A 288,358-nucleotide genomic window follows, 5' to 3' on the forward strand; every position below is an offset into this window, starting at 1 on the left:
CAGCATGACCAGCTTTGTCAGGCTGGGAGGACCAGCGTAAACCACCTTAAACCAGCTAAAACCAGCTAAATCCAGCTACCAGCTTATGCTGGTTTTAGCTGGATTTTTCAGTAGGGTATATACACATGTGTATATATACATAATAATTACACACTCTTCACAAACCTAGATTACAAATCTAGATTAATCTATGCTCAGCCCTAATATATATATATATAGATATATATATATATATATATATATATATATATATATATAGAGAGAGAGAGAGAGAGAGAGAGAGAGAGAGAGAGAGAGAGAGAGAGAGAGAGAGAGAGAGATATAGATATATGTGTGTGTGTGTGTGTATATATGTGTATGTATGTATGTGTGTGTGTGTGTGTATATATAATATAATAATAATAAACTCATCCAAACTATGGCATAACACAAATGCAACTTTGGAACTTATGTTCGTGACTAAAAGCATCCAAAATAAACCAAAACTCTGTTATATTTTATTATTTGAAGTACAGTCACCCTTTGCCTAGAAATTGCTGAACCATATGCATGTCATTTTTCCAAGAAGCTTCTTAAATGTTCAATTTAGGATGAATTTTAAAGAGTATAGAAGGAGTTCATATTTAATCTGGGCTCTTATTGGCTGCATTTTCTTCAATATTCAGTGTAAGTCATCTATTTCAAAAATAATATTTTAAAATAAAATGTTAGTTTTCTAATAACAAAAATTAATCTGTTTATATATATATATATATATATATATATATATATATATATATATATATATATACATAACATATACAAATATTCACCAATGCTTGAAGATTTAAAATATGCTTTATATGCACAATGTATGCAAAAAATATTTTAATGTATTTTTTCAAACGTTGAACAGTTTTATTTACATCAAAAATACAAACAAATCATGTGAAATTTAAATAAAATTCACTTTGAAGGAAATATCACACAAAATATCCAATTTTTTATGATAAGTACAAATTCATAAATACAAAGTCATTTTGAAAAACGATCAGGCAATGAAAATTAAAAGATCTCAAACAGGTATCACAGTTCATTAAAGTGAGATTCAGCAGATTGAAACATTGGGTGTGCATTATATGCTACATGCTGGTGTAGTTTTCTTTATTATTTTTTCTGAACTGCTTTATTATTAATTGCAAGACTTTTAATTACATTAAAACTCCAAATTAAGACAAATGAAACATTTTATTCACTGAAAGGCAATTGAGGTTTTAAGGCACTAACTGAAAAAACTATGACTGGTCAACATTTTACATTCACATTTAAAACGACCAGTTTAAAAATGTTCGAAACCTTTATGCACACTCTTTTCTATGGAAACTTTATACATGATATTGATGATAAAAAAAACACTTTCTTCAAATGCAGTAAATAGTACGAGGATGCTGTTACAACAATGAGTCAACATTTTCTTTGCAGTACTTATAAGTCATATGCATCATTTCCATTTACTTTTCCTTTTCGTTCATGAGAGTAGAGCTACGGCATGCTGCTGGCATTCCCTGAATCTGGAGTGTCGAACAAATCTCTGACGATAATCTCACTTACTGCAAAAAGAAACAAAAATATAAGAAGTCATTGTGATAAATCTCTCAAAGCATTAAAAACCAGCTATTAATATCTTTGCATGATGACATTTTCAATGAAAAAAAAAAGTTTACAATGTGCACAATAGCATTCAAAGTAATATGAATATATAATACTGTGATGAATTGATGCAAGATACCTCTATAGTCCTTAAAAAATGCAACATTTTGTTTTTGTCCATGTACAGTTTATTAATCCATCTGAAGGCAGCATTATACAGTACATCTTATAATCATTGATGTCCCTCTGCATTGCTTTAACTTAAAGCATGCTTGAGCTTTTGCACAGAATCACTGTTTACACCTAACACCTTACATGGTTGGTGTTAAACCACAAAGACTAAAACTGAGTTACTACTATTACTGTGTAGTTATACATTGTATTGCTTTCGAGGCTTAAATTTAAACCAGCTCCACAAGTGTCTAGTAAAAAAGGTAAGCATCCTAAGCAAATGTCTATCAAACAAATCTATTAAATGGGTCATATTAAAATTATTTTTTAAGATGTAAAATAAGTGTCCCCAGAGTGCATGTGAAGATTGGCTCAAAATACCCATCAGATAATTTATTATTACATGTTAAAATTGACACTTTGTAAGTGCGAGCAAAAATGTGTGGTTTTTGGTTGTGTCCTTTAAAATGCAAATGAGCTGATGAAATGCAAACACTGATGGTGGTTTGTTGAATAATTATTGTGCTGTCAATAATGTTTTCTTTCTCTTTCTCTCTGCACTAAATGTCAGTGCCGTGGTTGGATAGTGCAGAATAAAGGGTGGTATTATTGTAATAAGACTTGCACCTACATCACACAACAGGTGGAATCTGAATGACCTATTTTTCCTCATGCTTGCAGAGAATGGTTTACCAAAACTAAGTTACTGGGTTGACCGTTTCCACATTATCTTGGATGATATAAGAACTGGGGACCAAACTATAGCACTTGTCTGACAAGGAAAATGTCAGATTTTCATTATATGCCCCCTTTAAATTTACAATATGATATGCATCACTGAATTCATGAGCATACAGACTGTGAGCTTTAAATATTTGGACAAGAATCTGTTTGAGTGTAGATGAAAGACGACACGTAGATTCTGGGAATGATAGCAGACAACAGCACTCACTCAACAGGGGTATTGGAGCCCACTCCACCTGTCCTCTCCAACACACGGTAACAGCAGGACGGGTACACAAAAATATACAAATTCTATGCTCAGGTTTGTTTTATTATCAAATTAAATAATGATTATTTTTAGATTATTATTTTAGTATAGTTTAGTGCATTACCCCAGTATGTGTACATAGTCTCTATAAATGTGGTTATTTAGCCCTAGGGCCAGATTCAGTGTTGGGGGTAACGCATTATAAGTAACTTGCATTAATATTACTTTTCTGAAGTAACGAATAAAGTAACGCATTACTTTATACATTTACAATTTAAGTTACTTTTTGAAAAAAGTAACGCGAGTTATTTTTCAGTTTAATTCATTCGATTTTTTAAAAAATGCATACGCGCCTGAGCCGTTTGAGTGAGAAACGGAGATGGCAGGCCAGAGCTTGACATTTTTGCAATGGAAATATGCAATTTCTGAATTTTTTCAGTCTTAAAAACATCTGCAAGGCATGAAAGAGATCAAGCCTTAGCCAAGTAAGAAAAAGTAACGCAAAAGTAACTTAAAAGTAAAGTAAGTATTACTTTCAATGAAAAGTAACCAAGTAACGCAAATAGTTACTTGTTTGGGAGTAACTTAATATTGTAATGCACTTTTAAATTACTTTTAAAAGTAACTTTCCCCAACACTGGCCATATTTACTTAACAGAAGCGATGGGCAAACTTCGATCACTTGGATGAATAGGGCTGTGCCAATTAATCGTGCAAATGTGCGTTTTCTCAATTAATGAATTTGAATGAATTACGGTGAAATGCCGCCACATCCAAAAGCCAGAGGGCGCTCTCGTGTAGAAGCGCCATTTGTGCCACAGAAGAAGTAGCATTATAAACACTATTCCAGGAAATGTCTAAAGGAATATTTATATCGCTGTACTTCAGATTGTTTCAGGTATTTTAATGATAATAAAGAATATTTTGATTGTGTTTGTTGCTTTTTTAAATGCACGACACGTTATAAACGACTTAAACTCATAGTGATTTTATACTGATAAGGGCTTCCTACTGACCACAGAGCCGTAGTACACGCACAAGCTGTGCATGAAACACAAAATCGGAGCCTTGCGATTCAGAATCGATTTCTGGCAGGTCTTTTTAATGGGTTGTATCGTCACAGCCCTATTGATGAAGCTAACGCGGAAGTGACTTAAACTCCAATTCATCGACTGCCCGCTAGAGGCTGGCTCCAAAAAGGAGTCACTCAATTCCCATAGACCCCCATGTTAAAATGCCCAACTTTACAGCAGAAAATAATAAGCCTGGTACAAAAAGTGATTTTGGTCTATATAGCTAAATTGTCTGTGAGTGGGTGTGATTTTTTTTAACTCATCTGTTTAAATTTATTAAGCTTTAAAGTTCTGCATAATTAAGGGCGTGGCCACGACTTTAGTGAACTGACACTACAGACGAGCTAGGTGGGTGTGGTTTCAGCAACCAGCCGCCTTAGCTTCACCCACTTCCCTCCTCTTTACCCCTTTTCGATTATCGGCGAGTGATGGGCGGTGGCACAATGGCAACTATTGGCTCTTCACAAACCTATAGGTGACATCACAGACACTAAGTCCATAACGCAAGGCGCAACGCACTGCCTTTTTTAAAAAAAGAGCAGTGCGACGCGGCTTTTTATATTGCTAAGAAAAACCGAGTCAGCTGTCTTGTCAATCAAATATTGAAGCGTGAGCGCTCTTTTGCTGTTAACTGTCATATTAGCGGAAACTTTAAAAAGAGGGCGCTTGCTCTGACCTTGTTTGAGGGTGAGAGGTGCACAAACACGCAGGAGAGAGTGGGGTCCGGTTCTTCAAAGCAACTGTAAACTTCCCTCACCACAACGTAAGGCCCGCCTCAACCCCTCGATTGGAAAGACGCGAATGACGTCGAGCGCTTCTCCGCTCTCAGCGCTCCTTTAAAAGCGCGTGCTGCAGCTGGCGGCAAAAACCGCAACAGGCTGGGCGCGCATAACAGCACACAAACGCTCCCTGCCCATAGAATATCATTCATAAATGGCGCCTGCAACTGCCATAAACGCTTTTGGTGTGATCAGCCCCTTAATCTTTATATTCTTAGATTTTATTCTTTAATTTTATGATCACGTGTCTTGATGTTGAATTTGAACTGGAGCTTTCAATTACCAAGAAAAAATTAAAAAATTCATAAAAAATAAAAATTAATAAAAGCTCTTTCTGATTCTGTATATTTATATCATACAATTTTTATTTAACTATTTTTATTTCAGAACATTTTATTTTTAAATTACAGTTATTTTGTTCAAATCCATATATTACCTAAGATGAATCACTTAGTTGTTTTCTCTCTTTGGATCTCTTTGGATAGAAGCGTCTTTTAAATGCTTACATGTAATGTGATGTATCTCATTTCAGCTATTAAAAAAAGTAGATATAATAGCTAGTAGCTAAAAATGTAGCAGTTCTGCTCAAATGTTTTTAAGGAACACATTGAAGGGGCACCTTCATGAGCAAAGGTCAAGTTCAGTCAAGGCCATATGATATATATCTTCTTCCAAGACCGTCACAATACAGCTGTGTAACACTAGCGGAGGATTTGACTCTACGGTATATTTAGCTCTTTCTGTGACACTCCATTCAATGCCAGTATCCTCTTTCTCACTGCACTGCGGGACTGGTGACTAAAATTAGGTTCAAACTAAACAGGCGTCCAGACACGCGGGGTGGCAGCTGCTAGTTTTTCTTGGGAGTAAACAAAAAGTCTGGCTGGCATATGGCGCAAAGCAAGCAAACGTTTTGTTAATGCGGTCTGGGGTAAGATATTGACCCAGTATGAGATGCAACCAAAAGTGTGCATTACTTGTAAACAGATAATGAACAAGCAGAACCACTGTTAGATGGGAAAATGTTAATTAAATTCATTACAATTATTTATTACATTTTAGACATTTTACACACTTGTAAAATAAGTTCAAAACAAATAAATCTGCATTTCTCAGACCAATAATTTATGAAATTTACCAGCTATATTAATTTCCTACTGGTCATGAAATTGGATTTTGACAGTTAAAGGTACAATATGTAGGATTTTTGCATTAAAATGTCCAAAAACTATATTTTGTTAACGTGTGTACTTACATTACTCCAAATGTTTACAACAATGTAGGGCTGCAGCTATCAATTCTTTTTGTAATCGATTAATCTAGCACTTAATCGATAATCACATAATTTGTGTGTGTGTTTTTAAACCATAGCTTTTTCATTCACAGCAGTTTTCATTCACACTTCTGCCGTTGTGCAATTACACATGCAGAACAGTATTACGCAGTAACCACACATGTAACCCACAGTAGTAGTGCAACAGCCGAAGAAGAAGCCGCTTGGCCAGTAAACCCAAAAAAGAAGAAGCAGCAGCAGCTTGTTGTATATGATTAGCTGTAATGGAGGTAAATGGACAAATTTTGTTGCAGCTTGAGTTTATCACTACTCAACTTGACCCATCTTTGTTTGTACTGTCGTAAGGTAGAAATGCGGAAAGAGGATTGTTTTTACCTAATGGGAGGGTTTCTAGCGGACCAATCACAGCACTTGCGATCCGCATAGAATAGACACGTTGTTACAATTTTGCACGTCAGGCTACGCAGAGCTTACAGCGCAGCTACAGCACAGATTCTATGCGAGACCATAAATTGGGCTCAAGTTTCCAAATTTTCTTGAGTAGCTTCTTTGAATTTACATCGGATGTTGATATACCATTAATTTACGTAAGGTTACTGGACAACTGGACTCGACAAAGCCGAACTGCACTTGGCATTTGGAGAGTGTTCGTTTTGGACCCGGCTTCTACTATTGGAAATAATGTAACACAAACAAGGTTGGTAAATTGTGCTGTCATAAACACATTCAAGTCTTGCCTCGCCCTATATGACATGTAAGTGCACACCTGTAACATGATTTTTGGCAATTGTTTAAGGTAATCTTAACTTGTTTTAAATCTGTAACATTCCCTCAAAAGTTTTGTTTAGAAACTTACCATCATCGAGAGTGATATCCTGTAGTCCAATAGTCTGAAAGGTCAGCTCTTTTTCCTCTGGCTCCTGTTTAATGTTTAGGCTCTCTTCACCTTGTGAAGATGTGTAATCCAATGTGGACACACTTTTGCCACCTGCCTTAAGGGATGTGGGGACTTTGTGGGGATCAGGGTCCATCAAGCCTTCCTTGATAGAAGATGAGTTAGAAGGCACTTTAGCAAGAGAAGCAGACAACATCTCGGACGAGGAGGACTCTGGGAATTGCACCGAATCAAAAGAGGGCAGATCAGACCTGTGGACACTTGGGTTAGTTATCAGAGACTGGCTGCATGCTGAGGAGGACCCGAAGTTGTGGAGATTATGGCTGTGTTTTGAAGGCATGTCCTGGTATCCTTTGGCTGGTTGAGATATTGCCTGATTTGCAAAGTTTTGGAAAGAACCACCATCAATGGGAAGACAAGGTTGTCCTTTGTAAGACATGTTCTGTTGAGGCTTTTGGTACAAAGTCTCCAAGTCTACTGTTTGTTGGTGAAACACGGTGTGCTGGTCTACTCCAGTGCTACTGGTCGGATGAGAAAGGTTAAGATACAAAGCATCCTGAGGTGAGTAACTGAAATGGGCTGATGATGGGGCACAGACAGATCCTCTGGACAGCAGCCATTGCTCAAGGGGTTGGACCTGGTTGGATGGAATTTGATCCCCACTGGTGCGGAGTCCAGCTGGGGAGGTAGAATGATCCTCAAGAGTATTGGTGTCCACACTAAACTCCTGCTTTACTTGCACTCCTGGAATGAAGATGTTCAACACATTAATTTTTAAGCATTCTTAAAATGTAGGTCTTAGCTGGTAGAAATAAAATACAGTACTGTGCAAAAGTGATGTCTAGAGGTGGAAATTTTGTACAATATTTACTTTTAATGCCCCTCAGGTTAAATGGAAAAAACCCTAAACATTTAAAGTCGTCATGAAACAGATGTAGCGATTGTCTTATTTTGCCTGTGATGACATATATCCGAGTGAAATGGCTTTTGAAATAAAATAAGGTAGGGCTGGACTTGAATTCATCCATTGAGAACTGATCGTCTGATCGTCTGAAGTTGGGTCATGTTGCAATTTGTTAATCGTTGCAATCTTTTCTGGGAGCCCACCCACCTGCCATACCATATGACCTGAAGTAAGGAGAGATTGTTTCGAGGAGGGAAGGAGATTTGCATTTTTGATTAAAGGGGGGGTTTAATGGCATTTCATGCATTCTGACTTATTAACACAGTTATAGAGTTGTTTCCTCACGCTAAACATAGGCAACGTTTCAAAAAAGAGTCTTTCTGTGCCGAATGCACTTCCCCAGAGTTCATACAAGTTTCGGAAATTTTTTTCCGATTACGGGTCCAGCTAGTCATGGGCCTTAAATTCTTCTTTAAGCTGAGACTCAATCAAAATCCCTATTGGGAAGACACGCCACTAGGCGGCCATATTTGCAACACCTGTGAGCAGGTATTTAAGTCATGCTAAGACTGATGTCCTATATCTACTTTCAGCTACTGAGCATGTGTACAGGTTACCATATGCCTAACATGACTTAGTGTAGAGCCTCTCCCACAGAGAATCGTCAGTCTTTGTTGGTTGATGATTGGTTCTTTTAACTGACTTTCATTTCCAGACCAACCATATTGGGCGTTGCATTGTCACCCTATAGTCTGATCGGCCGTGTTTGTACGATGCATGTTTTGTCTTTGGTTTGTTTTGACATGTGGACACATGCATACCTGTCATTGTGTCGTCCCCCCCTCCTTATCTTATTCATTCCTATTATGTTCCTCTCGGTTCAACTATCCTTGTTCCCCTCTCATTATTTCTGCTATTTATTTCCTGTTTCTCTTGTCAGTCTGTTTATGTAGACTATCGCTGCTCTTGTCCAGTCTAGTTCAATTAGTGAGGAAATTAATCTTTGTTTGTTTTTCTGTGTCTATTTTGTTAGGCTCCGGAGACCTTCCTGTGCTTTCCCTTCTGCCTCCTCTCAGTTCTCTGCAGATCGAGTCCTGCTGCCATCTGCCCCCCTCTTCTACTCTCTCTGTGCCTAGCTTCGCATCGGCCGTCCCTTCTGTGACTTTTTCCATCCATCCCGCCTGCCTGGCCGCCCTGCTGCTCTACTTAGTAACCCTTTCTGTCTGCCACCATGCCCTTTGACCCTGTTTGCCGGGTGCCACCTCTCGGCTTAGGCTCGCTCCTGTGCTTCCCTGCTCCTTGGCCCACTTTGTTAAGTTTCTGCATTCCAGAACTAAGATTTTCTTTGTCTATTCAATAAACATTGTTGAGCCTGCAATTTAATCTCTGACCTCTCTCCGGACAATAGCAGTGCTTAATCCTGTTATATTCAATATATTTGCTTCGGTTTATACTTCAAACACAAAATGCAATCTTTAATAAAATATTTAAAAAAAAAACACTAAGTTGGACATCTCTTTAGGCCACTACTCTGTGTATTAAGAAATAAAGAAATGGTCACACCAGTTCTTCAATACACTCAGACTTTCCAAAATTGCTAGTGTAGGGCAAAAAAAAAATCTTCCTTCTCCAAGTGGACATTTCACAGGAATTAATAATTTGGGAAGTTAATGGCGGGGTGCATGATTTTGGAAAAGGGAGTCAGGGCGAGTACCAAAACACACTGGTAGCCAATCAGCAGTAAGGGGCGTGTCTACTAACCAACATCTTTGGCTGGGTTGCATACTGTATGTGTGGGGTGGGTCTATCAAAAGAAGGTCCAGATTCTATAGGGGTAGGTGCGTGTTTGTTTAGGTGATTTCAAATGTCAACACTGGCTTTCAACGATGATGGACCCCGCCTTTAATCCTATTATGCTGTGTACATGCCAAACATGAAGCATTGCGTTCCTCGCTCTAGATTACTCACGGGATTTAACTTTGTGTCATGCAAATATTTCACTTAAGTTGAAAATGTTCAATGTTTGAGGCGAATAGCGTGTGTTTTGGCTGCAATCTCACCATTCACGCGTGTTTGTGTTTATTCGCGTCTTTGCATGACTTTGTATGTAACCAAATCCTCGAATTCATGTTTGGTGCGTACACCCCATTAGTATTAATACAGTATTATTATACTACTATCAATATAAGATACCCGCCACTAATGTAAAAAACGAAAGGGCATTCCGGAAGGTGATGCAACGTCAACGTATGCGACGATCGGCAGGATCATGCAGCCTCCGGACTGCAACCACCCAACTCTTTCCTGTTTTTAAACCATTGTCGCTTGGGGTTGGGGTTAGAGTTGGGTTTGGGTTAGGATGTAATTTTATGTAACAAAAAGTCGTTCTAACCCCAACCCCAAGTGACAATGGTAAAAAATTTGGAACAAAAATTGAGTAGCCAACGTCCAGAAGCGACATGATCCCGCCGATCGCCGCATAACGCGACGGCATCACCTTCCGAGATGCCCTTTCGTCTATATCCGACGCTGAGGGATTAGCATGAAAGCAACGGAGTTCCCATTTCGTCGATATAGTGACGCCAGGGGCACCCATCGCGTCTTCATACTGACGCTGAGGGCTTCAGATTTTGATGCCTGGGGAGTGAGAATGTGTTGTTAGTTATTTCAAACTGTAGTTGATTGTTTCTTCTTGACTAAGTGGGTGGGTCTACTCTAAACCAGAATGAAACACAAAATTAACCAGATCTAGTAATGAGGACAAATACCTGAAAGATACGTGAAGAACTGTGAGGAACTTCTCTTCCTCTTTCCATTGCTGACATAGAACAGCACCTGGGTGGAGGAAGCTGTGGGTTTCTTGTAATACGGAGGAATCTTCACCACAATGCTTGTCTAATCAGGAATGGGAACACATAAAAACAGTTGTGCACATGTTTAAAAATCTCTATAGCAAATGCATTTGACAAAAGCTATGTATTTGTAGTGAAAATGTAACAAGTTCTTGCTAAAGTTAAAACATAATATGCTTACATTATTACTCTTTTCTTGTACAGCTTTGACATCAACCTCCCATTGTGTTTTACCATCTGGAATGGAAAATGACAGATGGAAAAATCTTTGTAATCATATCCTAGAAGTCACCCGTAATGTTTTGTAAAACAATTCATTTAAGTAGCTTGAATTAAGAGGGCAGACATGAATCTTGTGTATTAAACATTACTTACCTGTGCTCTTTTCTAGAAAGATGACTATTGAGTCTTGGTTGATGTTTGGGCCTGTGATGTGCATTTCTTCTCCTCCAGTTACAGAACCACAGTTGGGAGTAAAGCTCTCTACCTGGGGAAGTTCCTGAGCTAAGCGTTGAGCTGAATAGAGAAAAACAATTGGCCATAAATCATTCATCAACGTTTTCCTATCAACTCTCATTCAATCAAAAACAATAAGGGTGTCTGACAAATTTTGCTTATACAGAATAAATTTTGGGAAAAACATTTTTTTATTATGCACATGTTTAAAAAAATGCTTTCTACAATGTTTCTTCCCCTGCCTCTCATACGACCCACAACCACCACCGAAATCTATGCCGTCTTTTTTTGTACGACCCACAACCACCATCGAAATCTATGCTGTCCTTTATTGTAAATCTTCAAAATATCAAAGGTATAAAACATCTGAAAGCAGTTTGCTTCATATGCTTTGGAGTTGTCCTGTACTGAATACCTTTTGGGAATATATAATTGGTAATACTTCAGAGATTATAGGTATCCAAATTAGTAAAGATCCTAGAATTTGGATATTAGGGAATATTGATTTATTAGGCTCTACTCATCATAAAAAAGATTTTTTTCACTCTTAGCAGGAACTGCCAGAAAAAAATGTATATTAGTGCACTGGAAGTAGATTCAACCCCCATCTAGACAACAATGGAAAAATGAACTGCTTTCATATTGTACCCCCGAGAAAATTCTTTTCAAAGTTAGGAAATCTCCAAAGTCTTGAAAAAATCTGGAACTCCTTTTTGAAACATTTACCTTCTCTTAGTGCAAATGAAATTTAACATTATCAATTGCTCTTTTGTTTTTGTTTTGTATAAAGGTTGTGATGTTATGTTTATATGTCTTTTTCATGCAATCTAAATGAAAAAAAAAATCTATGCCGTCTTAAAAATGACTCAATGGACTTACAGCATTCGATGGGTACAGATGCCACCTGCAGTGAGAGCACCTTTCCATTGTGCTGTGGGATATGGACACGGAATACGGCACGCACACGCGTGTTTTTACGTCCGATGTCAGTTTCCCCCTTCCGCAACTCAATGTCGGAATTCCGTAGCTTCAGGATTCCGGCACAATCAATGCTGCCAAAGAAATTCATTTTATCATCAGACAAAATTGACTTTTAGGGAGATTAAATAAAAAGAGAAATAATAGATTTTACAGATCAGCTAAAGATATTTTTTGTATAAATATCATAAAATCATCCTTAATAATGTAAAGAACATTCCGTGAAAATATAACCTTTACTATTGACTAATACATCAAATATTGAAATCAGTGATTGAAATCAAACTTTGATGCTCCCAATCTCGTCATTAGAGACAGGGCTACATATTATTGGTTGTTGGATCAATTGGCAGTCAGTCTGCGGCCATCATCTTATTGTATTTAAAAGCCGAACAGTCTGCCATGTGACTACATCATTTATGCAAAAACCCATTCTCTCTGAATGGAGCAGGGCTGGTAAATGTAAATCAGTGGTGACTCAGACGAGTACCTGGCACACATGTTGTTTTCAGGGAGGAGAGGTATTTCCAAAACTTTGGTGCCGCCAAACATTGTCTCCTGACTGGGTGTTGCTACAGTTTTTCCTGTAATCCTGTGCACCTGATAGAATATGTGTGGCCTGATGTAACGCTCGTCTGCTGTCCCAATGAACATATGAAGGGTCACTGCTTTCTCATTGTAGCCTATGAGCTGTAGATGTAAGAACAATTATATGAATAAACATGCAAAGTTGCTATTTATCTATCTGCCTGTCAGTCCCTCCACCTGTCCACCAATCCACCAATCAATCCGCCAATCAATCAATCAATCAATCAATCAATCAATCAATCAATCCATCCATCAATCAATCCGTCTGTCAAATCTTTAAACCATTATGCTTTTAAGGGCACTTATTTACATTTATGGCTTTTTTAAGCCTTTGCTAGTTTTTGCATGTGATTGTTTCTGAGAGTTCAGCCCACCTGTTCCTCAGATGGCAGAAATGGTTACCCATTTTGTGTTGTGGGTAACTAGGGTAAACAAACCAACATGTGTAACATTAGCTTTAACCATAGCACTATGTTAAAAATACCACAAGCTCTCTGTCTCTCTCGTTCTGTCCATAAGCCAGGTTGATACGCATTGAAGAATCAACGTTTTAATGATATAATATCAAATAGATTTATCTCTCGTAAAAATAAATACCAGAGCAGATGTCTTACGAGAAACACACCCTGGGGATTGGAAGCCATTCTCAATTTACCAGAACAATGAAAGCAACCGCTGGGTGAGTTCACTGAACTCTGACAAACCTCTACGTGCACAATGCAATCTGTGTGCCATGTGACTAAAAAAACAACACTGGAACGTAGCTAATAATGGGTGTTATTCTTCAATTATTAACCATTATCAATAAATTACATTGTAGTCGTTTTACTGCTGTCTTTATATTTGTAGTCACCTGGCAGCGAAAGGTTTGCGCAATAGCAACACAACCATTGGCCACCCAACCACATGACCCGCTGACACCTAAAGTAGTAGGTCAGGGCACAATTCACAAACCCCTGTGGTTTAATTACTTTTATACATTTAAAGAGCACTTATTACGTTGCTAAAAAGAACATTATTTTGCATATTCGGTAAAATGCAATGTGTTTGCGTGGTTTATGGTTCAAAAAATGCATTATTTTCCACATTAATGTTCTTCTATGCCCGGCCTGCCTGAAACGCATTCATTTTGTATAAAGCTCATCGTTCTGAAAAGTGCAATGTGCTCTGATTGGCCAGTTATCCAGTCCGTGGTTGTGATTGGCCCAATACCTTAAAGGGATAGTTCGGCCAAAAATGATATCAAACCCACGATCCACCCACCCCGAAGCTGTCCGAGATGCATATCTCCATCATTTTTCAGACAATGACATTTTCAGTTATTTTAGAAAATGTTTTAGATCTTTCAGTTAATCAAATGTGAAGTTATGGGGTCCACGACCTTCAAGTCCAAAAAGTGTGCATACATCCTTCACAAAATAAATCCAAACGGCTCCAGGATAATAAACAAAGTCATTCTGAGGGTAATGCGCGCAGTTTCGTTGTAGAAATATCCACATTTAAAACTTTATAAACCAAAATAACTTGGATCCGGTAATGCCGCCATCTTGGTCGCGTCCGCATTCAGGATGAGAGCTTACGCGGCTACAGAAGATTTTCTCTGCTGCTGCTCTGTGCCCCCACCCTCCGAATTTGTCATACGTCACTAAGAAAAGTGTGTACACTACGCTAATACTCTCTATTGAATGCGGAGGAGTCTAGGCTGGCGGTGCTGCCGTAGGGTAGTTGTTTTCGTTTATACACTTTTGAATGTGGATATTTCTACAACAGCACAACGCGGATTACCCTCAGAAGACCTTAATTTATCATACTGGAGCCGTTTGGATTTATTTTGTGAAGGATGAATGCACATTTTTTGGACTTGAAGGTCGTGGACCCCGTAACTTCACATTTAATTAACAGAAAGATCTAAAACATTTTCTAAAATAACTGAAAATGTGTTTGTCTGAAAAATGATGGACATATGCATCTCGGACAGCTTGGGGGTGAGTAAATCATGGGTTTAATATCATTTTTGGCCGAACTATCCCTTTAAGCTTATGTGTTGGAGATAAGACGCTCCTTAACATATTTGGAAGATCAGCTCCCGACAGGAGATAATATCGTCTTTACTACCTTATGAATACAAGCCCAAATCTGATCCAGAATATTTTTGCCAGCGCGGCTTGAGCAGAACATACCCTATTGATTAGGTTAGGATACTAAAACATAAAACCATGTCTGCATTTGTGATCGTAGAAATGACAAACAACAAGCGCTGCTCTGCACTGCACAAAACTCCTGTTTGAATCGTGGATTAGTCATAGACTACTTACAATTAGAATAATGATAATGTGCATCTGGTCCACGTTAACTCGATGCGCAAATAAACTGTTGCCTACAATCCTAGCTTTTATTGTAAGTCCAAGTAAAGAGATTTAAGTTGGAGACGATAACTTGCGACAGCGTGAACTTTGGCGTTTTGGAATTTTGCAGAGCGTTACGTTAACATGTACAAGTGTCATACAAGTCATAAAAAGGATGAAAAAAGGAACTCAGAGACGGGAATTGAACTCGGGTCGCTATGAGCACACTGGTGCTAATATGTCGGCGCACTAACCACAGGGATATCGGAAAAACTGTAATTAGTTTGGGAATATTGTAGTATTTTTTTTTACAAATTACTTATCTGTCAGCTTCATTATTTCTTAAAAATGAATGTTTAATCAAAAACGCAAATCCCCTTCCTAAAAAATGATCTCTCTTTACTTCTGGTCATATGGTATGGCAGGTAGGCGGGGTCCGGGAAAAGATCACAGCAATTAGCAACATGACCTAACTTCAAATGATCCAATTAGTTCTTGATGGAAGTCCAGACCTTCCTTTTTTTTCCATTTCAAAAATCGTTTCACTCAGATCCGGTCACCACAGGAAAAATAAGACTTTAATAAAATAACTTCTACTTCTGTTTCATGGCGACTTTAAATAGCTGAAAATCATGATTTCCTGTTGTCCGAACATGTCTGTGTATCAAATGCACGGCCTTGCGCTGCTAATGCAATGCTCGACTTACTAAGCTAACAGTCTACTAACGGTCTGAAGAGAATCTTGCTGAGCAGGTTCAAGTTACACTGTCAACATGTTTATAGTTTTCAACCTATATAACAGCACATCAAATTTAACAGCACAGGCATTTTAAGTTAAAACCGGTAACCACTAGTAGAGTCACCAAATGTAAAACGGAATAAAAACTTCTACCAAATACACCTCCTTCCCCCATTGTATGAAGAAACAATAGTGCTGATCCAAATGGTTAAGCCAAATGTTGACATGCTGGCCACAAGCAAAGTAATAAAAAATGTCACTGAACCACAGTGTATAATACACTTATCAGAAAGTCAACCGATAAACGCCTTACAGTTGACTCTAAACATTACAAGTACATAGAAAGCAGTGCCAAAGCCTAAAACAAATAATAGTCACTTCACAAGGGAACATTTATAGAAAGTTGATCTGAGATCTGGAATAAAATCTGAGCTTTACAATAGGGTGTCTTCCACATTCTGACTTAATGGCCCCACGACTGCCCTCCGTCTCATAATGGGCTCTGTGGTGAGGCCTCGGTTGAATCTCCATCTTGAGCTCAAACTGACCGAACTGACTGGGAAGTGGGCAATCCAACGGAGGTAAGGACGTGGACCTGAGCAGATAAGAGACACCATCAGAACTATATTAAATGTGACCTTTGTTTTATGCTATCTACTATCTAATTATGCTAACATAAACAGGATAAAAAAATGACATGGCACTGAGCAAAACACTGTATTATGTAACATTTATTTTGGAAACAAGTTATTTACCTGTATAACGGAGTGCTGACTTGCTTGGGTTTAGCCCAAGGGAACTGCCTTGGGACTGCTAAGAAATGTTCCATTATTTCCTCTTTCTTCAAAGTTGGGAGAGACATTGCTGGACCTTGGTCTGGAAGACCAGAATCCTGTTGACCAAGCAGCAGAGACACTTGGTCCTGGTTGTGGTTGGTCTGATACGTTCTCCTTGTTTTGGATGGGATGTCTACATCCAATGGAAAAGTCTGGTGGGGGGGAAATGTCCCACCTCCCATCCACGTTTCTTCAGTGACGCTCCCCCTCGGTGAATGAGAGGGTGTGGCGTTGGGGGAAAGGTGAGGGGATGTCGAACCAGGAAAGACCTCCGCGCTGGAATGTCGTCTTTTTCCACACGGCGAGTTTGACCGAGAGGAATGCCGCGAGGATGAGGAGTGGGGACGGGGACTGAGCCATGTTTCCTCTGTGACACTGGTGCGGGGAGATTGATAGGGCGACAGTGATTGGGCGTATTGATATTGCAAGGGCTGCTGTTGTTGGTTTTGGAAACGGTACCAAGGGTCTTCACCATATGCAGTCATGTAGCTGGGTGAACCGAAAGGGGAACCAAGTGGGGACACTTGAGGGGACGCCTGAGGAGAAGTGAGGGGGGACGGCAGAGGAGACCCCTGAGGTGACATAAAAGGAGAAGCCAGACGAACTCTAGCGGCCGCCTCATTTAGCTCTGCCTCTACATCATCGTAGATGTGCGAGAACGATTCACAGGAGGAGGCGTCAGACAGCCAGCTACGGGAAGACAAGCTACTGCAGGGGCTGGGACACAATGAGTCCCTGTAGGACTGATCTAGTGGGAGGAATAGCTGGTCCCTTGAAAGAGAAGAAGCACCATCTTCCCCACAAGCACCTGCTAGTTGGTCCAACTGTTGGGCACCGAGGTCCTGATGATAGTTGGCTGGGATTGATGTGATCTGAATGCTAGGACAGTCAAATATCCTGCTGGGGGACTCCATGGGTTGAATATAACTGGCATGGGGGATGACATTAGGCTGGGCTGTACAGCTGTCCTGCTGTCCTATGGGATAGTCAGGGCCGGCAGCAAAAAGGGGGTAGCGGTTGCCATCATCATCCAATTTGGATTCTAGGGTATTAACCAAATAAGAAGGGTGTTTTAAAATTAGAAGATGATGCAATACCATGGACATCAGTACACAAAACAAGCATGCAACAGAATTGACAACCCACTTTATTTTTTAAGGATTACAAAGTATAAATCATTGACAATCAATACTTCTTATTATAATTGTGGGTATTTCAGTGAGGAATCAAATAGGAATGCACTTTTGCAGTATACTGCGATCGACTCATATACTAAAACATAGCCCAAGGGTAACACTTCTTGGTTACACTTATTTTTTACAGTGTACTTGTTACGATGTAAAAACACATTTTAGTCAATAACAATAATGATTAACAACATGTACTTACTATAGGGTTATGATTTGCTTTAGGGTTAGTTGCATGTAATTATGCATAATTTACTGTTGTACTATAATAATTACATGTAACGTAAAACAAAAACACCAAAAAATAAAGTGTTACCCACTTCTTTTTTAAATGTATGACTATTGAATTGTATTGAATGTATTGTATTAAATTGTATTTGCTATTATTCCCATAACTACTAGCAAGCCTGCATTACCTAAAAAAATAGAACTTTTCACACTTGAAATAGTTAACCCCGGGTTATTCTAAACCCCAGGTAAATGGAATCCTGGGTTATTGGTTTCACATTTCACACTGTTCTACTTAAAGAAAAACACCATAGTTTTTTTAATATTTTACTATGTTCTTACTAGGGCTGTCACAATGGTTAAATAATCGTCTCATCGCGATTGTTTGACCTCATTGGAATGATTTCAGATCACCGCAATGATTGCACATCTCTTAAAAAAAACACAAGGGGGAGCTGCAGCACATGTATAAGTGAGACCATATCAGATGGCGCTCCTTTACTGACAGTGTAACGCGAATTTTCAGGTTTTGAAAGATATATTCATTAAATAATTACTTTTAAATATGTGATATGTGTTTTAATATTTACTGCCAGAAGATTTCGTTTAAATAATCACAATAATGTGTGAAAATTATTTCATGAAAATTTTTTTTTTTTTGAGAATTAAAATGTCAAAACAATAAAACAATTAACCGCCATAGTTGTCAAAGCCCTAAACAGGCAATTAATCATCATAACGTCACAATTTATTAGACAATTAACTGTTAGCCAAATTTCATAATCGTGACAGGCCTAGTTCTTCCCTCAACTTAGGCTAGAAAAAATGCTAACACAGTAACGACGCGTTGTACAAAGATTAAGTGCATGCATGGAAAAAATATAGGTTTTTATAGGGTGATCATACGTGCCATTATTCCTGGCCAGGATTTCGGGTGTGTCTTCCGGAAGTTGTATTTGTCGACCGCATACGCCATAGAGGATTTTTTTTTTATTACAGAAAAGCAAGTGTTACATTTTAAGGTAAGAATGAAACTGCGCTTGTATGTCTTATGTTTTTAACTGAATGGCGTATGCGGTCAACAAACACAACTTCTGGAAGACGCACCGAAATCCTGGCCAGGACGAAAGCATCTTTGGCAGCAATTTTTGTGTGAGCATAAGTGAACACCCCTGACCATTCGATGAGTTTCACCTCATTGTAAACCAAAGTTTAATGCATTTTAGTAAAGCTTGTTCCAGTGCACCTCTGCAGCCATTGTAGAGATAGTTGGTGACACAACAAACACCCGAAAACTCTCGGGCCAGCATTATATGTCCAAATTTCGGTCAAAACCGTTCTATTTCATCATAAACAATCTGAAAACAGGGCTTTAAGTGTAAAATACCAAACTTGTCCTTTAAATAAATGTTTCTCTCGCCCTTCAGCGTCAGCAGTGACAGAACAGATCGCAACGTAAATCTCTCTTTGCTGTTTTAAGCATAGATATATATAAAGGCTAGATGTGTTACGGCAGAGTCTCTAACGTTATCACCTGGCGGCCATCTTACCATGGGGAGCTCGCTCACTCGTAGCATTGTGTTTTAAAGGAATAGTCTACTCATTTTCAATATTAAAATATGTTATTACCTTACGCAAGCACTGGAGCGCGATGCGACGCTTCGATAGCATTTAGCTTAGCCCCATTCATTCAATGGTACCATTTAGAGATAAAGTTAAAAGTGACCAAACACATCAACGTTTTTCCTATTTAAGACAAGTAGTTATACGAGCAAGTTTGGTGGTACAAAATAAAACGTAGGAACTATATTTTATGGCGTAATAGCACTTTTGGGAGTACTTCGACTCGGCGCAGTAACACCCTCCCTCTCCCATTATGAGAGTGAGAAGGGGAGCGGACTTTTCAGGCAAGTCGAAGTACTCCCAAAAGTCCTATTACGCCATAAAATATAGTTCCTCTTTTAAATCCGCTTAGAAAAGCGCTACGTTTTATTTTGTACCACCAAACTTGCTCGTATAACTACTCGTCTTAAATAGGAAAAACGTTGATGTGTTTGGTCACTTCTAACTTTATCTCTAAATGGTACCATTGAATGAATGGGGCTAAGCTAAATACTATGGAAGCGTCGCAGCGCGCTCCAGCGCTTACGTGCACGCACACAGATGATAGAGGGATGTATCAACAATTCTTAGTTAAGGTAATAACATATTTTATTATTGAAAATGAGTAGACTATTCCTTTAATGGTGCAGGTACTTTTAAATGACCATAACTTGCTCAATTTTCTACCAATTTTTTTTTTTTAGGTAAAGCAATCCCTTCATAACCCTGGGTTAATTTCAGGGATAACACCACTTCTAAATAACAAGTGTGAAACAATCCTTATAGGGTTAAAAGCGAGGTTTAGAACGAAGATAACCCGGGGTTAAGCGTAGTGTGAAAAGCCCTAAAATTTGGCTGGTGTTTAATATTATTTTATTTGCCTTATAAAAGGTAAAGTTAAAGGAATTTAAACCTTTTGTTTTCCAGTCAGTTTATGAAACCATAATGATAAACTTCTAAAAAAATAAAATTGATGGTAGTTATGCTCAATGTCCAATATAATCATCTCATCCTGTAATCGGGAACAACTGGTAAAGTCTAAAGCGAAATTGTATACCCAGTCCTCAATAACATAACGAAAAACAACCAAATGTTCCAAACTCCCACGAGGTTATCTATCTCTTTGCATATGGATTTGACCATTATAAAGATGGTGATCATTCAGAGAAGCGACTCAAGCTGACAGCTGTCAAAAGTGCAACAGTAGCTGACCATAAATATCACACACTCGTATCCACGAGCTAGAGATGCTACCACAATGATAAGACTATCTGTACGCCATCCTAACACTTCAGCTGTCAACATTTCATAGAAATGCATTTGACAGATACATTCAAAGCTTTACATTTGATCAATATTATTCGTGTTACCCGTTTCAAACCCACAACCTTTGCGCTGCTAACTTAAGGTACAGGAACACATTTAGCCCAACAATAACAACTTTAACGGTGACTTCCTGAGTTTCTAACTAGCCAAACAACAATAACAAACAAACAAAATGTGAAGACCTCACAGGAACAGGACTGAATTGCAGTGTGTAGTGTAGTTACAGTGTAACAACAACAAACGGCATGTATAGGAAGTACAGTGACATGTTACGCTTTACAGTGTCAAACAACACGCAAAATAACAAAAAAATATGAAAACAATAAAACAACGTGTCTGTGTTTGACTATTCTCCAAGATATTTTAAATAAAAAATAGTAAATGCACAATAAAGATGTCATTTTAATAAAGTTGTTTCGCATGATTGAGGTTTGACCTTCCTTTTCTTTCACAACTACAAGTACTGAAACATTTGATGCTGAAACACAAGGAAGTAGTGTTTCATTGACATAATACAACACATCAAACACAACCAATTTATAAAAAAAACATTACAACTTGACGCAACCCACTACACTCGCGCGTTTTAATCGCGTCGCGATTACTGTACTACTGTACAAACCCGTGTGGGCCAGCGAGGGCTGCTGATGAGCGCTCTCCCCGAAAATCAGCCTGAAGTCCAGTTCCTCACTGTAGTTTGCCATGGCATCAGAGAGGTCCGCTCCACTTCCACCGGTTCGACTCCAAAACGACACTACATGTATGTTTACACAAACAAGCCCATGCGTGCGCACACGCGACTGCAACGCTCCAACTTTTTGAAAGCGACTCTCTTGGGCTGACAGAACAGAGAGACGGTGTCAGCTTAAAACCCGGAACACGCGCTCCAAAACCTCTCAAGTTGGTTAAGTCGAGACTTTGATGTCGTTTCTTAGAGTTTGTCGACGTGTGACGCGTTATGCCATGTTTTGCGATCACCTAGAGTCCCGCGCGCACGTTGATAGCTACTGTAAAGTTAAATTTACACCAGCCGTGACGTCACGCCATTTGACAGACTACAAACACTCGGAAAGTGAACGCGGACGGCGTGCGCGCGCTCGCGACCTCGTTTGAAAACGGCGATAACATGTAACTAGTGCGCGGGAACCATTCAGATTTAACAACACAATACGGTTAAATTTAAATAACCACAATATTTCCGTTTATATAAAAACTAGCAATTTTCAATGTAAGACTATTGCGTAAAAAGCCCCTTCACGTTACAAAGTTACTATGGTAACCGGTTTCCGCCAAAATACCACACTTCTTTTTGTAAATAATAGATAGTATCTCGTTTCCCACAATCTGTGTCATTTCTTAATGCATTTATTTGACGACATTGTGGTTAACTACTGCTACTAGTTCAAAGTAGCAATTACAGTAATACTTTTACTGATTAACTTTAGTAATTAACACAGTTCAATATCCTTACTAAAAATAATGTTTTATTATAGTAAAAGTATAGTAACCATCTTTTTCGGCATACTATTTGTTAAACCAGTTAAAATATCCCACCAGGCATATGAGCGACCTTTAACATTGAAATATGGTTGAAATAATGTCAGTTCTTGTTTCAACGTTGAAAAAACATTAATAAAACAGTTAATGCTAAACGGTTGTAAAAGGTTAATAAAATGCTTAAAAATCAACTTTGAAATATGGTTGAAATAATGTCAGTTCTTGTTTCAACGTTGAAAAACATTAATAAAACAGTTAATGCTAAATGGTTGTAAAAGGTTAATAAAATGCTTAAAAATCAACGTTTAAATATGGTTGAAATAATGTCAGTTCTTGTTTCAAAGTTGAAAAAACGTTGAAAAAACAGTTAATGCTAAATGGTTGTAAAAGGTTAATAAAATGCTTAAAAATCAACGTTTAAATATGGTTGAAATAATGTCAGTTCTTGTTTCAAAGTTGAAAAAACTTTGAAAAAACAGTTAATGCTAAATGGTTGTAAAAGGTTAATAAAATGCTTAAAAATCAACTTTGAAATATGGTTGAAATAATGTCAGTTCTTGTTTCAACGTTGAAAAAGATTAATAAAACAGTTAATGCTAAATGGTTGTAAAAGGTTAATAAAATGCTTAAAAGTCAATGTTGAAATAATGTCAGTTCTTGTTTCAACGTTGAAAAACATTAATAAAACAGTTAATGCTAAATGGTTGTAAAAGGTTAATAAAATGCTTAAAAATCAATGTTGAAATATGGTTGAAATAATGTCAGTTCTTGTTTCAAAGTTGAAAAAACGTTGAAAAAACAGTTAATGCTAAATGGTTGTAAAAGGTTAATAAAATGCTTAAAAATCAACGTTTAAATATGGTTGAAATAATGTCAGTTCTTGTTTCAAAGTTGAAAAAACGTTGAAAAAACAGTTAATGCTAAATGGTTGTAAAAGGTTAATAAAATGCTTAAAAATCAACTTTGAAATATGGTTGAAATAATGTCAGTTCTTGTTTCAACGTTGAAAAAGATTAATAAAACAGTTAATGCTAAATGGTTGTAAAAGGTTAATAAAATGCTTAAAAATCAACGTTTAAATATGGTTGAAATAATGTCAGTTCTTGTTTCAACGTTGAAAAAAATATTAATAAAACAGTTAATGCTAAACGATTGTAAAAGGTTAATAAAATGCTTAAAAATCAACGTTAAAATATGGTTGAAATAATGTCAGTTCTTGTTTCAACGTTGAAAAAACATTGATAAAACAGTTAATGCTAAATGGTTGTAAAAGGTTAATAAAATGCTTAAAAATCAACGTTAAAATATGGTTGAAATAATGTCAGTTCTTGTTTCAACGTTGAAAAAACATTGATAAAACAGTTAATGCTAAACGATTGTAAAAGGTTAATAAAATGCTTAAAAATCAACTTTGAAATAATGTCAGTTCTTGTTTCAACGTTGAAAAAAATATTAATAAAACAGTTAATGCTAAACGATTGTAAAAGGTTAATAAAATGCTTAAAAATCAACGTTAAAATATGGTTGAAATAATGTCAGTTCTTGTTTCAACGTTGAAAAAACATTGATAAAACAGTTAATGCTAAACGGTTGTAAAAGGTTAATAAAATGCTTAAAAGTCAACGTTGAAATTTGGTTGAAATAATGTCAGTAGTTTGTTCAACGTTGATTCAATTTGCAAAATCAAAGGGTAATTAAATGTTGATTTAACATTGAAATGCCTGCTGGGATAATTACTGTAGCAAAACTATAGTGATTTTTTTGTTGTTAAACCATGGTTAATATTCTAGGTTTGGAGACAGCTTTTGTGTCATCGGAGGATTTCTTATTAACTAATGACAAAATTAAAACCAAAATAATATTCAGCAATATATAAATCAGCAATATCCAAATAATCATAAACATACACCATTTATTTCAAATAAAATCAAGATGCTGGAAATAATAAAAAATATTAAATAAAATGGTTTATAACATCATGGCATCTGGTTTGACTTCCTTAAACTCCCTGTATTTAATCAACACAGCCCCTTTTTGGTGAAAGGTTGAAAACAATTAAATCATTTAAAAAGATAAGAAGTGATAATAGTTGTTTCGCCACATAAAACAGCGGCATACAACAAAGAAAAAAATCTATTTTAAAACACAACAGTTGTGTGTCAGACAACAATGGCAAATGACAAAGAAACAGTCCAAGTGTACAACCCTAAAATCAAACTAAGTGTGTTGTCATGTCCAAAAGTACTTGTTTAATGTATTGATGGCTTGAGATGTCTTTGTAGTGAGTTCAGACAGTTCATGACTAACCAATGTTAATGTGAGGTCTGACCACAAACACCATTTACAACTTTTGTCCTGCATATCATTTCCTTTTCCTCTTCTAGGGGGGCTACAGCGACGTGTCTCTTTCGGGCTGCTGATTCACTGTCATCCGGCGTTGCACACGGTTTGTCATCCCTCTTGCGTTTGTTCACCAGTCCGCTGTTTTCCTCTCCTATTCGACCTTCTGGAAGGCCGAGTGTGCGCAAACATACTAAAGCTGCCGCTTGCTCTGCGAATTTCTTTGACTTCTCCCTGAGATACAAAAAATAAGTATGATTTCCAATGATTCTCGGCTTTGTTTAATCATACAGTTCGCATGGTTGTACGCAAAACTCCCATAGCGTAGAGCGGTACTTCTTATCAGCCACAAGAACCGTGGACTGAAACGCTCGATCTTGAGTTCGCTGCTCCTATAAAAGTCAAATGGACACTGGTTAGAGTTGGCATTAGTAAGTCTGTCTCCAACAAAATTTGTATCTGATCGACCTCAATCGTATTGATTAAGGTGTTTACATGAAGGCTTTTTAATTCGATTAAGCCATCAATACGATTACAAACTGATTATTTGGTTGCATCTAAAAGTACTAATTGTGACCCGTTTGACCCCAACACTAATCGGTAGTATCATTATCAGTGACCTCCTGATATCATAGCATTATCTCTAATGAAACTGACCGTCTCATACACGGGTTGATCAAGTTTTTCCTTTCGACTCCACTCCAGCAGGAACATCTTCGGTGTGATCTGAGGTGGGTAATCTCGTCTGCACAATAACAGACACAAGTGTGAACACAGCATATAAGCATAATTAATTATGAAGGGAGTCGCAATAAATCCAAACCTCTCAAAGCGGATGGGCATTGTGATGACATCATCCTCTAGTTTCGGGTTCAAGGCTTGATCACTGTCGGCCTGGAGAGAAGATCTTCTAGCTTCCAGTTCAGCTGCGGTCTTATTGTAGAAGTCAGTCATGCCAAACACCTCACTGAACGCCACAAGAAGATATTTTGTAAATTTCCTACCGTAAAACTATCAAAACTTTTGTGAGTGGATAAAGCAAAATAGCCTCCAAAGTTCACTTTACTACCTGTTCCTTGGGGATTTTCCATTAAAGTTTGGTTCATGTAAAAGCTTACAACTTCAACCATTCAGTCAACAAGGTCTTTACAGCGGTTAGACAGTAAAGAGCACTAAAACAAACCTTTTCATAAATATGCATTGATGTATACGGACTTCCTTGGACTTTGAACTTTAAATGAGATTTTCTCAATATTTCGATTTTTGGTCTCTCAAGTTCCAGATTTTCAAATCATTGTATCTCGGCCAAATATTGTCCTATCCCAGTGGTTCCCAACCTTTTTAGCCCCAAGTACCCCCACAGCCCTATCAGTAAGGCTCAAGTACCCCTTCATCCAAACTAAACCAAAGTTGTGTTTTAAAGACAAATAATTAGTAATATTAATTAATCAATTAATTTTAAACATTAAAGTAAAAATCACTTACTGATGAAGCATGTTTATTTCAACAAACCACCATCATTGCGATCAGTGTTTGCATTTTATCAGCTCATTTGCATTTTAAAAGACACACGCAAAAACGGCACATTTTTGCTCTGGCCTACAAAATGGCAATTTTGACATGCTATAATTAATTATCTGTAGGGTGTTTTGAGATAAAACTTCAAATACGGACTCTGGGAACGCCAAAGACTTATTTTACAAATTAACAAATTTCATCATATGACCCCTTTAAGGGCCAGATTTACTAACAGCTTGCACAAACCATAATTTTGCCGCTAAATAACGACTGAACTTACTAAAGACACGCAGTAGATATTTAAAAGGTGTTATTTTTGCAACGTTATTGCATATGCATTTGTAGAAGTTTTCATTTTAGGAGCAACATTAATGGGAGAAGAGTATTAAATTTGCCAGAGGAACATACTTTAAAAAAAATAAAGTTTGCCAAGCCAAAGGAGAAGGAGAGGAGGAGAAGTCAAATCAGGTGTTTCAAAACTTCGTTTAACCCTTCATCTTTCGTCCTCCGGTTCTTCTAGTGTACTTTTACTTAGCTGGAATTTCACACTCCGCAGTCCGCATTTTCATTTCGATGTCCTGCCGAGGTCTCTTATTTGCAACCCTGTACTAAATTGCGCTGCTCTTAGTAGATTGCAGTGGTCATTATGGAAATGTGCTTATGTCATTATTGTGCCTGTGTATTTTATTTGCGTCTTTGTAGTAAATCACACGGCGCTTGTTTGGAATTGAGCTCTCACGTCCTTTTTAGTAAATCTGGCCCTAAATTGACTAAAATCTCAATTTAAGTTACTGATAATTAAAGTGTGCAAACAACTTAAATTATTCTGTTCAAATATAAAGAGAAACAAAATGTGTTAAGACATTCACTATAAATAAATTACATTTAAAGGAACAGTATGTAAGAAATGTATATCAATTAATCATAAAATGGCCCTGATTTGTCACTAGACATTAAGAAATCATTTTCATTTCAAATACTTATATCACTGACAACAGTGGTCTGGCCAGGATATTGTCATTTAAAAAGTGGAGTTGCAGCCCTCAACTGATGTTTATGTTGTCATGTTGTGTATTGGCCACCAGCTGTGTGATTGCAGTACCAGTTTTGGCCACAATCCTGCCTACTGTTCCTTTAAAGTAGGGATGTTAACAATTAATCGATCTTCGATTAATTGTCGATAAGAACTTACTCGATAAAACTTAACGATTGTTGAAAAACAAGATCATGCACGTGTGTGCGGCGCCTGCGCAAAACACATACAGTCGGAGAAAAAAAAATTAAGCGAGCGCGCAAAAGTTAAACTACTAGCTATGATCACAACGATGCTCGATGCAAAGCACACGCATGTGCTTTTTAACGTCATGCGAGACGAGGCTGGCTGGCTGTCAACGCAACGAAATTACATCCGCAGTGGATCTGACAGGGTCCGACGCAGAAAATGCAAATACGTTTAGGATACTGAAAGCAAAGACCCTCTTCGGGGAAGACTGCAAGATTAGCATAGCAACGCTGCTATATACAGAGAAGGAGACCAGAAGCCGTTTTTAATGAACAGATTAAAATGTAATCTTAAATTATGGCAAGAAACTGTCAAATGAAACTGTAACTGACTGTCGTTACACCCTGAATGCCCGCAACATATATCACTGATCATCATTATTGACTGGCTGAGGCGCTGCGTGTTTTCTAATGGAAGGTTGGCATCTCCGTAATATAAGCATCTTTGCTGAAAGTACGTCTAAGCTGAGGTGACGACGAGAAAAGTGCCCTTCGTGTGCTTCTTGGATATAATTACAAACGGTGTATCAACGACTCGGAAAGCGAGGTAAACAACTTGATAAATAACACTTGATGATAATAAAACTGTTATTTTGACATGGACTTTCATGCGTCTGTTAGGAGGCGGAGTTATACACTGTGTCTATTAGTCATTATATTTCATTACAAGATAAGTTTAAATTGATGATTTTATCAAAACAACAACTACATTGACTCATTTTACAATCCCACTAGCATGTTATTTAGACAAAATAAAATCTTTTAATTCGCGTGAGGAAGCTGTCGTTTTTATGCACACTTTTATGTCATTGGCTATATGCCACAGCAGTGAAGGCTTATTGCACTATTACTGTTAAAGATTATTAGATTGATTTATAGTTAATTTAAATGATAATCGAATATTGGAAATTGCAAAAATTGACATCCCTACTTTAAAGTAGTCATTTTTACAATGCTTTCCTCACAAAAATCAATCTTAGGGCAATGACTGGACAAACGAAAGACATTTTTATTAAAAGTAAATGAGATCAAAGCAAAATCTAAATCTTTTTGCATACCCCCTCGAAACTCTTCATGTACCCCCTGTCCTATCCTAATAAACCATACATCAATGGAAAGCTTTTATTTTTTTTAAAACAAAATCACCCTTACGACTGGTTTTGTGGTTAAGGTCACAAATAATCCATTAAAAAAAAGATTAAAATTGGTGAGAAAATGAAATATTATTGGTCACAAAAATATGATAAGGGAAATGAAACAGTTAAATAATTACATATGTATAGAGACAAATAAATATATCAAATTAAAGTTATTATAAATGTGAATTACCAGATTTCTGCAATGGTCTGAGCTGCATGCAACTGTTTTCCTAATGGAGACTCGACTTTGTCTCTGAGCATCTGGCATAAGCAGTATTTGGTGTTGAACGGGTTATTGTCATATCGAACGGCCTGTAAGCACAAAAGAATATAATAAACATCACATATAATAAAAGTCTCAGCTGGGTGTTTTTATTTGATACAGTTATTGCAATTATTATGGTTGATTATTAGATTTTACATTAAAGTATGTTTTTAAATATTTTATACCTTTTGAAAAAGAATAACATCCAAAACAATATCAGAAGTGCTGCATAATGTCAAAATATCAACTACACTATTGATTTAACACATTGTAAATATACACAGTAACATTCAACAGGTTAGTGACACTTTTTTAAAAAAATTTCCCTTTACTCGTAATTTGTAAAAATTTTCTCATGTCATTTAATCATTCAGCTTCTTGAGGTCTAATAAGGACATTTTGGTGGGTCCTCACTTTCTGCCACTCCTTTGAAGGGCTGTTTGAGGGTTAAGACTTGGGTTTAGGGTAAGGGTTGGGGATTGCATAACGTCTATAAGTGTCCTCACAAAGATAGGTGTGCGTGCGTGTGTGTGTGTGTGCGTGTGTGTGTACAGCTAACCCTTTAAAGGGCTGTTTGAGGGTTAAGACTTGGGTTTAGGGTTTGAATTGGGATAAGGTTGGAGTTAGGGTAAGGGGTTAAGCACTTAGTTGTGATGGTTGGGGTTAGGGTAAGGTGATGGGGGTTGCATTAAATCTATGAGTGTCCTCAAAAAGTACAACTGTGCAAACGTGTGTGTGTGTGTGTGTGTTGCTTCTGATTCAACACTGTATCAAACCACTCACAAACAATCGTAAGTGTAAAGATGTAATCGCAGCTTTTGGTGATTACACAATCATTGCTCCTGTGATCGTAACTGAGATTAGTTTCACAATTTTTAGTGCCGCCTGACTAACAGCACACATTTGTCTTTATTCGATTTTTTAAAAATGAATCTCTTTATTTTAAAAAAACCCCGCTACACAAACTAAACAAAAGTGGACAAGGTTGGTAATGTTTCAGGTTTCTGACAACATAAATCCAATAATGAGTATGCTATGTGGTTTTGTGGTAAATTTATTACAACACGCTTAGAACGAATGTGAAACCAACAGTGTTAGTGTTGATTCTGGGACAACACACTGAATGCGTTGTCCCAGAATGCACCCATCTATGTGTTATTATTGAAACAACACATTTTGTGTTACTTTTAACACAAAATGACACATAATGTGTAAAAAGGTTAACGCACAAAGATGTGTAAAAAATTAACACATCCTTTCTAAGAGTGAACTCTATGGGGCGGTTTCCCGGACAGGGCTTGTCTTATGCACTAAAATGCATGTTTGAGCTCCCTTCATTTAAAAACACATTGTATCTTAACATATATCAGTGCTATTGTTTAGTCTCAAGATGCACACCAGTATTGTTTTTTGTAAGGTTTGTTTGTAAAAACGACTTAAATGTCCTAAAATAACTATAGCCTAGTACTGGATTAAAAGTAGGGTATCACGTTTTGAAAAATGCTTGAAAAAAGTTGAGATGATAACATAGTTTAATATGGCAAAAGGGTAGACTATTTCTTTAAACAGTGTTGTTTAGTGTTGCATGACTCGTACTCGCTCCTCCCGCGGTAGTAACTCCTCCTTCTTCATTTTTTTTGTACGTTATCGGAAAGATTCTGTAAAGCTAATCTTTCTTTTTATAAATCTGATTAAACTAAAGACTCTTCAGAGATATAAAGGATGTCATACTACTCCAGATTAACATCAGAAATGCAGAAACGGCGTGTGTTACGTGAGTTTTAATTAAATAATAAACTTACACAAAGATATTAATTAAGTGTCATTCAACATACAACAATGTCTGAAAGCTCCTCTTTCTCGACACTTGTAAACACTGAAGCTGTAGTTTTGCAGATGTCACACGTGCCCTTTCGACGTGATTGTGTAATATGTAAGGTGCATCACAAGGCTACTGCACGAGGAGAAGTTGTGGTTTAAAAGTACTTTTTTTGGTGAAATGGCAATCATTTTTTAGAAAAGACCCTTATGCCTCGGTTGGGATGGTTTAGAGCCCTTTAAAACACAATAAACTGTAAACTGTTGGGGTCCACTAAAGTCCACTATATGGAGAGACATCCTGGAATGTTTTCTTTAAAAAAAACTTTTCGACGGAACAAAAAAAGACATAAACATCTTCAATGACATGGAGGTGAGTAAACTATCAAAATTTTCCATGAAAGTGGAATATTGCTTTAAATAAACACACTGCTGATTGGAAACATTTAGTTTGCTCAGTAAGTTAATGTTATACCACTCACATATTTGATATATTCCTCCATAACAGCCTCTAAAGACAGCGTCCCCTGCTGGCGGAAGATAGAAGGATTCCACATGGCCGCCCGGGCAAGCATGACAGACGACGCTCCTGTAGCCACCCGGAAATCCTCGATGTCATCAAACGTCTTCACTAAGTCCAAAGAGCCACCACTACAGAAAGATATATAAACAAGACTGAGAGTAAAATATGTAAGGGATAATGTAGAGGCAGCCGGTAGTTATCGGGAAATAAGCCCCGACAGTGTGATCAGGACCCGACGCTTATTACACGGCTACTTGCCACATAAGAAAAAAAAATGGACATGAATATGAATTTGAAACATTTTATTGGCATATTTGTTTTAAATTAACATTTTTATCCTTCCGCGAAACTTTGCACAGATGCATAAAATGATCGCAATACCTTATTAAGATCCTCTGCTTCATACTTGTCTGTCTGAAGTTTTAATGCCCATTCTGTATTTTTTTGTGTGTTGGCTTCGTAGCTGTCATGCTCTATTTTGTCAAGTTCAGACTCAGTAAGCTGTCTTGTCGTTGTTCGTTCTTCTATTCACTGTTTAAATGTTTTGTTTTTTTTGTACATGTTAAAATGAATGTCAAAATTCTTAATTGTGGTTGTCCAGTGTTTGTCACAAGATGGTTCGTACAAGTAGTACCAGCTATGCGTTATTACTTTGGAGCGGTTATAATTTGAAAAGAACGAACCTGCAAATGTCTCAACTGACCAATCAGAATCAGAGCCGTGTAATAAACAGTTTTAATCTTTAATTTTGCTGTAAATATTTTATAAGGAGCAGATCAACTGCGATGTGGATCTCTAAAGATGAATTTTAGGGAATTTTAAGGGGCTTGTTGTAAAAATGGAGTAAAAAGAAACACTTAAAGGTGCAAAAATATTTTGCTTGGATACAGTAAACTTAATATTTGGGCATTATGTCATAAATCATAGGTTTAAAAAAAACTTCTACTTTGACACTACTTAGACAACCAAGAAATAATTGCTCATGTTCACAGCATTTCTTCTTTCTGTCCACATAAATGAGGAAAAGTAGTTTTAATAAACTTTAAATATGTATGAATGGCATTGCATTTTAAAGCTGGGTGATTCTCGCTAAATTAGACTTATGAGGTGTCATGAAACATTTTGATAAAAAAAGTAAATGCTATCAAAATAAGTAGCATACCGTTACAAACATCTCTTCATGAACTATTTTGCACATGACTTCAAATGGCATCATACAAACCAATTTTGTGTGTTTTTTCCACATTTAAGGGGAAGATTTTCATTACCGCAACGTGTCCATGACTGGATTTGGGTTCTTTGACATGGAAATTTTTATAAGATAAAAAGCTTCAGTGCATGTTATACTATAAACATTTACAGTAAAGAAAAGTGGTATTTGGTGATCATCAGTAAATGTAGAGACTAATAAGGAATATAAATGTGTCCAAGAAAAATTCTCATGCTCCGCAACAATTTTCAATCATTGTTTAAGCCCTCAAGGAACTAACATTTAAAAAAAAATTGTTGGCTACCAGGTAAGCAGTTCTTATTTTTTCTCTCCAGATAAAAGTTGAAATTTTGTTTGTCATAGTGCCTAGACAACTTTCTAGTTCTCATTACCGAAACACGAGTTTGTAAATGCATATATTTAATGTAATATCATGTTGCGGTAATTATATATTTTTTAAAAATGTAAATTATTTTACAGGAAATATTTTTTAAATCCTCTAAAAATAATAATTATAGTAAGTTCAGAACTTAATCTTATATGTGCAAAAAAATTGGCTTCAAGGGCTTTAAAAAAAATCTGAACATCTTCTAAATCTGGATTTTGTGAGAATCACCCAGCTATTTCATCTGTAAACGTTTAAGCAGCATATGACTACAGATTTTATATCATGTGTGCATAAAAGACGAGTGAAATAAATGTAACACTAACTTGGCAATGACGGGTATAGACACACTTTCGGCTACAGCCTGAATATAATCACAGTGGAGCGGATGGCGTTGTCTCTCCTCTTTCATCCTGAAAGCACGCATACAAAAACATACAAATGATTGAAGCTACTGAAACAAAAGTTTATCCACTAATGTTAAAAGAAAACATTTGACCTGCCGTGCACCGCTATGGCTGCCACTCCTGTTCTTTCAATTCTCTTCACTAAATTGACTGTTTCCTCAAGCTGAAAACCATATAATGACAAGAAAATTCATATTTTAAAGATCATCAAACATTATTTTCTTATTCCACAGGCTACAGTACTTTCATATAAACACTTACTGTAGGGAGGATCCGGATTTTACATGTTACTGGTTTTGAAATTCCATTCACAAGAGTGCTCAGAATCTAGAAATGACAAGAGGCTAGAAACTCAATAAATCAATAACGCAAAACATGATTTTGTTTAATTTCAAGTTTTATGTAATAAATAAAAGACATAGGGGCAATTTCCCAGACAGGGTTTAGATTAAGCCAGGACTAGTTTATAGTTATATTAGGACATTTAAGACAAACCATTTTCAAAACAATGGCACTGATATATGTTAAGATATGTCAATAAGGTGTTTCAATTATGGCAGCTCAAACATGCATTTTAGTCTGGGACTGTTCGGGAAACCGTCCCATATTAGCACCAAAAATCGAAGAAAACTTACAGCTTCTATTTTCTCTGGATCAGAGAGAAGTGCCGAACCCATTCCTCCCTATTAAATATAAACAGCACAAATATAACTCATACATTAAATCATGTACAATAAATAACAAGTACAGAAGTTGTCCTTACCTTTGTAGAGTATTCCTTTGGACAGCCCATATTTACATCAACGGCCGCGACATCATTTTCTCTGTTCGGGACGATACACAAGCTTTAAATTCTAATCATTCAGAGCAATCGCTTTGACAAACATTAGATATATACTGGATTATATGCAACTCACACAAGTTTGGCCACAGCCAGAGCTCGGTCTGGATCAGCTGTCCCCTGCAACATAGAGGAAAATAAGAGTCATTAAAAAGCATACATATGTATTAAAATTAAGGCTGGGAAAAGATTAATCACATACAAAATAAATGTTATTTTTTGCATAATATATGTGTGTGTACTGTGTGTAATTATTGTGTATATTTAACCACACACACATACATATATTCATGTCAGATTTTTTTTATTTAAATATCTTTTTTTTAGTTTATATATATATTAGGGCCGGGACTTTAACGCGTTAATTAAGATTAATTAATTACACAAAAAATAACGCGTTAAACATTTTAACGCATTTTAATCGCACTTATTTACGGAGTCATTCGTAAATGCTACAGACCCTGTTTTAGTTCGAGAACTCCGGGGTTGTGCTGCAGTGTAAATAAAAGTAGACGGAACCTAAACGAACAGCTGATTTTAACGTGACAACGCATCAATTTCAAAGTAAAAATGGTTTGCCACGGAGGTTTTGCCCAATAAACATCTACCAACAAACTACAGATTATTTTAACATGTATCGTAATGTCTGTTATATGTTAATGTTTGAGTATTGTTGGGTTTAAATATTGTTGTAATGTTGTTTTGTTTCAATTTAATTAGTTTATTACGAGTTTAATTTAAGTTTTGTTTGCTACTTTAAAACGAATTTCGTTTCAAATAATTTGTCTCGTAATTATAAACAATGTTTTGTTGTTAGGTTTTGTGAATATAAATTAAAAAGAACATTAAAAGCAACACCGTGCATCTCATTGATGCATATGCTTCCGAATGCCAAAACATGCAGTGAGTAAATCACTTACTTTTCAAAAAATCAGCCTGGCAGTGCCCAGAAATTAAATTTACACGCGCATTTAGAGCATAATGTAGCAGCACGTTTGATTTGCGGTGTTCTTAAGACTTTTAAAAATCAACTTCATATTAATTTTAATAGGCTACTTTGACGGAGGACAAGCACAGATAACAGCGACGGCAGGTAAAGGAAAAAAGTTAAATGGTGTTTTTCTGACGAATAGAGTCAGTTTGTAAGAACATTTTTAAATGGACTATAAGATCATCATATGAACTCTGAACAATGAACTATTCTAAACATAACAGCAAGAAAATCTGAAGAGGAACTCGCAACATTAAAGCAATAAGCATTTATGTAGGCTAAAGTTATATATCACCTCTTATTTTTTTAATTTAGTTAAGTTTCAATGGTAACACTAAAGGCGCGTACATTATGCAGTGCTTTTCACATCCGAATCCCACTTAAGAAAACTATAATGTGGAAGTTAAAAATGTGCATAACATATTTTTATATATTTTATTATAGGCTATATAGTATATGTTTTGTTGTTTTTATACGTGAGGTGGGGGATCCGCGCAAATAGGTACCGGAACACAGACAGTCAAAACCCGAGAATCCCCTGCAATTATTAAAAAAATGACTACTTTAAGAAATGCGGGCCAGGAAGCGGGTCGGGTATAATATATATATTTTTTCTTTACGGTCCGAGTTGCCGGCGGGTTAGATGAAAACCTCGGTCAGGTTCTGGTTGTTTTGACCCGCGCATCACTGGTAAGCGTCGATAAGAGCATGGTTGTGTGTAAGCTATGCAACAAGGAATTCACATATCACCGCAGCACATCGAGCCTCAAGTATCATCTCAATGCAAAACATACAGCAGCTAGCGTGGACATTAGCCCGACTCAGAGTACAACGACATGGTTGAACAAAAATAAACAATATTTTGTTGCTTAAGCTTATGTATTCAGTCATTATTCATGGTACACTCTTAGAACGAATGTGTTAAAAACAACACATTAGTGTTGATTCTGGGACAACACACTAACTGCCTTATCCTGGAATCTCTGTGTTATTATTGAAACAACACATTTTGTGTTACTTTTAACACAACATGTGTTATACTTGAACACAAAATCAACACAAAATGACACATAATGTGTTAAAATTACACATAATGTGTTAAAAGCTTACCGCACAATAATGTGTAAACAATTAACATATCCATCCTTTCTAAGAGTGTATACTAAGAGTGTAAAAAAATTACTTCTTAATGTTCTCAGGTCAAATATTTAGATGAGATTAAAATGCGATTAATTTAGATTAATTAATTACAAAGCCTCTAATTAATTAGATTAATTTTTTTAATCGAGTCCCGGCCCTAATATATATATATATATATATATATATATATATATATATATATATATATATATATATATATATATATATATATATATATATATATATATATATATATATATATATATAAATATATATACACACACATGTAAATGTTTCTTAAATACGTACATGAATATGTGTGTGTATTTAAATGTACATAATAATTACACACTGCACACACTCATATATAATACGTTTTGAGCAAAACCTGAAATAAAGGACTTTTGTTAGAGATCAGATTCAGAATGATGATCAAAACATACATGGAGTTTAAAATGTTGTTAAATTAGTTTTTGCTTCAGTTTTTTATAAATTGCGGATCTACAGATTACCGCCAAACTCGACATTGGCAGGAAAATGTTTTCTCTTAATTGACAAGGTAACTCGTCAATGGCGGGGAAAGAGTTAAAATATCTTCTTTTTGTGTTTATAAAGGAACTCATACAGGTTTACAACAACATGAGGGTCGAATAAATGATGACAGGATTTTCAATTTTGGGAGATCTATCCCTTGAAGTGTATGCATGTACTAACCATTTGAAAGACGACGCGGTCCTTCTCTTTACTGCAGGTACGAAACATCACACGCTCATCTGGAGCAATGAAATCAACAGTCTCCAATACATCTAAAGATACACAAGATGAAACCTTAATAACATGGAAGTTGCTCATGTTACACATTATTACTAAGGATCCATAATAGGCACATAAACAATTTCTTAAATGTGGTGTAGGTATACGTGTTATATAGATACATACCATTCACCACTCTCTCACACTGAGCCATTTTGATATCAATCAGCTCCTGAAATGACAAAGTAACATAGCTTCAAGTTAATGAATTAATGTCCTCAAAATAAATCAAAATAAAAATCTTTTTTTCATCCAGCTTTGAATAAGTCAACATTGTTGTTGTTGTTGTTGACAGTAAACCAAAAGAATGCAAAAAGGAATGTAAACACGTGAGAGTAGTTTTTAAATATGCAAAGTTATGCATAAAAGAGGTTAAGTAAGTGAAATGTGACATTAATACAAGTATATAATAAATTTTCCCTCTCACCTCACAGTACACAATATCTGCTCCATAATCCAGCGCCAGCAGTCTCATGGGAAGAGTGCCCACGCGCACCATAGGAGCCAGAATACACTTATTACTAAAACACAACCTCCCAACAGTGCTGGCCATCATCATTATCACTGCAGACACAACATTATATAAATCACTATGAAACTATACGAGCGTGACAGGACATTTAACTCTGGTTGCTTTCACAGCATACAAACGTCATGCCGAATGTTTTCGTCTTTTTAAATAAATGTAACTTAACGTTAATCAAAATCACAATGGCAATATTATTGTTACAATGATATAATGCGATTAGATATAAATAAACATATATGATGAACTTACAATCATCAAACTTCAGTATACTACATTACAGCTGTGGTTGAAAAACGTGCGTGCGCGTGCAGCGTTCTTCCGGTTTGACGTCATAACTGTGCGCCGAGGAATAATTAATTTCTGATTCTACCATGGTTTATTTTATTATTTTCACTACTTTAACGGTCAGTATATATCAGATAACACATAAGTTAACGGTTTGTTTAAAACTATGTGTGGTAATGTGCACTTGTTTACCCTTATAATCTTTATTTTTCCAGTCGAGCGTACTGGCGCTGTGGCTTAGTTGGTTAAAGCGCCTGTCTAGTAAACAGGAGATCCTGGGTTCGAATCCCAGCAGTGCCTTTTACTTCACGAAACTAAAGCATTTAAAGGTTGCATTTCTAAAAAGGAATTAAATTTAAATTTTATTAATTGTACTGCAACTAGTGCACATCTTTAAAGGGATACTTCACCGATTTAGCATTCAGCTTTGTATCTGTAGAAACCCGGCAGTATTACTGAATGACCATGTTTCCCTCCCTCATTTCCCCCTGAGAGGAGAGATATCTGCATTTTGGTTCTGCAAAAAAGTCCTCCGATGATGTAATATGACGATTTTTGCATCATCGGAGGACTTTTTTGCAGAACTAAAATGCAGATATCTCTCCTCTCAGGGGGAAATGATGGAGGGAAACATGGTCATTCAGTAATACTGCCGGGTTTCTACAGATACAAAGCTGAATGCTAAATCGGTGAAGTATCCCTTTAAATGAAATAAATAAATAAAAATACTGATGTGTTTACCACACTTTGGCAGCACCCTTTTAAGACAATTGTATTATGCTTATGTTACATTACTCAATTACCAGATCAGAATATATAATCTATAATTATATATATTTATTATGTATCATTTTAAACAGAGAGATTTTGCAACATTATATGTACATATTAATAAACGTTTATCTTATAAATGTTAAGAGAGTGACCTGACCGTATATTTACCAATACATTATTAAATGCCACAAATCAAACATTGAATCTCTAAACATTCTGACATTTTGTTATTATTAAATTAAGGGATGCTTTTTACCTGGTGAAAGTAGCAATAGCTAAACAACATTAATACAAATTAAAACTTCCTGAGAAGCAAAAGTGTGTAGTTAGTAATAGTTCATCTAAAATAAATATTCTGCCACGATATATTCATTGTATACTGACTTTCCTTCAGGTTTCAAAACAAAAGGTTTGAATAATGCTTACGCTGCTCTACATGCCGCCAAACTTTAAAAAGACAACAAAACACCAATAACTGTCATAAAGATGGTCAATACAATGCTTGCTCTTAAAGGTGCAGTGTGTAATTTTTGAACGATTTCTTGACAGAAATGCAAAATAATATAGAAAACTATATGATCAGGGGTGTAATACCTTATAATGAGACATTTTTATCTACATACCGAGGGTCCCCTTACAAGAAAGTCGCCATTTTGTGCCGCCATGTTTCTACAGAAGCCCTTAACGGACAAAGATGACATGTTTGTCTGGTGGCGGCTACCGTAGCTTCTCTATGCGTTTCAAAAGCGAGGGGTGAGAAGTGGACTAAGCCGTTGGTTGCAATTCACAACCTCACCACTAGATGCCACTAAAATTTACACACTGCACCTTTAATAATTGGCCCTTGTTCACTTCTATTGTATGGAAACAAACAGAATGGACATTTAATAATTTTTTGGGGGGGGGCTATTCAAATATTTATGTAAAACTACACTGTTCAGTGTTCAAAAAAATGCATGTTTAGAGACCTGATGCATTTCATTTGTAGACATTTTTCTTGGTCTCTAGCAAAACCTCACTAAATAAATTTTAATTTTATATATTTATTATGTATCATTTTAAACAGATTTTGCAACATTATATGTACATATTAATAAACGTTTATCTTATAAATGTTAAGAGAGTGACCTGACTGTATATTTACCAATACATTATTAAATGCAACAAATCAAAGATTGAATCTCTAAACATTCTGAACATTTTGTTATCATTAAATAAAGGGATGCTTTTTACTCGGTGAAAGTAGCAATATCTAAACAACATTAATACAAATTAAAACTTCCTGAGAAGCAAAAGTGTGTAGTTAGTAATAGTTCATTTAAAAATAAATATTCTGCCATGATATATTCATTATATATTTCCTTCAGGTTTCAATGACACCAATTAGTGTCATAAAGATGGTCAATACAATTCTTGCTCTTAAAGGTGCAGTGTGTAATTTTTAGAACGATCTCTTGACAGAAATGCAAAATAATATACCTCACTAAATTAATTTTATTATATTTAATGCCCATTTTGCACGCCAAAACAGCTCTTTAATGTCCCAGACGCATACAAATTAAATGGAAAGAAACGATCTGTATGCTCTTGCCATCCTAATTTTGAGCATTTGATTTTAAAACCTCTTCTTCTGTTATAATTATAAATCAGTATAACACCATCATGTAACAAGATGAAGACCAACATTGTATATATTGAAAATAATTGTTAGTAACTTTGAAAAATATATTTACATCAATGAGGCAAAGTATTTAAATGGTTATTTTGTTGGCAAGACCTCACATGTAAACTATTATACAAAAGAGACACTGTAAGTGTCAAAACTCCCAAATGAACCCCAGTCCAGAGTTCTAGGGTTTTTAAAACACAGAATCCAATGTTCAGATCCTGAAAGATATCTGTCTATCCAAAAATCCAGCAATGTAAAGATACAATCCATCATTTCTGAAACTGCTCTACTTAATCCTCTAGAAACAGACACTCATGCAAACATGATCCACACTGAAATAACTCAGTCTGTTATTGTTGGCAATCATTTTTTACTACCACTACAAGCCTGGCAATTGTAAAATGCCATGGTGGATAAACGGGTAACTTAAAATTATACAAATTCAAAAAGGTCCAGAAGCCTTGCTTGCGAGGGAAGCTTTGTCAGTCCATTCTGGTGTCACTTCAATAGGATCAAATTGTGGAAAGACAACGAAAAATACTCTTTGTCCCACGTATGTAGCCCACTCTGTAAAAAAAGATTAATTATATTTAAAATAAGTAATTTATATACATTATAAATAATATTGATATAACATCACATCACTTACCAATGAAGTCATATATGCATTTTGGTTTGTTTTTCCAGTAAACTCCCAGGAAATATACAGGAACTCCAGTGAGCATTATGACCAACCCAACTCCACACACCAGAGGCTCTGAATGTAAACTGAAACCCAACAGCAAAGCCCAGAAAAGCAGGTAACAAACCGGAACCAGCAAATTCACCTGTGGAGTCAAGAGAATAAAACGTTATTGATCTTAGATTCATGATTTCCTGAATCAAGACAAATGTCCTCCTCATTACTAAGCTGTACATCTTCAACAGGAACGAGGCTATGCTATACAACAAAGATGTAGTGAAAAACTGAAAATGCCTTTGCACTTTTGAAAAATTTTACGTACACATGACAGCACTGTCAAACAGCCGCAAAGACTATCAGGCCAGTAGATGGCGAGGTTACATTGTAAAGAAAAACGCATGCGCACATACAAATTCTTCTACAGAGCAATAAATGTAAAAAAAAATGTTGGAAAAGTATTAATAAACTGAGTAGCTAGGCAGGCATTGTTGTTTTGTTTAATCTCACACATGCCTATAGACTGAATTATAACTTGCACATGATGTTACCGTTATCACAGATTCACGTTTATAGAGTTTACACAGAGACGGCAAGGAGTCATTTTCAAAAACATCATCTTCAAAAGTTTTGCATTTTCAGGACCCAAAAAAACGCTGTTGTCGTGTAAACGAACATCTAAGCTGTATAAAAACGTTACTGTTTATGGTTAAAGTGAAATGCCCCCTGAGAAAGATAGGGACAGTTCAACATGAGAACACTACTTTTTGGACAAACCAAAAAGTCAATATCCTCTTGTCTAATATTGAAATCCTCCGACATTTTCTTTTTTGGGATTGTCCTTTGCTTTACATACTAATGTAAGGCTAATTTCAGATCCTGACTAAAGGTAGCCCCTCCCCAAAGAACACAGCATGAGTGCCCAGTGGGTGCTCGGGAGAACAACTCTCTACATTACAGTGGACTTCTCACAGAGCCCACTTTTGGTTTTCAAACATTACACCTTCAGGCAGTCATATGTCTGTCTGTCTGTCTGTCTCTCTCCTCTTCATCTCAGAGGACCCCAAACTATATGAAATGCTACATTCTACATGCCCAAAGAATCTAAACTTGGTCTTGCTTGATATCATTTGAAAATTCAAAGTGTAACGATAAATTATGCAAAGTTTCACTCAATGTAGGGAGACACCTCCCACCTTAGACACATGAACCAATCACTCACTGTATGCAGATTAAGTATCACAACATCCAATCACTACCAGATTAATACAATGCTTTGTTCTTTCTGGATATTCAAGGAAAGTTTGCAAAGGGTTCAGAAGGATTTTCTATATTTAGAAATCAACCCCATGATGTTGTGTCCCAGTACCCATCCAATACCAAATAGGTCTAAATCAGAATCCATCAGACATCCATCCAAATTCTGTAATTGTTAAAGCAACACTATGTAGTTTCCATGTAAAAATGACTTACAGCTCCCCCATGTGGTTGAAAAGCGCAACAGTGCCTGGAATCAGACACTCTTCTGCAGGCAGGGGGAGGGGCGGGGCTGTGTGCTCTACCCTCCACCGCCACTTTCAGAGTGTGCTTGTAGCAGCTAGGAGGCTGCTCAGGTTGCAGCAACAGTACAATTTGTCCAGTTAAAAGTTGTTTTATAATTTTACAGACATTATTTAAAGGTAAAAAAACTACATAGTGTTGCTTTAAAAAGTAACAATCAATCTGATTCGTATTATAAACAGGGAGATTTTATCTCTTTGGTGTCAGATAAAACTACCTAAATTATATAACGTCAAAACATCATTAGTAAGTGCCAGAAAAGACAAGAGCGCACAAAGGCCCTTTGCCATGCCGATTGGTTTCCACCATTGGGCCAACGGGTGGTTTCCCCCTACACTACATCCTACATCATACGCACTCTCCGTGAATGCGGAAGCTAGTTATTTTAGTTTGTAAAGTTTTCAATATGGATATTTTTCTTACAAATATCACATCGATTGCCCTCAAAAGGCCTTTATTAAACCCCTGAAGCTGTGTGGATTACTTCTGTGAAAGATGGATAAAATTTTCGTGCTTCAAATCAGAAACACCATTTAAATCTTGGACCAGCCAGGACATTTTCTAATTGTGTTCGTCTGAAAAAAGATAATTATATACACTGAGGATGGCTCGAGGGTAAATCATGGGGTAATTTTCAGTTTTGAGTGAACTATCCCCCTTTAATGTTGTAAATGAAAATAAAAGCAAATGACAAACATGACAGACAAAGCCCATACCACAGGAAACCAAATAGAGTAAAGCGCACTGGCTGTCTGACACCTTCACAGACCACATAAGTACACAGGGAGAAATAAAGATGGTAATGAGAAAAAAACGTAAAAAGTTAACACTGCAAAAAGGGGGCGGAGTCAAGGCATTAAACAGAATTGACAGCAAAGAACTTGGTTGTCAATAAACATAAATGACATCAGAAGGTTTAATCCGTTAATAACATAGCATAAGGTGAAGTTTATTGAAATAAGAGCAGGATCTTAGTCATGGGGCCCGACTGAATTGATATATTTGCATGCATACAACCAACAAAACTCGAAAAACAGCATGAATATATAACATATAATAGATATGTACGTGAACTGTCTAAATTCACAGATTGACTTGAATGATCTTGTCTTCCCAAAGCTTAATATAAGACATATAGAGGACCCTTTAGGAGAAAGTTTCATAATTGATTATCAAGCAAAAACATTGTATGACTTAAATATAATCAAACAATACCTTTATGGGCCTGTATAAGTTTGGCTTCTTCCATCTGTAGTAGAGCAGACCAGCAATAGTGACTCCATAAGAGAGGTAGTTGATGAAAGACACATAGTTTATAAGGTTGTGCGTTTCTCCAATGCACAAGATTACGATTGTGGCTGTGCACTTAAAGGGACAGAGAGAGAGAGAGAGAGAGATCTGATTGTTACTATAACAAAAACTGACTGGTCATATGAATGACACAATATGTCAATTTAACAGCTAGAGGTCACTAAACAACAACAATGGCATAGCTTGATGACGCTGTTAAAGAGGATGGGAGTAGGGGTGGATGCTAAACTGATTTTGGACTATTGTCTCTCGAGGTTACGCGCTCACATCATGTTGCTGTGCGTGTGGTCATGAAAACTTAACTTTTGTACATGATTTAAGCACCGCAGTTTTAAAACAAGTGATTCTAAACCGCTTTATTGGAATGAAACATATATGCGTCAAAATTCTCATAAACACGACTATTTAGGGCTTAAAGGGACACTCCACTTTTTTAAAAATATTCTCATTTTCCAGCTCCCCTACAGTATAATAAAGCAGTGGGCCCCAAGAGGCAGTGGGTTGCCAGTGCATTTTATAGCAGCTAAGGGGCGTTGTTAGGCACGACGCGAAGCGGAGTGCCTGGACCCCCTTGGCTGTTGTAAAATGCACTGGTGGCCCAACGCTTCGAGGGGTTTATTGCGTTTATAAAACGGTTACTTCATATGCATAACGTTAGCGGGATTTTATAAAATAAAACACAAATAAGTTGTAATTATATTAGTACAAATATTACTCTTCCGCCAAACAAAGTAGTTCCTCAGAATCAAGTGTGGCTGCAACAGAGCGCAGTTCACAAACAACACAGACGCAGCAAAGGCACAATGAAAATATGATTTAAGACTGTGGTGTTTATTTTATAAATTGACATTCATCTAATTTATACATTAACATCTATATCGTGCAACTGCTGAAGTGATGATCAAATATGCTTGAAAGCATGCTTAACTTTAACTCTTTCCCGTCAGCATTTTTTTGTGATGCCACCCAGTTTTAGTTGAATGCCTTGCAGAAAAATTATATTCTTTAAATAAACATAAAATATCAAATGAAAGAACAGACCATCCGCTTTCCAACAACATCAAAAAACGTTTCATCCTACCTTAATTTGTTCTCTTATCAGTTATCACCTCTCAAATGTTCAGCTAAAAGCGGAGATAATTCCATTTTTGTGAGGAACTTAGAGATCAGATTCAGAGCCTGATCAAAACACACGTCACGCTAAATCCACCACAACGCTGTTGTGTCGAGTGAATGCCTCAGTGTTTAAGTTGGGTAAGATTGCCCTCTAGTGGATAATAGCGGAAATATCAATAAGACAAAAAAACCTTCAGAGAACGTTTTCTCTTTATTTATGAAATGTTTTATTTATTGACATTTATCTGGATATCGCCATAATTGTGCAAAGGTAGAAAAAATAAAAAATGATTAAAGACTGTGGTGTTTATTTTCATAAATCAATACGCAGCAACAGTGGCGCAGTGATACTTGTGATGCGGTCTGAACCGTGGGTTTACCGGGGTATTTTATCACGGCTTAGAACGCGTTTCAACCAATCAGAATGAAGAACCAGAACGAGCCGTTTTATAATAATTGATTTTTACCGTTTTGGAATCTATTCAGCTGATCCGGGTCTGGCGCTAGCACTTTTAGCATAGGTTAGCATAATCTATTGAATCTGATTAGACCATTAGCATCGCGCTAAAAATAACCAAAGAGTTTCTAAGGGTGTGTCTCAATCAGCTCCCTTGTTCAGTAGTCATGGCACTGATCAGAATGTCGGCCATTTAAGGGCCGTCTCAATCGTAAAATCCTTCCAGTGCAATGGAACGTTCGTTCCCTAAAAATTCCCACAATGCAATGCAAAAACCAGTGAGCATCGATGGTCCCTATGTTCCCTAACCGGAAATCACATGACCTTTTTTGAACCTTGCCACCTGAAAATCATGTGATCCAACTCAATAAACTTTATGAAATGTGACAGAACTTTTATAAAGACAAACGTTGTTTAAAGGCGGAGTCCATGATGTTTGAAAGCCAATGTTGATATTTGAAATCACCTAAACAAACACGCCCCTACCCCAATACAATCTGGACCTTCTGTTGATAGACCCGCCCCACACATACGCAACCCGGCATTTGATTTGATTTGATTGGTTATTAGTGTGTTTTGGTAGTCGGCCCGTCTTCTTTTCCAAACCGTTTTTCAAACATCGTGGACTCCGCCTTTAAGTTTTAAAAGAATAGTCTACTCATTTTCAATATTAAGATATGTTATTACCTTAACTAAGAATTGTTGATACATCCCTCTATCATCTGTGTGCATGCACGTAAGCGCTGGAGCGCGCTGCGACGCTTCGATAGCATTTAGCTTAGCCCCATTCATTCAATGGTACCATTTAGAGATTGTGACCAAACACATCAACGTTTTTCCTATTTAAGACGAGTAGTTATACGAGCAAGTTTGGTGGTACAAAATAAAACGTAGCGCTTTTCTAAGCGGATTTAAAAGAGGAACTATATTTTATGGTGTAATAGCACTTTTGGGAGTACTTCGACTCGCCTGAAAAGTCCGCTCCCCTTCTCACTCTCATAATGGGAGAGGGAGGGTGTTACTGCGCCGAGTCGAAGTACTCCCAAAAGTGCTATTACGCCATACAATATAGTTCCTCCATCTCTAAATGGTACAATTGAATGAATGGGGCTAAGCTAAATGCTATCGAAGCATTGAGACACAGGGTTAGACTATTTAAAACTTGACTCTTCTGTAGTTACATTGTGTACTAAAACCAACAGAAAATTAAAAGTTAAGATTTTCTACGCAGATATGGTGTGGTAACATGGCTGCAGGAGCCACAATGATACGCAGTCAGTGTTGGGGTAGTTACTCAAAAAAATTTAATTAGTTACTATAGTTTCTAGTTACTTCTTTAAATTGTAATGAGATTACTTAACAAGTTACTGCATTTGAAAAGTAACTTCACTACTTATTACTTTACTTTCCTTTTTCTTAATTTACCACATAGATACATGGACATGGTTTAGGCAGGGTCGGCTGATGATGACTGACTCCTTTAAATGACCGGTAAGCAGGATCTTTCGCCACAAGTGTTGTATTGCCATGCTGGGCTTACAAATGCTCAGACAGGTTGCTCATCACGTTGGCAGCAGTTGAAAGACACTTGTCGTGTGGGCATAGTGTGCATCTCACACGAATATTTTTGTCCTTTCGAGCAATAAACTGAAAGTAATGGGAATATCGCCCCAGTGGCCGAAACCCTCCGTCTTCATTTCCCGCTCCCCTTTGCACCAGCAGCTACTTCGAATCAATGTCTATGGCAACGGCACACGTACAGGAACACGCATGCACGCACCACTTAAACAGACAGAACTTTACACCCAGGCAAACACTGCTTGGGTAACACAGGAAAGCGCGTTCCTATAGTCTAGTAAAGTAGTGTAGTTACCAATATTATTAGTGTAATGTGTTACTTTACTTCGTTACCCCAAAAAGTAATATAGTTACGGTAATCCGTAACTTGTTACCTCCAACACTGTGCCCATAAAACGTCCCCTTCCCTTGAAACCTACTAAGGGGACTATTTTTAGCTGCTGCATAATATCATTGCACCTCCTGCAGCCATGTTACGGCAGCAAAGTCCTTGATTATTACGCCAGAATGAGAGTATAGTTCTTAGCCATATCTCCCTTGAAAATCACAACTTTTAATTTTTTGTCAGTCTTAGTACACGATGTAACTACAGAAGAGTCAAGTATAGGTAAAATATCCAAACTCTTTGCGTGATGTCTAATCAGATTCAATGGATATTGCTAAGCTATGCTAAAAGTGGTAGCACCAGACCCGGATCAGCTGAATGGATTCCAAAATGGTAAAAATCAAATGTTTAACTCTAGGGGAGCTGGAAAATAGGAATATTTAAAAAAAAATGGAGTGTCCCTTTAAGAGAAAGTAAACAGCTGAAAAAGGAAATTGAATATATTGAATCCGGACTTTGGTCTTACGTAGCAAACTTAATAAAATCAAGTTGTACAAAAATATTTAAAACTGTGTTCTCTTGGATATTTTAATGCAAAAATCCTAAAATTTGAACTTTGAAATCCTCAAGATAAAGTGACATACACAAACAAGAAGAGCAGGGATTGGTGTGCATTTCTTAAAGTGGATCATAGCCAGAAGACTGGGTAAATGTCCCTCCCTCGCCCCGGAAAAACATAACCTGTTTGTGACCACACAAAAACAAACATTTTTATTACATTTATCACAAGTGGCTGTCTTAAATGAACTTTTAGAAAACTCTAACATGCAAAAATGAAATTGATGTTTTTATTCACTATAGCTCACTTTGTTCCAAACCTTTCGACTGTCAAGTTATCAAGTTATTTCACAGAATGTTCACTTTCTTTTTGTTTGATAACTATATTGGTTGAGCTTCAAAAGTGACACAAAGTATCAAAAAAGTACAATATAAAAAATAGTCCACAACAAAATAGTCCTTATGCCAATTTCCAGATTTTTGCCATCATCTTTGTAGCTCTTGAATCACATTTGCATGCAAACCTGCATTTGAAGACTTTCATCCAGTTTAGGTCAAACAAGTCAAAGACATTAAACATCACTGTTATATATCTATCCACAGATCATAATGTGATTTTCAATTGAATACAAGCTTATTTGTTTCACAAAAGAAAGTCAGGTTCATAAAGATAAGTAAATGATCAGACACAGCAGGTAATGTGCTCACCTGGAGGAGGTGAAGAGGTAACCATTGATGCCCCCAAAGGTGGAGAGAGCCACAGAGATCGGCATGATAGTGGAAAACGCCCCGAGAAGTTTCTCACCGAAAGTCTACAGCAAGCATCAGCAGATTTTAAACTTAAAGCGATGTAAAGTCATGTCAAGAGCTGATGAGTCAAAGGTCAGGACTTACAACAGCCACTGCGTTAGAGGACAGAAGCTCATCAGGAGACATAGAAGAGAAATATGCGATGTTTGTGAGAGTATACACCACGGTCACCAGTGGGATAGAGATGTATATGGCTCGAGGCAGATTCCTAAAAAACAACAAAAATTGCATGGGAAAGAATTAATAAACTATTTCTTCTTTAATGTATGATTAGTTGCCAATATATGAAATTCTTTTCCAATTTTTATCTTTAAAGTGCATATTATTATTATTATTTTGTAAAACAGCATTACACTGTAAAAAGTTGAATCAACTTTGATTAAAAAAAACAGTTAAGGTGAAAATGTTAAGTTGAATAAACTTACATATTAAAGGTGTTACCAATTGAACTTTTTTACTTTTTACAGTATAGATGTGCTGTTAGATTTTATATCACCATGACTGTACAGTTTAACAGCACATGTTCTTTTGTAATTTTTTATTTTTATGTTTATTTTCGCATTTATTTTGCATTACTTATGCTACCAAATAATAAATAATGTGATTAAATAAAGTTGTTTTTAATGCCAGGAGTAATACATTTAGTTAAAAATGACATTTCCTGAAAGTGACCCAATAATATTTTCCAGAAAAAATTTACTTTTGCTAAACCAAGTTTGAATGTTAAAATGAAGCTAACCTCCTTGGATCCACCACTTCCTCTGTGACGTAGTTCAGAAAGTTCCAGCCACTGAAGGCGAAGGAAGCATGTAAGAAAGCCAAAGCAATCTGTCCTATAGATGGAGGTTTAGTAAACGTGAACGCCACCTGTGGAGTCAGGCTCTCATAATTACCTAAACACAAAAAAACATGAATGAATAATAAATAGTCAAAGCAGAGGATATCATTTATTAATATATATCATTTTCAAATATATACATATTTGGCCATTTCAAGATTATCAGCATCAGTCATTAACAGGCCCCTAAGATTGATAATCAGAGACCTTTATTCACCTTTATGTAATTTCCAAAATCTATATGGCCTTTTAGCCAACTAGTAATAATAATTTCCTTATAATGCAAATATATAATATTTTTCACATAATACTCATATAAGCCAAATATTTGTATAATAAAAACAATGAGTTAATATTTTAGAGGTTGTTTACTCGACACCATTTTTAAAGTCCCCTTGTGGCAAAAATCAAGTTTTTTTGTTGTTTATGTCAATACCCCCATTCACACAGCACTTTGATACCAGAAAATTGGCGTAAAATCTAATGCGTGAACACCAACATGTCGCTTCCGTAAAGAAGACCTAGTAACACTGTCGTAACATTTACAGAATGCTGTCCTTTGTGACCAAAAGGCAGAAACAATGTGTGCAGTAGTGAGGACGTGCGTGTCATTGCAACAATAAGTTATGGTTCATACGTTATGGAACAGCGCATCACGTGAGATCTTATCATAAACAAAAATGCATGTGCATGGTATCTCGCGAGAAAAATCATGAATAATAAGCAAACTTCAGACGCTGTGGTAAAAAACTACCAAGTGAAAGAAATATGCTGTGTGAATATTTCTGTGTGAAAAGGGCTTACGTATGCTTTAAGACAAACCATGTGCAAATTCATCATTCAACACCATTGCTGAGCATTTTGTCCATAAAAATGTTTTCCAAAGACTCATTCCCACGGTTTGAAATCGCCTCGGTTTCCTATGTCACAAACATTTAACCAATCACATCATTAGGGCTGTCACAATAATTAAATAATCGTCTCATCGTGATTGTTTGACATCATCGCAATGATTTCAGATCACCGCAATGATTGCACATCTCTCTAAAAAACACAAGGGGGAGCTGCAGCACCTGTATAAACAAGACTGTATCTAATGGGGCTTCATGACTAACAGCGTAATGCGATACATTGCAAAGCCATTCAATACAGTGGAAAAAAACGCATTTAAAGAAATGCTGTGATAAATAGTATAAACTGCCAGGTAAAACATACATTTCCAAAACATAGCAATTCCAAATTTAGGAAAGTGAATGATGGTATTCTTAAGGATCTGTAAGGAATAGATTTTTTTGCAGCCACTACATACATGTGGTCCAGTACTAATATGACCTTAGTAGGATTGGCTACTATTTAAGGCCAGTTCTGGTATAGTCAGTTTATTTTAATTGAATTTTTATTTTCAGTTATTTTTCAGACACTTTATTGTGTTTATTTTTTATGAAGAATGATTTCAGTTTTTGAAAGATATATTCATTAAATAATTACTTTTAAATATGTGTTATGTGTATTAATATTTACTGCCAGGTAAACCTTGCAAAAGGTTTAAATTAAATAATCACAACAACGTGTGAAAATTATTTCACGAGCAAACAAAAAAATCTATGAGAATTAAACGTCAAAGCCCTAAAACAGGCAATTAACCGTCAGCCAAATGTCATAACCGTGACAGCCCTACACATCATCACAGTTGAACAAGTGGATCAGTAGTTCAAGCCATAGATATTATGTATTATGGTGGGTAATTTTTGACCCATAATAGGTAAATATTTGACAGAACACAGCGCTGGGTTCAAATTACCAAATACAGGGGGTGGGCAAACATTTAAAAGGAGATAAAAAAAAACATACACTGATATAATAGCCTATAATTAGTATCGGCAGATAAAAGCATTTTTGCTGATTCCTTAAAAACAGCCACTGATCAGGGACGATTATATAATCAAAAGTAGTGCTGGGCAAAGATTAATAGCGATTAATCGCATACAAAATAAAAGTGATTTTTTGCATAATATATGTGCGTGTACTGTGTCTAATAATTGTGTATATTTAACCACACACACATTCATATATTCATTTCAGAATTGTTTTACTTATATATAATTGTTTTTAATTTATTTTTAATATAGAATATATAAAAATATAAATAAATATATACACATGTAAATGTTTCTTAAATACATACATGAATGTGTGTGTATTTATTTATACATAATAATTACACACAGAACATACTCATATATTATGCCAAAAATCACTTTTATTTTGTATGCGATTAACCGCGATTAATCTTTGCCCAGCACTAATCAAAAGGGAATGGAAACACATAAGAACACTGTTTGTCCCAATGACAACACAATTGCAGTTTGTACGCTCTGTACTTTTAGGATTTCACAACATAATACTCAGTGTTGGGTGTAACGCATTACAAGTAACGTGCATTACGTAATAATTTTACTTTTCTGAAGTAACGAGTAAAGTAACGCATTACTTTTTAAATGTACACATTAATATTTGAGTTACTTTTTCAAAAAAGTAATGCGAGTTACTTTTTTAGTTAAATTAATTCTAAATAAAAAAATATTTACTGAATTAAACTAAACGTAGTCACATTATGCACTCTATGCGTACATGTTTGTTTGGGAACAGTTTGAGTGAGAAACTGAGATGGCAGGCCAGAGCTCGACATTTTTGTGATGGAAATATGCAATTTCTGAATGTAGAACTTTTGAGTCATAAAAAACACCTGCAAGACCTGAAAGAGATCAAGCCTCAGACAAGAAAAAGTAACGCAAAAGTAACTAAAAAGTAACATAAACATTACTTTCCATGAATATTAAGTTACTCCCAAAAAAGTAACTAATTGCGTTACTTAGTTACTTTTTTGGGAGTAACTTAATATTGTAGTGCACTACTTTTAAAAGTAACTTTCCCCAACACTGATAATACTTTGAAACAATGAGTAAGAAGTAAAACTATCGGTATGGGTAATCGAATATGGTATCGGCACAGGAATTTAGTATCGGTGCATCTCTCCACAATTCCAAAGGACTGACAGAGAGTAAATGATCCCAGCATCATATCTTAATCTCTCTCTGATGTTCTCACCTCCATAAATCTGCATGAGACCCACAGTAATGATGAGCCCGAGAGCCAGAAGCTTCCCCACCGTAAACACATCCTGGATCCGTGTGGCTAAACGCACACTGTGGCAGTTCACCCACGTCAAAAACACTACAAACACACCAAAAGAAGTTTTACACTACGCATACATTTCTTATTGCCTGGTTTTAGGTAGCCTATATTATTTCAAGAATGTTGCTAATGTAAACCATGGTGAAACATGACTTGTCGCCATCGGAAACAAAAGATTTAGGATTAGCTTAACACAAATGTGGGAATGTTACAGGAAAACAGGGTAGAATTGTAATTACACTGGCTCATCAATCAATGTCACCGCCACTTTCTTGCTTTCTTTAACACGCATATTCACTTTCCTTCTCTAGCAAAGAAAAATGTTGCCGGTGTTTATGCTCAATTGAACAATCAGCTTTCAATGAGACCCGACAAAAACTGAGGGCAAAGTGCAGGTCTGTGAAAAGATGGAGCGCCTTGCGTTTCCCTAAGCTCTTTGTTGTTGCTGTTTTGGTTTGTGTGAATAACTCCACAGTACAGGATTGAATAATGAGAGCTAATGCAGTAATCACATGCTATCGCCTCTGCCACCTCCATCACTGAGCAGGCAAGTGCTTTAGATGCAATCTCATCCAGCCACATGCATACTTATTTATCATTACTACACATGTACTTAACTGCTTATCATAGTATACTTTCACCATACAACAGCGGAGATAATGAAATGAAATGTACACTTCACATTAATAACTTTTTTTGTAACTACAGCAAACGATAAATAAACTTTAAATCATATAAATGTATTGTAATATGTGAATAAATAAAAGCGAGCACTCACATATGCAGATGGTGGACAGCATGCGTGTGGCCATGTATGGAGGAACACAGTATGGAAAAACAGGCTGAAGCACATAGTTGGAAAAAGTGAGAGCTATGACTGCCAGTGTAGTGGGATACATGATCAATACTGCACTCCATAACAGCAGAAACCTAGAAAGTAACATATAGAGGATTGGACATAAAAGACATTTCCTTTTAATATATTTCTTTTAAAATCAGAATGAATGAGCACTACCCAAAAAGACCACCAAAGATCTCTGTGACATAGGAATAGTCACCACCAGATTTAGGGATGGTGACCCCAAGTTCAGCGTAGCAGAGAGAACCCAGAGCAGCTACGCCTCCTCCTAACATCCACACCACCAATGCCAATCCAACAGAACCTGAATGCTCGAGAACTCCTTTAGGAGAGATGAAGATTCCTGAGCCAATAATATTACCTGCAGGAAATGTATATAAAATATATATTAAAAGGTAAATGTTGGCACTTTTTAATGAACATGATATTAAAAAATGTACAATTAGTTGCTGTTTATAAATATTAATAAACACACATTTAATTTTTTGCAAGTTGATAATTTTTTACTCATTCCCCGACAGCATTTTCAGTAGTTTCACAAAATGCCTTTCAGAAACTTTTCTTCTATAAATATCTAAACATATAAATATATCAAATGAAAGAACATACCCTCTGCTTTCAAACAAACAAACACAGGAAAAAACTTTGTTCTCTTTTTATAACCTCTTAAATATGAGTAGGTTTCTTAAAAAATACCAAATTTGAGCAAAAAACATTTTTGTAAAGGAATTTTGTTAGAGATCAGATTCAGAATGATTTTCAAAACATACACAGAGTTTAAATTTTTTAAAATGAGTTTTGGATTCAGTTTTTTATAATTTTGATAAGAGAGCCAGTGTACACTGTAAAAAATTTGCTGTAATTATGCAGCTGGTTGCCAGTAACTTACTGTAGAAGATAAAGACTGAAAATGTTTCATGTTCATTTAACTTTACACAAACTGTTGCCAGTAAATAACATAAATGTAAAATCTACAGTAAGTTACTGGAAGCTAGTTGCCAGTAATACCCAGTAATACTGTAATTTGTTACTGTAAAATTGTTTTACGGTGCAGATTACCGTAAAAACTCGTCAGGAAAGCTAGCCTGGGAAAACCCAGGCAACTTCCGGAAAATTTAGATTTGCTCTGCAAGTAGTCTGGCAAAGAGGCCATTCAAGCCCATTTCTAATATACTGACCAATCAGAAATGTTGGGGCGGTTTTTACACGATTTTGCACATTACAAAGATGGATGCCACCGTGGAACATCACTCGTTCGATTCAGCTATCGCATCTGTTTTAAGCGATTTAAACTCTTCCTTTTCGTTAAAACCCGAGCAAAGAACAACACTCGAAGCCTTCATATCTAAAAAAAAATTGTTATCGCTGTCTTACTGTCATGACGCGGAGGTGGAGTGAGGACACAAACGAAGAGTTCGGCAAATAAATAACATTTAATAATAAAATGGAGAAACAAAAACACGAGAAGTAACAGGGTAGCAAACACAGGAACATCCAAACGTGACACAGGAAACAGACAGGGTTGTAATGACAATCATCCGGCGACAGGTGTGAAACAGACAGCAGTATAAATACACAAACACTTAACAATGAACAGGTGTGATGAGGAATCAGTCCTTGAATTGTCCAGGTGACGTAATCGGAGACACAAACAAAACATGACATGGACTAGCCGTGACATAACCCCTCCCTCTAGGAGTGGCTACCAGACACTCACATGAACAAAAAAATAAACAAAGTCTGGTAGGGTGGATCCAGGGGAGGGATGGAGGGCTTGGAAACCCTGACGATACCGGCGGCTGCCGGGACGAAACCACAAGGCGGTGAGCCGGCCGAAACGGAGCGACCCTCATGAGGACCGAGGCAGATGAATTACCCCCAACTGGGAATCGTCAGGGATCCGATGCCCCTGGAAAACGCGTCCCACCAACGCGGGAAACGGGCTCCCTCACGGTGAGGACCACCCCGGGGAAACGATCGGGCGTGGTCTCCGTTCCGGGCTCCCAAGACGGGCACGGCGGTGGACCTCCGAGGGACCAGAGACGGCGACTCAACCGAGCGAAGACCGCCTGGGCCGATCCCCCTCCTGCAGGAGCGAGCGATCCCTCCAGGTGAGTCCCAAGAGACATCGGGGCTGGCAGCATGCTGATTGGTTTTAGGTCTGTCCAATTGGATACAGAGGCATTTGTGAGACGTCCGCTGGTGAGGCTCCTTTGGAAATGATTTGTCTACGAAGCTTTGCCAGACCATAACTCTCTTACTACTGAGAATGGTCTGGTTTTAAAGCATCACTGGCAGGGAAATGTTTTCTCTTAATTGACGAGATAACTCGTCAATAGCGGGGAAAGAGTTAATAGCTTAAAGTCGCCATGAAATGGAAGTAGCGATTGTCTTATTTTCCACGTGGTGACGTATATTCGAGTGAAACCGGCTTCTGAAATGAAATAAGGTAGGGCTAGATTTGAATTTGTCCATCGAGAACTGATTGGATCACTTGCAATCTTTTCCAGGACCCCGCCCACCTGCCATACCATATGACTGGAAGTAAAGAGAGGCTGTTTCTCAATTCCAAGAACGCAAAGAACGGACTTGCGTTCTTGTGGAGATTGGTCTTGCCAGGCGACTTTGGAAGAACGAACTCAGAAGATCGCGAGAACACAGAACGCACTTGTGAGAATTGAGATGTGTGCGATCTTCCTGGTCACCTGACCTCCGCCATTGTTTTGCCGCATTGACTTCTGGGGCCTAACGCGGTTTTAGCGCGCAAGTCTGCACTCGATGCATCATCGACATCAAGAACACATCCGGGTATTTTCATGCATCCTCTGTACTTGTGTTCTTGAGAATTGGAATTGAACATCGACGGTTAATGATGACGTAGAGCGAGAACACGAGGACGCAAGATCGCTGAAGAATGCATATTGAGAAACAGACAGAGATCGTTTCGAGGAGGGGAGGAGATTTGCATTTTTGATTAAATATTATCAGGGGGAAAAAAAATTTAAATAATGAAGCTCACAGAAGCGTCATTTGTAAAAAATACTACAATATTCCGAAACAAATTACAGTTTTTCATTTTAATTTCATTGCGACTTTAATGATAGTCAAAAATAACAAAACTGGAACTAAATTTTTTACCATACTGTAAAAAAGTCCAAATTACATCACTAGGTTTCAGACCTTTAAGAAATTTGGTAATCTAGAATATTATGCAGGGTTGCACTTCAAATATATTAATAAAAACAATAACATGCTTATCAAAAAACTCAAAAGCACGTTCCCATTCGCACCCCATCTAGTTTGACACCATGACCTGCTATAGATCAAAATGTGCAAAATTAACAGTTTATTTATTTGAATTATTTATACTTTAGGTTTTGGGGTATTTGGGTCTAAGTCCATACAGAAATTCACTTTTAAAAAGCATGTGTGACAACTAAACATTTGGGAAACTTGTCTTCCATGTTCAGCTGTACAAAATAGATTTAACGCTTAACGTTTAAAAATACCAGATTTTGACGCCATCACAGTCTACAGAAGTACAAAAAAATATTTTTTGGTTAACATCAGCACCGTGACTCTGCTGTGCGAGTTTTCCTACACAACAGTAGAGTAATCGGCCCTTTCTCACTATAAGCCCAATGCCTGGCAGCTTCTCTCAAGACCCAAAGTGTCTTACAACGACATTACGTAACAGCAGGCATAAATAATTTACTCCTGCCTGTTAATGGGAACAATCTCCAGCTTCATTCAGTCTCTTCCAAAAGCACAGACTCATCTCAAGAGGCCCAGCATGCATAAACTAAAAAAAGTTAAGGATTATTTGCAAAACTTTTTTAAGACGTTTTAACCCTGATGAGAGTTGTAGTTCAATATAGTTGAGTCAAATCAGTTGAGCAATTTTGGCTATATACAGAACCAGCTCCCCTGAATGATGGGCAAAGTTTTTACATTAAAAACTTATGGCAACTTTAAAAAAAAAAGTATTTTAAGTTTTAAACTATTATATTGCTACATAATCAACTTATTAAATTATGTAAGATATTAATTGTACGCCAAAATAACAAATGCATTATTTAGCCTATGTGCAATTTTCAGCTAAATCTAACAAAGATTTTTTTAAATAAATAAACGAAATAGTGAAAGTCATATGATCTACTCTTCTACATTTGTTTAAGTTTTATCATGTTTACATTTTATCTATGAAAAATAATCAGCAGGAAGGCGGCAAGAAGTTATTGAAAACTTTCCTCACCGATAATGATCGTGCACGCGCTCAGCAGCCCGATCTCTTTCTTGAGTGTCACGCGCTCAGGGATGCGCGACTTTCGCGTAATGTCGCTATCTGTCATAATGCTCTTCTGAGCCCCTGATCTTCTCCTCTCTACTCCATCCATGACAGTTTTAGCACGAACAGAGAGCTCAACTGCCTCTCTTCAGAATCGAGGATTGAGACAGGGTGAAAAGAGCGCGCAGGCGCCGCGGCGCGCGCTGGCCGGGACAGAATGTTAACGAGCGCGCGGCTCACTCACTGCACAAACACTGCATATGAGTCTGGATATCACAGTGAAGCATATTTGAGTTTTTTTTATTGCGTTTTAATGAGTTAATGAACACTCTTTTGATTTAATGCAATTCTTTGATTAGTTATGTTGGCAACAAGCAGTAGATACCATATAGCCAATTATAAAGTCTTGATCTTAATGCAATATGTGCTACATCAGAGCACTAAAGGTAGATAAAGGCACATTTACTGGCCATAAATCTACAGGACACCCACTGAAAAGATGAGTACAGGGTAATCCCACATCCACTGAGACCTGTGTTCACAATGAAGACGTTTCCTCACGCTCCCGTTCACACTGAAAGGATCCTCAGTGTGGAATTTCGGAAGTCAAGTCTTGAATTTGTGGCTGTTGCCTTTCTCTGGCTAACAACAGCGCATGTGGAATAAAGGAGGCCGGGGTTCGGCTGATCCCCCTCAGGAAACCCGATGAGAGGGAGCTGCTTTGTAGTCTGGCAAGAAGTCTGAACCTCTGCCAGCAGTGTGTGACACTTAAAGGAGGAAGTCGAGCAGAAAACCAATAGATCACAAGAGCCACTGGGAGGAGATGAACGTGTGGGACAGAGTAAAAAAATGACAATGCATCACTGCAAATACAGTAATAACATGTTTAATGTTGCACTAATTCATCATTTACATAAAAATAAATAGGCTTCATTTCATGCTAAATATAATTACATCTTTCTTTCCTTCGATTTGGGGACACGAAGTTAAATCCAATGTTTCCAAATTAAAATAAATTTTCATTTAACCTGTGCCACTACCATCCTGTACAAAGACGACAACCAACAAGTAACATAAATACAATATATTTACATATGGAAACATACACAATCTCTAAATGTCCCTGTGTATCAAGTCGTCAGCGCCATCTTTTGTTGACTGCTGACCTTGGTGCTAAACACTACTGTACATAGGATGGTAATGTTACATATCGACAAACGAGAAGATAAAATATATTCATTCAATATTAACAACATAACATTTGACAAGCTATGGGCAAAATAATGTGGAAGATTTGAAAAAATCAAAGGGAAGAACCTGAGTTTGTTTGTGTATCTATGTGAACTGGTTATGGAAGAATGCTGTAATGTTTTGGGCTGTACTCTGGCCCACTATAGGCTCAAGCTCATCCACTGAGGCACCGCTGAGCTCATAAATACTGGGGAACGTCTGAAGAAGTAACATAGCCTTCACCTTTCCAACCCCAGGAATCTGTTGGACTAGATTCAACACTACCGGTTCCAGCAGTCTAGACACACTTTTTCTTCGAAATGGGTTCTCCTTGTTCTCTCCAAGAACCTGTGGAGAAAGAATGTGATAGGATCACTTAAACACTGAGAATAGGCTGTTTTTACATGCATTACTCGCAGTAATTAATGCGATTTTGTAAGAAAAATTGTCATGAATCGAGTGAGTCCAATTGCACTTTTCCATTGCATAGTACCCCACGGTTTGGTTTGGTTTGGGTCAGGTCGGGTCAGCTCACCTAACTTTGGCTTGGTTAGCTTTTCCATCGAGTTTAGTATCACTTCGCAGTGGGAGGGATTATAGGCGTGTCGTTATATTTACGCTGCCTACTGCTGTGACATCATACAAGTGAGAGCGTTGTTGTACATTCCCATACATTTATTTATTTCTCAGTCCATAACAAAATTAAAATTGACCACCACAAATAGATGTTTGCACATCGCATTTATCAAATTACAATTTCTGTGGGCATTGCGAATGTGCCGCCACAAACTGCAATTCTAAAAAAAAAACATTATGGTGTCCCTGATTCTAATCTGTGGATGTTTTTCATCACTAAAAGGGAGTTTGGGAACTTACAGCAAAGCACAGATGACAACAGGTTTACCCGAGACAAGCTAGCATAAAGGTAAAGCTAATCTTATTATAGCGATGACGCTGGTAGTGATGATTCTCTCAGAGGCTGTTTACACTTAGCATTAACATGTGTTTTCCTCAATCGGATCACAAGTGGACGACGTTAATGCCAGGTGTAAACGGTGTTCAAAACGTTTTGAGCTTGTCCACTTTCGACCACTTTCAACCACATCCAGAGGTGGTCGAAACCACTTTCGATCGGATCGCTTTGGAGTTGCGGAACGCACATGTGGTTGAATGCGTTCGAACAGCCACACGCGACCGCCTTCTCTCCGCCCATTTATCTAATCTGAGGTATTAAACACAAGTTTTACGTCTTTTTTGACTTCTGGCGTGAACATTCGGTGAACAGCGCTATTTTTAGCCTTTCATTGATAAAACTAAGCGGCTGATCTCCGTAGTTTCGTTTTGAAAGCGTGTGAAAGTTGCGCGATCCTATTTAATCAATTGCGCTGAAAATTCAAAGAAAGCTCTTACATACTCATGTACAAAACACTGTGCAGCATGTTTACTTGCTAAACAAGCAGTGCACTCCGACATAATATTAGTTTGCGTCCATATAAACTCATAATTACTCCCGCTCGGGTTTGAATGACAGCAGAGAGACTCGCCCACCGTCTCACAGACCACCCCCTCATAGTATTCAGCACAGAAGCGGTCGAAAGTGGACAAAAGAGAAGGATTTAAATACCAGGTGTTAACGTAATGTGTCTCTCTCGTCCACTTGTGATCCGATCGATGAAAACACATCTTAATACCAAGTGTAAACAGCCCCTCAGACCAATCAGTGATCTACAGTGTTCTCGCGTCACGTTTTGGTATCAGCTCAGGATGCTTGGAACCCCAACTGAGGTGGTACTAAAAAAGTATCGGGTTCGGATACTACGTTCTGCACCTAGTGGAAACCCCCCCAAAAGTAAGCTGACCCGACCCAAACCAAACCCTGGGGTACTATGCAATGGAAAAGCACCACACGATGAAGATGTTACCGGAAGTTGGTTTAAAAATAGTTTAAAATATGGATATTTTTCTTACAAAATCACACCCATTACCTGTATAAGATCTTTATGTAGCCATGTGGATTACTTCTGTGAAGGATGAATGCACATTTTTGGGGTTAAAAGTCAGAAGTTGTTCCCTGATCCCCGTTTTCTACCATTATAAAGCTTGGAAGAGCAAGAACATTTACTTAAAAACTCCAAATGTGTTCGGTTGATTTGGCTGAAGCATCGTTTTAAGAAAGAAAAGTAATGGCACAGTTGATTTCAGGTTTAACTGTTGTTAAATATGTTAAAGGGCGTTTTGCAGGTTAAATTTTTCAACGACATTATTATCAACAAGCAAATTGCACAAAGATTTAAACTGTTATCCATTGTATTTTATGTTGTTGGGTATCACAAAACCCGAAAAAGTATGAAAAAGTACAGCGGTTTGCAATGATTCTCCTTTCCCCCACAACGCACTGTATGACGTCACGCTGGGGAGAGAATTGACCAAAGCCGCCTTGAGAGCATTGAGAATGACTATAGAAAGACGAGTAAAGTAGAGTTCTGATAGCGCAGATGATAGATAGATAGATAGATAGATAGATAGATAGATAGATAGATAGATAGATAGATAGATAGATAGATAGATAGATAGATAGATAGATAGATAGATAGATAGATAGATAGATAGATAGATAGATAGATAGATAGATAGATAGATAGATAGATAAATTTCTGTGTCCATCACTGTAGTTCATCCAAAACAAACCAGAAATGAGACTCAAAGTGTTAAATACCGGAATTATCCTTTAATACCAAAAACGTAAAAAAGTGGTCTTTAAGGTTGTTTTCACATATGTTGGTGCGCACCGTGGTGCGGCCTCGGAGCGCACCAAAATACATTGTATCATTTTTCAGTTAGTGCGGTCCGTGTTGACATATATATATATTTTTTACTTTACTCGAAATGCCGCACCGTACGCCATGTGACAACGGTCAGCGCTGTCATTGGTCTCTGACAGCTTACCGTCTCATGACCACCCCCACGTTTCCACGACAACCAGCCTGACAGGGAGAGCGCAGCTATCAAGATGTGGAGATACACGATGCACGTCTTTGCGAAGTTTCTTTGCTTTAACGCGAAATTGCGTAGCTGTTCTATTAAAGACTTTCTCACGGAGCCGTTTGCTAAAAAGCCCGTAATGTCACTATTTGTGTGTGGAGGACAGCTATGCATTTATAAAATCATCAGCTCAAACGTAAAGGAGACAGCGAATCTCTATGCAACGGACCAGGATTGGCTTGTTTGTTGTTAACCCACAATATAACACCCGGCTCACGTCACGACGGAAGCCCAGTGGCTCAAACATGTGGAGAACTTCCTGTATTTGGTTCGGTCCGAGGTCCGGCAGTGTTCACACCACAGGTGGGTCGCCCCAGAGTTCGGCAACAGCCGCTCCGAGACCACCTGTTTAGAGCAGTCTCGGAGCGGCCGTTTAGTGCGCACCCGAGTGCGGCTGTTGTGTTCACACTGACCCAAACGCACCGTACTCGGAGCGACACGTCATTTGGGCCGACCTAAACAGTGTATATGTGAAAACACCCTAAGACCATTTTTGAGACATTTTAAAAATTATACACATATCTTGAGTGATTTATGTACCCATTAATCGACAGTGGTGGTTAACCTGCAACACGCACTTTAAGTGTAATTTTAACACAGGATTTTAGAGATATCAGTCTTTCACCATTTAAAGGTGGGGTGCATGATCTCTGAATGCCAATGTTGACACTTTAAATCACCTAAACAAACACGCCCCTACCCCAATAGAATCTTTTGATAGACCCACCCCACACATATGTAACCCAGGCAATGATGTCAGTTAGTAGACTGCTGATTGGCTACAAGTGTGTTTTGGTACTCAGCCCGACTTCCTTTTCTAAAGTGTTTTTCAAAAACCATACACCCTGCGGCTACGTTTACACGTGGGCGGCTATTTTCATATACAGACATTTCAACCTCTTCGGTTTCCAAAATAATATCGTGCACACAAGGCCTTAGTTTTGCATGATTAAAATAACTGCCTGGAGGCATTGCAACCATGGCCACCTAGTGGTGGTACTTTCCTAAAGGTACTATGTATCCACTCACCAGTTGCCCTATGAGCTGAGCCGCTTCAGCTGGACTGGACACAGGTAATAAAGTCAGACCCAACTCAAAAACAACAAACTTCTGCAGTCCGCTGAAATACTGCTCACTCAGATGGGTCTTTTCCACGATCACAATACCCTGCAGACCACTGTTTGCCTAAAATGATACAAAACAACATCATGTAAGTGAGGCTTTTTCACATAGTGGTGATGATGTGCATTGCTTTGGGTCTAAACAGGGTGCCATTTTCAGAGGCTTTATAAAAAACAAATGCATTGAAATTAACACCGAATCAGATCTGATGGGAAACTTACATTTCTAAAGCGGGCAATCTTCCTCCTGTGGCCACTTCCGGCAACCAGATCGCTCTCTGTCACATACAGGACACATGTCTTATTACTGAGACAGAAGTCCACAACACCAAGCTCCTCTTCAAAGATTGTCTTCACACTCCCTTCCAAAAAAGTTAAAGAAACATTATGATCCACATTAAATTAGTCATGTGAGACTGAGACATATAGTTACATAATAGTCAATAATTACAAAAAAATCAGATTTTTGACTAGCTATTGATTTTAATTTTACAATCGTCCCACAGTGTGCTTTGTTTGTCGTTCATACTATCGTAACTACCACCAGTAAACTGTTGTAAATGTTTAAACAATATAAATATAAACCTTTTAAAGACTGCACGAGTGTCGAGCCCCTCCACTTCTCATTAACGATAGCATGTCCGTACGGAGGCGCGGCATTGAGCAGTTTCGCGGGAACGGGTTTCGAGTCAGAAACAGCCATAATAACATTCAAACAGTTAAACTACACCCTCGTCTTCAGAACAGCGTGTATTTGGGAAGTCCAGTTGTGTGTACACCAGCGTGAAACTCGCGCTTCCAGAAAGTGCAGCAGCTCCATTGAATCGTGCAGCTGTGCCTTGAGGAAAAATGGTCAAATCCCGCGCGCGTGAAGTTTGACCAGCAAGTATCGCGATGTTTGTTCAGCACGCTGCTGACACTGATTGGCTGCTGTGAGTCCATTTAAACAGTTGAATGGTAACAAAAGCGTTTAGTTTGAGGATTTGACGCTAAGATAGATAGCATCTGTGATCTTTTCTGGAGTTTTGTTATTCAGCGTTACTGCGGTTTCTGTGGTGCACGTTAAGGTAAGTGTAAAAAATGTGCTCGATTTATTGCATTCCCTCAGAAATGTTGAATTAACCCTGTAATCTGTTTATTCATTACAAACTTCAAAAAATGACGACGTACACATGTCAAGTCTGTTTTTACAAGATGCTTAAGTGATTTATTGTGCAAAGAGCTGAATCTGACCGTTTTGACTCATTGTCTGTGTGTTTTGGCTCACTGTCTATCAGCTGTTTGTGGATCTAAGTCCGGGCATGTTTGAGTCCTAGTAAAGAAAAGCTGCAGTGTGCTTATTGAGTGTGATGGGCAATGATGAGATGAGAGTTTCTGTTCATCCTTTGTATGTAACTTATGCTTGTGTATTTATCACTCGTATACATGGAAGAATACATGATATAAAAATGTATTGTAATTTGAGGAGACATTTATGTACTATTTAAAACCCATTACCATAAACTGCATTGCAAGCAATGATTGTTTTAAATGGTAATACAATTTTTTATGTCACTTTTTTATGCATGTCAATTATCACGATATTTATTTCCTTTAATTGTAAATAAATGTAAAAAGCATGTTTTTTTTTTATATTATAGTTAGGGTTGCGAAATTCCAGGAATTTTCAAGGCTGGAAACTTTCCATGGGAATTAAGGGGAATATTAGGGAATTAAGGGGAATATTAGAGAATTAAGGGGAATAAAAAAAATCTTGCAGCATAAAGTTGTCTAAAAAATTATCCTCCCTAATATTCTATTACTCAACCCCCATGAAAAAATATTCTCTATATATAAAATATCACTTAATGGGGATTCCCCTCCATTTTTCAGGCCTTGACTAAACTGTTAAAATGCATTGTGGCTTCTGTGGTAAAGGCGGGGTGCATGATCTCTGAGAGCCAATGTTGATATTTGAAATCGCCTAAACAAAAACGCCCATACCCCAATAGAATCTGGACCTTCTTTTGATAGACCCGCCCCACACATGCGCAACCCAGGCAATGATGGCACTGTCCCAAATGGCGCACTTCATGAGGACTTTCAGTCTCGTGGCCTGAAATTGCCTGTGCTCGCTTGGTCTACAAGTCCGTAGCAAGCGTGCCGCACAAGCCCTGAAAAGTGAAGCCAAAAAGTAGGGCTGGGTAAAAATATCGATTCATCAATGCATTGCAATTATTTGTTTCTCAATTCAATATCGATTCATCAAATTCTATGAATCGATTCAGCCCCCCGGCAAGTGGCGCCGCTGTGGGCAACACTCTAGTGAGAGCGTTCAGCATTGTACAAGACGCGCTTTATCAAAACAGAAAGATCAAAGATGGCAAACAGCAGCACTTCTTTCAAGCCTTCACCATCAACGTGATCAAACATTAGTAATACTACACACATTATTTAAAAATATACTCAGGTACTTAATTGCTTGTATATTTACTTATTATTGAATCGATAGCGAAGCAAGTAAATCAATATTGAATTGAATTGAATCGAATTGAATCGAAGCCTCAAGAATCGAAATTGAATCGAATTGTGAAATTCCTAACAATACCCAGCCCTACCAAAAAGTCTCGACCGCCCCCAGTGACTGGTCCCAGTATAGGTCATAAACCCCGCCTCCCCATGTTATTCAATAGGACTTGAGACAAACTAAAAAAATTTAATTACACTTCAATTATCTTTTTTCTGAAGCTGGTTTCTGTCATTTACAGTAGTTTTTATCACGCTGATGTACATTCAAATGTTTGTTTTTAAAAAGGTTTATGTTTAGTTAGTTATTTAATGATATAAAAACAGTGGTGTCACGTCATGATTGAGAGCTGTGATATCGTGTGATATGCGCATTCTATGAGAGCGAGAGCGGGGTTTTGATTTTGCGGCTTCACTTCCTCCTCACTACTGCGCATGACTGGTCCCAAAATCGTTACTGCGCAGACTCAAGACCCAAGAGGTCAGCGCCATATCGGGACACTGGCGGCTTCCCTTTTCACCAATGGAAGAGAGCGAACAGGCGTCGTCCATCTTCTTTTACATTCTATGGTCCGTAGGGTGTCCCTTCTGTCATTTTTATGTTTCGAAGTGTGCTCATGAGCGCCCCCTTGATGGGGTCTTTGGCGAAGCCTGCGCTGCAGCAGGCTTCGCACACTTTACCAACCCAGAAGTCCTTGCGAAAGAGCAAGGCCAAAGCAATCAAACCAATCAGACGACGGAAGAGAGGAGTTCACAGTGAAGGGCAACTTCTCTTCCTATTTCCGGCTTGAGGCTCGAGTCTGTCCCAAAATACGACTCCAGTGCAACCACGTGGACTTGCATCAGGGGTCCCTAAAGTCTGCACTACGTGATGTCATCAAAGTGTGGACTCTGAGGAGAGGACCGCAAGTCCGGAGTGTGCCATTTGGGACAGGGCCGATGTCTGTTAGTAGACATTCTCCTTACTACTCATTGGCTACAAGTGTGTTTTGTTACTCAGCCCGACTCCCCTTTCCGAAGTAGTTCTCAAAAATCATGCACCCTGCCTTTAACTAGCAAATGTGTTTATACAGTAGTTAGCTAGCTAGTCAGTAAATCAGATATTTAAATATAAGCTAGCACTATTATAATAACTATAATTGGTTATTTTGAGTAACACAAAAGCATAATAAACATTATTAAGGTTCTACTTACAATGCTTTACATTTCCAAATTTGTTTTTATTTCCTCTGTTTTCAGAGTCCTATCTGAGAATGGGGCTATGGTTGCTCTTTCTTTGGATGTCAAGTATGCAGTACAGTCAGGTTGATGCTTTCTTTGACTGGCTGAATAAGCCAGAACCAGCTCCTGCCCCTCCAAAAGAACCGCTCGCCCCCGTCTTGCCACATGGGGATGCTCCAGCCTTTGAAATGAATGTTGCTGATGAGAAGTTTTTGGCTGAAGCTAAGCAGATGGAGCTGAGTCCTTTAGACAGCTGCCACTTCCGGGTAAAAACAACAACTTTACGCATTACTGCTGTCACTGTGGTAACATAAGATGATTTCACATTAAACTGCATTTTTACACACTTTTGGTATCTAAATCCACTCATGACCTAAAATATGTATAGCCTATATATATTTTGTGATGCTCAATGTTTACTTTGTATTATTATAAAAATAGGTTGTCGCTCAGCTGAAAGCTACCTGCAATGGCCTATCAGAAGAGCAGCTGGCCAAACTGGGTGTGTCTTTGTTTAACTGTCAATCAGAGGTGGAGGGTCGTAGGACTTACCCATGCACTGAAGAAATGGTATGTGACCACAACTTTTCAGCATGAGCATTGATCAACGACTTTGCCTTTTGGTTTGACAGTAACTAGAATGAAGAGTTTACTAATATAACGTTGTCTTTTCTTCAGACTATTAAAGAGTGTACAGCAGAGATGGACTCGGACACGTGGAACGCGTATCACATTGTCAGTAACCGAGCACGCTCCGTGTGTTACGCCACACGCCAGCAGCATTTCCGCAGGCGGGCAGAGATTACAGTCAATGCACTGATCTCTACTGCAACCAGTCAACTTGACGCCATGAAAGATCTAAAGGTGAGTTTATTCACGTCACTGCATACTCGACTTAATCACATAATGAAAGCTGATGTAAATGTGATGCTTGCATTCACACAGAAGACAATTTGGCAATTTTATGGCAATATTCTGGGATCAGTGTGGTGTTTGAAAGACGTTACTGTCATTTGACTCTTTATATTTTCTTGAGTTTCCTTGACTGCGCACACCCGAATCAGTGTTGAAACCTAAAAAAATATTTCAGTGATAAACTGTTAATGATCGGATTATGGTGGTTTGGCAATAAATGAATCCCTGGAGGGAAAGAGACTGAACAATGGCCTAAATAAACCATTTCTGGCTTTATTTCATTTGCTGACGTGAAGGAGGGGCAGAAGGAACTGCGAGAGATGACGGCTGCATCGTTGGATAAACTTCTGGAGGGTCACAGCACCTTACAGCTCCAGCAGGGTTTGCTGAAGGAAGGTCAGGATCAGCTGGACTCTTCAATCTCTGATAATCTACAGCGACTGTCACAGGAGAAAGCCCTCATCGCCACCGGACAACAGCTGGTGGCACAGCTCATTCAGGGCATCGCACAGAGAATGGGTCAGTTTACAAAGTATCACATGCATGGTAACACCATAGTATGCTTGAAAAATGTCATAGTGCCCTGATGCATGTCTTTGAAGTGGCTGGCTTTTTAAGACGTTCACACTGCAGGGCTTAATGCTCAAATTCAGATTTTTTTTTTGAAAAAATTTGATTTTTTCCCAAGGCCGTTCACATTTCCAATTAAACTGACCTTTTGTAATCTGTGTGAACGTGAAATGACCCAGAAGTGACCCGCATGCACAGAAGAGTACTCAACGGTCAATGACGTCACTCATTGTTTGCGGAAACGCCCAGTTCCGATAAGAGCCCTTGAGTTTGGCCTGCATAGAGCTGTCACCCCAAATATTAATTAAATCTGTGACCTTGCTTCCCTTCCATTGACTGGTCTTAGCAGTATCGTCCGCCATGGTTGTTGTTTATCTTCTCGTTCCCGCCTACTTCAACGCAGAATTATGACGTTTGTAGTGTATCAATGACGTACGGGTCGGATACATGTGGCCTGACCGTTCAGACGGAGGTCGTATTTCAAAAGATCAGATACGTATCGGATTCAGGACCACATACCCGAGTGGCCTGGGTCACATTTGAAAAGATCGGATCGGTGTCGTTCAGACTGTCATGAAAAGATCAGATACAGGTCGCATAGGGGCAAAAAAATCGGAATTGGGTCGTTTCAGCCTGCAGTGTGAACGTAGTTGCTGGTGTTTGTTGCTTTACTTTATCTGTTTTATATGTTGAATGTTTAAAGAGAATGTAAGCAGTCAGCTGAAGGATCAGGCATCAGATGTGGATGAAGGACATCAGGCTATTCTGAACGATCTGGCTGTGGTACGAGGAAATGCTCAGGACATCTTCCAAAAAATGGGTGAATACCTCTCCATAATAAAAATATGAATGTAAACATAAAAGAGCTTTGATATTAGGGTAGGGTGACCATACGTGCCATTCTTCCAGGACGTGTCCTGGCCAGGTTTTCCGTGCATCTTCCGGAAGTCGTATTTGTCGACCGCATACGTCATATAGAGGATTATTATTATTATTATTATTGTTATTATTAGAAATTGGTAATTATTATTATTATTATTATTATTATTATTATTATTATTATTATTATTATTATTATTATTATTACAGAAAAGCAACTGTTACATTTTAAGGTAAGAATGAAACTATGATTGTATGTCTTATGTTTTTAACTGAATGGCGTATGCGGTCAACAAATACAACTTCCAGAAGACACCAAAATTCTGGCCAGGACGCGTCCAGGAAGAATGGCACGTATGGTCACCCTATATTATGCTCTCTTAGAAGTCATAAACTCTTCACTTGTTCCACATCCTTTTTTTTATTTAATTATACAGTATATCATACCAAGAGTTATCTACAATTATAAGCCATTATTGTTGCTTAATGGTTATCATTGTATATGGTTTACACTGTGTATTATTTGTGACTAGTACTAGTATGTTTGGTTCAGAACATGGTCATTATGATGTTATGGGGCTTGGACTCGAAATTAAGACTTGATTGACTTCTACTGCCACTAACAACAAATCTGTACACCTGTCATCGGACAAAAAACATTGAAGTGGCCATAGAATAAAAAACTGTATTTGTAATTACATACTTTGAGCCCCAAACATGTTTCTTTCCTCATTCTTATGTAAACCTCGTGCATCCAAAAGACTGCTGGAAACAAGCCAATCTCAACATAACACCGACTGTGACGTTACAGTCTCCAACATTAAATTGCACGTTAAATTAATTACAATGTTAAAAAAACAAAGTTGTGACTGCCGAGTTAGCTGCAGCATATAGCATTAATTAGCATGTAGCACTATGTTACAGTTACGTTTTGCAGGTCCATACTGAAAAAACAAAAACAAACTTTATGTAAATATCAAATAACAATTTAACATTGTTTCAATGCATTCTTTGGCACCTTTAACATTTTCTTGACTTTAAACCATTGTGCCTCTCATACATGATTTATGTTTCAGAGCTCAATCTGAACGGCTTGCTGCAGCATCAGAACGTCACGTCACGGTTTTACTCTGAGCTCATACACAAACTGGAACGCATGAATGGAACTCTGGGATACATGCTGATGTATCTGGACAACATGCAGAACCGTCTGGAGGACCGACTGCACATCATACAAGGCTATCTTGGATGGGCAGGTACTTGTCGTATTAATCATAAGAACATTGGTCTCTTAAATGGGTCATAGTGTGAAAATCTGACTTTTTCCATGTTTAAGTGATATAATTGGGTCCCCCACTAACAGCATTTAAAGGTACAGACAATAAAACGGCGTGTTTTTGCTCTCATCCAAATAGGGTCATTTTTAACATGCTATAATAAATAATTGTGGGGTATTTTCTGATGCAACTTTAGACCCATTCTGGGCACACCTGAGACTTGCATTACATCTTGTAAAAATGCCGTAATAGATGTCCTTTAATGTCTTTCCAATATGTTCACAATTTGCTGTCAATGTGTAATTCTCTCATTCTAGGCTTGAGTCTGCGTGCTTTGTGGACGTGTGTGCTGCATGCTGGCTATTTCTTGTTGTCTGCGGTCCTGCTGTCATTCCTACAGTGTGCTACATTCTCCCGCATCTCTCTGCTCTTCACCGTGCCCATCAATGCAATCGCAGAGGTTAACCAGCAGTCATCCCTGGATCTCATCTCACTCACTTTGCTGCTGTTCACACTTTCACTGGGTAATGGATCTCTCTCTGTGAGTGTATAAATGATTGGTGTTTTATTTGTGTGTAAGTGCTCAAGTTCTTCTGTGTTTCAGGTCGTTGGGTTTTTTTGCAGCTGATGTGGTCTCTGTCTAAAATGAAGGGTCATCGCAGCCCTCCTCCTCCTCTCCCTTTAGCCCCCTCTACAGAGAAGACCCCTGACAGAGGATACAAATCAAACACACCCTGCCCAGCTTCATCTTCTACTCCTGTCCAGTAAGTCTGTCATTGGGAACAGACTATATATATATATATATATATATATTCAAGTTGTTTTAGACCCTGTATCACTTAAGTGGAACACAAGAAGCTTTCCAAGTTCATTCAGATAGGTTTTGGAATCGCTACGCGTCATTAACTCATTTAAACGCGGCAAACTGAATCGTGGATATCAAGATTTTTTGCCTTAACATTCTGTGAGTTTCACACAAAACTAATGATTTAAAAGACTACTTTGTTTCTTTGTTATAGAAATGATCTGGAGTGTGATTTGGAGGTGGAGAGCTTCATGATGGGTATTTTTATTGATTCTACTTTGACTCGGTTTAAAGTATTCAAAAAATTGTAACTCTGATTGGCTAAATGTTGTATATGCTTGTTTCTTGTGTAGCTGATCCATGTATGTTGGGCCCATCCCAGCCGTGCGGCCCACCAAACTTTAGACATCACCCTCTTGGGACACCCAACCATTCAACCCCCAGACTCAAGAATCGCCACAGTTTTGGAGGAGTGAGTAGATAAAGGCTTATGATAATAATTAAACTTTTTTTTACGTTTATAAAAATCTCTTTTGGGCACAATATGTGCATTTTAGTAAATTGCACAGGTGGTCATATAATCTGAGATTGTGTGTTGTTGTATTGGCAGGTAGTGCTGGAGACTGTTCCTCAGAGGAATTTGGGAGGTGTGTTGGATATTATGAACCAATCCCAGCGCTCCAGCCCTAACCATTCACTTGCCAGCAACAGGTGAGTTTTAACAATGTTGCTCTACATTCTTGAAAACTGTGATTAAAGTCCAACATTTTTTGTCTCTTTGTTCTTTCAAGTTCATTTTCCGGCCGTCCTCTGTGCAGTGGTACCACTCGTCTAGGTCAGCCGTGTAAGAAGAAAGCTGCGGTTGGTCAGGACTTCTGTAGGATACATGAAGGTGGCCACACGTCCTACAGTCGACTTTGAATTTGTCTTTTGTCAAGTGATTGGCTGTAACTGTTAAAGCACTTTTTAACTATTTAATTGTGGTGATTTTTATGGTTTTGTTTATAAGGTTCATGTTTATGCAGTGCTTAATCGATTAGTCTACATTTTATTTATAATAAATTATTAAACATTAAGACACTAATATAAATGTCTGTCTCTCCAAATATTTTTTCCAACTTTAAGCATTCTTTAATTTGCATTATGTCTTGCATGCATGTGAGCTTTTTTTTTTAAAGAAAATAATTGATCAAGCAGGCAAGCACAAGTTTTAATATAAAGCTGAGTCCAAATGTTTTTTTTTTTGTGAGATTATTATATATTAAGCTTGGAGTTTTTTTTCCACAATGTACATTTTATATACTGTATATATAACTATGTAGGGTTACTTTCATGCTGCAAATAAAACCAAAAATTGCGAACGTTTTTTATGCATTTCAAGCAGATCTGGAAAGAGTCATGTAGACACAGAACAAACGGTGTTATGAATGTAAACCAAAAAATTACAAATCTTAAGAATTAATTGAAACGCATTATTACACTGCTGTTTGACCAGAATAATTATAGCTATTGTCAAATCAAATGTTAGCTCAACAGGATCTATTCTGCTGTTTAAAAAAAATTAAGGAAACACTCTCTAGCTCTCCTTCAGGAAATAATTGTATTATTACTCTTAAGGGGGTCACACACTGGACGCGCCGCTCAGCGCCGTTCCAAAAAAATCGCGGCCAGCTACGACTCAGGAAGTTGCTCACATCCCTGTCGCTCCACTCACATAGTTTAACATTAAATAACATCATATTTGTCATAAATCATTAACGATTAACATTGACTGCTAATGTATATTTTGACGTAAACGCTATCTGACTAAGCTTGCGCTATTTAATGTGCACTTCCGGTTTACGATACCTCCGAGTTGTCTTAAGCCCGGGATACGCTGCACGATTATTGGCTGTCCCAGACGAAAGATTGCTATCGTGAAACGATCGTCACGATTTCTGTGATCGTGGTCCTATGTTGTACAATGAGAGAGGTTCAAAGACGGATGTTTTCCGGTCTTGCGTCCAAAGATAGCCTACGATAGTTTTCTGACAGTGTCAGAAATTTGGCATGATCACCGCACAGTGTGTTTGCTGCTACAACCTGCGCGCCGGTGTTTGTTTACCACGAGCGCATGCTGGTGACATTGCGCAACGTGTGACACCCGCCGAAGCTTCCGTGTCATCATCGTACAGTCTACATGCCTCTCGTACCCGAGTTAAAACGATACGTGTCGCACAGTGTGATAAGGTAATGATCTTCTAGGAGGGCAAAAATCCTGCAGTGTATTCTGGGCTTTAGACGCAGCGCTGAGCTGCGCGTCCGGTGTGCAACCTCCTTTAGAACTCTGTTGTGGGTTAACTTTTCTACTCAAAGTGCATGATCTCTGGAAAAACGCTTTCGAGTCGACTACCAAAACACACTTGTAGACAATCTGCAGTAAGATGTCTACCAAACAACATCATTGCCTGGGTTGCGTATGTGTGGAGGCGGGTCTATCAAAAGAAGGTCCAGATTTTATTGGGGTAGGGGCGTGTTTGTTAAGATGATTTCAAATGTCAACATTGGCTTTCAGAGATCATGCACCCCGCCTTTAACCTTGAGGCAGATAGAGATCAAGAATAATGAATATAAGACAGCAAGACAGTTTTTCAGCGTACTGTTTGTACTTTAATTTTGCTGTATTATATACATAAGACTGAATGTGAAGGATTTGAATAAAACAAAGCACACATTGTGTGACTGGCAATAAATGTATATCATCATGAAGAATGCCCAGAGTTCATGCAACAAATGTCATGACTTATTTAGTCTTTTCTTTAAATGAGGTCGTCTTATCCCAAAATATATTCACTTATATCAAGCTGGCCACATTTGATACAACATCTCTTAAAGTCTCTGAACTAAATATGTGGCTATATTTGTTATACCAGACCAAATCCCATATCACAACCACTAAGGTCACAATAAAACAATTCTCAAAATGTGCTAAAACAATTTCATTAATGTTGCAGTTACCATTTCACAACACTGTACAGAGCCAACACAGTCTGTAATGATTGGCTCATCTTATTTAAAGGCGGGACTTCTACTCACAGGTCTCACAATCACAGAGAGGTGCCATTTAAACAATAATGTTATTCACTTCACCTACCTGTATATATATACCCACACCAAACTTAAAATAACATGTGCACATACATGTTTATTCATAAATGTTTGGTCTTTCGATCTTCTTACCTTACACAATGCTTTGCCAGTCATTTGCAAAATGAAGAGAAAATAAACAAGAGCAGCACAAGTTCATGTAAAAATGTTTACTTGGATAGCTTTAATAGAAACATTTCATAGAAAAATAATTACAAGTACAAATAGCTACCGTTCACATACATATCCAGCCATCTTGTTTGTCAACTTAAAAAAAAAATTAAAAAACAAATATAAGACAAAAACATCAGATGTAAGATCTAAAAACTAAAATTAAATCTAATTTAGTAATAAAAAGAATGTAGGATGTCAAGGGTGTGCATGTTGTAGGCCTGCTGTAGGAATCTCTTCCATGTGAAGACACTGTCTGAGTTTGCCGTTCTCCTGAAATCAGACACACAGTTTTAAAACAGCAACTTTTACAGATATGGTAGAGTTCAGTTTCATTGCTCATTTAAATAATATCACAAACAAGAGCTGTATGTGTCTTATATTTCTGTGATTCACAACAGTAAAGAACATCTAAAGTTTCTTCTGTGCATATCTATATATTTATGTCAGTCTGACCTCCTGCAGTTTGGTGATCTCCTTCTTCAGTTTGACCAGGTACTCGATTTTCTGCTTGGGGTTTTGGTGACCCAACAGTTTCCCATTCTCCTCAGTCAGATGATCCACCTGCTTCCTCAGTACCTCAACTTCCTGTATGACATCACAAGAGCTCAAATTAACCATTTAAGGAAAATGTTAAATTCTGTTATTTACTCCCCCCATAGAACAAAAAAAAAAGTAATTTTGCTGAATTCCCAGTCCATCTTTTCCATGCTATGAAATCTCAAACATTGCACCAAGTCTGAATCAAGTGACTTTGAATGATATTAGTTGTCATACAAACATTACTAATATTAAAGAGAGCACATATGTGTATTAAAGGTGCTCTAAGCGAATTAACGCGTTTTAGACCATAAAACATTTTTTGTTACATACATCTCCTCACTATCTGATTGCTGCCTTTTCGCTGATCAAACTGTAAAAAACGCAATCTCTAGACAGCCCATGCTCCACAAACGGCAATATCAACACAGTGGCCAAACCTATCACCACGAAACATAACAAAGTGTTCCAGCCAATAAACGACAAGAAGGATTTGGCGATGGGGGTTGGGCGCCTTCATGAAAGCACAGAAGGGGGGGAGGAGTTAGTTACGCTCCGTTTGTTTGAAAACAGTTCAAACATCAACAAAAAGTGACGTCGCACAGATTCGCTTAGAGCGCCTTTAATACGATTTCACAGTACATGTGGTACTTTTAGGACACTCTTATATTGCTTTTTGTTATTTATCACATTAAACTCTAATATGGTTTTCAATGACATAAGAGTGAACAATATCAGATTTTTAAGTGAAGTCACTTCCTCTCTCTGACCTGCTGCAGTTTTTCCTGTTGTTGGTCTTTCTCTCGCAGATCTCTGAGCTCCAAACAGCGATTCCTGAGTTCAGTGGTGAGTTCCTGCACACATGTTTGAGACTGGGCAAGTGTGACCTCATTACGCTGCAACCTGTAACACATACACAGAGTCGCAATGAGTCTCAGTGACCTCTCCAAATACAATGCTACTATTACGCGGCCAGGGGATCTCTAAACTCTAATGGGGTGTGCACACCAAACGCGAATTAAACAAATGCGTGAGTAGATTACACAGAAAGTCATTGCAAAGAAGTAAATAGACGCAAAGTACGCAAAGAAAATGCAAGTAGACTACATACAAAGTGAAAGATTTTTGCGTGAGTAGACTACATACAAATTCAACGTTTTTTGCGCAAGTACACTGCATACAAAGTCAACAATGTTTGGGCGAGTAGACTGCATACAAAGTCAACAATTTTTGCGTAAGTAGACGATATACAAATTCAATGTGAACAGACGCAGGGCGATGCGAATGACGTGAATTAGGTGGTGCGATTGCTGTGATAACACGCACTATTTGCCTCAGGGTGTGCACACACCAAACACAAAGCACCGCGCTCTAGATTACTTGCGCGATTTAACTTCATGTCATGGGAATTTTTGGCTCAAATTAAATATTTTCAACTTGAGCGAAGACGCGTTTGAGTTGAATAACAATGTTTTTTTTTTTGCGGCAATCAAGCATCCCAATTTGTGTCATTCACCCCCGGCGAATTCATGTCTATTCGTATCTTTGCAATGACTTTGTATGTAATCTACTCATGCAAATAGTTGAAATCGAAGACGTGTTTTATGGGGAGTACAAACCCCATTGCGCAACATTTTGACTCAAGTGAAAAATTCACATGATATGAAGTTAAATTCCGGGAGTAATCTACTCGTGCGAATCGTTGAATTTGCGAGTGTCCAGTTTCATAATCTTGTTGGAAGTACTTGGAAGTTCAGGTATTACTAGCCATATACTGTAAAACCTAACAGTTAACTTAACTCAAACCATTTAAGTCAGTGCTTCTCAAATAGTGGGGCGGGACCCCCAGGGGGGGCTCGAAGTGACACCAGGGGGGGCGCGAGAGACCCCAGGGAAAATACTTTTTCAGGAAGTGATTTTTTAAGATATTACACCCCAATCATGCTGATAAGCCGCTTGTGTTTTTTATTATTTTTATTGATTATATTTAATTTAATTTTTCAGTATCAAATGGTCAAAAAATATTATACTTTAAATAAGGATTGATTTTTTTATTTCAGGCAAATTGATGCATTTTAAGTCTTTTCTGTTACAGACTAAAAAACAATGTTAATAAAGTTATTCTTTGTTGTAAGTTGATTGATATTTATTTTTTGTGTTTTCTCAATGTTAATAAGGATACAATGTTTTGCAGATGTGTAATTTTATAGACAAATTATACTATTTACAGTCGCGGCGGAGAGTTGGGGGGGGGGGCGCAAAATGTTTACCTCTTCCTAGGGGGGGCGTGACAGAAAATAATTAAGAAGCACTGATTTAAGTAAACCGGTTGCAGTAGGCCATTTAAGTTTTAAAACACATACATTTAAGTACTGTGAGCTTGAGCCATGTGCAATTATGCACTTATATTTAAGTAGTGTGAACTTTTTTAAGTTCTCAGTACTCAAATGTATGTGTTTTAAAACTAATGCAGCCGGTTTACTTAAATGGTTTGAGTTGAGTTGGCTTTTAGGTTTTACAGTGTACATAGACATATTCTGTTTTTCCATATTCATTTTTGCCTACTACTGTATATAGCAGAGCAAGTGTCATATTCGGCTCTCACTCCTAGATTTGACATTTTTAACATTAAAATTATGCCATCACAAACTGTCCTCATTTTGTTTATTTAAAGGTGCTTTATACATTAATATCCTTTCTCTTGTTCAGCTAAAGCAGATGATCAATACCCAAAGGTTGATTTCCCCAAAAATGTACACTAAAGTTTTGTTTCAAAACATCGCTCTGTATGTTGGAGGAACCTTACCCAACACAGCAACATTAAATAAAAAATACTAAAAAAACTGTACTTACTTTGTCTGAGCATCAGTTAACTGTAACATTAGGGAGCTCTGAAAAGAGACAACAGAGAAATTCAATCCAGAGACCTGCTGTGTATACACGCTAAACAGATTTCAGACAGGTATACCAATAATCATTTTCCTTTCAGACAGACAGATGTGACAGCTGTGGATAAAATTAATCTCTGTACCTTATCTGTCCACCAAACTGGAAACATTTTTGTACATAAATATAATTACATTAAATAACCAACAAATATGCATTTCCTTTACTATCCAACTGCTGTTTAATTCATTTAAAATCATTTCTCAGATACTTTGTTTTTCCGCTCCTCTTGCAGTTCTCGAAGCACAGATACATGTATGGTCTCTTGTAGATCTCTATAAAGATAGAAGGAAAAAGAGGTTACACTGTGAACACAACATGATTGAATAAGTAAATGAATGAATGACTCACTCTTGTTGACTCGTGCTGCCGTTCTTCTGAACTTGATTCTGTTTGGTGAGAAACGTGTCCAACAGTGTCTGGATCTCCATTCGCATGATCTCCTTTTCATTCAGCTGGGCCTACATGCACACAAACACCAACACAAAATATAAGTTGGATGAATCTCACAGGACTTATAAGTAGTGTTTCCCTTAAGATGTTTGATTATTTTTGACAATTATTGCCTTATTCATAACAGACTTCATTTATATCTTATCAGTAAATGTTCTGTTATTAAATACAAAACTTATTTGCATATTCAGCTGTTTATAAATCATTTAAATATAAATTATAATTTATCACATTAAATGGGAGCAGGAGGAGTGAGTCACGAGCAAGCAAAGCAACATACACAAAACATTCCGTCACTAGCTCTGGATAACTTATGATTTACTACATGCTCGTGTCATTTACATTGTGTGCACTTACGTGCCATTTGCCAACAAAACGCAGACATTTCATGCAGTTTTACTTAACGCCTGCGACTCATGATCCAGTTGGGACCACCCCATTTCAAAGAAATCCACCGTTAAACAAAACGCACTCGCAAAACTCTGCTGCTTCCCCGGATAAACAAACTATATCCATTGTTTCTATAATTCTGGCTTACTTGGAAAGCTAAACAAGACTTTATTCTCCTTACATCCAAAAAACACACTTCTTTCGTGCCATTGTTGAGTCTTAATTCAAATCAAAGCCGTCACGTACAGTGATGCTAATAAGTGTCCTCGTAGTTCTCGCTCTCACTCTGATTGACATGTGGGCGTGTTTTTCCAGGGGAAGTGCCCATAAAAGGAATATGGGGCCAATAATATGTACAAAAAAATCTTTCTGAAAGTTGAAGGAAAGAGGAGGTCTGACGAGTTTTTAAGGTAATCTATATTTCCGCTATAATCCACTAGGTGGCAAATTTATTAACAATTTAAGAATCAACTAACAGCAGCAATTATCTCAGCTTTTTGCTCAAAATTTTTTTGAAGAAACCTACCCATATTTAAGAGGTTATAAAAAGAGAACAAATAAAGATAGAATATTTGTTTGTTTATTTATAAGCAGAGGGTCTGTTCTTTCATTTGATATATTTGTATGTTTATATATTATTAGAAGAAAATTTTCCAGGAAGGCATTTTGTGAAAATCACAAAAAAAATGCTGGGGGGGAATGAGTTGAATTCTCAAGGTCCTTTGTAAAAAAAAACATTGCCTCTTTGTTTCTACATTTAAAAGAAAAAAGCTGGCAATTCTTGCTATACTTTCATTCTTTTAATAATTTCTTTATTTTATTTTATTTCATTTATAAATCACTGTGGGTTATCTGATTTATCTATTTGGCTTGTGTTTTGTTTTCGTGCACTTGAGGCATTTTGCACATTTGTTCTGCACTTTGTTACTTCTGACCTTATTTTATTAAAAAAATGTATTTATTATAAACGTAAATTCTGATCTAATTTAAGTCTGTACATTTTGGATTGCTTTTCGTTGTATAGATTTTGCACTATTGCTTGCTGGCTGGCTGGCCATGTTTGCGCATGCAATTTAGCCGAACGTGCTAGGTGCTCTTCGTCTCATATTTAGAAGTTCATCAAACTAAACATTAAAAAACTGATGTTTTCGACGGGTTTACGATTTTAAAATGTATTAAAAACATAGTGGTTATCTTGTCAAAAGTTAAACTACAAAACAGGCAAGCCGTTTCTTTAAATTTCGGTGATGAAATGGAAAATATCTGCACCGAACCTATATTTATGCCTGACTTGACTGTCTTTCTTGTGATTTAATATTATGGTTGGTGTTCACTTTAAATGATAGCAAAGAGATTCCTGAAATAAATAATATCATCCGGTCTTTCTGTATCTAAAGTGAATGGAGATGATCAAAGTGAAAGCAAGCAGGTATTTCTGTGCTAAATAATAACGCATAGTGTCTAAAATCATTAATTTCAGTGTTTTTATGAATTGTATATAAAGCTTAGTTTTTATAATTTGCAGTAACAATCACAAATTATTTGTCATTTCTCATTTGTCGTTTTTTTGGTCATGACTGCTTTGACGCGCTTAATCTCCAAATTAAATAAAAACACTGAATTAGCCGAGGTTTCCGAGGCAGGATCACCTTTGTTATATTTTTAGGTTTAGTTATCAAAATGTTTTTTTGTGTGATGTTCTGTAGATCGTGGCTTTAATATGTTATGAAGAATAATTAAACAAATTTTGCCTTACATTTTACCTTAAAAATATATAAATGCAATTTAGGGATGCACGATATATCGGCCGATAACTGCTTATTTTTAATATTATCGGTTATCGGTCTGATAGCAAAATTAGGCCGATAAATGATGGATTATTTTGGCTGTTGAACCACTTCACTTGCTCATTGCTGGCCATGTGAAGTTTCGATTGGTGCTTTCTGTGACATAGCACGAAGATGACACGTGTTGCGGGCTTAAAAAGAGTATGCTAGTCTAGCGCAAAGACAAGATGTCCGCGGTCTGGGAGTTTTTTATTGTGAAAATAATATGAATATTTATCGGCATTATATATATTCATCACTTGAAAGACAGTTTTGGTCACTTTATCAGAAAGTTGTTTATGTGTGCTGCTTGGGAAAGAAAATAAAAGAGATCAATTTGTACCTGGTCTGACCTCCTCCCAACCCATGCACACACACATAGATGATTCGACTATCGGTCGACTATTATTATTATATTATTATTATTATATTACTTGCCTGATTATTATTATGACATAAGATACTTCAGATACAGGTATTTTTACTTTATTTTACATTCTGATACTTTTCTATGTACTATTCATTATTTGTGACCATGGACCACAAAATCAGTCATAGGGGTAAATTTTCTGAAATTAAGATGTATGCATTATAAATATTATAAATAGTTTTCATTGATGTAGGGTTTGTTAGGATAGGACAATATTTGGCCTTAACAACACATATTACAAATGATCAATAAAGTTTTGATACAGTATATTTACAGTAGGAAATTAACTAAATATCTTCATTGGACATGAGCTTTATTTAATATCCTTGTGATTTTTTTGCATAAAAAAATGATCCTTTTGACCCATACAATGTATTGGCTATTGCTACAAATATACCTGTGCAACTTATAACTGGTTTTGTTGTCCAGGGTATATATACAAATATGTCATAATGGGAATTGGCGGTTGTGATAATGTTTCTTATGTCATATCCAACTCCCCCCTCACAAAAAAAACCCACTTATAAAATCTGATTTAGACTTTTTGTATTTGTAATATTTCATTGCTATGTTTTCTGACATTAAACCATATATCTGCTGTACATGACGTGGGATGTATGAGCGTAACCTTTAATCTGTCAATCTCTTGGTTCTTGGCAGTGCGTTCAGCATTGAGTTCCTCCAGTAGAACTTCCATTGTGATCATGGAGGAACGTCGGCTCTCCAGCTCTCTCTCCTGACACTCCAACACCTGAGACAGACTCGAACTAAACCCAACTGGGGTTTTGGGCGTCTGAAAACACAAACACAGTCAGACAATGGATCCTACATTAACTATCAAGTGCTATCAAACACACACACCTGCATTTTTCCTTTAGGTGTGGCGGAGACATCTGAAGGTTGATTGACAGATTCTCTCATTTTCAACAAGTCAATCTGTTCATTCAGCTGTTTCACCTGTGAAGACATCCATCAATCTTTAACCCCGAGCACTCTTTTGTTCTTTTGTTAAACAATAACCTGATGACTATACATTAATTCTCCTGCAGTACCTGTTCCTTCAGCGTGTTGACATTGTTCTCTCTCTCTATGTTAAGGGCCTTTGAATCTTCCAGTAAAGCTGTCTGTTCATTCACAACTTTACTGAGTCTCTCCACCTCATCTGTAGCGTACGCCAGATCATCCTGTATCAGCTCCAGCTGTGTCGCACACAAACATACACGCTTAGTCTGGGCTCTTGATGAAACCTTGAGGAACAAACAAACCCAGAAACACAAACCTCTACGCGGTCAGAGGCGAGACGTCTCTCCGAAGCTTCTCGCAGCTCCTGTAGTTCATTCTGCATGTTTGTGGTCTTCTCCTTCATCTGCTCTTTCTCAGAGCACACCGTGTTGTACTTCACCTGTAAGTACACCACAACATCAACACAATCTCCGCAAAGCATCATGGGTAAACTGTGTGTACCAAAAGCAGATACTCACGCTAATGTCAGCGATCTCTCCTCGTAGCAAACACACAGTCTGGTCTTTTTCAGCGGCCTCGCTTCGAAGATCTCTGGTCTTCTGCATTAGCTCCAACACCACATCCTATACACAAAGGCACACACCATAAGTCTTTATGCATCCTTAATCCTAACATGAGGTTCTGTTTCTGTAAACTTACTTTGTCCTGTTCGATCTTCTGTTTGAGATCATTGATGGTCACATTGGCTGAACACAAACTCTGCTTCAAAGCATCGATCTCCTCGCACTGCACAAAAACACATCAGAACCTAAAGACATCTACAGATGTTGTCACATTTCCATACAGACACATGGACTAACACATGTGACACAGTTTAGGCTTTAGTACATACACAAACACTAACATTTGTATTGCATACACACCTGTTGTTGGTTTCTGTTTGTCAGGTCAGTTATCTGTTTCTTCAGTGAATCATTCTCCTCTATGGACTGCACAAGCTCTCTAAAAAACACACACGCACATTTTACACAACTTCAACCCTTTTCCGAATAACACGCACATAGATTACTAAACAGCAATCCATAAACATCATTTGATTCTTGTAGTTTGCGTCTCTCACTCACTTGGACACACTTTCTTTATGTGCAGTCAGCTGGGATCTCACGCTGTTGTTTTGGTCTTTCTCTGCCTGCAGAGTCTGCTGCAACTCCTTTAAAAAAAATCAAACCATAAAGAAACTATAAAGAAATGGGAGATGAATGAAGGACAGCGAAGGATCTGCAACTCGTTAATTCGTGTTTGTTGTTCTGAACACTCTCGGTTCTTCAGTTCCATCTGTTGTGTGTGCTGATCCAGCTCGAACTGAAACTCGGCCTGCAGCGTGTCAAACGCGTCCTGAAGGACACGCTGCTTTTCCAACACCTGTTCCCACTCCAACCTGAAAGAGACAGACAGGTTACATCCTTGTAATCCGAGAGAGACGGACAGGCAGGTTTTTTCCCCACTAATCTGAGAAAGACAGACACGTTACGTCCTAATCTAAGAAACAGGCAAATTACATCCTTCTAATCAAATTACATCCTTCTAATCAGACAGGTTATGTCCTTCTAATCTGAAAGACAGAGGCTATGTCCTAATCTGAGAGACACAGACAGGTTACATCCTAATGTGAGAGAGAAAGACAGGTTATGTCCTTCTAATCTGAGAAACAGAGGTTATGTCCTGATCTGAGAGACAAAGACAGGTTATGTCCTTCTATTCTAAGAAACAGAGGCTATGTCCTAATCTGAGAGACAGGCAGGTTACATCCTTCTAATCTGAGACAGACAGGCAGGTTATGTCCTTCTAATCTGAGACAGACAGGCAGGTTATGTCCTTCTAATCTGAAAGACAGAGGCTATGTCCTAATCTGAGAGACACAGACAGGTTACATCCTAATGTGAGAGAGAAAGACAGGTTATGTCCTTCTAATCTGAGAAACAGAGGTTATGTCCTGATCTGAGAGACAAAGACAGGTTATGTCCTTCTATTCTAAGAAACAGAGGCTATGTCCTAATCTGAGAGACAGGCAGGTTACATCCTTCTAATCTGAGACAGACAGGCAGGTTATGTCCTTCTAATCTGAGACAGACAGGCAGGTTATGTCCTTCTAATCTGAGACAGACAGGCAGGTTATGTCCTTCTAATCTGAAAGACAGAGGCTATGTCCTAATCTGAGAGACACAGACAGGTTACATCCTGATGTGAGAGAGAAAGACAGGTTATGTCCTTCTAATCTGAGAAACAGAGGTTATGTCCTAATCTGAGAGACACAGACAGGTCATGTCCTTCTATTCTAAGTGACAGAGGCTATGTCCTAATCTGAGAGACAGGCAGGTTACATCCTTCTAATCTGAGAGACACAGACAGGTTACATCCTAATGTGAGAGAGAAAGACAGGTTATGTCCTTCTAATCTGAGAAACAGAGGTTATGTCCTGATCTGAGAGACAAAGACAGGTTATGTCCTTCTATTCTAAGAAACAGAGGCTATGTCCTAATCTGAGAGACAGGCAGGTTACATCCTTCTAATCTGAGACAGAGAGGCAGGTTATGTCCTTCTAATCTGAGACAGACAGGCAGGTTATGTCCTTCTAATCTGAGACAGACAGGCAGGTTTATGTCCTTCTAATCTGAAAGACAGAGCATATGTCCTAATCTGAGAGACACAGACAGGTTACATCCTGATGTGAGAGAGAAAGACAGGTTATGTCCTTCTAATCTGAGAAACAGAGGTTATGTCCTAATCTGAGAGACACAGACAGGTCATGTCCTTCTATTCTAAGTGACAGAGGCTATGTCCTAATCTGAGAGACAGGCAGGTTACATCCTTCTAATCTGAGAGACACAGACAGGTTACATCCTAATGTGAGAGAGAAAGACAGGTTATGTCCTTCTAATCTGAGAAACAGAGGTTATGTCCTAATCTGAGAGACACAGACAGGTTATGTCCTTCTATTCTAAGCGACAGAGGCTATGTCCTAATCTGAGAGACAGGCAGGTTACATCCTTTCCCACTAATCTGAGAAAGACAGACACGTTACGTCCTAATCTAAGAAACAGGCAAATTACATCCTTCTAATCTGAGAAAGAAAGACAGGTTACGTATGCCTCTGTCTTTCCTTCTAATCTGAAAGACAGAGGCTATGTCCTAATCTGAGAGACACAGACAGGTACATCCTTCTAATCTGAGACAGACAGGCAGGTTTTTTTCCCACTAATCTGAGAGAGACAGACACGTTACGTCCTAATCTAAGAAACCGGCAAATTATATCCTTCTAATCGGAGAAAGACAGACAGGTTATGTTCTTCTAATCTGAAAGACAGATGCTATGTCCTAAACTGAGAGACACAGACAGGTTACATCCTAATGTGAGAGAGAAAGACAGGTTATGTCCTTCTAATCTGAGAAACAGAGGTTATGTCCTAATCTGAGAGACACAGACAGGTTATGTCCTTCTAATCTGAGAAACAGAGGTTATGTCCTAATCTGAGAGACACAGACAGGTTATGTCCTTCTATTCTAAGCGACAGAGGCTATGTCCTAATCTGAGAGACAGGCAGGTTACATCCTTTCCCACTAATCTGAGAAAGACAGACACGTTACGTCCTAATCTAAGAAACCGGCAAATTATATCCTTCTAATCGGAGAAAGACAGACAGGTTATGTTCTTCTAATCTGAAAGACAGATGCTATGTCCTAAACTGAGAGACACAGACAGGTTACATCCTAATGTGAGAGAGAAAGACAGGTTATGTCCTTCTAATCTGAGAAACAGAGGTTATGTCCTAATCTGAGAGACACAGACAGGTTATGTCCTTCTAATCTGAGAAACAGAGGTTATGTCCTAATCTGAGAGACACAGACAGGTTATGTCCTTCTATTCTAAGCGACAGAGGCTATGTCCTAATCTGAGAGACAGGCAGGTTACATCCTTTCCCACTAATCTGAGAAAGACAGACACGTTACTTCCTAATCTAAGAAACAGGCAAATTACATATTTTTAATCTGAGAAAGACAGACAGGTTATGTCCTTCTAATCCGAAAGACAGAGGCTATGTCCTAATCTGAGAGACACAGACAGGTTACATCCTGATGTGAGAGAGAAAGACAGGTTATGTCCTTCTATTCTAAGCGACAGAGGCTATATCCTAATCTGAGAGACAGGCAGGTTACATCCTTCTAATCTTAGACAGACAGAAAGGGAAGTTACATCCTAATCTGAGAGACACAGACAGGTTACTTCCTTCTCATCTGAGAGAGAGAGGTTATGTCCTAATCTAAGAGACAGACAGGTTACATCCTTCTAATCTGAGACAGACAGGCAGGTTTTTCCTACTAATCTGAGAAAGACAGACACGTTACGTCCTAATCTAAGAAACAGGCAAATTACATCCTTCTAATCTGAGAAAGACAAAGGCTATGTCCTAATCTGAGAGACACAGACAGGTTACATCCTAATCTAAGAAACAGGCAAGTTACATCCGTCTACAGACAGGTTATGTCCTTCTAATCTAAGCGACAGAGGCTATGTCCTAATCTGAGAGATTTTACATCCTTCTAATCTGAGACAGACAGGCAGGTTTTTCCTACTAATCTGAGAAAGACAGACACGTTACGTCCTAATCTAAGAAACAGGCAAATTACATCCTTCTAATCTGAGAAAGACAAAGGCTATGTCCTAATCTGAGAGACACAGACAGGTTACATCCTAATCTAAGAAACAGGCAAGTTACATCCGTCTACAGACAGGTTATGTCCTTCTATTCTAATCGACAGAGGCTATGTCCTAATATGAGAGATTTTACATCCTTCTAATCTGAGACAGACAGGCAGGTTTTTTTCCCACTAATCTGAGAGAGACAGACACGTTACGTCCTAAACGAAGAAACCGGCAAAGTATAACATTCTAATGTGAGAGAGAAAGACAGGTTATGTCCTTCTAATCTGAGAAACAGAGGTTATGTCCTAATTTGAGAGACACAGACAGGTTACATCCTAATGTGAGAGAGAAAGACAGGTTATGTCCTTCTAATCTGAGAAACAGAGGTTATGTCCTAATCTGAGAGACACAGACAGGTTATGTCCTTCTATTCTAAGCGACAGAGGCTATGTCCTAATCTGAGAGACAGGCAGGTTACATCCTTTCCCACTAATCTGAGAAAGACAGACACGTTACGTCCTAATCTAAGAAACAGGCAAATTACATCCTTCTAATCTGAGAAAGAAAGACAGGTTACGTATGCCTCTGTCTTTCCTTCTAATCTGAAAGACAGAGCCTATGTCCTAATCTGAGAGACACAGACAGGTTACATCCTGATGTGAGAGAGAAAGACAGGTTATGTCCTTCTATTCTAAGCGACAGAGGCTATATCCTAATCTGAGAGACACAGACAGGTAACATCCTTCTAATCTGAGACAGACAGACAGGGAGGTTACGTCCTAATTTGAGAGACACAGACAGGTTACTTCCTTCTCATCTGAAAGAGAGAGGTTATGTCCTAATCTAAGAGACAGACAGGTTATGGCCTTTTAATCTGGGAGAGACAGACAGGTTACACTTCAACGTACGCTGCTGGTCAAAAGTTTAGACACACATGACTGAATGTATGTTTTACTTAATCTTCAAAACCATATAGCCACTTTGGTAGCCTAAAAGAATCCAATATTCTTTCTGATGAACTCAGTTTTGTCAGCAAAAAACAAGGAAAAAAGGAAATTGACTGTAAAATCAAAACGTGGTAGATATCAAACAACACTTATGTTGCTTGTCATTCTAACAACTGTACTGAATGAATAGCTCCTATAAATTGCTACAATACAGAGACCTGCGATTTACAGAGCCGGTCTTTAGCTGGATACACTATCCTTCTTTGTGACACAAAATCCTAACTTTTAACCGTAATTATGTGTAAGTTTGTACTTGACGTTGTCCAGCTCCAGTTGTGTGCTGATCAGGCTCTTTGACAGCTGTGTGGTCTCTCTCTCGTGCTCTTCTTTCTCCCTCTGAAGTTCTGTCCGAGTGTCTTCCAGTTCTTTATCAGAGGACTGCAGGACCACCCGCAGATCTCGCACCTCAACCCGCACCACTGCCATCACAAACAGATACATAATGTTATACTGATGAATGATTTGTATTAAAAAAGCTAAACCTGACTCAAGATTCACCATCTATATCTCTGTTGTCATCTTCAAGCTGCTGCTCCAATGTCTTGATTCTTTCCTTCAGAAGTTCCTGTTCCTCCAAGAGCGAGCGCCGTTCAACGCTAAACGTCTGTGGCCAGAGTGCATTATCAAACCACCAATGCAAAACAACAGCCAATCAGATAAACGGAACATGTTACAAACACCTACCTCTTCATTACGATTGGACTGCTCGGTTGCTGTGGTAACCTGTTCTTCCAGCTTGCCGATTTGCTGGAGCAGTTTCCGGTTCTTTGCTTCCTCTTCATCCAACTGGCCCTGAACACGAAGAGCCTGTTCCTAAAGCCAGACAATATATAAGCAGATTCAGAACAGGAAACTAAAAACATAATGGCACTTCCATGTAACTTCCGTATTTTGATGTAAAGCCAGTTATAGTGTTTTGATTAAAGATGATGAAAATACACTTTTTAGGTCAACCCACCACCTCGACTCAATCTCCTCCCATCTCTTACAGGTCATATCAAACAAACTCACGTCAGTATATCATCAACACCTCCCTGGTCACTGGCACTTTTCCAATCACATTGAAGCAGACCCTGGTCACTCCACTGCTTAAAAATCCATACTGAAGAGCAGTTACAGAGCCGTCTTGCTTAAAAGGGCTGTTTTCAACCAGGTATCCAGGTACATTTGTATCCATCTCAGAACAACTTACTGGACAACAAGCAGTCAGACTCCCAATCCTCTGCCCTGATTTTGCTAGACTTATCTGCAGACTTTCAAACTGTTAACCATCAGATCCTGCTAGCCACCCAATCATCACTAGGGATCACAGGTTCTCTTCTCCTCTGGTTCAAATCATACCTCTCAGGTAGATCCTTTAGGGTGTTATGGAGGAGTGCATTGTCCTCACCAGATGGTCACTGGGGTCCCTCAAGGATCAGTGTTTGGCCCACTCCTTTTCTCCACCTACACAACATCCTTAAGACCTATCATACAGGCGCATGGCTTCTCCTACCACTGTTATGACGATGACACACAGATTTACTTCTCAGTTCACCCAGATAGCAGCACGTATTACAGCCTGTCTAGAAGACATCTGAGCTTGGATGAAAATTTACCACCCCCAGCTTAACCTAGCAAAGACGGAGCTTCTTGTATTTCTGACACACCCTACAGTACAGCATGACCTCACCATTCAACTTGAATGCATGAAATAGCTTTATACCCCTCCCCCCTTTAATGTTGACTGCTCTATTTGATATAAAAAACCTATCATGTCAACTTTAAACTTTGTCAAAGCTGTTAAAACAGATAAATAGTACAATACGTTGTGAGTACCTGCATTTGCTTGAGCTCTTCAGTAAGAGCCTCACAGGCTAGCTCATTCATCTCAGGAGGTGGCTGTTCATTCTGGATGTCATCAACATCATTCTCTCCCAACTGTCCATTCAGATAGTCCGGGCTGGAGAGCAGCACCACCCGATTCCTCAGGTTATAGCCTTTAGTGGGTGTGGTTAAGATCTGAGGAACAGTCATTAACATATACATTATTTCAAACCAGATCTATTTAAAAAAATTCATTGAACATTTTTAAAAGTATGCTGCTATGTAAATATCTACATTTTTACTTTATCCATTCAATGGTACTGAACATGGATAAAACTGACAGAAATAAATCAAAAACTGACATAAAGACATAAACAGTACATAGACAATTTTAGGGATAGGGCAATATTAGTAGAGGGCACTGTAGATGACCTGCTGTTGCTTTAAGTTATCAATGCTGAACATTCAAACATCCAAAATCAGACTGTTCTCTCTTAAGACTGAAGTTGCATTCGTCTCTGGCACGCAAAGCATAATATAGTTTGCTAGCTTGCGTATACTTATTATATACATTATATGCACTCTTAAAACACAACTTCGTGACTGCTACCGTTTTTAATTTGGACATTAAATCATAACATTAAGGGACTATATACCATTAGTGTGAATGCCCCATAAGTCATTACGTACAATTAAATCAAATCAATGATCAACTGACGTTGTCAGTAATATTAAATCTGACTAAACGTAATAAAGCAATGATGTTTTGTCATCATATTTGATTCCTCAATTCCCCCAAGTTCCTCATTAATTGTTCTTTTTTAGTTGAGAGTAAATTTTTTGTCCATTTAAGCAAAATTATTTTAACTCTACCTTAATGGTATCAGCGTGAATCTTGTTGAGTTGAGACACTTCCTGTTTACTGTGGGCTTTAGTGGCCTCCAGGATCTTCTCCAGATGTTTGTTGGATTTCTCAAGATACCGTTTCTCAGACTCCAACTCAGCCAGCTGTTTTCTGAGGACCATAACATATTTATTACACGGCTCTCTGGAATGCTTGATTCTGATTGGTCAGTTGAGACATTTGCAGGTTCGTTCTTTTCAAATAATAACCGCTCCAAAGTAATAACGCATAGCCGGTACTACATGTACGATTAAAATCGCTCGGCGCGAATAAAGACCAGTAAAGATTACTTTTTGGCGCCATCTTGTGACAAACACTGGACAACCACAATTAAGAATAGAAAATTTTGACATTAATTTTAACATGTACGGAAAAACAAAACATTTAAACAGTAGATAGAAGAACGAACAACAACAAGACACCGAGAGCTTACTGAGACTGAACTTGACAAAATAGAGCACGACAGCTACGAAGCCAACACACAAAAAAATACAGAATGGGCATTAAAACTTCTCAAAGACTGGCTAAAAGAGAACAAAATGGAGACAGACAAGTATGAAGCAGAGGATCTTAATAAGGTATTACGATCATTTTATGCATCTGTGCAAAGTTTCTCGGAAGGATAAAAATGTTAATTTAAAACAAATATGCCAATATAAAATGTTTCAAATTTCTATTCATGTCCTTTTTTTTTCTTATGTGACAAGTAGCCGTGTAATAAGCGGGATAATGTAGAGGCAGCCGGTAGTTATCGGGAAAATAAGCCCCTTCAGTGTGATACAAGACCCTCCGCTTCGTCGGGGCTGATCATACTGTCGGGGCTTATTTCCCGATAACTACCGGCTGCCTCTACATTATCCCTTACTTATATATATGTTTGTAAAAGGATTTGTGTGGAGTCACATGACTGTAACATACTTGTTCATCTCTTTAAACTCTTCGAATGCCTGAATTGTTGCAGTGAGCTCAGACTGTTTCTGCAGCAGCTGAACCTTCATCCTCTCCACAGATATAGATGATAACGTCTCCATGGTGACAGGTGTGGAGTAAGTGGGTGGAGCTACACAAAAAAAGACAAATATTTTACAGGTGATGGGCTTTGTTTGCGCTTCACGTTTTAACGGATATGTATCTATACAGTACTGTGCAAGCATTAGGTACATAAGATAATTAACCAAGAAAAATGCTTCTGGTTAAAGCTTTTGCTTTAGTGTGTTTTTGGAAAAACGTCTCTCACCTTTTTCGGTCTCATCTGTATTCTGAGCCTCCAGCAGTTGTAAGAAGGTTTTCTCCAATGCGGTTAAAGACTGAAGCTCGACTTCAGCAGCAGATCTGACTGAATCCAGAGAGCGCAGGGCTCTGATCTCCTCCCGCAGACCACAGTTCTCTGCCGCATAACGCATAATCCGTGGATGACGCTCAACCTAACCAAAATGACAAATGTATGCTTTCATTAAAAAACAATGTTTTTTTTCTGCAGTCCATAACTTAGATGAGTTTATACAACAGCAGAAATATAGTCTGCAGAGTCAACAGATTCTGTCAAAGAGGATTATACAGGGCTCCCACACGTTAGTTAACTTCAAATTCAAGGACCTTTCAAGGACTTTCCAGGTCCAATACCCTTAAATTCAAGGACTAAATGGGTGGAAACATTTCAAGTGAGAGCAAGGTCGTGTTACCTTTTCCATTACATTGTTACAGTTCCCTTTCAAGAGACTTGCGCTGCGTCACTGCGGTGACACTTTGGAGACGCCTCCAGGGGTAAGTGCGTCTAAATGTGTATATCAAATTCAACCAATGGTGAGGCTTAACGACAAAAACAGGGTGACACAGGAGCCAGGAAGTATATCGCTATCTGAAATATTGCCAAAGACGGCGTTAGAGGGACGCAGGAAGTATGGCAAGGGAGACGCAGCATCTCGTTCCCTTCTCAGGGAACAACAGTTACATACGTAACCCAAGACGTTTCATTTGTCAAACGCAACTATGCAAAAAAACATTTTGGTATGAATCAACATTCACATTCAGAAGATATAAACATTTAAAGCGAACAGTTTAGCACGTGTGCTTAAAAAGTCTAAAATTTTTATGATATTATCCTACACTACACAGGGAATAATATGGATTTTTTTCCAGAAAACTTCTTGCACAAAATAGATTCAAGCACTTTCAATGACCTGCATCTATGTATGTATATTTTCAAAAACTTCCCAGGGCCTTGATTTATTTCCCCCAGATTCACAAACTTTCAAGGATTTCAAGGACCCGTGGGAACCCTCAATATATTAACGTTGTAACATAACAAATAACGTGATAAGATACAACATGATCTTTACCTGATCTCGCAGCAGTCGTATCTCCTCCTGGAGCTGACGATTTTGTTCCTCTGGTTCTGCTCTCTGGCCCGTCTGCAGCTCTTTCTTCAGCTGAGCAATGTGATCATCTCTGAACTTTAGTATCATACGGTTGGACTGGATGAACTTCTCCTTCTGAGCCCACGCAGTCTCCAGCTGAGAAATCTTCTCTTGAAACGCCTGTAAGCAAGACACTAAACCTCATGCAAACTCTCTGTAACACAATTACAAGCTAAACATGTTGAAGACACAATGAATGGCCATTTGGTTAAAAATTATAAAATTACATTTCTTGTATTGACTGTAAAACGGGGGACTTAGGGGAAAACTGGGCCATATTACTGGTTCAGCAAAATTTAACAGAGAAAAAAATTCTTTTTTAAAACATTATAAAAACAAAAAAATTTTGACTTTTGAGGGTACAGACCACTTAAAGAAAAAGAAAAAAAAAAGATCTGCATCTCAGGTCACACAAAACAGCTGCAGGTGCAACTTCAACAAAAAAGCACAACAAGTCGCCTTCTTTTCCTCCTGTGATTTCTTCCAGAAGTGCATGGCCTGAATGAACTGTGCTTTATAGGAAACCTCTTGATCAGACTGGCCTGCAAAAAAATCATTTTAAACAAGAGTAACTGGACATTGAAAAACCCTAAATGTATTTTAAGTTTCTGATAATATGCAGGAGAGATGATTAATGTGAGAGGTGTGTACCTGTTTGTTGGTTTGCTGGCTGGAGCTCAGTGATGAGTGTTTGTGAAAGAGCATTTGCAAGCTGCTCCTTCAGTTTTCGCACCTCTGCTTGCAATTGTCTGACGTTACCCTGAGTGTCTTCATTCACCATAGCCTACAAAAACACACATACAGGTTACAACAAGTGTTATTTTACTCCTCATCATAATGAAAACTCTGCTACTGAACCTTGTTTTTGATGAGCTTGGCTCTCTGAGCGAACTGCAGCGTGGACAGGGTCTCTCCAAAGCACTTGGAGCCGGGATGAACGTTAGCAATGATGTACGTCTTGGCATTTCCACCCAGAGAGTCCTGATGACATGAACAACACCAGTCAGACATAATTCACTTGTCTACGTATATTTAAATGTTTTTAAAGCGTTCTCACCCTGAGCAAGAAGGTCAATTTGGAGTCTCTGTAGCAGATGTGGCGGTTCTTTCCATTGGACACATCCATAAGGGCCATGATGACCTGGCCGAGACACATGAGTGATCGGTTTATGCTGCTTGCCTCCTAAAACACAGGACATGAGTTAAAAATAAAAGGTTAAAGTCCTAGTAGTGCATTAACATATATGTGTTTAAATTAAGCAGGGGTTCTCAAACTTATATCAGATCAGAGATCATGCAACAGTCAAACTGATTTTCTGGACTAAGAGCTCTAAATAATATAACACATAGGTTAATCCATTGTTATGAGTTGATACATCATTAAAGGGATACTTCACCGATTTAGCATTCAGCTTTGTATCTGTAGAAACCCGGCAGTATTACTGAATGACCATGTTTCCCTCCATCATTTCCCCCTGAGAGGAGAGATATCTGCATTTTGGTTCTGCAAAAAAGTCCTCCGATGATGCAAAAATCGTCATATTACATCATCGGAGGACTTTTTTGCAGAACCAAAATGCAGATATCTCTCCTCTCAGGGGGAAATGAGGGAGGGAAACATGGTCATTCAGTAATACTGCCGGGTTTCTACAGATACAAAGCTGAATGCTAAATCGGTGAAGTATCCCTTTAACAGGTTAAATATTACTATTACAATGTTATGCTTATAATTATTAATAGAAGTTATTAGGCACCTTAAGTCGTGAACCCTCTGCATGTGTGTCCCGCTGTCTCTCTGACCCAGCGAGATCGACCAGGTTGAGCTGGGAGGTACGGATGTTGACCACTTCCTGTCCTGTCTCCTTTGACTCAAGCGTCATGGTGAACACGGCATGTGAACGAGATGATTCTCGGTTCATTGAGGTGGACGCCACTCGTCGATTCCTCCACCCCATTGACAACACCTACAAAGAGACACAAAAAATAGTCTAACAAGACACACGTGGTTTGAAGCCAACACTGAGAGCCAGGGGTTTTCAAACTGAATAATTTATATTTGCTTTGAATCAATTATTATTATTGTACTGTACTAAGGTTCGTAAGGCACAATTTCTTATAAAGCTGCTATAAAAAAAATGGGTCAAAGTTTCTGTAAAACAAATACATTTAAATTAAATAAATGTTGTCTTCAAGTTTATACTTCCAGCTTTACTCTAAGTAGTGATGGTCGTTTTCGAAGCACTGCTTCATGAGATTTACGAATCTTTTGTTTCGAATCAGTGGTTCGGAGCTTGTTTCAAACTGGCCCAAGTCACGTGATTTTAGCAAACGAGGCTTCATTACGTCATAACTGTTTCGAAACGTTTCGAAAATCCGATGGTTCACCACTAGGGGGAGTTGATCACATGTCTAATATCTTTAGGTGAACTCGGGTCAGTTTTATTATGAAAGTTCATAAAACATTTATCCTTCTGACTAATAACACTGCCATTTTGTCTACTTTTTGTTTATAGACAGATTTAATGACAAAAACGTGCATAATTATAGGGTAGTTGGTTTTAATCATTTGTTTGCCCTAAATAAAACTAAAAACACATAAAACACTTTTAACTATGTCTAAATTAAGTTAAATAATTTTTTAAACATATTTAAATAAAAATCTTGCTATTATTTTGTAAAAAAAAAAAGTGTAAAATGTTTGGTCACATCTGCTTTTACACCATTTTGACCAGCAGGGGTCGCCAGCGTGTGTGGGTTTCGAACTGCTTCGAAAAACTAAATCAATTTTCGAAGCAATTGTTTCAAATGATTCGAAGCTTCGAAAAGCTTCGTTTCTTCCATCACTAACTCTAAGTGTAGCCAGTTATATATTTGTTATAAATACAAAAAAAAAAAAAAATATATATATATATATATATATATATATATATATATATATATATATATATATATATATATATATATATATATATATATATATATATATATATATATATATATATATACTTTAAAATCTGTTTTTTATATGAATTTTGATTGTCATTTTGATAAAAGCGTCTGTCTAATGCATACATGTATAAATGTGGTTGCTAAAGAAGTTCCTAGACTTCTTTTGGCATGTTAGACAGATGTGTGTCTTTAGGATGTATGCGGCTGAAATGAATACATGAGTTATATTTGAAAAATGTTGATACCAATTTTGGGATTTTGAACCCAACTACAGTTTGTACAATTAATTATGCTGACTTGACAAAGCCAACATAGTGTTTTTTTAGCCTATTTTGTTAGCCGTTGTTTGTTCAACTTATCAGACCTGATAAGCCTCTGCGGCAGACGCTGCATATTTTTCCACGGCTCCTTCCACGAAGACGCCTCTTTTGATGTCCTCTCGCAGAAACAGGCTGGTGGACACGCTGTCCAGCAGGTCATAAATCTGCTCATTGTAGATCTCTATAAATGAACACTTACAGAGGAAACTCTTCATCCCACCAGACTGCGAAACAAACAGAAAACAGATCAATATTTACTTAGGAACTGGAGGCCTACAAGTTACAATTAAGTATTTTTTCATTCTGAATAGGTACTGGTTCTTAAACTAAACCATACGTGCACAAACACATCAAATATCCAATTTAAATAGTACGATAATGCAATGAATTAAAATCATCATTTAATAGATTTCTTACCCTCTCCACCTCTCTATTGATGAGAAAGAAAAGGTATTCAAAACTTCGAGGAATGACACCACGCATCTCATCTGAGAAATTATCCAGCTCTGAGGGACCTGTACACACAAACACAAGTATTTACCACATACAGTGCCCTCCATAAGTACTGGGACAATAAAGGGCCAAAACTGCTTTGTTTGCTGTGGAGTCAAGAAATGTTTAAACTAATGTTGAAAGGTGAATATGAGAAAAGAGTACAGAATGTCTCATTTTATTTTTTAACATACACAATTTACAGCAAACATAGCAATGCTGTCTTTACTGTCCTAATACTTATGTGCATTACTTCAGCTTAAGTGCTGCTTATATTCACAAGAAATAAAATTCATGTTCCGTTAAAAAAAATTATTTGTACTAATTCTTGTTATAACAAGACAGAAGCAACAGACTTGATAATAATTGATGTTTTTAAAGTTTTTTTCCTCATACACTGTAATTCAAGGCGTTTTAGACATTTTTAGTATAGACAGGCAAGTACTTGTTTTTGTAAAATGTTTTACCTGAAATAACATCCATCATTTTGTGTGCAAACCCACTCAGAGGTATTTGGTAGTGATCTTAGTACTTACCCAACATAGTGAAGGTCTTTCCTGAGCCTGTTTGTCCACTAAAACAAAACCACAGAAACATTTATCTTGAGCATGGTGCAGCTTTAAAAACTATGAAAGATAAGAGACTCAGCAACTCACTAGGCAAAAATCGTGCCATTGTATCCATTCATGCACGACTCCACAATGTTTTTAGCCACGCTGGAGAAAACCTCCTCCTGAGGTTAAAAAGAAAACATGAATAAGTTTCACAAGTCATCTTCACCTACTAGAGAAGATTTATCCAGACCAAATGTCTCACCTGGCTTGTGTTCATGTCAGCAACATGGTCATAGGTGAAGTTTCGTGGCTCAGGTTTGCAGTGCAGTCTGACGTTTTGAGGAGAGGTCACGGTCAGGCACAAACTGTGATCGCCATCTGTTGTTAACCCGGTGCCCTGAGTCAACGGTCGAACCCGCACGAACACCTTGATGGCATCTCCATCACTGAAGGATATGGATGGAAAATCTTAAGATTTCGCTGCGTAACCACAAAATCACTTCTTAATGATTGTCTTTGCCAAATAAAGCACAGTGTAAGATAAAAGTGAAAAAATGTGTGCACAGGAACGTGTCGTATATATCTAACAACACAATCACTGTTCTGTATAGTTCAATCCACCTGTCAATATAGGACATTACTATGTCATTGACTAATGTATTCCTGTTTCAACCAGCAAAACGTTACATTTCTGAGGGTTAGGAAACAGAAAACATTATTTTTATAATAGCACTTTGAATCTAACAATCATACAAACAAACCGATTATTACTACAGTTAGTATCACCAATATACCATTCATATTTATATTTTTTTATATCTTATGAAAACAATTACCAGAATACCATGCATTTTAAAACCATATATTGATGCTGTTTTTATCATTTCTTTTCATTATGTCTTTTACTGTTTGCTTTTAAATGTATTTTCTCTAAAGCTGCCTTGATGTTAAAATTGAACTTAGCTGAATAATTAAACAATACAGTCAACAACGGTGATGTATATGTGTGTCATTATATAACTTAACGTTACCTGTTGGTGTTTGGCTCCCCGTTCGCTGCACAAAAAAATAAAAGATAAATAATATGTTTAAAGAAAAAAGTGAAGTGAACAAGCGCAAAGAATTCAGCGTAAACACGACGTAAACAACAACAGATACACAGCAATATAAAGTGTGCTCGACTCTTAACAGCAACCGATATCTGAAATATAAACTGCTGCTTCACGGCTGTATATCGTCCATAAAGCAATGACCATCATCAGTAATAAATGCTCACCTTTTCCTTTAAGATTCATGATTCATTCCGTCTATCTTTCACTTTGACCATGAACGGTAAATACAAAATTTGGCGCCTCAATCTACTTCCGGGCTCGAGCGGTGACGTCAGCATTATGCACAACAGCGACGCCCGCTGGAGAAGAAGACACGCGGCATGGGTTTGGAGGACTCTTGACTGTATATCCAGCTGGATTGTAGACTAGTTTACTAAAAATAGTTCATACTAATTTCTTAAGTGCGTCAATGACAACAATAACAGCAGTGTTTGCATTGACATTTTGAAGGATACGCAGCAGCAGAAACCTCTCAGAGAGTGAGGTAAGTAATACTCATAATCATAGCAAACTAGCTTAAACAGTAATTGACATACACTTATTAAAACTGTGGTATAAGACAAATGTATTCATAATCCAAAAATGAAAAATATAACTTTAGTGTTCTTTAGTTTGTCCTACATGACTAGTGATGAAGTGCAAAATACAGTCAGGATCGCTAAATGTAGGCTATATCATAAATTCGGCAGAAATCCTATATTTTTACATTATCTTTATTATATGCATGCATATAGGCTATGTGTGACATTTTATATCTGTGAATTTCATACAAAATATTCCCTGCAGTAACTAATCACACATGTGACCCTCCCCTTGGCCATCCATAGTATTTGTTTTTCCTACTATGGGAAGTCAATGTCGACAAATCTTGTGTTTAATAGAATAGACATACAGGTTTAGAACAACACATTGGGGGTTATCTAGTTCTTCTGTGTAGTATTACAGGGACTAGCCTGTACACTGCAAAAAATGATTTTCAAGAAAAAATGTCTTAGTATTTTGTCTTGTTTTCATAAAAATATCAAAAAATTCTTAAATTAAGATGCTTTTTCTTGATGAGCAAAACGACCCAAGAAAGTAAGTCTAGTTTTTAGACCAAAAATATCAAATTTAAGTGATTTTGTGCATAAAAAAAGCTAAACAAATCTGCCAATGGGGTAAGCAAAAGAATCTTGAACATTTTTCTTAAACAATAAATTCAAGAAAAAAATTAGAAAAAATTGAAAACAAGACAAAAATACTAAGAAAATGGTTTCTTAAAAATCTTTTTTTTTTTTTGCAGTGTATAATAAAATGTATGGTTTCTGTATTCATATATTCAGTTTATCCTTTTTTTGTAGATAAAAGAAATCTAGTAGGAAACATAATAGCATTTACTTCAATATATACCGACAAAATAAACAAAAATAAAAATACACACTTAATAAAGTTAAGTCTTTATTTAAATTTTTCAACACATATCAAACTGTTTGTTAAGATAACAAAATGACATTCTATAAAGCATATAAAAGCGTTGGATACATCTATACACTGTTGTCACTAACAAAAGTGCCTTTAAGAAAATAACATTCCCCATAACCATCATCTGTAACTATCTCTTCTGTTGATTATACAAAACAAGCCCATTTCATTTATTTAAGGTAAGTGGTGGCATCCAAAAAAACCCATTAAAAATGCATTTGCACCAAACAGGTTAGCATTAATTATAGAACGGCAACTTCAAAGAAGCGTATTGTCAAATTGTCAAAAATACGATTTTCTCATAGAGTGAGAAGATAATATAAATGTTTTGGTTAAAATCTATATTCTCTTGAATAGTCAGTGCTGTTTTATTCTTTACTAGTGGAAATCTGCAGGTTTGGTTTTGGGTTTTTAAGGAACCGTGATGTGGAAGGGAGTACCTGGTACAGTTTCATCCCCCCATTTAACAATAACTACATAATTTCCTTTTTCCTTTACTGCATAGGTTACGTTGTAAATCTTGTTTCCCATATGCTTAACAGCTACATCTTCACATGGAGTTTTGGGACCATGAACACCAACCATCAACATGTTTGTACCTGAAAAAAATAATGAAAATACTTGACTTTTTCTCTAAACACAACATATTTTCCATATAACGCATTATTGATTTTTTTATTTTACCTGCGTTACTACAGTCAACCGTAAAGTTGTTCTTCTGACCCACATAGGCTTTGGAGAGGCCAGGGCCATGACACACGACCTTACTGGCATCTGATGTTGACTTGGATCCGGCCAAAGAGCTGTACGCTCCGGACAACTTAGAGGTTTTGGTTACAGTCTCTACAATGACTGATGAAGTTTCGTGTAGACTGTGACCCCCAGACAGACGCATTCCTAAAGCAAAATACGGAAATGTGAAAAGCCATAGTTGCAACTTTAACAGTTAAACAATCTTATCAGTCATTATTTTTTATTTAAATTAATCTTTTCTTTTCTTAAGAAGTCCTCTAAAAAAATAAAAAAGATAATTTTTCAAAAAAAGTCTTACCTGTAACCTTTGCTTTGAAGGGACTGCCAACAATGTGCTGTGGCCCACCATACTTTATGGATATAAGATAGTTGCCTGGTGCCATAGGCGTATAAGAGATCCTGTAACCCTCTGGGCATTCAGTACAGTCCATTTTGACCTTTGAAGGGCCATCAATAGTAACAGATAAAGCCCCTGATCCAGCATTGCATGTGTTGACGACAAACTCAGAGGCAACCCCTACAGAACAACAAGAACAAAGGGTTTACACATTGTTAAAGGTGATGAATTGCTTACATAGGCGTATAAACAACTTCGGCATAATACTAGTCATTACATCACCAATATTTATCCAGCAGAATAAGAGTGGACCCATACCTGTGCGGCCACCCTCGAGTCCTGAACCAAAGGCAGATACCATGCCTGGATCGCCAACATGTTCTGCCTCACCAACCCGAACTCTGAATGGGCTACCTGGTATGTGGCTTCCATTAAATTTCACGTCAATTGAATGAACACCATTCTCACGTGGAATGAAGCGAATTGCATTCTTGTCTACAAAAGGAGGAAATTGTAATGCGGAGTAAGTGATGGTGGTCTATTTGAAATAACAGGTTAGCCATATATCATTACTTTTGTAATGTAGCATTAACAGTAACTCACCACTATCCAGTTCAGTGACATAACACTCTTCGACCACACCAGAGGGAGCGTGAACTTTAGCATCTATTACACCTCTCGCCCCATTCCTCTGAACGGCAAATTGGGCTTCATAATTCACCTTTAGATCCTTCTCCTGAAAGAGAGACAGGACAAGTTTATAAAGTACACAACAACAGCAATAATTAATTTTTAATACTTATTTAATAATTAGATAATAAGATATGTAATTAGATATAACTTAATAATTAGATATTAAACTGTATTGATTATAATTAAAGTAATAAACTGCTCCAAATGCTTCAGTCTGTGAGCACTCTAAAGAATTGCTGGGTTATTTATAAGCCATGTTGGGTAAATATTGGACAGAACACATTTGTGTTAAAATTGACCCAATGCTGGGTTGTTTTAACCCAACTGCTGGGTTATTATAACCCATGGTTGCATAACAACAGCTCGAGATCGGGTTATTTTTAACCCAACATGTGTTGTGTCTAATATTCACCCAATTATGGGTCAAAAATAACCCAGACATTTTTAGAGTAAGTGAGCTGTCTGAATGAATCCGTTTCGGATGAATCAATTTAGACCATTTTGCTTACCCATTTAACCAGCTTATTGAGAACAAGTAACTTAAATTATCTACTAAAAAGTAAATATTTTATATAGACGTTCTGATTCCCTGATTAAACAAGGATGTGTCAGTAAAATTTAACTGGGGCACATGAGGATTTTACTGGCGCTTGTGCCCCAGATAAAAGAATGGTATGATGTCCTTGGCCCTTGAGAACACTTAATCCCTGCTCAGCAATATAATATGACCCCTGGACAGAAGTACAGCAATGGAGTCCAGTTACAGTTCAAACATAACACAGTGAGCCACAGGCCGAATGAGAGATGTTTTGCCAAGTCTTCATTTCACTGTTGCTCCATCTACTAGACTGTGCTTAGTGGGCTCTATTGTATATCATCTTAGCTGTCATGTCATTTCACTGGGATGGCATTCTCAATACAATACATATTGTTACAAAGCAGCTTCATGGCATGATGTCAAGCCAAAGTCAACTGAAGCAAGAAAATAACTCCAAGATGTGAAGAGTTGTTCTTAAGACATAGATTGGCTGTTTGGAGCTTACCTGAAGACTTGTAACAGTAAGTCGACGTGCATCATCGGACAATTTTGCCACCGGAACGATGAAGGGGCTATCTGGTATATGCTCATTATTGAACTTTATGGAAACTTCATAGTCGCCTGAGAGGTGTAATAGAGAATAGATATACAGTGATTTAAGATGAATTTGTCATTTGAAAGTATTTTTCAATGTAGGCACACTCATAATAAACATTACCTGGCTCCTGCACTATGTAAATAACCCCACAGGATCCATCTTTTCTATCCTCGAATGAGATTTCAGCTTTGCTCGGACCCTCCACAGCAATGGACAGACCACCAGCCCCAGCCTCTCTTGTCCAAATACTGAATTCAGCTGTCATTTAACAATAATAAAGTTCAGAACTTGAGGGAAACAACTGCTGATACTGAAAGCCCTTGTGTGGCAAATCTCTTACAGTGTTCCTTCATAAGTAGATTAAGAAGAAAGTGTCCACTAAAAGACTAAATGCCATTTTAAATGTAATTAAAACATACCTGGAACTCCTGCGACTGCTCTCTCGAGTCCTGTACCTCCAGCACGAACTTTGTGGGCACCTCCTTCTCCAAGGGGCCCAACCGTAAACTGGAAGGGGCTTCCAGGAACATGTTCACCTCTGTATTTAACATTGACTGTATGAGGGCCCATTTCAGTAGGAATGAAGCAGACTCTGTATGTGCTGTCCCCACTCTCAACAATCTCTGCATCTGTCACCTTCCCATTAGGGCTGGTCACCTGGGCTATCATACCCTGAATCCCTGTGTCACCTAGAAAGAGGTCACAGGTAATAATGAAATGAATGATTGTGATGATAGCAAAATAAAGTATTAATAACTCTTCATTCTTACCTTCCTGGCGCAATGTACCAAAACTACCCAGTCGCTCTCTTCCTAGTAAGGACTCAAAAACGTCTTTAAAGGGGTCGCCGCCAACCTGTGTGCTCTCCTCCATGTGTACTTCTCGCTTCGTCTCACCTCCGTGAGTCTTGCTGATTTCTGTGCGTTCTGTACGTGTGTAGGTGTGGCTGCTACGGGTGAAGGTACGAGTCAAGCGCTCCTGTGCAGACATCATCTGGAACCAATTTCCTATGTAAAAATAAAATGAAAGCAATTAAACTAGTGTTATGATTGTTCTAACACTTTTAAAGATTTTCTTTAAATTCACCTGGAATTTTAAGGTTGAGGTCGCATGTGCTTCCTACTGAAGCAATAGAAGCAGCGTGTCTTTTTCTCGTTATACTCTCTTTCATGCGTCCTTCTCCTGCTACCTTCACTGTGAAAGGACTTCCTATGGAATGTACAAGCAAACACAAAATTCACATTTTTATATATTTCTAATATGGGGAGTAAAAATGGATGTTGCCTTGTAAGTGTTTATGTAGCTCAATTGGTATAGCATTGCATTAGCAGTGCAAAGGTCCACAGGCAGCACACATACTGATAAAATGTATATCAAGTCACTTTTTATAAAAGTGTGACAAATGCGTAAATTTAAGGAAACACCAAAGGAAGTAACCTGGTATGTGTTTTTCTGCAAACTTGATGTTGATGATGTAGTTTCCTGGTTCTGTTGGACAGTACTTCACTTTGCAGGTTCCGTCTTCCACATCCTCACAATTGATATCCACTTTACTTGGACCTTCGATTGACAATCCAAGACCTCCATATCCTTTAAGAAATAATTTCAGTTAGGAAAATCACAAGTTTGGATTTTAAATTGTTAATGTATCGTTGAGAATTGTTATTTAAGAACTTACCGGCATTTCTAGTGTCCACAAAGAACTCTGCCACTTCAAATGTATGAGCCTCAACAAGGCCTTTACCAAACGCCTTTACCCTGCTGGCCTCGCCAATTTCAGAAGGCCCTACCATAATCTTGAAGGGACTGTTGTTCACATGTTTTCCACTTTTTCTCACGCTAACCTCATGCTCCCCCACTTCCTTCGGAGTAAAGGAAAGACCAATGTGTCGAGGTGGGGACAAAAAAGATGCAGAGGTTAATCAATGACAACATCTACAATACGAAGAAAGTAAAATATGGCTTCTAGTGCCTACCAATGTGTCGATTGGGCAGTCTCTTCAGGAGGCATGGTTCCTCTTTTCCCGAAGGAGCTTTGATGCTGGCCGTTAAAAAGCTGAGGTCTGTTTCTGTGATCTTCAGTGAGACGTCTGCCGCAGAGCCAACATTCAGCTGAGACCTTCTGAGTGAATCGTCACCTACATAAAGAAAAACAATGACATGTGGCGACTACAGAAAGACACATTGAACACTAGTTTACTTTATTGATGATGTTGCCATACCCAGGATTTTAGCAGTGAATGGGCTGCCAGGAATGTGCCTGTTGTCAAACTTGACAATGATTTTGTAATCACCAGGTGTAGTAGGCAAATAGGACACAGTACAGGTACCATCTTTATTGTCTTTGCAGCTGATTTCAGCTTTAGATGGACCCTCCACAGCCAGGGACAAGCCACCTATGAAATAGCAACAACAAACAAATGTTTAAGAATTATACATACATTTTTAGGAAGAATGCAATAGAAGAATATCTGAATTTGCTTCATAGTAACACCCTTAAGTACCTTGTCCAGCATTCTTGGTGATAACAGTAAAACTGGCTAGTTTATTTACTATGCCATGACACAGACCAGGTCCATAAGCTGTTACCATTCCACTGTTCATTGCATCCACATAGAACTGCAAAGGACTTCCTGTGAATTGAATTACATTGAAACTATGATTGTGAAATGCTTTTTGGGGCCTGCATTATTGTCAGTCTTTAAGATTCAATACAATGTGTAGACCATGTGAAAAGCGAGTCTAACCTGGGATGTGGTTGCCATCATATTTTATATCCATTTCATGCAATCCCTTCTCGGTTGGCTGATACTGCACTGTGACCGTTCCGTCTTTATTATCCCTGATTAAAGGACGGGCTGTCTTACCAGAGGGCATACGAACCTCTCCTGGAAATAAACAACCAGCAAACAAAATGTAACACTAGAAATGTTTTTGTCTAAATAAACAGAATAAGAGAAATAATGCAATTATTAATGAAATAATGTAATGTGTTACCACTGAGTTCTCCCTGCTGAACAGTAAATGGAATAACTAAGTTTAATGGTTGGAACATAGGCTTTTTGTCATCCCTTGGTGTAACAGGCTGATCTGTAGCCTGAAATAAAAAAGAGAATGAAGAAACAATTCAGATTGAGTTAACGTTTAATACAGTTATACTATAATTCTGTCATTTAGATACATTGAATCCTCTTATTCAAAACCCTGCATTGCAATGTCCAGGCTAAGTGCACCTGTTTTGTAATATCACTTACCATGACTTGAAAGGGGCTGTTGGGAATGTGTTGTCCTCCAAAGCGAATCGTGATGACATATTTGCCTGGCTCAGGTGCAGTGTAGTAGATATCGAAAGTGCCGTCAGGATTCTCTACAACGTCCATGTCCAGCTCCACGCCATCAGGGGTCAGCACTGTACATGTCACCTTCCCTTTACCAGCTGGTTTAGCATCCACAGTGATGACTGTCTCCTCTGCCCTCCTAATGTTGGGCCCAAGGCTTTCTGCTCATGACAAATAACGATATAGTTAAAAACCGAAGAACACAGATGACTTAGTGTATGAGGTATTACGTTAAAAAGTTTCTCAAGGACTTACCAACTCTATGCCCTCCAATAGACACTGGAAATAAATAAAAAACAAACAAAAATCAGTTTTTGGATTGTGCAGGGTTGGGACAAAACAATAGAGTCCAGAAACAATAATTTGATAATTGAGGCAATACCTGTGAGTAGACATTTGCTGGCATCACCGGTGGGAACAGCATGGACATTGTAGGGTGAGTATGGGATGTTTTCTCCTCCATACTTAATAGTGATGGTGTAGCGGCCTGTCATGTCTGGCACGTAAGATACTGTGTAGGTCCCATCTCTGTTGTCATGGATGCTGGCTTTCTTTGGTTTTCCCTCTGGGTCCTAAATTAAAGACCGATTTTAAATGTATAGCAACCATTTTGATCAAAAGATATCTGCATGCAGAAATTGTTATGTGAAAGCTCACCAGTATTTGGACCGTCAGAAGGCCTTTTCCTGCATCTCGAGCATCAATGGTGAACTCGACTGGCATACTGGCTGCCACTCCTTTAGTGTCCAGACCAGGACCGCTGGCACGCACCTTACTGGCATCAAGCATGGGGGCTGAGTTGACTTTGAATGGACTGTGAACATCCACAAAATTAAAGAGAACTTAAATATCATATATCGCATGAATTTTGAAATATACAGCTTTATGATATAAAAACTAATGTTGACACATCATAAACCATCATAAGCTTGTGAATATAACTAAATACAGCCAGAAAGTCTTATAATGTATCCTATTCTATTTCCCAAAATGTCTTGGTAGGTCAAACTTGGAAATTGATATGCCTCTGTCTATGATCTCACCTTCCAGGTACTTCTTGGTTGGCATATTTGACAGACACAGTGTACGGTCCCTCCTGTGCAGGGGTGTAGTTAACAGTATGTGTTCCATCACGGTTGTTTTTAACAACGACAGGCTCTAGAGCCCCTGTAAAACAGAAAAACAACATTACCACCAGCCAGAGGACAGAAAGTGTATCCACTACTGTTCATTGGGTGATTGAGTGTGTTAGGCTGACTGAGGTCATTTTCGTAGAGGACTGGGTGTGTCAATTACCTGTTGGGCCATACAGCTGCACCTCTAATGGAGCCAGTCCCGCCTTGCTGCTGTCTACAGTGAAAGTCTGTGGAACATGTGCTGCCACCCTGTTAGCAAGTCCAGGACCCGAGCACTTCACCTTACTGACATCTACCACATCCTTCACCGGCACACGGAATGGGCTGCCTGGGAACAGCAGTGGAAAAATAGTAAACTAACAGCTATAGAACAATGGTTTTGAAAGATAGGTAATGCAATAAAATATGTATTGTTTGTTTTACCTGGAATTGGAAGTCCTCCATAAGTAATGTTGACATCATAGTCTCCTGAAGTGAAAGGCACATATTCAACGCTGCAACTACCGTCTTTGTTGTCTTTACAGAACATTTTCGATTCTGAGGCTCCTTCAATGGTCAGACCTAAACCACCTGTTCCAGCACCCCTAAACATAATGATGAAGGGATGTACAGTGACTTACAGATGATCCTAAACTGATCCTGCCTCAAACAGATATAGCAGTGTCTTTTCCTTTTACACATAGACATTATATATCAATATACAGCATATACCTTGTCTCCACTGTAAAGCAGTTGGGTTTGTTGACCAGCCCACTTTCCAGTCCTGGACCATAAGCACGAACACGAGTTGGGTCACAACCTTCTACAACCGACACCCTAAAGGGGCTCTTGGGAACAGCAACATCGTCATAAAAGACCTCGATCAGATGCAGACCTACACAAGCAAAGAATGTTTGTTTGTAATTTAATATATAGATCAAATAAGAACCTTTTGAAGTTTCATAGCTTTAAGATTGTGCACTGTGTCCTTAAATGTTTATATATAGGCCCAGTTTATTAGGGAAACTGCAGCTGTTAATATTATTAATATAATTTGTACTTCTTGCCAACTTTGCAGAAGGTGCTGGTCAGAGACTCAACTATTTCATGACCTTTTATTATAACGCATGTCCTATTTATAAACTCCCTGCATCTGTGACATTCCTCCGCATACAGTATTTCTTTATAATTGCCTCTTCTTGTATAATGTACCTAGTACAAACATACGTCTTTCAGGCTGTTCAGGCTTCTACACAAAAGGTTAATGGATAATATTATTCTCAGTAACACTTTAAGGGCCATTCAATTTAATTTCTTTAGTAAACCCATTCATTCAACACTTGCTGTGGCATACCATCCTCAAAAGCAGTGTATTCCACTCTATAGGTGCCATCTCCCTTATCTGTGATATATGCATCTGTGTTTGCGCCAGATGGATTGATGATGCGGATCTTGACATGATTTCCTTTGGTCTTTGTTTGTGCCCTGGCATCCACAATAAAGTGTGTAGTCACCTCCTTGAGGACCCCTTTACAAAAAAAGAAAGTCAATTTGGCGGGTTTGATTCCCAAGGAACACACATACTGTTAAAATGTTTAGCTTTGGGTAATAGCATCTACAATATTACCTCTTGGTTCAACTCCCGGTCCATACACTTTAATTCCACTTGTGTCCACAGAGGGTTCCACTTGAACATGTATGGGACTCTTGGGTACCTGCTGACCTCCATATTTAATGGTGATGGTGTGCATCCCATGAAAAAGAGGAGTGTAGGTGACTGAAAAGGTCCCATCATTGTTCTTTTGGATCCGAACTTCAGCTTGAGCCCCTGAATCTGACACAATCTCAATGGTAAGTTCAGCCTCTCCAGCCCTACTGCAGTCCACAGTGAAACTGGCCACCTCTCCAGCTTTAGCTTTCTCCAGTCCTGGGCCACTCACTGTTACTTTACCAGCATCCAGAGCTGACTTGACAACAGCTTTGAAAGGAGAGCCAGTGATATGTGCTTCCCCGAACAGGATATTGATATTGTAGTCCCCGGGTTCTGTAGGCAGGTAGGCAACAGAGCAGGTGCCATCACCATTGTCTTGGCACTCGATCTTAGCCTCACAAGGGCCTTCCAATGTCAGACCCAGACCGCCAGCACCTGCACCTTTAGTGTCTATAGTGAACAGTGCAGGCTGACCCACAATACCACCTTTAAGTCCTGGCCCATATGCACGCACCTAGTGTGAAGTACAGTAGCATTAATTTACAGAGCTCATGCAATCATTTCACATACTCAAGTGAACCAAAATGCTGTCATTTACCTTTGAGGGGTCGGCAGGCATGACCCCCTCCACAGAAAAGGGACTTCCTGGAACAGGGTTCCCATCATAGCTGATGTCCACCTTGTAAAGACCCTCCTCAGGTGGGATGTATTTCACACCGGTGGACTGCTTGGTCTTGTCTGATTCTAATTTGCAAGGTATTTGTCGACCAGATGGTGAGGTTATGCCCACATTTAACTTGCCCTGTCCACCGGCCCCTTTCGTGTTGACAGTAAACTCCTGATCCTTTCCAACTTCCACTTCTGCGAAACAAATTTATTTCAGTATAAGGCATACATTTTTTGTAAGCAGAAGCAATTTATGTGGTTCAACCTTGAGCTAAAATGCTTACTTTCATTAAGTCCTTGAACCTTGACTTTGCCAAGATCTAATAATGGGGCTACAGTGACGTTAAAAGGGCTTTTGGGAATGGGGTCTCCTCCATATGTTACCATGATGGCCATCTCACCCTAAATATTTCAAAGTGAACATTGTGTCATTGCTTATTCCTATTGAAGGCAATTTAAAAATAGAAAACAGTAGTGGTCCTTACCTGGTGAAGAGCAGTATACTTCACAGTGTAGGAGTAGTCATGGTTATCAATGATTTCAAAGTCTTTAACAGCATCTCCTTTGACAGCAGTTTTAAACTGAACTTCTGGTTTAGCCTTTCCAGATCCCTTAGTGTAGATGGTGAAATGGGTTGGAGTGCCCACTTGAACACCTGAAAGTCAGTTGTATAACTGAGTCAGTCATAATTGGTGTAGGTAAAGTGTTTAAGTACATGGCTGACACTTACCTGTCTTGTTCAGCCCAGGTCCCTCAGCTCTGACTTTACCAGCATCATGAGAAGGTTCCACCTTAACTTTGAATGGGCTGCCCGGGATTTCCTGTCAAACACCCAAATGTGATTGCTTGATATAATCATTCAACATTAGTGTTGAACTTAAGTCTTAAAATAATTGAATGTGTCCTTAAAAACAGGATGTCTAGGAATGTTTGCATGAAAATTGTTGTACCTTATCTGCAAAGAGCACCATAATGGTGTACCGGCCAGGGCCAGGCGGGGTATACTTGACTGTAAAGGTGTCATTGTCATTTTTAATTATGTCAAAATCTATATCTGCCTCTGCTGGACCCACCACACCCGGGGCACACTTGATCCCAATGCTGACATCACCTGTGACAAAATCACAATGGTTAAAAGACCATCATATTGTGTCATACAAAGGGAATAGAAAACTCCAACTTGTAAACAAACCTTGGCCAGCTTCGCTACAGTCCACAGTGAAGTAAGTAGGCTCATTAGCCTTTAGGCCAGTTTTCTCGATCCCTGGCCCAAAGACCTTAACTTTGTCAGGGTGACAACCTTCGCCAACAAGAACCTAGAGAGTTTTAAAGTGATATATTATTAACAGTAAACAAAGACATGCAAATGACAAGACAAATGTTAGGTACATACAATGACAAAATCTTTAAAACAACAATGACTGATGGTATTAAACACACAATTCTATAATGAACCTGCATTAAAAACTTACTCTGAAGGGACTCTTGGGTATGTTGACCTCACCCCAAGAAATTATGATGGTGTGTTTTATTGGCTTGGTTGGAACATATATGCAAAGAAAGGTTCCATCCCCTTTATCAGTAATCTTAATGTCAATGACACAGCCTTCAGCATCCTGGAAAAAACACAATCAATAACCAATTTGCACTACCAAGTTGAGTTTACCTGACTCTGACATATATACACACCTGAGCATAGATCTTCAGGCTCCCTCTACCGGCTGCTCGGGCATCAACAGTGAATTGAGTTGGTTTGTTGACAATAACTCCAGAAGGCTCCAGGCCTGGTCCAAAGGCTTTTACCTAAATATAAGATCCCACCCAAATTAACAACACTGCCATTGCCAACATAACTGTAAAGAACATGAAAGGTTTTCCCTTAATATTCTTTCTATATGTCCATCACCTTTTCAGGAAAGACATCATTGGCTGCTGGGAGTATGTGGGCCATGAATGGGCTGTCTTTGATATCTTCATCATCACAGATGACGTGCACTGCGTAATCGCCAGGTTCAGTGGGCCAGTATCGCACATCACAGGAGCCATCACCTTTATCGTCACACTCGATCTTAGCCTGAGATGGGCCCTCAATAGAAAACCCTTTATAGAACAGATATATCACACAAGCATTAGCCATCCTTCAAACCTACCTTCTCCATAAAGAAATTCTAGCTAGAATGACCTACCTAAAGTTCCCACTTCTGTACCAATGGCCTCAACGACAAAATCAGCGGACTTGCCAACCATTCCAGTCTTCAAGCCGGGACCCCAAGCTCGGACTTTCTGTGGTCCAGCCTCTGCACCAACCTCCACTTCAAATGGGCTGCAGCAAACATATTTTGAAGCAGTGTTGAGACTGAAGGAAATATATGTGACAAAAAGTGTATATTTACATTACATTAGGATGTGCTGTTAGTTTTTACCTGCGTGGGATTGGTTGTCCTCCCCATGTTATGTTTACATGATATTTTCCAGGGTGAACAGGACAGTAGTCACATTTGTATACTCCGTCACCGACGTCACGTACTTTCACAGGTATCTCTGCTCCACCTGAAAACATAATGTTGTATGAATTTCTTTAACAGAATTATAATGAGAAGTGGAAGGAGCAAAGACAGACAGTTCAGAAATGACTCACCTGGGCCTTTTACAGAGACCTTCAGCTCTCCAGTTCCTGCCCCTTTGGTAAAAACATTAAAGTCTGCCACCTCCTTAACACGAACACCTTTAGGCTGCAGTCCTCGGCCAGTGGCCCGACAGGCATTGGCATTGCTAGCTGAAGAATAAAACCAAATAAATAGATTATAAAGTCTACCAAGCACAAACTGAAGCAACGTTAGTAAGATATATTGTATGCCGCAATCCTTGTGAGCAAAATGCCATTTGAAATGAACAACTCTTTGAAACAATCACATTAAAATTCCCAGAGGACACCTGTGCAAATATAATATTCTATTTTAAACAACATAAACAACAATCACCAAATTTCAGTTACACTTTACATGTCACTCTTCACCATTTCTGTGGCCCTATAATATAAGCACACACTTTACACATTGTGTAAATTTGCTTTTGCTTATGCAATAAGCTGACACAAGCAAGCCCATGTGTAGCTAAAAGCAATAAGCCAAAACATTGTACTCCCCAGTAGGGTACAGACACATCGACCCGAGGCGTGTGCAAAGCCTAACGTGAACGACGGCGCACCTTTCTTTTTAACAGGATGTATCTGGACCGGAGCCACGGCAGGGGGTTTTGGGGGTGCTACAAAAATAAACAAGTGTGTTTGGGTGGGCGGAGTTTCTTTGACCGATTTTTTGTTTGACTGTTCTGTATCCATTTTAAAGATATTTGAAGAATTCAGAGTGGAGACAGTATGAGAGATGAGTAAACGAAACATAGTAAAACAGATACTCACCCTCAGAGATCTGCACTTTGAAGGGGCTGTTGGGTATCGGCTGTCCGGCAAAGTTCACATGGATAATGTGGGGTCCCTCCTGCACAGGTTTGTATGTGCAACGAAATATGTTATCACCTTTGTTTTCCAGAATAACTTCCACGGTGTTGTTTTTATTCTGAGGATCGACAATGACCACACTAACATCACCAGCCCCAGCACCTGGAATGTGACAGAACTGTGAGCAAGACCGTCTTAGTGAAAAATGTATCCCAAAATACAGCTTTCATTTTACACTCACCTGCTGTATAGATGTCAAAATAGGTGGGTTTATGAGCGACATTGCCCACTGGCTCCAGACCAGGACCACGTGCTTGGACTTTGTTTGGATCACCAAGAGCTTTTGCCACATTTACCATGAAGGGACTCTTATCAATGTCCTGTCCAGCGAAGAGTACCTTAACCTGGGGTAGAGCAATAAACATTTTCAAACATGCCACTTGAGGGAAATTGGTTAAATACTCAATATATTTCTAACATTTAAGTTGTGCAGCTGTTCAAGTACCTTATGGAGACCTTCAACTTTGGGCACATAGGTGACAGAGAATGTCCTTTTCTTGTCGTTGTTGGGCACAACTTTAGCCTAACAAAATAAAAGATAATTTTGGATATATTTTTTAAAATGCAGTTTGTGGTTTTCTAGAAATTACAAAAGGAAATTACAGAAGGCTCCTGCCTCTCACCTCCTCTGTATGGCCTTCTGGGTCTTCTACATACACAATTACTTCACCAAGTCCCGCTTCAAGCGTTTCCACAGTAAACACTGCTGGCTTTAAAACCATGTTCCCCTGAGGCTCAATACCTGTTTATAAGAAAACACATAAAGCTAATATTTTATTAAGGTCAACACTTTGAAAATTGTATGTTTTTCCAGTACGTATTGCATATGTGTTGTTTCTTGAAGTTAAATGTATCCAAACAAAGCACAAATACTTCTTCTTTAGTCTTGAAAATGACTACACATCACAACAGTTGAGTTATGTGTAGTGCAGAAACTGTTTTTTCTGGAAAGTCCAGATTTCATATTGTCTGCTTTCTCACCAGGTCCATAGGCCTTTGCCTTTTTGGGGTACAGCTGCTTGGGCTTCACTGGGGCTCCAGGCTTTAGTTTGGCTTTGGGAAACTGAGAGAGGTATGTCATCACCGAATGTTCATCTACGTCTGGATCCACAATTTCCTCTGGAGCTATCACCTACAGATCAAAGATTCATTTGATGTTAGATGGTAAGTAAAGTCATTGTTTTCGCAACTTCAAAATAATAAGCAAATTGTTCCTGCAAAAAAAACTGTTCCTGAAATTTTTTTTTCAAAATATATGTCACTATATTAAAATGGTGACATTTTAAAATGTCCCTCTCTTATCAAGTTATCCAGCAGGGGGAGCAAAGAGTGCAAAACTGACACAATCCCGACTATTTTGAGAATCGTTTATTTTTAATATGTTTTCAAAATGGATATGGGAACAACGCAAGAACTACAAATCAGCGTCACCATTTTCTTTAAACCATCACTTCTGCTCCACCATCACACGGTGGTGGCAATTTCTTCATATACTATATTTATCAGCAGAGCGTTGAGGTTTCAGAGTGGCTTTCAACAATCCAGGGACAGGATTTACCCGGAGCCAGACCCCTCCCACATACCTCTCAATAGTCAGCAGGGCATTCAGCCCCAAGTATTTATGACACACACGTTACACTATCCATGGAATCTCACACTTTACCAATAGGAATAATAGAACGGACAAACACCCTGCCAAAGTGCTGAAACCACTGTAATGTTTAACACAAATCCCAGATATGACCTTCCTAAATTGAGACTGAAGTATGGGATAAAACTCTCATTACCTAGTGTAGTGTAGCTGTAATAATGAGTGGATGGTTACCTGTGGAACACCAAGCCAGTCGTCAGCCTGCTGCATGGCTTCACGGGCATTTTCGACAGGCTGGTTGGGGTCCCATGCTTTCCAGTCAGGGCACAGACCTGCAAAAAGATAATATCATAGTATTATATGAGTGAATCTTTATCTCCATGAGAAATCTTCTTACACTGTAAAAAATTAGAAAAAGTAAGTTACCAGGTTGCTTTTAAAATTTGGTTTTAATATGAATTAATTCAGACAAGCAGATAACTTACTTCTTGGGGTATAGCTTAAAGCAACACTAAAGAGTTTTTGCTCTTTGCTCCCCCTACAGGTTGTAAGCGGAATTGTCCATTACCACTGTCGTAAATAATTTAGCCTACTGCCGCAAAGCTGGCTCTGATTGGATTGTAAGTCTGCCGTAAAGCAAGTTTTTGTAGTTTTCACTAGAAGTACAGGACCGCGACCCGACGGTTGGAAACTTCTTTAGTGCGGTTTTGGCCGATAGAGGGCTGCAAAGCGAATGTGAATGTTTCGGGTGGATGAACTTCTGAAACTTTTTTGAAAACGTTATTTTAAGGTAAAAAAAAACTCTTTAGTGTTGCTTTAAGCCAGGACTAGGCCTTAGTTTAATTAGGAAGTATAACTAGTTTTAACAATCATGCCTTACTAAAAACATTACTTGTGTACATTTTGAGGCGAAACAAAGGGCACTGATGTATTTTAAGATATATCAGTACAAATTATTTTCAGTTTAGACAGCTCTTATTTTTTGGTCTAGGACTAGGTCTGGAAAACCGCCTTTTTAAGTTGAACCAACTTTTAACTTTTTACAGTGTAGGGCATGTCCACAATCCTACACAATATCATGGTAATCTGAAACTATTTTATGTTTTAGTGAATTGGTGGCTACTTATGTCATTCAATATGTCAATATTTTGTGCGTTCTGCTTTTACCCTACACTTTCAAAAGTGAAAAGTTGGACTTAACTGTATTTTTTAGGTGTTTCCAATTAAAGTAATTTTTTAAGTTGATCCAACTTATACTTTTTACATGACTGGGTTTTGGGGTGGCGTTAGGGATGGACCTTCATGCTTCATGCAGCATGAACTTAATTTGACGTGTGATAAGCTGACATAACTTGGAAAAACAAGTTGAACTTAATTTGTTAAATTAAAGTAACATTAAAATATATGTTACTTATTTTTGATATGATATTATTTTTACAGTGTCACCCCCTCATAGAAAGTAGTTTTTCTGTGAGGGCAGGTTGCACTACACTGTAAAAAAAATCTGTAGAAATTACAATGGTATTGCAGCTGGGTTGCCGGTAAATTACCGTAGATTTACATTTATGTTATTTACTGGCAAGAGTTTGTTCAAAGTTAAATAAATTTTAAATATTAACAAGTCTTTATCTTTACAGAATAAAACTATACAATAACAGTCTCATGCAAAGCATTCTGGGAACCAGAAATCATCATCAACCATTTTCTGTTTTTTTTTGCTACAGATTTTGTTTCCCAGAATGTTTTGCTTGATGCTGTTTTTTAGTTTTACTCTGTAAAGACAAAGACTTATAAATGCTTAATATTCATTTAACTTTGAACAAAATGTTGCCTATAAATAACATGAATTTAAATCTACGGTAAATTACCGGCAACCCAGCTGCAATTTCTACGGATTTTTTTTACAGTGTAAATGTAAATTTTCAATCTTCGAAACTAAATAATAGTCTGTTTTATTGAAACAATGATACTTTTAAAAATCACCTATGATTTCAGGCCTCTCATAAACCCGCTCCGCTGTCTAAACACTGTAAACAAAACTGTCCGAACAGATGTACAATGTAACCTTAATATAAAATAACCAGCACAGTGTATGCGCTTATAATTGCTGTGGTTTGTCAAAAGACAGTAGCACCCTGTATGGTCATGACTGTCTCACGAGGACTGCTTCATATCAACTACACTAAGTAAACACTTTAGTTCACTACTGCTGTCCTCAAGTATATATCCATGTGAGCAAAAAGTAGGCCAGCATGTCCATAAATGAAATAAACTTGAATGTCAAAGTATTAGTAGCCAGAATTTACCTGACAAGTCTCAGGGTAGTGGGTCTAGCTTTAGCTGGGTTTATCAAGCTTCCCTATACCCAGCCACCACTGTCCAAAGTCGAACTAAGCTAAAAGCTAAACCACACATACAGTATCATGTCGTCATGTTTACTTACCAGGGGCGCAGTTGTCCACCAGTGCACCGAGGGCCTTGCCATCCCTCCAGTCTTTATTAAAGTTGTTAATAGGAAGCTCTGGAACCTTGTTCTGAATCCAGCCCAACAGTCTTTGTTTAGGTGTGAGTTTCTTAACCTCTTCATCGTCCTCATCATCCCACATTGGCATGGAGATGGAATAATGTAGAATGAGTGTCCAGATGAGACCGAGAATTAGCTTCAGATTCCCATCTACAATAGCTTTACTATCTATAGAGGACAGAAGACGTTGAGTAAATTGATGTACATGAGATTTCAATTCATTGAGTCTATGCTTGGATAAGCTAAGCCATTATCTGCTAATGACTGAAAAATGGGACATCAGCGGACTACATTTACAAAAAATATGGCAAAACAGTTGCAGTACAATCAATCAGATTAGCATGTACTTGAATACTATTGTTCTGGATGACAAGCAATATGAGCTGTTTAGAAGTCAAGTCTTCTGATTACAGTACAATTTAACCTACCCAGTCTTACAACGTTTCGTGATATAGTCACGTAATTTATTTAATTATTTTTTCTTACAGTTTTTCGTGATCGTATAACGAATTCCTGTTTTCGTGTGACTATCACGTATTGGTTACTCAACTTTTTCCTGTTTTTAAACCATTGTCGCTTCGGTTTAGGGTTAGATTTGGTGCTTGCATTAGAATGTCACTTTGTGTATTGGTTTATACTATTTTTTCTGATTTATTTTTTATATGTCGCCTGGCGTTAGGAATAGAGTTGGGTTTGGGTATGGATGTCATTTTATGTAAATCTAACCCTAAACCGAAGTTACAATGGTAAGAAAATAGGACAAAACAGTTAACCAATACGTGATAATCACACGAAAACAGGAATTTGTTATACGATCACGAAAAACCGTGAAAATGTATGATAATTTCACGAAAAAAGAATCAAAAAATTACGTGACTATACAACGAAATTTCGTGAGACTGGGCTGAATTTAACATACTGTAGTGCAATTATATATCATATCTAAAAATAGATCAGAGGTCAACATTTCTATACACAAAGGGAGGCCAGATGATATGTCTCGTCTAATACTATTTATAATATGGCTGGGCAGACCTAAAATAAACTTTCATGTTTGTCTTTCAGCACACAAGATTTATGACTTATTTTCCATTTCGGTGAGATTGTCTGAAGTGAACTCACAGACGGTGTTGAAATAGACCTCCTAAACTTTAACCCGACACCTCAACTTTAAGAGAGTGAGGTAATGAGCAGATAAAGTTTATGAATGTGTTTGATAGAGGTCTGTCAATAATCCGTACTCAGATACAACAAATGCAAACCACCCAGAAATGATGTTTGTTAATGCTATTATAAAGAGTTACTAAGTATGAGAAGCACAAATAACTCACTGTTCATAGTAATAGAAATGTTATTACCATGTATAATAATGTAATAATATCTGACAATAAAATTTTTCACTTTAAACTTCAAACTAATCAGTTAAATCAGATCTTACCTATAGACACTAATTTGATGTGCTCTCTGTCCAAAAACTCCAGCGCCACTGAGACGTTCTCCAGCTTCATTTGTCTGAAGTTTGGTCTGACGTTATGTTTTCTGTACATTTTCTTCTGACTGAGGACCTCCAAGAGAGCGATAAGTTTGAGGCCATCGTTCAGGTCTTTTTGGAGGTCCGTGACAGTCTTATTAATGCACTTGAGATGTTCATTGCACCATCTGGTGAAGGTGTTCTGCTGGATCTTCTTCCAAGGCGCGTCCTCGGCCAGATCTTTCTCCGTGGCTGGCATCTCCTCCTCTTCTTCCCCGAGGTCTGTGCCCTGGTTGTACTGGGGCGGCTGGTCGTCGAAATGAGAGTAATTGCTCATTATGCACCTTTGCTTTTATACGTCTAATGCGAGGGTGTCGCCTCGAACGGGTCGAAACGCGGATGAAGTTTAGAGAAAACACACAGGCTTTCACAGATGCCTGCGAAAGAGGTTCTTCTGTCAAGACGGTGATAGATTATCCGATTTACGATTTACAAGGCGCCGGTCCCCTTTTTTAATTCTCAGTGTAGTGGCAAATGTAGTCGCTCCTTCTTAATGGACGCTTGGAGGCTGAAGGATATCACTTTATGAAAGATGAAGTTGAAAGCAGACAGCTGTTGTCTGAAATGCATGGGGAGAGCGTGAATGAAGGGGTTTTTAAAGGGCTCAGGACCCCTGGGATTACATCACACTGATGTCATGCTGTATACAGGAGTCTGACCAAGAGTTTTTTTTGTGTGAGACACTCTGTGATTGGTTTGTGGAGATACACACACTTATTTTGGGACTGTTGGAGTAACAGGGAGGCTGTCCTGTGCGCTCATCGGCCCTGCGTGACAAAGTCATAAAAATAGAGCGTGACACCGGCCACACTTTGTGTTATAGCGTCTGTGCCACATAGGATACATGACAAGCTATTATAAATCATTATTTAAAGAGAACATCTCTGAATACAAGCAGAGCCCTTTGATGCTAAATTATTTATTTATACAGTTCTTGTTGACTGAAATGTACACATATTCTTCTGTTATTATTTTGTTTTGAACCGGGTTTTTTGTAAATTCAGTTATTGTGTGTGTTGTGGACTGTATGTTTACATCTGTTACATTAAATAGTTACTCAGAGCAGTACTAAATTACGAAAAAAATTAAAAACACCAATTTGTGTTATGCCTACAATCTGATCTCACAGGAATTTGTACGTATTTTATGAGTTTTCTTATTTGTATAGACGGTTTCAGCAGTAACAACATAAACAAGCGGCTTTTGTGGTCAACACGTAACTTCCGGTGAACTCCGCTGAGAATAAATAACAATAAAGTTCTTTAAATGTAGTTTATTTATATAACAACTAAAATAAACAACACACAGATTACCTAGGAAACCAAAACATTTGTTATTTTCGACCGTGAGTAAAGTTCGGAGCAGACGCGTATCGCATCACCGCATGTACGTCCGATGAAACCGTCTATGAGGGGCGTGCACACCAAGGCATTTATGCCTAGGGCGGGGCAAAAATATTGATACAGCTAACTATCGTGGTAAATTTTCCCACAATAGTGTATCGATATTTCAATCTCTAGTATCGATATTGAAAGCCAGCAAATCCCTCTGTGTGCATCAAACGACCTCCTCCGCCGCTGCTGTAGTTGTCGCTGTTTAATTGTATGTCAAATACGACCATTCGGCCAATGTCTCAGAAGTTAGCGGTAGTGAGAAAATGACAGAAAATTTTAAAATGCCTGCAGCTTTCAAAGCCGACGTGTGGAAGCACTTTGGCTTTAAAAAAAAGGAAAAAAAAATCCATCTCTATTTTTTTACATTTTGATAAAAAAAGAAAAAGTATTGCAATGTATCGTAACATGCAACCTACTGCAACGTATCGTGTCGCAATGTAACGCGATATATATATATCGTACCGTGAGGCCCTTTGCCAATACTCAGCCCTATTTATTCCAGTGTATGTTTTCATTGTTTTCGATGGAAGTGTCGCGCTTTTCAAAAATGCCAGCAGCTGGAGGGTTTTGTCCGCGCTGAGCACCGGCACTTAGCGTTTTTTTTTTTTTTAAGTTTTTAACTTTTGGTGAAACGCTCAGCTTAACATTGGCACTTTTCACTCGCCGGTCCAATCACAGTGGAAAAGGGGTGGGACAAATATCACAATTACTAACCGGCGCATCATTCAATGACTGATAAACAAGGTAGAAGTATCACAGCAACCAAAGCGCTCGGCTGAAAAAAGCTGTCAAGCACCTACAGTCTACATTTTCAGCAGCATTTAAAGGCCTTTGTGTGCATGACCCCCAAAATTCTTACAAATTGATTTATACAAAAAGTATGATAATTTTGCCACATTGTAAAATACACTCGAATTGCCATTCGAGATTGTGTTGAATGCCTCTTATGAATGCAAAGCAAATGACCCCAACTGTGTATACAAGTAAAAATAATTTCTAAAATTTGCAGAAATGTTAAGATTGTGGAATCTCTGTCACAAAGAACTAAGATCACAATGAGTTTACATAGTATAGTGTCCTTAATAAAGTGCATAATAAAGAGTTTATGCTGTACATACACAACAGATGAACAATGAGTGAAAAATAGATATACTGACAAATTGCAATATTTGTCTGTGACTGTTGGTCTAATGTGATCTAGAATGTTCTGACTCTTTCAGTCCCTGTCATCTGGGTTGAGTCACTGTCACACCGTGTTTGTGTAAATGTCTTGAGTTGCAGGACTAAATGGCACAGTTTATGTTCACCCTTGTGTATTTTGAGCTGTCCTCTCTGTTCAGAGCAATAAGCAGACAAAGTGAGTCAGCACAACAGATTTAGACTTGGTTTAATGTCATTATTGGCACATCAGTGACACACTAAATGCTAGATCAGAGTTTAATATTAAATTTAAATCTAGCACAGAATTGTGGTGACAGTCATTCTGTTTTATAATAAATCATTTATTCTTAAACATGAAATATTTTGGACCACAATTTGCAATGTACCTGAAGTTGCCCTGTAAACTTATGATAACTTCTGTCAGAGCTGATGGTGCAGTGGGCAGTGCTCTGACATGTGGTGCAGACACACTTTCGCAACCCAAGTTCGAATCCTGGCTCGAGGTCCTTTGCCGATCCCGTAACCCTCTCTCCACCCTGTCCTGTCCTCTCATACTATGAAATAGAGGCAAAATCATCCAAAAATAACTTTAGATTACTTCTGAGCTACTAGTCATGAATCTTCGCCAAATGAAGGTATGCAGCAAAGCATTTGTGAAGCCACAACACGCACAACCTTGAGGCCGATGGGCTACAACAGCAGAAGACCCCACCGGGTACCACTCATCTCCACTACAAATAGGAAAAAGAGGCTACAATTTGCACAAGCTCACCAAAATTGGACAGTTGAAGACTGGAAAAATGTTGTCTGGTCTGATGAGTCTCGATTTCTGTTGAAACATTCAGATGGTAGAGTCAGAATGAGAACATGGATCCATCATGCCTTGTTATCACTGTGCAGGCTGGTGATGGTGTAATGGTGTGGAGGATGTTTTCTTGGCACACTTTAGGCCCCTTAGTGCCAATTGGGCATTGTTTAAATGCCACGGCCTACCTGAGCATTGTTTCTGACCATGTCCATCCCTTTATGACCACCATGTACTCATCATCTGATGTCTACTTCCAGCAGGATAATGCACCGTGTCAAAGCTCGAATAATTTCAAATTGGTTTCTTGAACATGACAATGAGTTCACTGTACTAAAATGGCCCCCACAGTCACCAGATCTAAACCCAATAGAGTATCTTTGGGATGTGGTGGAATGGGAGCTTCGTGCCCTGGATGTGCATCCCACAAATCTCCATCAACTGCAAGATGCTATCCTATCAATATGGGCCAACATTTCTAAAGAATGCTTTCAGCACCTTGTTGAATCAATGCCACGTAGAATTAAGGCAGTTCTGAAGGCGAAAGGGGGTCAAACACAGTATTAGTATGATGTTCCTAATAATCCTTTAGGTGAGTGTAGATTACATAGGAATTTTTTTCGACAAGATATTTATTCAAGATTTCAGTTTAGCAACTAGTCAAACCACTAAACAAACATAGGCTGGAAGTAAAGTTCTGACCAGACGCATTATCGCGACACAGCACATGCGTCCGATGAAACCGTCTATACCTGCAGAAGTGTAAAAGAAAAAGCTGATTCATAGCTGGCAACTGCACAAATGTTGAGTTTTAATTTACATATGATGATTTATGGCACTGACTAACTTCCAGACCTATAAATAGAGTCATAGAGTAAAGTGTGCAATGTCATTCAGGAAATCCAACTCATGTTTAAAAACCTTTAATAATCTTATACACTAAAAAATTTTTTTGGTGTAGAAATATATATTATATTTACCATCATAATTTCTACATAGTAATATTAACATTTATTGAGGACTAGAGTAAAATTATAAATAAATATCACATTAATTCATGTACAAAATTGTGTGGGAATAGTAAGTTGTATTATATATTTTCTTGTATTATTTAACTGTTTTTCTCTGCACATAACTAAGTACATTTTAACCAAAAATTTAGAGTGTTCAAGTCTTCTTAAAAAATTTCATTTAGTTCATTTAACTTAAGTGTATAAAATTCATAAAACTAAAACATTCAACTGAAATGAACTTTAAATTATCCATGTAGTAAGGAATACCCACAATATGTTGATTATTTAAGCTTTATCACAGCATAAGAACTTATAAGAACTCTAACTACTTAAATATTTGTTAATAAAATGTCTTAAGAGCTTAAATTTGATGTTGTTTTGTTGAAAATTATAATTTTGTGAAGTCACCGTTCAGGTGATCAGTGTTTACTTATGAACCCTGCTCAGCACATTTTATTGTATTTATCTCCACAGTGCTGACAAGGCATGTCAAAAACACAGTTTTTTGTGTGTGTGTTTATGTGGAGAATCAAGTTTATTCAACGACTTATAGTTAGTCATGAATTTTGTGTTATAATACCATTTATAACACTAAGAGTAACTTAGTCCATAAAGAAAACAACAAACAGAAAATACAATCTACCATACAACAGTAAATAAGATTTATTTAATATTTTTAGGACAGTAATACTTCAGTATTCAAACAAGTAAATAGGCTTTACCTAAACAATTAAGTGACATTTACTTAATTATTTAACAAATGTTTTGTGTATTATTAAGTAGATTTTATTAGATTTTGGTAGATAAGTTGTACTTAAAAAAGTAGTAAATTTTCACCCCTCGCTTTTGAAACACATAGAGAAGCTACGGTAGCCGCCACCGGAAAAACATGTTATTGACCGAGACAACATAGGGCGCACTCACACTATCCAAACCAAACCGCGCTCGGGCGCGTTTGACCCCCAAAGCCTGGTTTGTTTGACAAGTGTGAGCGCTCTATTCCGCGCCCGGGCGCGTATTGGTTAATCGCGCCACGGCCGGGTTGCAGAGGTGGGCCGGAGCGCGGTTCACTTGGGCTCAGGCGCGGAAGGCTGTGGTGTGAGCACATTCGCGCCTGAGCGCGATTCAAAAGGTGAAGACGTCAGCTGCGCGACCACTCACCTTCATCTGCCGCCGTAAAAACCTTTTGATGCGCGCAGCGGGGTTACGTGAATGTCCGAGCTGCGCACGTGACAGATCAACTAAGCAATATGATGACATGTGAGAAGGCTGTTTGTAATCGCGCACCAAACGACTCCGAATAAAAAACACAGACTTATCATTACGGTGGGTTCCAGTGTTAAGAGAGAGCTTTACTTCCTCCTCAAAACAATCGCATTTTAATGACGAAAGCGCGCCCGGACTCGGATCGATAAAAAGTACAGTGTGAGTGCGTGCACCTGGGGGAGTAGGGAGGGGTGACAATCGCGCTGGGGCATGGTTTGGTTTGGTTTGGATAATGTGAGTGCGCCCTTAGTAAAAAAAGTTTGTTAAGGGCTTCTATAGAAACATGGCGGCACAAAACGGCGACTTCTACGTAAGGGGACCCTCTGTGTATGTAGATAAAAATGTCTAATTCTACGGTTCATTATGAAAGGTCTTTATACAACCCTGATAATATAGTTTTGTATTTTATTTTGCATTTCTGTCAAGAGATCCTTTTAAAAATTACACACTGCACCTTTAACAATCCTAGGAAAAACAAAATTTTTAATAGGGTACAAATACTTACCAGAAACACGTTCTCAAAAGCCCACAAGAGTGAAAATGATTTGTTAAAAGCTTTCTATGGTGTTGGTGAAATACAAGGTAAGAATAATTAAAAACACTGTCTCTTTATTTTTAATGAAAATTAAAAATGGTCTTAAAAAGCTTACAACTGAGCATAAAAACACACTCCAAAAAAAACACAAACCTGTATTCTGTAAAAGTTTGGTAAATAGCCTTTATTCTATTGGATGAGGTATATTAAACTAATCATACACTTTTAAAAATAAAGGTGCTTATAGGGTTCTTAACACCCATGCCATAGAGCATGGGTCACCAAACTAAGGCCCGCCACCCCCCTTTGACCGGCCCCCCAGCCCCTCTGCCCCCCACTACTTGAACCGGCCCTTTGAGGCAATTTTATTTTTGTAATTGTTCTTTGGAAAGTAATCATATGTTCGCATCTGGTATTTGTTGATTTTTTAAGCTAAAAAAAATTGATTTTAAAATTAACTATATTTGCCAAATTTTCGTCACCTGACATGCTCGCGATCAAGCAGTAACAGACAACACACGTGCAGATAACTGTCACAGAACTGGCAGTGTTCAGGACAGCAAAATGGCTAGCATTAAACAAAAAGTTGATAAGATAGTGCAGAGTTTTAAAAGAACAGTGGACCAACGATTATTTTTTGTTCAGTGTAAGGACCGTTTGTATTATATGTGTCAGGGTCTCCATAAGGAGGAGTTAATGGAACCCAGATGCAGGCTTAGAGTGTTCACAAAACAATATTTATTTGGGGAAAAAGGGACACAAAACAAAGACCCACTAGGGGGTATAACAAGGTAAACGATAAAGGGCAGACTTGATAAACCAAAACACTAAACTTGACAACAAACTTGACTATGAACATTTACTATGACTACTCACAAGAAAACAGGACAGCATCAAAACGAACCAGCACAAGACAGCAAACACAAGGGCATTAAATAGGGGAGCAAATCAAGAGGGGAACAGGTGACATGAGTTAAACAATAATGAAGAGAGGATGACAAGGGAGCGGGGTAAAAGTGACGAGACACGGGAAAAACGTGGTCTAATATAACAATACTAAGACCACGCTTTCCCACACAAAACATTGTACTGTCAGAACCCTGCCATACTGAACTAGAAATTAATACCAAACAAGACTCCGGCAGAATCCTGACAATATTTAAAGAAAGTGTTGCAGTTTTCAAAGAATATAATCTGTGCCGTCATCACGAAACCCGCCACAAAGAGTATGCTAGCTAGCGAGGGCAAGCAAGAGAAGACAGGATTAAAAGGATGTAAGGCGTACTTGCTGCACAAAAGAATGTATTCCTTTGCAAAACTCAGGTAAACCAGGCTGATGTCCGAGCTAGCTATAAGCAGTGCCAAACGGAATCCGCGCCCATATTTCCGTAGAGAACTCTTATGTCCGTGATTGACAAGCACACACTTGAGCGTTTGTGACCATAACCGTCTTTGATGACAAGCACACATACATAGCCTCGCGTTTGTGAGCGGCATTGCCGCATTGACAAGTAAACCTGCGCGTGCTGTTTGCTGTGATTGGTTTTAATGATAGAGAGCACAAACCATTTGATATTTGAGATTAAATAAAACTTACAGCTGAGTTAAGCAGATCTCACTTGTCTCTGTCGACTATGTGACGCGACAGTCAGCACTCAGCACATCATCATTTTATATGTACAAACTATAATTCTATCTTGACATGCACATTTTCTGGTTCATATTGGTCCAGTTTAATTCAGAGGACTTATTGGTTTGGTGTATTCATTTTCATTGTAAGCCTTTAAAAAGTAATTATTTTAGATGCAATATTAGCTTAAATTCTCTAATATCTTCTAAAGACATTTAAAATTATTCCGCAGAATTTTCAGAGAAAAAGCAAAAAAAGTCTGCGGATTCAGTCTGGCCCTGGCTATAAGGTAGCTCACCTACTAGCTACCCTTGGAAAGCAATTTACTGATGGGGACTTTGGCTGTGCCAGGCTAGTAGTCTCTACTACACACTGGTGGTCATTTTGGTCAGGGTCATACAATTCTATGTTATATAGCTGACCCGGCCCCCCATCACAGTCAGGAACGATAATGTGGCCCCCAGAGAAAAAAGTTTGGTGACCCCTACAGGAACCATTTTTGGTTCCTCAAAGAATCTTTCAGTCAAAGGGTTCTTAGTAGAAACATTTCTTTCTTACTTTTTTATAATCTTAATCATTTTCACTACAAAGGAATTTATGTGGAACATTTATGAAAACCATTTAGCCAAGATTTTTTTTTTTTTTTTTAATTGTACATGTAGCCTATTAGAAATGTCAGCTAGCTTCTGGAATAACCAAATGTCATTATAATTGAAATGATCACATTAAAATAAACTATATTATTATTTTTCTTTTATTTAGTGCTTTGATGTTTTTTATTTTTATCTACTCATCATTTCCTATTCATTAAAAGGCCTATTTTTGTTTTATGTCACTAAATTCTAAGATTACAAGGGACATTTGATTACCTTCGTTTTTTTAAATATTTAAGGGTTAAAATATAATTTGACTTGCTGCAAAAGTTCAACAATAAATGCAGTACAAATCCAGCTGGAAATGTTGTTAACACTGGTATCGAATGAAAAGCATTCATTATGCATCTATATGAATTCAAATTATTCGTTGAAAACACACAAATATCTTGCAGATTTCCTCACAGTAACTTTTCGGGCAGCGTGAGGCAATTCAAAATGTATTACAGTAGCCTACACTCTAAAACATGTTGGGTTCTTTTATGGTTGGGTCAAATATGAATAAACCCAACTGTTGGGTTAAATAAACCAAAACCAAATAACCAAACCATAACAAAAGGATTGGACGTTCAAGGTCAAAAATGAAATTAGTAACCTTTTAGATTATAAACTGTTGTTTTCAAATCCACTATTCTACGAAAGTCTTGCATTTTCTTTTGGTGTACTAGTGCAGTGGTTTTCAAACTGGGGGCCACGAGATGGTGCCAGGGGGGCCCCAGTTTTATGACATTTTATGAAATACATTAATTTATCATGAATTCTATGTAATGAAACCTAAAAAATAAGGCTACTAACCAAAAGCACTACTTTTTTGTATAATTTAATGGTTTTTTTTTTTAATTAAAATGTTGAATTTTAGAACAGTTTTTTTGTCACAAATTTACTTTGGTGGGCCGCAAAGGAATGCACCGTACACAAGGGGGGCCGCACGCTGAAAAACTTTGGGAACCACTGTACTAGTGTACACAATTATTATTATAAATATAATTTAATAATGTAATTATGCAATGTTCTCACAAATACAGTTACAAAGTGTTTTATATAAAGATAACTCAATTATTTTGAATAATTTGAGTTCCAGACCTTTGGAGTATTTTCAGGGAAACAATTCAGGGCGTCTATATGACTCGTGTATTAATAATCTTAAACAAATGAGTAAATTAAGAGCAAATGATTCAAATGAAGCACATTCTGTATTTTCAAAAGGCTTGATTTTATTGAAATAAAATAACACCTAAAATACACATGAACTGAAAAAAATCATATACTGATGATGACTGTTCCACAAATTAATAAATATAAAGTTTCATTTAATTTTTATACAACAGTGACATGTATATAATCTATTATGAAATGAAAGAGAGAAATGTTCACATTTTAAGGGTGATACAGTAATCCAGATCCATTTTAAATGAATCCTGAAGTTAAAATAATAAAACACTGATAGTTTGTATGGCTCTATATACTGTTGCTTCATGCATTATAAATGCATAAATAAAACACTTGCCATATTATTGCAGTTATAAATACTCAATGGCATTATGTAAAAGACACCATAAAGCTAATTATCATTTTATATTATCTCTTTAAAACTAAATAAAACAAAACACTCTGATAATAACACAACAACAGGTATATACATACATAAATTAAATATTTGTATAAATATCTGTTTACTAATAAATTAAAATGGGCCACTTTGATCAATCTGCCTTAATTTTACTTGATCTCCCATTGATTTTATCAATATAAATTCATCACACCATTTAAAATAAACAAGTCTCAACACAAGACAATAATAATTAATTGGTGAATACATTACAACATTAAATCATTAACTTATACAAAACACAAGAGGACTGTAGGAGAAATACAGGAATAAATCACAGAAATCAATGTCTAAGAAGCAAATAACAGTTTGTTATAATAATAAATCTCAGCTAATACTGTGGAACTAAACTAACAAAATGATGCATTATTACAAGAGGTAATTGATTCCCAGAAGTCATAGCAAAAGATGTTTTTTAGAAACTGTTAGCAATATGACAAACTATGTTGCTCTAAAAACTGTTACACAGCCATTCGTATTACAAAGCATAAAATGTGATTTTCATAAAGAACACCCAATATTCAGGATGTGTCTCTTTTTATACTCGGAGTCAATCAGTACCTTGTGCTCTTGGATACAGAAAACCACCAACTATCCAATAGTTCATGTCAGCATTATTCCTAAAAGCAAATAAAAGAAATTCATATTATCACTATAAATAAATAGGAAAACAATGCTACAAACAAACAATATATTTACTATTGCCAGTGTCAAACAATTACTGTGCCAGTTTCCTGCCTACAAACTTAAAGATAAAGTAACATGCAATTTGATGTTTTAAACAGAGATGGCGATATCATGCACATTATACACTTTGTATAAAAATATTTAACCTGTTGTCCGTCAGCAGGCCTCTCCAGTTCCTCTCTGCAGCGTAATAACTCCAGCTCCAGCTCGGCTCGCTCTCTCTGACTGCTTTCATACACTTCCCCCAGCTTTTTTAATTCAGTCTTTAGTCCGTCATACTATCAGACATAAATATATTATAATATAAGATAAATATATTATAATATAAGATATCATTAGAATGTCAATTAATTTAATCTAAATCATAGATTATGATGGCAATCTTCCTTAAAGGAATAGTTTACTCAAAAACAAAAACACAGCCCATAATTTACTCAACATAAAGCCATCCTAGGTGTATGACTTTCTTTCTTTAACCGAACATATTTATGCTGCGTACACACCAAACGCAAAGCATTGCGTTCTCACTCTAGATTACTCGCGGGATTTAACTCGCGGCATGCAAATTTTCCACTTAAAGGGACACTTCACCGATTTGCATTAAGCTTTGTATCGTTAGAACCCCAGTCATGTTTTTGAATGGTTGTGCATCATTCCCTCAGTTTCCCCTGAGACGGGAGAAATACAGATTTAAGTGTTGCATTTCCTTCTTTCAATAATGTAAAAATCGTCCTTTTGCGTCATTGAAAGGAGGAACTGCTGTATCTTTGTCGAGGGTGAAAGTCTACAGACACTCATTCCTCATTTTTCCAAGGTGGGGGGCTATGGGTGGGACCCACTCACGCTACAGACCTATTACAGATCAGTGGGTGGGACTTACGAAAATATACGAACACAGACGAAAGAAAACGATCAGCCGCCATCTTTATGCTAAGCTAAGCTAATAGATGTTGTGAAGCGAGCCAGACTTCATGGTACAATAATAGCGGAAGATAATCAATATGATATGGAAATGGTGATTTCGCAAGCGTGATGCTCTAATCCGCTGTTCATTGCACATTTATGAGCCACAATACAGCAAAGAGCTGAGGCAGATGGAGGAACAGAGCCTGAGGATTAGGCTGGAGCCTGGGCTTCGGATGAGTAGACAAGGCCGGACTGGCTCGAGCTTGGATGGACTAGTAGTGGCTGTACTCTCGCTGTGTGCTTTCTGTATAACATTTCTGCATCAGATCAGGATATGGACGTTTGTTTGGTGAATGGTCCCGGGCAAGAGAGGTACTTTGCCCGTGTTTATTTCACAGAAATGTTTCGGCTTATGAGAACAAGCGCTGAGCCAGCGCGTCTGTGGAGTATGCATATTGCGCGTTTATGTGCAGGATGCTGTATTTTCTTCTTTGGGAATATACATGTTTGGCCAAGAACTTTCAAAAATAAATCAGAAACTGAATGAAGCTTGCTCCTACCCAAGCTCCGTACCGTATATGGACAGCACCGTCCTGGATACATATTTTAGAATATTTTAGCCTGCAGGGATAAACAGAAGTCTGACTGTAAAGTGAGTGTTTCCATTTTCTTTGTTTTACTAACGTGGCATTTATGTACACAATAGCATATCTGAGCGGTGTTCAGATTAATCGAAATGGCTTGCAGAGCTGTGCATTGTGGTGCATTGTGGGAGTTGGAGTTTTCCACACAAATGTGCCCTAAAGTCAAGCTCTGTCTTTTCTCGGTCAAATAAGCACAAAATTCTAAATTTATGTTACCCTTTCAGTTGATTTTTTTTTACTTGTGCAGAAGATGCGTTTAAGGCAAATAGCGCGTGTTTACGTCACCCAATTCGCGTCATTTGCATCAGCCTGCACGTATTCGCATCTATTTACGTCTTTGCATTGACTTTCTATGTAATTTACTCAAACTGTTTCATTTACTCCTGGTGTGTATTAGAGTTTTATTAAATATGTCCTGGCTTTTGCCTGCTTTGTAACAATGTTGAATGGTGTCTGGTTTTCTGAAGCCTATTCATCATCAAAAAGTAATATGACTCCACTGAGTTAATAAATTTGAAGCAAAATGATACGTTTGTGAGAGAAAACGATTCGTATTTAAGGGGGCGTGCACACCAAAGCTTTTACACCAGTGGCCGGTATATGTTTTCAATCGTTTCCCATGGAAGCGCGGCGCTTTTCAAAAAAGCCAGCAGCTGGCGGTTTTACCCATGTTGAAAGCCGGCGCTCGGCGTTGAGTTGAAAATATTCAACTTTGGGCGAAAAGCTCAGCTTATCAGCTGTCCAATCACAATGAAGAAGGGGCGGGATAAACACAACAATCAACCGGTGCATCGTTCAACAACTTATAAACAAAGCAGAAGTATCACAGCAATCTAAGCGCTTACGGATGTGCACACCAAAACTTTTAAATGCGGCTGAAAACACCTGGAGGACAGTGAATGCCAGCTGTTTTTTCAGCCAAGCGCTTGTTAGCTGTGATACTTGAGCTGTGAGCCGGTTGGTTGTTGTGATACTTGTCCCGCCCCTCCTCCACTGTGATTGGACGACCGTTTGAGAACTGACATTGACGAGCGGAGCTTTTCACCCAAAGTTGAATCTCTTTCAACTCTGGACGGTCAGCTTCGAGCATGGAAAAACCACAGAGTTTCCACGCTGAGTTTCCATTAGAATCAATTGAAAACATACGCTGTCTGCGGGCATAAAACTTTGGTGTGCACACCCCCTAAGTGTATTTAGAAGTTGGTACGTCGGATTTGAATGAAAACATTAAGTTGAGTGCTTAAACGTATTGGGTCATTTTCATTTTTGGGTGAACAATTTCTTTAAGTTCTTCCCAAAGCTGAGCTTCAGTTTAAACTCCAGCAGAACTAAAAGAATAAAATGTGTAGTTTCGTTACCACTACTACTACTACTATTAGTACTAACTACTAGTGTTTAGTCGCATTTACCTCTCTTTGCATGTTTGCAGCTTTCTCTTCAGTCTGTTTGAGTTGATCTCTCAGCGACAGGATCTCTGAAAATCCTCCTGTCCAGCTGGTGGGAGTGACAGGTTTGCCTTCGAATGAGATGTTCTTCTGGATTCCAGCATCCACCAGCCTGCAGTGGGAGCTCATCTGGTTGATGTTAATGTAGGATCCTCCAGCATCTGTCTCTGTGCCACACTCCATGTCTTTTGCCTCCTCTGTCTCTTCTTGTTCCTCTTTAAGAGTGAGGTATGCACCGCTTGAACTGTGACATCACAGCCAAACACATAATACAAGAGGAAAACATCTGTGAAATGTTGGGAAGATTACCAAAATTAATCCTATACTGCAGGCATACAGTCTTGTTCAAAATAATAGCAGTACAATGTGACTAACCAGAATAATCAAGGTTTTTAGTATATTTTTTATTGCTACGTGGCAAACAAGTTACCAGTAGGTTCAGTAGATTCTCAGAAAACAAACAAGACCCAGCATTCATGATATGCACGCTCTTAGTGCTGTGCAATTGGGCAATTAGTTGAAAGGGGTGTGTTCAAAAAAATAGCAGTGTCTACCTTTGACTGTACAAACTCAAAACTATTTTGTACAAACATTTTTTTTTCTGGGATTTAGCAATCCTGTGAATCACTAAACTAATATTTAGTTGTACGACCACAGTTTTTTAAAACTGCTTGACATCTGTGTGGCATGGAGTCAACCAACTTGTGGCACCTCTCAGCTGTTATTCCACTCCATGATTCTTTAACAACATTCCACAATTCATTCACATTTCTTGGTTTTGCTTCAGAAACAGCATTTTTGATATCACCCCACAAGTTCTCAATTGGATTAAGGTCTGGAGATTGGGCTGGCCACTCCATAACATTAATTTTGTTGGTTTGGAACCAAGACTTTGCCCGTTTACTAGTGTGTTTTGGGTCATTGTCTTGTTGAAACAACCATTTCAAGGGCATGTCCTCTTCAGCATAGTGCAACATGACCTCTTCAAGTATTTTAACATATGCAAACTGATCCATGAACCCTGGTATGCGATAAATAGGCCCAACACCATAGTAGGAGAAACATGCCCATATCATGATGCTTGCACCTCCATGCTTCACTGTCTTCACTGTGTACTGTGGCTTGAATTCAGAGTTTGGGGGTCGTCTCACAAACTGCCTGTGGCCCTTGGACCCAAAAAGAACAATTTTACTCTCATCAGTCCACAAAATGTTCCTCCATTTCTCTTTAGGCCAGTTGATGTGTTCTTTGGCAAATTGTAACCTCTTCTGCACATGCCTTTTTTTAACAGAGGGACTTTGCGGGGATTCTTAAAAATAGATTAGCTTCACACAGACGTCTTCTAACTGTCACAGTACTTAGAGGTAACTCCAGACTATCTTTGATCATCCTGGAGGTGATCATTGGCTGAGCCTTTGCCATTCTGGTTATTCTTCTATCCATTTTGATGGTTGTCTTCCGTTTTCTTCCACGTCTCTCTGGTTTTGCTCTCCATTTTAAGGCATTGGAGATCATTTTAGCTGAACAGCCTATCATTTTTTGCACCTCTTTATAGGTTTTCCCCTCTCCAATCAACTTTTTAATCAAAGTACGCTGTTCTTCTGAACAATGTCTTGAACCACCCATTTTCTCAGCTTTCAAATGCATGTTCAACAAGTGTTGGCTTCATCCTTAAATAGGGGCCACCTGATTCACACCTGTTTCTTCACAAAATTGATGACCTCAGTGATTGAATGCCACACTGCTGTTTTTTTGAACACACCCCTTTTAACTAATTCAACTGGTTGCCCAGTTGCACAGCCTTGGGAGCCTGCGTGTCATGAGTGCTGGGTCTCGTTTGTTTTCTGGGAGTCTGCTGAGCCTACTGGTAACTTGTTTGCCACGTAGCAATAAAAAAATATACTAAAAACCTTGATTATTCTGGTTAGTCACATTGTACTGCTATTATTTTGAACAAGACTGTACATGGGCACTATTGTGTCGCAAAAACTTCTAAAAGAATTTAAAAAATGTATAATCTCACAACATTGGAGACGATAGTTGTGTTTATTAAATATAGCAAAAAGGTTTTTACTCTCGCATAAAGAGGTTATTCAAGCAAATTGAATAAGGAAATATTTATCACAAAACTGCAATGAAAACAGTATTTTTTTGCATTTGCAGTACACCTTACAAGCGAAAAGTCACATGATCATTTTTTAAAAATCCGACATCGCATACTATAACCTACCAGAAACACCTCAAACGGGACTGATCCCAAGTATAAGGGGCTGTCCTTGCTATTAATGCTTGGATTGTCTAAAAATACAATCCAAGCATGATTTATTGCAAAAGGACAAATTACATTTTAGTCGCATAACATAGGTTAGTGGACACACTGTCAATAGTTTTTCGACATTTAGAAATGATCACCCAAGTTTTGTGCATATCTGTAATGGATAATATTATGATGAAAGGAAGTTACTCACCTCCTCTTCTGCAGTAGCTGCACTCTGTTGGTCAGTCTTGTGTTTTCATCTTGTAGTGAAAGACATTGCTCCTTTAAATTATTGCATTCATCCCTTAACTCACCCATGTCACCTTACCAAACACAGAAACTTGTGATCTTTATATACAAATGAACAATAAATGTATTTTCACATACATGCACATTGAAGTCAAGTTTACATACACCTTGCAGAATCTTTGCAATGTATTGATTTAAAAAATTGGGATTATAAAAATTTTAGTGCACCCTGCCCTGGGGAAGCTGTTTTACATATCAAATATTTACATATATGTAACAATGTAGTCCAAACATGAAATGAAGCAGGATCTAAATGCAGATAACTCAACTCTATCTCACGAGAATTCGTACATATTTTACCAGTTCGCTTATTCGTATTAAAGGCGCTCTAAGCGAATTCACACATTTTAGACCATAAACATTTTTTGTTACATACAGCATACATCTCTTCACTATCTGCTTGCTGCCTGTCCACTGATCAAACTGTAAAAAACGCGATCTCTGTAGACAGCCCAGGCTCCACAAACTTCAATATAAACACAGTGGCCAAACCTAGCACCACAAAACAAAGTGTTCCAGCCAATAAACACCAAGAAGGATTTGGGGGTTGGGTTTGGGCACGCTCATGAAAGCACGGAAGGGAGGGGGAGGGGGAGGAGTTAACTACGCTCAGTTTGTTTGAAAACACATTTCAAAAATCAACACACCGATTCGCTTATAACACCTTTAATTCATACGACCACATTTGTAAGTTTTGGTACGATTTGCCTTGACCCCTGTGACATTGGGGTTAGGGGCGGGGTTAGTTTGGTTTTGTTGTTTTTTTTCATGAGAATCGTACGTTTTGGCGCGATTACCTTCGTATGAATTCTTACGAATTAGCCAACTCGTAAGATATGTACGAAATCTCATAAGATCAGGCTGGATAACTTTAATAACGCATAGGATTGTAACATAAATCCGCAGCGTGGCATGGCAAGACAATAAACAAGACATGATAACTACACATTACAATGAACAAAAACCAACAAAAGACAATGAAAACACGAGGGCTTTATATACAGACAATAAAAACGTGACACATCACGAAACAGGGAAACAAGAGACAACATGGCAATGAACGATTTCAAAATAAAAGACATGACAAGACATACACTATAGTCCAAAAGACACAACAATAGCCAAATTACACCAAATTACCACAGTTTACATACACTTGATTCTTTTATGTTTCATCTTTTGTGATTCATGAATCTCTCTCGTATCATTAAACTGTCACCTGTTCTTCCAAAAAAAAAACAAAAAAAAACTGCTGGTCCTGCTCATTCTGAGCGTATCTTATGCATATTGGAGCCCAACTATTACCAAAGATGCAGATATTCCAACCTGATCTCACAGGAATTCGTGCGTATTTCACGATTTGGCCATTTCGTAAAAATTTGTCCAAACTGATTTATACGTAAACATATGATTATTAGAAAAAAACCTCACATGTCACATGGGCAAAAACAAATCATACAAAAACATGAACTTGGTCGTACGGATTTGTACATCATACGGATCCATCTCGTAAAAAACATACAAACTGTCACGAGATCGTGTTGGATATTCCTTCATCCTCAAAAAGGCAACATGATACATTAAGAGCAAGGTGTATGTAAACTTTTGAACAGGTTGATCATTGTCAACTTATGACCTCAGCTGTATTTTAAACAGCTATATATTTCCACCACTACAACATACATGACACTTGACAAGTACCATACGTCTACTGAATTTCTTGTTTAGCTCTAAACTGTTAGACTTAATTGTAATTTCTACAGTTACTTACCACAAAATGCCCAGTAAAATAACATCATTTTCTTTTCCAGTTCATTACTGTAATATGCATTGCATTATGGGTATTAACATTTAATTTACAGTGATTTACTGTATGTTTTGAATTTGCGGTAGACTGCTGTAAAACAACAGCAGTAGTGCTACTGTAGTTAAATAAAAAAAGCATATAAAATGGAAAAATAAAATATATCTATGAAATGAAATACATTTTATTTGTTATGCTTTTAGCAGTGAAGCAAATTTCAAAATGTGAATTGTTTTTCAGCAGTGTAAATATTTCAGTGAGAATTGTAGATAGAATTTAAGTTAACAAAACAATTACACGACAGCATAAGATAATTGCATTGATGCATATGTTTTAATGTTTTCCAAATGACATTTATAAGGTGCAATATGATTTCACGCCTGAATTTAAGTGGGAGTGTTTTGTAAACAATTGCCACTTCCTTACACCAATAAAAGTCTCAAATGTGAACATGTATGAACAGAAAGATCTCACGCTTTTCTTATCCTTTAATGGACTGAAAGAATCCGATAGGATGCGATGGGATGCATGTAGTCATGCAGACTCTTAAATGCTTCAGTGTCAGGGTTTTAGTGCGGCTTCACATAACATTGAGAATGACCATTACCATCTGCTATTCTGCAAAGAGCTGTAGCTCTCGGGACGGGGTGTGCTTTCACCCTATCACCCTTTATTAAAACTCGTGTGATTTATGCTCATGACTGCAGGGCGCTAACCAGTTTAAGAGAATGACTGATTTCATCATGAACTCTTTTCAGAATAACATTAATAAAGATGTCAGTGGATGCTTCTTCATATTCATGACTACATTGATACATCACTGTTAATATTTTTTGTAGAAAGACAGTATTAGTAGCAACTTTCAGATTCAATGTATGTTATTTACTGGCAACAGTTTGTTTAAAGTCTTAAAGGGATGCTCCATCCAAATAACAAAACTACCCCATGATCCACCCACCCCGAAGCAATCCAAGACACACGTGCTTTAGTTTTCAGACGAACACATTTGGAGCCACTTCAGCAAATGTGCCCGCTCCTCCAAGCTTATTATGGGAGAAAACAGGGATCAGGGAGCAATGTTTGACTTTAACACCCAAAAAAGTTAATCCATCCCTCAGAGAAGGATTACTACACATGGGTTAATAAATGTCTCGATGTGCTTTTGTAAGAAAAATATCCATATTTCAAACCTTATAAACCGTAAAAACCAGCTTCTGATACCGATGCCATCTTGGATTTGCGTGATTCATGAGGGTGTTTTAGCTTAGTGAGCATTCGGGTCCAAGATGGCGTCCTTACTGCACTGTAAAAAATAAAAAGTTGACTTAACTTAAATTTTCAAGGCAACTTGCTGCACAACTTTTTTGAGTTGGATGATGCAGTTCATCTAACACAATTTACTGAGTAATGTCAAGTTAAACCAACAAGTTGAACCATCTTAAACTGATTAGGTAATAAGCACATTTCTGTGTTAACTCAACTAGTGACTAAGTTGGGTAAAGAGTAATTTAGAATATCCAAATTCAGCTAACCTGCATGTTTTGGACTGTGGGAGTACACAGAAAGGTCTCCTGAACAAAGTCTTTGTCTGACTTATGCTGCATTTACACCAACCGCGTTTGAGGCGTCAAAATCGCGCCTACGTGCCTAGTTTGCCGCTTGAACAGTTTGAATGCATTCGCGCATCTAGAGCGAAGTAGACGAGAGGAAAAAGCAAGCATTTGACACGCGTCAGAGGCAAAATCCACTTCTTGTGGGAGGGGCAAGTGCTATGCTGTTCTATGTTTGCAAGATGGCTGATGTTGATTGTGCATTTATAGAGAGAGTTACCGGTTTGTATTTGGTAACCTTACTATAGGGGGGAAATAAACGGCGCGGGTCGATAAACGTCACGTGACTCAAAAGTGAAATGTGTATTTACAACTTACCAGGTTGCCTGATGTCTTCACTGACACTCTTCCAAGCGAGGTCCTTTTTATTCCTGTCTCTATAGAAATAAGAACTTGTGTTGTATAGCTCCGGGTGACTGCTCACAGACAATACCAAGCGTACGTTCCTTCATGCTGAATGAGTGACTTCGAGCGGGGGTGCCGCCACAGCAGCAAGCAGGCTCCTGATTGGTTAACGCGGCACGAAAATCCGCCAAAGTAAACATTTTTCAATTCGGGCATCAGCCGCAAATTCGCGACAAACGCAAAATGCACAAAAAGCACCATTCGCGTGTACCGCGCCATACGCTCAATTTGTGGCATTCGCGCGAACTAGACGCGCGAATGAGGCGGAATTGCGTCTACCGCGCCACCACAAACGCCTCCAGACACGCGTCTTCACATTGACTTAACATTGAAATCACTTGCGCTTAACGCCTCTACCGCGGCTGGTGTAAACGCAGCATTAGCCCTTGCTTGAAGCAGAGACCTTTTTGCTGGGAGGCAACAATGATGCGCGTTAACCCACTGTGCCGTCCTCTACAGTGAACACACACTTCTCAATCATGGTAACAATGAACAAACATCATTCCTTTAAAATAACTCTAAATACAACATATATCACAGAAGTGAACATTTCACAATGCATGTATGGAACCATTCCGACCATTGTTTTTTTATTGCTAGTTCAGATTACTCAGTTTGGCAAGTAGGTGAACGAATTGGACACAAACTTATATATCTAAGTCCAGTCAACAAAATAATATTTGTTAGCTGAATGATTATGCTTTTTTCATTCAGTGAACACAAAATAATAAATTATCGCCTTCAACAAAAAAATCTTTGTTCAAGTTACTTAGTTTTTTTTTTAAGAAACATTTTGAAGCTGGATTTTTTACAGTGTGTAAGCTAGTTATTATTGTTTATAAAGTTCGAAATATGGACACTTTTCTTACAAAATCGCATCGAGTACCCGCAAAAGATCTTTGTTAACCCATTGGAGCCATGTGAATTACCTCTTGTTAGGAATTGCGGAAAATGAACCCAAGTGCAGACGGGGGGTAGAAAAACAATGAACACTTTATTAAACAAAAACAGCAAAACAAAAACCCACGATGGGGCAAACAACGAAACACAAGACTAAACTTGACAATAAACTAGAGACTTGACACTTAACTGACATTAACTAGACTAGGCATAAAAGGTCACAAAACTCACAAGAAGGACAAACGCACGAGTAAGGAACATCAAACACAAGGACTTTAAATAGGGACAAAATAAATTACAAACACCTGAAACAAATCACAAGTAAGGGATCTGGGAAAAAGTGACGAGACCCGGGAAATGTGTGGTCAATATAAATCAATACTAAAACCATGCATCTCCCACATAAAACATGGTACCTGCCAGGACCCTGTCACAAAGACTAGATAAAATTCAAGACGATTCTGACAGGATCCTGGCCAGGGCCTGAAGTTAACTTTTTTGACCACCTGCCACAGTGACTTTTTATCATCCAGTTTTTTTGCCTGAATAGTGAATGTTAACACTGTCTTTATTGTATGAATTAAATATAATTATTTTTAGAGCTACAAAAGTGATTTTCTCTTTGTCTTAGGTTGTTTGATTAACATTAATGACACAGACTTAAGTATGTTAATTGAGGTTACTGTCTCTTTAAGACCAAATAAGCACAGACTGGTTTTTGACTCTCTATATACACTTAAGACATAAAGAAATGTTTTTATTAGAAAAAGAATACTGTGAAGATCATTTTGTTTATATGTGCCCTGTCAAGAACAGAAAGATTTGTACGCTTGCTTTTAGGAACGAGTCTCTCGATGTGCCCTATTGAGTGCCCTTAAACCCGTGCGCGCACACAGACGGTGGGGGAATTTCAAACTGCGCACATAAACGCCCCACATTGCTATTGACAGTGCTACCCGCCAATTGCAAAATCCACCCGTATTTGACGCGTGGTCGGGTGTTAATTTCAGGCCCTGATCCTGACACCTCTGAAGGATGAATGCACCTTTTGGGGGGCTCAAAGTCAGAAGTTGCTCCCTGATCCCTGTCCTCTACCACTCCAAAGCCCGGAAGCGCAATGACATTCACCAAAACAACTCCAAATGCGCTTGTCCGAAAGATGATGGACACATGTATCTCAGATTGCCTGAGGGCGAGCACATAATGGGGCCATCTTGATATTTGGCTGGAGTATTGCTTCAAGTCCAGAAAAAACACCCCTTTTTTGATATCCCATGTTTGACATGATGTCATAACTGGAATAACTGGAATTAATTGAAAACTCTAAGCATTGTATGTGTCATGTTCTCACCCTCCCTCCTCTGCTGTTGACGAAATTTACTCTTCATCTCGATCTCTGCTCTGAGTGTGACGATCTCCAGCTCGTACTCCTGTCCGGTGTTCTCCAGTCGGGAGATTTCAGCCCGTAGCCGGCAGAGTTCCTCCTGCAGACAGGCGATGTCGTTCTCTCTCTCGGCCGCAGCCTCCTCCGCCGCCTGCTGAAGGATCAGCACCTCCTCCCGCGCCTCCTGCAGCTCCTCTCGCGCCTCCTGCAGCTCGCTCTCTTTCTCCTCCTCCAGGCTGTTCATCTCCTCCTGAACGGAGCGAAGCTGAGCTTGCAGGAATTGTGGAAAAAATCAACTCAACGTCAACTCAACTTGTTGGGTTAGTTTAGCCCAGAGTGTGTTCTGTCCTGTATTTACCCAGCTGTTGGGCTAAAAACAACCCAATTTGGGTACTGTATAAACATTTTTAATTTTTTGTTACCTTGCAGACGCTGGATCTGTCTTGTGAAGGCCTCTGCCTGATGAGCACTCGCTAAACGCTCATCCTCAAGAAGTCCTGATCACAAATACAGAAAGACACATATTTAATAATGAAGAATAATTCAGAAAGATCACAAATATATAATATGGTCAGCAATTTTGTGTATGCATGGTCAACCATTGTTTGATGCAAAGTTTTTTATAATCGTATAGGTTTACTACTTGAAACCTGTTGTGAAAAGTGTGCAAGAGTCATACTGATGTAACCGTAATCCTGTGATCGTGACTGTGATGAGAGTCCAGAAGCGGCAGATCATGATCACTATAGAGAGATGATCCGGTAGTGAGCACATAGTCTGGTCAGGACAACCCATCTTAAATCTTTTGCTTGCAGCTGTTCATTCACATAGCTGTCATGTCATGTTACACACGATCACAGTCCAGGATCTTTACCAGAATCCCTTGAGTCACTGTCTGATATATATCAGTTGACTCATTAAATAGCTATGGAGTGTTATTTATAGAGGTCCCCCCCCCACCTGTCATTGAGTCAAAATACAAAATACAAGGACATTTTAAATGTATCTGATATAAACACATAACTTAAGTTTAGAGGGCATTCTTTAAAATATGAAATATTAATTATTCATGTACAGTTTAATGACATCATGCATTACAGTTTTTTTTCAGATGCTAGGACACATTTCTCAATACTTAGGTCACTTTTGCAAAACTCTTCACACAGTGAGCACAACAGAAGTCTATGTGGGCTAAAATGCATTCAATGACTACATCTCTCAAATTTCATGAATTCTTTTCTCACTCAGACACAACAACTGACAAAATTCTTTATACATACAGGCCAATTGTTAAGCTTATGTTTAAAGCAATAACATGATACAAAACTGAATAAGACAGCAATTTGCTACATTTCTACAGTAATATTTTAATGAAATATATTTTAAATCTTAAAATGAAATGCTATAAAACAATTGGACCAGCCACAGTTGTCCACAGCCGAGTATAGCATTACTACAGTAATGTATCTATATCAGTGGATGGTGTGTATACAAATTATTGTATTTTGGAATTACGCAATGCAAAAACATAAAAATAAATAAACAACATAAAATATTGAAGAATTCTGCATCATTTCTTATTCATTCCATTAACATGCATTGCAGTGAATTATAAACAGAGATGCGTCCTTGTTTTATATGTTGGTAGTGTTTTTTAGGGCATTGCTTTGTGGGTGACAAAGTGTGTTTGTCGGCTGTCAACCTTTGCTAGTGTTCTGGAAGAATGAGTTGATTTGAGACCTGAATAAAGTGTTTTGCTACTTGTAGTGCATTTTAAATGTAAAATGAACTACTTTGCCAAACTGAAAGTTGGTTATGAGAACTGAGTGAAGAGTTTTGCAAAAGTGACCTAAGTATTGTAAAATGTGTCCTAGTGTCTGTAAAAACTGTAAGCTGAACTTTAACTCTTTCCCCACCAGCATTTTTTATTATTTCACAAAAGTTTAATGCCTTCCAAAAAATATATATATATATTTTATAAATAAATAATCATACAATTTATTAAATGAAAGAACAGAAACTTTTAAACAAACAAAAAAATCTTAATTTGTTCTCTTGTCATAAGCTCTCAAATAAGGGTATGGTTTCTTCAAAAAAGGACATTTGATAAAGATCAGCTTCAGAATGATGGTGGAAACATATACACAGAGTTTTTACTGTTTTTGGATCAGTGGATTCTTTAGTGTTTTATAAATTAAGTAAGAGGGCCACCTAGTGGATAATAGCAGAAATGTGATTGCCATAAAAAAACCGTTAGGGAAGCGTTTTCTCTTAAAGGATTAGTCCATTTTCTCAAAAAAAATCCAGATAATCTACTCACCACCACGTCACTCAAAATGTTAATGTCTTTTTCAGGTCAGTCGAGAAGAAATTATGCTTCTTTTAGTAAAACATTCCAAGATTTCTCTCATTTTAATGGACTTTAATAGACCCCAATACTTAACAGTTTTAATGTAGTTTAAAATTGCAGTTTCTAAACGATCTCAAACGATGCATAAGGGTCTTATCTAGCAAAACGATTGTCATTTTTGTCAAGAAAAATAAAAATATGCACTTTTAAACCACAACTTCTCTTCTTCCTCAGGTTGTAACACGTCACCGCGTCAAGAGGTCATGCATGACGTATGGGAAACTACGCCACAGTGTTTACAAGTGTGCAGAAAGAGGACCGCTCCGACATTGTTGTATGTGAAATGATACTAATTAATGTCTTTGTGTCAGTTTATTGTTTAAAATGGTACGCAAATATGCGATTCATATATGTAACACATGACCCCTCGACGCCACTACGCAATTACGTTAGGTCGCGCTGGCTCGTCACACAGCTGGAGGAAGACGAGAATTTGTGGACCAAAAGTGCTTTTCTTTTCTTGCCAAAAATGACAATTATTTGGAGTCCTTTTAAACTGCAATTCCAAACTGCACTAAAACTGTTAAGCGTTGGGGTCCATCAAAGTCCATCAAAATGTGAAAAATCCTGCAATGTTTCTCTCAAAAAGCATAATTTCTTCTCGACTGAACAAAGAAAGACAACAACACCCTGGATGACATGGTGGTGAGTAAATTATCTGGATTTTTTTTTTTAGAAAATTGACTAATCCTTTAATTGATGAGATAACTTGTTAATGGCGGGAAAAGGTTAACTACTAGGCCACATCATCTATATTATATCCTATTGAACTTGATGTTATAATTTAATTCAAATCAGGCTTTTATGGTAGACAAACAGTAAATTAAGCTGAATTTTGGGGATTACTATGAATCATGATGTTATTTTTTATGACAAATAAGTACATTTCTTCTTTAATGTAAAGACATGTATGCACACATATTCATTTTCTCACCCTGCAGCTCCAGAAAGGTCTCTTCATGTTTCTGAGACAAATCTCGAGCTTCCTCCAGCTCAATGAAAAGCTGCAGCATTTGAGCCCTCAGCTCCTCAATCTCCTGCTCCTCAGACATCTCCTCCTTCACAACGCTCTTCTCATCCTTTACCTCCTTTTCTTCTTCAGTATAATTCAGAATGTCACGTTCTTTCTCTGAAATCTCAGTGTCCATCGTGCTCGTGTCTCCTCTCAGATCGTTGTCACCTGAGAAAGAGATAACAAGGTTTAATCGAATCAGGCCATGACTAAAGTGTACTGTCACCACCTTCAGCACTTCAGGCTGGCTCAAAACTAACTCACATTCGCCAGACGTCTTACAGACAGACTTTAAAAGAGTCACAGGGCGCCAGTTTTACTTTTTGTCAGGTGTTTGGACATGACACTTGACATGATGTTTCTTTCACAATTAACTGATTGACAGTGTAAATCCCGGAATACATTGCAGGATTTTTGCCCTCCTATAAGATCATTACCTTATCACACTGTGCGACATGGATCGTTTAAACTTGGGTATGACAGGCATGTAGACTGTACGATGATGACACGGAAGTTTCGGAGGCTGCGTCACACATTAGCGCAACATCACCAGCATGCGCTCGTGGTAAACAAATACCGGCGCGCAGGTCGTAGCAGCAAGCACACTGTGCGTTGACCATGCTGAATTTTTGACACTGTTAGAAAACTAGATCTTTGGACGCAAGACCAGAAAAACTGCTTTCTTTGAACCTCTCTCACTGTACGACATAGGACCATCGATGAATAATCACGATCACAGAAATTACGACGATTCTTTCACAATGGCAATCTTTCACCTGGGACAGACAATAATCGTGCAGTGTATTCCGGGCTTAAGGGAAACATATTTTATTCCAACAGGGAAATATTGACTATGATCAGTTGTAAGTGTTTAAGTTAAACCTGAGTAATACACACCTAAAACGTAAGTGTTAAGGTTATCAAATTTGGTAAAAACCTGACAGAATCGGTCTCATACATCTGGCAAACACTTGAATGTTTAGTGAGACAATCTATAGTGAAATATTACAAGAGTATACAAACATTGATCCAACACTGTTTAAGAGTGACAGATTAGAGATTTCAGATTAAGAGAATAAAAGAACATACAAATAAGACTTTATTAACTAGATACAACACATACAGTACTATTACAAAGGATTATAGTCATTTTGGCTCTGCTCCAATTATATTGATTTGATCATTGGATGTCAGCAGTGTTTTCCAAAGGTTCATTTATGCTATATAATTTCTTGACTGGGTAGCAATTGTAACATGCTAAAAATATATATACCCAAACAAACACATCACCATAATATTAATACCTGTATAGTTCTGATACCCATAATGAAACGATTTTCTTATCTTGCTTAAAGACAATTAAAGAAGACATATCATGAAAATCTGACTTTTTCCATGTTTAAGTGCTATAATTGGGTCCCCATTGCTTCTATCAACCTAGAAAATGTGAAAAAGATCAAACAAGGTAACTTAGTTTTGGAAACCAATCTCTGCAAGCATGTAAAAAAATCGATCTTTGAAATTTGGCTCCCCTTATGACGTCAGAAGGGGATATTACCGCACCTTGATCCAAACACAGCACTGACATTTAGGCTATGTTTACATTAATGCGTTTATGCTTTAAAACGCGTTACTTTTGCTACATTTACGCCTTTCATCTACACTACATCACCGTTTTCGACCCTCATAAACGGATTCGTTCGCAAACGCTGAAAACCCTGTTTTAGTTTGAGAACTCAGACTTTGCTCTGAGTGTAAATGAACGTAGACGGAGTCTTATGTAAACGACCAGCTGACGTTAACGTGACAGCGCATCATTTTCAAAGTAAAAATTATTTTATTCATGTAAATATTGGTTTGCAACGGAGGTTTTGCCAAAAATAGTAAACATCTACCAACCAGCTATTATTAACGCTATATCGGATTGTTTTAACATGTATCCTTTTAGATAATGTCTGTTTTATATTAATGTTTGAGTATTGTTGGGTTTAATGTGTTTATGTTTTGTTTAAATTTAGTTAGCTTACGAAAGATAGACTGTAATTTAAGCGCCATATAGGCGTTGCAAAGGCCAATATGAAGGGAGAATTGTAATGGGTCAGACATTATTTTCCAGTTTAATGTAAGTTTTGTTTGCTACTTTAAAATGAATTTCGTTTCAGTTAATTTGTCTCTTAATTTAAATCGATGTTTTGTTGATAAGTTTTGTGAATATAAATTAATAAAAACAATAAACTCAACGTCATTATTATAATGCTCGTTTAGGCGCTTGGCTTTTAGCTATTTGTGTGTTGCTAGCGGAGGACGTGCACGGACCTCGCACACTTTTAAAAATTAATGCAATAAGCATTTCTGGTAGGCTAAAGCAATACTTCACTTCTTACTTTGTTTGATTGAAGTTTGCATTTGCTGAAATTTATTTTTGCTTCAAGTTTGCTACTGTTTAGTACTGTTCACTTGAATGCTTTCTTTTTAAATAATAAAGACCTTTTAATCAAAATTAACCTATTAATCATATTAATATGTTGTAGGGGGGAAATAGAACAGTATAAGACTTTCCCAAACACATTTTTATAGGTTCAAAAATAGTGTCTGTTATAGTTGCCAGCAAAGGACCCATGTATGAATTTTTGTCAATATCGCACACCCCCTAGGCTGCGTAAACGTGCAAAGGTAAGCTATTATTAGAGTAATAAGTTATTTTACACTTTTATGCGCATGCCCAGTTACGTGATTGGTCATGTTTCATGCGTTAATGGTGGTGTATAGTGTGGATGAAGATTCTTTTTAAAATGCCAGTATAAACGAGGATCGTTTTCATTTTAAAATGCCGTTTTAAAACGCAAATGCTCTAATGTAAACATGGCCTTAGTGCAGAGATCAGCTCATTTGCATTTAAAAGGACACACCCAAAAACGGCACATTTTTGCTCACACCTAAATGTGGCAATTTTACAGCCCAGTCTCATGAAATTTCTTTATATAGTCACGTAATTATAAAGTCACGTAACCCTAAACCGAAGCAACAATGGTTTAAAAATAGGAAAAAGCAGTTGAGTAACCAATACGTGATAATCACACGAAAACAGAAATTCGTTATACGATCACGAAAAAACGCAGAAATTCATGATAATATCACAAAAAAATAATTTAAAAAATACGTGACTATATCACGAAACCTTGTGAGACTGGTTAGCAATTTTAACATGCTATAATAAATTATCTGTATGGCATTTTGAGCTAAAACTTTACATAGGTACTCTGTGGACATCAAAGATTTATTTGACATCTTAAAAAAGTCTTGGGAAATGTCCCTTTTAAATCACATTTTTTCAGGACTATGAATATCAACTATTCAGATTACTGTGTTATTATCATTGACACTATTGTTTGTCGCAGACTACAGCTGTGGTCGTAGGCAAACTCACAGACAGTTTTGTGACTTAATGTACAATTAAGATAATTTACTTTAAAATTTATATTTAAGGTTAGCTACAGTTACTCTCATCAATTCATAAAGCGTTACTGTATTTAACATCACAAATTTGACTTGTTATGCAATATATATGATACTAGCTACTTTACAGTTATTCACCTTTGTATAAAATGCGATGTGAAAGAAGTACTTCCCCTAATGTATTCACGATCTATACTGATATGCTAATAATATTATTTATTCATCTGTTGGAACAGAAAAACTGCTAATTTTAAAATCATGTCATTATTTGCACAAGCAAATGGTCAAATAATAAAGTTTTCGAAACTCATATAAAGCTTTAACTTCTTTCTTAATATAAAAAACTTAACAATGATATGATAAAGCATATCTCATTACATTTAGACGTTTGTTAAAACAAATTCTGAAAAAAATACATACTGCGACATAAGGTATGCCTTTAAGGGTTAAAGTCTGCATGTGTAGTGTTTGTTCGTGTCCTTGTGTAGTGGTGTAGGAGTAAATATCTCACCACACAAATGCTTTGAGCGGCAAAGAAGAAAACCAGACCGAGATGAAAGCTGAAATTTCTTTTAGATTCACATTTTGCCAGTGATATCTTTACAGGTTAAAATGGTACAACAGATAAAGCACTCATTATGACAATCACAGTGACAAGCAGTTAAAGCAGTATGATTAAACCCACACTAAGCTTTCATGCTAAACTAATTTAAAGAATTAAAGGTGCAGTGTGTAAATTTTAGCGGCATCTAGTGGTGAGGTTGCGAATTGCAACCAACGGCTCAGTCCACTGCTCACCCCTTGTTTTGAAACGCATAGAGAAGGTACGGTAGCCTTCACCAGTAAACCTGTTATCGTCAGACAAAACAAAGTAAAAAAGTTCGTACGTTAAGGGCTTCTGTAGGAACACGGCGGCACAAAATGGCGACTTGCATGTAAGGGGACCCTCGGTGTATGTAGATAAAAATGTCTCATTTTAAGGTAAGTTCATTATAAAAAGGTCTTTATACACCACTGATAATATAGTTTTGTATATTATTTAGCATTTCTGTCAAGAGATACTTCTAAAAAGTACACACTGCACCTTTAAAATCTCATTCAAAAGTTTTGACACAATTTAAGATGCAGAACAAAAGATTCTGCACCCCAACATATTTTGGGCAACATTCTCAACCAACATGTCTACTTACAATGTGTTTGCATGTGTGGGAACTACTCGAGGCATCTCTGCTCTCATGCGTTTTGTTACGCATTAGTGTTAATATATATTGTGTGTGTGTGTGTGTGTGTGTGGTGCATTAGAGGTCTTAGTGGGCGACGTGTGGGTGCTGTGAATTGGCAGGTACTACAATAAGCCATGTGGGCGAAAGAGAAAAATCTGAGAAAATGGAGTGAAGGGGTGAAATGAAATAGTGAATGTGGAGGAGGATCAAAAGTCAAAGTTTGAGAGTTCTAACAGCAATTACATTGACAAGCTTTACCTTTATTTCTCTATATGATCTTTTTATTGCTTCACACGTAATGCTATTCTAAATAACGATGTTCAGACATTGTTATTATGCATATTGTTATTATGCATCACATTTCTCGGTTGTAAAGTTTAACCGTATGACACTTAGATCCATGCGTCTTGCGAGCCAATCAAATGGTCGGCAATATCTCATTAATGCTCACTATAATGAAGTGATGATTTTTAATGCAAATCCAAACACAAAAATCTGCAGGTATCCGAAATACTGAATGTGCAAACACAAAAACAGCCTTCAAATGCAAATGTTTCATAAAAGAAGACCACAAATATCATATCAAGCATAAATATCCCCCAAGTGCATCAGTATAACCAACAATAAAGAAATAAGAAAGAAATAAACTCTTTACCTGCTCACATGATGACTCCATGTCTATGATAACAGATGCAGAGCTCACAGAATGAGAGAAAAGACGGGCACGCACTCCTAATCTCTCTCTCTCTCTCTCTCTCTCTCTCTCTCTCTCTATCTCTCTCTCACACACACACACACACACACTTATCAACCCATTATGTAACGCGAAAAATACACTCAGCCAGACATTTTCATAAATTCTGACAGCTGTGAATCTTTACACAGCTAATTAAAAACACGCACACACATACAGGGATATGAGTCATGAAACTATAGCACAGTTATGTCTGTAAATATGTTTCAACAGATCATTATACAAACATATTTCACACCATCATTTCCGATTGCCGTGCAATACATTTCTGTAATTCTGTCTCACTAATGTTGAGGGCTTGCAGACATAAAACATGCAGTGTTCATGTGGTGTGTGTGTGTTTGTGTGCTTGGGTGGGTGGGTGAAATATAGCACACATGCCACAAAAACACAAACCAGTGCATCCTTATGGCACTGAGGAATACGCAGAGCTTTAGGATATACTGTAAGTTTAACATTGACCTTTTGTTCCAGCGTGGGAGCTTAAGAGGAAAGCAAAAAGTATAGCGAAGAAAATGTGCATATCGAAATGTTTTTTCGTTTCACTCATGTAATCCAATTTTGTTATGTAACAGACCTTATTAACAAAAACCTGCGTACATATGAATCCATGCAGGTAATATTTCATGTATTCACATCTCTGAAATCAAGGGTATTAATGACAAGGGAAATGACAGATTATGACTTTGTTATATAGCCTGTAATAGTAATAAACTATACATAGTGATTTTGAATACACAAAGATGGTATTTTAGTGTTATAAATGTTATCTGAAATGGGAACAGTAATAAAAAATAAGAAAAAGAATATAAATACTTTACTTTTTAAAATCTGAGCAGTATTTCCTATCCTCAGTCTTTCCTCTGGCAGTGGATTGTTGCTAAGCAACAAAATGTAAAATGTGTGTAAGAAATAGGACAGTTTGAAATTATAGCACACAGATAGTAAGAGAGCACAGGTCAGAGTGATGAAGCTGATAATATAATGAAATTGTCATTTACTGTATCATTAAATACTGTATATGGTTCTGAGAATGAAAGTCACAGGGGTTTGAATGACACCAGGGTGAGGAAAGTAATTACACTTTAACATAGAAACAAGCTGGAAAGGTTATCTATAAGATTATACTAGATTATTTTAAATGTATAAAGCATTTAAAAGAAGTCACTATACATTACATGACTCTTTGGAATAGTACTTGATGTTAATTCAGAGTCTGCGATCACAGATGAGATCTCTATAACATCTCAATTATTTATCCTAGACTTCAATGCGATTAATCTTAAGTCTCATGTGTTCCAGATATTTCAACTAAGAAAAAGACACAGAATTCTGTCATCATTTTCTCATCCTCATGTTGTCCTAAATCTGTATGAATTTCTTTTTTCTGATGAACACAAATGAAGATATTTAGAGAAATGATTGTAGGCACGCAGCTGATGGTACACATTGACTTCCATAGTAGGAAAACAAATGAAGAGTTTGATTGCAAAACGCAATAAACACCTTTTTTTTATTAGTTACTGCCAAAATTAGCATTGTATCAGGTCAGTATTTAAAAGTAAGTTTATTTTACGCAAAATCTTTTCTCCCTTTTTTCCAAACCGCGAGAAACGCCAGTCCTCCTTCTCTGCAGAATGCAATAAATCTGCTTAACCAATCACAGCCAGGGGCGCTGCTAAGGATTTTGGGCCCCATGAAAAGAATCTTGACAGGGCCCCCAACACAGCTGAGACTTTTTTCATATTAATTTACATACAATCATGTGCTTTTATGGTATTTTGACTACCAATGGCGTGAGAAAATTTTACTTGAATTAAGTGTTTAAGAAAAAAGAAATCTTATTTCACAAGTTTTTTCTCACCCCATTGGCAGATCATTTTGCTCGTTTTAAGGACAATTTCACTTAAATTGTATATTAATTTGTCTTAAAACTAGACTGATTTACTTAGGTCATTTTGCTCATCAAGAAAAAGCATCTTAATTTAAGAATTTTTAGATATTTCTACTGAAAACAAGACAAAAATACTAAGTAAGAAAGTCATTTTTTGCAATGTTGAATGTTTAACTTAAACTGTGTATTGTTATTTTTTCCAGCGTTTTCTTGACCTAACATGAGGAGAAAATTGAGTTCCCTTATCATACACTATTAACACTAGAACGGCCACCAGTAGTCATTTTAACCGCAACATTTAAACTTATGCATTGCAAAAAATGATTTTTAAGAAAAAAATTCTTAGTATTTTTTAGTATGTTTTCAGTAAAAATATCTAACAATTCTTAAATTAAGATGCTTTTGCTTGATGAGCAAAACGACCCAAGAAAATAAGTCTAGTTTTTAGACCAAAAAGATTACATTTAAGGGATTTTGTGCATAAAACAAGCAAAAAAGTCTGCCAATGGGGTAAGCAAATTTTTCTTGAATTTAGTGTTTAAGAAAAATGTTCAAGATTTTTTTGCTTACTCCATTGGCAGATTTTTTTGCTTGTTTTATGCACAAAATTCCTTAAATGTAATATTTTTGGTCTAAAAACTAGACTTATTTTGTTGGGTTGTTTTGCTCATCATGAAAAAGCATCTTTATTTAAGAAATTTGAGATATTTTTACTGAAAACAAGACAAAAATACTAAGAATTTTTTCTTGAAAATCATTTTTTGCAGTGTGGTAATTATCTTTAACACTAGAACGAACAAGGCGTCATTTTGACCGTTTGAAATTTGCATAGACAATAACTTTGTCTAAATAAATCACGTGCATAAATAAACGTGCTTACTTGTCGAAAAATGCTACCGTAGAGACCTGGGGCCTCGTGTACAAAGCGTGCGCGTTAGCACAGAAAAGTGCCGTAGGCTACGATCATTGTCACGGACGGGCGGTCCACTAACAATTTAGGCCTACTTACAAACCCACCTTGGTAACATAATGTCGACCCTTTGCCTCTTTCACTTCTTATTTTTTTCTCTTTCCGTTTTTGACTTTCAGATTTTTTAGGCATTTTCACTTCCTTGTCAGTCAAGTTGATATTCTGCCGGCACTATAAGTGAAGTCAAGCTGTGTTGCCTGGATTATACAATTTGGGTGGACTGAACCATTTTATGACAACTGAGAGGGGGGAAAGGGGCCCACGGACGTTTGTGTTTCCTAAACAAATACTTTTTTTGATACCAGGAAACAGCAAATAGAGTAATTTAAAGTTAATAATTTTTACTATTAAATATTTTTTTAGCACCACAATTTTGGGGGCTTCTCTGGGCCCCCTCTTACTCGTGGGCCCCGAGAATCATCATTGTGTACCCCCCCCCCCCCTTACAGCACCCCTGATTACAGCGCACCATTACACGCATTGTAAAACAATAATGGCGGCGAGTTGAATACACACAGAATCCTAGTTTTCCTCATTGTACTTCGTGATCAACAAACAAACAAAAACAAAATAATACGTAAGCCATCAAAATAGAATAATCGGGTGAAGAAAAAATGCCGGCTGTTGTTTGTTCTCACACGGCAGCATCAAGCTTCTGTCATGCTGACACATTGACCCCGGGGGATCTTTTGAAAAACGTTCCATTATTTTACGCGAAGTCAACGAAAATCAAGCAGGACAAAAACATTTTACAGCTGATCACTGTTAAAAAAAAGTTCAGCGACGATGTCCCAAGGCAATGACAGTGTTTTTAATATGACAAAGTAAGTTAAATTAATGCCATTAATGTTTATATTTTTAATCAGTGTATACCACTAGTCAAATAAATGAATATAACATGGTAAAGATGAATGCGCATTTATATATTGATTCAATAGATTTATAGCACTTTAAAAAAAAACTTGTTATAAATTTATTGCATTTTGCAGAAAAAAATAATCCGTTTTTTTATAATAAATCTTTGAAAATCAAATTATGGATTTGAATTTTTTATGTTATTATATCCTAAAGATGCTATGTAAAAGTTTGTAACAGAAAATAGTGTTTTTCATCTTGTCACTTTCTTGGTATAGAAAACACGTTTATACCGAAATTAGTGAAAATTAGAGTTTTGGGGCCAAACTCTTCAAATATTATTGAAGTATTGTTTTAAAAGATGAAGAATATATTTTAGTAAATGAAGCACGCAGTTAACATTTCCCGTTGAATTCATATTTGTTTTTCATACTAGGAAAGTCAATGGTTACAACCAGCTGTGTGCTTAACATCATTTATCAAAATATCTTCTTTTGTGTTCATCAGAAAAAAAAAAGAAATTCATACAGATTTAAAACAACATAAGGATGAGAAAACGATGACAGAATTTTTATTTTTGGGTGAACTGTCCCTTTAACGTGACATAAGCAGCTGCATCCGGTCAAGTGACCACCAGGTGGCCCTCAACCACAGGTTCTGACAATAATATTGGCAAATACACTGCAGTTGAGTGTAAAACTAAATGAAAACTTCTGAATTCAATCTATAATGTAAACAGATGAATAATATATGGCAGGCCTTTTATATCAAAGACACTTTAGTAATGTTTAGCGTCCATCTTCTTCTTCTTGAACCTCTTGGACATTATGTGCACATGCGAGGTGTAAGTGAAGATGTCTTTAAGTTTAACAGCCTAAACAGTAATGTATGTATTTCTCTCTATTTAATCCCTGGCACACTTCAGAGTCTTCACTTTAAGTGATCTTGAAAAATGATTCTGTAAGTTATTAAATAGATCCTTATAAAAATCTTGAAATCTCATAATAATGACCACTGTCGAAGGTGTTGATACCATAATACTGAAAGAGAGACATTACAGTAATAAGGATTTAGGATGTCAGGTGGGTCATGTCAGGTCACTGAAGGTCCAGGTCAGAGAGGTGCTGATGTGACCTCTAGTGGTGAGATGGGTGAAATGCAGCATTAGTGTCATATTGACTGTAGTGTCAAAGCTGAATCCACGGAGTAGCCTATCTCTCTGACCATTAATATTATAAACTGTTTAAACTATTCAGACAGGACAGAGATCAAGATTCATGTCATTGAGTGATGGGGAATGGGCTCTGCACCGAGAAAGCAGGTGGATCAAGGTAAAATTAATATGATTTTCTTGATTTTTATGTTTGGAATGAACGTGATACTTCTTAAACTTTATGATTGCTTCACGTAAAGCTTGAACTAATTTTTTCCTTAAATAATTTGGCTAAAAAACTCCAGGCAAATGAGGTATGAATGTTAAATGTTGCCGTTCTGTGAGAAATGAGGTGATGGGTTAATCCATATTGTACTTCTGACGTAAAACTCTCTGCAATCCGATTTAAAGGAGCGAGGATTGCAATCGCCAGAGAAAATAATAAAATAGACTAAATGCCGCATTTAAACAGTTTACATTAAAACATTGTTTCATACAGGGATATATGCAATAGTTGAGACATAACATGTGTTCTCCTATCATCTTTAGCTTATGTTTTTTATCATTATTGATTTTGCATTTTAAGAAATTAAGTCATTTTAATTCATTTTCACAAATAAAAAAGGACGACAAATTAAAAGCTTTTTGATTTTATTCAATGATTTTTTTAAGTGTTATGATATTTGTTTAAGTGTTTAATTACGAAGAAAGATATTATTTATTGGCAGTGAAGGAGGAGCCCCTCAGCAGTGAAGCCTCATCATCAACGTCATCATCAAATAACTCTGTACCGCACATCGTCATCACAGCTCCGTCTCGAGAAAACCTGTTTGAAAGACCTGATGGTCTTAAAATAGAGGATGTAAGTAAAGAGCCGCGACCTGGAGGAACTCCTGTGTATGTTGGTCGAGGTCGTTTTATGGCGGGAACAGCCTGATTTATGAGGTATGATGACAGGAGAATATGATAATGTGTCGGTACACAGCGCTCTGAAATACTTGATTCTGATTGGTCAGTCGTGACATTCCGAGGACTGTTAACAGCTGACACCACACCGCTCATCCTTTTATTTTTAATTGAATAACGACATCAAATACAAAAACAGTTTGCCTATTGCCACATGAACAAGAAGTATTAGTCACATATGTTGGAAGAGAAGAAAGAAAAAAATGACAAAAAATGAGTAGCCTACTTTTAAAATGCATGTTTTCAGAGCTTTTTGTTTAAAATTTTTATAATTTTTAGTTTATAATTTGGATTTATTCATGAAATGCGACAGATTTGGGCCCATTTTGTTTTGTGTATATGATACTTTCCTAATACAATAAATAACTGTATAATATATTGTTCATTATCTCTCTCAAAATAAAATAACACATCAAATACACCAATTTCTACCAGACAACCCTATTTTCTACTAATATAATTTTCCACATCAAAAACAAAAAATGACCACTAATCAGTTTTGATCCATTATATGGATCATATATGGAAAATGACCGCCCATACATGGCCTCTGTCATCTGATATCCTGTAAAAAAGAAAAGAAACATCAAGCTGCTTTAGTTATCATAAACACAGTAAAATAAATTAGCCCACAAAATAAATAAACAAATAAATAATACATACATGGGATGTTGTAATGGACTTACAATTTTTATGATGTTATTTCATCAATATATTTTTCTCTCACAAACTGAGAATTCAAATTCCAAGTATCATGTGTACTTTTTTGTAATCAATTTACTCTTAATAAAGCGCCAGATCTTCGCCTAGTGGCTTGTCAGAAAATAGCAACCAATAGCAACTGAAACTCCGTGAAAGCTATCAGTCGTCCAGCTGAGTTTAACTTTCACGGAGTTATCATCGTTCTTACCTTTTTACCTGACAAACCTACTAACGTAACAGCATAACAAAAAAGTATTTCAGCAACGTTATGATTTAATCATCATATATGTTTCTTTAATTAGTTCTGTGAATGGATGTGGAAGTGACTGGAGATGGAAAACTCAACAGACACAGATCTAGAGCCTTTAAAGCTAAAATCTTTAAAAACAGACAAGACCTTTATAGTACCACAGAGAGAACGGGTAAGATTTAACATCATATGTTCATACATATATCAAGTTTCTAAGATCTGCTTTTGTGTTTAATTTCACCCAAAGATAATCGTATGGACGTGTATTGTGTTGTTGATATTTACTGTTAAGCGTGCGTGTGTGTAACTTAGTTGGGAAAATGCAGGAGTGTGAAAGAGTTTGAGAAGATGAATCGCATTGGAGAGGGAACATATGGCATAGTGTGTGAGTATCTGTCTCATATACAAGCACCGACCATAACCCTACCATACACAGCATTATGCCTTATGATTATCATCAGTAACACTTTAATAAAAGGTCCTATTCGTTAGCATTAACTAACAATGTGCAACATATTTGATTTAGTTAACATATATAATTAATACAAATGCAATAACCAAACAGTAACCAAAGTCAAACCATTTATGAGCCCTATTCACTTCCATATTTTTCTTACAATGGAAATGAATGGAGATCATAATCAGTTTGGTTACAAACATTCCTCAAAATTTCTTCCTTCTTGTCCCTCAGAACAAAGACATTTATACAGGTTTGTAACAACTTGAGCGTGACAAACTGATTCATTTATTTGTGTGTTTTTTAGACCGAGCACGTGACACAAGAACAAATGAAATTGTTGCGCTGAAGAAAGTGCGAATGGATAAAGAGAAAGATGGTTAGTTACAATCTTAACATTACTTCATTACTAGTTATTGTTAACATCGTGATGTTTACTAGACGAGCATCACTACTGTAGTAGGGTTAGTGGTTTGAACAATCGATTACAACACGTGCAGCAGCCTGTCTATGTAAAATTGCATACATTGGCAATTGACAATAAAACACACCAAAGATAGCACACTTCAATTATTAGGCATACAAACTAATGATAACAATGACATATATTTAAACTTCAGCAGGTAATCGTGCTTAAGCCAAGAGAGAGTGTATATACAAGTCAAAAGTGTTAGTCACTCATTCTTAAATATACACATAACATAAATATATTAGAGCCGCATGTGATCAAATAGCCTGCGCGCGCATTTAGGCAACGAAAGTGGTGTTATTCCCCATTAGTTCTAATGTGTTAGCAACTCAGAAAGTTTATTTAAACGCTTTCCCAACATCAAAATGTCTGGTTGTTGTGTTTGGTTGCACTAATATAATATACTAATATACAAATCTGGTAGCTGTGTTGAAAAAGTTGATAAAGTCAATAACTTTGTCTGTCTGTGTTGCTTCACTGCTGATTCTTACCATACTTCCGTTGCCAAAATGCATGCGCATACACTGCCACGTCATCGTTGTGTACAAACAGTAAAAGGGTCTATAAAAGCCGTTTGTTGGATTAAACAGGAAAACTTCTAAAACTTACAGTATGTTGTAATAGGATTCTTTAAATGTCTCTTGTATGTCAAAGGATCAAGAAAAAATGATTTCCTGGTTCACAATCTCTTCAAAAATCTTATGGTCCTGTCTCACCAGTTGATCTGTAGTAAATGTCACATTACAATTAGGGCTTTCAAAAGATTAATTGCAATCAAACACATACAAAATAAAAGTTTTTTGCATAATTTATGTGTGTGCACAGTATGTAATTATTTGATATATATAAATACACACACATTAATGTTTGTATTTAAGAAACATTTTCATGTACATATATTTATATATATATATATTTTGATATATTTAAAATATAACTAAAATATACCTAAATAATTTTTTTCTTAAATTCATACATACATAATATATGCACACAGTACACACACACATATATTTTGCAAACTCAAACTTTTATTTTGTATGTGATAAATTGCGATTAATCTTTTGACAGCCCTAATTACAATATTGAAAATGTAACATTTAAACACTTAATACATACACTTAATAGATCATTTATGTGTTTTATTTGTTTAATTTCTCTGTATGTGTGTTTAGGGATTCCCATTAGTAGTTTACGGGAAATTAACCTCCTGCTCCCATTGAGACACCCGAACATCGTAGAGCTGAAGGAAGTGGTGGTGGGAAGCCATTTGGAAAGGTGACATTGAACTTTATGAATGATCTGTATGTTTGGATTGAATTGACTTGTAAGCACTATGTGTATTTTCCCATCAGTCTGTTTCTGGTGATGAGTTACTGTGAACAGGATCTGGCCAGTTTACTGGAGAACATGCAGACACCGTTCTCTGAAGCTCAGGTGGGTTTGATGTTTATGTGCCATACTGTATTACATAAAGTAAATAAAACTTAACAGCAAACCTAGCTTTATTCTTTACTTGGATTTTAATAGGTGAAATGTATTGTTATCCAGCTGCTTAAAGGACTGGAATATTTACATCAAAACTTCATTCTTCACAGGTAGGATACATTTTTTTAATGTTATATTATTATGTTATCATGTTTTATTGTGCTACTTAGCATATTTTTTGTTATGAAGGTTTAAATCAAATCAAACCAGCTGCAGTTTGACTAATATCAATCTTTTTCAAGATTTTTGAAAAATTAAAGTTATCTGGTTTTGGGAACCAAACTTTTCATATATATCATTAGACATGATCAGAGCTTGTGTTTTTGTCCTAAACACCTATTTCATAGTATATACTGTATAATGTTATTATTATATTTTTTAAACATTTGAGCAGAGTTTGACATACATTAGTGAATCAATATGCAATATGAATCATTTTGAATAATTTGTGATTTTTTTTCATTACTTTCTCATATGCTTTATTAAAGGGATTTAAAGGTTTCTAATCTGCTGATGACAGACAAGGGCTGTGTTAAAATAGGTGAGTGATTAGCAGTGTTGGGTAAGTTTCTAAAAAAAGTGATTAATTACTAGTTACTAATTAGATCTTTAATCACGTAATTAGATCACTGTACAAATGACACTTTCCAAACAGTATTTAATTACTTATTACTTTCTAAATACTATTTTCATTCATGGATAGGCTTGAAATGGCTTGAACAACTAATATAAAAGTACATAAATTATTCTGGTCTAATTCTCACTATTAACTACTTTTGCCTCAATATACTACAACTACTGAAATGGGTAGGATTAAGGATGTAAAATAAGGTTTTGCAGAATAAGGCATTAATATGTCCTATTAAAGTACTAATTAACTAATAAACAACCAGTTAATAGTGAGAATTGGAAACTACATGGCAAAAAATGACTTTCTTACTTAGTATTTTTATCATGTTTTCAGTATTCTTAAATAAAGATGAATTTTCTTTATGAGCAGAATTACCTAAGAAAAATAAGTATATCAAATTTAAGTAAAATAAGTATATAAAATTTAAGTGAATTTGTGCTTAAAACAAGCAAAAATAACTGCCAATGGGGTGAGAAATTATTTCTTGAATTAAGCTTTTAAGAAAAACGTAAACTAATTTTTAGATTTTTTTCCTCACCCCATTGGCAGATATTTTTGTTTTTAGCACAAATTCAGTTAAATTTGATATATTTTGTCTAATAAACTAGATTTATTTTTTAGGTCATTTTGGTCATCAAGAAAAATCATCTTTATTTGAGAATTTTTAGGTATTTGTACTTAAAAACAAGACAAAAATGCTAAGTAAGAAAGTCATTTTTTGCAGTGTAGAGTGTTACAATTTTTCTTATTAACTTACCAAAGTATTACAAGTGAGAAGGATACATAAAACGTGCATTTTAACTTTGATGTTAAATCCATGATTGTATTATATATAATTAATCTATAATATAATTATAATATAATTAAGTCCATACACAGTATTTAGTTATAACAGAAGTAACTGTAATTCAATTACAATATAAATAAGAGTAACCCCTTAATTTACTTTTTTAAGGGAAAAGTAATTAAATTACAGTAACTAATTACTTTGTAACTAGTTACACCTAACACTGGTGATTAGTTTGTTTATATTTCATCTAGATTTTTGGTGGGATTTGTTAAAACATACTTAGTTGTATTAAAAATAATGCAATGCAACCTTAATAGGCCAGATTTTCTGTATTAAAAATGAAATGTATTATTTTGTTTTATTCAGGAATTAACTTTAATAAAAAAAATGATTAAAAGCTATGTCTGATGTTTTCTCTCTCAAGCTGATTTCGGTCTGGCTCGTGTTTATGGTATTCCTTTACAGCCCATGACTCCACGAGTGGTCACACTGTGGTAAGCAGATTGACTTAATACTGATCAAACACGTTCATCCCTGTTTAATCCTCCAAATCCGTCTGTCCATCACTGACACTGTTTTCTCCACAGGTATCGGGCACCAGAGCTCCTCCTAGGGACCAAGACACAGACCGCTGCACTGGACATGTGGTGAGAAAAACTACTAGAATAAATGATCGTGGGTTTTATAAACCAAAAGTGTTGTGTAGATAATTTAAGATAAACCACTAACATCTTGTTTAAATTTGGACATGTGGGCAGTCGGGTGCATCTTTGCTGAACTTCTTGCTCATAAACCTCTTCTGCCTGGAGCATCAGAGATTCAGCAGGTGGATTTGATCGTACAGCTGCTGGGAACACCCAATGAAAATATCTGGCCGGTACTTTGACCTAAAATATCATTTGAGTAAATTGAGAAAGTATATATATTTTTGGTTTTGAATCTTAAACTGTACCAGTGGAAAAAGACGAGTAATGAAATTGTAAAGACAAGACAGATGTTGATAAAGCATTATAAATGTAATAACAGTAGTATTTTTTTGTGATTTTCTAGGGTTTTTTACGTCTTCCCTTGGTCAAGCAGTACAGTCTCAGAAAACAACCCTATAATAATTTAAAAAACAAGTTCACCTGGTTAACAGAAGCTGGCCTGAGACTGCTTAACCTTCTCTTCATGTATAACCCACAACACAGGTTAGTATACAGCTGATACAGGTAGATATCGATATTCACAGTATGCCTTTATTCCCACACTCCATCATTAGTGGTCATTATACCACGCGTCTGTTGAATGCTGCATTCTGATTGATTATTTTTCTGTAAACCGCACACCTAACTTGTCAAATGTCTTAAAAATAGGCACCAGAGCAATGTTTGTGGTAACCGTGGTATAAGCGGAATACTTGCCCCCGGTCCTTTGAATTATTTGAAAATAATGCACACCTGCAGTGTAACGGCACTCCGCTTCGCGCCGCATTACCACCTTGGTGTGCATTATTTTCTTATAATTCAATGGCCCGTCGTCGATTATTCCTTACATAATCATTTTAATTCAAACTGATTTTTTTACTGGGTATAAAAACACATCAGCCTAAAACAATATAAAAGGGAAACTAAGGCTAGAATCTGTGATGCAGTATATATTTTCTGATTTCCCCCAATTCCTCAGCTGGATTGATATTTGACTTTTAAGTTTTTTGTAGCAATGAAAATCATTCTGGTTAAAACAACTTTTATTAGAATCCACTTCGATTAAAACAATACCACACCACAATGCATAAATACTTTAAAGTTTCCGGAAACAATCCCAAAGATGACAATTTTCTTTTTTATTTTAGATAATAATCTTCCTTTGTCAGTTATTCATCAGAAAAGAATGAATTCATCTGTCACCATTGTCACTTCGGCATTAAATTCTAGGCATTTATTTAATATTGCCTTTGTAAAGAAAAAACATTAGCGAACATAAATGTTTTCTTGGACTTATGCATTAGCCAGATGTGGATAATTTAAATTTGATCTTGATGTCTTTGTGGTTTTTTGAAAAATAAGGTGAAGGTGCCACCTAGAGGCGATCTGATTTTACAAAGACATTCAGTGTTTTGGACGGCAGCATTAATGAGAACGGTTATTGTGTTTTGGGTCCGTTAAAGGCACACCGCGTAACTTTTTGGCCACTAGGGGGCCCTAGACATGTATTTTTCACGCCTAGCGCCCCTAGAGGCCACAAGCGCCGCAGCACTGTCGCAAAGGAAAGGAACTGGCCAAACTAAAAACCAAACCTTTAAAACGCTAAACGATCAACATTTTGAGGCATCAGGGAGAAACGCAGTCATTTTACAACTTTCTGATGAGGAACTCGTGGCAGAAGCCATTTCTGAAGGTTGCAGCCTCCGGATGTCGTATTTCTAAGCTGCATACGTCATCAAGACTGTCTTATTTCAGATTATTAACAATTATAAAGTTGACTATTATACTTAGTTAATCGTAAATTGTTGCAGTATGCTTATGACTTGCGAATGTAATGCTCAGTTTACCTTAATAAAGCAGGCTTGATGACGTATGCAGCCTGCATATTTGACCTCCGGAGGCTGCAGCCTTCCAATTGAGAAACGACCAGAAGTATTTCCTTGCCTTTTTCCAAACAAATATTGTCTCTCTCTCCCTCGCCACCAGGATTTTCCGTAATTGCGCTCGTTTTTCCTCTCTTTTGTGTGAAAATTGTCGCACCCAAATCCAAGTAAACTGATGTGTTTAGGTCTGACGCTTTGTAATACGTCACGTGAGTGACAGCGGAACGCAGCAAATGAGGAAGAGAGAAATGCTCGGATCTGATTGGTGAATGAATAGGGATTGGTGAATGAATAGGGTTTGGTTTTACACTGTGTGAGTTTGAGCAAGTTTGACTGCTATAGCATCCTGGATTGTAATGTTAATACCATAGACAGTAAAAGAAAGGTAAATACGTGAACACGTGAATGCAGCATCTGAATACAGGGAACTATATGCAAGATAATCGCCGTCATTTATAAAGAACATCGCATTTATGTATGAATCAAGAGTTTATATAAAAAAATTGCCTTAAAGGGGAATCGAAACCGGGTCGCCCGTGTCATAGGTACGTGACACTAACACGGTGCCACAGAGTCATATAATAGAAGTTGCTCTCTACACTCCTTAAGTAGCCTCCAGCAAAATTCACGTAAATAAAAAATTGTGTGGAGGAAGTGACGTATGCCGTAAAGCAGTGAAGGATTTTGTGTATATTTCTTTCATGTGTAATCAATGTCTGATGTGTAACATTGCAACTGTGCCCTGATGTAATTAACATATATGTCTGCAGTGAAGGTGTGAACCAAATGGCCCATAGAAACTGATCAGTGTGAATAACAAAGAGATACCATTCCTCAGGATAGACTTCTCGGCAGACCAATCTCCTGTAGGAGGTCCTAACAGGTTTCTATTGTTTGTAGGCCTTTTGTTATCTTGTATAAAGTTTTGTCCCACAGACAGAACTTTGGGTTAAGAATGTAGAAGGTTGACACGACAACATCGCTCCTGAAGAACTATGCTACATAAGAACCTTCATTAAATCTCTTTTCCCCACATGCACTTGGTCCTGCTTATTATTTTACGTATTAGATACATTCTAATGCGTTGGCGAGCCATGAAAGACTGAGCAGCCAAATTCAAGAAAATCTAACAATTTGGCGGAGCCAGCCAGGAGAGACAGATAAGAAGAGCACTCATCACTGCAACAAGACGAGGACTGAAGAATTTAGAAGATTCTAGTTTCTGAAGATTACTGAAGACAAATCGACTATGTTTGTGGACTTTGTTTGTGGAAGCAACTACCTTGATGACTTTGTCTTAAAAATCTTCATTTGGTGAGTGAAACTTATCAGCTCTCTTAAAGAACTACATAAGATATTAAGCAGACCAATGTTCATAGTGTAGCATTGTTAATCATTTAAGCTTGGTCCTTTCTCTTAATGTCTGTAGGAATTGTTAAGAAACAATTTAGTCCATTCATCTAGAGATTGTAGAAGTAGAAGCTTGGTCCTTTCTCTAAATGTCTGTAGGAATTGTTAAGAAACAATTTAGTCCGTTCATCTAGAGATTGTAGAAGTAGAAGCTTGGTCCTTTTTCTAAATGTCTGTAGGAATTGTTAAGAAACAATTTAGTCCATTAATCCAGAAACTGTAGAAGTCACAGAAATAGTTTGGGACTGATATTGCTGCAAGATTTTAGGATTCTTGACTGGGTGCTAATCAGTAGCCACTATTTGGTTAGATTCTAACAAGGTTAGAAAAATATGGTCTAGAACCAAAATTATGGAACTTTAAGTCAATTTGCCTTCCATTGAAAGATATGGAAAGTTCTGAGTGACAAACATTCTGAGTAGGATTCAGAAAGAATTTGAGTTTAAACTGTAAAGTCTAATGTTTATTGGTGTGCAAACTGTAGATGCATTTTATTCTTAATTGTTGTATTAAGAACAAAACAATAAGTTAGCGCAAACTAATTATTGTTATTAAGAGTACATTTTAGAAATGTATGTTTGAGTGGGTTTGACGACTGTATACTCCAAATGGTCAGTCTGAATAAGCACCTTAAACAGATCTAACACCTTTTATTTTGTTTTCACACCTCTGAGGGCACTTCTCCTGTACTGGCCATGGCTGAGTCTATGAAAAACAATGGTTGTGGATCTAACCTGAGACCCACTACAGAACGGCATGGAACAGAACCTCCAAATGTAACCATTGATCAGATGATGGAAAATCTGAATGCATATTTGGACAAAAGACTGGAGATAAGGACATGCCATGATGACATCTGTAGGAAATACAGTATCAAGCACTCAGAGAGTGGACAGTGGGCTTTGCCAGACATCAAAAAGGCTTATGGAAAGATACAGCGCTTAAGGGCAAACACCAGGAAAGATGGATGGTCTGTGATTTTGCTCAAACAAATTCAACAGCACCTGCAGAAGTGTGAGATGGACAAACTACAATGTGAGATTGAAGCCGAGAAGGCTAAGGTTCGAGCATTAGCTGAACAACTGGAAAATGAAAAGAAAGATAAAGAACGTCTGTTAAACCAGATTGAGAAGTTGCTGAATTTGATTAGCAAACAAATTGAATCAAAAGACTGTTTTATAACACAGGCATCAACTAAAGAAACTAGCAGCTGCAACAAGCAAGTAACTGAACAACAAGTTACTGAAAATCAACAACGAATGGCTCTGCTGAGAGAGCTACCACATCATCACTGTGAAAGCGGTGATTCAGATAGAGAGGCTAAATCACCTATTCACACATATGTCCCAAAGAGCAGATCTACGGTCAGACTCGCTCCTGTTATTGTCAAAAACAAAAGGACTGAAATTGAAGTTGACAATGAGGAGGAGTATGAGGAGAATGGAGAGAGACGAACTCGCACTGTGACAAAAATGGTGAAGAAATATATTCCACATAGAACATACCAGCCCGCAACACCTGAGCAGATTGACAAATGGTCAAGGGAACTGCCCAATGTATACAAGCATCCACGGAAGGTTTGGCAAGTTCTACAAAGACTGCACAAAATCTACACACTACATCCATTAGATGGAGTAGTCATTATCAATGTCAATTTGAGGGACAGTGACCAAAACAAGCTAACTGAAAGTGTCAACATCAAAGTTGGTGAGTCTCAAGAGAACATTGAAGCTGGATGGGAAGCCGTAAAGACTTTCTTATTTGAATTAAAACCTGCAGAGATTAATTGGGGTAAAATTACATCTTGCATGCAGAAGACAAGTGTCACAGAGTTTGAAGATCGCTTTAAGCAAACTTGGCTGGAACATGCTGGTTTGAATGACAGTGAGGATTTTGACAAGAACACTGGTATGCCTTAAAAAACTGCATTTGTAAATGGACTGAAACCAGAAATCTCTAAAGCTCTGAAAATTCGTTATGATCACTGGGACAGCATTGGGGTTGCTTTTAATCAGCTGGTTGAATGGTCAACAAAGATTGAAAGAACACAAGATGTCCAGCTGAGAGCCTTACCAACAAAACCTGTGAAGAGCAACAAGAGAGTGGAACATCACAAACACACAAGTGCAAACACCAAACATGGAAGATGCAGGTATTGCAACAAGGAAGGACACTGGATTCGAGATTGCAGCCTGAAATTAAGAGACAAAAATGTTGATGAGGACCACCTGGATAGAAGATTTCAGCAGCTGACAGTAGAACAAAAACAGACTCTACTAAACGCTGTTGAGTGGCAGCGAAACTAGAGACCCCCTCTCTACAGCACTAGCTAGTGGCATTTCATCCAAGACCCGATGGAGTTTTTGAAACGGAAGCATACAGAGAAAACTCAACAATAGAAGCAAAAGGTGATGTCCTAGCAGATGATGCTGTTAATCGAGCCGTAAAGGAGAGGGGTGCACAAGCGGCATTAAGGAATTTCAAACAAGACACTTGACTTTAGACATTAAGCAAGTTGAAGATGACGTCTCAAGAGAACAAATGTTGTTGATGAAAGGTTCAGCAAAACAGAGGGACGATAAGCAAGACCGCAATTATGCCCATAAGAAACCTGGATTAAGCCCTTTAAAAAAATGTCACAGGCAGGCCCATGCCCATAGTCGGAACAGAAGACATGCTTAAAGCTCATCTGAATGACAGCAAGTCCTGAACGACTCTGAACGACTCAGTCTGGCAGTACAAGGCCCCGAAGAGAAAGTTATATTAGAAGGTTAATTAGTCTGCCTAGAGATGAGGGATAGATGGCAGTAGTGTTTATCAGAGTCCATATATTGCGGGACTAGAGTTTTTAGGCTCTAGCATGTCGTCTGAGGATGAAGAGGTAAACATACCACCACTGGTAAACACTGTAGTGTCCTGCCAACATTAAATAGGGACAGTTTTAATTGCGGGTAGGAGTTGTTTGTGAATCTGTTTTCTTTGGCAAGATACGTTCCCCTTTTCTTTTGTGTGTGATTGCAGGTGTTCCAGTGTTTCAGTGTTCCAAAGAATAAGCAAAGACCTCTGATGTTTGGCACCTTCACCATATTGCACCAACCACCAAGCAGAAACCTGGGAAGATCCACAGAGCACATCCACGTCCGCCATTTCCACATTACTCTAACTTGCAAATAACCTGCAGGACTCAGCAGAGTACAAAAAGATCAAAACACAACCACATCCGTCAAGTCCACATGATTACAACTTTAAAATGAAATTTTAAAAAGGACTCGTGCATTTTCACAAAGAAATGCAGCCATTTTTACGTTGAAACCTTTTTCAGTGATCGCAAGCAAGAACCTGTATACTGCATGTGTACATGATTTACAAAATCTTTTATTTTAATTTTTTGTGTGATCAAAATATGATCAAATGGGGGATTGAAGGATTTTGTGTATATTTCTTTCATGTGTAATCAATGTTTGATGTGTAACATTGCAACTGTGCCCTGATGTAATTAACATATATGTCTGCAGTGAAGGTGTGAACCAAATGGCCCATAGAAACTGATCAGTGTGAATAACAAAGAGATACCATTCCTCAGGATAGACTTCTCGGCAGACCAATCTCCTGTAGGAGGTCCTAACAGGTTTCTATTGTTTGTAGGCCTTTTGTTATCTTGTATAAAGTTTTGTCCCACAGACAGAACTTTGGGTTAAGAATGTAGAAGGTTGACACGACAACATCGCTCCTGAAGAACTATGCTACATAAGAACCTTCATTAAATCTCTTTTCCCCACATGCACTTGGTCCTGCTTATTATTTTACGTATTAGATACATTCTAATGCGTTGGCGAGCCATGAAAGACTGAGCAGCCAAATTCAAGAAAATCTAACAGCAGTCGAATTTTGTAGTTTTTTTTGTGCTCTGGTTACTACCAGAAACCCTAAGTTTTAAAATATGAGTAAAAGCGATACAGACCCCGTCAGGCTATGGTAGAAATGTCATTCACCCTAAAGTCGATGTACTATCACAAGGGTCTTGAAAATTTATTATGAAGGTTGAAATATTACATGGTGTCGCTTTAAGTTTGTATGCATGAAAAATGATACATATGAAAATATAACACATTATTTGGATTAATACAGTATTCTAACGACAAAAGTGGTAACAAACTTAAAATACAGAATTGTAAAACAAAGTTTGTGATTAAACATCCTGAATACATAATGAATGCTATTTGTGTTCATATCTGATTTATTTAGATTTTAGTGATTGACATGTTTTGATAACATTGAGTCTTTTATGGATTGTTTATTGGGTTTTCGGTTAAATTAAATGTATTGTCTTATATTCATTAAGTTAAATCTGTTTGTTTATTTACAGAGCCACAGCTAAAGAATGTTTAGAAAGCTCCTACTTTAAGGAAAAGCCTTTGCGTAAGTAAATAACTTTAGCTTTTTTCTATTACATTTTCTCCATGAAAACACTTTCTAAGTTTTTTATTTTTACTATGCAGCGTGTGAACCCGAGCTGATGCCCACCTTCCCTCATCACAGAAACAAACGTGCCGGTCCTGCGGCTGAAAACCAGTCTAAACGAAACAAAATATGATCGACACCTGTCACAAATGCGTTGTTTCTCATTGTGTAAGTTATTGTACATGTTAAAAATGTGAGCAGTTACACACCTTGTAAATAGATTGAAAAGTGTGCAAATAGTTGTTTGAATCATACAAATAAAATCTTATTCTGTTTACAGGCGTTTCATTCGCATTTCATTTTTCTTGGACAATATTTTAAAGCGTTAAACAAGTTACAGACCCCAAACACATTCCGCTTATGAATATTTTTACTGTTCTTCAAAGGTGGGGTGCATGATCTGAAAGCCAGTGATATTTAAAAATCACTTAAACAAACACGCCCCTACCCCAATAGACCCGCCCCACATATACGCAACCCAGGCAACAATTTCGGTTAGTAGACACGCCCCTTACTGCTGATTGACTGCCGAGTGTGTTTTGTTACTCGGACGACTCCCTTTTCCAGTGTTTTTCAAAAATCATGCACCCCACGCTTTACCTATTTACAATAACTAGACTCTTGCTATCATATTTGTGGTTGGATGTTTATCCTTACTAATAAACTTTTCCTTAAAATGTGTTTTATTGACACTCGATCTGTCATTGTCAGATGATCCTCATGAGCAACATTACATGTGCGGCTGTTTTTTTTCTATATGAATATCTGAAATTGTTTAATTCATATGACAGATAAATAACTGCATTTAATACAAATCTTTTTCATAACAGAATACAGACAATATCTGTCTTTTTCTTAAGTGAAGAGTCAATTTTGCTCTAATTTGCGGTGTATGTTAGCCTACACTTTTAATCTGATATATTTCATTGATCTAAATATGTCACTTGATGCCCTTTGATTCAATAGGAAGCAACTATTTTAAGCAGATACAATAGACCGATGGCTTAAAGTCTTATTGATCAGTTGCTAACAATGTGATATTGTTCAAATGAATGAGAAAACGAAAACCCGAGTAGAGAAAACTGTCACGTTTCAGAATAACACAGTTTAATATAATAACAGAGACAAACCATGCTGTGCTGCCTTGTCATGGGATCATTTCTGCTTCGTCAGTAATGTTAAATAAGTCCTCATGTGAAATGTAGACACGACTGTCAAGAAAATGAATGTCAATCATATTTCACCCACAAAAACATGTATATACGTATGCATATACATGTATACATAACCAAGCACTTATTAGGAAAGGTAATATGACACAGACATTACGTTGAGATGATTTCGGCAGGCCAAGTTCATCTGATAAAGTGCTGGACACAACAGATATAAATAAAGCTCAGTGCGTGATCTGTCACTATTATACGAGCACATCTTCACAAAACCTTAACAATTCGAAAATAATATTAACTTGAAATAAATACTGATGTGATTATTGTGAGCTGTACTTCAGTCTGAATACGGAGGAAAAACTAAATCTGAATTTACAGCAAGCTTCATTAGTTTATGCTCTCGCAAGCACTGTCTTTCCAGACACTTAAAACTCTGTAGTGATGGGCGTTTAGAGACGTTAAATTAGATAACATGCTGATGTTCACCGCTGCCACTTTTAAAGCGCATAGTCCTGGATCAGTTAAGACAGCTACATATGAATGAACGTCTGGAGGCTCAGCCTTCCTGTCCGAAATCCTCTGTGAACTTCTTGACCTTCATCAGGTCTTCTGTGTTGACGGTGGGCCGCGTGGTCGTCAGAGAGCGCAGCATATCAGACTGCACACACACACACAGACAGATGCATATCAATACCTGTCTAAAATTTGTGAATTTAGATGTGAAAGAGTTAGGTGGTGGCACTCACCATGCACACTATTGGTTCTAGTAGTTTGTCGCTAGGTACATCCATCCAGGTCATCTCTATAGCATCAGGGTCACCGGGCGAGCAGGGCGTTAGGAGGTCATCCACCATCAGTGAACTGTTACTGCGAGACGGTCCTCGTGCCTGATGACATAAGCATTTGAAAGACTCAATTTGCAAAGATAAAGACATAAAAATAATAATGACGGACTGATTGAATCTACAGTGTTGGTGCCTTTTTGAAATGTGTAGCGGACTGCACTTTCCTGACGGGTTGCATGAGAGCGTCTCGTACTATGACGCTGATGTCAGCTCCAGAGTATCCGTCTGTCTTGCGGGCCAGCTGTCGCAGGTCGGCCTCAGTCAGACTGTGTGGTGTGTTACCTAGATGCAGGCGAAACATGGCCGCCCGTGCCGGTTCCTCTGGCAGCGGGATGTAAATACGCTTCTCAAACCTACAAGGGTGAAATAACATGCAGACTTGAGTTATCTTTGCCTACTTACTGCGTATACAGTACTGTGCAAAAGCCACCATGCCAACACCATTAGATGCTGTTTTCGCTATGGTGTAATGACCAATATACAGCGGGGAAAATAAGTATTTGACACATCAGCATTTTTACAGTAAGGGGATTTCTAAATATTCTTTTTTGGGCCATTTTGCCTTTATTTGACAGACAGCAATCAAGAGACGACAGGAAAGCACAGGCTGCAGAGAGGGGCACGGGACCGGCAAAGGACCCCGAGCCGGGAATCGAACCCGGGTCGCCAGAAGCGCGTCCGCACCACACATCGGGGCACCGCCCACTACACCATTGGCTCCGACAGTAAGGGGATTTCTAAGTGGGTTACTGACACAAAATTTCCTGTAGATGTAGCCATCAAGCCAAATATTGAATTCATACACATTTAAGTATACAAGTTGAGTCATAATAAATAAAGTGAAATGAGACCGCTGTATATGATAGTGCACGAAAACAATCCCCTGCTATTATAAGTAACCAAGGGGATGCTGCGTAATATCATTGCACCTGCTGCAAGTCGTTGATTATTACGCCAGAATGAGAGTATAGTTCCTAGTCATGTCGGCATAGAAAATTTAATAAAAAAAAAAAAATTCGTTGGCCTTAGTATACGATGTAACTACAGAAGAGTCAAGTTTTAAATAGGAAAAATATCAAAACTCTTTGGTTATTTTTAGCGCGATGCTATTGGTCTAATCAGATTCAATGACTTATGCTAAGCTATGCTAAAAGTGCTAGCGCCAGACCCGGAGATCGGCTGAATGGATTCCAAAACGATAAAAATCAAATGTTTACCTCTAGGGGAGCTGGAAAATGAGTATATATATATATATTTTTTTTTAAAGTGAAGTGTGCCTTTAATGTTGGATTGAAATAAAGCCCCGTTTGTGAACTTGATGGTTAGTACAGGACCAGCGGGGCTAATGCTCATACTGTTGGGTGTCCTTACTAAACATTTAATGCTTAAAAAACTTGTAGGCTTTTTTCCTGTATTTATACAAAATTTGTGTGTTAGAAAATAATAAATGTATGGGCTGGCAATGTTTGTCGTTTTGTCTTTAATATTCAAGTACTTTAATCTGTTTTTGTAAATGTAATATAATAGCTCAGTTTTGTTATTGTTTAGTGCCAGTTATCTAATGTTGTATATCCATCCATTTTCAACCAGTTGTCTTAGTGAAGTTTATTGTATTTGTCTTTTAAAGCAGCAGATTGAGGATACAGGGTTCCCACACCTTAGTTAACTTCAAATTCCAGGACCTTTCAAAGACTCCAATACCCTCAAATTCAAGGACTAAATGTGGGGACACATTTCAAGTGAGATCAAGGTTACATTGTGTTACCTTTTAATATACATTGTTACAGTTCCCTTTCGAGAGAACTCGCGCTGCGTCACTGCGGTGACACTTTGGGGACGCCTCCAGGGGTAAGTGTGTCTGAATGTGTATATCAAATTCAACCAATGAAGAGGCTTAACGAAAAAGACAAGGTGACGCTGGAGCCAGGAAGTATATCGCTATCTGAAATATTGCCAAAGACGGCGTTACAGGGACGCAGGAAGTATGGCAAGAGAGATGCAGCGTCTTGTTCCCTTCTCAGGGAACAACAGTTACATATGTAACCCAAGACGTTTTTATGTGTCAAACACAACTTTTGGTATGAATCAACATTTGCATACATTAGATATAAGCATTTAAAGCAAACAGTTAAAAAGTCTAGAATTTTTATGATATTATCCTACACTACACAGGGAATAATATGATTTTTTTCCAGAAAACTTCCCGCACAAAATAGATTTAAGTACTTTCCATGACCTGTATCTATGTATGTATGTTTTCAAAAACTTCCCAGGGCCTTGATTTTTTTCCAGATTCACCAACTTTCAAGGATTACAAGAACCTGTAGGAAGCCTGAGGGATGATGTTCATCAACATGAAGGATCCCAGCAAACACACACAGACAAAAGCTGCCGAAACCTTTCAGCAACAAATAAATTTTATACTTAATGAATAAATGTAAAGTAAATACAGAATGACAATGCTTTTATATTATTATTTTATACTGACTTTATTGACAGCACAATTTTATAAGTTTATTAATAAAATTGTGTGTTTAATTAGCAGGTTTTTGTGTTTTGCATTGGTACCGAAATTGGTACCAACAACCGCAAACTTTTACTGGTATCTGTACCGACTACTGAAAACTTTAGCCTCCTTGCTATGCTACGTACACACCAAACACGGTGCATCGCGTTACTTGCTCTAGATTACTCGCGGGATTTAACTTCGTGTCATGCTAATTTTTCACTCGAGTTGAGGTGAACAGCGCGTGTTTTCGCGGCAAACGTATCACCCCACGCTAGGACTCGTCTGATCGCGTCTTTGCATTGACTTTGTATGTAATGTACTCGCGCAAATCGTTAAACTCGCGTTTGGTGTGTATGCCCCATTAGAGCGTCCAACTTGCCGTTGTCCATTCGCTCAGGGCGGGTGCAAGTAGGACTGGTTACATTTCTATACAATTTTTTAAAAAAGTTACAAGAAATAGCTTAATACCCTGAATTATCAATATAAGCCCATGGTTCATAATTTATTCATAAATAAAAATATTAATCCCCCACAAATCGCACCCTGCTACAACTATGGTTGCTTTATAATGTGTCATGCAAGAACTATGACTTGTTTTTCTCAAGTCAAGTGTGATCTTGCGTTTCAGTAAGATCTCATGTCACTTTAAAATTGTTACTATAGTTATCAAATGTGTGCGTTCTGAGGATTATGCTGTTAAAAATCACTTTAAGCTGTCCTTACGTCTGTGTTCGCCCACGGATTTAAAATTGGTTAAGATTCGAAAATCGTCCAGTGTGTCCCAGGCTAAAAGCTTTTGCACAATACTGCATATCAATAAGCATATACTGTTTTGATATTGTTACATATACAATGGTTTGATTGTAGAATTGTTGTAATATATATAATTCAAGTGATGTGCATTTTTTTTCACAGTGTATTGTGCTTTCTACGATTTGTATACCTTCTGCGAATAGCAGCATCAAGGACCCAGGGAATGTTAGTAGCACCCAAAACCAAGATCCCATCACTACTATTCCCAACACCTGCCAATGAGAACAGAGCAAACCTTTAGACGCATTCACATATCCTTATATAAATCCTAAAAAATATGTTTGCATAGATAATCTAATGACTACTTGAATAATAAAGTCCTCTGCTTGGCGTTAACAGCTTTACCCTGCATTTGCACCAGAAACTCTGTTTTGATTCTCCGAGCAGCTTCGCTTTCGTTCTCATTCCTGGATCCACAGAGAGAATCCACCTCGTCTATGAAGATGATGGAGGGCTTATGCTGGCGAGCCAGATCGAACAGATTCTTCACCAGTTTTTCACTTTCGCCCAGCCACTTCGACACGAGGTCAGAGGATGACACGGAAAAGAAGGTGGAGTTATTGGCCTCGGTGGCGACCGCTTTGGCCAGGTAAGACTTTCCTGTGCCCGGAGGCCCGAACAGAAGAATGCCCCTCCATGGAGTGCGCTTTCCTAAATTACAATATTTATATACAGTGCATTCAGACCCGCTTCACTTTTCACTAAAATTTGAATATTTATGCTAATATTCAGACATTTCAAAGTTTTCACATTGACATTATGGTGCACCGAAAAGAGAAAAAATAAAGAAATTCAACGTACCAGGGGCACAGACTGACCTGTGAACAGGTGGGGGAATTTAATAGGCAGAATTACAGCTTCCTTCAGGGCTTCTTTCGCTCCCTCGAGTCCAGCTACATCACTCCACCTTACATTAGGTTTCTCCATCACGATAGCACCTGAATACACAAAGAACGCATCTAAATGTCATCACAAACAGCTGCAAGTGTGTATTTACTGCACGACGACGACAACAAAACCTGAATGATTCTTCACGAGGGTACGCACCCATCAGATGCTCTTGAAGTTTCTTCTTCTCTGGATTTTCTCCTTCGCTGTCGCTATCACTTCTACACGAACACAAACACATCATTTAAAGCAGACCGCACACGGAGTGCGTCAAACATCGATCGGAGAAAGCAAGAAACCAAACTGTACTTGTCATTGCTTTGCGTCTCCTTTACTGGCTTTTTGCTCTGTTTGTCTTTGTTTTTCAGGTAGTCCTTGAGTTTTTCTGCTCGGTCCAGATACTGCATACACTTCCCACGGATGCTTTCTTTCGCCTTGTCACTATGGGCTTCATCTGAGGTACAAAATGGTACGAAAGGTTTCGATTCAAACAAAAAGCTAATAAAAAAGAGACTTGCTTTGAATAAAGTACCAATACTTACAACAGTCTAAAACGTTTTTATGGCTGATGTTAATACCAATATTGAGAAAGCTATGTGGCGGATATGAAGCTGATTTAAAGGGGACATTTTATGAGACTTCAGTGTACCCAGAGTGTGTATGTGAAGTTTTAGCTCAAAATAACAACATAATTTATTATAACATGTTTAAGCTACCACCTTATAGGTGTGGGCAAAAATGTGCCGTTTTTGGGTGTGTCCCTATGCAAATGAGCTGATGAAAACATGGATCGCCATAATGGTTTGTTAAAATTGAAACTTTATTGTGCTGTCAATTATTTTCTCTCTCTGTCTCTGCACTAAATGGGAGTGTCGTGGTTGGATTAAGGGGCGGTATCATTCATTAATAATAAGATCCCATTTTTATGTCACATAGGGAGTGAAATCCGACACATTTTTTTTTTCATGCTTGCAAAGAATGGTTTACCAAAACTAAGTTACTAGTGGGTTGATCTTTCACACATTTTCTAGATTGATACAAGCACTAGGGACCCAATTATAGCACTTAAACATGAAAAGTCAGATTTTCATTATATTGTTTCTTTAAAGGAAAACACCACCGTTTTTCAATATTTTATTATGTTCTTACCTCAACTTAGACAAATTAATACATCCCTATCTTTTTTCAATGCGCAACACTTAATCTTTGTTCAGTGCATTGTGAATGTGTTAGCATTTAGCTTAGCCCCATTTATTCCTTAGGATCCAAACAGGGATGAATTCAGAAGCCACCAAACACTTTTACATGAGTAGTTTCATAAGTAAGTATTGTGGCACAACATAAAACATGGGGATTTTTAAGCAGATAAAAAAATGAGAACTATATTGTATGGCAGAAAAGCACTTAATTTGCAGAACTTTAACTTCGACGTCCAGTAAAAAATCATCATTCCTGACCAGTGTTGGGGAAAGTTACTTTTAAAAGTAATGCTTTTACAATATTAAGTTACTCCCCCAAAAAGTAACTAATTGCGTTACTTAGTTACTTTTCATGGAAAGTAATACTTACACTGCAAAAAATGATTTCCAAGGGGAAAAAACGTAGTAATTTTGTCTTGTTTTCAGTAAAAATATCTAAAGATTCTTAAATTAAGATGCTTTTTTTGATGAGAAAAATGACCCAAGAAAATAAGTCTGGTTTTTAGACCCCAAAATATCAAATTTAAGTGATTTTGTGCATAAAACAAGCAAAAAATCTGCCAAATGGGTAAGCTAATTTTTCTCGAATTTTTCTTGAATTTAGTGTTTTAGAAAAATGTTTTTTTTTTGCTTGTTTTATGCACAAAATGACTTAAATTTGATATTTTTGGTCTAAAAACTAGACTTATTTTCTTGGGTCGTTTTGCTCATCAAGAAAAAGCATCTTAATTTAAGAATTTTTTGATATTTTTACTGAAAACAAGACAAAAATATTAAGAATTTTTTTTCTTAAAAATAATTTTTTACAGTGTACTTTACTTTTAAGTTACTTTTTCTTACTTGGCTGAGGCTTGATCTCTTTCAGGCCTTGCAAGTGTTTTAGATGACTGAAAATTGTATATTTCCATCACAAAAATGTCAAGCTCTGGTCTGCCGACGACAACTGTTCCCGCTCAGGCACGCACGCATAGAGCGCGTAATTCTACGTGACCATGTTCAGTTTAATTCAGTAATTTTTTTTTATCAAATTAATTACACTGAACAGTAACTCAAATATTAATGTGTAACATCTGCTATGCATAATATTATATAAACTTCTTAAGCACTGTAAAAATATTTTTTAAACTATAAGCAAATTTTTGTTAATCAGACACACACTGATGAACCATTATAAGGTAGTGCTGGCCTTCATAACAGCCAGTATGTTGACTAAAAGATCACAGAGATTCACTCACACTTAATAGCGTGTAGGAAATACTCCACAGCATGCTGGTACAATCTCAACGCCTCCTCGTAGTTCTTGGCCTTGTCCTCCTCTGTGGCTTTAGTCACCAACTCAATCGCTTTCTAAACATCAGGCAATATAGAGATTGTGTGATATTTACTGTGTGGCGATATTGTACTACATGTGATGATAATAATAATATTTAAATCAGGCATTACATCTATTTTAAGCCTGCCATGGTTGATTGATTTGAGTACCTGATATTAAAAACAACACAGTTTTGATGTTTAACAACATCATCTGACGTATATATAAAGGTATTTGTGAATAAAGGCACTAAATACTCGATTAATCGAGTAATATATAACATTATAATCGATAGTGACAGCCATAATCCAAGTGTCATATGTATACACACTTACGAAACTGTTAATCCTACATATTTACGAGGAATTACAACGACATTTAAATGACTTTAATGAACATTTTGTTTGTTATTATAGCAAATAACGGTTCATGTTTATACTCGCTTATTTGTTTACAGTCAAATCAGCGTCTGTAGATAGCGGACAATATACAACACATTACTGTTCAGAGCTTTTAACGTACAACAATAATAAATGTTGAATATGATTAGCATGACCTAATTATTAGTGTTAATAATGTTGAAAAGCTAAAGCTAATTCTAAAGCTCACCTGCAGTGTTGACGTTGTCATTTCATCTCACGCGCTTGCCGTTTCCCTCCAGTTTCCTGATATTTTTATTTATGATATGTATACACACAAAAACTCTCTAATAAACAAACAAACACGTTTAGTTCAATAAACACTCATAAGATACACTAAACAGACCGTTACCAAACGGAAACAGCTGGTGTTCACCGCTGTAATCTCCCGCGGAAACAAACTCTCAACACAAAAGTTCCGGATTTACAATTGATGTTTTCATATAACTCCAAGTACACCGAAGGCTTTTAATGAACATGTGCTTTTATTTATTTAGGATATTTACATACTGTGCATAGCTTCAGGTTAAAGGCCGTGAGAGCAATCATACAAACATATGCATTTGATTGTGTATCGCAAGCTGCCACAAATGAACTTTGGTTTAAACTATCATACTTCAAAAGTAAGTATTGAGCTGATAATAAACACAAAGAAATAAGACAATACAAAACAAAATAATACTAACAATATAATAAAACGAGGCATGTATCTATAAGTTTGTAAAGTACATTCATAGTCTGAAGCATTGGTCATGTCAAATATCAGGCAAACTTCTCACTGAAACAAGTGCAATTAACCTAAAAAAAATGTTTTCCTTTAGAAACAAGACATATGCATGCAAGTAACATAAATGTAATAAAGAAACAAAACACAGCATAAGAGAGTAAAAGAACGATCAATAACATGAAAATTCAAAGCATCACATATTTAATGTTCATGGAGACCTCCATGTAGGTGAGGAAAAACAACTAAATGTGATGTTAGTATGTACAATACAATAAAAACATTTAAGAGCGCTTGAAAATGTGTCCTTGTGCACACATAGTGTATTAAAAGTGTACTAAGCTATCTTGCATAGTTATGCTTAATGAATCAAAGAAATATTGCTTCTGTGTCGTGCATAGCTTACAATCTGTTAATTTTGTCTCTTAACCTTTTAACTACTACCTTTACTGTGCCCAATACAATAAAACCTATAAGGGAATGATTTCATTTGTGTCCCAATCGGCTTTTCTAAACTAAAGGGGGGAATGTGGTGTCTATTAAGAGGTTAACAACATCGTCTAGTAAGCAATGAGGGATTAGCAGACTAAACAAACAGGTGAGCTCAGCAAGGGTAAAGACAGATAATTCACAACCCCATTTAAGACTTTACTAAATATGCAATGATGATGTGATAAAGTGAGAGATACAGGAGGTACTTTGCTATAACTCTTCAAAACGATTGTAACTGCATTGCATGCATTAAATAAAATGCTAAATTGTTGATAAAGTATATTTATATAGTTACACTATAATTCCTATTATATATGACACTGAGGTTCAGTAAATTTGCATTAACAGAATATAATCTGTATTTAATATGTGCTAATATAAACTAAACACTCATCTAATACTGAAAACACAAGCAGTATATTAATATACAGTAAACTAATTCAAGGTCTAAACCTGGTCCAGACATTACCTTCTTAAGTGTAGTAACAGATATATAATATTCCTATGCTTTACATATAAGTAATAATTCTGCTAAAAACACTCATTCGACTGAGAGTCGGGAATTTTTGGTGAAATATGAGGGAATGTTAAAAAGCTTCACTCTCTGTGTAAACAGCAGGTACATCGCTCTGTTATGACTATAAACTAATGATACACATATAAGTCATATTATGACATAACAGTCTTTGCCATGCAATATATAAAATATGCACGTGTGTTACATACAGTATGTGTAAAACAGCCCTTAACGTAGATCATACAAGAATAATATTTAGATTTTGGTTATTCTGCAAAGCTCTACTGTAGCTTTAAGCCTACAAAATATGAGTTAAAGATTGCATACTCTAGATGAGAAGGCACAAAATGGTGTTCCTGATCGGAGGAAAACGTAATGTGCTTGCACGCCTCTCAACGGTGGCGTCAACGTGTTTTGGCTATTCAGCAGACCGAAAAGCACAACTATTAAACACTGCTTGAACTTTGTGGAATGATCTATAATTCAGTAACATAAACCCACATCATTTCCTGGTGATTTTACGTGAGTAGACCCAAACGTGCCAGTTTGGCAGAGAGGAATGAGTGAAGCACGAAGACTACGGGTTTTGGCCCTGAATGAAGCTCAAAGACCTGCCAGAAAGAAAGAAATGTAGATTAGAAACAGCATTGTGATTCATGAAACATCATTTGCATTGCTTTACTTAGCACAAATGGAGTTGTTGACTGTCACTGAGAGAAGGAGGTTGTTCCCCAAAATCTCGCAATACATGGCCCCGGTCATCCTCTCCTTAATACAGTGCAGTCGCCCTGTCCCATGTGCAGAAAAACACCCCCAAAGCATGATGCTACCACCCCCATGCTTCACAGTAGGGATGGTGTTCTTGGGATGGTACTCGTCATTCTTCTTCCTCCAAACACATTTAGTGGAATTATGACCAAAAAGTTCTATTTTGGTCTCATCTGACCACATGACTTTCTCCCATGACTCCTCTGGATCATCCAAATGGTCATTGGCAAACTTAAGACGGGCCTGGACATGTGCTGATTTAAGCAGGGGAACCTTCCATACCATGCACGATTTCAAACCATAACGTCTTGTGAAAACGGTGGTCCCAGCTCTTTTCAGGTCATTGACCAGCTCCTCCGTGTAGTTCTGGGCTGATTTCTCACCTTTCTTAGGATCATTGAGACCCCACGAGGTAAGATCTTGCATGGAGCCCCAGTCTGAGGGAGATTGACAGTCATGTTTAGCTTCTTCCATTTTCTAATGATTGATCCAACAGTGGACCTTTTTTCACCAAGCTGCTTCGCAATTTCCCCGTAGCCCTTTCCAGCCTTGTGGAGGTGTACAATTTTGTGTCTAGTGTCTTTGGACAGCTCTTTGGTCTTGGCCATGTTAGTAGTTTGATTCTTACTGGTTTTATGGGGTGGACAGGTGTCTTTATGCAGCCAACAACCTCAAACAGGTTTATCTAATTTGGGATAATAAATGAGGTGGAGGTGGACATTTTAAAGGCAGACTAACAGGTCTTTGAGGGTCAGAATTCTAGCGGATAGACAGGTGTTCAAATACTTATTTGCAGCTGTATCATACAAATAAATAGTTTTAAAAAATCATATATTGTGATTTCTGGATTTTTTTAGATTATGTCTCTCACAGTGGACATGCACCTACGATGACCCCTCCATGATTTCTAAGTGGGAGAACTTGCAAAATAGCAGGGTGTTCAAATACTTATTTTCCTCACTGTATCTGCCAATAATAGATAGATATCCACACATCCATCCATCCAAGATCCTTCATCTAACCATCCTTGTATTATAAAACAACGCATATAAATAGATTTTTTTGAAAGGGCTGCACAATTAAGACAAAACAATCATAATAGTGAGTTATTTCCTCCTGATATTATATTAACAGTTATCTTTTTGATTAATAGCATTAACATTGTTTTCATTTCATTATCATTGTATACCTGATGGTTATACAGGGTTTTCAACCATTTTTAACTTCTGCCGTGAGCAACGTCAGTGACGTGACGCTGGGGGATTCAGTTTGGCAACGCAAGACATCACCCATTCAAAGTAAATGAGAAGCGTTAACGCTGACGCCCCGTGTGAATGTACCGTTAGATGTTGTGTCAGATTCCCCCTCATGTTTGTAATAGACACCTGGAGGCCCAAACTCATATATCAACCTAAAGACCTCCAGAAACGTGAAACTTTATCACATAATTCATTGTAAATATAATGTGTGTAATGGATCGTACCATCTCCCCCTCTGGAGTCCCAAAGTCCAGGTAAAGATTCCTGACTCCGTCGTCTCCAGACATCTTAAGTCGCTCGTATGGGAAGTGGAAGAGCACGGATTCACCCGAGTCCCGCGTCACAGTGAAACCTCTGTCATAGTGCAGGATCAGACACACGTCCTGCCTGTTTAACACGCAACCTGAAAAAATAACACACAGAAATCAGAGAGGAAAAAATGCTGAACAAGTCAAACATTTTCTCACGCCAGCTATCGTTTCATATGGTTTCACTTCTTTCCTGTGGGTTTATTTGTGTTAATGCCGCTGCCAAAAACCTAAGCATATCATATCATAGATCTGAAAGTAGTATTATTTTAGAAATGTAATAAAAATTCATTAAAAAAAATTATAAAGCACTTATAGGACCTAAATATACTGGCTTTTCTTTTTGATACACATTTTATAATGCGCTTTATAATCACACATACACACACCTATGGAAACCTCTTTAATGAGCTCAGCAGCTGAATGTCCACCCTGCACCAGCGCTCGCGTCCACGTGGACAAATCCCAATGCGTTTCCACACGAAACACATGCGACTCGATACCTCGACCTGTGCCCGTGCGTGTGGCAAACACCAAATCTCCACCCAGAGCCGGAGAGCTGCGGACGCTGCCAGAGTGAACCAGCCTACGGTCAAAAATAATTCATCTTCAGAAAGATTGACTTTATCCAATCATAACATGTAGAAGTATTCACTAGCAAAAACTGCATATAAAAAGAGATCAAATGTACATTTTTAGATAGGACTGTAGGGAGTTTTACCGTGTAGCAAGTAGTGGGTGTGTAAGGAAAGGGGCGGTCCAATTCTCATATGTCCACGGCATTGACTGGAAGAGCAGGATGTCTTTCTCTGTTAGTGCCATCACAACTCGCCTATACTGATGTCGACCACCATCATCAAGCTATATACAAACACACAATCAGCTAACACATCAATTTTTGGGTGACTTTATTATTGGACAAACAATGCTTCTGTCGTATGTTAAATTGCATTGAAATATATTTAATACTCTTAGGTCATTGATCAAATGCAGCACTGGGGTGGTCCCCAGTGCACATATTTACTGCTGGCAATGTCAATATACAGCATCAATGCTGCTTTTGTTTCCGACGCCGCTCCGGGTGACGCCGCTCCGGGTGACGCCGCTCCGGGTGACGAAACATCAGCTAAGAGAAACAGGGCTGAAGTGAATGTGTGTATTTGATACCTGTTCCGCCATCCAGCCGATGTGTTTCAGAGAGCAGTGTGTGTTTTGGTTGCTCAGAAAGGAGTTGATATGAGCGAGCGTTTGTGGCAGCAGAGCGGCAATGTTTGTGTGAATGGCCGTGAACCAGGAGTGAGCGCTGGCTCCGTCTTTACACCTCAACACTACGGTGTGCTGACCATCTGGAGAGTGAAGCTCCAACAACCTGTGCGACACGAGCGAAACATGTTTACAGTCATTTATTTACTTCACAAGTATGTTTCATTTCCGTTATGAGAAGCTGTGCTGTATTCTGAAATAAGTATCCACTGAAGGGTGTTGTTAGGCACGAGTCAATGCAAACCCTTCAGATGTGACTTATTCACGATAGAGCATTAATCTCAAGAACAGTTTTATAAACATTACACATGTACACACAAAAGCACACCTGTTTTCCAAGTCGGGCATGGTGAGATTTCGGCTGATGTAGCTCATTTTAAGAGGAATGACCTTCCTGTCACGGCTCACGCTGCTCCTGGGCGAATCGTCGCTGCTGCTGAGTTTTGGAGACTGAAGACGCCCATCCCAGGACAGATCCCCGCTCACGGAGGACTTCTTAAACAGAGGTGACACCTCTCTGATATACTTTACTGCACACGACACACAAACAAACAGACACAATATTCAAAAGCATCTTACGTTGCAAAACATCTGATTTGTACACGATTATCTAATGTCCATCAAGATCACTGAAAATATTAATAAAATTGTTCTCATGAAAGTATAAATGTCATTGATAATTACCCTAAACAACATAAAATCAATGTTTTTCTAGACAGCTTAAAGGGACAGTTCACTGAAAAATTACAATTTTGTCATCATTTACTTTTAAACTTGTACAGATTTTTTTGTTTTGCTGAATAGAAAAGAAGATTTTTTGTAAGAATGTTTGTAACCAAGCAGATCCGAGGCACCATTGACTTCCATAGTATAAAAATAATACTGTGGAACTGAATGGTGCCCCAAATCTGTTTGGTTATAAACGTTTTTAAATAACTGTATTTGTGTTAAACAGAACAAATACATTTATACAGGTTGTGAGCAACTTGGGTACATGATGACAGAATTTTTATTTTCGAGTGAACTACCCCTTTAATATTTTTTCTATTAATAATAATTCCGTGAATTGTGTAATTTACATTAGGCAGCTTCATGACGAGGGATATTTTGAACTCTCTTCATAAATCTGCAATTAGTTTAGTTTAACATGATTTTCTATATGTAGTTCCAATATGTAGTGAATTAGCTTTAAATCAGTGTAAATGTCAAATAATAAATGTCCATGTTTACTAGAGTCTAAACTATTTACTCAACTAACCACTACAATTTAAACCTAATAAATCTCACTTTTTTGTGCTTCACATACACACTGTCACGTTTGTGTTACTGTTAATGACAAAAATAAACTTTTTGACAATGTATACATTTCAGAGCTCCGCGCGGGCCTGTTGAATCCCCGCGCCTCGCGTGATCGTCTTACCCTCCAGCGTCACCTCTTTCCCGGCCTTCTTCAACGCCTGCACCGCCGCGTCATGCGTTGCTTCGCAGAGGTCGTTGCCGTTAACGGATAGGATCGCATCGCCGACCCGTAGAGCCCGACTCTGATCCGCCGCTAAACCGGGGAAGATCTTCGAGATGAGGATAGGCATGCGGTTCTCCCGTCCGCCTTTTATACTGATCCCCAGTCCTCCGGCCTCCTGTTTGACTATCCGAACTCGCCGAACCCCCTCCGGCCCCGGCGAATCAAAATAACCCGGACAGCTGGACTCCGAGTCCGTCCCGTTGACTCGGCCCGGGCTGTCGTAGTGGCCGCGGTTCGGATAAACCTCTCGGCTCTGTTCGTTGCCATTGGAAACGCCATTTCTTAAATGCGAGTTGTGCTCCGGATATCCCGCGGGCCCGCTCGGTTCGCTCTCTGCCGTGAGCGTGAGAGTGTCCCGGGTGAGTTCGGCAGAGACGCGAACCCAGCGGTCGCTCAACAGCAGGTCCAAATGACCCTGTTTGTCCGCGCGGGTCCACACGGCCATGATCAAACTTTAACTCATTATAAAGTTTTAAGTCACTCGACACACCCACTTACACGCACATTTCCCCAGAGGAAGGAAGAGGAATACATTTTTATTTCTCACACATGTATTTCTGTTCACTGTGAAAATGTGAGCACGGCCCACCGACCAATTTAACTAAAAAACATTACATCAATAAACAAAATAAATATAAATAAAACATCCCTTAATACATTTGCATCACAATGAGGCATCATCATGACGATTTATTTCTCCCCACACTAAGCCAGTAGCAAACAATAGTTGTAAAATTTGAATATTTAAAATACATAAAACAAATTAACAATAAGAAAAAAACATGACAGTGTCTGAGCAACTGTGGCAAATGTAGGCCTAGAGATCATACACAACATTGATATGTTAATGAATTTTGAACCTTTGAAGGAAACTTAATGGCGTAATGGCATATATATATATATATATATATATATATATAGAGAGAGAGAGAGAGAGAGAGAGAGAGAGAGAGAGAGAGAGAGAGAGAGAGAGAGAGAGAGAGAGAGAGAGAGAGAGAGAGTAAAACCATGGTTTCAATATGGCAAAAAATAACTTAATTAATTTTTCCATAAGGGAAACCTAGGCTAAAATTGTATGGAAAATATTAGATAGCACTTATAAAACAACATAATAGAATAAGTGCTCTTAATTGCAAGAAAATATCAATATAACACACTAAACAAAAACGCAAGATAAGGAAGTTTGTGTGTGTGTGTTTTCTGAGTAAAGAGATCTCTGTCAGTGAAGATCGGCTCCACATGTGGATGAACTGCTTACACATCCCAGGTGTGCATTCTCAATCCTGAAAATCATTAAACTGTTTTGCAATGATTTTCTGCTCAATTTCTGAGACTTGCATAAGCGTCAATGTGTAAATTCACAATATATGCTGGACAGAAAATAGTTTTCTGACAGACCAGTAGGACATAGTAATAGTAAGAATTTTAATGTCTTCTTTCTTCAGGTTAAAATGCACTTCATATAACTTGATATAAGTTTTCAGGCCCCTAAAAGAAATTAAAGTGCCATAGACCAGTGGTTTTCAAACTGGGGGCCCCAGTTTTATGACATTTTATGAAATACACAAATTTATCATGAATTCTGTGTAATTAAACCTAAAAAAATAAGGCTACTAACCAAAAGCACTACTTTTTTGTATAATTTAATGTTTTTTTAATTAAAATGTTGAGTTTAGAACAGTTTTTTGTCACAAATTTTCTTTGGGGGGCCGCGCGAAGGAATGCACCGTACACAAGGGGGGGCTGCACGCTGAAAAAGTTTGGGAACCACTGCCATAGACTAGTTCAATGTCCAATTTTTGCAGTACCTGTGGGTTCAGCCATGACAATTGTATGTTTTAAACGATCTGTTTCTTGCACAGACTGATTGCTTCACTTCATAAGAACTCAATATATCATTAGGTGCTATTGGTATTCATTTTGTTGCTTGTATCTGCTTTTGTGACTCTTGAAAAAATGACATCTGTTCATTTGCATTTTATGAATCACCACAGCTGCAGCTAAAAAAAACGTTTAAACTTTTCTACTGAAGGAATTGCCTGCCTGAATTAAAGGGATCGTGAAAATAAACGAATATTCTGTTATCCTCATGTTGATCCAAACCTGTACGAGTTTCTATATTCTGTTTAACACAAAGGAAGACATTTGTAATCTATTAACTTCTATTACAGGAAAAATACTACTGGAAATATACTGGAAGTCAATGGTGCTCAAAAAATTCCTCAAAATATCTTCCTTTGTGTTCATCAGAACAAAGACAGTCCCTTTCACACATACAGTCTTTACTGGTAATTTACTGGTAAATTGCAGTTAACAGATCATGTGTGAACAGAACCTTTCCGGTAAATCAGTGCTCCCAATTTACCAGTAAGACAGGTTGTAAGATTACCAGTAATTTACCGGTAAGCGCTATGTGTGAACGAAAATTATAGGATTACCGGCATTTAGAACGGACGACGTCAGACCGTGCTGACAGCTTCGGGCCAATCATAGCGTTTTAATACAGATGACGCGTTTACCCCCGCACTGTTTACTGACGTTTCCACCCACATGCTGCTTGAAAGTTGAGCACACCTGAAGTTTACGTCCACATTTCTTCACCAAAGTTGTTTCAAACAGCTTACCGCCGAATTGCCGACGTCCTTAGCACGCCCTCTGTGAAGCCTAACGTGCAAACAGTACTGTTGTTAAAAACGCATTTTCGCTTTGACGTCGTCTCATTCAATGTTGTTTGGTCATGAGCAACTTCGCGACTGTTTACCACAGACGTGAAAACAGCAAAATACGGACCGTGGATATGAACGACGTGGATTGTTTACAAATACAACACTGAGCTCGCCGCGTGCTACAGGTACTTCCGCTTTCTCAACGAATTTACCGGTATTTTGATACTGATGTGTGAATGATGTCTTACTGGTAAAATAACGGAACGCCACTGCGTGTGTGAACAGCACATTTTTGTATTTACTGGTAAATTCATTCTGGTAAATTCATGGTAATTTACCAGAATTACTGTGTGAAAGAGGCTACAGGTTTGCAACATGAGGGTAAGTAAATGATGACAGAATTTTCATTTTAAAGTGAACTATCCCTTTAACAGCACCATTATATGGTGAATTGTGCTTTTAATAGTGGGCTTTTGATTCTTATGTAAAGCATGACCTGAGCATCTTCCCAAATGTTTCATTAGATTCACCCAAATGTTCATATAATATGTAAATATAAAGTAAAAAACACACACACAGGCCAACAAGCTACCCATGTCAATACTTTAAAGTGTGTGACTTTTATATGTTAGGAACAAACAACGAGATGGTCTTTTCTTGATATGTGTTTTTATTGCAAGCCTGCAGTCCTTACAAAATAAGAGTGAATTAAACATAAAGTTTGCATCATTATTCAATAAAATGCTAAGATCCTATCTGCCATCCTCAGTAATAACATCACACTTAGATGATAAATATGTGAATTTGAATTCTAAGGCATGAAAATATAATTAATGTTAGATGTTTTGCTACAGGTATATTTAACCTGAACAGGTAAATAATTGTAAATATGCAGTTCTATATGTGAAGTTGTCTTAAAGCATTGTCTTCATTAGTTAATATATGTCATGGTTAGATGTATTCAGTAGAGGAGTATGGCGATAGGCATCGGGTTCATCTTCGGGGAAAGTTTGTGTTGAGATGCAGAGGGGATGTGGTGTCTTCCAGCCAAAAACACTTTTACATTCAGACATCAGTCGATACATTCATTTGTTCATCCTCTTGAAAGCGTGCGGTTGTGATGTGTTGTGAGGTGTTTTGATGTGTTTTGGTGTGTTGTTGATGAATTCAAAGCTCCTGCGACTGGAGGAAATGACATCAGCCACAAACTTTGTGCAGTCAGAACACACATCCCTTAGATTGCAGCCCGCGGCGTACAGTTGAGGAAACTCCTCTTCTACCGAGTGTCTGGATAGGAAATGCAGAGACCTGCACACAGACATAAAGACAGACAGCGAGTGCTCAATTCTACACTAGTCAAGCAATTCAAAAAGTCAAGCAATCATGACATACATTTAGCATTTTGGACCCATAACTTTATTTTTGTTCATTTAACTTATTAACTTACAAAAACCATAAACTTAACATTGAAGTGCAATTAAAAGTGCAATTAACTTCTTGTGAGGAATACCCATAATGTCAGGAGTGTGCAGGAGACAAACCCAAGTGCAGACACAGGTGAGGATAAGACTGAAACTTTATTTTACAGAAAACAGAAAAACAAAACCCATGAGGGGCAAAACGTATCTTTACAAGGAAGCGGGGTAAAAGTGACAGGACAAGGGAAACACATGGTCTAATAAAAACTATACTGAGACCACATGATCCCACACAAAACATGGGTCTGTCATGATTCTGCCTCAAGACTAGATTAAACAAGGACGAGAGGGCAGAATCATGACAGAACCCGCCCCTTAAGGAGCGGCTTCCAGACGCTCCTCATGGACACTAGACATGGGACAAGACAGACAGGCTTGACTGGGTTCTTGGGAGGATCAACTGAGGGTGGCAGGACAGAGGGGAACAGGACAGGATCTAAGGGCTGAGGGGGTCAGGAAATGGGGATGGAGTAGGTGAGCCGGGTTGGCTTGGGACAGGAGATGAGCATCTTGAAGGCAAGGAGACAGTGACTGGAGACCAAGAGGACAGGCAGGGCGACAAGGGTGGCAAGACAGGGAGCAACACAGGGGATGCTGCGGCCGGCACGGAGACGAGACAGGGACAATGACAGGAACCGGGATAGAGGAGGCTGCAGCTGACTGGGGGGCCGGCGACACAGAGGGCGCTGCAGCTGGCTGGGGGGCCGGCGACACAGAGGGCGTTGCAGCTGGCTGGGGAGTTGAGGAAGGGGGTTCAGTGACCGGCTGTGATGTCGAAGCTCCCTTCTTCCTCCTCTTCTTGCGAGGACGTGGTGCAGAGAATGAGGCAGCAACCGAGGGTGCTACAGTAGGGGTGACAGGCCCTGGAGGACCCCTCAGAGGTCGACTCACACGAGATCCTCTGCTCACGCTTGCACCGGAGACTGACAGGGTGGGCTGAGCTCTCAGGATCAGAGGGAATGATGGCAGGTTCCTCTTGGGTCATCACCCCCACAACGCAATCCTCCAAGATTGGAGGAAGCTGATCAGGCCAGTCAGCTCCAGTCACACCCCTAGACTCACGGTGCGCGAGGTACTGCACCGTGTCGGAGAAGAGCATTTCCTTCAAACTTCTTTGCTCAGACGCTGAAAGTGGCTGGTCAAGGCAGCTATTAAAGATGAGCTTCAGCTCCGGATCCCCAAACCCGGAACCCCTCGCCGAACTCAAGAACCTCAAGGCGAAGGTCCTAACGTCAGTCCCCTTCTGCCGATGGCCAAACAAAACATGAGCCTGGCAGGCTCTTCGGGCTAAAAGTTCAGTGTCCATCCTGGTCCACTGGGTTCTAGACTGGTGTGATCGTTCTGTCAGGAGTGTGCAGGAGACGAACCCAAGAGCAGACACAGGTGAGGATAACAATGAAACTTTATTTTACAGAAAACAGAAAAACAAAACCCACGAGGGGGCAAAACAGATCTAAACAAGGCAGAGTATGCAAGAGCGACTGAACAATAAACTGAAGTAACAAAAACAAAAGCAGGACTAGAATAAACACTAAACAAAATATAAAATACAAACTTGACTTTAGAATACAGAAAGTACTACACTTAACCAGACTGAATATTGACAGCAACAGACAGGAACAAGGCAAGACAATCACGCAATAAACACAAAATCACAAGGACTATAAATAGGGACAAAATAATGAGGACGACAGGTGACCATGATAAAACAATCAGGATGAGAGGATGACAAGGGAGCGGGGTAAAAGTGACAGGACAAGGGAAACACGTGGTCAAATAAAACTATACTGAGACCACGTGATCCCACACAAAACATGGGTCTGTCATGATTCTGCCTCAAGACTAGATTAAACAAAGGACAAGAGGGCAGAATCATGACACATAAGCCCTTGCGCCAGGAAATTTAAAAAAAAGTTTGGTCAAAGACTAACAACTGCTGGGACATATAAACAGTTGTTAATAAAATGTCTCTTAGCATTATTGATGTTTTTGTTGTAAATTATAGGTTTTTTGAAGTCCCAATTATGGTGATCAGTGTTTGCTTTAGTATGCATGCACCACATTCAACTCATTGTATTTCGCTCCACTATAATGAAGATATATCTAAAGAATGCAGTTTGTTGTGTGCTTCTGTGAAGAATTAAGTTTAACACAAAGTCAGTCCTGAATACCTTTCTTTACACCTTGTTATATAAAGTTAAAGGGGCAATATGTAGGATTTACCCCCATCTAGTGGTGGAATTTTATTTTGCATTCAAACGAACAGTGATTTCTAGCGCGTCCCCTTTCCAAATGCGTGTTGGAACTACGGTAGCCGTTATGTAATCGCTGATCTCCTTGTCCGTTGCAGCTGGTTCACGTGTTCTGAATGAAAACGCGTTGGTAGGCTAGTGCTTTTTTTCCCTCTCTGCTATTATAGTTTATCAATATGGCGGAACGACATGGAAGCCTCCTTGGACTTACCCGTTCAATGTAAGTAAAGAGAAGAAATTCTAAGCTTACAAAGAAAAGTCAGATCACTGGCAGAGGTCATTTGACACCAACGTGGGCATATTTATGAATAAAAACATTGATTTTGATTCATAAAACACTTAAAATCCTACTTATTGCCCCTTTAAATGACAAATTAAGATTAGTCTTTATGAACACCAAGTGAACTTAATTGTTTAAGTGCACTACACAAACCTCAAGTTTGGTGAACTTAACAATTTAAGTTCAGTGTATGTGTTCACCAAGTTAATAAACTTAAATATATAAGTTTTGGGGAGACCCATTACTTTAATTGAACTGAGGGAACATGTTTACTCAAATGAGTTCAGTCAACCCAATCAGGGTTTTCAGTGTAATAGTTTAATATCGGAAGGGTTTTGTGGTTTTAAACTACTGTAACTAAATCAAATACACACTGTAAAAATACTTTGCTGCCCTTAAATTTTTTGTTGAATAAACTCGGATTTACAAGTCATTTCAATTTACCATTATTTATCTTGACTAGAGATGAGTTGTTATAACTACAGGTAAGTTGTTATAACTAATAAAATTAAGTTGACTTTTCTTAACTATATTTTACAAGTTGTGACAACTCATCTCTGTTGACATGACTTGTAAATCTGAGTTGATTTAACAAAAAAATTTAAGGCAGCAAAGTATTTTTTACAGTGCATCAGTGGTTCCCAAGATGCATAAAATGTTCCACTAATAATTTAATATAAAAATATTGATATATTGCGCTTTTAAAAAAAATAATATGCTTACAATGCCAGGATAAGGTAGTTAAAATATTCTCTTATAAACATTTCAATGTTGCTCGCTCCATCTCACTTTGCTTATCAAAATAGAAAGAAAAGATGAATGTAGAGGCTTGTGGGGCTCAAGTTGTCATATATATGTACATGAGGAGGAGGCCCAAGGCAAAAGGCTGGGAATCACTGAAATACATCATTGTAATGTTTGAAATGTCATATTATGTAACCAGGGTGCAATTTGTGAAAAAAAATCAGAGGGGGGATGTTTTTTAAAATATTTTTATTTATGAAAATAAATTATGAACCACGGGCTTATACTGATTATTCAGATTATTAAGCAATTTCTTGTTACTGTTTAAATAAAATATGTATAAAAATGTCATCCTCGCACCTGCCCTGAGTGGGATTTGAACCGTTCCGGCATGCGAGTTGGACGCTCGAACAAGGAGGCTAAAGGCCACGAGCTGGCGAGTGATGTTTACTTTTACTCCACAAAATATTACTGACTAGCTGGCCTCTGTTACAGAAACTTAATAAAACAATCACAGAATCTTAACTGTACATGCCAGAATGCATTATTCATTTATGCTTTGCGCCAGGCATGCAAAAACACTTGTTTATAATCATAATAGAAATAATGCAATGCACAACGTACGCTGATGAGGGACTTTTGACCTCTTTTTGCTTTCCTGTGTCATCCTGGGAGTTCCCCTCGATTCTAACAACGTTAGTTTCTGTTGTCTGTTTGTGGTAAAATATGATGATATGCTGCTTGGAATCCTTTTAATTGATCATTTGGCTATTTTCGTGCTGAAATAGACTATTGTTGCTTGGCCACATTTGGAAAATCCGGTTATGGATAAAAAAAATCATGACAAAACCTAGACATGCTGTCACCTATTGTCACAGGATCGGAAGTGCTGACAGTAATTCTCCATTCCTGATATTACTGTTGTTTGCACTATTGCGTGGCAGTGTTTTTACTTATATTAAATTATCTTTATTTTCCGCCGTTTATATGGCCGTTTGATGACCATTAATCATGGGAGGATACATTTAGTCCCCACTGGGGATAATTTTTTATCAGAGCCAGGGATATAAAGATCAGAGGGGGGATAACCCCTTATACCCCCCAGCAAATCACACCCTGTATATAACCATTTATTATATATTATGATTTAATGATAACATTTTTTACTTCATACAACTATAAAAGACAACTTTTTGGTTTTGGCCAACTGTACGTATTTAAGGGTCTGCCTCCTTTAACATGTAAGGCATTGGCTGATAATTCATTCAATTAATCTGTTATCATGTAATCCATAAAAAAGTAACTGTAATCTGATTATGCACAGATTAAAATGTAATCTGTAAACATTATGGAATGCAAACAACAAATTAAAGGGGACATAATATTTCACAAGACTTTTTTGAGATGTCAAATAAATATTTGCTCCATCATTACTGAGTACATACATGAAGAGTATCAAAATACCCCACAGATTTATTATAGCATGTTAAAATTGCCACTTTGTAGGTGTGAGCAAAAATGTGCTGTTTTGGGTGTGTCCTTTAAAATGCAAATGAGCTGATTTCTACACGAAATGTCAGTGCCGTGTTTGGATATTGCAGATTAAAGGGTGGTATTATCCCCCTCTGACATCACACGGGGAGCCAAATTTCAATGAGCTATTTTTTTCACATGCTTGCAGAGAATTTACCAAAACAAATTTACTAGGTTTATCTTTTTTATATTTTATAGGTTGATGGGACCCAATTATAGCAGATTTTCATGATATGTCCCTTTTAACATAAAATCACTGAATAAAAGCATTTCTACTCACTTATAGACTTCACTCTTGTGACTCTTCATGCTGCTGTGAAATCCCACCGTGTACACTGGAATGTGTGCCATCTTTTTGTAGGGAATCTTCATCTAAATTTAGGAAAATAATCTCTCTTATGAATTTTGCAGCAAGTAATACAAAACCATTTGCAACTGTAAATCTTTATAACATGAATGACAGTAAACATATTTTTTTTAATTCAGTTATACGCAACGATCAAATATATGATATGATTATAATAAAAAAATGAAAACTATTGCAACAGGAGACGAAAAGAATAAAATACCTTTGCACTACAAGAGCTACAGACAGACCTAAAGGACAAAGAACAGATTTACAGATATAACACAAGTTTTACAGTTTATTATTATTTATTTGGGGAAGTGAAACAAAGACCTTTTACAAAGCAGGCACGTGGACGGCCATGAGAACAGCGGAAACTTTACTCGACAGCAGCAGCATATCTGAAAAACAAACAGATATGAAGATTTGTCATTTGTGTTGGACTGATGTGAATTATACCATCCATGAATCCAAAACGTGCTCACACCTTGCCCTTCTTTAGATTATTAAAAAGCTCCTTATTCTGCATGTATTTCTCCATCTCGGCCTTGACAAGAATCCGGCGCACATTGATGACCTCATCCACTGTTAAGGCCAAACTGTCCACTGGATGACTGAACTCCTCCTGTGCATGAGTAAATGAATAATGTGGAATCCAATAAAAAGTACACCTTTGTACCTAAAGGGTGCCTATTGGTACCTCAAAAGTTTCAGTATGTAGAAAATAACCCAGAATATTCCTTTAAAACAAGGATAAAAATAAAATCAATCACATTTAATCACAATCAATCATCTAACTGTAAAGCATGACACGAGGTATAGCGAGATCCTGGATTCCCAGTCAATACATAGACTGATAAAATGTTTACTATGAATTTAATATACTGTATATCACTTTGGATTAAAGCGCCTGCTTAATGCATTAATGAAAAAGTCCACTGACCATCCACTGACGCCTGGAGATTTCACATGATGCTGAAGCACTTTCATCACCATCTGAGCTGAAAGTGTTACAGATGGACCGGGGCATCCTGTCAAACACAGGGAATGAGGCTAGACACAAAAGAAGAGTAAAGAGTGAGAGAAACAACCATTTTTACAAGTCCAGGGTTGTAACAACTATACATTGTTCTTTAATATAGTAGATATAAAATAGATTCGTCACAATAAGGTTCAGCAACACAAAATAATAGGGATGCAAGATATATCGGCCAACATATCGTTATCGGCCGATAACTGCTCATTTGTAATATTATTGGTTACCGGTCTGATAGCAAAATTAGGCCGATAAATGAAAGCCGATAAATGATGGATTATTTTGGTTTGTTGAACCACTTCACTTGCTCATTGCTGGCCATGTGGAGTTTTGATTAGTGCTTTCTGTGACATAGCACGAAGATGACACGTGTTGCGAGCTTAAGAAGAGTATGCTAGTCTAGCGCAAAGACAAGATGTCCGCGGTCTGCAAGTTTTTCATTGTGAAATTAATATGAATATTTATCGGCCTATATATATATATATATACATATCGGTTATCGGCCCCCAGATATAAAGAGTTATCGGTTATCAGTATCGGCAAAAATTTCCATATCGGTGCATCCCTACAAAATAAGGATCTTAAATACATGATTTCCATAGTGACAAAGTGTCAAATGAATCAATATACAAATTATTTTAGAAAAATGATTCCCTATGCTAAAGCTGCAGGCGCAGTGATATTACGCACCGCCCAAAATAGTCACCATGGTTACTTTCAATAGCAGGGGACTATTTTCGGGCACTGCGTAATATCACTACGCCTCCTGCAGCCATGTTACAGCAGCAAAGTCCTTGATTATTATGTCAGAATGAGAGTATAGTTCATAGCATATCTGCCTAGAAAAGCACAACTTTTAATTTTCTATCGGTCTTAGTACACGATGTAACTACAGAAGAGTCGAGATTAAAATAGGAAAAATATTGAAACTCTTTGGTTATTTTTAGCGCAATGCAAATGGTCTAATCAGATTCAATGGATTGTGCTAAGCTATGCTAAAAGTAGTACCGCCAGACCCGGAGATCAGCTGAATGGATTCCAAAACGGTAAGATTCAAATGTTTAACTCTATGGGAGCTGAAAAATGTTTAAAAAAATGCTAAATCCCTGCCAATGACAAGTTTTTACGGCAATTCATATTTCCACTATTATCCACTAGGTGGTGCTCTAACTCAGCTTATAAAACACTAAGGCATCCACTGATCCAAAACAGTAAAAACTCTGTGTATGTTTTGATCATCGCTCTGAATCTGATCTCTAACAAAAGTCATTTGCAAAAATGCAATTATCTCAGCTTTTTCCTCAAAATGTAGTATTTTTGAAGAAATATACCCAAATTTGAGAGGTGATAAAACAAAACAAATGAAGATAGGATGAAACTTTTTTTTTTTAAAGCAGAAGGTCTGTTCTTTCATTTGATATATTGTTAGTTTATATATTTAAAAGGCATTCAACTTTTGTTAAAATCACAAAAAACATAGGTGGCAACTTTTTTTTAAACGCTGGCAGGGAAAGAGTTAAAAATTAAACAAGCTTGGTTAAAATGTCAAAAAAAAGAAGATTTTAACTATGGTCCTCACCATGGTACATGTGTGGTGGTCCAACCACTGTTAACGTGTGTGATCGGGGTCTCTCTCCTCTGAGTGGACCAACACGCTCAGGTGTTTTTGAAAGAGATGATGTCACTTCCCCTCTCAGCTCATCCAGGTCATGTTCTGAGAAGGAACGATCTCTTTTCAAAGGCGTAGGGGAGCTCTCTGTGCGTCTAATGTCTAAATCTGGAGAGTCCTCATCCTGCACCAAAAACATGGAAGGTATTGGTTAAAAACACTTGCACTGACATATCTTAACATATATCAGTGCTATTGTTTAGTCTTAAGATGCACAACAGTATATGATTGTAAAAACTACTTAAAGGAACAGGAAATATTCACATATTGAAATGAGAGATGCAACATTTTTGTTGTTTGCTTGCTTCCCCTGATGAAAAACACAGCATCAAACCAGCAGGGGAATTATGCTGGTTTATGCTGGTGGTCACCAGCATATCAGCACCAAAACACAATATATGCTGGTCTTGCTGGTATGACCAGTATGTATTGCTGGTGCTAATGCTGGTTTGGTGCTGGTTTAGCTGGTGCTAATGTTGGTCCTGGTTTGGTGCTGGTTTAACTGGTGTTCACTAGCAAACCAGCACCAAAACACAACATATGCTGGTCTTGCTGGTATGCTGGTTTTTTCAGCAGGGTCGTCACTTCAGTTTTTCTTAAACAGCCAATCAGAATGATCTGACTCGCAGACGAGCTCCACCACCGTTTTGACATGCAGACGTCGACTTAAAGGAATATTCAACTTTTATAAAAAAAAAATAAGTTTGATAATTTTCTTACCCCCATGTCATTCTTTGTTCAGTTGAGAAGAAATTAAGTTTTTTGAGAAAAACATTCCAGAATTTTTCTCTACATATTGGACTTTAGTGGACCTCAACAGTTTAAAGTTTCAATGCAGCTTCAAAGGCTCTAAACGATTCTAACTATGGCATAAGGGTCTTATCTAAAAAAACCATCCTCATTTTCGCCAAAAAATATGTACACACTAATTTCATAACCTCTAAAACAATGCTTTACCTAATGCTGACCGCACTCTCTTACCTCAAATATATTCATCTCCTCCATTTCTGCCAGTGTTGGAGCTTTTAGTAGAACACGCATACGGGATTGTGGGCGGCACCCTGCTTCTGTGACTGACAGGTCAATGCAGGAAGTTGATTTGATGTCACACTGGCAGGTTTGTACTAGACATGGTAAAGAGCCAAATGCTGAGAGAGAATAAACACAGTGCTGTGAGCAAACTACCATATTCACATTACTAACATATTACTAACTGAAAAAAAATGAACTTCAAATTTTTGGATACTGATGTTACAGACAAAAACCACTGAGGTGCGGGACACTCTTGTTACGAATAGATAGTTCAAGGGTGTTGTTATACAACAGAGATAGTATTGTTATACAGTAGACCAATACTGGTGTAGGGCACTGTGTAGGGCACAGTATAGTGCAGTTATAGACAAATACTGTTAGGGATTACTAACATTGCTGTTACAGACAGATACTGATAAGAAGACAGGAAATTGTTGCTATAGACAGATAATAATAATGTGAATGATACTGTTGTTACAGAGCGTTACTAAAAATTGATGATAGGATTCTGCTGTTACACGCCAATACTAATAAGGTAACATGATACCGTTGTTATCAACCAATACTAAAAAGTTGCCAGGATTCTGTTGCTACAGACCGTTTCTAATGAAGTAACATGATACCGTTGTTATCGACGGATACAGAATTCTGTTGTTACAGACCGATACTAATAAGACAACATGATACCGTTGTTATCAACCGATACTAAACATTTTCCAGGATTCGGCCAATACTGAAAAGGTAACATGATACTGTTGTAATTAGCCGATACTAAAAAGTTGACATGTTTCCATTGTTCTAATGAAGTAACATGATACCGTTGTTATCAACCGATACTTAAAAGTTTACAGGATTCTATTGTTACACACTGACCTTGATAAGAAACATGATAGCGTTGTTATCTGCCGATGCTATAACGTTTACAGGATTCTGTTGTTACAGACTGATCCTGATAAGGTAACATGATACCATTGTTATCGGCTGATACTAAAAAGTTGACAGGATTCGACCAATACTGAAAAGGTAACATGATACTGTTGTAATTAGCCGATACTAAAAAGTTGACATGTTTCCATTGTTACAGACCGATTCAAATGAAGTAACATGATACTGTTGTTCTCAACCGATACTTAAAAGTTTACAGGATTCTGTTGTTACAGACTGATCCTGATAAGAAACATGATACTGTTGTTATCGACCGATACTAAAAAGTTGACAGGATTCGACCAATACTGAAAAGGTAACATGATACCGATGTAATCAGTGATACTAAAAAGTTGACAGGATTCTGTTGTTACAGACCAATACTGATAAGGTTAAATGATACTGTTGTTATCAACTGATACTAAAATGTTGCCAGGATTATGTTGCACATACCGTTTCTAATGAAGTAACGTGATACCATTGTTATCGGCTGATACTATAAAGATGATAGGATTTGACCAATACTGAAAAGGTAACATGATACCGATGTAATCTGCGATACTACAAAGTTGCCAGGATTCTGTTGTTACAGACAGTTTCTAATGAAGTAACATGATACCACATGTGAACGGCCCCTACGCTAATATGATTTTGTTTTTCTCTCCCTGTCTCGTCCCTGGGTCCCATTGACCCTGAGGACAATGGGACAAACAGACCCAGTTCCGGTAGATGTGAAAGTCGGCACACCTCTGATCTACTGGTCGTCCTTCAATGTGATGCCCAGCTGATGCCTGACCAACGACCACCGGCAGGACCCGCTTAATATCTGCTTAATCTCTGCTTAATCTCCGCTTAAGCTCCTTATCCGTTAATATGTGTGTATATACATGTATATCTCCCAAGGGTTTTTCCCTCCTAGGACTTTTATTTTTATTTCCTCGGCTAAACAACCCGGGGTTTTTGTTTTTTTTTCTCCTAGGGGGTTTTTTACCCCGGGGAGGTAGCCTGCTTGGGCTTAACTTAGCTTCTTCTTCTAGACGTTACATTAGTAATATGCTCGCTCATAATGTCGCGTCATAGCCGCAGCAAATTTGACTGCTTATGCTATTGTGTATTATGTTATGCTATCTGTCGTTTTTCTGTGCTTTTACTGCTTCTATTAATGTAAAGCTGCTTTGAAACAATTGAGTATTGTGAAAAGCGCTATATAAATAAAATGGAATTGAATTGAATACCGTTGTTATCGACCGATACTAAAATGTTGACAGAATTGGACCAACACTGAAAAGGTAACATGGTACCGTTGTTATCGGCCGATATTATAAAGTTGACAGGATTCTGTTGCTACAGATCAATACTATAAAGGTGATATGATATATTTGTTATCCACCAATACTAAAAAGTTGAAAAAATTCTGCTACAGACTAATATTGATAAGGTAACATTATACCGTACCGATACCATACTGTTGTTAGAGACTTAAACTTTTAGGATGACAGGAAACAGCTGTTGCAGACTAATTCTGCTTGATACAGCTTTATAAAGATTGTTAGTAAGATGTTAACATACATCTTTTAGGAGTGGGTGGATCCACAGGTCTCAATTTGTGATCTTGTCTAATCTCAGCCAGAACCCGATCATGAAGAGAATAATGCTGCTGAGGAGGAGGAGGCAAACTGCGTTCTGAAACCTGCAAACATCAATATAAACAGAAAACAATCAAACCAAACAATAAAACTCACACACTTTCTCAACAAATGCTTATCAATGTATAGTTCTTTTTAAACATTTTCTCTTATTAATACAATATTAAAAATTTCACTGAAACAAAGTAGCAGCTATTTGTAGGACTTAAGGATGTTTTTAAACACTACATGGCTAAATATGTCTGAACAGCCAAATACAACACCCATATCTACTTGTTGAATGTTTAATTTCAAATTAGGGATAAATCATTTTAGTTTATTTTTTACATTGCAGTACATAAACATGAGGGGGAGAAACATTTGTACATTTGGCGATATCAACCCACATAAGTAAAGATGCCTTTAGGAAAAAATAAAAACTAACATATTGTGGATGTAGTAAAAGTGCCTTAAAACTGCGTGAATAACAGTCTATTTTTTCATATGATCATGTTGCACCTGTTTAGGGCTCAGTGTCATTGAATACTAGTTATAAGATATAATCAGAAACTAACTGGTTTAAGAGGAGGTCTTGATCTGATGAAGTCCAAGATCAACTCGTGAGCATTTTGTTTTACACATGTAGGAATATTTCCATCTACCTGCAGAAAAAAACAGATTTGATATTAATGTCATTATTAATGTATAAGTATGTATGTTACATCATTTACGATGTAATCTCAAAACATCTAATTGTTGTGCCGGTGTAGCTCAGATTACATCTGATGTTTACTACAGCAAGTCCAGCAGACGTTGTATATTCAGCAGTAAGTAAAGTCTCACCACAACTTTGCGTAGTTTATATTTGCGCAAGCGAATGTCTTGCATAAGCATCTCGAAGGGTGTAAGGCTGAACTCTGTGGGCAAAGGGTTAAACGGCTGTTCCTCCACTTTCTTCAGCTTCACGCCCTGTCTTAACTCCTTCATCAGCTGAATCCACAACCGAGTCTGCCCGAATACACACATACAGGCTATGCTTGAAATTGCATACTAACATATTCCTCGCACTACTATCTAGTATACAGTATGTATACATTATAGGCACATATATGATATAACAAACACATCTTTTACCCAGTCGGTGTTTTGAAGAGCATTAAGCTCAGCGGTTGAATTTTCCTCCTGGGATTCCTCGGTTCTGATCTTCTTTAGCATCTACATCATGTAAATATCAGACATAAAAGAAATGTCATTCACATATACAATCATTTTCCATAATGTAAAGTATTGATGATATTCACTGATTGTTGGGAATTAAGGGATCATGCTCCTTACCTCTTTGGCATCTCGTATCCTGCTGAGGAAAGTCTGCAGTTCAAGAGTCTCAAGGAAAAGTGCCCGACACACAGCCTGGTAGTGCTCCGGTGCTAACGCTGGATTCGCCAGTCTGCTTACACAAAGCACCATGACCTGATGAAGAGTGTGTTTGCCGTCTTCCTCCTCTTCGTCTTCCTCCTGGCCACTGTAGCCCTCATCTTGAGCTGTATTACCGGCACACAGTTTGGTCTCCGTGCTGTCCTGACCGCTGACCATAAATTCGATCAAATTCTCAAGCTGAGAACTCAATTCCCGTTCTTCGGTGTCATCCAGTCCCCAGTCCAGGGCACGATAGATCGCCACACCCATGGACTTAACCAGCTGTACACGATAAAAAAAACACGGTGTGTTATTGAACAAAGACTGCGATAATGGAAACTTTTTGGGAAATCACATGCAAATGTCAACCTTATCAAGAAAGGTAGAGTTTTATACAAAGTTTTTAACTATACTGATATTTGGTGAAAATTCTCTCTTCATGTTTTTAAAAATAAAAAGATTTTTTGTTTAATAAAGAGCTGTCCTTTCTCCAGTTGTTGGGTATTATTTCTTCTGGCTATTGGTCAAAAATTTGCCAGTATTCGACCAATACTAATAAGGTAACATGATACCGTTGTTATCGACCGATACTATAAAGTTGACAGAATTTTGTTGTTACAAACCGATAGTGATAAGGTAACATGATACCGTTGTTTTCAACCGATACTATAAAGTTGACAGAATTCTGTTGTTACAAACCGATAGTGATAAGGTAACATGATACCATTGTTATCAACCGATACTATAATGTTGACAGAACTTTGTTGTTACAAACCGATAGTGATAAGGTAACATGATACCATTGTTTTCAACCGATACTATAAAGTTGACAGAATTCTGTTGTTACAAACCGATAGTGATAAGGTAACATGATACCGTTGTTTTCAACCGATACTATAAAGTTGACAGAATTCTGTTGTTACAAACCGATAGTGATAAGGTAACATGATACCGTTGTTTTCAACCGATACTATAAAGTTGACAGAATTCTGTTGTTACAAACCGATAGTGATAAGGTAACATGATACCATTGTTATCAACCGATACTATAACGTTGACAGAACTTTGTTGTTACAAACCGATAGTGATAAGGTAACATGATACCGTTGTTTTCAACCGATACTATAAAGTTGACAGAATTCTGTTGTTACAAACCGATAGTGATAAGGTTACATGATACCGTTGTTATCAACCGATACTATAAAGTTGACAGAATTTTGTTGTTACAAACCGATAGTGATAAGGTAACATGATACCGTTGTTATCAACCGATACTATAACGTTGACAGAACTTTGTTGTTACAAACCGATAGTGATAAGGTAACATGATACCGTTGTTTTCAACCGATACTATAAAGTTGACAGAATTCTGTTGTTACAAACCGATAGTGATAAGGTTACATGATACCGTTGTTATCAACCGATACTATAAAGTTGACAGAATTTTGTTGTTACAAACCGATAGTGATAAGGTAACATGATACCGTTGTTATCAACCGATACTATAAACTTGACAGAATTTTGTTGTTACAAACCAATTGTGATAAGGTAACATGATACCGTTGTTATCAACCGATACTATAAAGTTGATAGATTTTTTTTTACAAACCGATAGTGATAAGGTAACATGATACCATTGTTATCAACCAATACTATAATGTTGACAGAATTTTGTTGTTACAAACCCATAGTGATAAGGTAACATGATACCATTGTTATCAACCGATACTATAACGTTGACAGAATTTTGTTGTTACAAACCCATAGTGATAAGGTAAAATGATACCATTGTTATCAACCGATACTATAACGTTGACAGAATTTTGTTGTTACAAACCCATAGTGATAAGGTAACATGATACCATTGTTATCAACCGATACTATAACGTTGACAGAATTTTGTTGTTACAACGTATAGTGATTAGGTAATATGATACCGTTGTTTTCAACCGATACTATAAAGTTGACAGAATTCTGTTGTTACAAACCGATAGTGATAAGGTTACATGATACCATTGTTATCAACCGATACTATAAAGTTGACAGAATTTTGTTGTTACAAACCGATAGTGATAAGGTAACATGATACCGTTGTTTCAACCGATACTATAAAGTTGACAGAATTCTGTTGTTACAAACCGATAGTGATAAGGTAACATGATACCGTTGTTATCAACCGATACTATAACGTTGATAGAACTTTGTTGTTACAAACCGATAGTGATAAGGTAACATGATACCGTTGTTATCAACCAGTACTATAAAGTTGACAGAATTTTGTTGTCACAAACCGATAGTGATAAGGTTACATGATACCGTTGTTATCAACTGATACTATAAAGTCGACAGAATTTTGTTGTTACAAACCGATAGTGATGAGGTAACATGATACCGTTGTTATCAACCGATACTATAAAGGTGACATAATTTTGTTGTTACAAACCGATAGTGATAAGGTAACATGATACAGTTGTTATCAATCGATACTATAAAGTTGACAGAATTCTGTTGTTACAAACCGATAGTGATAAGGTAACATGATACCGTTGTTATCAACCGATACTATAAAGTTGATAGAATTTTGTTGTTACAAACCGATAGTGATGAGGTAACATGATACCGTTGTTATCAACCGATACTATAAAGGTGACATAATTTTGTTGTTACAAACCGATAGTGATAAGGTAACATGATACAGTTGTTATCAATCGATACTATAAAGTTGACAGAATTCTGTTGTTACAAACCGATAGTGATAAGGTAACATGATACCGTTGTTATCAACCGATACTATAAAGTTGATAGAATTTTGTTGTTACAAACCGATAGTGATGAGGTAACATGATACCGTTGTTATCAACCGATACTATAAAGTTGATAGAATTTTGTTGTTACAAACCGATAGTGATGAGGTAACATGATACCGTTGTTATCAACCGATACTATAAAGTTGATAGAATTCTGTTGTTACAAACCGATAGTGATAAGGTAACATGATACCGTTGTTATCAACCGATACTATAAAGTTGATAGAATTCTGTTGTTACAAACCGATAGTGATAAGGTAACATGATACCGTTGTTATCAACCGATACTATAAAGTTGATAGAATTTTGTTGTTACAAACCGATAGTGATGAGGTAACATGATGCCGTTGTTATCAACCGATACTATAAAGTTGATAGAATTTTGTTGTTACAAACCGATAGTGATATGGTAACATGATACCGTTGTTATCAACCGATACTATAAAGTTGACAGAATTTTGTTGTTACAAACCGATAGTGATAAGGTAACATGATACCGTTGTTATCAACCGATACTATAAAGTTGACAGAATTTTGTTGTTACAAAACGATAGTGATATGGTAACATGATACCGTTGTTATCAACCGATACTATAAAGTCGACAGAATTTTGTTGTTACAAACCGATAGTGATAAGGTAAAATGATACCGTTGTTATCAACCGATACTATAAAGTTGATAGAATTTTGTTGTTACAAACCGATAGTGATAAGGTAAAATGATATCGTTGTTATCAACCGATACTATAAAGTCGACAGAATTTTGTTGTTACAAACCGATAGTGATAAGGTAACATGATACCGTTGTTATCAACCGATACTATAAGGGGGCGTGCACACCAAAGCTTTTAAGCCCACCGCAGGGGCATGTTTTCAATTGATTCCAATGGAAACTCTGCGTTTTTCAAATAAGCCGCCGCTCGAGCGTCGAGAGTTGAAAGAGATTCAACTTTGGGTGAAAAGCTCTGCTCGTCAATGTCAGTTCTCACACGGCCGTCCAATCACAGTCGAGGAGGGGAGGGACAAGTATCACAACAACCAACTGGCTCACAGCTCAAGTATCACAGCTAAAAAGTACTCGGCTGAAAAACAGCCGGCGTTCAGTGTCCTCCAGGCGTTTTCAGCAGCGTTTAAAAGTTTTGGTGTGCACAGAATTCCTATAAAGTATGTTGTATCCCAAAAACTTATTTTTTGTCACATTCCTTACGCATGCATGTGATATTTTTCTGATGTCTGGACTCTATCATCAGGGGTTTAGGAAAATATAAACAGATGGTTCAATATATATTTTATAACAAATGCATTCACTCAGAAATTATAGTTTTAACAGCAAATGTCACATCCATAACACTGGAATTATACGCCACATACTGCATAATAGTCTCACCTTGTCCTCAGCAGCCGACACGGTGTTAGCAGCATTACTGTCATCTAGACAAAAAGAAAAAAGATTATGAGCGACACATTTAAAAAACGTTAAAATTGTTATCGGTACTGTTCATCTTGCATCCCAATTAAATAATGAAGAACGATGGGTTGGAGATGCTTCTTCTGCAGTGAATTGCCCTAAAACTGTGTTAGGAAGGCTTAAATCCAAGTTATAGCTAGTCTGTAGGGTGACTATCTATCACTATGGCCATTTGAATTGATAATCATCTTCATAACAGCCCTGCTCATAAACATTCATCCGGTAGTGACGGTGTGGTAGATTTACACTCCATTGCAGTCGGCCATCTGGACAAATTGGGCATACTTTATGAGTAATAGATGGTTATGGAAGACTTGTGTGTATCTACTGCTGTATGATTGGTCAGAACTTCATTAAATGTCCACAGAAGCCCAATTTTACAGTAACACTACAATCACGGGGAGTCATGAGAACTTAAGTTAAATTATTAATAGGAGTCCTAATGTGCCAATAAACCTGACTTACCATAATAAACATTTCCCCACAACAGCATTTTTAGACTCAGGTTTAATTGACTGTGAAAATCCCTGTACTCCAGCATCATAAGTATTCTTAACTGTCTAATAGTTCCTGTTACATATTTAAAAATTTATATCTGCCTTTGTTTATTTCTATATGATTAAAGAGCACCCGTTTCTTGGGATGAATGCAGCAATAAAGTGTGGCCAACAAAATGAAAGGAAAATGGTCTTGCAAACCTAAACTCAACAAAACTATGCGTTATTTTAAAGCGAGCTTTGGGTAAAAAAGGTACAACCCAACCGATTTAACTTAATGGGTTGTTTTAACAAATTGTTGGATCGCATACAGTATAAACTTTTTTGGGGGGTTAATTTAACCCAACCGCTGGGTTTGTCCCTTTTTGGCCCAATTAAGGTCTTGGAACCATGCCAAAAACCGCCCATAAGGTCATAAGACTGACACGTAAAGCAACCAATCATATATATCGTTTGGGCCTTGTCATGTTTAGGGGTGTGGAAATGTCTCTATCATTCATTCACGAATGTAACTGACATTTATGACAACAATGGCAAACACCTTAAAATATCTCTTTAGCTTCAAGCAAAACTGTTGGATGTCTTTTAAAGACTTTTAAACCGTAACCCTCGCTTGCACTCTAAACTCTGCTGGGTTATTTTTAACCCCATGCTGTAAATATTGGACAGAATACACGTTGGGTTATTAAATAAACCTATGCTGGTTTCTTTCAGTGCAATGCTGGGTTGTTTCAACTCATGGTTGGGTTAACAACAACCCAGCATAGGTTTATTTCTAACCCAGCATGTGTTCTTCTGTCCAATATTTACCCAGCATTGGGTTAAAAATAACCCAGCAGAAAAGTACTTAAAAAATGCAGCATTTATTTGATTTGGATGAATCATTATTACTGAAGTAAATATGACAGCTTTCTTCTATACACAACCCCAAACCCAAGTGACAATGGCAAAAAAACAAAAACAAACATAAAACAAATGAAAAAAACAATAAATAAAATGACATGAAAAGATGGGCCATATAAGTTAGCGGGAAGGAGCGGCATAAATTGAAATTTGGCGTATGTATTGCACGACTTTTCACACTGCGTACTATTTATACGCATTTCATGAAAATGGGTTGGGTGACTTCCCTTCTGAGGGGTGTGAATTCAAAATATGCACAGTGTTAAATGTACACTGCCAGTGTACAACCCCAAAACAGAAAAAGTTGGGACATTGTGTAAAATGTAAATAAAAACAAAATGTCATAATCTGCAAATCTCATAAACTCATATTTAGTTGCCAAACAGGTACACACAACATATCAAATGTTGAAAATGAAAAAAAAACTATTTCATTGATAATGTAGGCACATTTGTAATGTGATGCCCGCAACACCTTTCAAAAAAAGTTGGGACGGAGGGTAGATTTTGGGCTATAATGAGGTAAAACAATTTATTAACAATGTGATTTGAAATACGTGATGTCAACATGTGATTGTAGTCATGATTTGGTATAAAACCAGCACCCAGGAAAGGCCTAGTAGTCCTTTAGCAGCAAAGATGGGCCGGGGATCACCAGTTTGCCAAGAAACACGTGAGAAAATTATTGAAAAGTTTAAAAAAATGTATTTCTCAAAGACAGAGAAGAGATTTGAATATTTTGTCCTCTACGGTATTCAACATCTTTAGAAGATTCAAGGAATCTGGCTCAATTTCAGTGCGTAAAAGCCAGGGGCGCAAGCCTAAGCTGAACTCCCGTGACCTCCGTGCCCTAAAACAGCACTGTATCAAGAATCGTCATTCTTCCATAGCTGATATAACCACATGGGCTCAGAATTACTTTGACAACCCTTTGTCAAGCAGCACAATCAAACTACATCCAGAAACTTCAAACTTTACTGTGCCAAAAGGAAGCCTTATCTTAACAGTGTCCATAAGCGCCGTCAACGTCTCTGGGGTCGGAGACCTCCAGAATGGACCATGACACAGTGGAACCGTGTATACGGTCAAATTAATAAGTTTTTGAGGTTTAAAAAAAAGGACATCAGGGGATCCGGACCAATGTTGAAAAGGACCATCCAGACTGTTATCAGCAACAAGAACAGAAACCAGGGTCTGTCATGGTCTGGGGTTGTGTCAGTGCCACTAGCAAGCGTAACTTGCACTTCTGTGATGGCACCATTAATGCTGAGAAGTACATAAAGATTTTAGAGCAACATATGCTGTCTTCAAGACGACGCCTCTTCCAGGGACGGCCATGCATATTTCACCAGGATAATGCAAAGCCACATTCTGCACGCCTTTCAAAGGCATGGCTGCGAAAGAACAGGGTGCGGGTGCTGTACGCCTTTTGAAGCGTAAAATGCGACAACGAAGACCTCATACTGTTGCACACCTCAAGAAGACATGTTTACAGGAAGAATGGGACAAAAATCCCCCTGAAACATTAAATCACTTGGTGTCTTTTGTCCCTAGACGTCTTTTGAGTGTTGTGAAAGGAAATGGCAATGTTACAAAGTGGTAAATGTTTTACTGTCCCAACTTTTTTGGAATATGTTGCAAGACTCAAAATGCATATGTGTTGATTTTGAAGAGATAATAAAATTAATCTTGTAAAACATCAGAGAAAGGTTAGTCTATAGTTTCTAGTGCAATACACACCAAAGAGGGTGTCTCAGATCACTGTTTTCAGTTTTAATTTTAATGTAAGACTTGGGGTTGTATATACGGGTATCACCAAGTCTCATATAGACACCAGCAATGTACATTTAACACTGGTAATTTGTGTCAGGCGTGTTGTTCGTCAAAATATTTGTTTGTTGCATCATGTGAACCATGTGCATCATGCGTCATATCAAAATATGTGCCTGCTGCACACACGCGTCAAAAGCTTTATGATAAAAGAGACGCTCACATTCACAAAATGCTTGCAAGAAACTAACTTAACACTAAACTCGGATTACACTTAAAATTATGCGAGTCTTTGGCAAATATGAGCGTCTCTTTTATCATAAAGCCATAAATTCGAAGCGTCTGCAGCAGGCATGTATTTTGACATGATGCGTGATGCACATTGGTTTAAATTCAACCCGAACACATTTTTTCGACATGGCGAGCCACACACGATGGGTTAAATACATGTTGTGACAAGCTTCGCATCGTGGGCCCTCGAAAAGAAAAGAAGTCATTGGCCGCCACTGGATATTGTTAATGAAAAGTAACTCAAGGAGCAAAATGGTTTCATTTAAAAAAAAATTGTGCATCTGTATGTGAGATTGAACAATTTGGAGTTCATAAACACAACAGAATTAAAGTCACAAATGTGACTATATTGTTTAACATTAAAACTCATTTTCTATGAGGCTGCAATATTCATGTTTTTAAAGAGACTTCAGAAAGGCAAACAAATCTGGTATGCATAACGTTTATTTCTGTTCAGAGGACTCATTTTTGGCAGAGATCTTGTACTGACAACACAAGAGTCTCTCTGAAGATTTCTCCAGTCCCAAAGACATTTTAATGAAGTTGAAATCAAAACTCTGTGGAGTCCAATTCATATTTATTTGTTTTCTTAGCTTGAGCAGATTCAGTCTGCCTTTCTTTTAAAACACAGCAACATTTTTGTAATTTATATTAATTGTTTTCTGACACACACCTAGCCTATTGTGTCAGAAGACATTTATTAACCTATTGAATATTTTGGATTACTTTAATAAAAAATTATGTGCATTTTGGAGATTTAAAATAAAATTCATAAATAACAAAAAAATTAATCCAACTTTTTTTTTGTTTAGCTATAGAAAGTAAATCGTATAATAAATTATTAGATTATTTAAAAAATTATAAGAAAAAATTAATTAGGCTATTTAATACCTTTGTGTATTTGCTCATAAAAATCCAAACAGAATTTTACTTTTTTTGTCAGGCAGTGTAGTGAAGTAGGCTAAGTTTAAAGCAGTGCTTCTCAATTATTTTCTGTCACACCCCCCCTAGGAAGAAGTTATTCTTTTCATTTCGCGCCCCCCCCCAACTCTCCGCCGTGACTGTAAATAGTATAATTTGTCTATAAAATTGCACATCTGCAAAACATTGTATCCTTATTAACATTAAAGAAAACACAAAAAAAGAAATATCAATCAACTTACAACAAAGAATAACTTTATTAACATTGTTTTTAGTCTGTAACAGAAAAGACTTAAAAATGCATCAATTTGCCTGAAATAAAAAATCCATCCTTATTTAACGTATAATATTTTTTGACCATTTGATACTGAAAAATTAAATTAAATATAATAAATAAATAATAAAAAACTCAAGCGGCTTATCAGCGTGATTGGGGTGTAATGTCTTTAAGTGACGGTGCAAAAAAATCACTTCCTGAAAAAGTATTTTCCCCTGGGTCTCGCGCGCCCCCCCTGGTGTCGCTTCGAGCCCCCCCTGGGGGTCCCGCCCCACTATTTGAGAAGCACTGGTTTATTACACCCAAAAATAAAAATACTGTCATAATTTTCTCACTTTCATGTTGTTACAATCCTGTACAAATTTCTTTGTTCTGATGAAAATATATCCGATCATAAGCACCATTAGGATCAGGAATACCATAGAAGTGAATGGGGCATACAAACGGTCTGATTGGGAACATTCTTATAAAATATCTTCATTCGTGTTCATCAGAACAAAGAAATTTATACAGGTTTGTAACAACAAAATGATGTATGGATGGAGTAAATGACACAATTTTCATTTTTGGCTGAACTATCTCTTTAAGTGGTACTTCTTTAATTTTCACTCAGGTTTAAATACGTTAATATTCAATGTCGGTTATTTTATTTAAATTAGCCTACTGTTTACAACCCTGTAAACAACAATGTGAAAAAAGGTAATGTTATTCATCTTGTCTATATCATCTTGAAATAAAACAAGCAATAAAGTAACAGCATCGTTTACGATGCGCTGCATCAGCACAGATCAATGTATAATGTGCACGTGCCAGCATGTTTTGATACGAGCGTTGCACGCAGCGTCACCTGGTGTCTCATTTTGTCACTTTTGATGCAGAGGTACTTTGAAGTGAAAATACTAATTAAAAAACAAATGGAAAAACGCGGTTTAAAAGACAAAAATGCAGGGAAAATCAATCACAAACACTTCCAATCCACAATGCATCAAACAGGATTGCATTTACGAATCAATAAACAAAAAAGACCTTCACAAAATATCGACCCAGAAGAACAAATCAGTCACATACTGTAACACAGGGATGCTTAATTTAATGTTTAGATATTATCACACGTAGCAGGCTATTATTATTTATTTTACTGTAACTGTATTGATGCGCATTGAAGGCCTATGAATGCGTTACTGTGTTTACGTAATGAAAAAGTATTAGACACTCAACTTTTTATAAACACTATATCAAGAAAGACTTTCAAATCAGATATAAAAATGACCCAGAATATAAAGAGAAATTTTAAAAGTCCTCACCAGTGCGGTCCAGACGTGCGGTAACGGTGCCGTCTCTATGCAGGAGGATTGCGGACGGATCTGAGATCAGATATTGGGCACGAGTGTCCGCCGGGCGCGGCGCCTTCAGCTGTCTGCAGCACTGGTAACACACAGCCCAAGCCTGCTCCTCATTGATGGGCTGCTGGTAAGACTTGAGCACCTCCTCCAGAGACAGTTCACTTCTTTCTGATACCCTTGAGTCTCCGTCCTGGCCCTTTCGGTTTGCTGATCTGGCCATGACTTCAGGTAAGAGATTTAACGGGAACAGATTGATGATGATTATAGGTTGTTTATGCGCTCATATGCCGCGAGAGAAGCATCTGCAGTAGCGCCAGTCAGTGGAGGCGGCCGGACATCTCTCATGGTTTGTTTAAAGCACAAAATACACAAAGTTAAAAGCCATCCATTGCCTAGATGTGCGTGTATATTCAGCAGCGGTCAAGTTTCCTGCATTATTGCTGTAATGCATCCTGAATCCTCTGCAAAGTGCCATACGAGCTCCTCCCACATGACAGGACCAATGAAAAATATGAGCTAAAAAGTGAACTAAAGCACCTATATGATGCAAAATAACGAGACGAGGCTGTTTAAATTATAGCTAAATATAAATAAATGTCACGACTGATACTGATGACTAGAAGTTCCTCTTTATAATTATAACCAGACAAACAGTTATTTGTTATTTTTTAACTTAAGAAAAACATCTAAGGTTGTATTTTTTAAATTGAAGTCATTTTGAAGCTACCCCGTGCCCTTGGTTAAGAAACTCTGCTCTAGTTCACTAGTAAGTGCACTTGAATGAGTAAAGAAAACGAGTGAGTAAACTCAGACACTGAAGCGTTGCGGGCGCCATCTTGTGTCTAAAGGAGGGAAAACACACACACACACACACACACACACACACACACACACACACACACACAGTAAAACTTACACACACATAAAGACACAGACACACACAGAAAGACAAAGTCACAAACACGCACACACGCGCGCACACACACACACACACACACACACACACACACACACACACACACACACACACACACACACACACACACACACACACACACCCTTACTTTTAGTCAAATTTCTGTGGCATTTTGTGACATTTCAAAAGGCATCAAAAACTACAAAAATTCTATTTGAAATAATATTTATTTTTAATGTCCTTTCTAATGTTTATAAAAACATAAATTCACAAAATGTTTCACTAAAGTATTGATGTTGAGCAGTTGGCCACACACAGTGAAATGAATGTGTCTCTATGGGCATCTGCTGGTCAAAATGATTTATATAATATCTAAAAACAGTTTAAATCAAATTTATATCATAATTTATGTGAATTTTTCATACAAATGTGATATTTTTCAGGAGAGCTAATGGTGTAGTTGAGGAATTGAGTGGTAAACAGGTACAAAAGTACTTCATATCTCCCAAAACACAGCATTATTGTATAGATGGGAAGTAAACAAAAAATGATATATTATTTGTATAATTAAAAATGTGTATATTTTTGTAATAATCACCCTTTTAATTTCTGGGGTCATTTTTACCCCCAGGGATCTCTAATGTATACAGGAAAATAGGGGCTTATGGGGGTTAAATCCCATCATGATCAAATGTATACATTCCATTGAATTAAAATTGCCTGGTAAAATGTTTTTACTGAAAAATGAACTGTCTGGTTTCTTGCTTAAGCATTTAAATACTATTTGGGGCTGTTGTATTTTTCATGTGGTGGTTCATTTTATTGTCTAATAATAAAACATAAAATCAAAAATCACAGTAGTTTTTGTATGCATGCTATGAACACAAAAGAGGTTTTAATTCACAGATTAGATATTGGATAAGTTTTTACTCTATTCAACAAACATACAAAATTTAACATGAAGATAGCCTATACCTAAAGACTAAATTCTGATGCAGATGTGTACCGTAGAAAAGATTTTCAGACATATAAAACAAATACAGTTGATTCTAGTATTTCTACACACTCATTCTCTCTCTTTCACTCCTTCTCTCTCAAGTTTAGTGCATCTGCCTGTGCATTGTTTATACTAGAATAAAGAAGGGTAAAATGTTTACAATGTCACTGCATGTTATAATGTTTAGGTTTGTCTTGAATTTGGGGCCTAGCTGGAGTGTTAAAGTAAGTCTCCATATACTGTACATTCTGAAAAGAAGTAACTATAAGACTATAACTACTATAAGTTTAACACATCTCCATTCTTTCTCAGAATTTTGGCATGTGAAAACACAACAGTGGAAATGAAACACCCAAGTGCAGACTTTCAACGTGAACCACCCAAAAAAGAACTAAAAGTAATTGTTTAAAAGCTTATTTTAACACTTTTCTTTTGCAGTAAATGGTCTGGAACCTGAAATCATCACCAAATGATGTGTTTTGTCCCTAGCGATGCTTTGCCAGGTGTTTGCTTCATCTTTCTTTCTGCTTCAAGTTTGTTTTATGTGTCTGCTGAATTAAATGCAAATTCTTGCTTTGCTTCACTGACAAAAATCATATGGATTAAAGTCCAATAGACCTACAATGATACACCTACTGAAGAGGGTTTTACACTTTTAAACATCTGACTGGATGAGTCAAGTTAAAAGTTTTTGCAAAGTTGGAACTCATTTAGTTGTAATCATTTGGGGAAATTGCACATACTCATTCATTTACTCAAAATGTGTGTTCCTTGCCTCGTGTGTGTGTGGCACATCATGTCAAAATGTGTGTGCCTTGCGTTGTGTGTGTAGCACGTCATATCAAACTGTGTGTTCCTTGCGTCGTGTGTGTGTGTGTGGCACATCATGTCAAAATGTGTGTTCGATGTGTCGTTCGTCATGTGTGGCTCAGCATATAACAAATGCTTTCAGTGCGTTGTGTGTGGCTCGTCATGTCAAAATATGTGTTTGGTGCGTCAAGTGAAGCTATGTGCATCATGCGTCATGTCAAAATGTGTTTTTGTTGTGTTGTGTGTGTGGTATGTCGTGTCAAAATGTGTGTTTGTTGCGTCGTGTGTGTGTGGTATATCATGTCAAAATGTGTGTGCCTTGCATCGCGAGTGTGTGTGTGGCATGTCATGTCAAAATGTGTTTTAGTTGCGTTGTGTGTGTTACGTCATGTCAAAATGTGTATTCCTTGCGTCGTGTGTGTGTGTGTGGCACGTCATGTCAAAATGTGTGTTTTGATGTGTCGTTCGTCATGTGTGGCTCAGCATATAACAAATGCTTTCAGTGCGTTGTGTGTGGCTCGTCATGTCAAAATATGTGTTTGGTTCGTCATGGGAAGCTATGTGCATCTTGCGTCATGTCAAAATGTGTTTTCGTTGCATTGTGTGTGTGTGTGTGTGTGTGTGTGTGTGTGGTATGTCGTGTCAAAATGTGTTTTCGTTGCGTCGTGTGTGTGTGTGGCACGTCACGTCAAAATATGCATTCGGTGTGTCGTTCGTCATGTGTGGCTCAGCATATAAAAAATGCTTTCAGTGTGTCACGTGTGTGTGTATGTGTGGCATGTCATGTCAAAATGTGTTTTCGTTGCGTCGTGTGTGTGTGTGTGTGGCACGTCATGTCAAAATGTGTGTTTGTTGCGATATGCGTCATGTCAAAATGTGTTTTTGTTGCGTTGTGCGTCATATGAAGCAATGTGCATCATGCGTCATGTCAAAAATTTTTGTTCCTTGCGTTGTGTGTGTGTGGCTTGTCATGTCAAAATATGTGTTTGGTGCGTCATGTGAAGCTATGTGCATCATGCGTCATGTCAAAATACTTGCCTGGTGCACACGCATCATTTGCGTCATGCACCCTTGAAAAAGTCACCGGCTGCCACTGACTTTTATTATTAGTATCTCATCTCATTAAAATTATGGAATAACACAAATGTGTTAGCCTTGACCTACAATTTGCTAAAATGCATTGTATTTAAGTGAAAAAGTTTTAATCTGATGCTTTTTCATCATTCAGTCCGAGCCATATTGTTGTCTTTCAAACTTATTTTAAACAAAGGCAAACACCATCAGATCAAATGGGTCTTAAAGATGGTGAGAACTTTTTAAGTGATTCAGAATTTTTGACAGTAGTGTAGACATAAGGATGCTAACATTCATCTTAATGCTGTCGCAGTTTGTGGTAAATACAGTTGGAGTGACATTTGTTGTAGGATGGGAAATGCACTTCAGATGTGTTTATCATGAAACCAAAAGAGAAATCTAAAGATTTTTTGACAAACAAACACAATAACAGCAAAATGACTTTGTAAACAAAAACACATTAAAAAGTTATTAACTTCACTATAATTTCCTCCAAAATAAAACAAATAAAAAACTTCAAGTGGCTTCATGTCTATTGTCCGTTTTAACCGATGTATCCCAACTCTAAGGTCGGTTTTCACACTGAAGCGTAAGAACCAAACTGATGAACACAAACTCCAAACATTTCATTTCAATCACTTGTGCAGCTCTATACATTAGTGGTTGTGGTTTTAGAGGGCAGCCAACCGAACTGGTAGTGTTCCCGTGGCTTCAACAGGTCCAAATCCAGCAGTTTTTGCTCTTTCTCACTATCCACGGCGATATATCCGAGCATGGACATGGCTCTTTTGCACACCTCTTGGATGCGCTGAACTTTCTCAAACTCTAAGGTGGTCCGCCAAGCCAAGGAGACATCCTCCGCGTTTCGCGAAGTGATTTTAAAGGCATCCGTTTTTGTTCCTTTACCTTTACCGTGAGTGATGCGGTAGATCCATTCCTCCAACATTTCGGTCTCCTGGAGTCCGACGAACTGGTAAACGGACTCGATCTCCGTCAGCGTGTCACGCACCAGATCTTCATAACGTATCATTTTGTAGCGACCCCGCAAGAAATCTGGCGGCTTGAACATGGCCGTCTCATAAATTTGCACGTGACTTCGGCAAACCTCTTGCATGACGTTGTACTGCTGGTCTTGTTCTGAGATGTTGGCCTGCTCTAGTACTATGGCCGTATCACTTGCCAGGGCTTTGGACGACTGCTCCCTCGATCGAAACACAGCTCGCGGGTCGCGAACCAGATGGATGATCCGCAGGTCAAGTTCGGGGTCCCGCAGAAGCGGATAAAGAGACTCCAACTCGTTGAAGCGCACCTCTTTTAACACCACGTGGCTGTATGTCCGACACGCCGTCTCTGCTAATTTCAATCCACGCGTGTCGCAGTGCTTCTTGCATTCTGGTTCGTTGCTCATTTCGCCGCGAGGTGTAAAAGGACACGCCGGGGGCGAGCAGAGCGCGCGACTGTGGCTCCACATGAAGAGGTTCGAGACGTTTCGCTCCTGAGGCATGTAAGAATCCATTACAGACATGTCGCAATGGAAGATGCTGCGCAAGACATCACGCACTGCCATCCGCAAGCCACGTGCACCGGCTTTCTTTATAGACGTCCAGACGTGCCATCCTGGCTCCATTAAATAGAAGACGTCTGGATGCTGACTGAATGCCTGGCCCAGGAAAGAGGAACCAGATCTCCAAGATGACAACAGGAGAACGTGCACCCTGCCCTCAGATTGGCTTGTGTTTAGGGATGGTGGACGGTTGTACCAACCAACGAGAAGAACCATTGCAACGGCCTGAATCAGCAGAAAGCCCATCATAGGCGGCTTTTGCATTCTGCAGCGCATCGTACTGTGAAGATTTTTCACCTGACATAGATAAAAAAACAATAAAATATGATCATTTACAAATTTCGATAGTTGACAGAGTGACAAACATTATTTTAAGGTCATTATAAGTGTTGGTTAGCAGTATTTTTGTCATGTGTCCACCTTTTTGGAATACCAAGATGATCTACTTTACACAAGTTTATTTCAATGATCCTGGTGTGTACATGTAAATTCCTTTTATATAAGGTCAGGAATCCCACTTGCACTACTGTTACATGATTACATTACATGTCACGTGTCTTTACAGGATATTAATGGGATGTGTGTGAAAGCCAACACAGATTCCAGGCAAACACTGACAGTGTGAATGAACCAAAATCAAATAATCCGGGGACATATCCTGAACACTTGATCCGTGGATTTTCTGTAATGTGTGGGCTTTTGTTTGACGTAAAACCGGACGTCATTTCAATACAATCTGAAAAAAGCATGTCACACCGACAGACATTTTAATGCATTTGATGGATTGTCTTAAGCAGTTACTCAGGCTTAGTTCACATTGCAGGTCTTAATGCTCAGTTCTGATTTTTTTGCAGGAATATAGTGACCTGCATGCACAGAAATACGTGATTTCAGAAAAGAAACACGGATGATGCCAGGGGCGGATTCTCCATAGTCGGGATTGGGCAAGTGCCCTGAGGCAGCAGGCAATGGGGGGCACCAAGGGCTCCAGACTGTGACTAAATGGATTGAGCTTTTGAGACGTGTGCGGGAAAAAAATAACGAAATATGCAACCAGTTTTTTATCACTCATTTGCAGGACATGTCAATCATTTTGTCCCCATGCGCTCCAATGGGTTTAGTCAACACCTCACATCTCACTCAGAACCGCAAGGCAGCACGGGTCAGTTATGGTGCTTTTCCATTGCATAGTACCCCACAGTTTAGTTTAGTTTGGGTCGGGTCAGCTCACCTCACTTTGGCGTGGTTAGCTTTTCCATCGAGTTTAGTAACACTTGAGTGGGAGAGATTATAGGCGTGTCGTTATATTTGCGCTGCCTACTGCTGTGACATCATACATGTGAGAGTGTCGTTGTACATTCCCATACATTAATTTATTTCTCAGTCCGCCACAAAATTAAAATTGGCCACAACAAATAGATATTTGCACATCGCGTTTATCACTACCTCTGTATCACATGACAGTTTCTGTTCAAACACCCGTGGCATCAGCCGACGAGCCTCATTTAAGTTGCATTTGAGCATATAAAATGCTGACGTGCTCGTCGCGAATGTGCCGCCACAAACTGCAAGTCTGAATAAATTGTTATGGTGTCACTGATTCTCAACCTGTGGATGTTTTTCATCGCTAAAAGGGAGTTTGGGAACTTATAGCAGAGCACAGATGAGGATATGTTCGCTCGAGGCAGTGCAAGCTAGCACTAAGGTAAAGCTAATCTTTTACATTATAGCGATGATGCTGGTAGTGACGATTCTCTCAGACCAATCAGTGATCTACAGTGTTTTCGCATCACGTTTGGTATCAGCTTGGGTCGCTTGGAACCCCAACCGAAGTGGTACAAAAAAAGTATCGGAAACTAATGAAAAAGCTCCCAAAAGAAAGCTGACCCGACCCAAGCTAAACCAAACCGTGGGGTACTATGCAATGGAAAAGCGGCATGAGACATTGCAGATATGTAAAGAGAGCAGGAGGACTTCTAGTTTACATATACACAAAAACATTATATATGAATTTGAGAATAAAGGTCTTAGCGTGGGTTCACACCAGCCGCATTTGAGGTGTCAAATTCACGTCTACCGTGTCTAGTTTGTCGCTTGAACACTTTGAGTTTACTCGCTTCATTCGCGCGTGAAATTCTAGTCATTGAGGCATTCACACAGTAATTCGCGTCATGGGAGGGGCTTCTGCGACTCCGCTCGCCTCCTGTAATCACGTCACTACAAGCTCCTGATTGGTTAATGCGGCATGTTTTTTAGCCAAAGTTAAAAATTTTAACTTCGCCACGACAACCCTCAATCTGCTCTATTCGCGCCATTAGATCAATCCGCTCTATACCGCGCCGCGCTAAATGCCTCAATTGCGCCGCGAGACCTCCAGATGCGCGTCAACACGTCTTTACATTGATTTAACATTTAAATCACTCACACTCTACCGTGACTGGTGTGAACACAGCATTAGACATCAGGTGCCCAGGTCAGGAAAACTGGATAGAAGACGAGAAACGTATGAGATAAAAGCATGTATAGCCATGCCACTCATCTCATCATAATATGCTAACTGGATAACACTGCTTAAAGGAGCGGTGAATCAAAAACTAAATTTTAACTTTATAATTTGTTATATAAGAGGTCATCATACTTAAATGAACATCCTGCAAGTTTCAGAACTGAAAACGTCCGTGCTACTGAAATATAACCGTCTTTGGCACCAAGCCAGCTAAAAACTCCAGTCTAAAATTCGGAAATCTATGACGTCAAAGTAGAATTGAAACACCTCCCCATAACCAAAAGGACAAGTCTACTTTTGTAGCCCCGCCCACAGCTTCGCGTGACACGTGTGTCTCAGTAAGTAAACATGTCTTTAAAGATTGACAAATTTAACCAAAATGACTTTTTAAATACATTTTTTCTGAGAGACTTTTATTTTGACGCGGTGATCTGTTATGATACCATGGAAACGCATTTTCACAACCGCGTGGGAACAACACAGAAGCTAAATACTTCAATTCGGAGGCTTGGAACTTAACATTAGCAATATGCTTGGATAAAGTTTGCTTTTGAAGAAGTTCCAGCTCGTGTGGGGAGCGTTTGTTAACGTTGTGGACATGGATTCATTTGTAAAGAAGTCGATGCTGGATTTGCAGAGAGACTCAGTCAGAAGCACCACGTATATTGGAACTGACAACAATGACACAGCAGTATAATACACAGTAAGACATTTTACTTTATTTAAGTTACTGCGTTTCACTATTGCTTTGTTAAAAGAGATTGCTTAATGTGTCCTGTTGTAACATCCGTGTCTAAATACGTTTGTTGACTGTTTTAATTTACTAAAAACATTAAACGATTAATAAAGGTACAACACTTAACAATACGACTGTAATTTAAAGGTAGAAATATACAAAGTTAGTTATAAGGAAGGATTTATCAACCGCAGTTTAGATTCTGATGCCCGTTTACTGTGTTGTATACGGTAATTTAGGCAAGTTCCGTTTGAAAGGTCAAACACTCAACAAAGCTTATTTTTTATCATATAACTGTGGTATTTAACATTACGTCAATGTAAAAGCGACCTCACAAGCACAATAGAAATATACAAAGTTATTGATAAGGATTTATTAGCCGCAGTTTAGATTCGGATGCACGCTTACTGTGTTTTATACGGTAATTTAGTCACGTCGAGTTTTGTTTCTACTTTAATATACGTATTGTCATTTATGTGTATCATGTTTAGCACCCAGAATCTTTTGTGTCTCAAACATATTTGTGTTCGGCTGCTATTTTTATCACATTAATGTTTTAAAAACATTTCCCTACATGTAATGACGGGGAATGAAGCTGTCCAATCATAGCAGTGGGTGTTTACGTTCAGGTCTTCAATGCGGCCCGCCCCTTCAAACGAACCATTTCTCAAGACAGCCACTAATCCATGTTACAAAATAGCGTATTACTTATTGCTTTTGATGTTTTTGAATGTAAAAACAACGCGAAATGCATAAGTAGACATCAATCAACGTCATAAAGCAATAAAATCGACCAATTCACGGCCCCTTTAAATATATATATATATATATATAATAATATAAAGTTAATAAAATAAATGTATGTTACCAGCTACAAATCAGTTACAACCTGATTGTATACCTAAAATCGGCTAATTTAAAAGTCATCTATATTTTGCAGATATGTTGTACCTTTTGTTGTTAATTGAGTCTAATTTAAGGTGTGCCCCTAAATTTCTTGATTGTGCTCCTAAAATGTTCAAGGACTTCAGTGCTCATAGTAACAAAAAAGAATGTCTGGAGCACTGAACGACAAGATGTTTAAAATATTTGGGGGGCACTTCTAATGTGGTCACCCTAGGGCAGTGGTCTTCAACATGGTTGCCCGCACAGAGTCTGTGAAGTGCCCGCCAAAGCATATTCTATTCATATTTTTTATATTAGCTAGGCTTCTTCTATATATGTTAACATTTTAAACAATAATCAAACATATCAGCAAATAAAATAAAAATGTTTTGAGTAGACTATCAAAAGTAGCCCTCCAGATAGTTTTATATATTGTGATAGCCCTTGCTCACAAAAAGGTTGGAGACCCCTGGTCTAGGGCACTACATTGTGTTAATCCATGCCTGGATGATGCTCGTATATCAGATTAAATGCGTAATGGCCATTCAGATTGAAATCACACTGCAATACATCAGATATGTATCCGATTTAGGACCACATATGAAAGTGGATTTGTGCCATTCTGACTATCTTAAGAACATCAGATATGGGTCACATTTGGGGGGAAAGTCCGATTTGGGCCACTTTCGCCTACAGTGTAAACATAGCCTCAGTCTCTGCATCCACACAAATGAGTAAGGCTTGACTTTATACTTATGATAGAAACATACAACCTGCTGACAACACTGCACACCACCGCAATCTTTGTTCTTCTTACCCCAGTCTAACTTCAGAGCTGATAACACCAGAGCTGGATTATGCAAAATATAAGATGTACTATACAACAAAACATCTTACTGGCAGCAATTTATCTGTGATGCGAAGAATTTGGCAAATATATGCCAAACAAACAAAGTCAAAGGAGCACACACACCAATACAATACATACTACTATAACTACAGCCACCAGATGGCAGTGAGTGACCTACACAGGCTGACTTCAATGAGTTACTACTTCAATAATTTTCTATTCAGGGTAAAGCCAAAGACTGTTATATAAACTGCATTAAAGTTTGATCTAATATGTTTACATTTATTATAGATACTATAGAAAACAATACACATTCCTGTGTCCTTTTAATATTTCTTCAAACCACAAAAATTAAGTGTTATTTTTTCATTATTTTGTACCTTAAAAGTGAAATATGCAAAAAAAAAAAATACAAAATCTTCCAAGTAACTTTGGCACTGATAACACCTTGTTGGATCATGTAAAACATAAGTTTCACTGTATAATAAAACATCTTACTGGCAGCAATTTAGCAGTGATGCAAAGAATTTGGCAAATATATGGCAAACAAACAAAGATACACACACACAAAATCATTTAAAATCTTTTCACAAATATGTATATATCATGTTTTTGAATTAATTATCATCACACATTTATGTATGGATCGTTGAATCTGCATTTTCAAATCGATATATGTGGTCAATGTACACTTACCTAAAGGATTATTAGGAGCACCATACTAATACTGTGTTTGACCCCTTTAGCCTTCATAACTGCCTTAATTCTACGTGGCATTGATTCAACAAGATGCTGAAAGCATTCTTTACAAATGTTGGCCCATATTGATAGGATAGCATCTTGCAGTTGATGGAGATTTGTGGGATGCACATCCAGGGCACGAAGCTCCCGTTCCACAACATCCCAAAGATGCTCTATTGGGTTGAGATCTGGGGACTGTGGGGGCCATTTTAGTACAGTGAACTCATTTTCATGTCCAAGAAACCAATTTGAAATGATTCGAGCTTTGTGACATGGTGCATTATCATGCTGGAAGTAGACATCAGATGATGGGTACATGGTGGTCATAAAGGAATGGACATGGTCAGAAACAATGCTCAGGTAGGCTGTGGCATTTAAACCCTGCCCAATTGGCACTAAGGGGCCTAAAATGTGCCAAGAAAACATCCCACACACCATTAAACCACCACAGCCAGCCAGCAAAGTGGTAACAAGGCATGATGGATCCATGTTATCATTCCGTTAGCCAAATTCTGATTCAGATTCAGACCAGGCAACATTGTCTTGACCAGGACCACATCCCTAAATGCATTGAAGCAACTGCCATGTGATTGGTTGATTAGATAATTGCATTAATAAGAAATTGAACAGGTGTTCCTAATAATCCTTTAGGTTAGTGAGAAATAAAAATATATCCAAGGGGGGGATTCCCCTCCATTTTTCAAGGCCTTTACTACCACAGAAGCCACACTTGCTGCATTTAACTCGCAAATACCAAAATGTGTTTATACAGTAACTAGCTAACTATTAAATCAGATATGTAATGTAAGCTAGCACTATTACTAACTATAATAATGTTTATTATGCTTGTGTGTTACTGTTACTCAATGAAAGAATCAATAAAAATTCTACTTACAATTAAATCAGTAAAAGCATATCTGCTTATGACCAACCTCAATGTTTATTTAAGTTTGTATATGCTTTATATTATAGTTTATATTAATTTTCCTAAATTTCCAAATAATTCCCATAAATTCTGATAAATTTCAATTAATTCCTGTTAATTTTTCAATATGGAATATTCCCAAAATTCCCCAGATTAAGTTCCCATGGAAAGTTTCCATACATTGCAGATTCAACTATTCATCCATTCATAAATGTGTAATGATAATTAATTATTTCAAAAACATGATACATATTTGTGAAAACATTTTAAATGCATTTAGGTGAGATGTGTTTTTATGTGTGAGCATTTAAGGAATTATTTGAAGAGTTCGGTTCCAAAACTAGATAACCATTTTGCTTGAGTGTTTATGAACTGCATTTTGAATTTACAAATCTGATTTCGTGAATGTGAATTGTACTGCATTTATGAATTGTGTTTTGAAATTGTTTTGCGCTTGAGCTTTTGTCTGCGACTTTCTTGCCAATTCTCGATTATGGGAATGTAGCGTATCAGCATGCTTATATTCTTGCCTCCCTGGATGCTGTATATCATGGCGCCTTAAGATTTATTACGAATTGTACATTTTCTACACATCATTGTGCATTATATAACAGAGTTTCTTGGTCTTCTCTTGCTGAACGAAGGAAATGCGCTGCTACTTAATGATATACAAAGCGATTTTGGGTCTCTTACCATCTTATCTCTGTGGTATACTTGAGCAAAAATTAGCAGCAGGTAACTACTCACTGCGTGCACAGTTTTATCACAATCTGCAATTTGCAAATGCTTCTGAGATTGTATTTTTAATGCTAGTTTATTGTGTGTAGTATTGTTTTATTGTTATATGTGTGTTTGAATAATGTGGGCTTCATATCTTGGCCAGGACACTCCTGAAAAAGAGATTTTAATCTTAGTTCACTCCTGGTTAAGTAAATGTCATAATAATACACACACGCCCATGCCAAACACTTCTCTGCTAAGCCAACAGATTCACTTTCAAGATCTCTTTACCATCACAAAGACAAACCTCTTATCTATGGTTCAAGCCCTTTATTAATCAAATCAAATCAAATCTGTAGCCAGCTGATCGCAATGATTAACAGGAATGGAATTTTGAGATAAAAAAGTAATAAAAATAGAAAAAAAACACAATGAAATATTACAAGTAAGTCACTTTACTTATGTTGTTAAAGGGGTCATATTATGAGATATTTTTAAGATGTAAAATAAATCTTTGCTGTCCCCAAAGTGTGTATGTGAAGTTTTAGCTCAAAAAACCATATTGATAATTTATTATAGCATGTAAAATTGCAAATTTGTAGGCCTGAGCAAAAGTGTGCCGTTTCTGGGTGTGACATTTAAAATGCAAATGACCAGATGAAATGCAAACACTGATCACAATGATGGTGGTTTGTTGTAATTGAAACTCAATTGTGCTGTCAAGTCCTTCTTTTCTCCCTCTTTCTCTCTGCACTAAATGGCAGTGCTGTGGTTGGATAGTGAAGATAAAAGCGGTGGTATTATTGTAATTCGCCTTGCTACCTACCTCACAAAACAGGCGAAATCTGAACGACCTAATTTTTCACATGCTTGCAGAAAATGGCTTACTCAAATTAAGTTGAGTTAATTTTCTAGGTTGATAGAAGCACTGGGGACCCAATTGTTGCACTTAAACATGAAAAAAGTCAAATTGTCACCCTATGAACCCTTTAAATACACAAATTGGTAACTTTTACCCCAAGGAACCACAATACTCACAAACATTTAAACATTATTATCTTATTAAATTATCTGAAACGCAACTATTTACTTTTATTGTATGTTACTTTTAGTGAAGTTTTACGTTGTTTATTTCAACCTTCATTAGATCACCCCTTGTATGTTTAGATGGTACAGCTATTTTACTTTGCATCTTACATTTACAATAAATTAGATACCCTAGTCATGCTATTATCACGTCTAACCCTCATACTTTAATCTCTGGTCGCCCCGGTAAGATAAAAGCATGACTTGGGTACCTTTATCAAGACTCCTCCTCCTTTGTAACATCTCTATCATCTGATGCTTTACAGGGTTAACGCAAAGATTTTTTTTATACTGGCCCCGTCAGGCCAGTGGTTCAGGTTTTTGTTTGCCCTGCCAAAAGAAGATTTTAGTGTCACATATTTCAAATAATAATTCGAAAGTCAAATAATTGTATATCATTCGCGATGCTTAAAATGTCTCTCAATGGTGACATTGCATAAGAACAGACATAAGGCCACAGGCAGAAACTGTTCTCATGTACTCTGTGATCTCATGATACCTTTGTATATAAAAAAAAAACTTTGCATGCCATATTCTACACAGGACAGGTGGGAGGTGTGCATTACACACCTTCATTCCACATTTTATGGAGGTTTATTTTGATAGCTATGGGCGACTGAATTGCACCTGTGCACTCCAGGCGGAGAGACGCAGTGTTTTTGGCTTGTCTCAATAAATGGCTATTTTTCTGCACTAAACAAGTGAATTTTGCCTAGATAAAAATGATAGACAAGATGTTATAGAATAATAATTTACTGGAACAAAATGACATTTAACGAATTTTTTTCTGAAAATGTTCATGCACGCCATTTGACGGGTATTCCCAGAACGCATCACTATAGATCGTTTCAGTCACATGACTTCCACTTGGGGGGGGGTTAGAGTTATGTAATTCTACTTCAGACATGTCAAAATGGAAGCCCACCCGCCCCAAGCTTTAAGGCCTGTGTATACTTTCTTTCCACGTCCGTCTCGAAAGCGCACGCATCCGAATAGCTTTAAAGTATACTACTCATTTGTGGATATGCACCGATGGCTGTGTTCGATTTCGATTTCTTTTGATATGACTACTCTACCACGGCAGCACTGATTCGTGTAATTTACAGGACATTCACAAATGCAGGATAAATGAATAAAGCAGTTGTTGTGGTGATAAGAAGATGATCAGGGCGAGCTTCTGATTGGGTCCCTAAAAACTCAGGCATCTAACTCAAGTCATGTCGGTGGGTATTGTGCAATGCTTTACTGCTTAAGTGCTCATTATTTTCTGTGTAGTAGAGGTCCGAAAACCCGAGGTCCGACCAGAGCGGGTTCAGGTCTTAAAGTTTCACATGTGCCTTGGACACGGACCGGTTAGAATATTAGGGGGCTCGGGTCTCTGGTCATTAAAAATGAATGTGTTTTTGCAGAACGAACCCGGGAGACCCATACGTCGTCCGAAACTGCCTACTTCCATACTATATAGTAGGCCAAAAGCAGTAGGCGAGGCGAGTAGTATGTCCGAATACGTAGTATTCCAAAAACAGTATGCTGAAAGTACCTGGATGACCTAAGCGTGCATACGATGGACACTTCACCATCCCATGATGCCCCAGGAGCGGAGTTATGCAAAAAAGAAGAAAGGCAAAAGCAGCGATGCAGCCGTTTTCGCGCTGGTATGACATGACCATAGATATGTACACTAGAGGTCGCCTTGGGGTTCTAAGCATGCGTCAAAACTGCCGCCATCTTGGAACAGGGGTCTTGTCATAAAAGTAGCTAGGTAACACTGCCATCTCCACCTGTACTGTATTCATGGACGATGCCGGACTTTTGTGCTGCGTATGGATGTTAGGGCTTACTAGAACTTTGCATTATAGTTAGCAAAAGTAGATTTTCAAAACTTAAATTTTTTTCTGGACTCAATGCTTAATACATGTCTGACTGTTGGAACGAACCAAAAGAAAACCGCATTCATGACGATTTATGGCGATTTTATTTCCGTTACACCATTGCCTACAATGACGCTGATGCATGGCTCCCCTGTTTCAAGATGGCGGCTCTATTTCACGCATTTGTTCCAATGAACTGCCGTAGCCAAGTCAACATCTATACTAGCATACTCTTCTTAAGCCCGCAACACGTGTCATCTTCGTGCTATGTCACAGAAAGCACCAATCAAAACTTCACATGGCCAGCAATGAGCAAGTGAAGTAGTTCAACAAACCAAAATGATCCATAATTTATCGGCTTTCATTTATCGGCCTAATTTTGCTATCAGACGATAACCGATGATATTAAAAATAAGCAGTTATCGGCCGATAACGATATGTCGGCCAATATATCGTGTATCCCTAGTAGAAACTTTATTTTTATTCATTTTTTTTTCATGTGCCCTCATAATTTATAATCAAAAACACAATCTCCTTCCCTCCGCGAAACGATATCCCTTTACGTTCAGTCACAAGGTATGATGGCAGGTGGGTGGGGTCCATAAAGAAAGATCACAGCGATTAGCAAATAGCAACATGACCCAACTTCAAACAATCCAATCAATTCACGATGGACAAATTCCCTACCTTTTACATTTTAGAAGCCATTTTACTCAGATATACGTCACAAAGGGGAAAATAATACAATTGCTACTACTGTTTTATTGTGACTTTAATTGTTTGTTATAGCTCTCAAAGTGTATTCACAACTCAATTCAGAATGAACAATTACTGCAAGTATGTTTCATTGCAAAACAAAGGCTGAAGATCTTCCTTTTCTCATTATCTCGATCTTCAGGAATTATTTACTTAAATGTTTTTGTGTGTACTGGCACAGTTTTGACATCCGCCTTTGTTTAACTTAATTATTTGTTTTGAATTGAACACATAACGTTGTGTGTTGTGAATAAATTTGAGAGCTTTAACAAACAGTATGAATACAAGTATGGGTCCATCCACCGTATGGAAAAGAGGAGCTCGTGTAATTTTATTGAAGTGAACTGTGTCTTTAAGAGTGTGGGACACCTGTAACTGTTGAACAGGTGGGGAATGTGCTGTGAAAAATGAGTAACATGATCGGATTTACCTCTATGTGTGTTACTATAGGCTATGTACCTTTACAAATAATAAACGTAAGTTAGCTAAAAAATAAATGCAATAAAAGTCCATTTACTAAAAAGCTGAGTAAACCGTGTCTCAAAATCTCAAAAGAACAGACTAACAGTTACATAGATAGACAATGATGAACAATCGCATTTTTGTATGCTACGATTCTGGCATCATCTCATAGCCTAATGTTATTGTAGTAAAGTTACAGTATAGGTAGATCACTATGTTTTAATATCAGCCTGAATAACGTTACGCTGAATAAAAACAAACAAACACATTTAAATGGTTAACCATAGACGATAAACCAATTTGAAATACGTACCTATAATTAAACGAGACAAGTGGAGCTTCGTTTAATATCCAGAAAGATGAAGGCGTAACATTTGAAGCGTTTCGGGGTTTATTCGCGACAGACTTTTAATAAACTAAGTTAACGTTAGAGCAAACTTCTCCGCGGTCACACGCCTAACAAAACACATCCTTAAAAGAGTTATCACCTAAAATATGTCTGCATATTATAAAAGGGGTGTTCCTAAAATTTCTCTTACCTCGGATCAGTCCCGTTTGTTTTGAGGGTTTGATGTTGTCTGCAGTAAACTTGCTCCTGGCTGGATGTTAAGAAACCCTTGGAGACGTGGCCACTGGCCATTAACGGTGATTGGCAGCAATGTGGGCGGAGCTAACCGATTCCGAAGAAAGTTCACATGAACATTCTGACCTTGTGTAGGTAAAATAGATACCTGAAATATTTTGCATATATATATAGATAAATGGGTCAGAAATGTTAGTTAGGCAGTTTTCATTTAAACTACTTGTATAGGACTTTTAATGCTTATTTTATATATGAGGCTTAGATAGATGGGAGCTTTTTCAATACTGTTTAAAAGCATCAGAGAGGGCTACATGTGGCACACAGTGTCAAAAAAAGACAAAAATAATAGAAAAACATTGCATCTGCATCCTGTCCATTGTGCCAAACTTCCTGTGCCTGATGTCACTGCTGGAAAGTAGAATGCATTGAATGAGGCCGCCTTGTAGCTATCTATTAACAAAATTTATAAATCCTGACCATGACATCTTGACCAAAAGGCTCAGAAAATCACAGTTTTCCTGCCCGTATACAGTGTGTATATTAAAATAAATGCCATCAACTTCAATGCAAACATTCCACAACTGTTTTTGTACTGTAAGGATCTCATGCAATGGCATGCTCAAAATGATAAATAATATTGAATTTATTTTGTATTAGCTTTACTGGTATACAAAATCTAACCTGTATAGACTATAAACTGCACCTTGACTTTACTTAATCGCTATAAAACCTGACAAGTTAAGAATACTGAACATTTACCGATTACCTAAAAACATTTAAGTAAAACAACTCAAAAATTACAATTAATCCAAACTTTAAAGTTTATATTTCATTGTATTCAAAATTTAAAGGGACACTTCACCCATTTGCATTAATCTTTGTATAGTTAGAACCCCAGTTATGTTTTTGAATGGTCGTGCATCATTTCCTCAGTTTCTGCTGAGACAGGAGAAATACAGATTTCAGTGTTGCACTTCCTTCTTTCAATGATGTAAAAATCATCATTTTGTCTATATTCCGATTGGTTGCTGGCGTTTTGCCGTTGAACTGCGTCATATCTCATTACCATAAAGTTGAGCTTCTTTCAACTTACTGATTGACTCTCTGGTCGCTTAAAACGCGATGCCGATGGATTTGACGCTCCTTGTCGCTGAGAGAAGCCAGCTTCCATTGTAAATGTATGACTTCCGGTAACTTTGGAAGCTCATGTCTGGGGCGGTGTGAACGTACAGTTAGGGTAAAATGCAGAGGTCACATTTCAAGTAGCGTCACTTTCAATTTTTCCAAAACATTGACAATTTGCTTGATGATGTGGAGGTTGAACAAAAAAGTGTTTCGAAAAATATTTTTCTGATCTGACAAATGCTCCGAAGCAACTGAGAAAAACTATTGAGTCTTTCTCTACTGAAAACCACATAAAATATCACTTACTTCAAAAAAAATGTTCTTGTAATGCAGGCTCATGCAAAGCATGCTGGAAACTGGAAATCCTTTTCAACCAATCGTGTTGATTTACCTTTCAACTGAAGTAAATTTGCAGTGCCAGAATCTTTCTTCGCAGGTTAAATGCCATAAACCTCATCACAACCACCAAAGGTTTGCCATTATTTGCAGCGTTTGTTCAAATGAGGCTGTTGTATTGAGACTTTGTCTGGAAGTTATAAATAAAATGTTTGCGTTAGCTAAGTTCTTTGACTCATTTTGACTTTGTGGAGCTAAAATGGGTGAAATAGTTGAACGCACAATTTTTTTTTAGTTAAATAAACTTTTTTCACTGGTTTGAGTACAGTTCACTTATTTTATTAGGTACATTGTACTGCTCCAGTTTACAGTGTTGCATACTACATTGTTGTAGTGTTGGTTACTGAGTTTGCACAGTTTCACATACAAACATAGCACACTTCACATACTACTATGTTGGTATTTTTACACTTAAATTACAAGTTGTGACCCTTCCTAAAAGTGAAAAGTTGGATCAACTTAAAAAAAAACTTTTTTTGAATTTGGTAACACCTAAAAAAATTTAAGTTTAAAGGTAATGCGGAGGATTTTCTTTTTCCGGGGTGGATCATCAAGACTATTGGTCCTCCTAGTTGTCAATCAGGAGTGTTGGGCAATTGCATTTATTTAAAAAGTGGAGAAGGCGGTTCTTTTCCAAAATTTGAGAAAATCCTGCGCTACACCTTTAATCAACTTTAATCAACACTTTGGGTGAAAAACGTAAGTTGAATAAACTTTTTTTTTGTTGTTACCAACTTTTAACTTTTTACAGTGTATGAAAACCCAGCAAAACTCATTTTTGTGATTCTACATAAAATTATCCGATAACGTAAAGACATTTTTGGTGAAAATATGATATCTATATCTTTAATATTGACTAAGTGAGGTCATATTGAAGATTTTTTAATCCACCTCGTAATTATAATCTAATAAGAGATTATTTAATTATTAAAGACTTTAGCCTGGATTCAACAGCCATGATCACATTTTTGTCATAATGACTTTGATTTTTATCTTTATTCTTCTATCTTAAATTATAATAATTACTCTCTCTCTCTCTCTCTCACAACAGGTACTATTCTCAAATAGTTTAAACGTGTAACTTGATATAAGCACTTCTTGTATTATTGCCTCCCTATGTCAAATTGCTTGAATTGTTTCGTACTTTGTAAGTCTCTTTGGATAAAAGTAAAACTTGGCAGTGTTTGAGCGTTTATCTAATAATGCAATGTAATACAGTCTTTAAATCAGTGATATTTCATATTAAAAAAAGTATAACATTATTTAAACACAATGGGCCATAATTATTGACACAGAAATGTCTTACAGTAAAAACTATATATAAAACATTACTCATCACTCTTGTGCTCATACAATAATGCCGAAAATAATCCTCTGAATGTACACTGATAAGAAATGTCCTTTTAATATGGAAAATATGCACATTGTGCTTTCAAAATCAAACAACAGCATGCATGCGGCTGACATCAAATAAAAGCACAAGGATTATCATCATTATCATCTGGAATTTGAGCTGGAGTTTCTTAAAAACCAGAAGAACCTGAGATTTAACAAGCAGCCAAGTGCGAGTTTCTTTAATATGAATCTACTTCAAATGATGAACCTTGCATGTACATGTGTATGGTCAAATTACAGAACAAAACCCTGAATAACACTGGTCAGGTCAAACTCTGTGCTGTTTAAACGGAGGTACTACAATGGTTGGCAAGACCTGGTTCTGAAAAACAAACGTTTGAATGTGCTGGAAAATCCACAGAAAGATGAGCAGTACACTGACATACTGAATCCAAGCAAACTTGACAGTTTCCCAAAAGCCCGGACGATAAGTAGAGGAAGCAGTCAAGGAAATTAAACCTAAGTCTAGGAATGCAGAACTGAAGAAGAAACATCTGAACGAGTTATCAATATGAAGGACCAGACTTTGGCGACACATTAAAAGTATAAAGCAACAATTTTCATTCGTGTGTTTTGTATTAAACTAATGCTACGGGGAATTGTTTATTAAAAAGTTTATACGTTTAAAACAAACAACACATTTGCGGGCTCAAAAAATAAATTCTGTTTACTTATTGTCAGACATAAAATTATGATTTGCACTAAAAATATGGAGTGGGTGTGTTTCAACACTTTAACTTTTACTAATCAGGTTTCACTACCCAAAATAAATACACACTGCATTACAGAACAAACATACAGAAACAACGCACGTAAAGGATAAGTAATGGTTTCTACTGGATAGCTGATGTTAGCATTGATCTGGAATGGAGTATTTGCCGCTCTGCCAACCATCCATACTGGAATGGCGCCAGAGAGATGAGTAGTCACTGTGATGGAGATATTGGGATAAATCATTAACCAACAAACAAGATCAAAGTGACACTTCATATAAACAAACAAATTTTATTTATGAAACCGCATAGAGAATTCAACTTCAAACCGCATAAACTATCCTAGCATACCAGTTTGTCCAGAGTAACACCTTATAACATAATCTATTATCTTTAAAAGCCATCTATCAGTTTAAGATATTGAAGTGCACATTGTTTTCAAAATTTTGACAGCTTAAACATGCATTTTAGTATTGGACTAGACTTAATCCCTGTCTAGGAAACCGGCCATTAGGGTTCTAATTAGTGATGAACCGATGCACCCCTAGTTCTAATAAATAGTTCCTGCTGTCTTTTTGAAAAGTATTAAGATATATATTAAAAATACATCTGATAATGTTGATTGTATCGACAGTATTTTATTCTAGCATAAATAACCTTATATCCTGAGGGTTTTCAGAAAAAAATACTAAGAATTGTCAACGTCTACCAAAAACGTAATATCGAAGCCTCTGTAGCACTTTAGAAACATGAAATAAAAGTAACCGGCGGTAGATGTAATGTTTCTTCATGTAGCATCAGGCGCAAATGGGTTAAAGGGGACTTTTTCCATGTTTAAGTGCTACAACTGGGTCCCCAGTGCTTCCACCAACCCAGAAACAATGAAAAAGACATCCCAGCAACCTAGCCTTGGCAAACCACTCTCTACAAGCATGCGAAAAAAATTGCTCATTGAAAATTGGCTCCCCCTGTGATGTCAGAAGGGGACAATACCGACCCCTAATCTGCACCATCCAACCACAGCACTGGCATTTAGTGCAGAGAGAGAGAAAAATAATTGACAGTGTTTCCAAAAAATCCGGAATCGAACAGCCCTACTCTGCGCTGGTTAATTTGATCGCGTCATCAAAGACCTCATTGTTCGGCCTTTTCACTTTTCAGCTGAATTGTATTTTTTTGCCAAACATTCGGTGCTTCCCTAATGTAAAATAAGTCGTTGGTGTCCCCAGAGTACATATGTGAAGTTTTAGCTCAAGATCATTTCAAAATTGCCACTTTGGAGGTGTGAGCAAAAACAGTTTTTGGGTGTGTCCTTTTAAATGCAAATGAGCTGATCTCTATACTAAATGACAGTGCTGTGGTTGGATACTGCAGATTAAGGGCCGGTATTATCCCCTTCTGACATCACAAGAGGATCCAAATTTCAATGGCCTATTTTTCGCATGCTTGCAGAGAATGGTTTACCAAAACTAAATAACTGGGTTGTTCTTTTTCATATTTTCTAGGTTGATAGAAGCACTGGGGACCCAATTATAGCACAGATGTTCATGATATGTCCCCTTACGTGTGCTAGAAAAGACAACCATTATAATCTTACAGTTTCTTTGTTGATAAAGTCCAATAATGTTGGCCAGGTCATATGTACTCGCTAATGGACTGGATGCATCGATCACCGATACCTAGTAATGAAACAGACGGAGCAAATTAAATCTATACTACCACACACATCAACAAATCTGATGATAAACAAATAAATGTTTACTTGCATCACAAAAGCATGTTTTTTTTTAAAGGGCACCTATTTCATTGTGTATTTGGTGTAATACAATGTGTTCGCGTGGTTTATGGTTAAAACACATTATTTTTCACATACCGTACATTTTTGTAGCTCCAGATTTCGCTCTCTTCCTGAAATGCATGGATTTGAAAGATCTGTATCCCTGATTGGCCAGCTAATCTGTACGTTGTGATTGGTCTGGATACCTCTGACGTCAGCCAGAAACATGGTGCTTCTTACCGTGTTTGAAAGATTTGTTTGCTAACAGAAGTTAACTCACAGGCTGTGAGTCCGATGCGGGAAGATTTATGATAATATCGGTCTTGTCTACATTACCAATCCCAGGAATGGCCTTTCCCAAATGGCACACTCCAGACTTGTGGACTTTAATGACATCATGTAGTGCAGGCCTTATAGGGACCCTGGACGCGAGTCCACGAGGGTGCACTGGAGTTGTATTTTGGGACAGGTTTGAGCATCACACCGGAAATAGGAAGAGAAGATTCCTATCAGTGTAAACTCCTCCCATCCGTTGTGTGATTCGTCTGATCGCCCTTTCACAAGGACTTCTGGGTTGTTAAAGTGCGTGAAGCCTGCAGCAGTGCAAGCTTCGGCGAAAAGACCGCATCAAGGGTGCAAAGGAGGCGCTGATGAGCACACTTCGGAGCGTAAAAAGGACAGATGGGACACCCCACGGACTCGTAGACTAAGTGAGCACACGCAATTTAAGACCACAAGACCGAAAGTCCACATGAAGTGCGCCATTTGGGACAGGGCCGAAGTTTGTTGTAGTGCAAGAAAAGAGATTTAAGCTGGAAACGATAACTCGCATCACCGTTTACCAAAGGAAATGTAAAATCGTGAATTAAATTAATTAAAAAGCGAAATAATGGACGTCAAGAATTTTTCATTTTTCATCTACTCTTAATACAGCATTGGTGTATCAACAGTGCATTGTCCCTTTGCTTTAGGTCAGGGGTGTCCAATCCTGCTCCTAGAGGACCGGTGTCTCTGCAGAGATTTGCTCCAACCCTAATCAAACACACCTAATCCAGCCAATCAAGGTCTTCCGAGGCAGATTCAACTTTCAGGCAGGTGCGTTGAGGGAAGTTTCAGCTTAACATTGCATTTGGTGCTGTTTATAGACACTTACATTGTAGGCAGCATGTAACCCTCTGTGAGGAAGAGGAGTTCGCTGATGAAGCTTTAGATCTGCACTGATGAACAGCTGAGAACCTGGCACAGATGAAGAATGCTGCACAAACGCAAGCGTCTGCATGGCAACAGTAGACATCCTCTAGAGAAAGAGAGATTGTTTGATTGATAAGACATTGTGGACAATTGATGTATATACTGTACTGTATGAATGCAGTGGATACACACAAACAGCTGATATGAGAACGTGAGGAGGAGCTGGATGCTATACATCTGCTCTTCTGCTTTAAGTGGGATGTTGATCTGGAGATTTAGAAGATCGGATTTGCCATCCTGGTTTCTGTCCTCCTCCTGAACCTGATTTATGAACAAACAATGCATTCATACATTTGGTATATATACATTTCTGTAAGTGCTATTGTCAATATAGGAACAGTTTAGTTCAGCACTCACCGAGACGAATGGGATGCGCAAGTTATCTCCAACTAATCGATTAAAGTTTGGAAATGTACTCCATGCCACGTAATTCCCAGCTGTGTTTGTTGCTCCTATCAGGATCATATCATACTGGAATTGAACGAGTGGTTGCTCTTCATACCAGCTTTTCTTCAGCCAGAATCCTGGTAACAGTTAACACAAACACGTTATTTCACCACATCTTTGGAAACTTGACAATATTTGTCTGGAAGAAATGTAACCGTTACCTTGACTTCTGTAAGCCACGAGCAGAGGTGAAATGTACGTGAGGCATAAAACCACGACCACAAACAGCGTTGCTCTCGTGCAAATGCGCGTTTTGTACCTTATTAAAGCGGGGTGTGAGTAAGCCTCATAAAAAGCCATTATATTGGTAATTTTAGGGTAAATGCTAAGCCCCACAAAGTGTTGCTGCTGTAAATGCAAATGCGCGGGCAAAATAAAGCTATTTCGTCGAAAAAGCTGTAAATTCTTGAGGTAAATTAATAACTTTAATAAATTTGTAATGCAACAATCGGCGCATGTTAACGAGTTTATCAGTTCAGCGTACACAAAACGCACACTGCATGTTGTTCCGGTGACGAAGCGTCATGTGTTCACCATAGCAACCGCGCGAAACGCGGCCTTATGCGAAGCGTGCTCATAATACTTATTACTTAAAAATAGCGAATAGGAATTCGCTTTAACAGTAAAAAAATGATAACAAGTCTAATAACGCGACTCTTGAAAATCTTGAAGATCTGCGAAACCGAGCCATGACACCCCTTGAAGCTAGTAAATCGTACGGCCCTGCTGTAACGCCCTCGATTCCAATGGAGAGATGGTACGGTCTCGGGGTGACGTAATCACGGCTGGGTTTGGAGACGAATGTTGCTGCATTGTTGACGTTATTAGTTTAAAGATTTACTTGCCTTTAAATTGTGGTATATTTTGGTGACAGGTCGCTCCTCGAGCAAGACGTCTGCAAACATGAAATGGATGTTTAAAGAGGATCATTCTCTGGGTAATACATCTAAAATGTCGTGATGTTGTTAAAATGGCCTATCAGATATGTGTCATTATTGATCTATTGGCTTGTTTTCGTTTTCACCTGCCCAGTTGATCTTTATACGTTCACCACTCGAGAAGACTTTGATTTGTTTGTTTATGTCAAGCCTATGTGTCCATCAAAACAATAATAAATAGATCTCATAATGTACGGAGGTCTGTCTGTCTGTTGCTTGTTTTGCTTTCATTTTAGCCTAGCATTTGTTTGTTTACCAGCCATACCACATATGACACACAGATGCATCTATTGTTGAGGTGACGTAAATATATCACATTTTTGGTGACTGAGTTTGTTATGTGTTATACTTAACTGAAAGGTGCATCATTTTAAATGCAACTATAGTGGAGGCCAATAAGCTTTATATTAAAAAAAAAACCTGCTGACGAACGTTTAACCAATCAAAATGCAATGTTTTGCCGATATTTGATCAGTTGAAACCATCAGCATATTGGCTAGGGCATGAAAAAGGACAATATAACAAACAGATATTTAACTGCACGAAAAGTTGTATAATGTCTGTTACATAATCTCTGGTCAAAAAAAGAAATACTTAAAAATAATAAATTCAATCTTCACCAAATGTCGACTGATGCAGGTGTTTTCTTTTTCCAGAGCACAGGTGTGTTGAATCTGCCAAAATCCGGAACAAATACCCAGACAGAGTTCCTGTGAGTATGCATTAGAAAAACTCATTAATTTTAATGTGTTTCATTAAATGGGACATATCATGAAAATCTGACTTTTCCATGTTTAAGTGCTATAATTGGGTTCCCAGTGCTTCTATCAACCTAGAAAATAGTGCTATACCGATATATCGTCTGGCCGATATATCGGGCCGATTTTTGCGAGTTTGATGTGTATCTGCTGTGTTTGCCGATTTTTTTCTGGCATTTTTTACAGAGATAGTGCTGGAAAAGCCGCAAGCGATTGCAGGTCGTGTGACTAAAAGCAACCAACCTTTCCATGACAACATCGAAAGCTCGGCCTAACAGCTGATCATAGCTGGCTTTTATTTCTCATCTCTATATAAATTTGTAGTAGTAAAGTGCTAGAAATCAATATTCTTTGCTGATAGTTCCTCAAGATTGTGGAGAATGCAGTTCATGGTTCCATAGCACCCTCATCCGTTTTTACTATTTGTTAAATATAGTTTTTTTAAGTTCAATAAATGTTACTTTTTTAAAATTGAGACTTGTAACATTTAGCATCATTGTGTAATTTTTATGATGTAAATTGAGTGAGCAAAAGCAGTATCGGCTCAAGAAAATCGGCACCCTGTATCGGTCATCGGCTAAGGCTGATGAAAGAAAAAATTGGTATCGGCATCGGCACTAAAAAATGCATATCGGTCAATCCCTAGTAAAAAAAATGTGAAAAAGATCAACCCAGTAACTTTGGTGAACCATTCTGTGCAAGCATGTGAAAAATAGGTAATTGAAATCTCCTTGTGATGTCAGAAGGGGATAATACCGCCATTTTATCTGCACTATCCAACCACAGTAGAGTGCAGATCGGGACGCATTTTTCTGTCCGAGCCCGGCCCGCGTCCGGCAGGGCAGTAACCATACCCGACCGTAACCCGACAGGCATTAAGATATTTATGTCCGAGCCGGACACAGTTAAAAATCGCATTGTCACAGCAACATAAACACATTTCCGCACACATGAAGATGTATGGCGATAGTTCATCTTAAATGAATTTTTTATGTTTATCAGCTTACCCCCAGGTAGGTGACACTGTTTCTTCAGTAGAACACAAATGTAGATTTTGAACTCCAACCGTTTCAGTCTGTCAGTTGTATAATGGAAGTGGATGGTAACAAAATCCGATAGAGAAAAAATATGCACGGACAAATCCAAATTACCCGGGATTTCCACCGACAGCTCCGCAGGGAGGAGCCATAACTATATCGCGTGATCATACCTGTATTCCCGAGATCTCGTGTTGTGATCTGGGCTGGTCCAGCAAAACGTCATAATGGGCGGAGACAGAACTAGATATCGCGTGATCATCATGTGAATTTGCGAGACCTCATGGGTCCTCGTCACTTCAGCACGCAACCGCTCTGCAACAAATACAGAAATTGTGGGTATTGGCAGACGGCGGAGTGCGAGCAGTAACGCAGCGGAGCCGATCTGCAGCCGCTCTGCAGTTGGTGGAAATACAGGGTTAAACCCTGCGGCTCGTGGCGACACATCGATGTCCTAAGACACGAAACGATCGGTTTGTGCGAGAAACGGTTATATAATTTTTTACCTCTAATACAACACTATCCCCAGAAAAATATGTGCGTTCACATCACCCTTTTATTCATTTAAGGTTTAATAGCGGGTTGCGAAACAACTTCATAGGTGCATACCGCCACTTACTCTATTGGGAGCCCCGTATAGTGTATATACGCCCTCATGCTGTGCACCCGATACAGTAGGTGGCGGTATGCACCTATGAAGTTGTTTCGCAACCCGCTATTAAACCTTAAATGAATAAAAGGGTGATGTGAACGCACGTGTTTCATTTTAAGGTGAACTATCGCTTTAAACAGGCCCATTGGCTACCTACCGTATTTTCCGGACTATAGACGGTTTCATTGGACGCACGTGATACACGTCTGGATCCGAACCTTACTTCCGGTTTCGTTTTTTTAATGGTCTAACTAGTTGCTAAACTGATCTCTTGAACAAATGCCTCGTCAAAAATAATAAATGTTTTGGTTTCCTAGGTAATCTATGTGTTGTTGTTTTGCTTGTTATATAAATAAACTACGTTTAAAGTATTTTGTTTTTATTTATTATTAGCGGAGTTTACCGGAAGTTACTGCGGACCACGACAGCCGCTTGTTTATGTTGTTACTGCTGAAACTGTCTATAAGTCGCACTTTTTTTTATAGTTTGGCTGGTCCTGTGACTTATAGTCAGGTGCGACTTATATGTCAAAATTAATTCATACTGACTAACACGAACCAAAATAAAACATTACCGTCTACAGCCATGAGAGGGCGCTATATGTTCCTCCTGTAGCATACCCCTGAAAAAAACTTTTAACTGAAACATTAACTTAAAAGACAACGAAGAAAGACTTAACAAACAAAATGCCCCCAAAAGAATAATAATTTTCTAAATAAATGCGATTTATAATCCAGTGCGACTTATATATGTTTTTTCCTCTTCATGACGCATTTTTTGACTGATGCGACTTATACTCAGGAGCGACTTATAGTCCGGAAAATACGGTACATATTATAATAAGCTGTTTTAAATTTCAAATGTTCATTGCGGCGAGCCCGACCCGAACATAATTTCTAAATATCTATCCGAACCCGGCCTGGCCTGTCGGTTCCCGTCGGGCTCGGTTCGGGTATCCATCCTCTAAACCACAGCACTGCCATTTAGTGAGGAGATCAGCTCCCCAAAAACAACATATTTTTGCTTACTTCTACAAAGTGGCAATTTTAGCATGTTATAATAAATGATCTATATGGTATTTTGAGAGAGAACTTCACATATGTACTCTGGGGACACCAAAGATTTGTTTGATATCTTAAAGTCTTGTGAAATGTCCCCTTTAAACAATCTTTAGTAGCAAATGACAAGTCACAGTTACTTAACTTACTACAATAATAAACCACTTAACTGAATTCTGTGTGCTTGTTTAGTTATTTTTTCCAGTACCAGGTTTTGTGCAAGGAAATGTGCCTTACAAAATAAGCTGTGTGTAAAACTACACCTCTGATTATCATTAAAGGCTTAATGTAAAAATAAACAAGGAAATGACAAATGCCATTTCTGTTCACACCACTGATACATGCTGGTCACCTTGGACCTTTTGTTGTATATTTGTAGTTGCACATTGATATTTTCTTTGCAATGTCTAAACATCTTTTCTATTTTTTATTTACATTATTTGTATAATAAGCCCCTGTGTGGCAAGTTTCTTAAAATATTCCTCATTTTTAAGTCACTTGATAAAAACATCTTAAATTTAACTTGGGACAATAAAATCTATTGTCATAATCTGTTGGCTTTCTAATGAAATATTTGCAACATGTGATTGACTCTTCTTCTTCTCTCTCCTTCTCTTGTATGTGGATTAGGTTATTGTAGAGAAAGTGTCTGGCTCACAGATTTTGGATATTGACAAGAGGAAGTATCTGGTCCCATCTGACATCACAGTGGCCCAGTTTATGTGGATTATCCGAAAGCGGATCCAGCTGCCCTCTGAAAAAGCTATATTCCTCTTTGTTGACAAAACTGTTCCTCAGTCCAGGTAAAATTAACTCAAATGATGTTTTATTAGAAACATATTCTAGATTTTTAAAATGTTTTTTATCCTCTTGGAAGTTGAGCTCACATTTATTGAGCTTCTTTGCCAAGGGTTAACAAAGTTATTTTGTATTATATACACAAGGTGCATTTTCTACAGGACATCCAGTTGCGCAAGATACACTAAAAAATAACAAAAGACAAACCAACAGCAAGATAAAGTAACTAAGGGTAATAATAAAATAATGGTATTCTTAAACATCACAGATCTGGAGAAAATAAGACTTTATTCAATTATTTTTTGAATACTTAAAAATTTTAAATTCAGGTAAAAATACATTAACATTTATTAAAGATATTTTTGGGGTTATTTAAGATATTTTGCAGTTATTAAAGGATTTCTTTCTTTAATAAATAATTGTCTTAAAAAAATCCCAATAATTTACTCAACCCTGTGTCATGTAAAATTTGATGTATTTTTTGTTCAGTCGAGAAGAAATATATATATATATATATATATATATATATATATATATATATATATATATATATACACAGTGAGGACAATAAGTATTTGAACACCCTGCTATTTTGCAAGTTCTCCCACTTAGAAATCATGGAGGGGTCTGAAATTGTCATCGTAGGTGCATGTTCACTGTGAGAGACATAATCTATAAAAAAATCCAGAAATCATAATGTATGATTTTTTTTAACTATTTATTTGTATGATCCAGCTACAAATAAGTATTTGAACACCTGTCTATCAGCTAGAATTCTGACCCTCAAAGACCTGTTAGTCTGCCTTTAAAATGTCCACCTCCACTCCATTTATTATTCTAAATTAGATGCATCTGTTTAAGGTCATTAGCTGCATAAAGACACCTGTCCACCCCATACAATCAGTAAGAATCCACTACTAACATGTCCAAGACCAAAGAGCTGTCCAAAGACACTAGAGACAAAATCGTACACCTCCACAAGGCGGGAAAGGGCTACGGGGAAATTGCCAAGCAGCTTGGTGAAAAAAGGTCCACTGTTGGAGCAATCATTAGAAAATGGAAGAAGCTAAACATGACTGTCAATCTCCCTCGGACTGGGGCTCCATGCAAGATCTCACCTCGTGGGGTCTCAATGATCCTAAGAAAGGTGAGAAATCAGCACAGAACTACACGGGAGGAGCTGGTCAATGACCTGTAAAGAGCTGGGACCACCGTTTCCAAGGTTACTGTTGGCAATATACTAAGACATCATGGTTTGAAATCATGCATGGCATGGAAGGTTCCCCTGCTTAAACCAGCACATGTCCAGACCCGTCTTAAGTTTGCCAATGACCATTTGGATGATCCAGAGGAGTAATGGGAAAAAGTCATGTGGTCAGATGAGACCAAAATAAAACGTGTTTGGAGAAAGAAGAATGATGAGTACCATCCCGAGAACACCATCCCTACTGTGAAGCATGGGGGTGATAGCATCATGCTTTGGGGGTGTTTTTCTGCACATGGGACAGGGCGACTAAACTGTATTAAGGCAGGATGACCGGAGCCATGTATTGCGAGATTTAGGGAGCAACCTCCTTCCCTCAGAGCGTTGAAGATGGGTCGGGGTCTTCCAACATGACAATGAACTGAAGCACACAGCCAGGATAACCAAGGAGTGGCTCTGTAAGAAGCATATCAAAGTTCTGGTGTGGCCTAGTCAGTCTCCAGACCTAAACCCAATAGAGAATCTTTGGAGGGAACTCAAACTCAGTGTCTCTCAGCGACAGGCCAGAAACCTGACTGATCTAGAGAAGATCTGTGTGGAGGAGTGGGCCAAAATCCCTCATGCAGTGTGTGCAAACCTGGTGAAAAAACTACAGGAAACGTTTGACCTCTGTAATTGCGAACAAAGGCCACTGTACCAAATATTAACATTGACATTGTGATTTCTGGATTTTTTTTTTTTTAGATTATGTCTCTCACAGTGGACATGCACCTACGATGACAATTTCAGACCCCTCCATGATTTCTAAGTGGGAGAACTTGCAAAAATAGCAGGGTGTTCAAATACTAATTTCCTCACTGTATTTATGGCTTCAGGTTTCAGGTGTGTATACAATGAGACCTGTTGGGGGGTTGTCCAGATCACACCCAACATCCTTCATTTAAATCTGTAAATAATCACCATTTTCCTCTTTCACAAGCGAGCTTAAATAATATACTACTAGATATTGGTTGTGCAGAAGAGAAAAACACAGGGAAGCACATTGTTGCACAACCCAGGACAGGATAAGAAAAAATGTGCAGTCACATGTTCTACCATACTATATGACGGAGCTAAAGGCTATTTTGATTTTACCCCAAATAATATAAAAACTCAACATACTACACAATTGTGATGACTGTTTTCTACATAAAATCATCCTACATAATGTAAAAAACATTCTTATAACCTTGATGTCTTTATTATTGACCGAGTAAGATCATGGCAAAGACTGAAATCTGATGCTTAATTTTATTAATATAGTGCCATAGTTAGGGGGTGATTTGATCATTGTTGTACCCTAGTTATATGAATAATAAACTTTTTGCTTATATTATGGTTTCAGTCTGACTATGGGACAGCTATACGAGAAAGAGAAGGATGAGGACGGCTTTTTGTACGTGGCCTACAGTGGAGAGAACACGTTTGGATATTAAGAATATATGTGCATCATCTCAGCCTGTCTACACATCTACGCACCTGGTTTTATTTTTTGGACTAGCTTCATTGTTCTAGAGTTGGCAACGGGACGGAAGACAACGCGTCTGTGACATAATCGCACTAAAGATGTGTTTGTACCTGTAGTTTCACCTGTTAAATTGTAATTTGAAACATTAGCTTATTCTTTCTTTCTTTTTGGTGAATGGTGTTATAATATTGCAGACAATAATGTTAAAACGGAGACTATATAGTAACTTTTAATTTATCTGTATTTTTCTTCTGTAAATTATATATTTAAGATAATTGAAAGGTAAGGTAGCTGGATGACCTAACCAATAAAAACAAACTCCAAAAAGAAAACCGTCTGTCGAGAACATTAATAAGAAGCATACACAATTCAGATTGGGGTTATGGGATCTTAATAATGTATAGAGTTAACCTAACAATAAATAATACTGATCATCATCAATCCACATTACTTTTTTTCATTGGACACACAAGATATTGACAAAAATCCGAGTTTGTCCAATACATGATACTGTAAAGCTCCACAAAGGATGAAGGTATCACAGATGTAAAACAGATGTTTTTTTATTTGACATTTTGTCAAAGTCACTGTTATACTACATAATAGATCATTGATAATTCCTGTAAAATTGTATTATACATATATGGAAAAATAGTAAATGCGTCACGGAAAAGCACGTTCTTTACTAATATCAATAAATAAAACTTGGTATTTTCACACTATAGTAATGCCGGACACAACATTTGGGTTGTGGGTGAAATGTTGTGCGTGTTAATGAAAGAGCAGAAGATCTCTGGGGCTGCGACACCACAGCGGGAAAGCCTGCAGCTGCAGCTGTGTCCAGGCCTGCTGGTACGGCCCTGCAGCCTGCTTATAGTCCCAGTATGTTCTTAACTCGCTCTCTCCACTGCAAACAAGAGCAAAGAAACAGCCGTCAGACACAACACATACACAAACAACACCTGCACGCTCGATGGAGGGCTTTGAAGCCGCTGGAGGTCAAGCTGATGTATGCAACGTGATGTTTTGTTTACGACACTATATGAACAAACCATTAGGGATGTGTATTTTTGAGCATTCACTGAAAATAATCCTTTCATACGTGTTTTTTTTGTGAAACACAAAAGCAACATAAATTGTAAAATATTGGAGCTCTTGCTATAAAACAGCAGATCACAGTAAAGCAAAACTGTCAAGCCTCAAAATGGATGATCATCATAAAAGTATTAAAGATTATATAGTTAAAGTCAAGTGAAATATTTTTGTGTAGTGCTTTTTATGATGTTTTAAAGCAGCTTTACAAGGCAGAAAACGAAAAAATAAAAACACAGAAATTATTAAAAATTTAGTATTATTGCATGTTTAGAAATAAATTGTATATAATTTGTTTTCGAGTATCAAACATATAGTCAAATAATTTGATAAATAACAAACGTCAGATTAAACTAGACATGCCTTTCCATCTTATATGAAAATGCCCCTCCCAGGGTGAAAAAAGTGCACTAAAATACACTTTACATGTATGCATATGGAAGACCCTTTAAGGTAACTGTTCAATTCTGGTCCTTTTGGACCTCAGCGCAGCTTTTGACACCATTGATCATGCTATTTAGCTTGAACAGTTAAGTAAATGTGCAGGAATTCTGGGTATTGCATTAAATTGGTTTAAATCCTATCTCTGTGATAGAACACTTTTAGTGGAGGCTGGCAACTTGTGGTGTTCCACAGGGATCAATTCTGGGCCCGCTTTTGTTGTCACTCTATTTACTTTCTCTAGGCTTGATTTGCTATCATTTTTATGCAATGATACTTGGGTGTACACAGGGTGTGATTGGTGAAAAATCAGTGTGGGGATGTTTTTCAAATATTTTTATTTATGAATAAATTATGAACCACAGACTTATATTAATTATTCAGGGTATTAAAGGCGGAGTCCATGATGTTTGAAAGCCAATGTTGATATTTGAAATCACCTAAACAAACACGCCCCTAACCCAATAAAATCTGGACCTTCTGTTGATAGACCCGCCCCACACATACGCAACCCGGCATTTTATTTGATTGGCTATAAGTGTGTTTTGGTAGTCGGCCCGTCTCCTTTTCCAACGCGTTTTTCAAACATCGTGGACTCCGCCTTTAAGCTATTTCTTGTAACTGTTAAAATAAAATATGTATAGAAATGTAACCAGTCTTACTCGCACCAGCACTGAGCAAAATTTTGACCTCTTTTTTGCTTTCCTGTGTCATCCTGCGAGTTCCCCTCGATTCTAACGACGGTAGATTTTGCTGTCTCATTCTCAATGGTAAGATTTTTTAGATTTGTTGTGTGACAGTCCTGTAAAATACGATGATATGCTGCTTGGAGTCCTTTTCATTTATTATTTGGCTGTTTTCGAGCTGAAATAGACTATTGGAGCTTGCGGCATTTGGAAAATCTGGGCATGGATTAAAAAAGGATTATTACATAACCTAGACGCGCTGTCTCCTATGGTCACAGGAGTAAAAGCGGTAACCATAATACAACATTCCTGATTTTACTGTTGATTGCACAAAGCGTTTTTACTTATATTAAATTATCTTTATTTAAGGTTGTTTATATGGTCATTTAATGACCATTAATCATGGGGGGATCAAATTTGTCCCCACCGGGGATAAAAAATGATTCAACAGAGGCAGGGATATAAAGACCAGAGGGGGTATAATCCCCCCATCCCCCAGCAAATCGCACCCTGGGTGTACATCCCTCTAAAACACGCCTTATTGAATTGTCTTGTGGAGGTAGGATGCAGGCTGGCAGCTAATTTTCTAACACTAAATGACTCTAAAACGGCAATTGTAGTTTTTGATCCACCAATTGCTGTTACACAGATAAACAACCAACTGGGTCCTTTATCTGTGAATTCCCATTCTTATGTAAAAAAGTTATTTTTGATAACAGGCTTAAATTTGACAAACAAATCAATTCAGTGGTAAAAAATAGCTTTAACCATCTTAGATCCATCGCTAAATTGAAACATTTTTATTAGTCAAAGACTTAAAGACAGTAACCCATGCTTTTATATCCTTCAGGCTTGATTTCTGTAACTCATACGGAACTAGAAACTGAGAACACGTCTCGCCTGTTTTGGCGTCACTTCATTGTTGTGTAAAATGTAAGGTTTTATTGTATGTGTACAAGGGATTAACTGGCCACGTCCCACAATCTATTACAGATCTTCTTTCCCAGCAACATTCTATGGATTTAAGATCCAAGCTAATGCTAACTGTGCGTCAGTCTCGTCTGAAGTTAAAAGGTAATTGTGCCTTTTCGGTTGCCGCCTGACGTTTGTGGAATGATTTGCCGGCTCACATTAGGTTTACCCCAATGTTGAAGGTTACATTTTTCACTAAAACGACTTAATTCTTCAGATGTTATCAATTGAAGTACTTTTTTTAAGTTTTCACTTTTTACATTGCAAAACATTTTAAGCTTCTAACACAATGCTCTATCAATCACTCCTGACTCCTCCCCCTCTCGCTCAAATTTTCGTCAATATTACTGCGTCTGAGGTGAAAGTGCTGCAAACTAAGTGCTCTTCCGCCATACAATATAGTTTTCGTTCTTATCCACTTAAAAAATCCCCACGTTTTATTTTGTGCCACCATACTTACTCGTGTAACTACTCATGTAACAGTCTTTAAATAGAGAGAACATGGAAGTTTTTGGTGGCTTCTTAATTCATCCCTGTTTGGATCCTAAGGAATGAATGGGGCTAGGCTAAATGCTAACACATTCACGATGCGCTGTACAAAGATTAAGTGCACGCATTGAATAAATATAGGTATGTATTCATTCGTCTAAGTTGAGGTAAGAACACAGTAAAATATAAAAAAGGTGGTGTTTTCCTTTAAAAGGTACCATCCCAGTGACAAAAAGGTACAACTTTTGTGAGTGTAGTAGGGTACTCAAAACTGAGTTTGTGAAACAGAGAGTGTGTGTTCACAGATGATGAGTCATTGTTTTTTTTGCTCTCGTGCGAGTCTGAAACTGGAGCTGTCAGGTCAACTTCAAACAGAAGAACAACTGTTTCCTTCAGTCACCAACTAACAAAGGTTTACTGTTATATCAAACATCACTTTTAATAACACGAATCTCAGTATTTCAAACTATGATTCAGCATTAAACACCAAATGAAACCATGATGCTGAATATAAAGATGGGGATTTGTGTGAATATTTATATACCAGAAAGTGTCTCACAATGCTAGTCTAAATGACACAAATGCTTGTATGTCTTAAATTAGACTATTTTTGTGAAATCTCTCCTCTTTTCTATCCGTTACCATAAAATACTCACCGGAGTGACTCTGGACATTGAAGTTGTGGAGTTACTGCCACCAGTTTGAGGAATGAATGAAAAAGTTCCACTTTACTGATCAAAGATCTACACGAGGAAAACATGAGCTTGTTATTATGGTGAATGTGTGTCAGTGTTTACGATGACTCAGTCTGTCAACGTGCAAAGTGGCATTTAACAGGTTTAATATCTCACCTGGCTTGTGGTGTTCCCAAAACTTTTTTAGTCACTCCTTGTTTATAGCCATTGGCAGTGACATCTAGAGGCTGATGGGATACGGCACACCAGCTGATAGCTGCAAGCATATGAACATTTCATTTAGGAAAGCAGGACATCATCATTTACTCACCCTTGTTTGCATCAAAGCCTTTTTGGTTGAATATTTTTGTTTTTGTTGGTAATAAAGAAAAACTGAGAATCAAATAATTTCATACAATGCTGGGTAAAGATGAAGAATTTAATTAAACAAATATTAATAATTAATTATTTTTCTTGCTGTTATCATTCCTCTACTCAACCTTTAACTAAATACACAAGCTGTAATTAGAAAAAATATTTAGGATCAACATTAATGTTGTTTAAATCACAGGTAACACCAATGACAAATAAATGACTCATGGATTCTTTATTAAATGTATTAAAAAGTAAAAAATAGTTTAAGCTCCCCGTTTTGCGGATTCATAGATTTGACAAGTTAATTAATGCTATTAAAGAAGTTTTGGGTATGTTGAAAGAAGTTCATTTAAGCAAATTTCCATCACCCGAATTCCACCTTTTCTGTAGAATGACCCAGATCTGTTTGTGTAGTACACAATGTAACTAGAAGAGTCAAGTTTTAAATAGGACAAATATCTAAACTTTTTGGTTATATTTTAGGCGCGATGCTAATGGTCTAATCAGATTCAATGGATTATGCTAAAAGTAGTAACGCCAGACCTGGAGATCAGCTCAATGGATTCCAAAACGGTAAAATCAAATGTTTAACTCAAGGGGAGCCGGAAAATGAGCCTATTTTCAAAAAAAAAAGTGGAATGTCCCTTTAAAACAGACAAGGCCTTTAATACAGTGACCTGCATCATCACTGGCATTATACGTTTAAAAATTCACGAATTATGCAAACAAATAGCACCCTAAAGATGAAATGATCTTTGAAGAGTCAGACAGACAGATTTAAAGTAAAAACTGACTGGGTGGGTATTGTACCTGCCCCGCAGGGGGATATCTTGCCCTGTGTATTTGTGTGTTTGGATTCGGTGTGTGTGTGGTTATATGTAAACTCCAGATCAGACTGTAGGAGCTCCGGAGGACGGACGGAGAAACCGGGTGGAAGATCGGTCACATGGGCACATCTGTAAAAAAAATGAGACCATTCACCTTTTGTTTCTGCCTACTTCAGTCACGTTGAAACATTAACATACCTGAACAAATGTCAGCCCTATAAATACACAGCGTAATACTGTGAAACAATGCAGTGCAAATGTTTGTTCGTAAATTGTACACCGACAGGCCCATGTTTGCTAAAATTGCGTCATTTCATCTGTAAAGTAAAATCAATAATTCCACTACCGTAACTTTAATATGTCCTGTTACAAGTGTATTTATGATCAGGTGGGTAAATGACAACGAATAGATAGAAATGAAGGGTATCAGGTTGTTACAATTCAAAACGTTTATATTCATCTTACCGTGTGTTTAAGGCTCTCTCCATGGCTTCATGACTGTATGGACACTTCCCAACAACCACAGCACTGAAATAAATCGGCTTTTGCAGGTAATGAGACAGCAGTGCACCCTGAAAGCCTAAAACACCCCAGCGGGCGATTTTATCACTGCAGGAGAGAGAAAGCGTGCTATCACCCCGGCCCGGTTTTAGACGCAACAACCCAACGTTGTGGTAGAGTAATCCGGGTTGGAGAGGATCGGTCGGGCCTTCTGGGACACACTTGGCCCCGGTGCGGTGGAGGTCATCCTTCGAAATTTCATTTGATTTACTGCTTGCTTTGTTAACTTTTTGTTCGACCAGACGTCCATCTCTTGCCTTTATTCTTGGACGCTCCTCCAGGTCGCTCTCGGCCGGGCGTTTCAGACCTCGTCTTTCTTGCTCGTCATGCTGCGTCTCCTTTACTGACTTACAAGGCTGCGTTTGGCTGAAGTTCATAGGAAATATGGAGGCATCGCCACCTGATGTGAAAAATAGGTTTTTAGGATCAATTAAGATATGCGCCTGTAAAGTCAGGGTTCCCACATCTTAGTTAACTTCAAATTCAAGGACATTTCAAAGACTTTCCAGGTCCAATACCCTCAAATTCACAGACTAAATGTGGAGATACATTTTAAGTGACAGCAAGGTTACATCGTGTTACCTTTTAATATACATTGTTACAGTTCCCTTTCGAGGGAACTTGCGCTGCGTCACTGCGGTGACACTTTGGGGACGCCTCCAGGGGTAAGTGTGTCTGAATGTGTATATCAAATTCAACCAATGGTGAGGCTTAATGACAAAGACAGGGTGATGCGGGAGCCAGGAAGTATATCACTATCTGAAATATTGCCAAAGACGGCGTTACAGGGATGCAGGAAGTATGGGAAGGGAGACGCAGCGTCTCGTTCCCTTCTCAGGTAACAACATACGTAACCCGAGATGTTTTCATGTGTCAAACACAACTATGCAAAAAAAGCATTTTGGTATGAATCAACATTCGCATACAGAAGATATAAACATTTAAAGCGAACAGTTTAGCACGTGTGCTTAAAAGTCTAGAATTTTCATGATACTATCCTACACCACACAGGGAACAATATGGATTTTTTTCTCAGAATACTTCTTGCATAAAATAGATTCAAGCACTTTCAATGACTTGTATCTATGTATGTAGATTATCAAAAACTTCCCAGGGCCTTGGATTTTTTCCCCCAGATTCACAAACTTTCAAGGATTTTAAGGACCCGTAGGAACCCTGCTTATTGGTAAAGCATTGCATTAGCAGCGCAAAAGGTCATGGGTTCAAATCCAGGGAACGTGCGTACTGATAAAAATGTTTATCTTACCTTGCTTTGGATAAAAAAATGTAAATGACACTTCTTGTATTGTGACATATAATGATAAAGCAATTATGGTAAATGCAGTAGCTGAACTCACATGGTGTTTGACTGGTGAAAAAAATGAAAGAAACGAAAGGTTTGACCATCCATCGTCCTTTCTCAGTACCTGGACAGAAAACCGCAGAACTCTGGCCACTTACAGCCTTGTACAGCTGATCTGTCAGATATCTAAAAGATGAAAAAAATTGAAGAGATCATTGAAAAAAATCATGTATTTCAGTATCACAGTGACTTAACTCTTTTAGACTTGAACATGTTTAAAGGGACACTCAACTTTTTTTGAAAATATGCTCATTTTCCAGCTCCCCTAGAGTTAAATATTTTATTTTTACAGTTTTGGAATCCATTCAGCTGATCTCCGGGTCTGGCACTTTAGCATAGCTTAGCATAATCCATTGAATCTGATTAGACCATTAGCATCGTGCTAAAAATAACCAAAGAGTTTCAATATTTTTTCTATTTAAAACTTGACCCATCAGTAGTTACATCCTGTAATAAGACCGACAGAAAATTAAAAGTTGTGATTTTCTAGGCCGATATGGCTAGAAACTATACTCTCATTCTGCCGTAATAATCAAAGACTTTGCTGCCGTAACATGGCTGCAGCAGGCGCAATGATATTATGCAGCACCTGAAAATAATTATTGAAGGTAACCAAGGGGACTATTTTTGAGCAGTGAGTAATATCACTACGCCTGTTGCTGCCATGTTACAGCAGCAAAGTAGTTATTTTTTAGCGGGATGCTAATGGTCTAATCAGATTCAATGGATTATGCTAAGCTATGCTAAAAATGCTACCGCCAGACCCGGAGATCAGCTGAATGGATTCCAAAACGGTAAAAATCAAATGTTTAACTCTAGGAGAGCTGAAAAATTAGCATATTTTCAAAAAAGCAGAGTGTCCCTTTAAAAGAACAATAAACTGCTTTTTTCATTTACTTTAAACAAGACTTTTTGAGTCATTTTATCAATATCCAGGTACAAACGCTAAAATCACGACGTTTAAACTTAAAAGTCAGCGATTTTTAGCAGCATTTAGTGGTGAGACTATGAATTGCAACCAACGTCTCAGTCCAAAGGTCACCTGTCCTATTTTAAACGCATAGTAAAGCTATGGTAGCCACCCCAGGTCTAACATGTCGTCGTCTGAGACAACGTAGTGAGAAAATTCGCTTTAGGGGCCATTCACATATGGCGTCTTTTGCGCGCTTAGCACAGCCTCTTGTACCTTATTGCTTACTTATCTTACAATTCATTTTGTAATGACTTCATACAGCAGTGATAATATAGTTTTGTACATTATATTGCAGTTCTGTCAAGAGATCCTACTAAAAGTTACACAATGCACCTAAAAGTGCTATAAAAAACAAATAACTTTAAAAGTGTAAAACACTCAATACTGTGTCATACAGTAAATTTTAAGTGTCCTGAAGGCAAACAAAAGGTGGTCGTAAAAACACAAACTAAAATATAGTCCATTATTTGATGAAAGTCTTGACCTTTGGCTCTCTTTCAGTGCACATTCGCTGTCTGAACTGTTGTTGAGGCAGTTTTAGGAGGTTTACTTGTAAGTGTCTAACAACTGAAACAAGCGCGATATCCACAACAAGAAAGGTACGGGAGGCATAAATGTCCTCAGGACCCTTAAAATATATGACGCAAGTCAAGTTATTTGTTTAACATTTTGAGTCATTCTGGAGCTTAAAGGGTTTTCGGTTACTATGGCACCACCTCATAGTTACCAGAAAACCCAAAACAACATCTGGGTTCTGGAATTTAAATAAAGACAATAGGGGTTTAAATGACATGAGGGGCAGTAAATAATGATCAGGTTTTCATTTTGACCTGAACTATTCCTTTAACACGAGATGTATTTCCTGAAGACTGAAAATGTGAATAAAATGGCAGAGAAATCACTTTTTTTTAGTAAAAATATCAGTAAAATATCTAATAAACCTCAAAACAAAACCAATAGGCTTTATAGTGCCCAGCTGCACTACTTCCTGAACTTCAGCCAGCTCCTTGTTTCCTGTCTGCCATTATTGGACAAACTGATTAATCCAGGTGTGCCTGACCTCAGTAGTCACAACAACAATAATCGGACACACCTGGATTGGTCAGTTTGTCCAGTGGTGGCGGACAGGAGGCGGGGAGCTGGCTGAAGTTCGGAAAGTAGTGCAGCTGGGCATAAAGCCTATTGATATGTATGAGATTTTTATGCCAAAACCAACTAAGATATTATCATCTTTAGTCTCTCACACTAATTTGGTGAAAATTGCATGATAAAATGGATGTTTATTGAAGAAGGTGGGGTACATTTTGGGGGGATACAGAATAATGCTGTACTGTACTGCAGTGTTTCCCAACCAGGGGGCCAGGGCCCACAGGGGGGCCTCAAGATGACTTAAAATTATAAAAAAAATTCGACAAGCATTAAAATAAGATAAAACAAGCAAAATTCTTATGTGTTTGCCTATTTTAGTCGCGAATATACATATGTCTAGTCATTCTAAGCTCTAGTTAATTTTATTGGAAAAAAATGTTGTAAATATTGTTGTGGGCAACTAGGGGGCCTTGAAATAAAAAGGTTGGTAACCACTGCTGTCCTGGATGCTATAATCATTGCTTAATATATATAAATATTGTTTATTACATTTTGCTTTTCTGTGGATTTGATAGAAAAGCAAAATGCAGCATGATTGACACACGTTATGTGGTAGGGGAATTAAAAAAAAAGTAAAATCGAAAAATTATTTATCAAAATAAAAATTCACTTAAAAAGTTCACTGCATGCAATTATTTCAAAATCTGAAATGGCCTGTTAGGTGCTAATAAAAATGAGTGAAAGTTGTTAGGGTTATGCACTAAGTTTCATCTATAATTTATGCATAAAATTAATGTGCATCAAGTCACGCACATGTGTCGACTTTGTCCATGGCTGATAGCCAGTGCCTCGTAATCAAAATTTTAATAATTACACACATGTCACAATGAGTACAGGACACAACATCCGTTTGAGGTCTGTGAAAACCATATTTAAACAGATGAGTAAACATATTATTGACCAATCTTAATGAATGGATATAACGATGTTTACATTGTGTGCAAACAGACCGTGTGTATAGGATTGTGGGACAGGATCTAAGACGTTGTTTGTTTTGTGATGACATTTACCTGACGCAGCCTCTGCGTGCAATAACTTCAGCATGACTGTCGTTCAGAATATCACCTGCACACGAGTTAAACCTTGTTAAACGGTTATTCATCATTATAATTAACTCGTTGTTTAAGGATTCAAATGTATTATACTTCATATACTCACCTTTTACACTCATGACAGATTTGCCAATGCATTTGGTGCCCGTCCCCAGAGACACAATCTGTTTGTGAACTGTGATGAAATGGTAACGATTAATAAGCGATTAATTAGAAAACCTTCATACTACTGTTGAACACAAAAGCAGATATTTTGATAAATATGATAACCGTGGACAACGGGACCTATTGACTGCCATAGTAGGCTATATAGAAGTCAATGGGTGCCACCAACTGTGTGGTTATCATAATCTATCAAAATGTCTTCATTTGTGTTCAGCAGAATAAAGAAACTCATATAGGTTTGAATTTGGAATGAGGATCAGAAATTGATGACAGAATTTTAATTTTTGGACTAACTACCCCTTTAAGTCTGATTATTCACTTTCCATTACTCTTTCACAAAATCCTTTTAAATAATAAACTATTAAGAAGTTAAGAAAGTTCCAACACTTCAGTTGTAATTAAGTATTGAAAGGGTAGTGTTTTAGTTTTTCCTTAGTGATGTCATTCTCCAGGAAGTGACATAATCTTGGTGGAAAAGAACGGTTCTGGCTAGAGGGAATAAAGCTATGGCCAAATCGCGCAAACGCGGCCGTAGCTGGATCCCTTCCAGCCAATTAATTAAATAAATTTAATTATTTGACGTGTTGAGTATTAATTGGTTTGTCTCACTTTAAATAACAAACACAGAAAACTGTATGTCAATATTTACTTTTCATAAGATAAAATAAGTTATGATTTGATATATTCTCATGTAAAACAATACTACGAGTCATAACATGAATAATTATATGCATAGACAATTAAAGCATTGCATAGCAGGAATGACTCATTGATCACGTGTGTGTAGTATTTATTATCTTACCTGACTTGTTTTCTGGACTGTGAGTCAGTTGAAGCACAGCTGCTAGTAGAGTCCACTCTCTACCCACTTCTGGTTTCCCTCTTTTAGGCAGTTTATTAAAGTGATCGTAACACAGACTGGCTACCTCATCGGGAGTCCACATAATCTCTATTGTACATTCAGAATCAGAATGATTTGATTAAACTAGACATGTGTTTTAGGCGCTCATGTCTTTGACAGAAGTCTTTTATCTTGAATTTGTCTTCACCGGACGCAGAACCGTACAGATTTCAAATTAAGAGTCCTCGTAAACGTTGCGTGTAGGTGCCGCTCCGTTTGAGACACGTTTAAACGTTATTTTATTATGAGTAAACTAAGTAAAAATGTAATAGTACAATTAATTTGCCCATTTACCAGCTCTGTACTTGTGTGGACGGATGATACATGTAAAGCCTATTTTTTTTGTCAAACGATTAAGGTCTAAAGTACAGTTACGGGTTTATAGTTTTTTTAATTATACATAACTATACGTAATTATAAATAATATTTATCATTTTAAAATACTAATAACAATTATCATATATAAAATAATTTGTAATAATATTTTTTAAACTAATAAATTAATGAAAACAATATACATTGCAAAAATATTAAAATAGCTTTACAATCAAAATTCAAATTAAAAGTTATTAATTTACTAATGATAATTTAGCCAATTAGTGTAATAGTCTGAGATCTGAATTGTAATATATTTAACATAATAATGTAAAAAATAAAATTCCCATAAAAAGAAAAAAATTCCCCTAAAATCAAAGAAAAAAGTGAAAATGATATTGAATATGTTTGTTTCTTCTTATGTTAATTAAATTTCGATACTTAAAAAAATCTAATTAAATTCTTAATTTAATTTGCTATATTAAATTCAAACCCAAGCACTCAATTGGCACTATTTATTCTAAATAGTAATGTAACATTTAGTGTTAGGAAATAATAGGTGATGATGTCACACCTTATTCATGATTATTTTACCAGTTTGTTGTTGAGGTGTCTGTCGCTCAAAGTACCAAACTGCATTTATTTATAATCCTTGTGTAGCAGGGTTTGAGATCTGATCATATGTATATACACCTATGAATACATGATGTGTAGCACTGTAAGTCACTTTAGTTAAATGTGCCACATGCATAAATGTTAAAGCAGAAGATCATGAGCAAGACAAGCAGAATGCAAACAGGTTATAGATTCCTTGTCAAATGTAGTGATGTATTTTTCTTTAAGATTTCAATTCAAGCAGGTAGTAAAAAATCCCAATGTTCATTAATCACAAACCTGTTATACTCTTACTAAATTAACAATTAAAAGTAACCTTAAGATGTACTTCATCTTGAAGAGTTTATTTTATTTACATCAACATTTATGCATTTGGCAGACACTTTTATCCAAAGCAACGTACAGTGCATTACAAGATATATATTTTGATTATATTATATGTTCATGACCCTAAAGCAATGCTCTACCACTGAGCTATACAGAAGCAAAGCCATTTGTTCACAGTCCATGACAGGATTTTATTTCAACTATGTACAGCTTAAAACAGCATGTCACAAAATAAAAATGTGATTGATGAAACTCTTTTAAGACAAGTATTTTCTTTTACAATGGTTCTCTATCTTATATACAGTACACGTATGGTGCGTAAGCTCAAAAGCCGTGCGGCCCATCATGACGTCTGCGGCTGAAGCTTCATTGCAGTTTATCTCATTTATTTTTATTGTTACGAAAGTCTTAACGCAGGAAATCTGTTTAATTTTGATTCAGAACAGGGTTGAAAATCTAAAGCAGTGTGTGAAGCAGTAAAATGCATGATTATTTTTTACTCTGCATAGAAATGAAGTCTGAGCTGTAAATGTAGATGTGCATTCCCTGAAGTGGCTAAATGGAAGATTGTAAAGTATCATGAATCTGTTGAATAACAGATCAGTCCACATTAGTGATTAATGTAATGTCTCTTAAAACAAAATATGACATTGGTTAAATTCTTTTCTTGGTCCTTATGTGATCACTCTTGTCCGAATCCTTCGGTTTCCTCGATGGCAAACAGTAGTTTCTCTCTGAGCTGCTCCAGGTTCTTATAGGGTGGCAGATCCAGGCGATTAAAACTGGCAAATAAAGAATAAATGATTCACAATACTCGTCTCAAAAAACTGGTCATTTTTATTTTGGATTAAGGTCAATGAGAGCCTCACCAAGTGTGACTTCTAGGCAGCCAGGTTTCCTTCCCCACTTTATCTATGCAGAATTTCTGTGGTCCATTACTCCCTATAAAACAAAAAACAAATTCACCCTGTTTACCACTTAAAGGCAGGGGTGCATTGACATTTGAAATCACCTAAACAAACACGCCTAAGATTAGATTAGTTTAGATTAATCCAGGACTAGGACCGCAAAGCTGTGTATAATAATTATGTATATAAATACACATAGATGCAGGTATGTATTTAAGTGTATATACATTTTTATTATTATATAAAATTATAAATACCTAATATTAAATATATATATTTTTGAGAAAGTAACTCAAATATTAATGTGTACATTTATTAAGTAATGCGTTACTTTACTTGTTACTTCAGAAAAGTAATATTATTACGTAATGCACGTTACTTGTAATGCGTTACCCCCAACACTGGTAAACACAAACTTTTATTCTGCAAACCATTAGTCGCGATTAATCGTTTTGCAGCCCAAAGTAGTCACCAAATTTAAAAAAGTTAAAAAAAATGATTCCCTGAAGACCCATCCCTTCTGATGCTGGTGGGACATAAATTTTGATAAAACTCAGCCTTAACAATTAAAGGAATATTCCATTTTCTTAAAAGAAAAATCCAGACAATCCACTCACCACCATGTCATCCAAAATGTCGATGTCCCTCCCCGTTCAGTCGAGAAGAAATCATGTTCCCCGAGGAAAACATTCCAGGATTCTTCTCACTTTAATGGACCCCAACAGAGCCCAACACTTAACACTTAACTCAACACTTAACAGCCTTTTTAACGGAGTTTCAAAGGACTACAAACGATCCCAAACGAGGCATTAGGGTCCCATCCAGCGAAACGATTGTCATTTTTGACAAGAAAAATAAAAAATATGCTCTTTTAAACCACAACTTTTTGTCTAGATCCGGTCCAGCGCGACCTAACGTAAATGCGTAGTGACGTAGGGAGGTCACGTGTTACATATATGAAACGCACATTTCCGGACAATTTTAAACAATAAACTGACACAAAGACATTAATTAGTATCAGTTGACATACAACAACGTAGGAACGGTCCTCTTTCAACACATTTGTAAACACTGGGGCGGAGTTTCGCGTTCGTCCTCTGTGACCTCTTGACGTCATGACGTATTGCGTGGGGTCACGCTTGCGCATCACGACCGGATCTAGACGAGAAGTTGTGCTTTAAAAGTGGACCTTTTCCATTTTTCTTGTCAAAAATGACAATCGTTTCGCTAGACAAGACCCTAATGCCTCCTTTGGGATCGTTTATAGTCCCTTGAAACTCCGCCGAAAAAAACTGCCAAGTGTTGAGCCAAGTGTTGGGCTCTATCAAAGTCCACCAAAATGAGAAAAATCCTTCAACGCTCCCCTCAAAAAACACAACTTCCTCTGGACCGAACAAAGAAAGACATCAACACCCTGGATGACATGGTGTTGAGCAAACCATCTGGATTTTTCTTTTAAGAAAATGGAATATTCCTTTAAATCTTCTATACAAAATTGCTCTTTTTGAACACAATCACTTGATTTAACATTGATATAATGCATCAAGAGTTGATATGGTGTGATTTATCTGTTGTGTTTATGGTATGTAAGATTGTAACTGCACCTATAAGTTCAGCAAAACCTCCAACTGGCAACCGACAAGTTCCTGTGACAAACTGCAGGAGGCGAATTCGCTTTTCATTGTCCATCTCCTTCACCACCTGTGTGCCACAAACAAAACAGCACATTAAAAATCAGCAGAAGTGCAAAAACGGCAATATGAGATTGAAGACCGTTCACCACCTGCCAGAACCAGTGGATCTGTTTGCTGTTTTTGGTGTAATGTCGATAGATGGTGTTTTTCTGCCAATCGCTCAAATCAATCTCCTGCATCCCGCACAACATGAGCTGAAGGAGACATGAATACCCGCTGTTACGCGTAGGATAAATATAGGCTCTATAAATTTATAACCAGCCCAAAACTAACCACAGCCCAGCCCAAAACTAACAAGTTATTTACGGCTGTTGATTTCAAAACGCTGGCATTGTATTTTGTTGAGCATCTATAAATGCAGCTCTTTGGCGGATGATATTTTTGTTGCAAAACACCCACCTCCAGTTCTTTCTCGTCAAAATAACGCAACCACTCCAATGGCACCACCTCATTAAAGCCATCCAGGAAAGCTTTTGTTTGTTCCTCCACCCCACGTGTGAACCTCCAGTCAGTCAGCAGACTGCAGAAGAAACAAGTCATGAGTTACACAATAATAGCAATGACATTTAGTGTAGCTGTGAATAATGCTTTAAAAAATGCTTCAGGTTTAGTAAAAATAAATTCACAACTAGAAACATGTACATGAAACATGTAGGCCTAGATCTCATCATTCCCATGTATGGAGTTTGGTCCATGTAAACAGTACTTTACAAATACAGTTTTGCATAATCATCTGAGTATCACATGAAAGTTATTTGGTTTATGGTCATGTTATGAAGCTAATATAACTTCAGGCGGTAAAATGTATATTCATTGTTGGTCCTACTGCATTCAGTCTGACTTTTTAAAGGGGATATTTATGAGACTTTAAGATGTAAAAAAAAGTCTTCGTTGTCACCGGAGTGTGTATTTGAAGTTTTAGCTCAAATACCCCAGAGATAATTTTATATTTTATCATTTTATAATTATATAAAAATGTGCCGTTTTTGGATGTGTCCCTTTAATTGGAAATGTGCTGATGAATGCAAACACTGATCCCCATTATGGTGGTTTGTTGAAATTAAACTAAATGGCAGTGCCGCGGTTAGATAGTGCAGATTAAAGGTGGAGTGCACGATATTTAAAAAACACTTTGGAAAAGGGAGTCGGGCCGACTACCAAAACACACTCGTAGCCAATCAGCAGTAAGGGGCGTGTCTACTAACCAACATCACTGTCTGGGTTGCGTATGTGTGGGGGCGGGTCTATCAACAGAAGGTCCAGATTCTATTGGGGTAGGGGTGTGTTTGTTTAGGTGATTTCAAATATCAAATTGGCTTTCAGAGATCATGGACCCTGCCTTTAAAAGGCAGTATTATTATCCCCATCTGACATCACAAGGGGAGCCAAATTTCAATGAGCTATTGAAACTAAGTTACTGGGTTGATCTTTTTCACATTTTCTAGGTTGATAGAAGCACTGGGGACGACGTCGCTGCAAAAAATACGTTGACGCAAAATATGCACGTTGATTCGTCAGACCCAAAATGGGGGCGCTGTAAAGTAGTAGCAATGCGAGTGGCTCCAGTCCATGCCGGTTTCACACAGCAAGTGTTAGCAGTGCGTAAGCGACGTTGTAGGAGCAGTGCTGCGATTGTTTCTGCGTTGGTTCTATTTTAGCTGCACTGCTCATGCTCAATTAAAGTGACAGTGCTTTGTTTATGGTTTAAATGCTCGTGGATTGACGCGAAAAAGTGTAATTTTACCATAAAATCATGAATGTGATGCCAAGTGTGTTTTAAACAGTCATGACTTTGAGCAATTTAACAGAAAGCAATGAAATATGTCACTGTGAGCAGAAGACTTGTTTCATTCACTCTCTGCCCAGCACTAAATGAGTCCTCATCTATCTTAACAAACTTAAGAGAAAGAGATTTAATAATGTATGTGCTTATTAAGTCTAGAATTGTGTTTATATCTGTCATCACATGGACAGCACGAAAACAATGTGGATTAAACAAATCAAGTTATAAAAATTACACTGAGCATCAAAAGGCACATTGAAGAGGTTTTGCTCATAAATGCATGTAAAATAAAGTAATGTGAACTTAAGATTTTTAGACTGCTACTAAACTGCACAGTATCTGATGCAAACGCTTTATTGAATACTACCTCTGATTAAGAATGCACTATTTTGCACTTGTTATTTTGAAATTTTAAGAGCAATAAACATATGTTGAAATGTTTACATTCAGATATGTAAATTAACATGTATATATTTCTATTAGTTAATTAATGTGGAGATAATTGAGAATCGAATCGAAGTCGAATCGGACTGATAAAATGAATCGTTAGATTAATCGATGCATCTAAAAAATGATCGCTAGATTAATCGTTTAAAAAATAATATTTTATCCCAGCCCTACTGGGGACCCAATTATAGCACTTATAATGAAAATTATATGAAATTTTTTCCACGTTTATGTCCCTTTAAAACAATATAATTTAACATTGTGCAAAAACAACTGAAAAATCATATACACAGCCAAAAAAATTAAATAAATAAATAAACAGACCACTTCAAAACTATTTACAGTTTGTCAAAGTGTACTATTTATAAGTTTATGTGTTTAAAGCACTATTCGGATGGGATTAGTTTTCCAAACAACGTTTGAGTTTCAACGTGTCCCCCAGGACGTCTGTGATTTTGGCAGATTCGGACGGGATTAAAATGATGCAGGCTATTCCAGAGATGGGAGTGTCTGTTTCATGCATTTTGGGCGTTGCAGAAAAGCACGTGCTCTGGATACGCGTGTTTGTAATGTTTAATATTTTGCTTTAAATGTAAAATTATGTCAGAACATGTAATTTATTAATTTAACTTTAACAAATCAAAATAAAATATACAAATCCTACTAAAGAAACGTTAGTTTACGTGTTTTATATAACTGTCTGCTTATAATAAACCCAGAAATGAAGAAATAATGATTAATAACAATTTATTATCTTTATAAATTAACATTACCATTCTGGAGTTGAACAACTTTGAACGGAGTTTCTTATAACGTTAACGATATTACAGTGGCCAGTCTTAACAGTGTTTGATATTCAGCTCGTCTTGATGTAATTATTTTATTTTGCCGAATGCGAAAAACATCCATATCTGAATGAATGGGACTCAGGAAATACAATATACCCGCATTAGTAAGACCTTACGGCAGATCACGTTGGCCAAAACACGAAATGAACCGCGTTTTCAAAAGATATTGCGGGCAAACACAGACATTTGCATTCAGACGGGATTAAAAACACAGAGGACCTCTGAGAAGCACGATTTTCTCAGAGGTCCCCCTGTAAAACTAATCCCGTCCGAATAGGGCTTAAGTAAAATTATCATTTTTGTTTTATTCTGTCATTCACCGACAACATTTCTGCCGAATTCCTAATAAAAATCCTGTTTTCATTATCATTTATTTGCAGAAAATTTTTAAAGGTTAATGCTTGACATGTATTTTAGTAATAATTTAAAAATGAATATTTGATGGAAAACCCCAAAATTTTTATCATGCTCTCAGTCTTTTACATTGCTGTTAGGTGACTTAATGTCTTGACGTTTGCTTTTGTTGGAATTCAACTGACACTGGACTGAAATGGTCACAATACATTTAAAAATTATTTTAAAAAATGATACCCAAAGCATAAATTGTCATTTCAATTATCTTAAATATGGTATTTGGTAAGCTTAGCACTTAGTGAGTGTTTGTTTGTGTCTTGGCTAAGTGAAGTTAAGACAGCAGCACTTTTAAATGTGTAATTAACCAGCATACAATTTACACACACGGTAATGTTGTAAATATATAATTATTGTGGAGAAATTAAATCAAATGTGACGGACAAAAACTGTTTTTTTTAATCGTAAGCACTTTTATTCCAAGAAAATTTTATTAATTCATCAATGAAGCTAAAGGATTCATAGTTGACAGCTCAAAGTAAAATCATATGGGCAAAATAAGGGTGAAGAGAATTTTTATTTTCTGATATGATTGCAATATTTAGCAGCCTTACCCGATATACTCCTCTTTGTTGTCCTGAGTGACCAGTTCATTTTCTCCATCGTTCTTCAGCTGGTGCGTCGTCACCTTTCCTAAAATCTCCATGTCCTGAGCAAAGTACAGCTCTACGCCGCACTCCTCCAGATCGTTCTCTCTGTTAGCAGACATTAGGATCAGGATCGTTCATATGCTGTATGAAGAGACACTGAATACCAAGAGTGCAGTATTGATACTTACTTGACCCACATGATGGAGTTGTAAAACTCAGGGTCGATGGATTCAAGGTCTTTCAGGGTGGGTTTCTTGTTGAGCATGCGTTTGTAGAAGGGTAAAGTGAAGCCAGTGTCGATAAACTTCCCATGATACAACGCCTTGAAGAGAAATAATAATAATAATAAGCCCTTCATGTAATGTGTATCCTCAAATCAGCCTGTTTATTCAATTGTGTGTATTGGCACAACATAACTAATTCATAAGTCATTTAAGTAAAATGAAGTAATCTATAGCGATGTTACCATGGCAATGAAGCGGCCAATGAATCGGAAGTATGTGAGGTGGTCGGGGTTAATGGAGGACGCAGGGTTGATCTGCAGACAGTAGTTGTTTTTACCGGCGTACTCAAACAGACAGTACATTGGATTCAACACCTCGTGAGACAGCAAGAAAAACCACTCCCTATAAAGAGAATAAACAAATGAGATACAAAACGTTAGCATAACACATAAACATTACAATACATTTATAAGCTTTTCAACAGCCTGGATGTTTTCCCTGAAGGAAAACTTTATTAAAGATCTTATGAAATGACTATTTTAATATCTATCTGTATTTTCTTTAATAGCTTTAATGCTTTTAAATGCAGTATTTTTGCCTAGTTACTGCCTAAAGTAGGGCTGCATAACAACTATTCGCAACTAATCGTTTGCAGAATAAAACGTTTTGTTTAGATCATATATATGTGTCTGTAACAATTATGTAAAAAAACACACACATGCATGTATATATTTTAAGAAATAAAAGTGAATATATTAAGTATTCATATATATAATATAAATTATATATAAATATAAAAATGTATATACACACGTTAATATTTCTTAAATATACACATGCATGTTTGTGTTTTTAAATATACACCTAATTATTATACACACATATATGATGTAAACAAAAACTTTTATTCTGCAAACGATTACTTGCGATTAGTTGTTATGCAGCCCCAGCCTAAAGTTTTGTGAATATTAAAACTAAATTATGCTGATTATGTTAGCAACAACTGAGAAAAATATTTATTTAAAAATATCTCATTTGTTTGTCTATAACTGAGCAGTATGAGATGCATTTTAACATGTATAAAAAATATAAATATATATATATATAAAATGTATTACATTGTGATCCTGGGTCCTTGCACAACATCTTAATATGGTTCGATCTATTTTATATTTTGAATATAATTTATTTAGGAATGGTCGAATAAATGTAGACTTATAGAGTTAGATTGAGCATTACCACAGTAAAGGACTGCATTAGTACCATCAATATGATTTTTCATTACCGCATAAAAATGCAAATACTTATAACTGAAAAAATGGCACTTATAACTTGTGTTTATTATTTGCATTACAGACGCTAATACAAAAATTTGGATAAAATGTAACAGATTTTTGTATTATAAAGACTATTTGTCTTATCTTGTTTATAAAATGTCCAAAGTTCACAAAACATACATAGAAATTCAATAAGAAACTCCTGCTATCATATCAACAAGTTCTGTTTCTTTTTAAGTTGACAATTTTCATTTTCTACGCTTTTACAAACTGTTTGGACCCTGACTTGCATATTATTTAATACTACTCATTATATTTTACTAAAACAAGTATATACTTTATATATCTTTTTTCTTCTTACTTTAAAGGTACAATGTGGGTTTTTAGTGGTGACACTGCGAATTGCAACCAACCTCAGCTTTGAAACGCAAAGAGAAGCTACGGTAGCTGCCACAGGACAAACATGTAGTCACCTGAGACTACGCAGGGACAAAATCGCGCTCTGTAGAATAGTTTGTCTGTTTAGGACTACTGTAAAAATATATTGCATTTCGGTCAAGAGATCCTGCTAAAAGTCCCACACTGCACCTTTAATGTCATTCCAAATTTTATGGTTATGTTTATGGCGAGATTTATTTATGAAAACTAGATAAAACTAAATAAGTTGTTTAAGATAATTTTTTTCTAACAACTCTAAATCTATATATTTGGATTAACTTGATAAAAGACTTTTTACAAAAGTATTTACAGAATAAAACAAGCTAGTCATTAAAACTATAAAATAATACAAATAGAAGTAAAGTTATTATGTAGTGAACAAACAAATGTTGAATAAATGAAATGAATGAACGAATGATACTGTACATAAATCTACATGCAGGTTTTTTAATAAGCCACTCTTTCTCTACACGGCAAAAAAAGATTTTCAAGAAAAAAAATTTAGCATTTTTGTCTTGTTTTCAGTAAAAATATCTAAAAATTCTTATATTAAGATACTTTTTTTTGATGAGCAAAACGACCCAAGAAAATAAGTCTAGTTTTAAGACAAAAAATATCAAACCTAAGCGACTTTGTGCACAAAACAAGCTAAAAAAATCTACCAATGGGGCAAGAAACAAATCCTGAACATTTTTCCTAAACACCAAATTCAAGAAAAATTTGCCTACCTCATTGGCAGATTTTTTGCTTGTTCTATGCAACAAAATCACCCAAATTTAACATTCTTGGTCTAAAAACTAGACTTCGATCATCAAGAAAAAGCATCCTAATTCAAGAACCCCTAGACACTTTTACTGAAAACAAGACAAAAATACTAAGAAAATGTTTTCTTTAAAATGATTTTTTGCAGTGTAGATTACAGGTTTGGAAATTCTCTGCCAGCTTTATAAGATGCATCCTAGTTTAGTAGTGTACATATCTTGTACTACACTAATTTACAGAAAAAAGTTAAGTAATAATTATTATTATAAATATGAATTAACAAATATTTCATGTAAATATAACATGCAACTCATTTTGTATTTAAATAGTTTTGATAGTATTTTATAACAAGCACAACTATAAATCCTAATTCATATCAGACCACATAGCAAAAAAACATGCATCTATTAAAAGTAAAAAATAATTCACCAGAAAATTTTGCCAAAAAATAACTTTGTTTATTTTAGATGAAATGAGTAAAGACATGAAAGTGTCACGTAAGGCAATGAAGATGAAAACACCAACAGATAGCAAATCATAACCGACCCACGGTGAGGGAGTTTGGAGGGTGGATGGTGAAGGAACAAACATGGGATCGTGATTGAGGGTAAGGCAGTTGTTACACCAAAGGACGATGCAGACACCTCCAGACATCCCGTCCGTGGTTCTACCCTGTGGTAGAACAGCATGACGTAACCTACCATAGGGTAAAACCACTGACACGACGCAGGAGACAAACACAGACAGAGGAGCTCCAGACACCAAACAAGAAAAGTCACACCAAACATTGCCCCGCCCACAAACCCAAACGTTAAGCACGAGTAAATTATGAAGACATGATGAAGAGAGAGATGACAGCTGGTTGGGATAAACTTGCCTGGCTATTCCTCCATAATCCAGACCCTCTTCACCCCTCATGATGATGTAGAGCCTCCGACGGAGATCGTACGGCTTCATATTCATGATCTGGAAGGAAATGGGGTGATATTATTTTTTTTCAAATTTAATAAAAATCATTTAGAAATACATTAAAGGTGCAGTGTGTAACTTTTAGAAGGATCCCTTGACAGAAACGCAATATAATCTACATAACTATATTATCAGTGGTGTATAAAGACCTTATATAATGAACTGCACTGTTTTTATTATCTTAGTATGAGCCGTTTTTATCTCCATACACCGCGGGTCCCCTTACATCTACAGACCGTGTTTTGTCACTACTGTATTTTGTCTTAAACAACAACATGTTTGTCCTTTTACGCCTACCACAGCTTCTCTATGCATTTCGGTGAACGGTGGACTGAGTCATTGGTTGCAATTCAAAATCTAACTGCTAGATGCCGCTAAAATCTACACACTGCACCTTTAACCAAACTATGTAGAAATAAATATAAATTATAAGTTATTAATACACAATGTTGTATATTTTTTATTGTTAGACTTAAATGTGAACTTCAGAGATTTTTTGCCATAAATGCATAAAAAATAGTAATTTAAATAAATTTGTACTACACCCTCCCACCTGTTGAAATGAGTCCTCAAAGAGAGTCTGTCGTGACACAGAGATTTTCACATGACTGGGCAGCGCGTTGGACTGTTAAGAGACACACAAACAGAAAATAATGCATTATGGGCCATCAAAAATGACACTCGAGAGTACAAACAAGATCGACTGAAACAACTCACGTGGCACAAGAAGCGAAACTGGTGATATTTCCACCTGAAGCTCCGATCGTAGGCACCCGGAGACCCGCCCTGCCGTGAACTAAACGGGGAAGAGACCAAAAAATAAACTGAAACAGTAATTTATTCCACATCAGATGCTGGCACACAGGTCAAATGTTGACATAAACGTCAGCTCTTGGACACGACCGATGAGAGGAAGACATAATAAATAAACTTAATAAATAAAAGCACAAACATTTACTGCATATCTGTACTGCTTATCAGATAAACAAAGAAATAGAAAAGACAGAAAACAACAAAAAGAATGTATAAAATAAAAAAATTAAGAGGATAAAGAAAGATATATACTGTATGGTTTGTGGATGCATCTTATTGGTTAAATACCTGGGCTATAGTGAAGCGCAAGATGCTTGAGCTAATGATGGAAAAGCTATAGGCCTGTTTGATCTATCGATCTATCGATCTATCGATCTATCGATCTATCGATCTATCGATCTATCTATCGATCTATCTATCTATCTATCTATCTATCTATCTATCTATCTATCTATCTATCTATACCTTCATTAATGTGTAAATCTTAATTGTCCCTTTATATAAATCTTAAAAATGTGACCTGAGCTTTAGCGTGTGTGATTTTTACCCTGACTCAAAGCCTGGTCGGGGGTCTTTAAAGGTGGTGGTGCGAGAATTGTGGTCCACAAAGTATCGCACCCCCTCTGCAGTGTACTTCATCTCCCAGCCGGGGGGCAGGGGCGGCTCCTGGATCATCCTGCAACAGGAGGAGGGGGGTAAGAGCAGCGCACCCTGCTGGACTCTACACACATATATGACCTGACATGTCTGGTTTGCTCAAAGTATATATATATATACAGAAAACAACAAATCATATCATATGACTTTAAGTAAACTAAACGTAAAATATGTAAATACCTAAAACACAATGCAAAAGTAAAACGTGGAAATTAAAGTGAGGAAATAAATAAAGGATGATTCGCTTTTGAATAAATCATTGGGATTGGGAGACATCAGGTAAGTAGACAAATATCTTTATGGGTATAAACAGTTGCTAAATGCATATAGCAAAGTATGCTAGCTTTCCTGATCTTTCACTATACAGAGTCTAACCTACGTTAAAAGAGACTTGTTTATTTGACATTCATTTACAGTAGGAACTAGGAAATCAGATATGACTCATGTGCGAATAAACAATATTCCAATGAAAGCAGAAATCCTTGCGAACCTTGTCAAATCCAGTGACTACTTCCAGCACAGCCTGGAAAACCTGACTGGTATAAACTGGCCTAACAACCAGCCAATTGAATTGAAACTGCCGATTTTAACAAGCCAATATTGTGTGTAAGCCAGTATTGTGTGTATACATACATACATACATACATACATACATACATACATATATACATACATATATACATACATATACATATACATATACACACACACAGTACTGTGCAAAAGTTTAATGTCACCATTAAATTAGTTGTTTTTGCAATTGTATAGTGATCATAAATAAATATTTCTTAGAGTCTTTGTTAGAATACAATATTAAAAACATTTAAATGTATAAGTCCCCTTCCAATTGAGCAATAGCTCATAAATTAAATTAAATCCTAATTTCTAATCGAATGACTTCAGGACTTCAGTCTCCTCAAAAAAGATGTGTTTCGTGCCAAGAGAGGTCACACTAAATACTGACTGTTAGGGCTGTCACAATGATTAAATAATCGATTGTTTGACCTCATCGCGATGATTTTAGATCACCGCAATGATTGCACATCTCTCTAAAAACACAAGGGGGAGCTGCAGCGCCTGTATAAACGAGACAGTATCAAGGGGATCGCACACCGGCCGCGCAGCTCAGTGCCGCGTCACGTCTAAGGCAACTCGGAGGTATCGTAAACCGGAAGTGCACATTAAATAGCGCCAGCTTCGTCAGATAGCGTTTACTTCAAAATACAAAATATACGTTAGCAGCCAAATGTTAATCGTTAATGATTTGGGACAAATATGGTGGTATTTAATGTTAAACTATGTGAGTGGCGCGACAGGGATTTGAGCAACTTCCTGAGTCAAAGCTGGGCGGTGCCGGTGTGTGTATACTCATAGAAAACAATGTATTCAATTTTTTAGAACGGCGCTGCAAAACTACTGCAAAACTTTGATAATTAGTATGAACTGCCAGGTAAAACATACATTTCCAAAACAGCAATTCCAAATTTAGGAAAGTGAAGGATGCTATTCTTAAGGATCTGTAAGGAATTGATTTTTTTGCAGCCACTACAGACATTTGGTTCAGTTCTAATACGACTTTAGTAGGATTGGCTACTATTTAAGGCCGGTTCTGGTATAGTTCGTTTATTTTGAATGCATTTTTATTTACAGTTACTTTTCAGACACTTTGAAATTGAAGAATTTTCAGTTTTTGAAATATAGATTTGCGTGAAAATTATTTCATGAAAAAAAATGTATGACAATTAAATGTCAAAGCAATAAAACAGGCAATTAATCTTCATAATCGGCAAAGTCCTAAAATAGCCAATTAATTGTCACAATTTATTAGACAATTAACCGTCAGCCAAATGTCATAATCGTGACAGCCCTACTGACTGATGCCTGAAAAAGACATCAGTTTTGTGTATATCCTGTATTTTCTGTTTGTAAAGTCAAAGTAAAAATAAAAATGGATGGACATTAAAACTTTCCTTAAATAACAAGGCTGGTGGTGGTGGCCTAAGACTTTTGCACAGTACTGTACATATATTATAGTAGCTTGGCAAATGGCTTCCCCAACACCCTAGCTGTACATATGTGCCATGTGCACCGCTATCCCAAAACACACGATTTGACTCCCGCAGGCTCTATTGAAATCTGTAGATCATTTGCAATGGACCATGTGACAGGAGAGCAGAATTACCCTTGGGTTCGTGGGTCCTCCCACTGCGTAGTTCGGGTGTTGTGATTGACGTAATACACTCGGCCATTGTCCTGGCGTTTCTCTGCGGGGAAAGAAAACAATTACGATCAAGATTTTCAACAAACACACTGAACTTACCTAACAAAAGTCATTCTTTAACCACGCTATTAGTAGATCAAAACCTTTTGCATTTCCTTAACCAACTCGTTTTCATAATACAAACACTACTTGTGCACTGTACTCCTTAAGTCATATGCCAGATTCATAAATGTTTCATTATTGACACCCCAATGAAATAATTTCCTCTAGAATCATGATCTGTAAGTCTCGATGGTCGATGCTTCATGGTCCTCAACGATGGGTTTTGTGATTTCCGAAAACATTCCCGTTTATGGAAAAACTAACAGCATGCAGGTTTGGAACCACACGAGGGTGAGGCATCTCGCTAGCCATGCCCCAAAATACTATCATACGATCACATTTTTAGTGAGTTTAGCAGAATGGAGACTTAATGAGAAGCGAGTAAGAACTTTAGGAGCATTGTTCGGTGGCAATGAACAGCTGGATTAAATTAAAATCTAAAACGGAGAGAAATCTGCTGGCTGTTGCCCAGAAAAAGATCTGTATGAATAGGAGCATGGCTGTGTGGATTCGTACCCCTCACCCCCTCTGTATTTAGCATGTGGTGTGGTTTCAGTCCTTTCTGTCTAACATCTTGTTCTTATTAGCAGTCGTTTGAGGAGCACACAGTAGCCCCTAACATTACCGCTCGCACAGCACTTCTCTTTCTTTTATTTTTTTACGCTTTTGCCGTTTTTACTGAATCACTATAAAACAGCTTTATCAACTCCATGTCATATTTCTTCAGTCTACAGTATTTGACACAATACTCAAGAAAGAGAACAATTACTGGCTCAAGTATATTACTTTTTATGTAAGGTTTGATTTTTAAATTACATTTACATTTATACATTTCGAAGATGCTTTTATCAAAGTCAACTATACATTTTATAAAATTACGCATGGGTTGGAACCTATGTACGTTTGCGCTGCTTACTCAGTAAAGCTCCATTACCGCTATACAGAGGCAATTTAAAGGCCACATTATACTAAATTTGATTTATTTATTTATTTATTTATACATGAAAACATCCAGCTAGCGTGTGTACTTTAAATTGTGCGTTAAGGCTACGATTATATTTATGAAAAAAACTCCAATTTAATTTCGAGAAAATGTATTTTTATTAAATAGAGCTCAACCAACGATTTTTTTTGCGCAACAAATTATATTTTTCTAATTAATATTTTTTACAAATTAACAAATTTTTGCTTTTCATCTAAGTTTTTAAATTAAATTAAAATTATTTTTTAATTAATTAATTTTATTTATATTATTATGTAAAATTTAATTATAAAACAAACATAATTGGTATATGAGCAACAAAATCCAAAATGAATGTTTTGCAACACCTGTCAAAAGTGCATGAATTGAGAAAACTAATATTTTTTGTTACATTTGGCGAGCGTTTATTTTGGGTGCTATTCCAAATACCCATCAAACTATGCTGTTTATCGGCACATACTATAAAAACGATAACCGATTAACTGATCCACACCAATAATCCATTAAGAAATGTATAAATGTATAAATAAATAATTTTAGATGCACGAACAACTGTATATAAAACATGAATGAAGACTTACCCCAGCCTGGAGGAAGAGCGCCAAGCGGGTCATTCTCCACCACACCACCAGATGACTGTGAAAGAGATACACAATATGGTTAGGACACGATTTCTGCTCCTTACCTGACAAACCCTATCCCACCATAACTTCAGATAAACTCCCTAACCGATAACCAGCAGGACCAACCAACCCAAAGCTGTGAATGGGCATCTACCTACAGCAGACCCTGAGATGATCCAAACCGATCCCAAAGTTTGCCTCCTGCTCCTGGAACAGAGACTGGTGCTCCAACGCCTTCACCAGCGCTGTCCAAATACTACACGCTTACCGCGGGCAAAAAAGACACACGCACACGCATACAGTATTTCAATGATCTCACTGGCTGCTGGAAAGCCCCACCCTGTCTCCATCCACCCCCTCCCGACCGCACCCAACACTCCGGCCTTTTCTAGAGGAGCTGTGAAAGTACGCAGGGAGGCGCGATGTCTGAGTGGACTGAGGCGAACATTCATGAGCGCTCCAGACGGCCCAACCCCCGCCCATCAGACAAAAGCACCTTTATTCGGCCGCCACTGCTGCCGTTTACTCTGCGTGCAAACACACGTGGGTCTGGCGCGTGGAAATTTCATTTATTTGTACACCGAAAACATACACCCTTGTGTGTGTGTGCTCTAAAGTGTGCGTTAAAACTACCATTATATTCAGAAAAATACCTTCTCTGTGGGCCTGTATGTGAAGTTATACAATGAATGTGGTATAAGGTTTAGAGTTGATTTAGTTAACCAAAATAAACTTTTTCAAGCAAAATGCCTGAATTAGAAAGTTCATAAGAACCTCGTTCCAGTTTTACATGCTTGCAGTATCTTGCTAAGATGGTAAAAGGCTCCTGTTACTAAATCAAAAGTTGGCTGTTTTAATGCAGTTTGTGTAAGTTTGTGCGAGAGAGAGAGAGAGAGAGAGAGAGAGAGAGAGAAAGAGAGAGAGAGAGAGAGAGAGAGAGAGAGAGAGCAAGCATGAGTGTGTGTTGCTGTCAAGAGTGAGACAAACGCACATATTTGTCAATCTGGGAAGAGATTTTGTAAATGTTTTGCGTCATTTGTGGTTGCTTAAATTGATCAGACCGAGAAACCACAAGGAGTTTTAATTTTGTACCTAAAGTTGGGGGAAATTTTGAAGAAACACAGGAAAAAGTGCCTTGTAAACCTGCGTCTTCTGTCAGGAAGAGCAGAGTCAGATATGCTTGTGTGTAATGATCACAATATACAGGTGAACGTAAATAACTTGCACTGCCATGCAATTGTTTTGCCATTATCTATGCATTTATTAAAGGGGCCACGGCACAAGAATTTTTTAAGATGTCAAATAAATCTTTGTTGTCCCCAGAGCAAAAATGTGAAGGTTTAGCTCAAAATACCATATAAACAATTTATTAATACATGTTAAAATTGCCACTTTGTAGGTGTGTGCAAAAATGTGCCGTTTTGGGTGTGTCCTTTAAAATGCAAATGAGCTGATGAAATTCAAACACTGATCACAATGATGGTAGTTTGTTGCAATTAAAACTCAATTGTACTTTTCTCTGCACTAAATGGCAGTGCTGTGATTGGATAGTGCAGATTAAGGGGCTGTATTATTATAATATGAGCTCCTTATGACATCATAAGAAGAGCCAAATTTCAACGACCTGTTTTTTCATGTGCTTGTAGATAATGGTTTACCAAAACTAAGTTACTGGGTTGATCTTTTTCACTTTTTCTAGGTTGATAGAAGCACTGGGGACCCAATCATAGCACTTACACATGGAAAAGGTCAGATTTTAATGCCATGGCCCCTTTAACTCTTTCACTGCAAGCATTTTTTTTTCTAGTTACCAGCGCCAGCATTTTTTCACAAACATTTAATGCCTTCCAAAAAAATGTCTTCATATATATATATATATATATATATATATTAAATATATAAAATGAAAGAACGGAATATGGATTGCCGTAAAAACTGGTCATTGGCACGGAAGCGTTTTCTTTTAATACTTTAACTCTTTATCTCGTCAGTTAGTCAATTTTCTTAAAAAAAAAAAATCTAGATAAATTACTCACCAACATGTCATCCAAAATGTTGATGTCTTTCTTTGTTCAGTCAAGAAGAAATTGTGTTTTTTAAGGAAAACATTCCAGGATTTTTCTCATTTTAATGGACTTTAATGGACCCCAATACTTAACAGTTTTAATGCCGTTTAAAATTGCAGTTTATAAAAATATGCACTTTTAAACCACAACTTCTCGTCTTCCTCTGGTCCTGTGACGTGCCAGCGCAACCTCCTTTAAAACGTCATCACATCAAAAGGGTCAAGGATGACGTATTAAAACTCCGCCCCAGTGTTTACAAGTGTGGAGAAAGAGGAGCTTTCCGACGTTGTTATATGTCGAATTATACTAATTAATGTCTTTGTGTCAGTTAATTGTTTAAAATGGTCCGCAAATGTGCGTTTCATATTTGTAACACCGTGACCTTTCGTCATCATTACGCAATTACGTAAGGTCGCGCTGGCTTGTCACACAGCCGGAGGAAGATGAGAAGTTGTAGATTAAAAGTGCATATTTTTATTTTTCTTGCCAAAAATGACAATCGTTTCCCTAAATAAGACGCTTATGCCTTGTTTGGGATCGTTTAGAGTCCTTTGAAACTGCATTAAAACTGTTAAGTGTTGGGGTCCATTAAAGTCCATTAAAATTAGAAAAATCCTGTAATGTTTTCCTCAAAAAACATAATTTCTTCTCGACTAAACAAAGAAAGACATCAACATTTTGAATGACATGATGGTTGGTTAATTATCATAATTTTTTTAAGAAAATTGACGCAACGCAAACAACCATAATGCTAACATCGGGATGCGCAACAGCTCTGAATGTTTATTGCTAGGTTAAACCATTGGACAAAAAAGAAATTCCACTCATCCCGTGCGAAAAAACCAAAAGTTGGGTCTCATTCACTAACCATTCGTACGCATTAATTTGTTTGTGAAATGTGCGTACAGACGTTTTAACTAACAAATCATAAATCAACAAAAACTTTCATACTAACATTTATTTTAAATAGAGCCCGACCGATTTATCGTTTTGCCGATTTTATCGGCCGATATGAGCATGTCGCAGATATATCTGTATCGGCGTATAAGCCGCAGATATGCGCCGATATGAACGTTTGTTACAGAACACATTAAATGCATTTGAAAGATGTAAGTGCTTGTTTGTCCAGCAGAGTGCGCCATACTGGTTGCTAATGGCGACCCAGATCACTCACTGTAGTGACACCAGCCAATCCCCCACCCCCTTCACTTCAGTCAGTCTCTCAGTTCAGGTGGCTGCAGTCACGCAGTGTCTTCTTCACAACATTTTTACACCTGGTATTAAGACGCGCTTTGGTCGATTGGATTATAAATGGACAAGAGAGACGCATTCCCGCTTACATTTGGTGTTTTTAATCCGTCTCTTTGTCGACTTGCGAGTTAAAACGCAAGCGGGAAAAATGACGCGAGACGGAGAAATGACACGTTTAAACTACGCGCAGCCGTGCACTTATATAACACTATATGAGATTACTGCTGCTTGTGTTGTTAGGTAACATGCTCATTTCAGAGCAATTGATTCAATAAGCTCGCGCAACTCTACACCCTTGCTAAATAAAAGAGGCGGAGCGAAGACGCTTTAGTTTTATAAAAGTCTAAAGTTTGCACAGAACCCTGGGTTTGTGTTATAAAAACGTTGTGCACAAGCACAACATTAAACATTGCGTACATTAGTATGTGCTCCGTCAAGCATTGTCTTCGTAACTGTGAGTGGCTAACTAATTTGTGAAGTACACAACTTACTGTAAAGCTAATAATCAGTGACTTCATAAGTTTCTCTTTATAACGTTATTCTCGTCAAAACTGCAAATGATGCAAGTTTTATGTATTTTGTTCTCTTTGTGTTTTAAAGTTATTTATAATAGGTCAAGTTTACTGTTTAGTGCACTGATATCAGACTAATTTTGGATAATAAAGTTTATTGTTAACTTCTTGCCTATAGTACATATCTTTGTCACATCAATATAAGTGTTGGATCACCACATTTGTGAGTGATCACCACATTTGTAAGTGATCATTGCATTGCATTGTATTTATTCATAGTATATTATGTTAAAGTATACAGTGTATTCTATGTACAGTACTTTAGTATAATATACTGTAGTATATACTGAACTATAATGCAGGTCCGTAGCCAGCTTATTGAAAGGGGGGGTTCTTTTTTCAAAAAGTGGACCTTTTTTGCAGTTTTTCACCTCCTTTTGTATTTAATTATAAGCAGGACTATACGCAGGATTTTAAAAATACAGAGGTCCATATATGTATTTTTCTAGGGCATGCACCCTAGGAAAAAAATATTTCTCTGCTCTACATATATGAATTTCAAAAAACATCAGAAAACCAAAGAATCAAATAACACATGGTGTTGTGTATATAGATTTCAAACCATGTCAGTATGCAGAAGATTTGTGTTGGTCATTATAGGAATGCATAGTAATAATTATTTTACCATCCTGGGCACAATGGGCTGTCAGTAAAGTAAACATAGGCTTACTGAATATAGGATCATTTTAGTGAATTATCTAAAGGCCATCAATAATTCGTTTTTTAAATGAATTCAAAATATGCACACACTTATTATACACTTGATATGCTTAAATACAACATCAGTAATGCAGGAAACTATAATTGTATAAATGGGTTGGCAGAGACTACTTTAGGGGGTCCTTATCCCATGAAAGAAAACTGTAATTATTAAAAAAAGCATAAATGAATCTACGATTACTTCATGTTACCCCACATTAGATAAATATTCTTCTTGCCCTGCATGCATTATACTAACTGTGTAAAATGTAAACATAATGCAAGCCTTAATTTTAAATTTCTCACATCTGATTTAATGTCTGTTAATGAAGCAAAAGGCTTCTTGTTAACTGCAGTAACTTTAGTAAAAGTTGTTCAGAAAAATCAAAATTCCACGACAAACCTTAAACTTACTTTTAATAGCAGAGCTCAACACTATAGGTTACAGTCAGGACCAGTGAGTGACTTTCTCTTCTTTTGTTGTTTAATTAACTTTAATGACTTCAACAGGTACTGTTTATTGGGCTTAAAGACCGAATGCAATAAAATGTTTAAGCCAAAAGATGAATATGGGCTCATTTAAACTCCGTGCACGCACATTACCGGTGGATGAAGCGTTGTACCGCGCACGTGATGCGTCGCGTTTTCAAGTTCAAGCTTCGCAGCAGTTCAGTACAACAAAGTGAATCTAATCATACAGTAAAAAAGATATCTTATCGAATTAAAGAGTGGCATTGAATTTTGTTAATAAACACGCTGAATAATGGGAAGTGAATTACTGGAGGTTACTGAAGTTAAAGCAGCGCATTAAATTTGGACACCCATATGTGCTCAGCTGCAGTAATGTTTCTTGTCTTGTCACCTTGACAATCACTGCGTTTCATATTTCACATCATTAAACTGCTGTATAATAGTCAGCGTTTGATTACTTACATCTTTCTTGCACTTCCACTAAAGGCGCATCTGACCCCTGTGTTGCACCTCTGTCTGCCTGGTCTGATTTTATTGGTCATCTCGGAATAATTTTGACTTTATCTTACTTAATGGGATGCAGCTCAGACCAGTTGGCTTGTGACACCACACTACCGCGAGATCTATTTAAAAGCATACTGAGTCATTTGCTATTGAATCGGTCTCGCGGTGCTAAGACGTCACATGCCGATCGGTCTGCGCAGAGCAGCCAGAAGTCAAACGAGCGCTGAGCGTTGAGTCAAATAAAGCGAGCCTCAGAAAATGACAGAAATCATGCGTCCAGCTTCAATAATTTATCGAATTAATTTGAAACAGGAACCCAGAATATTTGTCACAAGCATTGATTTAAACAATGATGACAATAATCAAGCGAAAAAACAACTTAAATTCTGGACCTTTTGGCAGTGAGGGGGGGTTCGTTTGAACCACCCGAACCCCCCCTGCCTACGGGCTTGTAATGTACACATAAAGAATATCGGCCGATATATCGTTATCAGTCTTTTTTTACTCCCTAATATCTGTATCGGCATCGGCCCGAAAAAACGCATATCGGTCGGGCTCTAATTTTAAATTCATGCAAAAACGTAAGAACAACTTACTTAGACCACACATACGCAATAATCATGAACAAGAAAAAAGAAACCCTATAATATATATCTGTGTTACAAATTTTATATATTTTTCCTTGTTCATGATTATTGCGTACGTGTGGTCTAAGTTGTTCTTAAGTGTTTGCCTACATTTAAAATACATTTTAGTATGAAAGTTTTTGTCGAATCATCATTAGTTGGTAAAAACGCTCGTATGCACATTTCACGAACAAATTCATGCGTACGCATCCTAAGTGAATGAGACCTTATAATTATTGTGGAGAACATTGGGAAGAAGGTAGTTGGCCCAACCACTAACACTTGTATGCCTACATACCTTTGTATGCTTTTTTATTTCTTAAAAAAAAGCATAACCCATTTCTTTATTACATTAGCACGTCTTCAATCTCTCCTTCAATGGCCTTACTAAACAAAACTGCAAAAAAACAATGACTTTCCAAACACCTTTTCCCCAAACACACCCCCAGTCTGCCATTGGTTGAACAAACATAGAGTCCCACCCCAAACTAAGCAACACTCAATTCAGACAATGCCGTAAATTAATATACATTAGACAGACGCTTTAATCCAAACTGACTTGCAGTGCATTAAAGGTATACAATCAGTATTTGTGTTTCCTGTGCCTCTAACGCAACTGAGCTACAGGAACATGTTAAGCTGGTTTAGATGGGTAAACAAACAAAGATAATCTGTTTATTTTCAGGTTTAAAATGGTTAAAATGCTACGGCTCTAGCTTGAGGAAACAAAAAAAAATGGAAGAACGAACTCTGAAGCTCTGAAATGATCTTTCCTACAGGCCCCTACCCTGTCATTACATTCATGTCCCAAAACTAAAGAAGTTCCTAGAATTGGAGCCAAGAGCTCTGACTAAGCAGAATCTAAAACTGGCATCACACACTTTGGCTTTTCTGCCATCATTTCTTTTCCAACACTCCATTACATCCGGCATACTTGTGGATCAGGCTTATCCGATATAACGCATGTCCATATATAAAACCCCTTGGGTGTCTTTGTTGGGCTATAGTTGGTCAAAAATTCAGGAGGTGCAATAAACGGGTATGTGTTTCGCTTGTATGTTTCTCTTTGCCCCACCCTCAAGAGGTTTTATGACTAAAAAAGGTAGAAAAAATGAAACAGATCATGACATCATCTTCATTCCCTCCACAAGGCCCATAGACCAAAACCAAGTCTCAAAAAACAAGAGACAGAAAAACAGGGTCAGAGAAGGAGCAATAACATAAGAACCGAGACATTAAAGAGAATTAAAGTAATAACAGGGTAATGGCTCTTCAATTACGAAATACTCCGAAACCATATAACTAACAAGAAGTCTATTTAGTCTTAAAGGAATAGTCCACATAATAATTGGTGAACCTTAACCTACTGCTGTTTTAAACTCATGCGCTGTTATTGTTTTGTGGAACACTGATATAGAAAATTGTAAGAAAAACGTGTTTTTCAATACAATAAAGTTTTTGCGATCAAAATTCGCCGTTAATATTTCCCACGGCAAACCTCACATCTAGCCATTAGGGCTGTCACTTTCTATTCGATATTCGAATATGCATTCGAACATGACGTGAAATATCCTCATTCGAACTATAAATAAACCATCCGGTGTAATTTTTTACTGTAACACCTCGTAATAGGAAGGAGGCTGAGAGTGAGACAGACGACGGCAACTGTGCGCAAGAAAGGGAAGACGTGGCTCCAGCTTTTGCAGACTTTTTTGGAAATTGTTTGAAAAATTCTGCGGAATGATTTTACATATATTAGAGAATTTAAGCTGTAAATATTACAAAATTGCATCTAAAATAATTATTTTCTTACAATGAAAATTAATACACCTAACCAATGAGTCCTCTGAATCAAATTGGACCAACATGAACCTAATGTGCATGTCAAGATAGAATTATAGTTTGTATATAAAATGACATATATTATTGTTTATAGTATTAAATATTATAGCAGAATAAAAAGCTTGTGTTAATAAGTTCGCATTATGAAATTAGCATGTATAAAGATAATAAAGTCAAGTGAGATCTGCTTAACTTAGCGGTAAGTTTAATTTCATCTCAAGTATCAAATGGTTTGTGCTCTCTATACTTAAATACAGTCAAGCAAACAGCACGCGCAGAGATAATGTAGGCTACTTGTCAACGATGGCTCACAAACGCGCGAGATAGGCTATGTATGTGTGCTTATCGTCAATGAGATTACTTCTCACAAACACGCTCAAGCGCGGGATATGTGTGCTTGTCAATGACGGGCATTAAATCCGCAGAATTTTCCGCCGAAATCTGCGGGCGCAGATTCCATTTGGGCTTGGCAATATGGCTTACTCATGCTGCTGTTTAAGTTGTCACGTTATTGTTTTTTACCTGTTCTGAATCGTTTTTTTCCATATAAGTTGTTATTCATAAGTTAATAACCTTTTTTTATGATTTTCATGAAAGAAAAACAGTTTAATGTTCACAAATATATCTAGATTAAAGTTTCGTTTTGAGTATGTAAGCAGAGAATGAATGTTTTATTTTGGTTAAAGGCCGGAAACGGTAGTTAATGATACATGCGTCGCTCAGGAGCTCCTAATGAGCTGCAATTACCACACAAAAAGCTCAGTGTGCTGTGTGTTTGTATGACGCAAGCCGAGGGAGTGTTTTTCATTCTCTCTGCTGCGTCGTGTAATGTTGGAATCAGGTGTCACATTTGAGACTCATGTGAGAATGAAAGCATCTCTTCAGTGAGAACCAACACTTTTACCATTCATTCTTTACTTTTGTTCTTGATGTTAGCCATAACTTTAAAAAAAAGCTAAACCTTTGTGTTGACATACACTGAAAAAACAACAACTTGTGAAATGGCATACACTGAAAAAAACAACTTGTAAAATCTTCATAAAAATTTGCACAAACTAAGTAAAATTTACTGTTTTTTTAAGTACAACTTGCCTACCAAAATCAAATCAAATCTTCTAAATACATAAAACATTTGGTAAATAATTAAATAAATGTCACTTAACTATTTTTATTTTAGAAGTAAGATTTATTTTATTGTTTAGGTAAAGTCTATTACTATTATGTAAATCTTATTTACTGTTTGTTACTTCCTTTACATGGTTGTATGGACATTTTAGTGTTATAAATGGTATTATAACACAAAATTCATTACTGACTATGAACTTGATTCTCCATAGAAACACACACAGAACTGTTTTTACTTAAAAAATTGTCAGTACTGTGAAGAGAAATACAATAAAATGTGCTGAACAGGGTTCATGTAAGTAAACGCTGATCACCTAAATACATTTCACAAAATTATCATTTACAACAACAACAAAAAAACATTATAAATATAATGGCTTAAACCTCTATGACATTGTATTAACAAATTTTTAGAGTAGTTAGAGTTCTTATCAGTTCTTATGGTGCATTCACACCAGCCGCGGTAGAGGCAGCAAAAACACGCTATTCGTGCGTAGTTGGACCATAGACTGTAAAAAAGATGGACGACACCCGTTCGCTCTCTTCCATTGTTGAAAAGTAAAGCCGTCAGTGTCCCGATATGGCGCTGACATCTTGGGTCTTGAGTCTGCGCAGTAGCGATTTCGGGACCAGTCCTGCGCAGTAGTGAGCAGGAAGTAAAGCCGCGAAAGCAAGGCCCCGCCCTCGCAGAATGTGCATATCACAGCTGTCAATCATGATGTGACACCACCGTTTTTATAGCATTAAATTAATAACTAAAACAAACTTATTTTTAAAACAAACACTTGAATTTACACCAGCGTGATAAAAACTACAAATAACAGAAACCAGCTTCGGAAAAAAGATAATTGAAGTGTAATTATATTGTTTATGTGGTCTCAAGTCCCATTGAATAACATGTGGGAGGCGGGGTTTATAACCTATACTGGGACCAGTCACTGGGGGGCGATCGAGACGTTTTGGCTTCACTTTTCAGGGCTTGAACATTTGAGTTTACTCGCTTTATTCACGCGTGAAAACAACACGTGAAATTCTAGTCATTCGAGGGGGAGGGGCTCCCGCGACTACGCTGAGACTCCGCTTGCTTCTTGTAATCACGTCACTACTACAGCATGGTCCTGATTAGTTAATGCGGTGCGGAAATCTGACGAAGTTCAGATTTTTCAACTCGTGTGTTTCCCGCGACAATGTTCAATTTGCGCGGAACGCGCCTATACTTAATGCATATACTTAAAGGTGCAGTGTGTAAATTTTAGCGGCATCTAGTGGTGAGGTTGTGAATTGCAACCAAAGGCTCAGTCCACTGCTCACCTCTTCCTTTTGAAATGCATAGAGAAGCTACAGTAGCCACCACTGGACAAACAAGTCATCATTGGAGACAACTTAGTGTAAAAGTTTGTCTGTTAAGGGCTTCTGTAGAAACATGGCTGCACAAAATGGCGACCTCCGTGTAAGGGGACCCTCTGTGTATGTAGATAAAACGTCTCATTCTAAGGTAATAAACACATAACCATTCATTATAAAAAGGTCTTTATACACCCCTAATAATATAGTTTTGTATATTATTTTGCATTTCTGTCAAGAGATCCTTCTAAAAATGACACACTGCACCTTTAATGCTGCGTTCACACCAAACGCGGTAGAGGCGGCAAAAACGAGCTATTCACGTGTAGTTGGATGATTAAACATTTGAGTTTACTCGCTTTCTTCGCGCATAAAAAAACGCACGTGAAGTTCTAGTCATTTGAGCCATTCAAGCGGAAATTTGTGTCATGGGAGGGGCTTCCACGACTACTCTAATCACGTCACTACTACAGCACAGTCCTGATTGGTTAATGCGGCGCGGAAAGTTCCGAATTTTCAACTTGCGCGTTTCCCGCGGCCACACTCAATTCGCGCAGGAGGCGCCACAGGATGCCTAATCGCGTCTTTGCATTGACTTAACATGTAAATCACTTGCGCTTGCCGCCTCCACCGCGTCTGGTGTGAACCCTGCACTATTCTGTGAAAAAATTTAATCAAAATATTCAGATGACGATTATTTCGCTATATAAGCCCCCTGAAGCTACATTAAAACTGCTATTTAAAGCTGTTTTGCAACTATGAACTGTTGGGGTCCAATAAAAAACGGAGAAAAATCCTGCAATGTTTTCCTCAACAAAAAAAAAGAAAAGTGAATTTCTTCTCGACTGAACAAAGAAAAACATAAACATCTTGGATGACGTGGCTGTGCATAATGATCAGGATTTTTTTTATGAAAGTGGAATATTCCTTTAAAACTTGTTTTGGTGTCTCTAAGGTAATTCCCATATGTTTAATGAGGTGCATGTACTCTTTCCATCCATTTTAGTAGTGTAAACGCTGATTTGATGTCAGCATGAAATTGCATCTTCAGAGTAGTTTGTAAGCAGAACAAGGAATACGTATTAGCAACCAACAAAACCAACCATGCATGACTGTAGCTTCAGGCAGCATCCAAACAGTTAAAATAACTTCATACACTGCTTTGAGTCTATAAGCTGCATCTCCACAAGCCACAAAAACTGCTCCGCATCCGAGGCTCGACTTGCAAAATGATCTCAGTTAAAGAGTGGTTACTGCCAAAAAAATATGAACCCTGAGAGCATGGCAAAAACTATTTTGTAACCGTTTCTGGTTTATACAACTTTCATCATCTTGAGCATAAATAGTCACTGTGGAATATAGTGCTGCTTTGTTTGAACAGCACTTTTAAAAGGGCCGTCTTAACTGTGACGTCTTTGGTGTGTCTCAAGGCTGCACTGCATCTGTTTATCATGACTGCTGCATTTAAACGATTGAATAAAGGTGAATACGTTCCCATTTCCTTGCTGTTTGTGAATATAATAATGCATCTTGTGTATCTGCCCCACTCTCTGGTCACTCAACCGCAGCTTCCCAAAAGATCAAACTGAACTCAAAGCATAAGTGCAGCATTAGTCATATTAGATATTGCATTTACCTGGTAGAGGTATCTCTGGTTGAACTGCTGCATGGCCCCTTGTAGTTGACTGCGCTGAGACTGCCATTGCTCGTAGTTGCGCACAGACTCGGCTGTGGGTCGCTGCCATGTGGTGGTTCTGGTGTTGTGATCCACGTAGTAAAACCTACCACGCTGATCCACACGCTTCTCCCAACTACAACACAGAGAGAGGGGAGTTAGTATTTAACATCCACTTATAATAACCAAGCCAATTTTAACTATTCATACATGTTTCCTTTGGACAATCAAGTGGTTATGAGAAATGCATTTAACAAGTGAAGGCATGCAAGTATGTAAACTGTCACCAGTAGATATATAGGTTAATTTATTGGATAAGAGAAAACGGATTGCTTTTATACCAGAGTTCATATGGCGTAAGCCTAGTTTAGAAAACCACTTTAAAACCAATTGTGATGTCATATAGGTAGTGTAAAAAGGGTAAACAGGTAAAATTGGACATTAACTTGATAAATATGGGGCTCACAGGAGGTGAATAAAAGTGGTGTTAAAAAGGCAGATACACACCCTGGTGGGAGGGGTCTCTCCCATGTGGTGGTCTTTGTGTTATGATCCACGTAGTAAACTCGGCCATGAGGCAGAATCCTCTGTTCCCACCTGAAAAACATTAATGGCATACTGATAATGTTTGTGTGTCGATTGAAGCACCCAGACCTATATTCTTCAACCCTTTCTCTCTCTCACATACCCAGTGGGTAGAGCATCAGCGGCACACGTCTCTGTAGTTGTACCGGTTTGTTCGGTGCTAGAAGGAGTCTCTGTTGCTGGAGGCGGGTCTGTGCTGTCGGTGGGGTTTGAGATCAGTGATGGTGAGGACGGAGGAGGACATGACAAGCGACTGCCGTCTATCCCATTTGCGGTCGTCTCATCTTTAGCAGCAAACAGCAACAAGAATTTATTAATAATTAATTGTCTTACAAATCAGAGAATGTTAAATAATACAAAACACTACTGAAATGTACCAATAAAATGTTTGATGTGCCATTCTATATTACATATTAATCTAATAGGAAGTATATTTGAATTTATCCAAACTATAATTTTTTCGGTTGGGCCGACAAATCTTTTTTACAGTCTATGCACTCCATTCTAATCTATATTCAAAAATAGCCATTCTTGGTATTTCAGTGTTTCCTATATACATTTTTGCTAAAAAACAAACCACACTTCATTTTGGGATGCTTTGTTGTGATCGGGATTTTCGTTAAACGTTAAAACGTATGAGTAGCCGAGTTTATATTAGGAATGAAAATTGTTTGGACCCCCATGATTCGATTCTGAATTGATTCTTGATGTACCAATTAGCATATTTGTGACGTCATTACGTCACATTTGCACTTTATGCCAGACTAGTGTTGGCACTTTTGCGTCTATTATATCTATATTTTAATGCAACTAAGTGCTCAATAAAGTCATTCTTATATACATATATGTTCTGTTTTTGTTGCAAGACATTAAAACCAGTAAAAAAATAGTAATTAAGCGTGACATATTAATTTTATATGTTAACCGCCATTAACTTCCACAAACTGACACATGGTCTAATCATGATCATTATATAAAGTGAATTTGGCATTACTGTATTTATTTATTTCATGCAGCGCGCCCAGCAACTCAGTCTAGATAACCAACTATGTGCATATTTTTACAGAAGTATATTCATGTCATGTCTAAACAGTCAGCAACATGTTTTGGGAATTTGGGGAAATTACGTTTTTGGGCATTTTGAAGTATCGTAACAAGTAATGTTAACAAAAATAAAAACCTTTTAATTTGCAAAAAAGCTCGTTTGAGGTGGTTTTTGACTTGTGCGAAAAAGAGTAAATGCAAATAATGGGAGATGGAAACGCATTTGCCGAAGAATTCTGACATAGCGAACACTAAACCCGCGTGACTGATCGTCTAGCTGTATCAGCTGTGTTGTCTTTACCATGTATGGATCTCAACGTCATTGCAATGCCCTTGCTGCTAGTGCCTGCATCAAAAATGCTGCATTTCTTTTTCTGTGCACAGCATTCAGTTTGGCAATCACAAGCTGCACTGCTCATAAATTAATAACTTGCCAAATCGTAACTAAATGCAGTCCTGTCTCAATTTTCTCAGCGTGCTTTGTTTTATTTACAGTTGGTTACTAGGTTAGCAATACCACCATCATTCGTTCAAACAACTCAATGGAAACGCACCTGATTCACATTTATCTGTTTTTCTTTCTTTTTGCGAATTAAAAAAAAAAAATTGCTTCATGTTTTGATGGAAACCCAGCTAGTGTGACTTGATACGATCCAGCGCTGGGTAAAAAATATAAAACTTAAAATGCACAAATTTTGCATTTGAGTGTGCATTTTCTTTTTCAAGTATTTAAAGAATATTTGAAGTTTGTA

At 37.5% G+C, this 288,358-nt stretch overlaps 17 protein-coding genes and 1 non-coding gene across 28 annotated transcripts in view; 4 read left to right on the forward strand and 14 right to left on the reverse strand.

The window, feature by feature from the left end:
- Nucleotides 1-852: 852 nt before the first annotated feature.
- On the reverse strand, nt 853-22,087 carry nfatc3b (nuclear factor of activated T cells 3b). Its single transcript, XM_073868373.1, has 10 exons — nt 21,496-22,087; nt 16,450-17,572; nt 16,129-16,289; nt 12,513-12,714; nt 11,924-12,096; nt 10,964-11,104; nt 10,770-10,825; nt 10,505-10,631; nt 6,794-7,576; nt 853-1,589 (listed from the first exon to the last, which is right to left on the reverse strand). Exons 1-10 carry the CDS (start codon nt 21,575-21,577, stop codon nt 1,522-1,524), a joined length of 2,916 nt encoding a protein of 971 aa, XP_073724474.1. The 5' UTR covers nt 21,578-22,087; the 3' UTR covers nt 853-1,521.
- Nucleotides 22,088-24,262: 2,175 nt separating this feature from the next.
- On the reverse strand, nt 24,263-37,944 carry dus2 (dihydrouridine synthase 2). Its single transcript, XM_073868374.1, has 16 exons — nt 37,820-37,944; nt 37,469-37,605; nt 37,168-37,213; nt 36,943-37,034; nt 34,174-34,217; nt 34,020-34,080; nt 33,892-33,939; nt 33,518-33,583; nt 33,349-33,419; nt 33,176-33,262; nt 31,214-31,382; nt 28,839-28,960; nt 25,534-25,677; nt 25,368-25,455; nt 25,025-25,102; nt 24,263-24,940 (listed from the first exon to the last, which is right to left on the reverse strand). The coding sequence occupies exons 2-16, from the start codon at nt 37,598-37,600 to the stop codon at nt 24,683-24,685; spliced, it is 1,506 nt and encodes a 501-aa protein (XP_073724475.1). The 5' UTR covers nt 37,601-37,605; nt 37,820-37,944; the 3' UTR covers nt 24,263-24,682.
- Nucleotides 37,945-38,081: 137 nt separating this feature from the next.
- On the forward strand, nt 38,082-38,155 carry trnat-agu (transfer RNA threonine (anticodon AGU)). The gene has a single exon. It is a non-coding gene; the product is annotated as a tRNA-Thr (tRNA).
- Nucleotides 38,156-40,105: 1,950 nt separating this feature from the next.
- slc7a10b (solute carrier family 7 member 10b) lies at nt 40,106-59,450 on the reverse strand. 2 transcript variants are annotated; one of them, XM_055192635.2, is made up of 11 exons: nt 59,346-59,450; nt 53,741-53,945; nt 53,504-53,655; nt 52,639-52,764; nt 49,432-49,585; nt 48,777-48,900; nt 48,591-48,694; nt 47,969-48,065; nt 43,753-43,902; nt 40,948-41,125; nt 40,106-40,865 (listed from the first exon to the last, which is right to left on the reverse strand). In XM_055192635.2, the coding sequence occupies exons 2-11, from the start codon at nt 53,857-53,859 to the stop codon at nt 40,741-40,743; spliced, it is 1,329 nt and encodes a 442-aa protein (XP_055048610.1). In that variant the 5' UTR covers nt 53,860-53,945; nt 59,346-59,450; the 3' UTR covers nt 40,106-40,740. The 2 variants fall into 2 exon arrangements, with proteins under 2 accessions (XP_055048610.1, XP_055048609.1); XM_055192634.2 differs by lacking the exon at nt 59,346-59,450 and adding an exon at nt 57,840-58,086.
- On the reverse strand, nt 58,743-64,120 carry faap24 (FA core complex associated protein 24). The gene is made up of 4 exons (XM_055192636.2): nt 63,851-64,120; nt 63,488-63,627; nt 63,174-63,329; nt 58,743-59,450 (listed from the first exon to the last, which is right to left on the reverse strand). The coding sequence occupies exons 1-4, from the start codon at nt 63,966-63,968 to the stop codon at nt 59,208-59,210; spliced, it is 657 nt and encodes a 218-aa protein (XP_055048611.1). The 5' UTR covers nt 63,969-64,120; the 3' UTR covers nt 58,743-59,207.
- A 69-nt stretch (nt 64,121-64,189) lies between these two features.
- On the forward strand, nt 64,190-72,641 carry bmb (brambleberry). Its single transcript, XM_055192632.2, has 13 exons — nt 64,190-64,332; nt 67,010-67,257; nt 67,433-67,561; nt 67,670-67,855; nt 68,203-68,425; nt 69,180-69,296; nt 70,432-70,611; nt 70,950-71,156; nt 71,237-71,396; nt 71,652-71,695; nt 71,791-71,909; nt 72,048-72,148; nt 72,229-72,641. The coding sequence occupies exons 2-13, from the start codon at nt 67,024-67,026 to the stop codon at nt 72,356-72,358; spliced, it is 1,830 nt and encodes a 609-aa protein (XP_055048607.2). The 5' UTR covers nt 64,190-64,332; nt 67,010-67,023; the 3' UTR covers nt 72,359-72,641.
- Nucleotides 72,642-74,718: 2,077 nt separating this feature from the next.
- kif15 (kinesin family member 15) lies at nt 74,719-98,841 on the reverse strand. Of its 2 annotated transcripts, none has more exons than XM_073868376.1 (35): nt 98,710-98,841; nt 98,465-98,489; nt 97,696-97,879; nt 97,536-97,612; nt 97,416-97,453; nt 96,805-96,902; nt 96,432-96,611; nt 94,873-95,082; nt 94,176-94,301; nt 93,977-94,099; nt 93,785-93,902; nt 93,578-93,660; nt 93,041-93,238; nt 91,939-92,125; nt 91,620-91,761; nt 90,671-90,812; nt 89,810-89,992; nt 88,676-88,804; nt 88,490-88,595; nt 88,245-88,410; nt 83,561-83,720; nt 83,407-83,483; nt 83,206-83,284; nt 82,982-83,068; nt 82,801-82,905; nt 82,599-82,721; nt 82,372-82,518; nt 82,181-82,276; nt 81,948-82,112; nt 78,572-78,681; nt 78,432-78,495; nt 78,128-78,165; nt 76,045-76,177; nt 75,191-75,322; nt 74,719-75,007 (listed from the first exon to the last, which is right to left on the reverse strand). In XM_073868376.1, the coding sequence occupies exons 1-35, from the start codon at nt 98,726-98,728 to the stop codon at nt 74,933-74,935; spliced, it is 4,125 nt and encodes a 1,374-aa protein (XP_073724477.1). In that variant the 5' UTR covers nt 98,729-98,841; the 3' UTR covers nt 74,719-74,932. The 2 variants fall into 2 exon arrangements, with proteins under 2 accessions (XP_073724477.1, XP_073724476.1); XM_073868375.1 differs by having other exon boundaries at nt 93,770-93,902.
- Nucleotides 98,842-99,969: 1,128 nt separating this feature from the next.
- On the reverse strand, nt 99,970-119,195 carry flnca (filamin C, gamma a (actin binding protein 280)). The gene is made up of 48 exons (XM_073868377.1): nt 118,826-119,195; nt 117,307-117,555; nt 115,098-115,195; nt 114,254-114,404; nt 113,896-114,014; nt 113,718-113,795; nt 113,454-113,616; nt 113,174-113,374; nt 112,963-113,019; nt 112,394-112,531; nt 112,179-112,305; nt 111,942-112,078; nt 111,662-111,855; nt 111,445-111,558; nt 111,228-111,371; nt 110,948-111,071; nt 110,706-110,866; nt 110,486-110,576; nt 110,241-110,410; nt 110,040-110,157; nt 109,688-109,950; nt 109,006-109,603; nt 108,733-108,906; nt 108,111-108,273; nt 107,823-107,983; nt 107,560-107,727; nt 107,307-107,430; nt 106,921-107,077; nt 106,646-106,835; nt 106,519-106,542; nt 106,180-106,424; nt 105,923-106,022; nt 105,673-105,813; nt 105,430-105,558; nt 105,148-105,321; nt 104,900-105,063; nt 104,604-104,805; nt 104,363-104,515; nt 104,012-104,134; nt 103,696-103,932; nt 103,345-103,614; nt 103,046-103,183; nt 102,833-102,948; nt 101,700-101,832; nt 101,415-101,591; nt 101,058-101,276; nt 100,691-100,903; nt 99,970-100,605 (listed from the first exon to the last, which is right to left on the reverse strand). The coding sequence occupies exons 1-48, from the start codon at nt 119,193-119,195 to the stop codon at nt 100,418-100,420; spliced, it is 8,148 nt and encodes a 2,715-aa protein (XP_073724478.1). The 3' UTR covers nt 99,970-100,417.
- A 9,369-nt stretch (nt 119,196-128,564) lies between these two features.
- On the reverse strand, nt 128,565-151,176 carry ccdc136a (coiled-coil domain containing 136a). 4 transcript variants are annotated; one of them, XM_055191615.2, is made up of 8 exons: nt 151,012-151,176; nt 144,680-144,925; nt 141,758-141,832; nt 141,303-141,605; nt 135,135-135,246; nt 132,631-132,910; nt 129,818-129,949; nt 128,565-129,604 (listed from the first exon to the last, which is right to left on the reverse strand). In XM_055191615.2, the coding sequence occupies exons 2-8, from the start codon at nt 144,891-144,893 to the stop codon at nt 129,599-129,601; spliced, it is 1,122 nt and encodes a 373-aa protein (XP_055047590.1). In that variant the 5' UTR covers nt 144,894-144,925; nt 151,012-151,176; the 3' UTR covers nt 128,565-129,598. The 4 variants fall into 4 exon arrangements, with proteins under 4 accessions (XP_055047590.1, XP_055047589.1, XP_055047586.1 ...); XM_055191614.2 differs by lacking the exon at nt 151,012-151,176 and adding an exon at nt 150,092-150,238 and having other exon boundaries at nt 135,135-135,183; XM_055191611.2 differs by lacking the exon at nt 151,012-151,176 and adding an exon at nt 150,092-150,238.
- A 3,916-nt stretch (nt 151,177-155,092) lies between these two features.
- On the forward strand, nt 155,093-169,532 carry cdk10 (cyclin dependent kinase 10). Of its 2 annotated transcripts, XM_073868379.1 has the most exons (15): nt 155,093-155,240; nt 155,791-156,007; nt 157,033-157,152; nt 157,293-157,365; nt 157,745-157,816; nt 159,082-159,184; nt 159,262-159,343; nt 159,437-159,504; nt 159,883-159,935; nt 161,240-161,309; nt 161,403-161,452; nt 161,559-161,692; nt 161,866-162,005; nt 169,161-169,213; nt 169,294-169,532. In XM_073868379.1, exons 3-15 carry the CDS (start codon nt 157,063-157,065, stop codon nt 169,386-169,388), a joined length of 1,083 nt encoding a protein of 360 aa, XP_073724480.1. In that variant the 5' UTR covers nt 155,093-155,240; nt 155,791-156,007; nt 157,033-157,062; the 3' UTR covers nt 169,389-169,532. The 2 variants fall into 2 exon arrangements, with proteins under 2 accessions (XP_073724480.1, XP_073724479.1); XM_073868378.1 differs by lacking the exons at nt 155,093-155,240; nt 155,791-156,007 and having other exon boundaries at nt 156,859-157,152.
- An 808-nt stretch (nt 169,533-170,340) lies between these two features.
- Nucleotides 170,341-178,783, reverse strand: vps4a (vacuolar protein sorting 4 homolog A). 2 transcript variants are annotated; one of them, XM_055191609.2, is made up of 10 exons: nt 178,600-178,783; nt 177,914-178,025; nt 175,789-175,933; nt 175,639-175,700; nt 175,410-175,529; nt 174,937-175,242; nt 174,722-174,803; nt 171,403-171,622; nt 171,171-171,311; nt 170,341-171,082 (listed from the first exon to the last, which is right to left on the reverse strand). In XM_055191609.2, the coding sequence occupies exons 1-10, from the start codon at nt 178,618-178,620 to the stop codon at nt 170,981-170,983; spliced, it is 1,311 nt and encodes a 436-aa protein (XP_055047584.1). In that variant the 5' UTR covers nt 178,621-178,783; the 3' UTR covers nt 170,341-170,980. The 2 variants fall into 2 exon arrangements, with proteins under 2 accessions (XP_055047584.1, XP_055047585.1); XM_055191610.2 differs by lacking the exon at nt 178,600-178,783 and adding an exon at nt 178,161-178,179.
- Nucleotides 178,784-178,872: 89 nt separating this feature from the next.
- On the reverse strand, nt 178,873-185,822 carry sntb2 (syntrophin, beta 2). Its single transcript, XM_055191608.2, has 7 exons — nt 185,161-185,822; nt 184,069-184,270; nt 183,645-183,846; nt 183,199-183,338; nt 182,867-183,063; nt 182,394-182,572; nt 178,873-180,753 (listed from the first exon to the last, which is right to left on the reverse strand). The coding sequence occupies exons 1-7, from the start codon at nt 185,705-185,707 to the stop codon at nt 180,661-180,663; spliced, it is 1,560 nt and encodes a 519-aa protein (XP_055047583.1). The 5' UTR covers nt 185,708-185,822; the 3' UTR covers nt 178,873-180,660.
- Nucleotides 185,823-188,580: 2,758 nt separating this feature from the next.
- Nucleotides 188,581-213,381, reverse strand: spire2 (spire-type actin nucleation factor 2). Its single transcript, XM_055191668.2, has 15 exons — nt 212,500-213,381; nt 206,457-206,500; nt 202,183-202,545; nt 201,982-202,062; nt 201,691-201,855; nt 201,423-201,509; nt 200,792-200,912; nt 198,248-198,414; nt 197,177-197,390; nt 195,505-195,614; nt 195,049-195,186; nt 194,895-194,962; nt 194,785-194,812; nt 194,496-194,587; nt 188,581-189,236 (listed from the first exon to the last, which is right to left on the reverse strand). Exons 1-15 carry the CDS (start codon nt 212,756-212,758, stop codon nt 189,014-189,016), a joined length of 2,160 nt encoding a protein of 719 aa, XP_055047643.1. The 5' UTR covers nt 212,759-213,381; the 3' UTR covers nt 188,581-189,013.
- Nucleotides 213,382-213,662: 281 nt separating this feature from the next.
- chst6 (carbohydrate sulfotransferase 6) lies at nt 213,663-230,113 on the reverse strand. Of its 2 annotated transcripts, none has more exons than XM_055191669.2 (2): nt 229,977-230,113; nt 213,663-218,196 (listed from the first exon to the last, which is right to left on the reverse strand). In XM_055191669.2, the coding sequence occupies exon 2, from the start codon at nt 218,173-218,175 to the stop codon at nt 216,985-216,987; it is 1,191 nt and encodes a 396-aa protein (XP_055047644.2). In that variant the 5' UTR covers nt 218,176-218,196; nt 229,977-230,113; the 3' UTR covers nt 213,663-216,984. The 2 variants fall into 2 exon arrangements, with proteins under 2 accessions (XP_055047644.2, XP_055047645.2); XM_055191670.2 differs by lacking the exon at nt 229,977-230,113 and adding an exon at nt 229,751-229,907.
- Nucleotides 230,114-232,922: 2,809 nt separating this feature from the next.
- tmem231 (transmembrane protein 231) lies at nt 232,923-237,807 on the reverse strand. The gene is made up of 7 exons (XM_073868380.1): nt 237,286-237,807; nt 237,035-237,201; nt 236,810-236,938; nt 236,580-236,723; nt 235,247-235,328; nt 233,755-233,865; nt 232,923-233,362 (listed from the first exon to the last, which is right to left on the reverse strand). The coding sequence occupies exons 1-7, from the start codon at nt 237,422-237,424 to the stop codon at nt 233,205-233,207; spliced, it is 930 nt and encodes a 309-aa protein (XP_073724481.1). The 5' UTR covers nt 237,425-237,807; the 3' UTR covers nt 232,923-233,204.
- Nucleotides 237,808-237,877: 70 nt separating this feature from the next.
- Nucleotides 237,878-245,408, forward strand: gabarapl2 (GABA(A) receptor-associated protein like 2). The gene is made up of 4 exons (XM_055191667.2): nt 237,878-238,061; nt 238,719-238,774; nt 242,198-242,370; nt 244,954-245,408. The coding sequence occupies exons 1-4, from the start codon at nt 238,028-238,030 to the stop codon at nt 245,042-245,044; spliced, it is 354 nt and encodes a 117-aa protein (XP_055047642.1). The 5' UTR covers nt 237,878-238,027; the 3' UTR covers nt 245,045-245,408.
- adat1 (adenosine deaminase tRNA specific 1) lies at nt 245,241-256,968 on the reverse strand. The gene is made up of 9 exons (XM_055191664.2): nt 256,698-256,968; nt 255,837-255,905; nt 255,689-255,743; nt 252,552-252,682; nt 251,098-251,593; nt 250,616-250,761; nt 249,608-249,707; nt 249,413-249,499; nt 245,241-245,983 (listed from the first exon to the last, which is right to left on the reverse strand). The coding sequence occupies exons 1-9, from the start codon at nt 256,837-256,839 to the stop codon at nt 245,848-245,850; spliced, it is 1,362 nt and encodes a 453-aa protein (XP_055047639.2). The 5' UTR covers nt 256,840-256,968; the 3' UTR covers nt 245,241-245,847.
- A 1,251-nt stretch (nt 256,969-258,219) lies between these two features.
- wwp2 (WW domain containing E3 ubiquitin protein ligase 2) overlaps nt 258,220-288,358 on the reverse strand; it is a 42,965-nt gene continuing 12,826 nt past the window's right edge. Inside the window, exons 8-24 of one of the 3 annotated variants that reach the window (XM_073868381.1) lie at nt 286,666-286,852; nt 286,485-286,574; nt 285,939-286,113; nt 273,761-273,815; nt 272,057-272,138; nt 269,765-269,893; nt 269,122-269,200; nt 268,958-269,029; nt 268,313-268,401; nt 265,201-265,360; nt 264,923-265,056; nt 264,699-264,839; nt 261,055-261,175; nt 260,745-260,849; nt 260,566-260,662; nt 258,923-258,995; nt 258,220-258,835 (exon numbers count right to left, since the gene is read on the reverse strand). In XM_073868381.1, coding sequence (XP_073724482.1) covers nt 258,736-258,835; nt 258,923-258,995; nt 260,566-260,662; nt 260,745-260,849; nt 261,055-261,175; nt 264,699-264,839; nt 264,923-265,056; nt 265,201-265,360; nt 268,313-268,401; nt 268,958-269,029; nt 269,122-269,200; nt 269,765-269,893; nt 272,057-272,138; nt 273,761-273,815; nt 285,939-286,113; nt 286,485-286,574; nt 286,666-286,852 — 1,889 coding nt within the window. In that variant the 3' untranslated portion in view covers nt 258,220-258,735. Of the gene's footprint in view, nt 258,836-258,922; nt 258,996-260,565; nt 260,663-260,744; nt 260,850-261,054; nt 261,176-264,698; nt 264,840-264,922; nt 265,057-265,200; nt 265,361-268,308; nt 268,402-268,957; nt 269,030-269,121; nt 269,201-269,764; nt 269,894-272,056; nt 272,139-273,760; nt 273,816-285,938; nt 286,114-286,484; nt 286,575-286,665; nt 286,853-288,358 lie in introns of all 3 variants that reach the window. The other 2 variants (XM_055192554.2, XM_073868382.1) reach the window with 2 other exon arrangements.

The sequence above is a fragment of the Misgurnus anguillicaudatus genome, chromosome 6 (assembly GCF_027580225.2).
Source record: "Misgurnus anguillicaudatus chromosome 6, ASM2758022v2, whole genome shotgun sequence".
Classification (NCBI taxonomy): Eukaryota; Metazoa; Chordata; class Actinopteri; order Cypriniformes; family Cobitidae; genus Misgurnus; species Misgurnus anguillicaudatus.

Coding starts and splice junctions, on each gene's coding strand:
- gabarapl2 (XM_055191667.2), top strand. CDS start 238,028: ATGAAATGGATGTTTAAAGAGGATCATTCTCTGG. Junction 238,062..238,718: donor TAAAGAGGATCATTCTCTGG/GTAATACATCTA, acceptor TTCTTTTTCCAG/AGCACAGGTGTGTTGAATCT. Junction 238,775..242,197: donor AATACCCAGACAGAGTTCCT/GTGAGTATGCAT, acceptor TATGTGGATTAG/GTTATTGTAGAGAAAGTGTC.
- kif15 (XM_073868375.1), bottom strand. Junction 97,880..98,464: donor GGGGAGCCAAACACCAACAG/GTAACGTTAAGT, acceptor CATATCCTTCAG/TGATGGAGATGCCATCAAGG. Junction 94,100..94,175: donor AATTGACCTTCTTGCTCAGG/GTGAGAACGCTT, acceptor TCATGTCATCAG/GACTCTCTGGGTGGAAATGC.
- flnca (XM_073868377.1), bottom strand. CDS start 119,195: ATGAGCAATTACTCTCATTTCGACGACCAGCCGCCCCAGTACAACCAG. Junction 115,196..117,306: donor GGTGGACAACTGCGCCCCTG/GTAAGTAAACAT, acceptor ATCTTTTTGCAG/GTCTGTGCCCTGACTGGAAA. Junction 109,604..109,687: donor TGCCTGCCGACCCCTCAAAG/GTAAATGACAGC, acceptor ACTTCACACTAG/GTGCGTGCATATGGGCCAGG.
- ccdc136a (XM_055191615.2), bottom strand. CDS start 144,893: ATGGACACTGAGATTTCAGAGAAAGAACGTGACATTCTGAATTATACT. Junction 141,833..144,679: donor GACCTTTCTGGAGCTGCAGG/GTGAGAAAATGA, acceptor ATTTGTGATCAG/GACTTCTTGAGGATGAGCGT. Junction 135,247..141,302: donor TCAACAGCAGAGGAGGGAGG/GTGAGAACATGA, acceptor GTGTTTGGTAAG/GTGACATGGGTGAGTTAAGG.
- tmem231 (XM_073868380.1), bottom strand. CDS start 237,424: ATGGCTTTTTATGAGGCTTACTCACACCCCGCTTTAATAAGGTACAAA. Junction 235,329..236,579: donor GGTTACATGCTGCCTACAAT/GTAAGTGTCTAT, acceptor TTTCATTACTAG/GTATCGGTGATCGATGCATC. Junction 233,363..233,754: donor AGTAGAAACCATTACTTATC/CTTTACGTGCGT, acceptor CCTCTACTTATC/GTCCGGGCTTTTGGGAAACT.
- bmb (XM_055192632.2), top strand. CDS start 67,024: ATGGGGCTATGGTTGCTCTTTCTTTGGATGTCAAGTATGCAGTACAGT. Junction 67,258..67,432: donor TAGACAGCTGCCACTTCCGG/GTAAAAACAACA, acceptor TTATAAAAATAG/GTTGTCGCTCAGCTGAAAGC. Junction 71,696..71,790: donor GGTGGAGAGCTTCATGATGG/GTATTTTTATTG, acceptor TTTCTTGTGTAG/CTGATCCATGTATGTTGGGC.
- chst6 (XM_055191669.2), bottom strand. CDS start 218,175: ATGCGCTGCAGAATGCAAAAGCCGCCTATGATGGGCTTTCTGCTGATT.
- adat1 (XM_055191664.2), bottom strand. CDS start 256,839: ATGTGGACTCCCGATGAGGTAGCCAGTCTGTGTTACGATCACTTTAAT. Junction 255,906..256,697: donor CAGTCCAGAAAACAAGTCAG/GTAAGATAATAA, acceptor ATTTCATCACAG/TTCACAAACAGATTGTGTCT. Junction 250,762..251,097: donor GAGAGAGCCTTAAACACACG/GTAAGATGAATA, acceptor TTTTTTTTACAG/ATGTGCCCATGTGACCGATC.
- cdk10 (XM_073868379.1), top strand. CDS start 157,063: ATGGAAAACTCAACAGACACAGATCTAGAGCCTTTAAAGCTAAAATCT. Junction 157,817..159,081: donor AATGGATAAAGAGAAAGATG/GTTAGTTACAAT, acceptor ATGTGTGTTTAG/GGATTCCCATTAGTAGTTTA. Junction 159,936..161,239: donor CAAGGGCTGTGTTAAAATAG/GTGAGTGATTAG, acceptor TTCTCTCTCAAG/CTGATTTCGGTCTGGCTCGT.
- dus2 (XM_073868374.1), bottom strand. CDS start 37,600: ATGATGATGGCCAGCACTGTTGGGAGGTTGTGTTTTAGTAATAAGTGT. Junction 34,218..36,942: donor ACCGCGTCGTCTTTCAAATG/GTTAGTACATGC, acceptor TCTATGTTGCAG/GGGACAGCTGATCCAGACCG. Junction 34,081..34,173: donor CTGGCTGTGGCCAAACTTGT/GTGAGTTGCATA, acceptor CGTCCCGAACAG/AGAAAATGATGTCGCGGCCG.
- sntb2 (XM_055191608.2), bottom strand. CDS start 185,707: ATGGCCGTGTGGACCCGCGCGGACAAACAGGGTCATTTGGACCTGCTG. Junction 184,271..185,160: donor GAAAGAGGTGACGCTGGAGG/GTAAGACGATCA, acceptor TGTCGTGTGCAG/TAAAGTATATCAGAGAGGTG. Junction 183,064..183,198: donor CACCCACTACTTGCTACACG/GTAAAACTCCCT, acceptor TTTTGACCGTAG/GCTGGTTCACTCTGGCAGCG.
- vps4a (XM_055191609.2), bottom strand. CDS start 178,620: ATGACAACGTCAACACTGCAG. Junction 175,243..175,409: donor ATTCCCCCACCTGTTCACAG/GTCAGTCTGTGC, acceptor ATTGTAATTTAG/GAAAGCGCACTCCATGGAGG. Junction 171,312..171,402: donor CCGCTACACATTTCAAAAAG/GCACCAACACTG, acceptor TTATGTCATCAG/GCACGAGGACCGTCTCGCAG.
- spire2 (XM_055191668.2), bottom strand. CDS start 212,758: ATGGCCAGATCAGCAAACCGAAAGGGCCAGGACGGAGACTCAAGGGTA. Junction 202,063..202,182: donor GGATACGAGATGCCAAAGAG/GTAAGGAGCATG, acceptor TACATGATGTAG/ATGCTAAAGAAGATCAGAAC. Junction 194,963..195,048: donor ATAATCTAAAGAAGGGCAAG/GTGTGAGCACGT, acceptor TTTGTTTTTCAG/ATATGCTGCTGCTGTCGAGT.
- slc7a10b (XM_055192634.2), bottom strand. CDS start 57,981: ATGGATGGAGTAGAGAGGAGAAGATCAGGGGCTCAGAAGAGCATTATG. Junction 48,901..49,431: donor GAAGTGGTGGATCCAAGGAG/GTTAGCTTCATT, acceptor GTTGTTTTTTAG/GAATCTGCCTCGAGCCATAT. Junction 40,866..40,947: donor ATGCATATATGACTTCATTG/GTAAGTGATGTG, acceptor CTTTTTTTACAG/AGTGGGCTACATACGTGGGA.
- faap24 (XM_055192636.2), bottom strand. CDS start 63,968: ATGGCTGTTTCTGACTCGAAACCCGTTCCCGCGAAACTGCTCAATGCC. Junction 63,628..63,850: donor ACTCGTGCAGTCTTTAAAAG/GTTTATATTTAT, acceptor CTTTTTTGGAAG/GGAGTGTGAAGACAATCTTT. Junction 63,330..63,487: donor AGATTGCCCGCTTTAGAAAT/GTAAGTTTCCCA, acceptor GTATCATTTTAG/GCAAACAGTGGTCTGCAGGG.
- nfatc3b (XM_073868373.1), bottom strand. CDS start 21,577: ATGGCAAACTACAGTGAGGAACTGGACTTCAGGCTGATTTTCGGGGAG. Junction 12,097..12,512: donor GAAAACAACATGTGTGCCAG/GTACTCGTCTGA, acceptor TTTCTTTGGCAG/CATTGATTGTGCCGGAATCC. Junction 10,826..10,963: donor CTTTCTAGAAAAGAGCACAG/GTAAGTAATGTT, acceptor TTTCCATTCCAG/ATGGTAAAACACAATGGGAG.